The sequence below is a fragment of the Gopherus evgoodei genome, chromosome 5 (genome assembly GCF_007399415.2).
Source record: "Gopherus evgoodei ecotype Sinaloan lineage chromosome 5, rGopEvg1_v1.p, whole genome shotgun sequence".
Classification (NCBI taxonomy): domain Eukaryota; kingdom Metazoa; phylum Chordata; order Testudines; family Testudinidae; genus Gopherus; species Gopherus evgoodei.
The window spans coordinates 2,227,043-2,435,599 of NC_044326.1; the positions used below are offsets into that span (position 1 = coordinate 2,227,043).

Here is a 208,557-nt window from a genome sequence, read left to right on the forward strand (position 1 = left end):
CAGCACCCAGAGCTCAATGCAGAGCCCTGAGCTGTGGCCTCACTCAGCCGCCCCCAGGTGGGAGCTTTCAGGTGACCTTCACCTGCACTCTGGGCCCAGGGCTCCCAGCCAGGTGCTGAGGCTTTCCCAGTTTACAGTCAACAGGGGCCTGTGTGGGCAGGTCTGACCCCCGCCGGGGGCAGAGCGAGGCAGCCGGGAAAGGGGCAGGTCTGACCGGTGTGGGCCAGCAAGGGACGAGCAGGGGAGCGTAACCCTCTGCTATAAAACCCCCGGCTCCCTCCCGCCCCGGCTGTGCCCAGCGATGGCTGCCAAGGCAGAGGCGAGGCTCGGCGGGCACCCAGCAGCGCTGGCAGGGGCCCAGGAGCATGCCCTGGCTGTCACCAGGAATTACATCACCAACCCCAGGCTGAGTGAGTACCGTTGGGGTGGGGGGCGTGCTGGGGGAGGCTGGCAAGAACGTCCCCATTCCTGCAACAGCTGTTCTCACACACACACCCCCATAACGTTAGCCCTTCTAGCACCCAGCCTGGGGCTGTGTATGGGGCAGGGGGAGGGGAGAGCTGTGGGGACTTGAGCTCTTTGCATTTAGGCCCCCCAAGGCCTGTGCGGTTTCAACCTTGACAGTGAAGCCAGAGCTGTCTCTGGTTCTTCGGCAGTGTTATCTAGTGTTTAGAGCAGGCGCCTGGGTGGGGGGAGCTGGACTCCTGGGTTCTTTCCCCTGCTCTGCGGCCCTGGGCAAGTCACGTCCCTGCTCTGTGCCTCAGTTTCCCCACCTGTCCTTTCTGAGTGGCTGGAGCACCTCCGGTGAAGTGCCGAGCCCAGTACACGTTTCTTGGAAGTGCACAGATGGATCCTTATACAACCCTGGCAACTGAGTGCATCTGTATTGCAGGCTCGGGGGGGAGGGGGTGTCCCTTCCCCCAGGGGATGTACATGGGGCCTGTTGGATTGGAGTCCTTAACTCCCCCTAGGATGGAAGCCCTTTTAGTCTCTGTCCTCTGCCTCCTCCTTGTGTTAGCTGCACCCCAGCCCAGAATGGCTGAGAGGAAGCGACCCTGGAATGGTGGTAGGGCACCATTTCCCTGGGGCTATGGGGCTGAGTCACCTACCCAGGCCCCATAGCTTCATACAGCACCTGGTGCTCACACTGAGGCTCGCTGTCTGGGAGGCTGTTTCATACTGAAGTAAAAGGGTGACATTTACCCCAAAGAGAAGGGCACTGGGCCAGATTCTGTTCTCAGCAAAGCTGGCATAAAAGTGGAGTGACTCCAGCAAAACCGATGGACTGACTCCAGATCTACACTGGTGTAAATGAGAACAGAATCAGGCCCAGAAAGTGGATTGCTCAGTGAGAAACTTTAGATGGCAAAGGAGTCTCTCTTTTCCCAAATTCTGTATAGAAGTCACTTGGCAAAGTACTCAGCAGTCGCCATCATTACCCCTCTTCCCCCCCCCCCAGCTGTTGTGGGTAGGTGAGCAAGAGAGAGAGAGAGATCGGGTTCTATTTGTGTGGTTAGGTGTGTGTGTGTGAGAGAGAGAGAGAGAGAGAGATCAGGTTCTGTTTGTGTGGTTAGGGGTGTGTGTGTGTGAGAGAGAGAGAGAGAGAGAGAGAGATCAGGTTCTGTTTGTGTATTTAGGGGTGTGTGTGAGAGAGACAGAGAGATCAGGTTCTGTTTGTGTATTTAGTTGTGCGTGTGTGACGAAGAGAGAGATCAGGTTCTGTTTGTGTATTTAGTTGCGTGTGTGTCTGTGTGTGTGTGTGAGAGCGAGAGCGAGAGTTTAGGTTCTGTTTGTGTATTTAGTTGTGTGTGTGTATGAGAGAGAGAGATCAGGTTCTGTTTCTGTATTTAGTTGTGTGTGTGTGTGTGACGAAGAGAGAGATCAGGTTCTGCTTGTGTACTTAGGTGTGTGTGTGTCTGTGTGTGTGAGAGAGAGAGAGAGAGTTTAGGTTCTGTTTGTGTATTTAGTTGTGCCTGTGTTTACTTGCCTGTCTTCCTCTCTGGCTCTGGACACATGCAGACTGCAGGTCTGGGTGTGTGTGGCTGTCTCTGTGTGCAGACATGAGTGTCTGTGTCCCACCCACACAATCAGCGCCTCAAGTCCCTGCCTTGCAAACGCTCCCAGCTAACCTTGCCCAAGGAGAACTCCCGGAAGAGGTCCCAGCAGCTCCGTGCTCCCTGACGTCAGCCCAGCCTGATAGCTTCTCAGAGTAATACACAGCCCTGCAACGGGCACTGGGACCCCAAATGTGCACTGCTCCCAGGTCACGGCTTCTTCGTGAGCAGAAGCAACAGATGAGCTGAAGCCTTTAACCAGAATCAGTCTTCCCCCAACCACTCAGACAGCAGCACCTGCTGCTTGCATGCATCCTGTGGACTGGCTTGTGTGTATGCGGCACCCCCACTCTCCACGGGATGGAATCAGAACTGCTCAAGCCTGTGTCATGGGCCCTGCACTGCACACAGCTACCAGAGATGCTCTCCAGGCTTGGCTTTTGGAACAGGAGGATCTGAGTTGTGTGCCCCGCTGCTGCTGTGAAATGCTGAGTGGCTGAGGGATGCAGGGGAAGGAATCTGCAGGGGACTGGCCAGTGTGGGGGTGGGCTACAGACCCTTTTCCCCTCTAAGACACGTGTTCCAACTCAGTCCATCAGTCGAGACAGGTGACGGCTACTGAGTGGACTTTGAGCACTGAGTCTGGAGGGGAGGGAGGCTCCGTCTAGGTGTGCACCTCGCACGAACGGCCAGCATGGTGGGCATTAATTGGCCCCTGGTTGGCAATCTGTGTAGAAAGGCCCTCTGGAGAGAGACCGACCCGCTGGTCCCTCCCTGCAAGAGCAGCGTGGGGGAGTCTTCAATTCCTCAGTCCCAGTCCGGGGCCTCAATTGCTTGGCCACCCGTGGCAAGAGCCTGGGACAAAGCCATTATCCACCCAGCCCCCTGGGTTGTGGGCATAGGGCAGAGGGGCTGAATCTGCCCCAGTAATTCAGCACAGGTGCAAAAGCCGGTGGGTGCATTTTTCGCAGGCCCGAGTGTGCTCGTGAAAGGACTAACTGGGCCTGATTCTTTTTGCACTTCCCCTAGCTCTGCGCTCGGGAGAGCCCATTGTTCCTCCTGATTGACACCCGTGGAAGTGAGGGGGCCCCCAGACTCTCTCTGCCTATGGCTAAACAGCTGGGGTGAGCTGTGGCAGCAGCTTTCCGGGCAAACACGTATCGGCTTATCGGGACCTGGTGCTCCCTGTCCCCCTCAGTCTGTCCTTAGCCGGCTGCTGTCTCCTGTCTTAGACTGTAAGCGCCTCGGGGCCCAGACCGTCTGTGTTTGTTCAGTGCCGAGCCCAGGGGGCCTGGTGTGTGACTGAGGCCCTAGGTGCACTAGCAGTTCTGAATGCCTAGAAGCTAGCTGGCTATCCATCCCACACTCATCAGTGTGGTGTTCTGGAGCGCTCCCTGACTCAGTTTCCCCCGCTGTACAATAGGGGTAAGTACTGTTCAGCCCCTGTCTCCGGGACGTGTTGGGTGCTTGTCAGGTGGTATCAGGTTCATGTGGGGCAGGGACCAGCGAGGGGGAAGGTTCCTGCAGCTGCTGTTCGATACAGCTGCTTTGAGATCAGGAAGGCCCGAAACACACTTTCCTTTGCCTGAATGCTCCCCTCGCCCTGCGCGCCACAATCTCCTTGTCCAGTTCAAGGTGAATCCAGAACGCCCTAGTCAGGCTCTGCCTCAGCTGCATCTATTTCCCCTCACACTGGGCTGAACTGGTCCTGCAGAACAGCTCGTGTTTGCTGTCAACAGCGCGGGCTGGGCTCCTCAGGAACGGCTCCCCTCCTCGCCCAGCCCAACCAGGGAGGGGTTGCTTTGCCCTTGGGCAGTTGCAGGGGGTAGGGGGGACTCAAAGCCAGGAGGCAAAAGGGGTGTCAGATCAAGCCCAGAGCCAGTTTGCAGCAGGGAGGTAGGGCCAGGCTGCTGCTGATTAAATTCAGGCTCCACAGGGCGAGGGGGAAACTTCTTGGGGGAAATGGCTCCCTTCCTTTTACTATGGTAATTAGAATGTTTGGAGAAAATTCTCATTTAAAACTGATTTTTTTGGTATGTGTTTCAGCAACTGGTTTAGTTCCTTCTGCCCTTTTTTTTTCTCCCTGCCCCTTTTTCCATTTTTCCCCTGAGAAAAGGAGAAGGGAGGCGAAAAAATGAGAAAAAGTCAAAATTGGGGACTTTTTGTAGAAAAACTAAAACGAGTACAATTTGTCATCCAGTAAAATCCCAGAACCTGCCCGACGGGACCTTGGCGGGTCTGCTCCTAGGCCCGAGTGCCCTCGATCCCAGGATTTCACCACCAGCCCCTCCTCCTATCAGGGTGCAACACAGGCTATATTTAGGCTTAGCAGAATGCGGTTTTTATTCTGTTATAATGTCACTGGGTAATACCAAGGTTCATTTAGAAGCATTTTTCCCCTGTTCTGATCAATGTACATTTTCCCAGATGTGGGAGATGGAGCAGAGGGGGTGGAGGGGATGTCAGAGTAATTGTTTAATGAGAGGAGATGCTGAGATTTTAAAGCTTTATAACCGTTAAAACACAAAGTGTCAATATCCCGTGTTGAAATATGCAGAGTAAATATCCTCAAATCAATCTAGAATAAGTTCCCAAGGAGCATTTTCTTGCTTTGCCTCACTACAAATTCCCACAATTGTCAGTGGAGACCTGTTTTCACCGGTTTGTCTGCGTACGATGAAATGGACGTTTGCTGACATTTGATCCCCCCAAAATCAAATCCTTCCACCTCAGTCAATATGAGGCCCTGCCACATTCAGGGCTGCACCCTAGAAGCGATTTTCTGCCCCTGGTCACGCATGTTAGCATGTCGGCCATGCATGCTGCTTGCATAGAGATTTTCATTTCGTGGGGGCAGGTTATCAGGACTGGAGAAGATTCCATACTCTCCATCTGGCTGTCCCTAGGGCTAGTCCCTACCCCCAGCTCCCAGTAGGGACGTGCTAGCCATACAGCGTGAAAGAGAGAGGCCACACCACCGTCACAGAGGTTGCTAGGAGGGGCTCGTTTGGTCTGGTGTGCACCTCTGGTGCTTAGCAGAGGCTGAGTGCCCGGGGCTGCGGCACCAGGCTCACCCCCTAATCACACCTCAGTGCCCAATCCCAATCTGGAGCCAGCGCTCAAGGCTGTTCGGAGGTGGGAATCTGGTTCACTCGCTGGCTTCATTGGAAGCTGTGGCGAGAGGTTCTGGGTTTAGCCCAGTGGAATTTCCTGCCCATTTTTTAAGCTGAAAAGTTTCTGGCCATGCAGCCAAAGCTTCAGAAAAAGTAACTTTAGGATGCCTCTCCTGGCCGACCATCTGGACCTCCGGGCTGCTCCCCCGACACTAGTTCAGTAGTAAATCAACTCGGAGCTGCTGTGAGGTCTTGTCTATATCACAGGAACTGCTACTGGCCCCAACTAGGACCAGGACCCCACTGGGTTGGCGCTGCACCTGCGCAGAGTCAACTGTCAGTCCCTGCCCCGAAGAGCTGACGGTCTGAACAGGCAGAGGAGGAGAGGGGAGACTGAGGCCCAGAGAGAGGTGGAGACCGGCCAGTGGTCAGACAGCAGGTCAATGGCACAGCCGGGACTAAAACCTAGGTTTTCTGAGTCCGAAGCTCTAGCCACTAGGAAACACTGCCTTTCGTTTGAATCTTTACAATATGGCTGGTGTCCTGGCCACCAGCTGCCAGGGGATCCCCGATGCATTGATGGGAGTCCAGGCTTCCTTGTAACTAGTACGTCAGTGATGTGGGTGCCAAACGTAGCCCTCAGCCTGCCTGCTGATTTACTTCCCCTCCGGGCTGACAGGCTAGGCAGGGGTAGGGCTTTGGCCAGGAGCTCTCCAAGGAAAAGGCAGCAGTTGCTGGAGATGGAGTGGGTGATGTGGCACGGATGGCTCCTCCCTCTGAGTCTCTGCTCCCTGCTAGGGAGCACTGTGCTGCTAGAGGGCCTGTCTTTTGGCTGAGATTGAGAAGGCAAATCAAAGTCCTGCCCACCTGCAGTCACTGACGATCCCCCGGCTCTCCCCCTGGGGGCAGGGCTGGGAGCCTCACTCCCTGGACCAGAGTCCAGAATGACGTTCTCCCTCTCCAGGTTCCCCTAGTGGCTTCAGCTGAACATAGGAGTCTCCTTTGCCTCCTAAACTGTAATGTGCTGTGGCCGTGGGGCTGCTGTGTCCCGCCCCAGAAGTGGCTGCATTTCTGGCATTGATGAAGTTGTTCAATAAGCTGTTTGGAAGGCACTTTGGGATCCCTCTGAGCCTTGCTGCGCCCATAAGGGGAGGATCTTTTCACTAGACCAGGAATGCAGGACTGGGGGCCACTGAGGCCAGGCCCTGCCATCCCAGGCAAGCCCTTTGTGTCACCCATTTACTTATCAAGCTCCACCTTCAGTCTGGTTAGTTGGTTGTCCCCCAGCTTCTGCTATTGAGAGGCTGGTGCAGAATCTCCCTCCCGTGCTGGAGCTAGAGATCACCGTAGGACCGTTGCTGTCTCTTCCTCCTCCATCTGGCTCAGCTGAAGGTCTCCCAGCCATGAAAGGCAGCTCCAATGAGTAGCCCTCTCCACGACCTGCCCTGCAGTGCCCCAAAGGTTTAGCTCCAGGGAGGCCGCTGCAGATCTCCCCACGCTGCAAATGCTTGGCCGGACCAATCTGCCTGGTAGCCCCAGCAGCATGCGTCTAACCTCCGTGACCTCCCGTCTGCCAGGCGTGAAGGCACACGCTGTTCCTAACAGGGATCTGCTCGGCAGGGTCAAGGGCTTGGAACTGCGTCTGAATGTGTCTTTCCGATTCCAGGCCTGCTCATAAAGGGGCCACTTTCACACTGCACAGCTGAGCCTGGAGGAGAGGGGGCAGGGGAAGCAGAGACTGAGGGCACTGGGTGAAGGCGGGGGGTGTCTCAGGGTTCAGGGGTAGTGGGTGTCTGCAGCGGAAATTATGCCGTAACTGTAGCAAAGTCTCCTTGTCCCCATAGCTCTGGTCTCCCAGTGTGAGCTTTGCCATCAGTTCCACTTGGGGTCTTAGCTGGCCCGTACGGGATGGGTGGCGAGAGGACCAGCTGGCACTGAACCAGGGGCTTTATTTTCTTGGCACGTCTCAGCTGGCACAGCCATGACTGCAGTGTAAACAGTGATGAGCCATCAGTTCCTTGGCCGCTCGTGTTCCGTAGTCTCTCTGCAGCCCAGTTAGATAGTCACTCTCTTGCCTGAGAGTCTTTCCTCCCTCCCTCCCAAAATTTCTCTCCCCCCTTTCCCCTGGCGCCTGGCCATGCCCCTGCCTCTGGCACTGCTCCGGGCAGCAATGGCCAGTTCTCCGTGCCTGGGGAGGCAGAAAGGAGACAGCCAGTTAGTTACACCAGTTGTGAAACATACAACTCTGCCAACTCCAGCTACGTTTACCCCAGGGAAAGATTTGGCCTGTTAATTGGAACCCAACACAAAGTGATAGTGGTGGCTGGACGGGGCCCTAGTCTGCCTGGAGGCATTCAGCTCCAGTTCGTGATCAAGGCAGTTTTCCCAAGCTCAGGAACAGGGGTGGCTCCAGGCAACAGCACGCCAAGAGCGTGCTTGGGGCAGCAAGCCACGGGGGGCGCTCTGCCGGTCGCAGGGCGGCTGGCAGGGTGCCCTTGGTGGCTTGCCTGCGGAGGGTCCGCTGGTCCTGCAGCTTCGGCGGACCCTCCATGCTTGGGGCGGCAAAACGTCTGGAGCCACCCCTGCTCAGGAAGGTGACTCAGGCCGGCTTGGTACCTGGATAGGAAACCACCGCAACATGGTGCTAGTGGGTGAGTGGAGTTGTTGATGCCTTAGGTACTATTCTACCAGCTGGGGGTGCTGTTCTGCTGGAGCTGCTGCCCTTTCGGATAAGACTGGTAGCTCTGAACACCTTTTGCTAGGCGGCGAGCGTGATCCCAAAGCCCTCCCCGACTGCTTGGCTAGGGAATGACATTCTGCCAGCCTACATGCGGCTTGCAATTTCTGCTAGTTACAATGGTTTTCTACGCTTTCCACCCAAAAGTGTTGCGCAGTGCAACTACCTGTTAAACAGCTGCCACAGTCTGCCCCAGAGGTGGCTGCATCACAGTGACGGTTATAGTTTGCAAAGAGCATTGGGGAGCAAAAGGCATTCTAGAAATGCAAGATATTTTCCTTTCTTTCCCTGAGCCCCAAAACAGTCTGTGGTCAATTAAACCAAGAGCGACCAGGAGGAAGAATTAAACACCTGCTCCCTACGGGGTCTTGGGGTGTGTTTGTCCTAACGTTTCACTTGAAACCACACAAAATCCAGGCAAATGACTTGTTACAGCTTGTACCTTAGGCTGATGACCGATTCAGCGACTGAACTGCTGTGCTCTGAGCAGCTGCTGGTGATAGCTCAATGCTTGTTTCTTACAGCCCTTTGCAGGGACTGGAAAGTTGGCGGTAGGACAGTTATTCCCCATCCGATCCCGTTCCTTTCTCCATGGGCACTGCAGCACGAATGCTGCCGAGGGAGAAAGGCATTTGCCGGCTAACAGTGTGCTAGGACGTGAAAGAGAGACGGGGCAGGAGAAATGGCCCAGATGGACGGCTGAGGGAAAATGCGTGCAAGTGAAATGACTGATCAGGGAGTTATACAGCGGGGAGAGAACAAACAAACCTGGAGCGTGAGGGGAATAGAGGAGAGGGAGAGGGAAGAGGAGGTGACTAGGAGGTCAGAGAGTTTGGGGGGGCCCAAGGCTTTACAGCCCAGGGAGTGGGGTCCCTTCCACCTTATGTCTTAAGTTCCTAAAATCTCATGCTTCAGGGCCCAGCCAGTCATCTGCAGGGATCAGGAAGGTGTCCCCCACCCCCCAGTGTATTCTGTGTTTTGTTTTGATTTGTCTCCTTCCTCTGAAGCATCAGGGATGGCCACAGCGAGATGTGGGACCCAGGACGGGGTGGGCCGTGCTCGGAGATGGCAGCAGATCTCTCTCACTCAGCTGCTTGGCTGGTTGGCTCTTTCTCACGTGCTCAGAGTCTAGCTGATCACCATGCGTGCAGTCAGGAAGGAATTTCCCCCCAGCTCAGATTGGCAGGGACTTGGGGGCTGGGGGAGGGCGGCAGGGGGAACTTTCTCTGCAGCGTGTGAGTGCAGCTCACTTGCCAGGATTATGTGGGTCTAGCTCATGTAACCATTTCCCTGCTATCAGGGCGGCCTCGGGCACTGGTGTGCCTCAATCCTTCCTATTCCCCGCCTGTGGCACATACTCGGCCAGTCTCCAGCAGCCAGACGGTGCTACTGCAGACTCATTTCTGTGGCTTGGTTTAGTGTGTGGGAGGTCTGACTGGGTGCTCTGCTCACCCCTTCTGGCCTTAAACTCTCTGACTCCAGCCTGGAGCAGCAGGGAACCGTCATGAGTAAAGGAACAGGGGGATATCAGGCCGGGGGGCGGAGGGAGAGGGTGTGAGGTCAGAAGGAATGGAGGAGGTGGTGGATAGAAGACCAGAGAGGCTGGGGGTCAGACTCAGGTCAGAGAGGCTGGGCTGGGGAGAAGTGCTCACTGTGGGGCTCGGAGGAGTGTCGGATGGGGACTCAGAGACTGCTCCTGCTGCCATTGCAATCAATGGCACAATCCCTACCAGCGCCAGTCGTGCGGGACCAAACCCACAGCCGTCCCTGGGAGGCTGAATGCTCACTCCCAGAGCAGCGGTGCCGATCAGCGCCCTAGCCGGCGAGAGGGCCAGGCACTCCAGGTGCGTGCAGACGGATCAGCTTGTGCCTTGCAGAGGTGTTACCTGGGGTTCTTTCAACCCAACCCCCCTCCTCTCCTGTCTTGGTCAAGCTGAGACTGCTTAATAGGTTGCTTTTAACAATAAGCCATAGTGGTTTCAGGCACTTTACTGGTTTGCCAAAGTCTCCCCATACAGAGGGATCTCGGCTTTGCTCGGATAACGGGTCAGTGGCATCACAGAACCTGCTGTGGCCTCGCTAAGAAGCACGGCCCTTGGCCAGCACGCATCGCCAATCTCTGAGCGTGTGGCCAGGGAATCAGGGAGGCACAGCCTGCCACCTCTCTGAAACCACAGCGGATATTGCCAGTGAGCCGATGCGCTGCTGCTGGTGACCGTTTACTTGTCATGCTCAGCCAAGTTTATACCTTAAGACAGTTTCCGATTGCATGTCAGTGGGCGAGCTGGATTAATGCAGGTTTTGTGAGTGAGGCCAGCAGCATCCCTGGGTAGCCCGTTGGTCATTTGGCACTGGTGTGACCGCTGCTGGAATGCTGGGTCCAGTTCTGGTGCCCACAGTTCACGAAGGATGTGGATAAATTGGAGAGGGGTCAGAGAAGAGCCATGAGAACGATTTATGGATCAGAAAACTGCCCTGTTGTGATAGACCCTAGGAGCTCAATCTGTTTAGCAAAAAAGAAGTTAAGGGGTGACTTGATCACAGTCTACAAGTATTTGATAACAAGCTCTTCAATCTAGCAGAGGAGAGTCTAACACTATCCAATGGCTGGAAGTTGAAGCTAGACAAATTTCGACTGGAAATAAGGCGTGCGTTTTCAATGGGGAAAGTAATTAACAACTGGAACAATTCACCAAGGGGCGTGGTGGATTCCACATCAGCAACAATTTTTGAATCAAGATTGGCTGGTTTTCTAAAAGCTCGGCTCTAAGGATTACCGTGGGGCAGGTCTCCGGCCTGTGCTATGCGGGAGGTCAGCCTGGATGATCACAATGGTCCCTTCTAGCCTTGGAATCTCTGACTCTCTTTGGGTTTGGGTTTCCAAGCTGGAGCAAGCCCAAGGCCCAAAGGTGATAAGTGCTTCTTCTACTCATTCCTGCTAATGGATTGGTGGTGCTTCGAAACAGCTGCTAATACCTCCCCGGGATCTCAGGAGAAATGACCCCACCAGAGACCGTGCCTGTAACACAGCCAAGAAGTCTACAGTCGAGCACTGTGGCTTGCGTACTGTGTCCCTCTACTGTCAAGGCAGGTGTCTGTGCATGGGGGAAGCAGCACCAGGCCTCAGGCCTTTCCCCAGCTCCCTCTAGCATTCTCCATTATACTCTGCACTTGCTCGCTACAGCCTCGGTGCGTTGGCATTACGTTTAAACTGAGTATTCAGAGCAGGGCCGGCTCCAGCGTTTTTGCCACCCCAAATGGCAAAAAAAACCAAACGGCGCTGCGATCGGTGGCACTTCGGCAGCAGCGCTACCACCGACGCTTCATCCTTCAGCAGCACTTTGGCGGCAGGTCCTTCCCTCCTAGAGGGATTGAGGGACTCACCACCGAATTGCCGCCAAAAACCCGGACATGCCGCCCCTCTCCATTGGCCACCACAAGCACCTGCTTGCTGCGCTGGTGCCTGGAGCCAGCTCTGATTCAGTGGTTCAGAGATTCATAAAGTGTAGGCCCAGGAGGGACCAGATCATCTAGTCTGACCTCTTGTACAGCACAGGCCAGCAAATTCTCTGCAGGTATCCCAGGAACTTCTGTTTGGCTGAAGACACCAAGAGGACCCATTGTGAACATGGGATTGGAACCACCCCTAGGCATAGGAACAGCAAAGGGCTCCCAAACTTTGCCCTCCTGAAGGCTGCATTGAGGAATGACCAGATGCCCAATGATTGCACAAAACTGGGCTGCAGCTGTCCAGGGGTTTGTTTCTGAACATACAGAGGAAGGACCCAGCGCTGATGTGATTGTTGCAGAATCCGACTCGTGTCAGGTCTCGATACAATTACAAAGCAAGTCGGGCCAGTTGGGAAACAGTTTTCCCATCCCACAAGAATTTCAGAGATTTTATTAAAAAAATCCTGTCTCGAATTGCTATGAAAAATTGAAATTGCAAACATTTTCACAAGCCAAAAATCTGAAAAAAAAATCACCAGATCAGGCTTTACCAGTAAAAATGTTTCATTTTGATGATGACCTTTTTATGTTTTCATTTAGTGTGACAGACCTAGACCAGTGGGGTACAGGAGTCTGGTAGAGGGCAAAGATACTGGTCACTGGATGAGTAGTTTTCTGTTCCCTGAGTGACCAGAGCAGGGGCTGCACTAGAGTAATCAGGGACCTGCTAGAACCAGTTAAGGCAGCCAGGCTGATTAGATCACCTGCAGCCAATCAAGGCAGGCTAGTCAGGGCACCTGGGTTTAAAAAGGAGCTCACTCCAGTTTGTGGTGTGCGTGTGAGGAGCTGGGAGCAAGAAGCACAGGGAGCTGAGAGCTGCTGGAGAACTAAGGAGTACAAGTGTTATCAGACACCAGGAGGAAGATCTTGTGGTGAGGATAAAGAAGGTGTTTGGAGGAGGCCATGGGGAAGTAGCCCAGGGAGTTGTAGCTGTCATGCAGCTGTTACAGGAGGCACTATAGACAGCTGCAATCCACAAGGTCCTGGGCTGGAACCCGGAGTAGAGGGCGGGCCCGGGTTCCCCTCAAACCTCCCAACTCCTGGTCAGACACAGGAGGAGCTGACCCAGATTGTGGGGAAGATCACTGAGATGAGCAAATCTGCCAATAAGCGCAGGACCCACCAAGGTAGAGGAGGAACTTTGTTACATTAGTCATTACATTTTTTACTCTACGTTCAATTAAATTTTGAACCAAAAATCATTTTGACCCAAACAACAGAATGTTTTTTTCAAAAAATGTTGAAAGTCCCGTTTGAACAATTTAGAAAGGGTTGGGCTTTTTTCTACTTTTCAAAATGGGGAAAACCAGCCCTTTCCTGCAAATAGCTTCAGTTTCAATGAATTGTCATTTTCCAATGAACAAGTCTTGTGGAAACACTTCCAAGCAGCTCTCAAAGCAAGGACCAGGGCCAGATTTGCAGCTGGCACAGTAGGCACATGCCAAGGGGCGCCAGCGTTTTAGGGGCACCTCACCTCTCTAAAACTGTGTACAACTTGCAGGTCTGCTGTAGACAAGGGGGGCACTGAAGATGCTGGGCCTAGGGGTGCCTAAGGAGTAAATCCAGCCCTGTTTGGGACTTTGGAAATAAACAGAGGAAAAGTGATTCTCCGAAGAGTTATTGAAGCTCGGTGCACTATAATGGCAGCATGCACAGGCAGGGAAATCAGTGACCTGCCAACGTTAAAACTGAAAACAAAGTTGGTTTCAAATAGCCGTCATCGAATAAGCAAAAGCCACACTGTGGAGAGATGCCATTAAGCAGCGTTTGACATAGTGAGAGCAGGATGCTTTAGGAGGTGGTAAATATAATTCAGTTATACTGATTCTGAAACAAAATCTCACAATCTCAAACATTAAACATAGAATGACCTGGCATTGCAAGAACTGGAGAGAGTAATTCTAGATGGATGGCAAATTAAAAAAAAGCCAGGTACTTCTCAGTACAAAAACATACTGGAACTAGACCAGATTAAATGGTTGCATATGCTACTGTGTGTGAAGGACGTTTCACACAGGATGAAGGTTGGAAATATTTACCATAACCCACAGCACCCATTGGAGTACTGAGATGTGTCACATGAAAGTCTGACTTGTCCTTTGGCCAAACATAAAGAAGAGGCATCATCCAAGTATGTACAATAAACACATGAAGCAAAATCAAAAGACCAACTGCTACCGCATGAGCTTCTTGATTGCCCATGAAAGGGTGTAAAATTTGGGAGGGTGAAAAAACTCTCAATCAAGAGGGCAAATATCTGGAAGGCCTGCAAAGAGAGTACAGAACACGAGCAGCACAGGGACTGACGGCTCACCACTGTTTATACTGCAGTCATGGCTGTGCCAGCTGAGAAAAGCCAAGAAAATAAAGTCCCAGGTTAGGTGCCAGCTGGGCCAAAGTTAGCCCGTGTGGACTTCAGTTAAACAAGGAAGGTTTCCTATTAGTGGTGGAGTGCTAACCAATTGTTTTGTTCACATCACATCATGCAGCGGTTAGTTGTACATTGCAGATTGCAGTTAGCTTGCCGTGCTATTGTGAGTGAGTTAATAAGAGATATTGGTTGTGGGAGCTCCCCCAAGACCTCTTCCACTCAGTTCCCCAAGAATTCAGTCCTGGTCCAGCATCATCACTCAGGTCTCTTTATGTGGTGTACAGCACAACTATGCTCAGTTGATCAGACTCCAGCATAGGGGGTGGGCATGGGGGCACAGCACACACCCAAAGATACACAGCAAGCCTCTTCCTTTCTAGACATTTACACATTGCATTGCACTTACTATACATTGCATCACACGTGCTGGGCTTGGCCACTTTGTAGGAACCAATCCCTGTACAGCATGCTCTGGCCACGCACTGTCCATGCATGACTCGCTCTTTACCTCCACTTATGTTCCAGGCTTAGCTTGTCCATTGAAAATAGTTTGCCGGGTTTTTCCCTTTGTCATAGCTAGTACAGACATTCTGTTCCCAACCCGCTGCTCCATTTACCTCCCTAATCCTGTCTCCCAAGAAACGAGGCCTCTCCCATATCCAACTCCTCATGTCAAACCAGGCCTACGATGATCCACAAATATTTAATTTAATCCGTTATCTTTGATACATCAGTACAAGCCCTTATTAGGCCCAGTCAGGTAGGTTATCAAAAAATAACAAAGGACTTGATTTTGAAGACCAAGCAGAGTCAAGATATCTGTATTTAGCATTTTGAGAGTATCGCAATACAGCTCAGGATGATTTATTAGTCTCTAATACTTATGGGCAGAAGGAAAAAAACCTGAGTGCCAACAGCTTGGGATTTGATGCCAGCCTTCTTGCACCAAGGACAATTAAAGCAAGTCCAAACTTTTAAAATAAACAGGGGGTTGGGTTGGTTTTGTAAAAGATGGTCTTTTTTAAATAAAAAATTCCATAAAAATTTGCAGGAAAGGAACATTTTTGATAAAAGCATTGTGCGTCTTTTTTAATTCAAAAATTGAACAAAAACATTACTGAAATGGTTTAGCAAAGCCTGTTTTTTTTTTGGTAAATAATTTTTAATAATTATCTTGATAAATGTTTTCAATATTTTTTTAAATCAGAAAAAAATTGCAAAAAAAGTTTGAATGAGAAACAAAAACTGGCTGTGCTTCAAATACTTCTAAATGAAAACTAATTTGAAAGTTTCCATAGAATTATCCTTGGATTCTTCAAACAGATATACTCGGCGTCTTTACAAAACAGATAGTAAGACATTAAAGAACTTTTCTGATAAAATGTCCAACAGTAACCAAGTGCCATTGGCAAGTGGGAGAGAAAGTTAGAAGCAGAAAGTGTCAGATAACTTACTGATCAAAACTCAGAATTTCCATTTCCATCCTGTAAATCCCCCAAATTTCCATTTCAGACCATTTTATTTTAGGAAAACTTCTACATTTTATTTCAGTGTTAAAAAGAAATAGTCCCTGGGTAATTTGGTTGAAATAGAGAGATGAGTTTGTAAAAAAAATTCAGTCTTGTCAAAACTGTTTCCACTAAATTTTCCAGTCAGCTCTAAACTTAACCACCCCAGTGGTCAGTCTGACAAGACACACCCCAAAAATGTCCCAATAAAAGCACAGTGCTCTATTTCTTGGGGACATCAGGACTGCTGTTGGCAGTGCTCCATATGGGCAGAAGTAATACGTGCTCACCTGGCCACTGAGCAGGAAGAACACAGGAAGCAGTAGTATTGTATCTGCTTTCGGGGTCGGTGGATAGCGATTCTGGCCCATGACAGGGGTTGTAACCCTGACTCATGCCATGTGACGCAGGTCAATGTCCAGTCTCTTCCCAGCCAGCAATCCTGTGGCTCAGGGTTTTATTACACGTGCAGCTTCCTCGGGACTCCTCCTCCCTGTGGAACACAAGGGCCGTTGTGGGCTCTGTAAACCAGTGTGGGCTGCATTTGAGCAGTAGATTCTTTGGCCACTTCAGCCTCCAGCCCTCTCAGACCCTCAGATACAGCAGTGAGGGGTGCACAACAGACAGAGACCATCAAACACTTTGCATTCGCTGGACTGTGGATTTAGCCTAGAAGGATTGGCCTGATCACTGCTTGGATGGGATATCTCCAAAGAAACTCCAGGATGCTGCAGCAGATTAGAATCTATCTTATCTTCTTTGAGTGTGCCATTCCCCAGGGTATCCAGGCATATCTTTCAACAGGGTGTATTCTTGTCTCCTTCAGTTCAGGACTGATGCCCCAACACAGTTTCAAGGGGTACTGTGTAAAACAGAGATAATAGAATTGTAGGACTGAAAGGGCCCTTGAGAGGTCACCTCGTCCAGTCCCCTGTACTCATGGCAAGACTAAGTATTATCTAGACCATCCCTGACAGGGGGTTGTCTAACTTGTTTTTAAAAACCTTCAGTGACCGAGATTCCATAACTTTGCCTGGGCAATTTATTCCAGTGCTTAACCACCCTGACAGTTAGGAAGTTTTTCCTAATGTCCAACCTAAACCACCCTTGCTGCAATTTAAGCCCATTGCTTCTTGTGCTACCTCAGAGGTTAAGGAGAACAATTTATCACCCTCCTCCTTGTAACAACCTTTTATTTACTTGAAAACGGTTATCATGTCCCCTCTCAGTCTTCTCTTCTCCAGACTAAACAAACCCAGTTTTTTCAATCTTCCCTCATAGCTCATGTTTTCTAGACTTCTCATCATTTTTTTTGCTCTTCTCTGGACTTTCTCCAATTTCTCCACATCTTTCCTGAAATGTGGTGCCCAGAACTGGACACAATACTCCAGCTGAGGCCTTATCAACGCGGAGCAGAGCAGAAGAATTACTTCTTGTCTCTTGCTTACAACACTCCTGCTAATACAGCCCAGAATGATGTTCGCTTTTTTTCCAACAGCGTTACACTGTTGACTCATATTTAGCTTGTGATCTATGATGACTCCAGATCCCTTTCCGCAGTGCTCCTTCCTAGGCAGTCATTGCCCATTTGGTATGTGTGCAATTGATTGTTCCTGCCTAAGTGGAGGACTTTGCATTTGATCGTGACCACTTGTAGCCTGAAGATCCTTTTGCAAAGACGGCAGGGTGGATCCCAGTGTCTGGGCCAAATTCCAGTTTGGAAGAATACATCCCGCTGGCCTAAAATAACCCCTGTCATACTGGACACTGTATTCATCTTCTCTTTGCGTCCTAAACTGTTGTGTTGTGCTGCTGTGAGCTATTAAACAGCTGCTGTGTTCGAGTCCCGAGAAGTGGCTGCATTTCAGAGGCAGACAGAGTGATTCTGGATTGTAAGGGGCTGTGGGGGCCTTCAGGATGCTATATAAATACAGGTTTCTTGCACTTCATAGGAACATAGGACTGGAAGAGCCTTCCTGGGTCCTCAAAGCCAGATCCCTGCTATCGCAGGCAACCCTGTCATCCCATCCCATTCATAAACTTATCAAACTCCATCTAAACATTAGTTAGGCTCTTTGCCCCTGACTCCTCCTAATACTATTTATTATTGGTCTAACCACAGTGTTCAGGACCTGGAAACCTGTTGCGCTAGGTGCTGTACAAACTCAGTGTAGAAAGACAGCTCCTGCCCCACAGAGCAGTCTAAGGACCTTTCTAAAGCAGCCAGTGCTGGCCATTGCCAGTGAGGCCCCGGCTGAGACGGGCCTGCTCCTCAGGCAGGTCCTGGGCCAGACCGGCTTTGCCTGGAACATTCCCAGCTGACTACCCCACATGTTGAGCGATATTGTCACACCCGGGCAGAAAAAGTGATTTTTCGGGGGGCTGATTTTTTGAGGGGAGTTTCCAAGGTTTCGTTAAACACCTGTTTCTAAAGTGGGATCCGGCGACACCAATCGTCTCTCCCATGAAGCCAGTTAAAGCCAGAACCCTGGGCCCCGCCAGCGCTCGATTTCACCAGGATAGGGTCCTTCTCCCGCCCCACGCCCGCCGAGGGCCCAAGTCTGTTTTGTCTGACAGAAAACGTGACAGCGAATCCAGCATTTTTTCCAGGCTAGCTCATTGGCTTCACGCTTGGGCGAGCCTGCCATTCAGGGGGCCTCCGTCACATGATTGTGCAGGTGTGTCTGGGAACCTTCCACTGCAGGCCCTAATTAGTGGCATAGTGTGTGACCCCCTGCTGGGCCTTTCACAGGGTCCGGTCGGCTTGGATAGGCCAATGTGTTTGACAGCGCTGCACAAACTGACACATCGCACAATGGGCAGGTTGCATAAGAGCGAAAACTGGTCACTGAGGGAGCGTCGGAAAAGTTCGAAGCAAGCACGGGCCTCTCGGGCAAGGGGCGGGGGGCCCGGTGCATACATCAACTGTGGAGCAGGAGACGTGTTTCAATGGATTGTCCAGCATTACAGCCCCGGCTCAGGTTCTGATCCTGCAAGATACTGAGTAGCCTTAACTCTGTTTGCCATCCTTGCAGAATGTGGCGGCTGGGCTGAAAACTGCTACACTCTGGCATTTAAGGCGTTGGCTGCACGGGAGTATCAGTGTTGCTTTGTAGAATTCACAGCACTTCACACAGGGTGGTCGGCATCATTCTCTGCATTGCACAGTGGGGGAAACTGAGGCATGGCGAGGCAGAAGTGACTTGCCCAAGGGCACTCAGTCGGTCAGTGCCAAAACAGGGGATAGAGCCCAGAGGTACATCTACACAGCAAAAAAAAATCCTCGCAGCAGGTCTTGGAGCTGGATCAACTGACTCAGGCTTGTGTTACAAGGCAAAAAATAGCCTCCATGTGTCACAACCTGAGTGGGAATGTCCATGCTGCTATTTTTAGCCCTGTAGCGTGAACCTGAGTCAGGTGACCCGGCTCTGAGCCTCGCTGCTCCAGGTGCTTTCGTGCAGTGTAGACGTACCCCGAGTGTCTGGCGCCTGCATGTGGATTGAGGTGTGGTGCTGAGTGAAGACTGCAGGGCAGTGGGCAGCTTGGGTGTGCGAGGGATGCAGGGTCAGAGCAGCTGCTGTGGTTTACAACTTCCCTTAGGGCACAGGGGGTTCTGCTGCATGGCCTTTTGGAGCCGCTCACTTCACTGTCTCAAGGTTTTCAAATGCCAGCGCTAGGAATGAGAAATAAGAAATATCAGCATGGGAATGAGCTGGCTAGTGTGTATGTGCACTGCTGCCCTCGGCGGGATGGAAACTGTGTGTCATGGCACCCGTACTGCTAGTGGCTGCTCTCTTTTTAGCTCAAGTGGAAGGAACCTGGGTTTTCAGAGCAGCGGGGGTCTGAGTTTTATTCCCATGCCCACTGCTGCCATATTTGAAGGACTGCTTCCCATTGATCTGGAGACCCTTTTACATGGCTTTGGCAGAGCAAATGGGGCCCGGACACACTCTGTGAGTCCCCTTTAAATGTACTGAGGCCCTAGTGTAAATGAGACTCGAGGTCTGTGTGTCCGCAGCAGAACCAGGATTCAAGCTCGGCTCAACCCCTCTCCTGAACGGTGTGTGCTCTCCCTTGCGTCTGAGTACTGCAGAGTAAAGACTGACTACAGAGCACAGCTACCGGGAGCATAGATGGAAATGAGAAATCTGTCTGGGTCATGGAAAGTTATGAACATTGGGTGTTGGTTTTGTTTTGTTTTGGCCGTTATCCCTCTTGCCAGTCCTTATGGTTTTATTGTGAATCGTGCAATATTTGGTGTCTTTCCTTAAAGCCCCAGCTGCTGGAGTCAGGTGATTAGGTGACAAGTATCAGAGGGGTGGTCGTGTTAGTCTGGATCTGTAAAAGCAGCGAAGAGTCTTGTGGCACCTTATAGACTAATGTCTATTAGTCTATAAGGTGCCACAAGACTCTGCTGTGATTAGGTGAGTATCCCAGCTCTCATGTAAAAAGGAAAGTAAGTCTAGTCCTGCCCTCCCCTTGCCCCCGGTTCCAAAGAAAAGCTTGGAAACGTAAGCCCAAGTCTCAAAGCCCAGGAGTCCAATAAAAAGACACCCCACCCACCCTCCCACCCATCCAATTTGCTCAATCAGAAACTCCTCCCAGATTCAGCAAGGCTCATGAGCTTTTTTAAGGGGTACGTAGGCCAAATTTTGAGCAACCCCTTGGGGGGGACAGTGTGCATCCATGCAAACCCAGCTGTGCCCATCCCTACCCTTGAAGGGGTCCTTGCAGGTCATGTCAGAGGCAGAGCAGGGAGTTTCCATTTGTGTGCACACTTGCCCAAGGACCCTCCCAGACCAGAGCTGGCGGCTGTTGGTTCCAGTCCCAAATGGCTGTTTGCTTCGACTCTGTATGATTCACTCCCTGTGACTATTTCCATGACTGGGTTCTCTTTGGCGTGGATGCCTGGGAATGGCAGCTCTCTACATATGCCCACGCTCCCACAAGAGTCACACACTGACGGCTGGAACCCCAATTCCTCAATCCTCTTTCATTTATCCCCCGACTTCAACAGTTTCCACCATCCCTTTGGGGAGCAGGCACGCTCCCTCATGACCCAGGTGGCTAGTCCCAGGCTGCACCTGGAGGCTGAGCTTTGTTGACAGCCAGCCGCTCGGCCAGTCCATTGGAAGAGAAATGAGCACTTTGCAGCAGAGCCCTAAACTCCCAAACAGCCTCCCCTGCCCCCCAACTGAACAGAGGACCCACCCTAGAGATGCCAGGGGAAGGGGGGCGAGGACGGGAGTGGGGAGAGGATGGATGATTGGAAACAATTAGTGCTTTGGTGTGGTTGGGTCGGTTGTCCTCTTTGTCAGCATGGTCAATTTCCTCTGCTACTTTGCCGCCCCCCCACCCCCACCACCACTTGGCTTCCACGGCTCCTGCCCCAAGGGGAGCTAACAGTGCATGATTGTCAGGGCTAATGGAGATTACATGTGACAGGAGCTGTGAATTTGGGGATGGGTGTGTGGAAAGGCCAGGTTGAAAGACTTTCTTTTTGATTTGTTTCCCTCCGCTCCTTGTGCGGAATTGGCAATCACCTCCAAAAGCTTCTTTCCCCTTCTTCCCTCACTCCCCCATCTCAGCAAAAATCACAGCCCACCCAGCCAGCTGCTCCTCAGAGGAGCGTCAGGCTTTTCTTCACGACAGCTCAACCCCTTCATTATTTGAATTGGTGTTTTCCGGTGGGGGAGAGGGTCTCTCTCTCTCTCTCTCTCTCTCCTTCCATCACTCATTCTGTCTCAGTCTCTTTACATGTATTTCCATCTTCCTCTTTCTGTCTTTTCTGTCTTCTCTTTCCCTTCCTCCTCTCTTCTTCTTGTCACTTATTTACTGTCGCGCGGCGCCCATCGATGGATTCTCACCATGGCATGATCAAGGTCTATTTTCCCTTTTGCCTGGTGCTGGTGTTTCCTCTTTGCAACAAGGTGGCCCCATTTGTGTGGCAGATCCGGGGCCTCGTTGCGCAGTACAGACAAAAGCACAATGCTCACAATCTAGAATTTCGAGCCTATGCAGCTGGTAGATAAAAGAGAGTAGGCCCAAGCAGAGGAGAATCCCTTCTTCATCTGCTTTTTATCAGAGAACATAACTGAATACACTAGAGAAAAGCAACGGTGGGTGGGAGATGCCTGAATTCAGCACAGTAAGGACCAGGTTACGTAGCACAAGAGTGTGTAATTTCAGACAAACCACTGTGCTGATGCAGAGCTGGTCAACAATTTTTTATTAAAGCTTTTTGCTGTGAAACACGGTTGTTTTGATTAGCTAGGAAAAGTCCCACAAATGGATCTGTTCATAAAAATATTACTTTGGCGGCTGAAAGGCTCAAAACATTTAGTCACTCGGCAATTTGTTTTTGTTTTCAAGGTCTACAAACCGAATGAAGTTTGTCGTTGGCTTTTCAGTGAAAATAGGAAAAATTTGCCAACAAACTTCAGAAAGGAAAAAAAAAACAATGCCGGTGTTCCTTGAAAATACACTTTTTGACTAACTCTGTGTCCAAGCTTTTTGTCCTTATTTCTATGGGTATGTCTACACAGCAGTTGGGGACATCAGCTAGTGCACTAAAAATAGTGATGTGGCCACAGCAGCGGCTCAGACTAGCCAGCCAACTACGTTTCCCGAGGGTCAAGTGGGTTTGTACCTGGGTCTGGCTACTTGAACTGGGCATCATCCTCCAAGCTGCTAGGTAGACATACCCTAAGACACACTCAGCCCCTCTGCTTATCCGCTCATCTACCATATTATCCTGTCCCCTCCTATCATCCTGCATTGACTTTTTGTCTGCCTCTTCCACCAACATTTTCATGTGCTTTCATCCACATGGCACATACACCTGGAACACCCTCTCTGAACTGATCCTTTAAACCATGTCTCCTTCCCATTCCTCCTCAAGATCCAGGTCTATCTAAGGGTTTTATCCTGGCCACCCATGCCCGTTCTGTCTGAGCGTCTTGCCCATAAAATCCACAATAGTAGTGATGTCCCTAGCAGATTGCACAGAAACTCTGGCTCTTCTCTCTTTTCAGGGCCATCTCTCTGTGTGGGATGAGGGACGACTGATTTTTCATTACGATGTTACTTTCCTTTGGGATTTGTTGGGTGGCTGGCGGGGTTTATTGGGCTGAAGGGGTGTCAGCATTGGGAGTGTCATTCTTACGGAGCAGAAGTCTTTCCAAAGAGGAAGGTTTTGCAGCATTTTCTAAAAGTGGCAATTCGCCTGATCTCCTCCAGACAATGGTCTTGGGGGAGGATTCCCTCGTCAGAGAGCGCTTTGCCCCCTGCTCTCACATGCTGCATCCTGGGCTGTCGCGGGGCTGCACAGATCAAAATTTGGTTTTTGCTCTAGCTGGGGCTTGCATTGCTTTGAAGATTAAGACAAAAGGCTTCAGCTGGCATCGGGTGCTGACTGGGAGCCAGCTATGGCCTGATGTTCTCATGATGTCCTGAGCCATGGTGAAGGTGGGAAGCTACAGTCATGCACACCACGTAGGTACACAGGCAGAAGAGGCTGGAGATGCAAGGGGAACAAAAGCAAACCTTGTGGCAATGGAACATGCACGTGGAGAAGCTGGCTGGGCAGCTACTGAGCCAGCCAGGGAGCACGTATGAGCAATAGGAAGTGGGAACTGGTGTATAATGGTCTGATGATCTCTGGTGGCTGTAGGCTTGGAAAGGGAATGCTGCTGCCAGCCATGGGCAGGGTGTCCTTCTGCCCCAGTGGAAGAGTAGCTACTTTCAGGCACCAGAGCTGCTGGCTTGAGTGGACTCTTCCCAAGCCCTCGTATGCCTCTGCTGGAACGAGTTGCCCGGTCCAGCAGCTGCCCAGGAGCCAATGAGTTTCCTGAATGGGGTCACGGCGGCGCGTTTGCACCAGATGGCTAGAAGCCAAAGCTGCTTTTATAGACAGGAAAGGACTGAACCGGCCGGCGGCTCCATCGACTACTGTATCGTGTGGGTGGTTTCTAAACAACGGGCTGGCTAGGAAAGGCAAGGAGAGAAGAAAAGGCCCCAACAAAACCTCCCAGGGGAAGGGAAGCGGCCGGAGCAGAAAAGGATATTTGTGAAAAAGTGGGGAGTGAAATAATAGGAAGAATGATCACTTTGGGAATAAAAGAGACAAAGGAGGGGAGACCAGTGACTGGGGAAAGCAGCCCCCGCAACCCCCAATCCCCCCCAGGCTGCAGAATGGGAGGCTGGTTTGCTGGGCAGAATTGTGAGGTAATTGGGTAACAGAGAGTTGGCTAATTGTAAAACTGGAAGGAATTAAGGGAATATGAGCATCTCCCTCGACGAGGTGTGCGGGAGTGTGGGCTGGAGCTATAGACAGTGAGTGGGGAGGCAGCCGTTGGCTGTGTGAGAACAGAGATGGGGTAGCAAGACAGAGAGTGGGAGTCCAGGGGGATTGGCCAAAGGCGCTATCTATGTACTCAGAAGATCAGGGTTTGCTTGTTAATTCTTCCACAAACTTGCTGTGTGACCTGGGCCAAATCAATAAATCTCTCATTGTTGGAGGTCTCCATCCCCCAAACGCAGCTACGTCTAATCTCTTTGTCTTGTCTGTTTAGACTGCAAACACCAAAGGGCATGGCCTGTCTCTTACTGTGCTGATGTAGTTTCTAGGTGCCTCTATACTATAAAGTCAGACCTGGAACTGCTTTATCTGGAGCACAATTCCCATTGACTTCAGCAGAAATTGCATGTACTCACAGCTGACAGAAGTGAAGTCCCTGCACTCGGCTCCTGGCTTTTCCTCTAATGCCTTCCGTGATCGTGGGTAAGGCAGAGAGCCTGTCATGCGGACCGTGACATTTAACGACCCCGCAGAGGTGTTGCGAGGAGCAGTCAGCTCGCAGAGTGCTTGGAAGACAAAAAGCGTTAACAACTATTCATGTTTTTTAAAACGTCTTTATAAACTGGATGACATTGCACCTTATGCTGGGACTGTGTCAGATTCCCCAGCGGAGTGGAATTGAACCAGACCAGTACTTGGAGGGGAGATTCCCGCTCCCCCGGCCCAGGAAAAACCTAAATGCTGCAAGAAATCTTCTGAAGCATTTTGCAGTGTTGTTGTAGCCGTGTTGGTCCCAGGATATAATAGAAACAAGGCAGGAATTTCTGTTGGCGTAAGCCTGAAGAAGAGCTCTGTGTAGCTTCTTTGGGGCCGATAACAGATATTCCATCACCCACCTTGTCTCTGACATGAAATCATATAAGAACATAAGCTCAGCCCAACTAGGTCAGACCAATGGTCCATCTAGCCCCACCACCCTTTGCTCTCAGTCAGTCCTGAGATCATGCCCCTGTGTGCTGCTAGCTGCCAGAGATGTCATCTGCAGGAGAAGATGTCATATCAAGATGATGAGCTCTTATAGTCATTACAAACCTGCTGATCCTTTCAGCGAAAGGCACGGTGTGAATCTGCTGTCCTGTGCAAACGCCAGCTTGGGAAAGAACTCGGCTGTTTCCCTACCTTGAGCCTCACTAATGTTTCCAGTCAGTGTCAGTTTATGCTGCTCATCAAAATGAATCTCTTCTTGCTAAAAGGTGCCTGCTAGCTGGACTGCCAGCCCCATCTGTGTGTCACTAAGGCACCTGTCACCATGATACGTAAGCACTGTGGAGAGTGAATTTAAGTACAGAACAGGCATATGAGAGGCAGCAGCAGAGCAGATCTCCATTGTCAATGAGCATCAAAGGCTGGGGCGGGGAGCAGGATGAAGATTGAGAGGGCAGCTCTGTCTCTGTTGCCCCATTAGATCCCTTGCTCCTTTGCAGAGTCTGAGAAGCCAATAAACTTCAGGAATAAGGGAAATACGAAAGAAAGTGCTTTGAGGTTCTTGACTAGATGGAGCAAAGTACTCTAAGGTGTTAAGACACCATGGTGAGCATAGGAATAGTATCAAAATATGCAACCCATGCTCTGGGGTCCCTAAGCCTCTGTTTGCCAGAAGCTGGGAATGGGTGACAGGGGATGGATCACTTGATAGTTGCCTTGTTCTGTTTATTCCCTCTGGGGCACCTGGCACTGTCCACTGTCAGCAGACAGGACACTGGGCTAGATGGGCCATTGCTCTGACCCAGTCTGGCCGTTCTTCTGTATATGGATATGTCTGGGAATGGAGGAACTGACAGACAACTAGACGGGACATACGGGGATCGATAGGAGGGTGGTTATGAAACATGCCTTTGCACACCTAAAAATGTCAAACCATCTGTACAGAAAACATAAGAGCAGAAAATACAATACTGTCATTGTTCTGGCGTTTTCTGTCCATTCTGGGAAGAGCATGGTAGGATCCCAGCTCTGTCAGCCGGGCACTTCAGGATCCTTCCCTCATTTGATGACAAATAATAACATAACGAAAAAAATAAAAAACAGACACTGATGCCAAGCCAAGTTCTGCTCAGCTGATGCTCTGGATTTCCTTCTGGGAAGAGGGCCAGGAACCTCTAGGACACATCCAAGTGGCTCAAAGGTCAAGTGGTCATAATATCACCCAACATGACCCACATCGTGAAGGTAACACATGGAAAGAGGGTCGTGTGGCCAAGACCTCAGCTTGTTCCCAAGTAGAATCACCCAGAGGGGTATGAGAGGACAGAGCCAGTGAAAGTGATGGACAGAAAACAACGTGGGACTGATCAGTCTGGGCTTGAGATCTGGCGGTGCTCGACTTGAAAGGGAAAGTGGCAGCTCAGACAGTTGTGGGGGAGAGACAGGCTGGAGGAAAGATCTGAGTTCTGCGTGTACTTACCTGGCTATCCTGCTTGCCGTGGAGATGATAAATGCTGGGGCATGAGCCCAGGTCAGGGGACTGGCGCAGAGCTGCCAGAGCAAGCACATGTTTTAAAAGAGGTGTTACCAGAATGGCCAAACCCTCCATCTAGTCAGCTGCTCTGTCTCTGAGAACAGAGGCAGGTGTAAGCCCTCCTTGTGCAATAGGAAATGAAGGCCTGATCCCCATTGGAAAGACTCCCATTGACCTAGATGGGGTTTGGATGGGGCCCTTGTCTCCGGACCCCAGCTGAGGATCAGTTATGTATGTCCCCACGCATGAGATGTGCGTTGGCCCTTGTAACCCGTATCCTCCGGTGCGTCATTGCACGGGCTGTGCATATCAACAGAGGGTCCTATTCAACTCTGGAGCTGAGATTCAAAGTGGATCTTTGTAGGTACAAGATCTACCCCCTACCCACTGCCCCGGAGCTCTGCTGAGTTTGTATCTAGTGGAATTCACAGACTTCACCAGTCATCCAAGCAGCCCAGTGGGTGGGTTTTCAATGGGGCAATGCAGAGATGTATGAACTAAGCAGCTCCACTGAACTCAGAAGTTAGGGCAAATGCGTCTCAAGGACGATAAACCCTGGTGCTTCTGGATGGTACCAGGGAGGAATTTCCCACCTCTCACAGGGCATCACACTGAGCTGTTAATACATTATGGGAGGGCAGGTGTCCTCTGAAGACTCACATGCTGGCAGTTCACAAGACCAGTGTTGTGTCTTTTGCTCTTTACAGAGCACTACCACTAATGTAAGCATGGTGGGTCCAGAGATCCATGTCTGCTGCACTTGCACCACGAGGAAGGCCTAGCTACACAGACACACTGCAGTTCTGGCTGCTTTCTAAATGTGTACCCCTCAGCGAGAGCCAGCAGAGGGCTCGCAAGCTATTTAAAGGCACGCTGCCCTATTCGGAAACACTGCAACAGGGGACCAGACTAGAGGAGAAAATGGTTTGATGTGATAAGGCAGGGAAGGGAGCACCGGAGTACGTGGGCCATTGAGCTGTTGCAGTAAGGCAGAAGGTCAGGTAGCTGAGCACATGGTCAGACTGAGTCTGGCAAACCAATATTCCTGCCATGCTAGACATTGGTTGGGCTGCCACCTGCAGAGCTGCCGGTGATGCCACCTGCACAGGTAACCAGCGTCTGAAAACTGCATCTTTCGAGGTGGAGACATCAAGGCTGAGGTCAAAGGGTGCGCTTTCCCTGCCTGCGAGAGCAAGTTTCCCAGTATGGAGGCATGTAGTGGGACGGCTGCCCCACTCCATTAGAACAAGGGTTAAAAGCAGCCCTGGAGAGGGCTGCCTGGGAAAAGCAGAGAAAGCAGCTGAGGGAGTAGCTGGCCACAGGTGTGGCCAGCTCAGTCAGGGCCCATCTGGCCCTGATCAGAGGGCAGAGGGGCCAGGAGCTGAGGAGAGTCTCACTCCAGCCCTGTAGTGGGAAGGGCCTGGCTGCCTGCGAGCACAGGGTACCTGAAATGGAGCATTGCTGGGGAAGGACAAGAGGAGCTGGGGAGTTCCAGCCTGGTAGAACCCCAGGCTGAGGCCTTGTCGAAGGCCTACGAAGGTACTGGGGCTACAGAGGAGCAGCCCAGGTTTAGGCAAAGGCAGCTGGTCCAACCCCCTTGCCAGTGATGAGTGGCTGTTGCAGACTGACGTCTGCCCCAGCGAGTGGGCTCTAGATGGTGACTGGCAGTAGTCACTGAGGCAAGGGGAGTTTAGAAGGTTGGGGGTTCCCCTGGGAGGGGAGACCTAGAGCATGGGGACTGCTGTGGGATAAAGGGGCCCTGGGGTCCAGGAGGGACACAGGGCCTGAGGCAGGTGAGCCACTGGCCAGCAGAGGGTGCTCTGAAGCTGGAGTTGCGCTAATTCCCAAGGCGACCAGCAGGAGGTGCTATGCCGGTGAGTCCGTGGTCTGCTACAAGGCAGCAGCGGCTCCACAACCATGCAGGGCCAAGTTCTAGATAGATGACTCATGTCAGGCAGCCAAAACCCTGACAGCCTCTGGATTCATGCTGGCCTGCAACCAAAGGGGTGTGTGTGTGTGTGTGTGTGTGTGTGTGTGTGTGTGTGTGTGTGTGTGTGTGTGTGTGTGTGTGTGTGTGTGTGTGTGTGTGTGTGTGTGTGTGCTTATGCAGGGAGGTGTAGTCAGGTTCAAGTAATGTTTGTAAAGCTCCTCAAGACCCTAACATGGAAGGCAGAGAAGAGCCCAGTGGTGCAAGGTGTAGATTATTCAGGGGCAGGTTTTTTAATCACTTGGCCATTGCTTGCTGCTCAGGACTGGGCTAGAAAGTGCCCTGGAGTCTGATGCCCCTCACACCAGCTTTGCCTGGCTGTGACTCTACTGGCGTCAGCAGAGTTACGACCGATTTACACCACGGGAAGCGAGGGCAGCGGTACAGAGAAATGGAGAGCATCGCTCTATGGGAATGTTACTTTAGCACCTAGAGGCTCCAATATGCTAGGTACTGTACATTGCAAGAGACAGTCTTTGCCCTGAAGCTCTTGCAGCCTGAACAGACTGGTTGTGGGAGAAAGGAAGGATTATTATCCCCATTTTACAGGTGGGGAAACTGAGGCACAACATGATCTAGTGACATGCCCGAGGTCACACAGGAAGTCTGTGGTAGAGGCACAAATGGAATCACAGACCATCCAAACTACAGAGGGAACCAAGGCACAAAACTCAGCTTCAGAGCCAACCTCCTTCCCAATCCAGGTGCATATGGATCAGGGGATCTCTCCTGGCCTATTGCATTAGAGAGGCCAGGTGCAAAGATAGGATCAGGACCTGAACTTTTCCAGAGCTCTGGAGTGACAGTCTGGGGCCATCTCCAGCCAAAACCTTGGGAAACTTGTGACTTCCTCAGTCCTTTGGGCTGAGCTGAATCCAGAGCTTTGGGTTCAAAAGAACCTGAGATTCCCAGGGAAGCTCCGAGACTATAAACCCCTGGGAAACAAAACTGGGGCAAAGGCCTTGCAGAGAACCACTGACCTCCTTGCAGCCTATCAACCTCCCGATGGGCCCGCACTGCAAACTCCGAACCCAGATTTCAACTGCTGAGCTAGGTTTTGGGCACTTTTTTTAGAGGCTCACCTGGGCTCTGCGCTACGCCCGTTTGAAATGGTGGGTCTACTTTGTATAAATGGCAGTGCGGGGCTGGGTGCCAATTGTCTCAGTGAAGCCAGATCACACGTGTTTCATTTACAAGTAGAAAGATGGATTTTTTTCTAACAGCTGGCCCTGCAGCCTTCCCCCTGGCTGGGTTGCACAGAGCTCTTCCTAGCATGCTAACCGGTATTTTCATGGTTCACGTGTAGTCCTCCATCTATCTGCATCCATCTGTTGTCTCTTGTCTTGTACTTAGCCTGTTAGCTCGTGGGGGCAGGGACCATCTTTTTCTTCTGGATTTGTACAGCACCTAGCGCAGTGGGGTCCTGGGCCATGACTACGGCTCCAGGCACTGTGATAATACAAATAATAACGTTTGGTTTTCTTCTAACAGCCAGACCCACAAGTTGCCCCCCTGGGATCTGAGATTCAAGCTGGTGTCATTCCATCTCCCAGCTTTCCGCCAGGAATAAAGATTCCACAGGCTAAGCTCCGCCCCTCCATCCTGTGCAGCCCCATTGTCCTCCTGCCCCCACCTGTGCACCTCCACTTGCCGTCATGGGGTTGCCCAGGCGTGGGTGCTGGGTACAAAGCCTTGCTGGTGATGCACAAATCCGCTCCTTCTGTCTTTAACCAAGGTAACTCCAGTAGGAGGAACGAGCAGCCAAAGCACCAGCGGATCTGGCTTCGCTGAGCCCAGGGAGCGGCTGAGTAAGAAGGTGCCATTTCTTTTTGAGAGCAAGAGCCGCTTTTCACAGCTTCTGACAAAACCACAGTGACGTTTCTGAAGTGCTAAACTAACTTGTCGCCCAGTCACTCCACTGTCATGGTGTATGATGGCACCAGAGCCCTGCCATGAGGCTACAGCCGGGCAGCTGGCGGGGGCAGGGGGCGGGGCCGTGTGTCCTCGTTAATTACACTCCAGGCAGCTCCACCATCTGGGGTTGGGGGAGAGGCTGACGTAGGTTTCGCCTTTGCTTCCCTTCCAGCAGCGTTTGGGAGTTCAGTGCCTGGATTTTTGGTTGCAGCCAGGGTTGGTTTGGCCAGTGGGGGAGGAAACAGCCTCCTTTTGGCTGAAGGGGTCTGAAATCTGGCTAACAACAAGGTAGGGGCTCCCATCCCCCCACATCCTCCCTCCCCACCTTTGCCGCGGGGCAGCCTGGGCCTGGGGCACCCAGATGTGCAAGGCCTAGTGGGCAGGTTGTGACCTTTACAGAAGTGGTGGCTATACATGTCAGAACTAATGGACTTGACGCTGCGAGAGGGGGGCAGGGGAGAGAGTGCGTTCAGGAAGAGATCAGCACAAGTGCGGCTCTCATTGCTGAAGGAATTTCTGGGTCTGGGGGCTCGGTGCGTGGAGCTAGGGGTAGGGGGTGGGCTCACCCTGCAGTTCTTTACTGAAGGCGCTCTCTGGAGCTCGCTTTAGTTCACTGGGGAAAAGGACAGCAGAGTCCAGCGTGACAGACCCAACGTGGGGATTTTCAAAGGAAAGCAGCCATCTCTCCTCCTGTAACAAATCCCTGCTCAACCAGCAATGTCACAGGTGTCACTAAACTGCACACCGCAGCCACCTGACTCTTCCTGGTGGTAATGGGGATAAAGATCTCTGCTCCAAAAGCCTGGCCCCTGCATGCTTGAGCTAAAGGAGAACCTCCGCTGGCAGTACAGAGCCTATGACACACAGCTGGCCAGTTCTGATTGCATCCACTAGAGGGCGGTTTGCCATCTATCTCTCTCTCTCACCCACACACACATCAGTTCCCTACACATGTTGTGGACCAGCCTTTTTATAGTGGGATGGATGCTGAGTTGGGGCACCTCTGTGGGCCACGTGCAGACATATAATTCCAGGTCCTAGAACCCAATCCTGGCTTTAGGATTTAGCCATGAAGCCAGTCATGGGGTTACACAATCAGACTAGAGGCTCCCCTCTTTCTTGAACTTCAATGACATCTCACGGGGGGTATCATAACCTAGTCCCAGATTTGGACCTTAGCGTCCAAAATATGGGGGTTAGCATGAAAACCTCCAAGCTTAGTTACCAGCTTGGACCTGGTAAAGCTGCCATCACCCAAAAAATTAGAGTGTTTTGGGGCACTCTTGTCCCCCCAAAAACCTTTCCTGGGGACCCCAAGACCCAAATTCCTTGAGTCCTATAACAAAGGGGAATAAACCATTTCCCCCCCCCTTCTCCCTTCCAGGTGTTCCCTCCCTAGGTTCCTGGAGAGAGACACAGAAGCAAGCTCCGTGAATCTAAACAAAGGGACTCCACCCTCCCCGTTCCCAGTCCTGGAAAACAGAATTACCGAGAGCTAATCTCTGTTCCCCCCTCACCCAGAGGGAATGCAAAGTCAGGCTAGTAAATCTAACACACACAGATTTCCCCCTGACTTCTTCCTCCCACCAATTCCCTGGTGAGCACAGACTCAATTCCCTGGAGTTCCCCACTAAAGAAAAACTCCAACAGGTCTTAAAAGAAAGCTTTATATAAAAAGAAAGAAAAAATACATAAAAATGGTCTCTCTGTATTAAGGTGACAAATACAGGGTCAATTACTTAAAAGAAATATGAATAAACAGCCTTATTCAAAAAGAATACAATTCAAAGCACTCCAGCAACAATACCATGTAAATACAAAAGAAAAAAAAAACAATAACCCCTATTGTTTTTATGATCTCTGTACTCACAACTTGGAAACAGAAGATTAGAAAGCAGGAAACAGAAAAATCCTTCCCATAGCCGAGAGGGACAGATTCAAGACAAAGAACTCAGACACAAACTTCCCTCCACCCAGATTTGAAAGAGTCTGGTTTCCTGATTGGTCCTCTGGTCAGGTGTTTCAGGTACTTCTTTCCAGGTGTAAGAGACATTAACCCTTAGCTATCTGTTTATGATAGGGGGGCACCCCTAGAAATGGTTCAGGTGGTACATCTGCCCCTCCCACTGCGGTTCAGGGAGGAGACCGGAAGCTGCCTCGCTGCAGTTAGGACTCTGGCTCAGATCTTTCGGCCCATGCAGTGCTAAAGAATCCCCCTACCCTGTCTTGGAGATGGGGGTGCCAGCTGCACTGACTACAGGAGGCCCCTTTGGCTGGCTCTGAGGCTGCAAAGACCAAGCAACCACTGCTTCCCCTCCCAGCCATGCCCCAGACAATATCAATCGTCTAGAGAAGATAGATCAAGAGCTTTTATTTGCATTCCACAAAGACTAGGAGGCATTCAGTGAAATTGAAAGATGGTAGGTTCAAAATTGATGAAAGGAAATATTTTTTCACACAATGTGTAAGTTGCCTGTGGAACTCATTGCCACTGGATGCAGTTAAGGGCTTAGAAGCTAGACAGCCAGAATGTTTTCATTGTTAACACTCACCCAGATTTTGGAAGGGACACAAACCCTTGTATTTAAGGGGTTTAACTAATCTCTAATTTACATTATCAGTTCTTTGAGGAACAGAGACTGTCTTTTTCTTTTGTGTTTGTACAGTACCTAGCGCAGTGCCATCCCAGCCCATGACTGGGGCTGCTAGGCACTACCACCCTGTAAATACTCTTCATAGGAAGTATTATGAGACCTTAACAGGGGGCAGATTATCCCACTTCTACCTGCTGTGGGGTTCTTACACCCTGCTTCTGGTGCTGGCAACTGGCAGCGGCAGGAGACTGGACCAGTGATCCAAGGTTCAATCTACTCTGGCAGGTCCTAAGATTTACGGCTATGACCTTTCAATAGCCTGACTGCTGCCTTGATGTCCCCGGGACCATCCCTGTCTTGCCTGATCCTGGGAACCAGCCCTATCCCAAGTCCGTTTCTAATGCCGTGCTCTTTGCTCTGCAGCGTACCGGACGGTGTGCGGGGTCAACGGACCGCTGGTGGTGCTGGACAATGTGAAGGTAACCGAAATGCAGTCCCTAGTGCTTTATCCTATGTCAAACGACTGGGCAGCATGTCACTGCGTCAGCCTTATGCTTTCTCCCCACATTCTGCTTTGGGCTCTCCCTCTCGCTCACACACAGCCCTCTCCCCTGGGCCCCCGCCTCTCCCATGAGTGGCCCCGTTTTCTCCATCTGGTCCCTCCTTAGTGATACCATAGGAACGGCACTGTGCCAAGTCATGTGCTTTCACTTTAACTACATGCACACTTGATGCTCTGGGCTTGATGTCTCCTCTCAGCTGAGGTGAGGAGAGAGTTTTCGGGGAGATCTGTTGTGTACAAACCTGCAGGATCCTAAGGGGCTTAGGGTCTGTCCGTCAGGTAGTCCAACCCGGGGGGGGGGGGGTTCATGTCCAAGCTGAGCTTGGCTTAACCTTATCTTCTCCTGAGGCAAATGCACTTGGAATCTCCTTCCTTGGAGGTTTTTAAGGTCAAGCTTGACAAAGCCCTGGCTGGGATGATTTAGTTGGGGTTGGTCCTGCTTTGAGCAGGGGGCGGGACTAGATGACCTCCTGAGGTCCCTTCCAACCCTGATATTCTATGATATGAGTCTAAGCAGGAGGGTGTGGGGAGCAGGAGATGTATTCGAGTTACCCGGGGGAGACATCTGCCCCCCATGCCAGTAAGGCCCTGAACTGGCCCATCTTGGAATGACTGAACCCCCCAGCCCAGGGCTCGGGGGCAGAGAGAGGCACCTGTCATAAACAGATAGCTAAGGGTTAATGTCTCTTTCACCTGGAAAAAAGTAACCTGAAACACCTGACCAGAGGACCAATCAGGAAACAAGACTTTTTCAAATCTGGGTGGAGGGAAGTTTTGGGTGTGAGTTCTTTGTCCTTTGTCTGACCCTCTCAGCTCTGAAAGTGATCTTTCTGTCTCCTGGCTTTCTAATCTTCTGTTTCCAAGTTGTAAGTACAAAAATAGTAAAACAATAAGGTTTATATTGTTTTCTTTTGTATTTACATGTGTGTAGTTGCTGAAATGTTTTAAATTGTATTCTTTTTTAATAAGGCTGTGTCACGGAGTCACCGGGCGATGCTCTGGAACTGCTCCCCACCAAGCCAGTCAGGACTTTGGGGAGCCTCCTCTCCCTTGGAGTGGACTTGTTCAGGGCAAGAAGCTCACACAGCTTCACCTCCTGGGTCTCTCCTTGGAGCATTCAGCATCCTCTGCCCCTCCGTGCGCTTCCCACAGCGAGTCCACCCCAACGGGGTCCTGGGGAAGCCACCGGGTTCTGCACCCCCACTTTGCAGTCAGACGTGACTCTCAGCCAGCCAGTAAAACAGAGGTTTATTCGATGACAGGAACAGGGTCTAAAACAGAGCTTGTAGATACAGTGAACCGGACCCCTCGGCCGGGTCCATTCTGGGGGGCAGTGAGCCAGACCCCCAGGTCTGCCCTCCACCCTTGACCCCAGCCAGCTCCAGACTAACAACCCCTCCCAGCCCCTCCTCTCTCCTCAGCCCCTTTCCCGGGCCAGGAGGTCACCTGATCCCTTTGTCTCCAACCCCTTCAGCTGGCACCTTTGCAGGGGAGGGGCCCAGGCCATCAGTTCCTAGGAGACAGAGTGTCAGGCATTTAGGTGCACTGGCCCTTTGCTCTGCCACATACTTAAGAACTGCCATGGGGACACTGAGGCACCAACACAGTATTCAGAGAAAACATTAAGAACTTTCCCAGTTCGTCACAGGCTGTTTATTCATTTTTATTTTAAGCAATTGACCCTGTATTTGTCACCTTAATACAGAGAGACCATTTTTATGTCCTTTTCTTTCTTTTTTATATAAAGCCTTCTTTTTAAGACTTGTTGGAATTTTTTCTTTAGTGGGGACTCCAGGGAACTGAGTCTGCAGCTCACCAGGAAATTGGTGGGAGGAAGAAGTCAGGGGGGAAAATCTCTTTGTGTTAGATTTACTAACCTGACTTTGCATACCCTCTGGGTGAGGGGGGAAGTACTTGTGTTTCCAGGACTGGAAACAGGGAGGGTGGAGTCCCTCTGTTTAGATTCACGGAGCTTGCTTCTGTGTATCTCTCCAGGAACCCAGGGAGGGAACACCCGGAGGGGGGAAGGGAAATGGTTTATTCCCCTTTGTTGTGAGACTCAAGGAATCTGAGTCTGGGGGTCCCCCAGGGAAGGTTTTGGGGAGACCACAGTGCGCCAGACACCGTATAGATTCCTGGATGGTGGTAGCTTTACCAGGTCCAACATGGTAACTAAGCTTGGAGGTTTTCATGCTAACACCCATATTTTGGACGCTAAGGTCCAGATCTCGGAAAAATGTTATGACAGCACCCACTAGCCGAACCCCTTCCCCCCTGGGTTTCCCCAGCCCCTAAGCCACCCAAACTCCACCCCCACTTGGGGGCTGGGGTGGGGGGACGGGGGCTGGGATTAGCTCTGCTGAGCCCTGATGCCTTCTCTACAGGCGCCTTCTCTCCCAGCCCCCACAGGCAGCGCCTGGCTCAGCACATAGGAGCCATTCGCTGCCGCAAAGACACAGTGCCCGGCCAGCCGCGGCCTCGCACAGAGAGCCCCAGACCTCAGCCGGGGAGAGGTTTCCGATCTGGCTGCCTCTAAGCTCAGCGGGATCAGGATTGGGCCCCCTGTGTGGCATTTCCCCTCCAGTGCAAAGCGGGAGGGAAGCTGCCTCTGGGGTTTGTGCCCATAATGAACAGAGGCCTCCCTAGGGCCGTGTGATTGGCCTCCTCTTTACTGCTTCTCCTAATGACCCTGCCTGACAGGCTACGGGGCGAGGGCTCATTCAAGGGGCTCTCAGAGCCTGGCATGGGGAACCTCCCACTTAGCTTCTCCGGCTGGCCGAGGAGGGCCTGCAGCGCAATCGCCTGGAGCAGGGGGTTTGCCCCCGGTGTGGGGAGCAGTGAGTGCATAAGAATGAACCTGACCCCCTCGGGCCCCCAGCAGAAGGCCAGGCTGCTGCCCAGCTGGGTATGGGGGGGAAGGGTCTGGTTCCCCCCACGTCATCTCCCCCAGCCTCCCCTCACAGAAGCACGTGTCTCCCCTGGGCGTAAAGGGCCATAAGCATGGCCTGATTTGAGCTGCGTTCAGCGGGCAAGGGGGAGCCAAGGTGGCTTGTAGCTCTGCAGCTCCTTGATTTTCCCCTTTGCAGCTGCTGGGAGTAGCTGGAGCACAGAGAAGCTCAGCCCATGTCCCCTTCCCGCAGCCATGCCCCCTGCACCTGGGGCTGCTCAGGGGGTCTGGTGCAAACAGAGGTGCTGTGCTCGTGATTCCAGGGGGGCTCATGCAGCCGGATCCACTGGGTTGCTGGTCTTTCTGCCCCCGGGGAGTGGGCCATAGCAGAATGAAGGATCGAGGCTAAGGTGCACGGCAGTGGGAGTCAGGCCACGTGTAGGAGTGGGAAGGGGACTCTGATTCTGACCTACATCTGGACTGGGCAGCTGGGCTGGGCCCTGAGAGGAGGGGTGAGGTTAGCTGGATTCTCCTTCTTGTGCAGCAGAAGCAGGATTATCTGCCTCACTTCAGGTAGTGATGCCCTTCTCCCCTCTCCCCCCCCATCAAGTCCACAGACGACAGCTGGGTGGCACAGGTGTTTCTACTGGCAGAAGGATGGGGGAAAGTGTAACTGTATGGTGGATTAAGGCCGAGGCATTACAAGCCTGTGCCAAGGGTGCCAGCTCCCGAGTCAGGTGAACCAGGGGTGCAAAAGAAAGCTTGAAAACATGACCTAAGGGTAACCAATGCAGCAACTTTATCCTCCTGAGTCTGCTGAGAGCCTGCACCAATAGCTCTAAGAAGTGGGAATTGCCCTATACATCTCAAGGGGATGTTAACCCCAAGACCCACTGTTCAGCTCAGCAGTGGAGCCTTCAGGCAGCAGGGCCAGCTCCAGAGTTTTTGCCGTCCCAAGTGGCAGGGTTGGCGGAGCCGCAATCGCTATCGGCGGCAGCTCCACCGCGCTGCTTTCTTCTTCGGCGGCAATTCGGCGGCAGGTCCTTCCCTCTGTGAGGGGCCGAGGGACCCACTGCCAAAGAGCCCGACGTGCTTCCCCTTCCTCTTGGCTGCCCCGAGCACCTGCTTGCTGAGTTGGTGTCTGGAGTCAGCCCTGTCAGGCAGCACAGTGGGCCTGGGGCACTCACCTAAACACTTACCCCCGCTGACTGTTGGGGTGAGTCATGGGCAGGCATCCTGCTACCTCTGCTCCTGTTCCCCTGAGGGTGGGTGGTGTGGGGGGGAATGAACCCCAGCTGTTGCCCCCGATGCTCCTGGGGGAAAAGGGCGTCTCTCTGGGAAGGGGTGGGCCCCCCTGTCACCACCACTTTAAGAGGGGAGCAGAGACACTGGAGTCCTTCTGTCATGCCCAGAGCCCCCGAGTGGCTGAATTGGACCCTGCCCAGGTGCAGTGAGGGGAGGAGGAGAGCAGGGCATCTCTCAGGGCCTGGTGTGGCCTGCAGCTCCCTTATTCCCAGCGATGACACAGGAGAGGGAGAGGGCCCTGGTCCTGCCAAACTCCCATGGAATGGAGGTGCCTAAATGCCTTGGAGGATGTGGGCCTGAGATCTCAAGGGGGGAAGGCAGCTGCAGGGCGCGGGGGGTGGTGGATTTTGCAACTGGAGCCCATTTGGTGCGGACGGATCAAGGGAACTGACAAGGGGAGCCCTGCAGGGCCTCCCCCCAACAGCTGATTTGTGGTACGGGTTGCCCAGAAGCACCTGCTGCAGGTGGGCTGTAACCAGAGAGGTGGGATCTACGTGGGCCCTGGGTCTGAATTAACACTCATCAAGGGGAGGAGAGACGGCCTGTCCTGGCACAGCCAAAGCGCCTGTTAGGCTGGGCTGAGAACAAGGGAGCTGTGCAGTCCTTTCGGAGCCCTCCCTGGATTCTGTCCCCTTCCCTTCTTGGCACATGCTGCCTGCTTAGAGCTCTCCCCGCTGGCTGGATGACGTGATGCAGCCACGCTGGAAAGGAACCATGGTATGTGGCACAGACACATGCAAAATCACGCTTAGTTTGTGTTTGGCCAAATCCTATGCTAAGCAAATCGTGTGTGTCTTGGTGGCACACAGCTAAAAGGTGACACATTTTATAAGTGCTTATGTACAAATGCTAGAAGTCTATATACTAAGATAGAGGAACTCTAGTGCCTGGTATTAAATGAGACTATGGATATAACGGGCATCACAGAAACTGGTTGGGGGAGTAGCGCTGTACGTGAAAGAAAACAGAGAGTCAAATGTAGTACATATTTTAAATGAACCAAACTGTACCATGAAGTCTCGATGGATAGAAATGTAGTGCTTGAATAATAAGAATATAGCAGTAGGGGTATACTACCAACGACCTGACCAGGATGATAATGGTGACTGGGAAATGCTCAAGAGGATGAGAGGCTATAAAAATAGAAAATTCAGTAGTAATGGGGGATTTCAGCTATCCCCGTATTAACTGGGGACATGTCACCTCAAGGTGGGATGCAAAGATAAAGTTTCTAGACACCATAAATAACTGCTTCTTGGAGCAGCTAGTCCTGGAACCCACAAGGGGAGAGGCAATTCTTGATTTAGTCCTAAGTGGAGCATGGGATCAGGTTCACAAAGTGAATATACCTGAACTGTTTGATAATAGCAACCATGACATAATATATAAATTTAAATCCTGGAGGGGAGGACACCAAAGAAGCCCAGCACAGTAACTTTTAATTTCAGAAAGAGGAACTACTGAAAAATGAGGAGGTTAGTAAAACAGAAATTAAAAGGTACAGTGCCAAAAGTGAAATCCCTGCAAGCTGAATGAAAACTTTTAAAAAACACTATAATAGAGGCTAAATTAAATATACCCCAAATTAAAAAAACATAGTAACAGAACCAAAAACCTGCCACTCTGGCTAAACAACAAAGGAAGAGAAGCAGGTAGAGGCTAAAAGGCTTCCTTTAAGCATTAGAAGTTGTATCCTACCGAGGAAAATAGAAAGGAGCCTAAACTCTGGCAAGTGAAAGTTAAACATACAGTGAGACAGGCCAAAAAAGAATTTGAAGAACAACTAGCCAAAAACTCAAAGTAACAGCAAAAAAAAAAAAATGTTAAGTACGTCAGAAACAGGAAGCTGCCAAACAACCAGTGGGGCCACTGGACTGTTGAGATGCTAAAGCAGCACTCAAGGACGATAAGGCCATTGGGGAGAAACTAAATGAATTCTTTGCATCGGTCTTTACGGTTGAGGCTGTGAGGGAGATTCCCAAACCTGAGCAATTCTTTTTAGGTGACAAAGCTGATGAACTGTCCCAGATTGAGGTGTCATTGAGGAGATTCTGGAACAAACTGACAAACTAAACAGTAATCAGTCACCAGGGCCAGATGGTTTTCACCCGAGACTTCTGAAGGAACTCAAATGTGAAATTGCAGAACTACTAACTGTGATATATAACTGATCATTTAAATCAGCTTCTGTACCAGATGACTGGAGGATCGCTAATGCGATGCCAATTTTTAAAAAAGGCTCCAGAGCTGACCCTGGCAATTTCAGGCCGGTAAGCCTCACATCAGTACCGGGAAAACTTACAGAGATGAACATGATTTGTTGGGGAATCTTTGAGGGAGTCAAGGAACGTGTACAAGGGTGATCCGATGCATATAGTGTACTTAGATTTTCAGAAAACCTTTAACAAGGTTCCTCACCAAAGGCTCTGAAGCAAAGTAAGGAGTTATGGAGGTTAAGAGGGAAGGTTCTTTCATAGAAGATTAGGGCTGGAAGAGACCTCAGGAGGTCATCTAGTCCAGTGATTTTCAAACTTTTTTTCTAGCAACGCAGTTGACGAAAAGTGTTGATGCCCGCAACCCAACGGAGCTGGCAATGAGGGGTTTGGGGTGTGGGAGGGGGCTCTGGGCTGGGGCAGGGGTTTGGAGTGTGGGAGGGGGATCAGGCTCTGGGCTGGGGGTGCAGGCTCGGGGGTGGGGCCAGGAGTGAGGAGTTTAGGGTGCAGGAAGGGGCTCTGGGTTTGGGAGGGGGCTCAGGGCTGGGGCAGGAGATTGGGACATGAGGTTGGGGCACAGGGTTACCTCGGGTGGCTCCCAGTCTGCAGCGCAGCGGGGGTGCTAAGGCAGGCTTCCTGCCTGTCCTGGCACCACAGACTGCACTGCACCCCCGAAGTGGCCAGCAGCAGGCCCGGTTCCTAGGCAGAGGTGTGGAAGTGGCTCTGCGCGACCCCCACCTGCAGACACCTCCCCCCCAGTGAAGCTGGTGCTCAGGGCAGGGGCAGCACACAGAGCCCCATGCCCTCTCCTCCCCCCGCCTAGGAGCTGGACCTGCTGCTGGCCACTTCTGGGGCACAGCGCGGTGTCAGAACAGGTAGGGACTAGCCTGCCTTAGCTGGGCAGCACTGCCGTCAGGACTTTTAACGGCCCAGGACTTTTAACGGCAGTGCTGACCAGAACTGCCGCGACCCAGTGCCTGACTGTATCCAGTACTGGGTCGCGACCCGCAGTTTGAAAACCACTGATCTAGTTCAACCCCCTGCTCAAAGCAGGACCAACCCCAACTAAATCATCCCAGCTAGAGCTCTGTCAAGCCTGACCTTAAAAACCTGTAAGGATGGAGATTCCATCACCTCCCTAGGGAACCCATTCCAGTGCTTCACCACCCTCCTAGTGAAATAGGGTTTCCTAATATCTAACCTAGACCTCCCCCACTGCAACTTGAGACCATTGCTCCTTGTTCTGTCACCTGCCACCACTGAGAACAGCCAAGCTCCATCCTCTTTGGAACCCCCTTCAGGTAGTTGAAAGCAGCTATCAAATCCCCCCTCACTCTTCTCTTCTGCAGACTAAACAATCCCAGTTCCCTCAGCCTCTCCTCGTAAGTCATGTGCTCCAGCCCCCTAATCATTTTTGTTGCCCTCCGCTGGACGCTCTCCAATTTGTCCACATCCCTTCTGTAGTGGGGGGCCCAAAACTGGATGCAATACTCCAGGTGTGGCCTCACCAGTCCTGAATAGAGGGGGATAATTCACTTCCCTCACTCTGCTGGCAATGCTCCTACTAATGCAGCCCAATATGCCGTTGGCCTTCTTGGATCAGTCAGTAACTGGTTAAAAGCTAGGAAACAAAGGGTGGGAATAAATGGTCTGTTTTCAGAAGGGAGAAAGGTAAATGGTGGTGTTCCCCCTAACGGCCATCCTGCAAAGCCAGCTAGATTTCTTTTCTTATAGAATTGCTTTCTCACTGTGTGTGTAGGTGTTCACCTCCACCTGTGATACCCATTATGTAAAATGCCTGTATTTCCCCAATGCCAGAAAATCTGGCACGTCACCATGGTCTTTGAAAGAAATTCCTCCCCATTGACATCAGGGCACAAAGACAGTTCCATCCCTTGTGCGAACTGACTAGATCTGTTGGGTGTAGCTCCTGTTACCGGGAAGTTTTAGTAGACGGGGGAAATGCTGCTGCTTGGTTTGACAAAGAGACCCTCTAGTGGACACGGATGTGCTCATCCTGCATTTTCAGGGCAGATTCAGCCTGGCTGAAAGCTCTGTGGACATGGATGGGCTGGAGTTGTGTGTCCACTCACAGCAGGCCCCGGTATACTCACCGTCTGCTCAGTTATAGGGGCCATGATCTTCCGGCTCAGGCATGGGGCTGGGCGTTCAGCATTTTGTGTTTGTTACCAATCTCGGTGCTTGCCTAGAGACCAGGGATTGAACTCCCCTGTCTCAATGAGTTCACTGTTATTGTAACCCTGCTATCCAGGCCCTCGTCAGTGGCATTAGGGCAGCTCTCGAGTTAAAAGTGGCCAACGCTGAAGCCAGGAAAGCTGCATTCCATACGCAGCTGCCCCTGGCTCCAGAGGAAGGGTTATGCCTGGTAATAAATAAATGCTTTGTTGATTAGTTGCAACATAGTGGGTCGTGGCAATAGCGCCTTTCACTCTGACACGTGCAGGATGGAATGAATAAGATCAGTTAAAGAGCTGGGCCACGTGTTATGTTGTTTTAAAGGAAGGTTTTTACTGGAGATTTAAAGTCCAAAGTTCACAGGCGTAAATGCCCAGTGGCCGAGGAAACTGCACCGTCCTGGCTGAGGCTAAGCCAGCAGGCCGGTGCCTGGTGCATGGAACAGGACTGCTGGAGGTTTGGCTAAATGCCCATCCTTTGGAACGTACACAATTCGGCAACTTTAGGGAAGGACAGTGAGCCAATGCCAGAGCTTAGGAAGCAACGGGGGGCCTCGGGGGCGCCATAATGGGATATAGGCCCATCTGTGCTAGCTTTAATCTAGCTAGCATAGGTAGGGTGACCAGATGTCCCGATTTTATAGGAACCGTCCCGATTTGGGGGTCTTTTTCTTATATAGGTGCCCCACCCCGTCCCGATTTTTCATATTTGCTGTCTGGCCACCCTAAGCATGGGTAACAGCAGTAGGGAAGATACGGCAGCAGACTAGCAACCTGAGTACGTCCCCAGGCCCCCAGCAGCCTTGTGCTGTGGCAGCTGGCCCATGTTGAATTCCGAGCCGCCACGTCTCTGCTATGATCATTACCTGTGTTCATTAGAGTCAAGCCTACCCGCACTACAGCCTTCACATGCTATGTAGATGTGAGCCTTGGTTCTAATCCAAACCAGGCCAGTAGAGAGTGACCATGATACATCTCCCTCCCTGCTTTAACTACATGGGGGTTAGTCCGGGGGATGTAGCTGTAGCCAGAAGGTGAATTACTCCCTTGCTCAAAGTGGGGGCTATGGGAGGGCAGGGCAGTGTGTGTGTGTGGGGGGGTAGCTTGCCCTTTGCACCCGCCCCCATCCTCTCCCTGCTTTGTGGCAAAGGAGAAGCTTTCTGATGTGGCAGCTTTCACCAGCCTGGCATTGACTGAAGGTCCATTTCAAAGTACCCAAGTGCAGACTATGATTCTGAGCCAATGTCCCTGCTACCTTTAGCTGTTTGGACGTCTTACGCCCTAGGGTCTGAGCCTCGCCCCCATGAATGTGGATGAATTTATCCTTGCAGCACCCCAGTTAGGTAGGGATGCTCACTCTCTAAATAGACATCGGAGTGTTGTTAGCACCACTTTACAGATGGGCAAACTGAGGCATGGGAGCATGCAGGGACTTGCCCAAGGTCCCCCTTGTAGGTCAGTAGAAGAGCTGGGAATAGAACCCAGATCTCCAGTGTCCCAGTCTGGTGCCTCATCCATAGGAGTGATGAATACAAGGTGTGAGCGTGAAGAAAGGATTAGAATGGAGAGACCTTTGTCCAGGCGGGGCAGGAGGGAGCTCCAGGCCTAAGGGCTGCATGGCAGGAGCGCAGGGGCAGGATGCAAAGGACAGAGTGGTACAGGAGGTTTGGTCGGGGGCAGGGGAAGAGAACAGGACAAAATGAGCACGAAGGGGTGGGGGGAAGCCGAGGAGCCCCGTGATAGTGTGGAACGAGGAATGGGAGGTAGGCACAGCATGGGCCTCTCATCTAGGGCAGTGCTCCGAGGCAGCGAGCACCCAGGCAGTGCTCCTGCTTCCAAAGGAAACCCAGATATATTTCCAATTGTTCAGCTGGAAGCAGGGTCCGGGGGGCGCCAGCCCAAGGGGTTACACCAAGGCCCAGGCTCTCCCATTGACAGTCCCACTGAGCTAGGGAGGGAGCCGGGCATTGCATAACGGTTGTACCAATGTGGGGAGCTGGCTGGAGTCTGGTTGTGTTGTGAAATTCAGCCAGGGCAGGATTGCTTCCCACAGAACAGCGACAGCTCAGACATTAACCCCAGCCTTGCTTCTCTCTGCGCAGTTCGCCCAGTACGCCGAGATTGTCAACTTCACCCTCCCCAATGGCACCACCAGGAGCGGGCAGGTCCTGGAAGTGGTGGGCTCTAAAGCTATCGTGCAGGTGAGTGCACAGCGTGCAGCGGGTTCCTTGTCACTGTGTTCGCGGAACACACACACACAGAGGTTAGCTAAAACCAGGAAATCCTCTTGCTGGAAGCTTCCGATGTAACATGACTTTGGTTCTTTAAACCCAGAACCTTAACACACAAGAGCCAAAACCAGATAGAGACAAAGCAGGCTGCTCCCTAAGGCAGGATTCACCCACCTTGCTCTAAGCTAGCTCTTTGTTGAAGACTCAGCTTGCATGCCTCCGTGCAGCACCCCCTTGCAAACAGATCATGAAAATCTCTGAGACTCACTGGGATAGCTTATCATTTTAATACAGTCTCAACACACCACAACTACAACTCACCTGGCCCATTCTGCTGCTGAGCGTCCATATTGATTTTCTATAGGTTCCCTTTTCCAGTTCGGTTCCATATGAGTTTCATTCTTTGCAAAGCGCATTGTCAGAGTGACTGGATGGCTCAGGAAACTGAGAAGAATATCAGTGTATCTGTATTATGGTAGCACCTCTAGGCCCTAACCTAGATCAGGGCCCCATTTTGCTGGGCGCTGCACAAAACAGCATAGTGAAAAACAATCCCTGCTCTAAGGAGCTTGTGAGCATGCAGGGGCCTTACCTGATCACGATGTGTCTACACAGTCACTAGACAGCACAGCTGGCCCATGCCAGCTGACTCGGGCTCCTGGTGCTCAGAATGTGGGGCTGTTTCATTGCAGTGTAGACATCTGGGCTCAGGCTGGAGCCCAAGCTCTGAGACCATCCCACCTTGCAGGATCCTAGAGCCCGGGCTCCACCTGGATCCCAGACATCTTTACTGCAATGAAACAGCCCCACAAGCCTGAGTCAGCTGCCACTGGTCAGCCCTGGGCTTTCCATTGACGTGTAGACCTACCCTCAGTTCTCCTCTCCTCTCACATACCCCCTCGAAAGCAGGGCCGTAAGAGCAGCTGCTGCAGAGACTGGGTTACGAGTTTCTTTGGGGAAGTCAGGCTCTGTACCCACGGTGGCACAAGAGTGGGTTGAACACCCACATGGGAGAAGGGAGGTGATTTTCTGTTCCCTATTCTGCCTCCGTCCACTAGCCCTGGAGGAGACCTTGCCAACTGTATAGTGTGCTTGCAAAGCGCGTGTCATGGTGGCTGGTCCATCCAGAATCATAGAATCATAAAATATCAGGGTTGGAAGGGACCTCAGGAGGTATCTAGTCCCACCCCCTTCTCAAAGCAGGACCAATCCCCAACTAAATCATCCCAGCCAGGGCTTTGTCTAGCCTGACCTTAAAAACCTCTAAGGAAGGAGATTCCACCACCTCCCTAGGAAACCCATTCCAGTGCTTCACCACCCTCCTAGTGAAATAGTGTTTCCTAACCTCCAACCTAAACCTCCCCCGCTGCAACTTGAGACCATTACTCCTTGTTCTGTCATCTGGTACCACTGAGAACAGTCTAGATCCATCCTCTTTGAAACCCCCTTTCAGGTAGTTGAAAGCAGCTATCAAATCCCCCCTCACTCTTCTCTTCTGCAGACTAAACAATCCCAGTTCCCTCAGCCTCTCCTCATAAGTCATGTGCTCCAGCCTCCTAATAATTTTTATTGCCCTCCACTGGACTCTTTCCAATTTTTCCACATCCTTCTTGTGTTGTGGGGCCCAGAACTGGACACAGTACTCCAGATGAGGCCTCACCAATGTCGAATAGAGGGGAATGATCACATCCCTTGATCTGCTGGCAATGCCCCTACTTATACAGCCCAAATGCCATTAGCCGCCTTGGCAACAAGGGCCCACTGCTGACTCATATCCAGCTTCTCATCCACTGTAACCCCTAGATCCTTTTCTGCAGAACTGCTGCCTAGCCATTCGGTCCCCAGTCTGTAACAGTGAATCGGATTCTTCCTTCCTCAGTGCAGGACTCTGCACTTGTCCTTGTTGAACCTGTCATAAACAGATAGCTAAGGGTTAATGTCTCTTACACCTGGAAAGAGGTAACCTGAAGCACCTGACCAGAGGACCAATCAGGAAACCAGACTTTTTCAGGTCTGGGTGGAGGGAAGTTTGTGTCTGAGTTCTTTGTCTTGTGGCTATCTCTCTCTCGGCTATGAGAGGATCTCTGTTTCCTGCCTTTCTAATCTTCTATTTCCAAGTTGTAAGTACAAATATAGTAAGGCAGTAAGGTTTCTATTGTTTTCTTTTGTATTTACATGGGTATAGTTGCTGGAGTGTTTTGAATTGTATTCTTTTTGAATAAGGCTGTTTATTCATATTTCTTTTAAGCAATTGACCCTGTATTTGTCACCTTAATACAGAGAGACCATTTTTATGTATTTTTCTTTCTTATAAAGCTTTCTTTTTAAAACCTGTTGGAGTTTTTCTTTAGTGGGGAACTCCAGGGAATTGAGTCTGTGCTCACCAGGGAATTGGTGGGAGGAAGAAGTCAGGGGAAATCTGTGTGTGTTAGATTTACTAGCCTGACTTTGCATTCCCTCTGGGTGAGGGGGGAAGAGAGATTAGCTCTCGGTACTTCTGTTTTCCAAGGCTGGAAACGGGGAGGGGGGAATCCCTCTGTTTAGATTCACGGAGGTTGCTTCTGTGCATCTCTCCAGGAACACCTGGAGGGGGGAAGGGAAAAGGTTTATTTCCCTTTGTTGTGAGACTCAAGGAATTTGGGTTTTGGGGTCCCCAGGGAAGGTTTGGGGGGACCAGAGTGCCCCAAAACACTCTAATTTTTTGGGTGGTGGCAGCTTTGCCAGGTCCAAGCTGGTAACTAAGCTTGGAGGTTTTCATGCTAACCCCCATATTTTGGATGCTAAGGTCCAAATCTGGGACTAGGTTATGACAGAACCTCATCAGATTTCTTTTGGCCCCAATCCTCCAATTTGTCTAGGTCCCTCTGTATCCTAACCCTACTCTCCAGCTGTTCCCTGTTCTCCAGAAGAGATCAGCCTACTCCTGTGAGCAGCTAGCTGAATGGCAGAGGGCTTTGCTGTAGCGGGTTGGGCCTTCAGTTCAAATCCTAGCAGCAGCACTTGCTAGTCCTCATTCCCATTACTAAGCCGTTCTGTCCCTCTAGCTCACTTGAATCTCGTCAAGTTTGGCCGTGACCATGTTCATTCTAATATGGCTAAATGTACGTATCTACATCTGGGAATAATGATCATGATCATACATACAGGAACAGGACAGCCCAGAGGATTCAGGGGGTCTGGGGTCTTTCCCAGCTGCTGAATTGCCACCGAAGACCTGGCACTTCGGCAGTGGGTCCCAGGGCAGAAGGACCCCCCTGCCACAGGTCTTCGGGGCACTTCAGCGGCGGGTCCTGGAGTGGAAGGACCCCCCTGCCGCCAAATTGCCGTTGAAGACCCAGAGCGGAAGAAGCTCCCGAGGCCTGGGCCTCGAGAGAGTTTTCCAGGGCCCTCAGAGCAAGTGAAGGACCCCACTCCAGGGGCCCCGACAAACGCCCCGAGGCAAATTGCCCCACTTCCCCCCCCCCGGGCAGTCCTGTATGGGAAGGGGGACTCTATCCTGGGAAGCAGCGACTTTGAAAAAGATTTGACGGTCATGGTGGATAATCAGCTGAACAGGAGTTCCCAGGGTGACGCTGTGGCCAAAGGGCTAATGCGATCCTCGGATGCATAAACAGGGGAATCTCAAGTAGGAGCACAGAGGTTGTTTTTCCTCTGTATTTGGCACTGGTGTGACCACTGCTGGAATCCTGCGTCCAGTTCTAGTGTCCACAGTTCAAGAAGGATGTTGCCAAATTGCAGAGGGTTCAGAGAAGAGCCATAAGAATGATCAGAGGGTTAGAAAACCTGCCTTATAGCGAGAGACTCAAAGAGCTCCATCTATGGAGCTTAGTAAAGAGATGGTTAAGGGGAGACTTGATCACAGTCTATAAATAACAAATATTCAGTTACGGGAGCTTCAGGCCAGCAGAGGCAGGAATAACACGATCCAGTGGCTGGAAGTTGACGCTCAACAAATTCAGACTGGAAATAAGGGATAAATTTGTAACGAGGAGGGTAATTAACCCTTGGAACAACCTACCCACGAGTTGTGGTGGGTTCTCCAACACTGGCAATTGTCAAATCGAGATGCGCTGTTTTTCTAAACTCGGCTCTAGGGATTATTTCGGGGCACTTCTCCGGCCTGGGCTAAGCAGGGGTCTGACTAAAGGATCGCAATGGTCCCATCTGCCCTTGGAATCGATGTCTCTGACTGTTGGGTGGGAGGTCTGATTCCAGCTCCTTGTGACAAGGCAGCCACAACACACTCACAGAACCACCCTTGCAGCTGGCTCTCGGCACACAGGCAGGCCAGCACTAAGGGGACGGGCAGGGTTCTAGGACTGTATATAGCGCCACTGGTTAACACTTCCTATTATAACACTCTGTTGTCAGCGGCTTATAACTTTGCCAAACTGTAATTGTTGGGGCTGGAATTTACCCTGCTGAGCGTCTGCCTCAGCCTGAAGTTATTTTTCCCCCAACAAAAGTGATTCCGCCTTTTCTCAGAACAAGACTAGGGAAAAATCGGCTGTTTTTGCCCATGTTAATAAAACTCTTAAGCATTTTGTTGGGAAGCTGTAGCCCCATCATGCTCTGGAGCAGGGACTTGGCATTTGGCTGCTGGAGCCAACACTTGCCCTGTCCTTGCGCTTCCCATCTGCTGAGGGGCCAGGCACAAACCTGAGAGCAGGAGCATGTCTCCTGTGCTCCCAATGGCTGCCCCCTGGTTGGCCCCCAGGCAGCAAGGAGAAGATGACTGTCGGCTTGGAGAGGAGAGGAGTCTGGGGGCAGTGGAGGGAGGGCAGGTTGGACAAGGAGCCAGGCAGGTGGTGGGTGAGACTGGGACAAAGACCCAGGTGGGCAGCATGGAGAAGAGAAGCCGAGGGTTTGAGGGCACTGGGACAAGAAGCCAAGGGGGCTGGGGACTGGGCTGGGGTGTGCTGCTGGGCCATGGAACCAGTGAGTGTGGGGACATGGAGCCAAGGGGACCAGGGAACTGGGGGATATTGGGACAGGAATGAGGACTTGAGACAGGGGGTGGAACTGGGACAGTGGCCTGGAAGGGCCAGGCTACAGGAGTCAGGACAGGCGGGCGCAGGGGCTGTGTAACCACTAGAGTAGATACTCCCCTCGGACCCTAGACTATAACCCAGGATTCCTGAGTCTCAGTATCCCTCGGCTGCCAGCCCGTAGCAATGAAACCCACTGGCAAAGTGTGTGTCTCATCCCCATCTACTGGATAGCTCATGTTGGGGATGACAACCTACTAGTGCTGTCAGTTGCTCCGGGGCAGAGGTCTGCGCTATGGAACTAACAGTTCGGACCCTTCCGGTGACCCATGTGGGTACCCGCCTAGTTGCACAAGCTGGCACTCCTGTTTTGTCAGTTTGTTTTTTTCAAAAAGCTAGGAAATACACACCAAAAACTATGTTAAAGTGCACCGTTCAGGTGGCGAAGTCAAGCACTCAAAGGCTGGGAAATGCCAGTGTTAGAGTTGCCTCTTTCAACCTGAACTTGGCCCTGTTGTGTGCATGTACTAGGCTACAACCTTTAATTACATGGGCACAGCCGATTTGTTCCCCAGTTCCCTCTGCCTCACGTCATTTCCTCCTAAAATGTGCCTTTGGCCTGGCCCTGCTGGAGGTCCCCAGAAATGCCAGTTTCAGGTCCCATGCCTCCTACTTCTCCACCCAGTCAGCAAACTCTGCATTGACAATCACCAGTTCACCCCTCACCCTCGCAACAACTGGCACAAAAGGTCTCATCCTGTGAGATTCTTATTGTGGCCCTGATCTTGCACCCTCCATGTGGGTGGATTCTGTGGGTCTCCACGGGGGCACCAGGGTCCTTCCAAAATAGAAGTCACGGTTTTCTGTAAAAGTGTCCTGACCTTTTGTAATCTAACTCCCTGTCCCTTCCAATCAGCCCACCTTCCCTCCTGGCTTGTCCCTCTCTAATCATTAACGCCTTGAGCTCAGCCTAGTGAAACTAGGCAGCTGCACAGTTGACCTGCCTGGAACCTCTGCCGGCGAGCTGCGAAACTTCACTCCTCCAATGCGGCAGAGACCTTTGCAGTGCCCTTCTAATCCTATTAGGGAGTCAGCCTCCAAAAACCTGAGTCTTTTGCAGAAGCGGCTTAGGAAGGGCCTGACCCACACACATGCACTGGGGTAGGGCAGCCTTTTCCTTTCTTCCCTGCAGCCACAGCTGCAGATGGATGAATGAGCCTGCTTGAATGTGCCACATTCTTTCACAGTCCGGTCTTTCCAAGGGGCCACACGGCTCTAATTAAAGCAGCGGTCGGGAGGTTAATTAATACAAATGGTGGCAAATATTATACCAATCAAAGTGCCTTTGGATTCCCTTCTCTGCTAGAGCACACTGCTCTGGTAGGATCTCGTTAGCGGGGTGAGAGAAAACACAGCCCTTAAACCGCCCGACTGTTACATCCATTGCATTAATGAGACTGGTTTATGCTTTCTTTATTCTGGCCTTTCCCTGACTCATTTTGGAATTGCAGGGATCTCCAGAGCTGCCTTCTTTGAGCAAATCTAGGTTTCAAACCAATTTTAAAAGAACGATTTCTCATGTGGTAGGAGCTGGAATGGAAAATTGCAGTGATCTCTTAGCTAACTAAAGAAATTGCATGTAAATACTGGTGTGTAATGTTTATATAATATATGTGCGTGATATATAAATATGGCCCTGACCCTGAAGTTGGCTCTGCTCAAGAGAATCCCTCCACTCATGCCGAGTTCGTTGCAGAATCTAGGCTTGTGTGCCATATATGCTACTGAACTTCCCAGCAGGGATAGCTGGTCTGATGATAACTCTTGAGACCCAGGAAATACAGCTCGTTATATGCGAGCAACACATGTGCCATTTTCTCCCGTAGCGACTGGTCGAGTACTCAGCTGATGTTTCTTCATTTGTTCACATGGCAGAGGTCTGTACTGCAGCGAGCGAGCGCTGAGGATTCAGACCCCACTGGTGACCGGGGCACTGCACATTTAAATGCAGAGGGGAGCGGGATATTCTGATGCCTGCTTCCATTTCCTGTGTCTCAAACCACAACAGGGGCTGGCTTCCTGTCTGATTGCTAGGGATTCGGTTTGTGTTGTACTGAAGATGCAGCTTGTTCATGCTCGCACACACACACACACACACACACACACACACACACACACACACACACACACACACACACACACACGGGCCTGAGCTCTCTTCCCCCCCAGCAAAGTCAAATCTGAAAGGTGGCGGCCATGCTCCAGTACTGCCTTGGCTCAAGAGCGCCACCCATTAAGACACAAACTCCACTTCCTGCAGCACCTGAACTTTTGCCTCAAGATCTCTCATCGGAGTGCTGACCTGGTCCTACCCTGCTTAGCTTGGGAGATGTAAGAATTCTAGCAGCAGCTAGAAAGCAAAGGACCACCGTGCGCTTCATGCCTGGCACAGAGCTCTGTGCCCAGAGGCGAACAAGCAGAGTGCTACCCTGTCCCTTTGTGAAGGCAGGGCTGCTGAGCAGGGATGGACAGGTGACCTGCTTTTGAATCTACATAGTCACATTTAGGGGGCAGGTCCTGAGCTGGTGTAAATCAGACCAGCTCCACTGGTATCAGCTACACCAGTAGCTACGGCTCGGGCTCCTTCTGTAGCAGTGACCCACGGGGGAGTGTGTGCGACCTGTCCACCTCTTTACCTGATCTACACAGGAGATGAATCTGTTCCAGGAGTGCAGCTGGAGGGACAGATTCTTTCGCTCATGTCATAGAGGTTTGTGTATTTAGCTCTGGAGGGCCCCACTCCAATCCCCAGTGTTGGCCAAGATCACCAGGCCCAGATCCAGCCAGGACTTAAAATCGACTGTAGTACTGCTTACGTACTAGCTTTACAGAGTCATCCCTGTTTGACAGCCCCATCATTCTCCAGGCCAGCCAGGTCCGTGAGGGTACAGGAGAGGGACAGAAATCTCCCTGGGGTGGTCCAGCAGCCTGGAGGTTTTACACTGTAAAACATGAGGGTAGGTTTAAATGGAGGGGTAGCCAGGTGAGCACCAGTTCCCCAGATCCACGCGCTGCTGCATTAAGGCCATAAACTGGGAGTTGTGCAGCTCTACGCGAGGCTAGAGAGGGGGCATGCTGAGACACATGCATACGGGGTCCAGTTACATTATGGAGTAAAGATTTGAGCCAAAGCCCATTGAAGTCAATGGAAAAACTCCCGTTGACAGGCTTTCAATCAGGTCCTAAAAGAGCAGTTTTCTTAATACCAAAGCTTCTTTCCTTCCTTCCTTCCCAGTCTCCCTCTCTCTCTCTCTCTCTCTGGTGCATCTTTTTAAACAGTGCAGATCACATAACATTATCTTCTAGATTCCCTTCCCCTCAGTTCATTTGAACTCGCCTGGCCCTCTCTAGCCATTTGCTGTTAATCCCCACTAATTGCCACTAATTCGATTCCTGTCCCCGGGTCTGTGCAGGTGTTTGAAGGAACATCTGGGATCGACGCCAAGAAGACATCCTGCGAGTTTACCGGGGACATCCTCCGGACACCTGTTTCCGAGGACATGCTAGGTAGGTCCATAAGAGCAGCTGAGAACGAATTTATCTCAGTACATGGATCTCAGTGGAAAAAATAAACAGCAACAAGTTACTGTGCCAGCAACACGGGGCTGCCAGAGCCTGTAGCCTGCTGCTGATTTTACATTTGCAACTTGTGATTTGTCTGCATAGAGATTCACTTTCCTCTGCTCAATATTTACCCTTGTTTCACCTGCCCTGAGATAGGGGCTGCAGGTAGGGTGACCAGACATCCCGATACCTTCAGAGCCATCCCAATATTAGGGGCTTTGTCTTATATATGCAACTATGCTCCCATCCTGAAAAAAAAAGTGTCCCGATTTTTCACACTTGCTCTCTGGCCACCCTAGCAGCAGGCACTTTGGGAAATGGATTGAAAGGCTGGTCTAGTTCCGCTGGAGCTGTTGGAAATGCTTCCTGGCCTCTGCTGAAAAGCTGCTGGATGACTTTTGATAGACCTCCTCAGTGAGTCTGAAAAGCCAAATAATTCCAAAGGCGCCAGAAGCAGCCAGAGTGTCTCTATTCAGGACTGGCCCCACAAGCAGAGGGTAAAAGAAGCAGTAATGGAAACAGAGAAGAGAGTGGGGAGGAGAAGTGGGGAAGGTCACACTGTCTATAAAGGCTGGTAGGGGAAAGCGGAAGGCAAAAACCCCCAAGGATAAATTAATGCTGCCAACAAGTTTCTGCTGATGCCACACATAGGCCCAAGGAGACGGGCTGGGATCTGAGATCTGATCCTATGTTCAGGGGGTATCTGGTGCCATTAGAGAGAGAGGGGCCAGCTATGAAATCCCTATTCAAATTCAAATTCTAAACCACAAAAGTTTGGGGGTGTTTGGATCCTGGGGTTTGGTTCAGCCCAGCTGCAGGGTGCTATCTGATACTCCCCAGCGTTGCTTCCAGCCGGTCTCGAGTGAATAGATCAAGGCTGGAGGTACCCAGAACGCACAGTCCTGCTAGTAGGCGAAGGGGGGGATTGAAATCAACAATAATAATAACGGCAAAGTGGGAAGACAAGGCAGTAAAATTGTTTGACGACTGCAAAGGGCAGGAGGGTTTAGTGGATTCGTGGTGGACTCCAGGATCTCTTGTTTCCAGGTCACTAGTTCAAATCTGGTCTAGGGTTGGAGGTGAGTTAAAGGTGGTTCCCATCTGATGATTGGTCTGTCTCTTATATCAAATGAGTTTGTTGGGTCTCAGTCTAGTTCCTACTGGATGACAGGTGGCTGCATCTTAAAAAAATATAAAATAGCACCATCCTTGTTGGAACTAATTGGCCCCTTTGTCTCAGAGGAGTGACCGAGGATGCAGTAAGTGTGGAACCTGACCTCCTTTCCGGTGAATAGAACAGGAGCACTTGTGGCACCTTAGAGACTAACACATTTATTTCAGCATGAGCTTTCATGGGCTACAGCTCACTCTGAAATCTGTTTCCTGTGAATGAACCAGTAGCAGTGAACCTAGGTGAGACCAGGGCCCCATTGTGCAAGGTGCTGCATATAAACATAGTAAGAGACAGCTTCTGCCCCAAAGAGCTTGTAAAAGAAATAAAGGGAGAGAAACAGAGGTACAGGAAGGGGAATTTGCCCAAGGTTACCTGACTCCCACTGCAGTTCTCTATCCTCTAGGCCACAGGCCTCTTTGCAGACATCTACGCTGCAGCTGGGAGAGATGATTCCCAGCTTGAGCTAGTGTACTAACTTAGAAATGGGGCCAGAGACGCAAGGGCAGTGCCTCGGTCTAGCTGCCTGACTGGGTACCTAGGAGCTTGGAGGGGGTATCCCTGAGCCACTGCCTGTGCTGCACACCAGCTCGATCAGAGTGAGGGCGTATACATCTGTGGCTAACCAGAGAACTTCTGCCAATGTGACACCTTTCACTGGCATGAAACTGGCTACCACAAGAGAGAAACCTGAGCAATTTCAGACCAGCAAATCTAACTTTGATCCTTAGTAACAGAATAAAATCAACGTGAAGGGGAAAACAATTCTGTAACCGTCTGGAAGCTAACGATGGAGTCATGAGCCGTGAAACAGCATTGGGGAGTTGTAAAGAACAGATCTGGGCAGACCCAATCCCAGGGACAAAATCACTGGGGGACGGGAACTCGGTAGATGTGGCGTGTCCTTGTCTGGACATCAGTAAAGTATTTGCTAGAGTGTCTCAGGCAATCTTACTCTCCTGTCCACTTGCAGTAGGAAAACTGGCCACCGACCTGTATGCAAAGGGCAGTGGTAGAGGACAATGCATCGCGCAGAGGGCAGGTGTCAGGGTAACATGATCACTGGACAGTGGATGGTTCCTTAAGGGATCTGTTCTCATCTCGCTGGAAAACTTTAGGAGACCATCTCTCTCCCCTCCCCCTGCCCACTGAGGCAGCGCTGGGATAAGTGCCACATTCCAGGATGTGTCTGCTACCCACCTAGTATGGTTTGGTTTGGTTTTGGTGAGGTGGGAAGAAGGGGGAAAGAGTGAGATGCTAAAAAGTTAATCGTGCCCAGCCCAGATGCAGAGCTTTGGTGCACAGGAGGTGGGGGAACCTGACCCTGCCTTGCTGTGACACTGGAATGTGCAGCCAACTGTCCCCTTAGCATGGTGGGGATCCAACACCCCCATTCTCCACCCCTGACTTGTCCCTTGTGAAGATGGGAACAGGAGTGCAGGAGGCTTCCTACTGCTCCATGCAGAGGGCTACACCCACTGCTTAACCTAACATATGCCCACACCTGGCCCCTGCTGCACACCACTTAGGGGCTCGCAGGCTCAAGAGCTGACGCCAAAGTCATCCAAGCCCAGTGTGCAGTGGCCACCCCAGGCCAGCGCCTTCCTAGCCTGATGGGCAAAGCCTTCCCCTGGGGTGCACTGAGGCCTGCTGGGGCATGTTCATGGCTAGGCCGCCAGCCAACACCAGCATCTTGGGGATACCTTTAGCAGCCCACTGGCCCAATTGGCATGACACAGGCCAGAGCCATCCACCCTGGGACTGCCCCATAGGAAGCCAGGCAAGGCAAGGTCCGCAAAGCACATTGAGACACAATGAGAACTGGCCCCAAACCCAACCTGGGCTGTTTGCAAGGGTCCAGAAATCACTTTGATCTCCCCAACAATTTGATTTTGTTTTTTGTTTGATTATTCTGCTCTTCAGGGTTCTGGCTGGGAGCTGAACTCCCACAGTGCCATGAGGAAAGGCTGGTTTTGCCTTATTTAGGGCCCAATCCACAGACTATAGAGATGGGGGGCAGGGAGCTATTAAGTCACTCCAACTCCTTAGGCAGGTGCATTCCCTTCCATTCATTTTCTAGCGCTTGGTGGGCTGTGCTTCCAGGCTGGGGGAATCTATCCCAGCCAGCGGTGACTCTGAAACAGACTTGGGATCATGCTGGCTAATGAACATGAGCACCCAGTGCAACCTTGTGGCCAAAAGACCTAAATCAAACCTTGGGTGCAAAAACAGGATTCTTGAGTAGGAGCGGGGAGGTTATTTTACCTCTGTATTTGTCGCTGGTGCGACCCATGCTGGAATCCTGAGTCCAGGTCTGGTGCCCACAATTCAAGAACAATGTGGATAAATTGGGGAAGGCTCAGAGAAGAGCCACAAGAATGATTAAAGGACTAGAAAACCTGCATTATAGGATAGACTCAAGGAGCTCGATCTATTTCGTTTAACAAAGAGACGGTGAAGGGGTGACTTGATCACATGAGTACTTACAGGGGGAGCAGAATTTACAGGGGGAGCAGAATTCATAAGCGGGCTCTTCAGTCTAGCAGAGAAAGATCTGACATGATCCAACGGCTGGAAATTGAAGCTAGAGAAATTCAGACTGGCTATAAGGTGCAGAGATTTAACACTGAGGTTAATTAACTGCTGGCTCAACTTCCCAAGGGTTGTGGTGGATTCTCCATCACTGTCAATTTTTAAATCCGGGTCGGATGTTTTTTCTAAATGCTCTGCTCTGGTTCAGACAGGAATTAGTTCTCTGGCCTGTGCTGTGCAGGAGGTCAGACTAAAACAGTGATGCCTTCGAGCCTAGAATGGGCATTCTGGGCAGATTAGGCCTTGTGGTTATTATGCAGATTTCATGACTGTCCCTAGAGCTAGTCCAGGCCCCCTTCGGGCTTGTGTTAATGCACTGGGCTGGGACTCAGGAGCTGTGAATTTGAGTTCCCAGTTTGTTACAGACTGCCTGGGTGACCTCTGGTAACATTTTTCTATGCCTCAGCTCCCCAACTGTAAAGTGGGTATAATAAGCCTCTCTTTTCTTGTCTAGATGTCAACTCTTCAGAGCAGAGACTGTTTCATAGCAGGTGTATGAAACAATTTGTATAGTGGGGGTGCTGAGAGCCACTGAACCAAACTGTAAACGTGGTATATAATGGAGACCAGGGGTGTGGCAGCCCCCCTAGTTCCAACCCCTATGGTATGGACACAGTGGCCGGTTAACACATGGGGCCCGTGCCTGGGCCCCAGTCAATTTAGGGTTCCTCACAGGAGCGCTGGAACCTGCGTAGAAGGGGCAGGGCCACTGGTGCTAGAACGGTGGCCCTGCCCCTTGCTTCTTCTTTTCCCCTCGAGGCCCTGCCCTGTGACCAGGCCAGAAGCCAGAGCCAGTCGGTGAGCAGGGTGCCCAGGAGCAGCCCCCACCCATGCCCCTGTCCCCTGGGTGCCACCTATGGCAGGTGGAAGATCTGGGGCTTCCCACAGCAGCCCAGGGTCCCTGGGAAGCTCTTACCACAGCCTAGCTCCAGCTTCCAGCCTGACCAGGGAGTGGGCCCTCAGGGGGAAGACGTAGGGTTGCCAGGCATCTGGTTTTCGACCAGAACGCCTGGTCAAAAAGGGACCCGGGCGGCTCTGGTCAGCCTGCCTTAGCTCCACATGGCTCCTGGAAGTGGCCGCCAGGTAGTTGTGGCCCCTAGGTGCATGGGTGGCCAGGGAGACTCCACGCGCTGCCCCTGCCCTGAGGGCCGGCTCCGCAGCTCCCATTGGCTGGGAACTGTGACCAATGGGAGCTGCGGGGGCGGTTCCTGTGGGTGCAAGGGCAATGCATGGAGCCTCCTTGGCCTCCCATGTGTCCAGGGGCTGCAGGGACCTGGCGGACACTTCCTGGGAGCAGCGGTAAGTGCTGCTGGGAGCCCGCCCTCCAAACCTTCTCCCACACCCCAACCCCTTGGCCCAGCCCAGAGCCCCTTCCCTAACTCCAAACCCTCATTCCCTGCCCCACGGCACCCCAGAGTCCACACTTCAAACCAGAGCCCTCACCCTCTCCCACACCCCAATCCCTTGCCCAGCCCGGAGCCCCCTCCCTCAGCCCACACCCGCATCCCTTGCCCCACCCCAGAGTCCACACCTCAAGCCAGAGCCCTCACCCCTTCACCCTCTCCCACACCCCAACCCCTTGCCCAGCCCGGAGCCCCCTCCCTCATCCCACACCCGCATCCCTTGCCCCACCCGAGTCCACACCCAAGCCAGATCCCTCACCCCCTCACCCTCTCCCACACCCCAACCCTCTTGCCCAGCCTGGAGCCCTCTCCCACACCCTGAACCCCTTATTTCTGGCCCCACTCAAAGTCCACACCCCCCAGCCTAGAGCCCATACCCCCCCACACCCTAACCCCTGACCCAGCCCGGAGCCCTCTCCCACACCCTGAACCCCTTATCCACAGCCCAGTGGTGAGCTGGAGTGGGTTCCCACCAGTTCCCAAGAACCCGTTGCTAAAATTAGACCTCCGTGGAGAACCGGTTGTTAAAGGGCCAGGGGAATGGGCAAAGAACTCCGGTCCGTGGGCTGGACCATCCTGTTGCTCCCAGGATCCCCAGCTGGGGAGGCTGAGGTTCCCCTGGCCCGTCCCCCGTTTCTCCCCCAGCTGCAGTGTGGCCAGCCGCCGGCACCAGCTGAGCTCCTGAGTTGTCCTGCTGCTTTGAGCTGCAGGCAAGGTAAGGGGGGGGCGGGCTGCAAGCTCCAGGGCCGCTGGCGGTGGCAATTTTCCCCAGCCCTGCAGGGGGCCCTGGTCCCACGAGTATGTCTCCCCCTGCCCGGCCCCTCCCCCACTTCCCCCCTCCTTAAATCAGAACTTTTTATAGGGAACCGGTTGTTAAGATTTTGGCAGCTCATCACTGCCCCAGCCCCACCCCAGATCTCACACCCCCAGCCAGAGCCCTCACCCCTTCACACACCCCAATCTCCTGCCCCAGCCCAGTGAAAGTGACTGAGGGTGGGGGACCGCAAGCAACAGAGGGAGGGGGGATGGAGCAAGTGGGGGTGGGGACTCAGAGAAGAGGCGGGGCCTCAGTGAAGGGGTGGTGCAGGGGGTGGTGCAGGGCTATTCGGTTTTGGGCAATTAGAAAGTTGGCAACCCTAGGAAACGAAGGAGGAGGGGACGGGTTTCCGTGGCGAGAGAAGTGTGGTTGGCCGAAATGTTGTTTGTGCCCAGGGCCACAATAAATCTTTATCTGCCTCTGTGTGTACAGTGCCTGGCACAGTGGGCCCCGAGCTCCACTTAGTGCCTCTCAGTGTTAACTATAGTATTACTAATGATGACTGGTGTTTCTTTCATTTGAAACAGTTGCATTAATTCTGTTCCATAAACACCAGCCCGTATCGCCTGAGCTGCAAGGGTTTTTAGAGAATCCCAGAATCGTAGGACTGGAAGGGACCTCGAGAGGTCATCTAGTCCAGTCCCCTGCACTTGTGGCGGGACTAAGGATTATCTAAACCGTTTGCAATGAGAGAGGGTTTCCTTTAAAAAATGCAAACCTTCCCCTGCAACAGCCTTGGGCTAAGACCTGGAAATCAGGAAGTGAAAGTGACCAGTCTGGATTTCATTGCTCACCCGGGGTGAAGGATAAAAAGCAGCTAAGCAGCTTCCGTGCTGAAAGGTGAATGTGATTTGTCCAAACATCCCTCTGTGTTAATAACTCGGGTTGTTAGTAGTAACCCAGGAAAGGGCCTTTTACTACTGGGTTTTGGCCTCCATTTTCAAAAGCAACTTCAATTTTTAGGTACCCAAGTTGAGACACCTTAACGGGGCCTGATTTCCAGAGGACGGGCGCATGGCCCTTTCTGCTAATCAGGCCTCTTTGAGGCACATGGAGCGGGACACCCAAAACCTTGAGCCCCTTTTGAAAATGTAGGCCACTATTTTTATCCTGATGGCATCCCTTCGAGTGCTGCAAAGAGTGTGTAGTCTGTCCAGGCAGCGTACCTCTCCAGGAGGTCCGCACAAATAAAGTTCAGCCCTAATCTGCTCTGCTGGGACATACTGATCAGGGGAATTGTACATAAATCCAAAGTCGTTACAGTGCTGCGCCGAAGCTCCCTTTGTCCCCCCTTTGTCCAAGCCGCTCCTCCATATTCTCTGGGGGCAACACAGGAGGGGAAACAGTGTAGCAGCCACTGCACTGGCCGCTGGCCACCCAGAGATTCCCATACGGAGGGGAAGTCCTCAGGGAACTGGATGATCCAAGTTTCTAGTAGCTTTGCGCTGCCAGAGCAGTGACGCCTCAGCAGAGTCCAGGATCTGGGCCAAGGTCAGTGCCTCGCTCATCCTGAGAGTCCAGGAAGGAGAGAGGAGAATGAGAGAAGGGCCAGAGAAGGGATACAAAGGCAGGGGGGTCTGTGTAGAATGTGGAATCTAGGCAAGGAAGGGCTCTGTGTAGACTGAGCCATGGCCACGGCCTGTACTGTCCCCTTGGGCGCACACCGCAAAGGATGCAACATGGTGCACACTCCCCAGAGCCAGCTACCCAAGGAGCAAGAAGCTGTGGCTAAGGCAGGGAAAGCTTAGCCTGGGTCTTCAGGGGGAGCCCCGCCAGCAGGGCAGCCTCCCAGATGGTGAAGACGGTGGTGGGAGCAGCTTGACTGAAGAGGTTCAAGGGTGGGGAGGGAGACCTGGATTAGAGGGGGGGAGAACCGCCTTGCTGGGGGTTACATGTTGGTGTGAAGGGAGGAGTCCAGCCAGGGGTCAGGTTGGGTGACCCTCCCCATCCTTCCCCTGGGCTTCCATGACCCTTGTTAAGTTCTAGACCAGTGAACGAGGTGCTCCAGCCAAGCCCCGAACCAGCCTCAGCACGCAGGTGTTCTCCCGAGAGAGCAAGTGAACGTTCACGCTCTGCGCCTCTTTCTCCTGAGCATGCTCCTTGGCACTCCCACGCCAAAGCCCCATTATTGATCTGCTATCGGCCATTGCCGCACTGGGGAATCGATAGCGCTGCATTAGTGGTCCCCCATTTCAGCTCTTTCTCCCCCGTACGCCGGCGATTACCCTATAGGACTCTCTTCCGGCCCTTTAAGAGGGCTGGGGAAAGCATTGTCCTTGTCACAACAGATAAAGATCAATACTGAGATGGCGCTGGGAAGAGGGATCCACTGACCATGAAAGGTCAGTAACCTTGGTATTCACTGCGCCTCTATTTGCCTTAGACACACAGTTGTTTAATTTATCATTGAAGCAAAAGCAGAGGTCTGGGGGTGAGCTGCTGAAGGAAACATCCAGTAAAACAAAGCACCTGGGTCATTAGGGCCCTTCGAAGTAGGAGGGAAGACCCCATTGATTTCAATGGGCTGTGAGTCAGGCATTGAGCAACCAGCTGACCGCTGTCTGTTGGATGGGCAGGTGTTGCATGCAAAATGGCTTCCATTTTCAGCCAGCCATGGGAGAGGCCAGGCTCTGCGGGAGAGGGAGGATGGCTCAGTGGTTAGGATGCTGGCTAGGGACTTTGAAAACCTCGCTTTGATTCCTTACTCTGCTATGCTCTTCTGGTGTGACCTGGGGCACGTCCCATCTGGGGACAGGAGCCACGTTAAGGACTAGCTAGGTCTACAGCTTTCTGAGCCTAGAAAACAAGCGCTGGAACTCGATGAAGGGTGCAAAGCCCAGGAGGGATGAGGGGATGTCCCCGACACATGTTGTTTGCTTGCACCAAGTTTACCAAGCAGTCCGGCTCTCTCTGTATTACTGACCTGTCCTCTATGTTATTTACCGCTCCCCCAATCTTTGTGTGGTCGGCAAATGCAGTCAGTTATCCTCCAGGCCATTGGTGAAAATGTTAAGTAGCATTTATTTCCCTTTGCAGGTCGGGTTTTTAATGGTTCTGCAAAACCCATCGACAAAGGCCCAGCTGTTATGGCCGAGGATTTTCTCGATATTAACGGTAAGCCTGATGCAAGAAATTAAGTTGGCAAGAGATGTTGAGCACATGATCTGTGAGGCAGGGACCATGTCTTCCTGTGTGTTGGGATGACACTGAGTGGCTCTCTAGCTGTCAGTCACAGCAGAGAGGCCAAGGAGAATAGGTCCGTCGATGGCTATTAGCCAGGATGGGCAGGGATGCAACCCCTTACTCTGGGTGTCCCTAAACCTCTGACTGCCAGAAGCTGGGACTGGATGACAGGGGACAGATCACTTAATAACCGCCCTGTTTTGTGCATTCTTTCTGAATAGGGTGACCAGCTGTCCCATTTTTAAAGGGACTGTCCCATTTTTTGGGACTTTTTCTTATATAGGCGCCTATTACCCCCCACCCCTGTCACGTTTTTTCACAGTTGCTATCTGGTAACCCTATTCTGAAGCACCTGGCATTGGCCACTGTCAGAAGACAGGATACTGGGCTAGGTGGACCATTGGTCTGACCCAGTCTGGCTGTTTTTATGTTTGTACTTTGCAAAGTGGGGCAGGCAGATCCCAATTTTACAGGTGGGGAAACTGAAACTGAGATGGGCCATGACTCGACCAAGATTACAGAGCAAGTCAGTGGCAGATCCAAAGAACCCAGGTCTCCTGGCTACCAAGGGCCAGGCCCTAGTCCCTGGACTACATGAACCAGCACTAAAGATTTCAGATCACGTTAGCGAGAGACTGCTGGGCTTGAATTTGACCAAGTTACCAAGGTTTTTTTATTCATAGGTAATACATTCCCATGTGAACAGCTATTTTTGTGAACAAATAACCACTGTTCTTTGGTGTTTGCAATACAAACATTGCAGCACTGGGCTTGTGCATGAGACTCTGCAGGTGAAATTGTCTAGGGACTGATAAGAAGGACCAATGAAATGGACCAAGCTGTTTTAATTGCCCAAGGCAAGTGAAAGGTAAGAAGGGAACTGAGGTCAGTGCGGAGATCTTCCTGGCCAGTGTGAGTTAGATGAGGCTCCAAAGAATAGTTTGGTCCCGCGGGTCAGCCAACATCCGGGGCCTTGCTGGGCTGTTTTGGTGAGGATGAGGAATCGAAGCTTGGACTCGGGTATATTCTTCGATGAAGGATTGTTTGTTTACAAAAACTCTACACAGAGTCCTGCTTCCCAGAGCACAGTGGGAACAAATAGGAACTGGTTCCCTGCTCAGAAATCCCTGACTGCCCCTCCAGCTAGCTCTGTGCCCAAGAAGCTTTGTCCCTCTGTTTCCTCTCTGCATCACACTCACAACTCTTGCCTCTGCCTCCAACACCCACAACCTGCAATCAATAGTCAATCAAAGAGTCAGCCTAGGGAGATTGTGGAATCTTAGTCACTGGAGGTTTTAAAGAGCAAGTTAGAGAAACACCTCTCAGGGATGGTCTGACTCTAGATAATCCTTAGTCCTGCCCTGAGTGCAGGGGACTGGACTAGAAAGACTCGAGGTTCCTTCCAGGCCTATGATTCTAAGAATATCCAGCCTCTGCCTTTGCAATCAGCGAAACCTCATTGAATCTAACGAGGTTAGCTCTGTGTTGCCATGTGGCCTGTTGCCTTGCATGGCTGCAGCTGTTTTTACTACGTAAAGGGGCTTGATTGTTCCGTCTGTTGAGTCAGGCGGAGAGCCTGGCACCACTGGCTTTAACAAGGTATGTGATTGTCTTTGGATCTACGGGCTTGTCTACACTGAAATACTGCAGCTGCACTGATGCAGCGCTTCAGGGAAGCTGCTACCGACGCCGATGGGCAAGGTTCTCCCGCTGGCGTAGGCCCTCCACCGCTCTGAGAGACAGTAGCTAAGTCTGCAGGAGAATCGTACCTCTCGACCTAACGCTGTCTACAACAGGGGCTAGGTCGGTGTAACTGCATCACTCTAGGGTGTGGATTTCTCACACCTCTAAGTGTAGTTATACCGACCTAATTTCCTGGTGTAGCCCAGGCCATAGACTCATCTGATAGCAAGCATTGACACGTTTCAATATAACAGTATGTTAGGTTTCTCAGTCACATTCAGCAGTAGTAATCTGAGGTGGTGTTAGAACCAGAAGCCTTTATGTAGCTTTTATTCAGGCAAAACCTCCCTCCGTGAAGCTGAGTGAGGTCTACACGACTTGGCCAATGTCTCTCTAACGACAGCCGGCTCTTTGCTGCCCTCAGCTATGTGCTTGCAGCTCCCACTGACTTCTCTAGCATAACCCACAGTGGAACAGCCCCCGATGGGCCCCCAGTTGAAATGACACCACTGTGTGGGTCATCTCTGGGGACTGAACCTGCGTCTAAAATGACCTCTCGAGGTCCCTTCCAGTCCTAGAGTCTATGAGCCTATAAAAGTACAAACCTCACTGCTTGATCTAAAGGGCCCAGTCTGTTAGTTCAGAGGTGGTAGCAGATTCATAACCTCTATATGGCCCAGCCACTGGGGAGATCTGAAACTATGTCCTTCCTGCCATGGTTACATTTACATGGGTGTATCTGAGGGGGGCGCAATGTCAACCTCCAGGGGGCACATTTACACACATGGGTGTCTAAGTGATGCCTGTGTAATAACACACAGGCTGCCCCACAGGGACCTGGATTCCTTCACACCTGATGGGACTGCTCAGTCACCTGATCGCCCTCATGCAACCCCTGCCCTATAGATTTTAAGAGGCCATTGTCCAGGTCAGCAGACCCAGAACAACACTCAGCTTTCTGGGCCCTTCTCTCTCTCTCTCTATTTGGACTATTTTCCCCCTCTATGTGAGGTTTTTGTATTTTTCATATCTAACAGTTCATTTCCCTATCCCCACAAAACCATCCAGGTCTCTTAAGTGATCCTACAATAACAAATCAGGTCCACGAGTGTCCCATGCAATAACCCCTTCCTGCCTTCTTGCTTCAGGTCAGCCTATCAACCCGCATGGTCGCATATACCCTGAGGAGATGATCCAGACTGGCATCTCGCCCATCGACGTCATGAACAGCATCGCCAGGGGGCAGAAGATCCCCATCTTCTCTGCTGCTGGACTTCCTCACAATGAGGTAGGACCACGTCTTTCTGCCCATCCCTCCCTGTCCCCTTCTGCAGCAGGGGCGGTCAGGACACATGGGGCGAGGGCACACCCGTCGCTACTTTATGTTAACATCAGACGTGCTGGATGTTGGGTTCTCGTGGCATTGCAAGTGCTGGGACCACCGGGCCCCCGGTAACCATGGATGTTTCTTGCAGAGAGGGGTGGCTGGCCCGCGGATTGGTAATGGTGGTCACAGTTTGAACCCCCTGTTCCTAGCTGGCCCAGTTCACCCTTCCCAACAGCTGTTCTTCATTGGCTGGCTGTGAGATGCACCTCAAAGCCTCCTTTGCCAGCAGGCCAGCCCAAGAACCCCCCAGCACCGCTGAATCCCACTCCACCCCCAGACTGGCAGCCTCAACAGGGATGCCAAAAACTGGGTGGGCCCTGAAGAGTGAACAAGACCTTAGACAAGGTACTTCTGAGTCAGAGTTGAGACTCCGGGCAGAGCCGTGTGTGTGTGAGAAGCCTGCCCTGGCTCTGCCTTGTGTGCTGCCTGCCCTATGTGGCACCTGGTTTCAGGCCCAGACTGTCACCCTGACACCATCTACAATCCATCCATTCGTATTGCTGCTCTGCAGCAGGTTCTGCAGGCAGGGCACTGCCTGGCACTCAGGAGACCTCGGTTCTAGGTCCAGCTCCGACCTGCCAGGTGACATCCAGCAAGTGGCTTCCCCTTCCACCCTTGTCTTTTCTAGAATCATAGAATATCAGGGTTGGAAGGGACCTCAGAAGATCATCTAGTCCCACCCCCTGCTCAAAGCAGGACCAATTCCCAACTAAATCATTCCAGCCAGGGCTTTGTCAAGCCGGGCCTTAAAAACCTCTAAGGAAGGAGATCCCACCACCTCCCTAGGTAACCCATTCCAATGCTTCACCACCCTCCTAGTGAAAAAGTTTTTCCTAATATCCAGCCTAAACCTCCCCCACTGCAACTTGAGACCATTGCTCCTTGTTCTGTCATCTGGTAGCACTGAGAACAGCCGAGCTCCATTCAGTCAGGGAACAGAGCCACACCATGTGACCCAGCTGGGCCTCCACACACTACTAGCAAGAAACAGCGAAAGCTCAGAAGAAACATTTTGTAAGCGTTGCACTGGCTGAAGGCCTGTGGTCCGAATGGTTCAGCAAGTCTTTAGGAAGAACAGGTGTGATTGCAGGAATTATTCCCCAAACAGTTTCGGGCTCAGTACTCAGTGACTAATCTCTGCAATGGACAGTTTGACCAGCTGTAAAAAACACAGTGTTTTCCTAAGGGAAGGCCTATGTAAGCAAGATACATCAGGAATTTTGGATTCAGTGACCTACTCTGTGGGCAAGCCACTTCCCTGCTCTGTACCTCCGTTTCCCCAACTGTAAAATGGGGTTAATGCTACCACACCTACTTTTATGAAACACCTTGAGGTGATAATAATATATAACAAATGGAAGAAAGGGGAAGTTGACAACAATCTATCAGTCAGAAGCTAGGACGTATGAAAATTGATAAGGGAGGCACAGAGAAATCTATGGCCAGCAGAGTTAGGAACAACAAGAAGGAGTTTTAAAAGTATATTAGGGACAAAAAAACCACATGTAAAAAGTAGGATTATCAATAATAATATTGAAAAGGCAGACGTGTCCAAAATATTTCTGTTCTGCATTTGGAAAAAACAGATGATGTGATCTCATTATATGATGATGATAACTCTCTTTCCATTCCACTGGTATATCAGGAGGCTGTTACACAGCAGCTACTAAAGTCAGACACTTTTAAATCAGAAGGTTAGGATAATTTACATCCAAGAGTTTTAAAAGAGCTGGCTGAGGAGATCACTGGACCATTAATGTTCATTTTCAGTAAGTGTTGGAACAGTGGAGAACTTTCAAAAGCTAATGTGGTGCCAATATTTTAACAGGGTAAACAGGCTGACTCAGATAATTCAAGGCCTATCAGCCTGACATCAATCCTAGGCAAAATAATGGAGTAGCTGATATGGGACTCAATAAAAAATTAAAAGAGAGTAATATAATGAATGTCAATCAACATGGGTTTATGGGAAATAGATCCTATCAAACTAACTTGATATCTGTATTTGATTATATTACAAGTTTGGTTGATAAAGGTAACAGTTCTGACATTATGCACTTAGACTTCTGTAAGGCGCTTGACTTGGTACTGCACAACATTCTGATTAAATAAACTAGAATGATATAAAATGAACATGGCGCTTGTGAAATGGATTAAAAGCCAGCTAACGGAGAGGACTCAAAATATAACTGTAACGGGGAAATCATCATCAAGCAGGTGTGTTTCTAGTGAGATCCCACAGTGATCTAGGCTACACCATTTTAAACATTTTTATCAATGAGAAGAAAACATAAAATCATCACTCGTAAAGTTTGCAGATGACACAAAAATTGGGGTAGTGGGAAATAATGAAGAGGAGAGATCAGTGAGTAATACAGAGCAATTTGGATTGTTTGGTAAACTGGGCACAGGTAAATGATATGCATTTTAATACAGCTACATGCAGAAGAATGGCCATATTGGGTAAGACCAATAGTCCAGTATCCAGGCTTCAGACAGTGATCAATGCCAAATGCTTCAGAGAGAATGAACAGAACAAGGCAATTAGTGAATGATCCATCCCCTGTTGTCCACTCCCAGCTTCTGGCAGTCAGAAGTTAGGGACAGCCAGAGCATTGGGTTGTACCTCAGACAATCTTGACTAATAGCCACTGCTGGACCTATCCTCCAGGAATTTATCTAATTCTTTTTTGAGCCCAGTTATAGCTTTGGCCTTCACAACATCCCCTGGCTAGGAGTTCCACAGGGTGACTACATTGTGTGAAGATATACGTCCTTATGATCGTTTTAAACCTGTTGCCTGTTCATTTCATTGGGTGACCCCTGGTTCCTACAAATATATACCTCTAGGAACAAATAATTTAGGCTATACTTACATGATGGGGGACTCTATCCTGGGAAGCAGTGACTTAGAACAAGATTTGGGCATCATGGTGAATAATCAGCTGAACAGGAGCTCCCAGTGTGATGCTGAGGCCACAGGGGCTAATGTGATCCTGGGATGCATAAATGAGAATCTTGAGTAAAAGAGGTTATTTGGCACTAGTGTAACAACTGCTGGAATCCTGTGTCCCGGTCTGGTGCCCACAGTTCAAGAAGGATGTGGATAAATTGGAAAGGTTCAGAGAAGAGCCGCGAGAATGATGAAAGGATCAGAAAACTGCCTGATAGTGATGGGCCCACGGAGCTCAGTCTGTTTAGTGGAACAAAGAGAAGGTTAGAGGTGGAGTGATCACAGTCTATAAATGCCTACATGGGGAACAAATATTTGATAATTGTCTCTTCAGTCTAGCAGACAAAGGTCTGACACGATCCGGCGGCTGGAAGCTGAAGCTCGGCACATTCAGACGGGCGGTAAGGCGTGCATTTTGAACAGGAGAGTAATTAACCAATGGAACAATGTACCAGGTGCTGTGGTGGACTATCCGTCGCTGGCAAATTTTAAATCAAGACTGGCAGTTTGTCTAAAAGATCGGCTCTAGGGATTATTGTGGGGCCGGTCTCTGGCCTGGGCTAGGCAGGAGGTCGGACTAGATGATCACGATGGTCCCTTCTGGCCTTGGGATCTGTGAGATTCCACAAGGAAGATGAAAGATGTTGTTTTTGTTTGTATCTTAGCCTGGCCAAAAGAAGGCTGCGGGGGGATATGCTTGCTCTATATAAATATATCAGGGGGGTTAACGTTAGGGAGGGAGAGGAATTATTTAAGTTTAGTTCTAATGTAGGCACGAGGACGAATGGGTACAAACTGGATATTAGGAAGTTTAGACTTGAAGTTAGACGAAGGTTTCTAACCATTAGGGGAGTGAAGTTTTGGAACAGCCTTCCGAGGGAAGTAGTGGGGGCAAAAGACTTATCTGGCTTCAAGACTAAGCTTGATAAGTGTATGGAGGGGATGTTATGATAGGATAGTTTAATTTGGGCAATTGATCTTGGATTATCAACAGATAAGTCTGCTCAATGGTCTGCGGGGAGATGTTGGATGGGATGGGAACTGAGTGACTGCAGAGAATTCCTTCTTGGGTGCTGGCTGGTGAGTTTGCCCACATGCTCAGGGTTTAGCTGATCGCCATATTTGGGGTCGGGAAGGAATTTTCCTCCAGGGCAGATTGGCAGGGGCCCTGGAGGTTTTTCGCCTTCCTCTGCAGCGTGGGGCATGGGTCGCTTGCTGGTGGATTCTCTGCAGTTTGAGGTCTTCAAACCAGTTTTGAGGATTTCAATAACTCAGTCCTGGATTAGGGGTTGTATAAAAGTGGATGGGTAGGGTTCTGTGGCCTGCCTTGTGCAGGAGGTCAGACTAGATGATCATATTGGTCCCTTCTGACCTATGAGTCTATGAGTCTATGAGTATCTCTCTGCACCTCCGGCACCAGTGCCCGCACTCATCGACCAATCTCTAAAAAACAGACCTGGGTTTGGAAGGGCAGGGTCTCCTCAGCCCTGTGTGCTGAGCCCAGCAAGGCCATCAAAGCCAGTGAGAGCCGAAGCCGGGCTGCGCTAGAAATGGCAAGTGAAGTTGGTGCTGAAATGCCAAGCTGCATCAGCCCCGGTCATAACCACTCGGTCGTGAACTTTGATGAACTCGAAATATCAGGTTGATCTATAAATGCAACTGGTGCTGCTGCTTTGGCAACGAACCAGAGATTCGCAGCCCAAGAGGTAATCAACCAACTTCCTCCTCTGACAACAGCCGCAAACGCCAGCCAGAGCACGAAACAGTGATGCAATCGGATGGAAAACTTGGCCTGACAGATCGGGAGTGACAGACGAAAGTTAATATAATAAAGTCAGGGCCCAGTGCAATGGATGCTGCGGCAGCACAAGCCAGAGGTGGGGAGGGATCCAGGAGCAGAGCCGGCCGATAAAGGAGGGCAGGGAAATAGCCTCTGGCTCAGCCCCTCTTTTTTGGGGATCGGGGGGCGCTAGTAGGCCTGGGTCCCTGTTTTAAAGCCAGGCCTCCAACTGGTCCTACCATGATTCTGAAGCGGATTGAAAGGCAGAGTTAGTGGAGCAGATGCCCATGGTAGGTACTTACAGGAAGGATCAGATTAGAGCACGAACTCTCATTACAGGGAGAGAGTTATAGGTCCTTCCCCACCCGCCATAACTGCCCTCTGCCCCCCATCCTCCATCACTTCCCTCTGCCTTCCCGCCCACGTCCATCCTCCATCACTTCCCCCTGCCTTCCTCCAACCCTTCATCCGCCATCACTGCCCCCTCCCTTCCCCCCAACCCCCCTCCTCCATCACTTCCCCCTGCCTTCCTCCAACCCTTCATCCGCCATCACTGCCCCCTCCCTTCCCCCCAACCCCCCTCCTCCATCACTGCCTCCCGCCTTCCCCACACCCTCCATCCTCCATCACTGCCCCCTAACTTCCCCTCACACACCACCCAGTTCCCAACAAGGTCCCACCGCATTAGCAGAACAAGTATTATCAACCCGGTGCCGGGCACTGGCGAAGCTGCCGGCTGTCTGATGGGAAAGCAGCCCCCTGAGCCCTGGCCTGGACAAGGGCAGTGAGTGCAGATCAGCCAGGCCAGCTCGGTAGGGAGCGCCCTCCCTCCGTAATACACCTAATAGCAACAAAACTGTACAGCACCTGGTGTGTTGGGAACAGCACAGCCAGGTCTGAGCAGGGCTCTCCCCTCCTGCGTCACCGGCTCCCCAAGCTTTTCAGCTCGTGTTTCTAGCTGGAGCTCCTGCCATTTTGGTACCAGCTGTTTAAATGCAGGCCGCAAGAGATGGGACAGGCCATGTAACTATACTCTTCTAGAGGCCAAGGCAGGCTCCTCCCTCTCATAAACAGATAGTTAAGGGTTAATGTCTCTTTTACCTGTAATGGGTTAACAAACAGGGAACCAAACACCTGACCAAGAGACCAATCAGGAGACAAGATACTTTCAAATCTCGGTGGAGGGAAGCCTTTGGTTGTGTTTTTTGGGTTTGGCTTTGTTCTCTCTGGGATCTGAGAGTGACTGGAAGTACTACAGGCTCTAATTTTCTATTCAAGTAGTAAGTGCAAGTAGAAAAGCGGTTTAGTCTTTTTAATTGGTTTTCTTTATTTGCAAATGTGTATCTGGCTGGTAGAGGTCTAATGTGTATTTGGCTGGAAGTATTTTAAATTGTATTTCTGCTGAAGGAGGCTTTTCCTCCAGTTTCTAGAAGCTGACAGACCCTGTAATATTCCATCTTGAATTTACAGTGATTTTCTTTATTCTTTTTTGTTAAAAAAAAGCAAAACTTTTAATAAAAGAAAAAAAGAATAAAGAAAATCACTGTAAATTCAAGATGGAATATTACAGGGTCTGTCAGCTTCTAGAAACTGGAGAAAAAGCCTCCTCTAGCAGAAATACAATTTAAAATACTTCCAGCCAAATACACATTAGACCTCTACCAGCCAGACACACATTTGCATATCAAAGGGTTTTCTTTTGTTTTAATTTAAACGTGAAAGATTAGGTAGAAGAAGTTAAAAAAGGCACTGTTGCTAGGCAACCCCAAGCAGGCAGCAGAGGAACAGCAGTTCAGGCAGTAAACACCAGAGGGCACCCCAACACAAGAAAGCAGGAACTATGACTACCAAGGACCTGAAACAGGAACTGGCAAGATTGGATGCAGAAGAACACCTCAGAGACACCGACCACAAGCAAGACATGGAAAGAAAACAAAAAGAAATAGAAATAAGAGAAAAAGAGGTGGAGCTGAGAAAAAGAGAAGAAAAAATCAAAGGGGAAGCCTACAAAAGAGAACAAGCAGCCAAAGACGTGGACCACAAAAGAAAAATAGAGCTCCAAAGGAAGGCACACCAGCAGGCCATGGAATTAGAACAGGCTAAGCAACAGAACACAGCCAATCCTAACAACACTTTGCCAGTTGTTATTCCACATCCCAAAAAATTTCCCACCTACAAGGCAGGTGATGACACTGAAGCCTTCTTAGAAAATTTTGAGAGGACCTGCCATGGATACAGCATCTCTGAAGACCAGTACATGATAGAGCTTAGGCCACTGCTCAGTGGACCCTTAGCAGAGGTGGCGGCTAAAATGCCTAAGGAGAACATGAACGATTATAAACTTTTTCAAACCAAGGCCAGATACAGAATGGGGATAACACCTGAGCATGCCTGTCGGCAGTTCAGAGCCCTAAAATGGAAAACAGATATGTCATTCCCCCGACACACCTACCACATTGCAAAGAATTATGAGGCCTGGCTATCAGGAACCCAGGTTAACAACATGGACGAGCTGCACCTCCTGATACAAATGGAGCAGTTCTTAGATGGTGTTCCTGAGGAAATAGAGAGGTACATCCTAGATGGGAAACCCAAAACGGTAACCGAGGCAGGGGAGATTGGAGCCAAATGGATGGAAGTGGCAGAAAAAAAAAAGCTACTGTCAAGGGGAGTGAATACCTCAGGGGGGCACACCGACAATAAACCCTATAACCGAGGGCAGCATAAGACCCCACCTACAACCCAAGGAAAGCCCCAGACTACCTATTACCCCACCTCACCAGTCTCCAGTAACCCACCTCGGCCCAGTGACCAGTCAGCTGGACAATGCTTTAAATGTAATGAACTGGGACATATAAAAGCCAAACCCAAAAAACACAAACAAAGGCTTCCCTCCACCGAGATTTGAAAATATCTTGTCTCCTGATTGGTCCCCTGGTCAGGTGTTTGGTTCCCTGTTTGTTAACCCTTTACAGGTAAAAGAGACATTAACCCTTAACTATCTGTTTATGACACTCCCTAAGTCCATTCTCCAGGGCTTCATCCAGCATTGGTTTCAACAGCCCAACCATCTATTCCTCTTCTGCAGCCTACTAGATCTCACTAGGGAATGGCAGCATGAAGGCCACTAGCTCGGCTAATGCTAGAGATTGAGGACAGGCCCGTCCCAGCTGGAAGTTCGAGTTGAGCAGAAAACAAGGCTTCAGAGCTGGGGCTGCCGCAGACTCGTCCCCTCTATGGATCAGGCACAGAGGCAGACACTTGATCCCCACAGGCCTGTGGGATAATGATTATTATTGATGTTATTTATTATTTGTACTGCCTGCAAACCCTAATCACGGGCCAGGTCCTCGCTGCGCCAGGTGCAGGACAAACACAGAAGAAAATGTTAGTCACTGCCCTGAAGAGCTCACAGTGTAAGACAAGAGACAACAGACGGATACAGAGAGATGGTGGCGTACAAGGAAACAATCACAGAATCACAGGACTGGAAGGGCTCTCGAGAGGTTTCTAGTCCAGTCCCCTGCACTCATGGCAGGACTAAGGATTATCTACAGCCTCCCTGACAGGGGTTTGTCTAACTTGTTTTTAAAAACCTTCAGTGACCGAGATTCCACAACCTCCCTAGGCAATTTATTCCAGTGCTTAACCACCCTGACAGGAAGTTTTTCATGTCCTACATAAACTGCCCTTGCTTCAGTTTAAGCCCATTGCTTCTTGCCCTATCCTCAGAAGCAGTATTAGCCAGCAGGAAGGCCGGGGTCCTGTTTTTTATAGGATTTGCTGCAAAGGAGCATTTTGGGGTGGGGGGGAGGAAGAAGAGGAGGTGGTTCGGGGCTGTTCACGAGGAACTCCTCCCCAACACGTGGGGCAGCAGGGGAGGAAGCACCAAAGGACTTGTCTGAAAATGTAACAAGTGGGTGCTGGTGATAGACATCAGGAGCCGTTTGGAGATGAGCTTCGACATCTCAGTAGTGAGCAAGAGCTGATAGGAAAGGTGGGGATTGGCCAGGTGAGGCCTTGACGGTGAAAACAAGCAGCTGGTGTTGAATGCTAGAGAAGGGGGAGGCAAAGAGAGGGATGACGTGGTCAAGTGCCAGGCTAGGAAAACCACCTTTGCCGCCATCCTTAGCGTGGAGCTGAGAAGGGCCAGGCTGCCATTGTCCAGGCCAGAGAGAAGGCTGCTGCAGCAATCAAGAGACGCCCGGTGATGGGCGTTCTGGCTGTGCGGAGGGACAAGAACAGCCATATCGTAGAGACACGGCACAGGCAGAATCAGCAAGGGTTAAACGTAGCTGGAGGTGGGGACCTAGAGAGATGGCCGAGCCAAAGAGGCCGCCCGTTCTGCACCTGAGTGACAGGCAGGACGGTGGTGGTGGTGGTGTCCACGATGCTGGAGAACGGCAGTGCTTAGGAGAAGATTAGGATTCAGCCTCCATTTTCCTTTCCTTAGCAACATCCCATGACTCAGTCCTCTCCTGTTACTCCCTCAAATACTCCCAGAGGCAGTTTCCATGTTCCCCCTGGCTCTGTATTTGCTGTGGTTTGACCAAGCTTCAGTCTCTGTCAGCCAAATTCTTTGCTGGCATAACGCGGCTGGCTTCCGTGGAGTCATGCCAGTGTGCAGTTTGGCCCCCCGGATCTGAGATGGGCCGGATCCAGAGCCCAAGTGAGCTGGCAGCCTGGGCATCGGGCTCTGAGGCCGGGCTGAGGTGCCCGTCTCTGGGTCTGAGCCCTGTGTCTCTCCCCTCCGCAGATCGCCGCACAGATCTGTAGACAGGCCGGCCTGGTGAAAAAGTCCAAGGACGTGATGGATTATCACGAAGAGAACTTCGCCATCGTCTTTGCAGCCATGGGAGTGAGTCCAACCGGGGGCTGGTGGGGATGGCGCAGGCCTCCCACCTCCGTGCAGGGCCTTGCTTCAGGCAGCAGGTCCCGGGGCGGAGGGCTGGGGACAGCATCAGGAAGCACAGGCTGCTGGGAGGGCGCCTCACCAGCTGGGCCCTTTGCAGCCCCATGCAGCAAGGCTCTGAGGGTGCCCTGGACTAGGGGTTTGGGTCAAACCCAGAGCCAGGTGTCCAGACCTTGGCTGGGGATCTGGGGGTCACAGTCATCGTGCTGCGGCTGGGTTCGGGGACAAATCTGGGAAGCTCGGGCTCAGGGCTGAGGCTGGCGCTGAGCTTTGGGATCAGCCAGGGGCCTTGGTCAGGGGCATCCCTGCAGACCAGGGTTTGGGGCTGAGCCCTAGCCAGCGGGTTCGGGGACAGCACAGCTACTGGGGGATCAGCATGAGAGTGGGAGGATCCGACGTCCTGCCTTGGTCTCAGGGCCAAGGGCTTTGAGAACTGCTCCTGGGAGAGGCACGGCAGAGCGAGTGGTCAGTGGGGAAACAGGCTAAGCCCTGGAATTGCCTCCAGCCCCCCTCGGGCTGGGCCCGGGGACAGGGAGAATCCCCCCTGTAAAGAGCCAGGTGGTCGAGATCGGCAGCACTGTGCTCCCCTCTGGTGGACAGCTGTGTCCTTGCCACCTGCTCTGCTCCCTGGCCCCACACCACTCCCTGCCCCTGGCATCGGCTGCTTCCTCCAGAGACGGTGCCCGGCGACCCAGCGCCACGCGGAGAGGTGCCCTGCAGCCAGGCCAGTGCCCTGAGGCACTCCGTGCCACAGCAGCCTGCCCCATCCTGGCAGGCCCTTGTGCTGCGTCCCCAGGGTGACATGGGCCCAGAGGAGTAAGAGCAGAAAGGAATGAAAAGATCAAAGTTATACTGAAGAGGCTGGGGTGGGAGCCAGAGACTGGTACTCAGGACACCTGGGTTCTAGTCCCTGCTCTGCCACTGACTCCCTGTGGGACTGTAGGTAAGTCCCTGGCCTCAGTTTCCCCATCTGAACAATGGAGACTGTTGTGTTGCTCAGCCCCGCCCCATTGTGGGTGTGATTGGCAGGTGAACATGGAAACTGCCCGCTTCTTCAAGTCCGACTTCGAGGAGAATGGGTCCATGGAGAACGTGTGCCTCTTCCTGAACCTTGCCAATGACCCCACGTGAGTACAGCCCCTGCCTGTCATCAAGGGAACTGCATCAGATCGGGCCCCATTAACCATAACACGCCCGGCCCCCTGCCTTTTGTTCTGAACGTTTGCAGCACCTAGCACAACAAGGTGCAGTCCATGGCTGGGGCGCCTGAACACTACCGTAATACACCTAATAGCAACAAAATTGTGCAGCGTCTGGTGCAACAGGGTTAGTCCATGGCTGGGCTCCTGGGCACTGCCGTAGTACACCTAATAGCAATAAAATTGTACAGCACCTAGCGCAATGGGGTGACGTCCATGGCTGGGCTCTTGGGCACTACCATAATACACCTAATAGGAATTAAATCATACAGCGCCAAGCACGACGGGGTCCTGGTCTATGACAGGGTTGCCTGGGCCCTCTGATAATACAAATAATTAATGATACTGGAGACCTGGGCGGCCACAGGCATCCTTGTCTTGGCTCTGATCACCCTCACTGTGGTGTAAAGCTGGAGTAACCCTGTGGAAGTTGATGGAATTGTTCCGGTGTAAGTGAGAGGAGGGTCAGAGCCACAGGGTCTAGTTATCTCTGGAGTAATTCTACTGGGGTCAGTAGGCCCAATCCCCCATTGCATTATGGGCCCAAATGCCACTCTGAGGAGGAGCTCATCTCTTTGGGCGGCGCTCACACTCCTCTGCCATGGGGTGCATGCCACTTGGGTGCTACAGATTGGGCAGTCCTCCTCCTGCATCAGGAGGAAACCACCGGCAACTAGAAGGTGCCTCCACTCCTGCCGGGGGCACTAGTCCTGCTGAGGGGCCAATCTAGCATTGACTCCAATGGGAGCAGAGCCTCGGCTCCGCTTGACTCCAAGTAGAGTGGATGCTGCCCAGCCCCTTGCAGATTTCAAGCCCTTTCAATGCCCACCCCCGTGCCCCCTCCTCCCTTTGCTGGGTGGGGCAGCTAGGACATACTGCAGTGCGGCCTGGTGGCCAGTGGTGGAGAGAGAAAGCAGCCAAGGGTTGGCTCACCCAGATCAGGGTCCCTGCCATGCCAGGGGATGGCCCAGTTCCTACTGAGAGTGTAACGTATGGGCTGATATGTGTACACGGCTGCCCTCTGCTAGATAGACTCAGCACTGCTCCCCCACACGTCCTAGCCCAGCTGCGGCTCCTAGCAAGGGGAGCGTCATCTCCTAGCTCAGTGGGGTGGGGCTGGTTTTGCGGGGCAGGAGGTTCTGGGCTCGCTCTGCATGGCCCGCGGGTGTGTGCCGATGCTGTCTGTGGGCTTGGGGTGCTCACCACTGGAGGGTGGGGAACTCTGAGGTGAGCGAGAGTGGGGCCATCTGATCCCAGAGGGGATTGGCCCCCTGGTAACCTGGTATCTCAGGGGAATGGTGTGGCTGTGGTGAACGCGCTTTCAGGGGACGCTGCAGGATGCCATCCCAGACCAGCGTCCGCTAACGACCGTCTTCTCCCACAGGATTGAGCGCATCATCACCCCGCGCCTGGCGCTGACCACCGCCGAGTTCCTGGCCTACCAGTGCGAGAAGCATGTCCTGGTGATCCTGACCGACATGAGCTCCTACGCTGAGGCCCTGCGGGAGGTCAGTACGGAGACGCCTCCCATCCTGACGCCACAGCTGGACTCAGGCCCCAGCCTTCCCAAGAGCTGGAGGTGCCTGTGAATAGGCCGCACTGGGTCCCACTGCCCAGGGAGGGCTGGACTGCCCCCAGGCGATCAGCTCCCAGCAACTCCCACTGAGGCAGGTGAACAAGCAGCGGGAGCAGCGGCCTTCATCTAACCCAGTCGTTTCCTTTGGGCTCCTAAATGAGAGACAAATGCTTTGGAGACTCTGCTCCAAACGGGAAATTCAGGGGTGATGTGACCAGGGGCGGTTCTAGCCATTTTACTGCCCCAAGCACAGCAGGCAGGCTGCCTTTGGCGGCTTGTCTGTAGGAGGTCCCCGGTCCCGCGAATTCAGCGGCAGCCTGCGGGAGGTCCGCCGAAGCCGCGGGACCAGCAGACTCTCCGCAGGCATGCCGCCGAAGGCAGCCTGCCTGCCACCCTCGTGGTGATCAGAAGAGCGACCCCCGCGGCTTGCCGCCCCAGGCACGCACTTGGCGTGCTGGTGCCTGGAACCTCCCCTCGATGTGACCCTGTTCCCCTGCCTGTGTCAGGCTCCTGTCCACTCCCTTCCAGCTGTCCCCATCCCCCTCCCAACACACATCGTCACCTACACCCGGGGGGGTGGGGGCTCGCAGGTTGGGGTGAATGTGGCCAACTCTCTCCCACAACCTTCTGGGACTCGCTTTCCTAGCTACGCTCCTTCCTTCCTTCTGGTTCTTTGGGCCTCACCCCCTGGCTGCACCCGGCATCCAACGGCCGCAGGGTAACGTGCATTGCAGGGGGCTGGGAAGGGGAAAGTGACTCCAGTCCATGCTTGCCTCTGTCCTGGGGCCACATTTGTATTTCCCATTGGGTGTCCTCCCTCGGGCCCTGAACCTGGAGATTGCTAATCTGAGCAAACCGCCTGGCTGGCAGCCCAGTGACCAGCCAGCGAGGGGTCCTAGGCAGTGCCAAGGGTTTTCGGAGGCATCGTGGCAAAGGCGAGTTTTCAGGAGGGGTTTGAAGGAGAACAGAGGTTGTTCTGGGGGTGTTGCTGGGGAGCTCCTCCCGAGCGCGAGGGATGGCAGGGGAGAAACGCAAAGGGACTGGTGTGAAAACTTGCCGGGTGGACGATTGGTGGCGCACGCCAATCGGAGCCGAGCGCCCGCAGTGTGATGGCAAAGGAGAGGTAATGGAGCCTCAGAAGTGAAGACAAACAGCTTGTGTGTGATGCGAAAGGTCGGGAGAGCAAAGCAAAGGGGGATGGGCTCAAAGTGGCTGGCTGGGAGACAGATCTTTGCAGCAGACCCTGAATGGGTCTGAGCAGGGCAAGATGGCGTTTGTCGAGGCTGGCAAGAAGGACACTGCACGTGGGGAGAGCCTGGGGGAGTTTTACAGTTTGGCTGCAGGAAAGGCAGAGTGAGATGCAGAGAGAATCAGCTGGGTTTATCTGTTCACACTAACAACCCTGGTCCAATAGCTCAATCAGTCGGGCCCTGTCCTGTTACAACTGGAGGCCCTGGGTTCAGTCCCCACGCAGTGACCCTGCTGGGGGCATCCCACCAATGGAATGGCCTGAATGTGGATTACACCGAGCCCCTGGGTCAGCGGGCTCCCTGTGGATAGGAGGCTTTTCAAAGCTCTGGCAGAGGTGTGACCCGCTGTCCTTTGAAACATCCATCTCCACTGGGAGGGCAGTTTCCCTTCCCCGGGGCAAGAGCTGAGCTTCAGGGGCTGGGTTTTATTTTGCTGGGGCATCTTCTTACTCCAGAGCCATTTATCTGACCCAGTAAAACAGCACTCAGCAATTCACATGCACCCAGCCCGGGTGAGCGCTGGTGACCAGCCCTCTCCTGAGCGAACCCGGCGCTGGGAGAAGGGGCCAGCCCGCTGGATCGCAGTGGGAGGCGGGCAGCATGGGTTGTCCCTCAGGCAGAAAGAAACTGGGATGAAGTAAGCGCAGGGAGAACCCAAAGGCGGGGCAGGAATGAGATCTGAGGTGCGGCAGGAGTGTGCCATGGGCAGAGAGCTGTGGAGGGGGCAGGTTCACCAGGCCTGGGGGCGGAATTGCGCAGGAGCGGCGCTGCTCAGTCACTGCCCCTCAGCCGGGATCCACCAGAGGGGGGCGTTGCACCTACAGAACAGCTGGGCAGGGGGAGCATCCTGCTCCGTATCACAGCCCCGGTGATGGGACCGAAGCTGGGACAGGTCCTCCCCACAGGGCCCCTCGGCAGATCCCAGGAGGGTGGGACCCACGACCACTGTCCTGCAGCAGTAACTCTTGCTCCTCGCTCTTCCCCTTAGGTGTCAGCAGCCAGGGAGGAGGTGCCAGGCCGCAGGGGCTTCCCTGGCTACATGTACACCGACCTGGCCACCATCTACGAGCGCGCTGGGCGCGTGGAGGGGAGGAACGGCTCCATCACGCAGATCCCCATTCTAACCATGCCCAACGACGGTGAGCGGCACAGGGCAAAGGGCACACAGCGGGCCAGCCCACGGCCCCCCCCCAGCAGTCAGGCCACAGAGGGTACCGGGGGCATCAGCACGTTGCTCGGTGATTTGCTGCTGCTGCATTAGCAGCTGAGATCCCAACCGGTGGCCATGACTCACACCTGATGGTGGGAGGGATCTCAGCAGGCGGCTGTGCCTGCGCACCCAATGGGGAGGATCCCAGCAAGCTGCTGTGCTCCCATGCTCTCCCCCACGCTGATTTTGATCCCTGCAAAGATGTGGGGGTGTCGGACTCAGCTGGCCCCCCAGGGAGCAGGGCAAGAACCGGCCTCCTTCAGGACCCAAAACACCAGCTGTGGGCTAATGACCACCAGCCTTCGCTTCGGCTAGCAGTGGTAGATCCTTTATCCTCTCCGTGGCCCAGCCACCAAAGGGCAGCACCGCTCGCTGACTCCTGCACGCTGCACACAGGTCTCCCAGGGCCCTCTGGGGGACCCGGGCTGCTGCTGTTTCTCTCCTGGCGGAGCCTGGTCCTTGAGCGTAGGAGAAGCAGGAAATGGAAAGAGGGAAGCTGCTGCCCAGGCATGACTTCTGCCCCTGCCTCTCAATTCCTTATCTGAGGTCCCACAAGTTCCCCTATTTGCAAGAATCATTCAGGCTGCGGCCCTCCCCGCCCACAGCCGTCAGCATCCTGTCAGGAGGGAGGGGATGGTGGCCGAATGCGGCTCCGAAGACCTTTACGTGGGGGAGCGCCTTGGGGAGCTGCCAGAATGTGGAGTGCTCCCTCTGCTCTGGGAGGAGACTCATCAGGGGAGGATGGGTCTGCAGGGTGCCCCACGTGGGCTTTTCCTGGGATTGTGCCAGGGTGGTGTTCTCCCCTGAGCTGCAGCTCTGCCCCCCACAAACCCTGCGACCCTGGGACCAGCAGGAGGCCAGGCTGTTTGCACTGGTGCCCTGCGTCAGCACCGGGCCCTGATTCGGCTCCCTGATCACATGGTTTCATGGCAAGCACCAAATTGTCCATCAGTGGTAACATATCAGTCAACTGGGGGCTGAGCCGTCCAGTCAGGGTAAAGCACTGCCATGTGACTGGCATCTGTAACAATCCATCGGGAATGGAGACGGTCCAAGAGCTAATATTTGCGCCCGCTTCCCTACCTGCCAAGGCCGGAGTTCTGGCCAAGGGTGCTGGGTGGTCTTGTTGGTGGGGTAGTCCTGCCCTCTACCAGGGGGAGTGGGTGAGGGTCTGCCCAGGGCAATTTCCTCGGGCCGGGCATAGGCTGGCATCCAGGGCCTGGTGAAGTGAGCCACGCCAGCTGTCAGAGGGTGGGGTCCTTGCGGAGGGGGCCCTTGGCAGTCCTCACAGGCTACCATTGGCTCTGTCTTTTCCTTCTCAGACATCACCCACCCCATCCCTGACTTGACTGGCTTCATCACGGAAGGGCAGGTGTACGTGGACAGACAGCTCCATAACAGACAGGTTTGCCACCCCCCGAATCCAAGGGCTGCTCCTTCCGCCCCGTGTCTCGGGGTGGAGCAGAGGGCTCAGGCTCTGACCGCAGCCCGGGAAACCCACTGCCAAAGGGGCGACCCTAAGGCTGGAACCGCAGGGGTGCACAGAGCTGTGGCTTTGGGGGATCTGGGGTGCTGACTGGCTAGCGAGGGAGCACATGATAAAGAGAGGTGAGATCTACTGCCCAGGGCACAAACCTGGGTGCCAGGAACTCCACCCTTCTAATGCCAGCTGGCCACTGGCCGCTCCTGTGAGCCTGGGCGAATGGCTCGGCCGCTGTCCATAAAATGGGGCTCACAATCCCTATCTCCTGTCGGGGTTTCTTGTGGGGGGTTCACCAGCAGGTGTCCGTCCGGCACTTATCACAGCTGCCGTGCAGGGCGTGCTAAGGCCGTTGTGTTCGTGTGCTTTCTGCCACAGATCTACCCCCCCATAAACGTGCTGCCCTCCCTGTCCCGCCTGATGAAGTCAGCCATTGGGGAGGGCATGACTCGGAAGGACCATGGTGACGTGTCCAACCAGCTGGTAAGTGCAGCAATAGGAGGTAGGAATAATTTGCTTCGTCAGTCCCACTCACTGACGGATTCTCCATCCTGACCCCTCTCTCCTTCCCCTTCATATGGACAGCTAGAGGCTGCCCTCAGCCACACCAGCAGTGAACCGGGGTAAGTGCCCTGACGTCCCCAGAGAAGTATGGTTCAGTGGTTAGGGTGATAGCTTGGAACCCTCAGGTCAATTCCCTGCTCCGCCCCAGACTCCCAGCGTCCTGGGATCGGGTCTCTGCCTTGGTTCCTTACATGCAAATTGAAGATAACAGCCCTGCCTGGGGGATAATCTATCTTACATGGCGCCCAGAACTGTAGTATCTGGGCCCCTCGCAGTCTTCAGTGGATTTCTCGCCATGCACCCCTGTTGCGAGTTCTCCGGCACCCCATTTACCGGCCCATCTTTTCGGTCGCACCCCCAGTACGCCTGCTATGCCATAGGCAAGGATGTGCAGGCCATGAAGGCCGTGGTCGGGGAGGAGGCGCTGTCGGCTGACGACCTGCTGTACCTGGAGTTCCTGCAGAAGTTTGAGAAGCAGTTCATCGCCCAGGGTAAGGAGCCTGGCTTCCAGCTCCACGCATAGGCGCCCAGTGAGCAGGCAGAGCCCACGCGTCTGCAGCAGGGCGGGGAAGGGCACGGCTGAAGCAAGCCACTGTGTTTGCTACACAGGACGGCTTGGGGTCCCCGCTTGCTGTGCCTTGGCTCGCAGGCAGGCCTGGCGGCCCAGTGCCCCCCTTCCGCAGAGAGTCCACAACCAAGTGGTGCTCATTGCAAAGACACCCGCAGTGGAGCCGACGTCAGGCTTTGCGGGCACAGCCTACGGCCAGCTCAGGACAGCAGGGCCTGAAAGCTCTCGTCATAAAAAATTGTGTAGCCCTAGTCTCCAGAATCCCATTCTCCAGCTTGTTCCAAGGCCCCAGGGCCCCCTGGCCATTCTCCAGTCTCTCCTGGGGCCTGGGGCCCTCTGGTTGTTCTCCAGCCTCTCCCAGGGGCGCCTGGCCGTTCTCCAGCTCCTCCTGGGGCCAGGGACTCCCTAGCCATTCTCTAGACCATCCTGGGGCTCCCTGGCCATTCTCCAGCCCCTCCCAGGGGCCTGGGTGTCCCTGGCCATTTTCTAGGACTTAGTGGGGCGTGAGGCTCTTTAGCCCTTTCAACCCTCCTGGTGCTCATGTATCTCTAGCCGTTCTCCAGACCAGCTTGGGGTGCGGGGGTCCATATTCATTTCTAGCCTCTCCTGGGGCCTTGTTTAGGTGTCCACCCTTGGGCCCCAGGTGTCTGCAACCAGTCTCCCAACATGCCTCTGTCCCACTTGCCAGGCCCCTACGACAACAGAACCATCTTCGAATCGCTGAACATTGGCTGGCAGCTGCTCCGTATCTTCCCGAAGGAGCTGCTAAAGCGGATCCCCGAGAGCATCCTGGCTGAGTACTACCCGCGGGAGGCCAAAGCACCAGGCCTGCAGCACCACGACACCGCCCTGTAACCGCCTGCTCCGCTGCGGGCCAGCCCCTCACTCAGAGCCTAGTTACCAGCTCCTGTCACCCCCTCTGGGCCCCACGGCGGGTGTATTTATGTAAAGGAACAGCCCCTAGTACAGATGGCTCTGCAGCTGGGTGGACTGCATGATATTTACACAGACGGCAGCTAGTGTACTGTCACAGAGTTGCTGTCCCAGCACACCCCCTTGTGGCTGGAGGTAGTGATGCCACAGATCTGCCTCAGTTTCCCCATGGCAATTTTTGGCCTGATCTGGCTGTAAAGGTGACTAGCCCTCTGGCCCAGCCACTGGAAAGCATTCCACTTCCTTTGGGGGTGTTGCTATTATTGGAAACCAAAGGTCTTTTCAGCCAACGAGGTCCAAATCAATACCTGAAAAGAGCCCTAGAGTGCCCCCCACCCCTGCCCTGGGGTGCCTGGGTCCCTCCCTCCCAGATCTCCTCCTTGTGCTTCTGGCTCCAGTCTTCCCAGCACGGCCACAGCCCCTGTCCCCGCTTGGCCTTAAGCCATAGCAAAGCCGCCTGTTGTACCGCACAGTCTTGCCAGACGTCCTTCTCATGGAGAGAGATCGCTTCCCACCACCTGCCCCAGGCCAGGAATCCTGGTTTGCACCCCCTGGCCTCAGCAACTCCAGGCCTGACCAGACATCGCTATTTACAATGTACCATGGGCTGGGACCCGCAACAGTGAGCAGCTAATTAACCTTCAGTAAAAAAAATGGGGCAAAAATCTGTCTCTGGCTCTTTAATTGTTTGGAAACGACTCCCAGCCTTTAGTGGGTGTTGAAAAAGCGCCATCCCACCCAGGCGGTCGGCTCTCACCAGCTAACCCTGCATCCCCACTTTCCAGCTGATCGCAGGTTTAACAACATCAAGTCTTAGCCCGAAGGCCGTGAAGCCAAGGCCTGGCAGAGGGTGTGGGTCGGAACGAGGAAGTTCCAGCCCATCCTGGTCTCTGGAGTTCTGCCGAGTGACATCAGAAGCGAAGGAGAGGAAAACAGACTCCAAAAGCTGCTGGCACTGGTTCCTGTGGAGTCACACTAGAACTTGGGGATGTCTTGGGCAATTGTGTCCACCCTGACCTGGCGCACTGGCCGGTTCCTGAGCAAAGGAACGAACACTGTGGGGTTAGAGAAGAACATTGGGGCATGTGGGGGCAGAACACATATTGACAACAGGTGATGGGATCATTGCCTGAGGCAACATACCACTATGTGGGTCCTTCCCATGTGGAGCCCTGCTCCTGTGGGAAGCTGGAGGTGAGCAGTGCTTTGTACATGAGGGAACATCTCAGACCTGAGCTCCATCCACCAACAGAACTATACATGGCCCTGGATCTGAGCAGGGCAGACTTTCCCTGGTCCACTTTCCCTTGCAGCTCCACACGATGCGTCTCAGCCCAAGGACAGTTACAGTACTTAGACTGGGATGCTTCTGAGATCATTGTCAGTCCATGTGGGGCTTGCAAACACTGTTGTGACTGATGGGGTCAGGGCATGTGGACCTGGGAGCTGAGTGGCAGAGAAGCCCGGGCCACCTGGCACGGAGGAAGAAGCGGGCACCATATGGCTCATGAAGGTTTAGCCTAAGACTTTATGCTCTGAAACTAACACAGTACATATAACCCGATGCAGGGAGGCTTATGCACAGACTGACTGGTTAGCTGTTACAACTGACTATTCGTTATATGCGAAATCCAGTCCCTCTTTGAATCTTGCTAATTTCTAGGTTTCAGTTACATCCTGTGGCAGTGAGTTCTACTGGCGAATTGGCTGTTACATGACAAAGCACTTCTTTTTAGTTCCCATTATCTGATGTAAAGGTCCTGTTTAGTCCCTGGAGTATTCCAGCTCTTGCTCCCCTATTCTAGTCATGAGCCACCAGCTCAGCTCAAGAAGAACAGAGAGGGAAGGCTGCTTGGTATGAAGAACCCCCTGGAGATGTACCAATTAAGGGCCAAAGTTATCCTTGATGTAACTCACTAAAGCCGGCACAGTTGCCCCAGGAATGAGTCTGATCCTGAGAGAGGAGTGATTGTGCAACCTGCCGGGGGGGGCAGAGGGAGAGATGTGATTGCTGTTCTAACTAGCTTCAATGTGAATTCCACTTCCCCAATTCCCTTTTCCTGGAAATCCGAACTTTCCGAATGCACCGTGCGCCCCCGGGAGTCCTATGTTACTGCACCCCCTGCTGATTAACTAGCATAACCTCGGATTTCAGAGGATTTCCAGGGTTGGGGAGATAAAAGGGGAGGGAAAGGGGACGTAGCCACAAGAGACAGGCGCCGCTTTGACGCTGGTTGAGCTCTTCCTGGCACTGGCATCCACAGGCGCTGAAGCAACAGTACAAATAGAGAGGGGTTCGGCCAGCTGACTCCAACCATGGGCCACTGTCAACTTGATATACTCTGCAGGGACCTTTCAGGGTCCATAGAGCTAGTGAGGGCTTGTCAGCTCGGGACTGTCCTTGTGTCTGTGCAGCGCCTGGCGTAACGGTGTCCCGATCTCAGCTGGAGTCTCCAGGTGCTACTGAACTATAAAGAATACGATAAAGCCTGCCAGGGGCTGCTGTAGCCGTCGAATGGGTTAAACAAAACTGTAGCCAATCACTGGAATGTGAATTGTCAGACAGATGGACGATACTTTCGGCGAGTAAGAGAATCTCTAATGGTTTCTAAACTCTCCTAGGGATTGCCAGACTGGCTCAGCCCCAGACACTGTGGAGGAAGGTGTAAGAACCACGCAGCAGTGGATGTGGGATAATCTGACCCCACGGAGGGCTCATCCTGTTCTGTAATAATCAGATATTGGTTTAAGCCCTGAAGCAGGAGGTTTCATATCTCTACCATTATTTTAGTCAGCATTAACTATTCTACCTCTGGATGGTTTTGTTATCCATAGAAATGTCTAGTCTTCCTTTGAACTTTGTTAATTCCTTGGCCGCAACATCATCATGTGGCGGGGAGTTCCACAGGCTAATTACTCACTGTGTGAAAAACTTCTATCCATTTTCAATTGCATTGTGTGTTCCCCCTCCAACCCCCTGTATCTCTGAAACTCCTTGCTTGAAAAAACACAGACTATCCTCCAAAGCTGCGGGAGATGCCCAAAGAGACACATCAAGAGGAAACAGGTATTTTAGAAGAAGTTAGAAGTACAGGGGAGGGGAGAGGTGATGACGGCGCTGGCAGTGTAATGGACAGCTGGTTCAAATCTCCATGCTGAGCTTCCTGGCGAGATTGCACAGTGAGACGGCAGGAAAAAAGGTCAGTGCAATGATGGGCTGCCTCCACAGGGCATCCCATCATGGCCAAGGGAGGGAATACAGCTCTGCTGCCTGGAATATTCTTCTGGGCACCTCCTCCCCAGAAGGCGTTGAGAGAAGGGTCACAAAAAAGGCCAGGGATCAGCTCACAAGGCAAGGCCTAGATCTGCTCAGCGTGGCTCAGGGAGGGGACGTAACTGCTGTTTACAGGTATCTGAAATGTGGAAAGCCTCTGTAGGGGAACAGGTGACCTGGGCTGGCACCGAGCGGGTTCCTGAGGAACACTGAGGTGGGATTAAGGACAGTGCGTGTAGATTGGGCAAAACTTCGGAAGAAGTATCGCAGGCAATGACGTGGCACTGGCTGCGTGAGGGGCTGGCTAAGGGACTCACTCAGATGAGGCCTGATTCATTCTTGTGATCACTTATGATTTGTTGTCCCCATTTGGTACTGGTGTAAAACGGGATCCGATCAGATTGGTGGGGCCCAGGTCTCATTTACGCAAAGGCCCCGTCCCAATGCTCTGGCAGATTAAAGGCCCGTAGAGCAGATGTGTTCACTTTAAAGCCACTTCAAGGCTAGCAGTGTAAACGGTCTAGGAGCTTGTCTGTGCCACTGACCGGAGTAGCTACGGCAGGGTAAATTATTCCAGACTAGCGACGCTGGCGTAGCTCCTGGGGTGGGTGCTCTGCTCTCACTTTGGACTAGCGAGCCGTTTACATTCACTCTCTGCCTTCCACTGGAATAGCTTCCCCCTGCAGACAAGGCCTTAGTGTAAAACAGAATCTCTTCCACTGTATTTTGTGCCCCCTTTGCCCTTGAGATCACAAGATTCAGGGCCCCTTTAGACCCTCATCATTCCTGCAAGTTGCTGGTGAAACAGCCCTGTCCTGTCACAGCAGCTGAGTCCCTGCGTTGATATAATTGCTACGGGCTGTATGCACCGCTGCAGCTGCCGGTTCACAGGAAGACGGAAGGTTTCGGTTCCCCATGTGGCTGAGGAATGGAACACTGTCATAAACAGATAGCTAAGGGTTAATGTCTCTTTCACCTGGAAAGGGGTAACAAAAAACACCTGACCAGAGGACCAATCAGGAAACAAGACTTTTTCAAATCTGGGTGGAGGGAAGTTTTGGGTGTGAGTCCTTTGTTCTTGGTCCGTTCTTTTCTCGGCTCTGAGAGTGATCTTTCTATCTCCTGGCTTTCTAATCTTCTGTTTCCAAGTTGTAAGTACAAGGATAGTAAGACAATAGGTTTATATTATTTTTTTGTATTTACATGTGTGTAGTTGCTGGAATGTCTTAAATTGTATTCTTTTGGAATAAGGCTGTTTATTCACCTTTTTTCTTAAGCAATTGACTCTGTATATTGTCACTGTTATACAGAGAATATTTTTAATGTCTTTTTCTTTCTTTTTTATATAAAGCTTTCTTTTTAAGACCTGTTGGAGTTTTTCTTTAGTGGGGACTCCAGGGAACTGAGTCCGCAGCTCACCAGGGAATTGGTAGGAGAAAGAAGTCAGGGGGAAAAATCTCTTTGTGTTAGATTTACTAAGCCTGACTTTGCATACCCTCTGGGTGAGGGGGAAGAGAGATTAGCTCTCTCGGTGCTTGTGTTTCAAGGACTTGAAACAGGGAGGGTAGAATCCCTCTGTTTAGATTCACGGAGCTTGCTTCTGTATATCTCTCCAGGAACCCAGGGAGGGAACACCTGGAGGGGAGGAGGGGGAAGGGAAATGGTTTATTCCCCTTTGTTGTGAGACTCAAGGAATCTGAGTCTTGGGGTCCCCCAGGGAAGGTTTGGGGAGACCACAGTGAGCTAGGCACTGTATAATTCCTGACTGGTGGCAGCAATTACCAGGTCCAAGCTGGTAACTAAGCTTGGAGGTTTTTATGCTAACACCCATATTTTGGACACTAAAGGGCCGTAGAGCAGATGTGTTCACTTTAAAGCCACTTCAAGGCTAGCAGTGTAAACGGTCTAGGAGCTTGTCTGTGCCATTGATCGGAGTAGCTACGGCAGGGTAAATTATTCCACACTAGCGACGCTGGCGTAGCTCCTGGGGTGGGTGCTCTGCTCTCACTTTGGACTAGCAAGCTGTTTACATTCACTCTCTGCCTTCCACTGGAATAGCTTCCCCCTGCAGACAAGGCCTTAGTGTAAAACAGAATCTCTTCCACAGTATTTTGTGCCCCCTTTGCCCTTGAGATCACAAGATTCAGGGCCCCTTTAGACCCTCATCATTCCTGCAAGTTGCTGGTGAAACAGCCCTATCCTGTCACAGCAGCTGAGTCCCTGCGTTGATATAATTGCTACGGGCTGTATGCACCGCTGCAGCTGCCGGTTCACAGGAAGACAGAAGGTTTCGGTTCCCCATGTGGCTGAGGAATGGAACATGCCCAGCCTCCTGGGCAGATGGGCAAGGAGACCAGTCGACTCACATCAGAGGCAACAGGCAGCACCAGCGTGGAGACACGGCTCTGTCAGCTCGGATCAGAATGGATTGTGCTGGCGACAGCATTAGCCAACTGCCAGGTGAGGGCCCCCCGCTTCTGAGTGCATGTGAGAACATGAGCTGCGAACCGCTGAGCAGGTTCTTAGAAAAGGATCAGAGTATTTGTTAATGAGAATACACATGTGCAGTTGCACTTCCAAGTTACAAGGGTGATCCCATAGTCTGGGGCATCAGCTGATCATCAGCTGAGTCAAGGAGAAAGGTCTCCGCTGTGTGCCGCACAGTGAATGGTCTACTGGCAATGTCTCTCTTCCTACAAGACATCTGGCATTGGCCCCTGGCAGATTGGGCTGGCTAATGGTCTGGTCCAGTGTGGGAGCTGCTGGTTGTATGGGGATCTTAACCCCACTGCAGTCTCACTGATGTCAGGCAAAGGGGTGAGGCTGGAGGAGTCTGACCCGTCCATCTAGGTCTGTCTGCATTGCTAAAGTAACTACATCTGTAGAATCCAGATAATAAGGACAAATGCAAAGTTCTTCACTTAGGCAGGAACAATCAGTTGCACACATACAAAAGGAAATGACTGCCTAGGAAGGAGTACTGCGGAAAGGGATCTGGGGGTCATAGTGGATCACAAGCTAAATATGAGTCAACAGTGTAACATGGTTGCTAAAAAAGCAAACATCATTCTGGGCTGTGTTAGCAGGAGTGTTGTAAGCAAGGCATGAGAAGTAATTCTTCCGCTCTGCTCTGTCGTGCTTAAGTCTCAACCGGAGTGTTGTGTCCAGTTCTGTGCGCTGCATCTCTGGACTTTCTCCACATCTTTCCCTGAAAAGAGCAACAAAAATGATGAAAGGTCTAGAAAACAGGGCCTAGGAGAGAAGATTTTAAAAATTGGGTTTGTTTATTCTGGAGAAGACTGAGAGGGGACATGGTAACAGTTTTCAAGTACATAAAAGGTTGTTACAAGGAGGAGTGTGATAAATTGTTCTTCTTAACCTCTGAGGATGGGACAAGAAGCAATGGGCTTAAACTGCAGCAAGGGCGCTTTAGGTTGGACATTAGGAAAAACTTCCTAACTGTCAGGGTGGTTAAGCACTGGAATAAATTGCCCAGGGAGGTTGTGGAATCTCCATCACTAGAGATGTTTAAGAGCAGGTTGGAGGGAGGGATAGCTCAGTGGTTTGAGCATTGACCTGCTAAACCCAGGGTTGTAAGCCCCCCCTTAGGGGGGCCATTTGGGGATTAGTTCTGCTTTGAGCAGGGGGTTGGATTAGATGATCTCCTGAGGTCCCTTCCAACCCTAATAATCTATGATTCTGTCAGGGATGGTCTAGATTATACTTAGTCCTGCTATGAGTGTAAGGGACTGGACTAGATGACCTCTCAAAGTCCCTTCCAGTCCTATGATTTTATGATTCTATAATTAATACTTTGTGGGGCTCCAATATGCAGGGTTTTGGTGATGTGTGGGGGTCATGGAGGGTGTTAGCCCAAGGTAGGTGAAAACCCTGCAATGCCAATGCAAAGTGCAAGGAAGACCACATGAAATATACCAGCAACGAGAACCACTATGCATAATAATGGGAGCCACGTAAATTAACCACCAACTACTTCCCTATGTGACTAGATGGTGTGGGGCTTAACCCAAATCGCAGCCAAGCAGTGAGGCAGAGCAGGGTAAGCATGGGCTATTAGCCGGAATCACTGTCAGGACTCAACCTGTAGGCTCCAGGAAGCATGATACTAATTGCATCTCATTAACATGAAGGAATGGAGTACCTTCAAATACACCTCCATGCCCATGCAACCTAGATGGAGCTACTATAAGATGGATGCAAAACTGGTTGGAAAAACCATTCCTAGAGAATAGTTATCCATGGTTCACAGTCATGCTGGAAGGGCACAACGAGTGGGGTCCCGCAGGGATCGGTTCTGGGTCCAATTCTGTTCAATAGCTTCATCAATGATTTAGATAATGGCATAGAGAGTACACTTATAAAGTTTGCAGACAATACCAAGCTGGGAGGGGTTGCAAGTGCTTTGGAGGATAGGATTAAAATTCAAAATGATCTGGACAAACTGGAGAAATGGTCTGAAGTAAATAGAATGAAATTCAATAAGGACAAATACAAAGTACACCGCTTAGGCAGGAACAATCAGTTGCACACATACAAACTGGGAAATGACTGCCTAGGAAGGAGTCCTGCGGGAAGGGATCTGGGGTCATAGTGGATCACAAGCTAATTATGAGTCAGCAGTGTAACCCTGTTGCAGAAAAAGTGAACATCATTCCGGGCTGTATTAGCAGGAGTGTTGTAAGCAAGACATGAGAAGTAATTCTTCTGCTCTGCTCCACGTTGATACAGCCTGAAAAGGAGTATTGTGTCCAGTTCTGGGTGCCACATTTCAGGAAACATGTGAACAAACTGGAAAAAGTCCAGAGAAGAGCAACAAAAATGATTAAAGATCTAGAAAACACAACCTATTAGGGAAAATTTTAAAAATTGGGTTTGTTTATTCTGGAAAAAAGACTGAGAGGGGACATGATAACAGTTTTTGAGTACGTAAAAGGTTGTTAGAAGGAGGAGGGAAAAAAAATTTTTTTCTTAACCTCTGAGGATAGGACAAGAAGCAATGGGCTTAAATTGCAGCAAGGGAGCTTTAGGTTGGACATTAGGAAAAACTTCCTAACTGTCAGGGTATTCAAGCACTGGAATAAAGTGCCTAGGGAGGTTGTAGCAGGGCCGGCTTTAGGAAGTGCAGAGCCCAATTAGAACAGTTTCAATGGGGCCCCAGCAAGGATGACTTTAAAAAAAAAAACCACGCAAAAAAACACATGGGTCTTGTACTCACCGGGCGGTGCTCCAAGTCTTCGGTGCCACTTCGGCGGTGGGTCCTTCACTCACTCTGGGTCTTTGGCGGCACTGAAGGACTGCTGCCGAAGACCTGGAGCAAGTGAAGGACCAGCCGCCGAAGTGCCGCCGAAGACCTGGAGAGCCGCTGGGTGAGTAAAAATTAAAAAGGCACCTCTAGCCAGGGAAGGGATTCTTACCGGGTGCAGGGCCCTCTTAGGCACGGGGCCCGATTCGGGGGAATTGGTGGAATAGGCCTAAAGCTGGCCCTGGGTTGTAGAATCTCCATCAGTGGAGATTTTTAAGAGCAGGTTAGACAAACACCAGCTAGGAATGGTCTAGATCCGTGGTTCCTGCAGGTTCGGCTGATCGCGGCTCCCACTGGCCGCGGTTTGCTGCTCCAGACCAATGGGAGCTTCTGGAAGCGGCACGGGCTGAGGGACGTACTGGCTGCTGCTTCCAACAGCTCCCATTGGCCTGGAGCAGCGAACAGCGGCCACTGGGAATCGCAATCAGCCCAACCTGCAGATGCGGAAGGTAACCAAACCAGACCGGCACGCCAGGGGCTTTCCCTGCCCAAGTGGCCGAACAAGTTTGGGACTCACCACTCTAGATAATACTTAGTTCTGCCATCAATAGAGGGGACTGGACTAGATGACCACTCAAGGTCCCTTCCAGTCCTATGATTCTATGTTATACAACTGTAATGACCTTGCTGGTGTGTGCATACCACTGCCCTCTGCAGGATGGAAGCTGAACTGCTTCACTGTGTGTCATGGGCCCTATACTGCTAGTAACTAATGGAGATTACCATTTTGCCCAGGTAGTGGGGGGCTTGGTGGATCAGAGCTCTGTCTCTGCTCTTGTTCTGAAGTTTGCCCTGGCTGTGGTATGGAGCCGCATGGCAGCCCTGAACGGCCCCGGGTTTGTTACCCTATAGTCTGAACAGGAGGACACTGGGAATCCAGTATATCTGGGCTGCCCAGTAATGTTCTGAAAGCTGCTTTCCAATTTTTCAGTAACCTTTTTGAAGTGTAGATAACCAGAATGGGACAGTGTCCCAGTAACGGTCCCACTGAGCCTTACACCAAGGCAATGCCACTTCTCTACTCCTACTTGATATTCCTTTGCTCTTGCATCCAATGGTCATGTCCTCCCTCTTAGCTACTGCATGGCACTGGGAGTCCATGTTCCACTGGTCATCTGCTGCGGCCCCTAAGTCCTTCTCAGAATCACTGCAGTCCAGGATACAGTCCCCCGTCCTGTAAATGGGACCCACATTCTTTGCTCCTTCACATACGGCCTGGGTATGCAGTAGTGGGCTATGAATTGCAGCACTTTTCACCTACGCCAGGGTGGGTCAGAGTCACTGGGTCTGCTCTTTCTCATAGAGTGGGGGAGGGTGTTTCTGTGAGGGGGGTTCTACCCCTGGGGGCCCCGGCTGCTGCGGTCCCCATTCCAAACCCCATCACCGGTGCCCCCAGCTTCCTGCATCTCATCAGTCAGAGATGTTAAGAGATGGAAAAGTCACACGTTGTCTGTCTCCCCCGGACACTCCTCCAGCCGTCAGATTGTTCCCTGCTAAGCCCAGATAGTACCATACATGGAGCCTTCTTTCCTGGGCTCCCAGCTGCTTCCATTGGCCCGCATGGCTCCCAGGGCTTTCACTTCCTTGCACACCTGTTTGAGCCCTGTGGCCAAACCCTCGCAATGAGGAAAGGTGGGGTGGGGGGCTAGCGCGGCTTCCCTCCGGACCAGGGGTAAAGAGCCGCTCTTTCAGCCTGAAGGGGGCGGGGCCAGGCCAAGCGTACTCCACCCACCGGAAGGGGAGGGGTGGAAGAGGAAGTATAAAGGGCGGAGGGGAGGGAGGGAGGCAGACGCAGACCGTTGGCTGCTCCCTTCAGACCCTGCTGCTGAGCCAGGGGAGGCCCTGGACCAGGAGAAACCTGACCTGGAGGAAGGACTGGGGCTACCAGGGCTGCCCGCCACCAAGTACCCGGAAGATCTGGAGGAGCCTCAGGAGGAGGGGGAGCTGGAGCTGCCAGCAGCCAAGTACCTGGAGGAGCTGGAGGGGGAGCTGGAGCTGCCAGCAACCGAGTACCTGGAGGAGCTGGAGGAGCCTGAGGTGGAGGAGGAGCTGAAGCTGCCAGCAGCCAAGTACCTGGAGGAGCTGGAGGGGCCTGAGACGGAGGGGGAGCTGGAGCTGCCAGCAGCCGAGTACCTGGAGGAGCTGGAGGAGCCTGAGACGGAGGGGGAGCTGGAGCTGCCAGCAGCCGAGTACCCGGAGGAGCTGGAGGAGCCTGAGGTGGAGCGGGAGCTGCCAGCAGCCAAGTACCCAGAGGAGCTGGAGGGGCCTGAGACGGAGGGGGAGCTGGAGCTGCCAGCAGCTGAGTACCTGGAGGAGCTGGAGGAGCCTGAGACGGAGGGGGAGCTGGAGCTGCCAGCAGCCAAGTACCCAGAGGAGCTGGAGGGGCCTGAGGTGGAGGGGGAGCTGGAGCTGCCAGCAGCTGAGTACCCGGAGGAGCCTGAGGTGGAGCTGGAGCTGCCAGCAGCCGAGTACCCGGAGGAACTGGAGCAGTCTGAGGTGGAGTGGGAGCTGGAGCTGCCAGCAGCCAAGTACCCGGAGGAGCTGGAGGAGCCTGAGGCGGAGGGGGAGCTGGAGCTGCCAGCAGCCAAGTACCTGGAGGAGCTGGAGGAGCCTGAGGGGGAGCTGGAGCTGCCAGCAGCCAAGTACCCAGAGGAACTGGAGGAGCCTGAGGTGGAGGGGGAGCTGGAGCTGCCAGCAGCCGAGTCACCGGAGAAGCTGGAGGAGCCGGAGGGGGAGCCGGAGCTGCCAGCAGCCGAGTACCCGGAGGAGCTGGAGGAGCCATAGGTGGAGGGGGAGCTGGAGCTGCCAGCAGCCGAGTACCTGGAGGAGCTGGAGGAGCCTAAGGTGGAGGGGGAGCTGGAGCTGCCAGCAGCCGAGTACCCGGAGGAGCTGGAGGGGCCTGAGATGGAGTGGGAGCTGGAGCTGCCAGCAGCCGAGTCACTGGAGAAGCTGGAGGAGCCGGAGGGGGAGCTGGAGCTGCCAGCAGCCGAGTACCCGGAGGAGCTGGAGGAGCCTAAGGTGGAGGGGGAGCTGGAGCTGCCAGCAGCCGAGTACCTGGAGGAGCTGGAAGGACTGGAGGGACTCCGTCAAGGAACTGGGTAGGAAGGGGCCCAGGGACAGAACTGCACAGTGCAATGAGTCTGTTTGGTCAGCATGTTGCAGAGGGACCCCGCTGACCCGGTGGCAGGACCCTCGCCCCGCCACTGTCCGGGCTCTGGGCTGGAATGCAGTGGAGTTGGGTGGGCCTGCATTCCCCTACCCTGGCCAACACACCTTAGGTAGCAAAATCTCCGTAGTGCTATAGACTCTTGCCAGCACTCCCCTGCCTAAGGGCCGCATAGACCTTTGCCGGCGTCCCTCCCTCCGCTAATTCACTAGTGACGGACGGCCTGATAAAGGCCAGCCAGTAGGACAGTAGCTACCCACCTCCCCCTAGGGCTCCTTGGGCCAACTGACACGGGTCACAGGTGGGTAAAGTGATGCAAAGCGATCAGCATCGCCAGCCCCAAACACACCACAGTCCTGCGTCAGATCCCTAAAAACTCATGAGATTGGCTTGGCAAGCTGTCGTGTGTGGGCTTAGCGGGCGTGAGGACCAGCCTCAGGGCAGGCTGCTAAGAAGCAGGGAACAAACCCCAAATTGGCTGTGAGTTTTATGCTTAGATTTCACTAACCAATTATCAAATGTAAACTTCTCAGATGCTATAACAGCCTGAATATGGAGTCACAGACAGTCCCTTTCGGTGCTCTGATCTCTCTTGCCACCCAGGTGAGCTGCCTTTGTGACAGATGGTCCCTTACACCAAAGATCACAACTATATCCAGGTTACTCCCACTCCCAAAGGACCAGTCACTTACCCCAGATCAGTTGCACCTTAGATCTGACAATGCTTGTAGCCAATCCTACAATAAACTGTCTAAAGATCAAGTATCAGAGGGGGGTAGCCGTGTTAGTCTGGATCTGTAAAAGCAGCAAAGAGTCCTGTGGCACCTCATAGACTAACAGATGTATTGGAGCATGAGCTTTCATGTACCTAGAAGCCTCCTACTCCAAGACAAGTCCAAGAAAGAAGCCAACAGAATTCCAGTGGCCATCACATACAGTCTCCAGCTAAAGCCCCTCCAACACATCATCAGTGATCTACAACTCATCCTGGACAATGATCCTTCACTTTCACAGGCCTTGGGTGGCAGGCCAGTCCTCACCCACAGACAACCTGTAGCATAGTCTCATCAGTAACTGCACACCACACCATAGTAACTCTAACTCAGGAACCAATCCATGCAACAAACCTTGATGCCAACTCTGCCCACTAATCTAATAATGGAGATATCTTATCTCCTAGAATTCAAAGAGATCCTAAAGGGTCATTGAGTCCAGCTGCTGCCTTCACTAGCAGGACCAAGTACTGATTTTTGCCCCAGATCCATAAGTGGCTCCCTCAAGGATTGAACTTACAACCCTGGGTTTAGCAGGTCAATGCTCAAACCACTGAGCTATTCCTCCCCTACATAGCTACACCAGTGACACCATCACAGGACCTAACCAGATCATTCACACCATCACCGGTTCATTCACCTACACGTCCACCAATGTAATATACGCCAGCATATGCCAGCAATGCCATTCTGCTATGTACATCGGCCAAACTGGACAGTCCCTACGGAAAAGGATAAATGGACACAAATCAGATATTAGGAATGGCAATATACAAAAACTTCTAGGAGAACATTTCAATCTCCCTGGACACAAAATAGCAGATTTAAAGATAGCCATCCTGCAGGAAAAAAACTTCAGGACCAGACTTCAAAGAGAAACTGCTGAGCTCCAGTTCATCTGCAAATTTGACACCATCAGCTCAGGATTAAACAAAGACTGTGAATGGCTTGCCAACTACAAAACCAGTTTCTCCTCCCTTGGTGTTCGCACCTCAACTGCTAGAAGAGGGCCTCATCCTCCCTGATTGAACTAATCTCGTTATCTCTCGCCTGATTCTTGCTTGCATATTTATACCTGCCTCTGGAAATTTCCACTACATGCATCCAATGAAGTGTGTATTCACCCACGAAAGCTCATTCTCCAATACATTTGTTAGTCTATAAGGTGCCACAGGACTCTTTGCTGCTGTCTAAAGATTAATTAAGTAGGAAAAAGAAATTAGAGTTATTTACAAGGTTAAAACAGCTAAACACAGATACACACATGAGTTCCGATCTCAAGTTTCGAAAAGTCATAGAAGTTTCTATAATAAGCAGCTCTGTGTGTCTTTTAGGGCTAACCCAGGCCAAGCACTGGGGATCTTTTCCTTATGCCTAGTAATTCTTGCCCCTCAGAGTCCAAGCAGCATGAAAGATACAATTCCTCCTTGTCAGGGCTTTTTATTCCTTCCCCCATCCTGCTTCGAGTTACAAATTCAGCTGTTGGGAGGAATTCACTTGCATGTCTCCTCTCCGTGGGGTGGAGAGCAAACAACAAAGTCTTTTATTCCCTGATGTTCCACAATAGCTCATCTGACGTAGATGGGCCTCCTTTGAGGGACAGGAGACAACACCTCCTGTTGGCCCCTAGTATTTCATGCTAGTTAATGCTCCTCTCCCATCTAGTGATTCGCAGTTACAGAGCAAACACTTAAATGTCACCTTATCACATGGGATATGGGTATTGTAAATGAGATTAATGCAGGCAGCAATTGACAAGCAGTCCATAAAGTCTGTATACCAAACACATTCTTATCATTCCAATACCTATCTGAACAACACTAACACAGAGCTGAGCCAGATTGGTTTCCAGCTACGTCAGTGTTCAGGTGAGAGCTAGGGTTCTTGGCATGTCATGGCTTAAAAATCAAGAGACATTTTTAAAAAACAATGAACAGTGGATTCTCACATCCTCACATGACTCCAGGAGTTGGGGCTTGAAGGAGAATACTAATTCACATGAGACTTGTGGTACAATCGCAGGAGTTGGTAATACTGTGGTATAAATGCAAAAAGCTACCAGTGGTGGCTGCTTTTCTGGAGCAGATGACTTAGTCCCAGGATACGGCCCTAAAAGGCACAAGGCACTCTCGACTCCCATAGATGTCAGGGTATTTGAGGGTGCTGGGTCCCTCCCGGGGGGTTGGAACGCACATGGGGACCCTTCAGCTGAAGGCACTGCAGGCATGTAAGTGTGATGACCCACAGCTTGAATGCTGAGCGCTCCTGCAAAGGTTTCATGCTTCTTGCTGACCGTTGTAACTTCCTGCTCTGCTTTCTGTTCCCTGCAGCCATTCTGGAGTCTGACAGCGAGTCCTCTGAGGATGAAGAAGTGGCTACGGTACAGAGTTGTTTTCTGTTTTGTTTTTATTCCCCAAGCAGGGATTTCCCTACACCCCTCCTGAATTTCCCCAACACTCCTCCCCGCAGTTTTATGAACTAGTTATGTGAAATGTTGCCAATTTAGTAATTGTTTGGAAATTAAAATTGAAACATTAATACACACTTTAAAAGCATATAAAGTGTATGATAAAATTCGTGTATCTAAAAAACTATCATAGATTTGAAAAGTATGAACAGAGACTAACTTCCTAATACAGCTGTTGTTTTTTATGACAATGTCAATGCATTCATTTCAGTGATGTTGGCCAACCTAATAATTTCAAATGATGATTTGTAAGCAAAGTCTAAATGAGCTCTCCCTGACAACCAGTGATGAGCTGGGGGTTGGGGGGAAAGGCTTCAGGACCAGATTGTATTTACATTCATACCTAATCTACCTAGGTATCCAGCAAACAGAGCTGTGTTGCGCAAGTGATAGATTTTGGCTGGGGTTGGGTTACAGATCACTTGAATGCGGGGGGTAAAGAAATGTTGTTGTTCTTACTGTATGAGTAAAGGGCAGTAGAACTGTACTTAACCTGTTCTGACTGAGGGCATCAAGAGAGAGGGTGGGGACAGGTGTTTTGCCTGATGGTCTGCCTGAGTCACAAGTACTATTTGACCTGCCCCTCTCCACTGTTTAAGAACAGAGCTGATTAGGCTCCATAGAGAGTCTTTTGTTCTGTTAAAGCAGCAAAGAATCCTGTGGCACCTTATAGACTAACAGACGTTTTGGAGCATGAGCTTTCGTGGGTGAATACCCACTTCCTCAGATGCATCTGAGGAAGTGGGTATTCACCCACGAAAGCTCATGCTCCAAAACGTCTGTTAGTCTATAAGGTGCCACAGGATTCTTTGCTGCTTTTACAGATCCAGACTAACACGGCTACCCTCTGATACTTGTTCTGTTAAGTGACCAGTGCAGCTGAAGTCACTGACAATCAGGTCTAAGTGCTTAGACCTGCTGTGGGACAGTGTTTCTGTGGAAGAGACAGCCCAGACTACACTAGCAGCGAGGTTCCCCCACTGAGAGCTGAGCTGAAATCACTGAGAGCTGGTGGAACCTCAAGAGACCAACTCGCAGAGGTCACAGTGGCAAGTGGCAGCAGAAGATGGTGGCGCAGGGTCATTGGCAACAGAGCGATGGAGTGAACGATGGCACAATGAACAGTGGCCAGAGTGAACAGGGAGCAGCTGGAGGAATGAGCAAGGTGCCTTCTTGCCCCCCACCTGGGAGGTGAACTCATGTGAAAACACCTCTGAACTCTGAGTCTCCACTGACCAAGGACAACACCAGTGAGTGTTAATGAGGCTGTTAAGAATGCTGGAGACACAACACAGTTCATGCCAACAAACATGGCTGTGGCATCCTACTTTCTACTTAAGCAAGAGATACCACACTGTATGAACTGGAGGCCAATGTTAAGTGCTGTGACAGACTCAAACCAGTGGAGTGCAGGAGTCTGGTAGAGGGCAAATATACTGGTCACTGGATGAGTAGTTTTCTGTTCCCTGAGTGACCAGAGCAGGGGCTGCACTAGAGTAATCAGGAACCTGCTAGAACCAGTTAAGGCAGACAGGCTAATTAGAACACCTGCAGCCAATCAAGGCAGGCTAATCAGGGCACCTGGGTTTAAAAAGGAGCTCACTCCAGTCAGGCCAGAGCAGGGATGGCTCTAGGCATTTTGCCACCCCAAGCACGGCAGGCAGGCTGCCTTCGGCGGTTTGCCTGCAGAGGGTCCACTGGTCCCGCGGCCTGTGGGAGGTCCGCTGAAGCCACGGGACCAGCGGACACTCTGCAGGCAAGCCGCCGAAGTCAGCCTGCCTGCTGCCTTCGCGGCGACCAGCAGAGCATCCCCAGTGGCTTGCCGTCCCAAGCACGCGCTTGGCGTGCTGGTGCCTGGAGCCGCCCCTGGGCCAGAGGGATCCAGAGGAGAGGAAGTGTGTGTGAGGAGCTGGGAGCAAGAGGCACAAGGAGCTGAGAGTAAGAGGCTGTGCTGCTGGAGGACTAAGGAGTACAAGTGTTATCAGACACTGGGAGGAAGGTCCTGAGGTGAGGATAAAGAAGGTGTTTGGAGGAGGCCATGGGGAAGTAGCCCAGGGAGTTGTAGCTGTCATGCAGCTGTTACAAGAAGCACTATAGACAGCTGCAAGCCACAGGGCCCTGGGCTGGAACCCGGAGTAGAGGGCGGGCCCGGGTTCCCCCCAAACCTCCCAACTCCTGATCAGACACAGGAGGAGTTGACCCAGACTGCGGGGAAGATCACTGAGGTGAGCAAATCTGCCCATAAGCGCAGGACTCACCAAGGTAGAGAAGGAACTTTGTCACAGAGCATTGTCACTTGTTCATCCTGAAGTTGAACACTGGTTCTGAACAAGACCAGCAAATGCTCACTGTCTTTCTGCAAGAAACTCAACTGACTAGCTAGAAGCATGTGGTGCAACAGTGAAAGACACAACAGTTGAAAAAGTGAAGAACTCTCTCATCACATGCAAAAAAATTTGCATACATGGCTGATGAATGCTCCAATGCAAATGAGCATCAAGTATTAAGTCATCATGTATGTTATCCTGATCTCAGGAGTAGGCCAGTAGATGCATTTCTAGACGTTCAAGTTACAGAAGACACATCGGCTGCATCTGTGAAAACACACATCTTAGAGTTAAATGCTTGTCAATTGGACCCCAAACAGATGGCTGCTTGTGCATTTGATGGAGCTGCTAACTCCTCTGGAAGACATCGTGGAGTACAAGCTTTGCTCAGAGAAAAGTGTAACCTTAGTCTCTCCTATACACACTGCAGAGGCCATCTACTCCAACTAGCACTAGCACGAGCTGCAGAATCTTCAAAAGACATCTAAAAAGCTATAAAATTAATGTCTTCATTATGTTCTTTTTTCAGCAAGAGTCCAAAAAGACTGAATATCTTGGAAAATATAGAAGATACACTGGGACTGAAGTTCAAATTAGTCCAACCTGGGAAAACCCTCTGCCTTTCTCATGAGCAATCCTTGGTTGTTGTCTTAAAATTACTCCAGCTATTATTACTGGCTTTGGAAAGCATCTACCAAGATGGGATGGATCTAAGTAGTGAGGCTGGTGGATTACTTTTGCTACTACATTCAGAGAAGACTATTGCCATTCTCTCTCTCGTAAGCCTACTGTTGAAACCACTTAGGTCATTAAAAAATGCCATCCAGGCATCTGCTTCAACAGTAGTAGATCTTTGTCCAGCAATAGAAGGTACATTTGGATCAATCAGAGAGCTATCCATTGAAAAAGTACTGGAAGAAGCAAAGACTTCAGTCAAGAAGTTGACTAATGAAGGCATTTATATTGAATCCGTAAGTGAAGAGGACAAGAAATGTTTAAGACAACTGAAAAAGTAAACAGACTTGATTCTTAAAAATCTACAACTGCGACTTCTAGATTCTACACAATCTCTACGTAGCTTTTACAAATTCCTGTCCTATAAAACACCGACAGTTGCGTGGAGTGAGGCACTACCAGCAATGGGGCTGCCATGTGTTCAGGACAGAATAGAGAATTTGAACACAGAGTGGAACACAGGGGCGGCTCCAGGCACCAGCACGCCAAGCGCGTGCCTGGGGCGGCAAGCCACAGGGGGTGCTCTGCTGGTCGCCGTGAGGGCGGCAGGCAGGTTGCCTTCAGCGGCATGCCTGAGGAGGGTCTGCTGGTCCCGCGGCTTCAGCGGACCTCTCGCAGGCATGCCACCGAATCCGCGGGACCGGGGACATCCCGCAAGCAAGTCGCTGAAGGTAGCCTGCCTGCCATGCTTGGGGCAGTAAAATACCTAGAGCCTCCCCTGGTGGAATATCATACAATGAATGAATGAATGAAGACTTGACTTCAGCTTCTTTTTTACCATCACTAGTGTCTTGACGCGACCTTTGTGCTATGTTTCCTGGGATGAAAGAAGTAGGAATTCATCTCTTGCTACTCCCAGTCACAACAGCTACAGCTGAGCGGTCTTTTACCTCCTTGAATAGAATTGGGTGTTCTGAAAGAAGTCGCCTTCTGCCTAATCATGTGAATGAACCAATGAGCATATCAGTTGAAGGAATGGAAGTACCGGACACACGAGAAACCACCAAAGATGAACACATTGCATTCAAGAAGTTCATTAACAGACTTGTGCAAAATTATAAGAAACCAAGAAGGATGTAGATGTCGCGCTTCACAGAAGGCTTGAGTGCCAGCGTTAATTTGTTTGATGATTTTAAAACTTGAGTTAAATCTAATAAAATGGTCATGAAACATTTTTCAGTTTTTACTATAGTGCCATACAGCCCCCTTTCACCCTCATGGTCTTACCCCTCATTGTCTCCTGTAAATTCAAACAACCCCCCCCCCCCATTTCAGTTCCTGGGGAAAGCACTGTCCCTAAATCCACACATTGGGCAGAGTTCACAAAGTGCTGTGCAAAGTGTCATCAGCCCCTGCCTTTGCGTTGCATGGCAGAATGCAGGGGCTGTCTCTTGCTGGGTGTTCGTATGGAGCCTGGCACGAAGGACATAATCTCTCTGGGCATAATCATTCTTGAATGGACAGACTTATTATTTCAGCAGAGTCTACATCTTCCCAAGAGGCCCCCCTTCCACTCAAAGCCCTGCACCAGTGCAAATGGATCAGGGCCAAAATAACTAACCCAGCCTGGCCCAGAGATGGTAGAGCCAAGGGGACCGATTATGGGGCAATAGTCCCTCTCTCATGGCCCTGTGCTATGGGGGGCATTGGGCGAAACACAAAACCAATGTCCTGATCAGTCATGGTCAGTGAAAATGACCAAGCTACAGAGCAGCAAGTAGCCCACTAGTCTTGACCAAATCCTAACTCGGGTGACTACATTTCCTTCCTCAAATCCCCTGCAGTTTGAATACAGGATCCCTTGCTTCCTGTCCCAAACCGTGGCCTGGTGTTAAACAATGATGCCATACACCACCCCAGAGGTGGCTGCTTCTGAGTGGTGGGTGAAGTGGTTTGGGATCCTTCGGGACAAAAGGTGCTGTGTACGTGAAATGTTGTCTCCTTGCTTCTGCCTGCAGCATGAGACCCTCCTCCAGGAGAGGGATGAAGCTAAAGAGAAGCTGTCTGAGTTTGAGCAAGGTGAGTCCTGTTCCTTGGCCTCCCTCTTCTTCCTCTCCTTTCTCCCTCAAAATCCCAGGAGAGAGACACGGACATTTCTGAGGTGTGTAGTCTCCAGTGTCATTAAAGATTGCGGGATATGGAGACTGGGAAGTAGATAGCGGAGCCTGGTCTCCCAAAGCTAACCTCCCGCCTGTGCAGGCAATAGGGCAGCATGCTGGGAGCCAGGAGACATGGGTTCTCTCCCTAGCTCTGCCACTGACCAGCTGGGTGCCTTTAGACAAGTCACATCCCCTACCTGTGCATTAGTTCTCCCCAGCTATGTATCTGTACCACACCCATCAGAACAGGGCTCTGAACTCAGTCAGGGCCTCTGGTGCTACTGTACCATGGTCAGAGTACTGGTTAAGCCAGGACACGGGAGATTCTAACCCCCCTGTTGTCCAGACCTGTTCCTCTCATCCAGCAGCCTGGGATGAGCAAAATCCTGGTCTGGTGAATCCATTTTTCCTGCATACCAGACAAGCTGTGGATTAAAGCCACGGGGTGCGCTGACTGCCAAGTGCATCTGACCTGAGGATGACCATGAAATCTGGCCTCCTGCCTGCAGTTCCTTGTGACCACCAGGGGACACCTGGGAAAACAGACTGTTTGCCTGGCTGGCTGAGCCGTTCCATTCCTCCTGCAGCTCAGTGTCATGACTCATGTTTATTACAGCAGTACCACCGGGTCAACCACGAGGAGGGCCCCTTTGTGCCAGGCGCTGCACAAACACTCTGATATCAAGGGCCCTGCCCCATAGAGCTGGAAGTCCCAGGATACATCTACACCAGTGCTGGAGCTGTAATTTCCAGCTCAGGCAGACATATGGGCACCAGCTTTTTTCAAGCTCGTATGCTAAAAATAGCAGCGGAACAAGCAGAGGGACACACAAGCTGCCCAAGTACAGACCTAGGGTTTCAGACGGGATCATAGCTGGGTGGTTAACCCATCCCACCACTCACACCACCCCAGCTATGTGGCTATTTTTAGCACTCTAACTCAATCAGAGCTAGCCTCAGTATGTCTGCTCAAGCTGAAGAAGACACCCCTGGCTTCAGTGTGTAGACATGTTAATAGACCAGACAGATAGCTTCCTCCCACCCTTTGGAAGCAATGCATGGCCCACTCAGTGCACTGTGCAGCTACAGAATCGGGGGCCCTCCTGCATCACAGGGAGGGGAGGGGCCCAACTGCTGAGTTGCGAACACGTGCCCCGCTGTTGCACAGACAAGCGACCCCGAGGTGCTAGGAGAAGGAGTACATTCTAGTCAGGTTCCCTGCCCAGATACATGGGACCTGTGCTGCTCCATCACCCACCTTCGCTATCCTGGGATGGTGCATTGCACAATCCTGAGTGCCCCCAGTGGCTTTCCAACCTCGCCCACCTTTGCCCTGATCTCCCGCACCCTCTTCTTGAATAACAACGAGCTGCAGACGGGTCCTTGCCTGGGCAGCTGGGGGAAAGTTCAGCCCAGCACCCATCCCCTCTTCGCAGGGTGAGCTTTTTGTTTGTCGTCCCCCCCACTGGCAACACTCGGCATTATTTTATTTTATTTTATTTTATTTTATTTTATTTTTGCTCTTCCGGCGGGCCCCCCCGCTTATGTCCCAATATTTTCTTCCTCTCATCTGGTCACCCTAGGAGTGTATGGATATCAACCACCTTTACTTTACAGGAGAAAGCATCCCTGGTCATGCTGGTACCTCCCCCTGGGTGGGCAAACAGCCCTCCCCGGCCAGTAGGGATCCCCCATCATCCTGCTCACTCCCAGGGACAGATAAAACATGTGGGCTCCAAACATGTCGCAAGCTGACTTCTTGTGTGTGAGTGAGGGATGCTGCCCCCAGTGACTGGGATCATGGGAAGGGCGATAAACCCGCTATTGGCAGCAGCTAACAAAGCTGCTTTGTAACTCACGTCGGTGACTCCGGGGTCCTGGTCACCTCCCGGCCTGATGAGTGACATATCGAACTAAAGGGCTGTGGTAGATACAGGGCTTGAGTCTGTTGCTGGTGGGGAGTGCAGGGCGCTGACGGGTTGGTGAGAACAGAAAGATTGTTCTTGGGGTGGTCCTAGATCTGGAAGCCCCAATCACATACATCTGGCTGAGAGATGACCCCTGCCCTCAAAGGATTTACAGTCCAAGCCCCCAAGGTCAGGGAGGGTTTCTTCACCTGTGTGAACAGGTGAGCAGAACCGGATCAAGCCGCAAGTGTCAGGTCAAGCTCTGGTCGTGCCCCAGGGGCTGGGCACGTTTTGCTTTGGGCTTTGTAACTGCCAAGTGTAAGACACAACCCCACTGGCATTGGACTGCAGGATACCAGGCCAGGAAGGGTGGCCTCTGGGCTAGCTCTAAGGGCAGGCGAGCAAGGCATTTGTCCTGGGTACTAACTTCCAGGGGGGAAGCATAGCACGCGCCTTTTTTTTTTTTTGGCTCTGCTCTGATTGGCTGGCTGGTTTTGCTCCACTGATTGGCTGGCCTTTTTTGCTTAGTTACTGGGGTGCTGAAGCCATTTTCCACCTGGCTAGCAAAACAGCTAGGGATGCTCCGGGATGGCTAGCAGGTAGGGTGCTGGACTAGGACTCTACAGACCTGGAGTAACAAGGGCCAGTGGTGGCCTGGAACATTTTTGACAGATGAGGTACACATCACAAAATAGTCATTTCTACTCCCACCCAATTTATAATTGGATAGCTATAATTATAAGACGATTTTTAAATACATGGAAAAGAACCATAAGAATGGCCAGGTTGGGTCAGACCAGTGATCCATCTAGCCCAGTCTCCTGTCTTCCGACAGCGGCCAATACCAGGTGCCCCAGAGGGAATGAACAGAACTGGGAATCATCAAGTGATCCATCCCTAAATTAAATCTCTTTACAGAGAAAGAAGAAGAGCAATTCCAAGTAAACAAAAATAGTTTACAAGTCCAGAGATTTTCATAATAAGTTAAATATCGGCTTTGGTTAAAGTCCTTGTCATACACAGATAGCTAAGGGTTAATATCTCTTTCACCTATAAAAGGGTTAACACCAGTAACCTAAAACACCTAACCAGAGGACCAATCAGGAAACAAGACTTTTTCAAATCTGGGTGGAGGGAAGTTTTGGGTGTAAGTTCTTTGTCCTTTGTCTTGTGTCTGGCCCTCTTGGCTCTGAGAGTGATTTTTCTGTCTCCTGGCTTTCTAATCTTCTGTTTCCAAGTTGTAAGTACAAGGATAGTAAGACAATAGGTTTATATTGGTTTTTTTTGTATTTACATTTGTGTAGTTGCTGGAATGTGTTAAATTGTATTCTTTTGGAATAAGGCTGTTTATTCACTTTTTTTTTCTTAAGCAATTAACCCTGTAGATTGTCACCTTATACAGAGATTATTTTTAATGTATTTTTCTTTCTTTTTATAAAGCTTTCTTTTTAAGACCTGTTGGAGTTTTTCTTTAGTGGGGACTCCAGGGAATTGAGTCTGCAGTTCACCAGGGAATTGGTGGGAGGAAGAAGTCAGGGGGAAAATCTCTTTGTGTTAGATTTACTAAGCCTGACTTTGCATACCCTCTGGGTGAGGGGGGTAGAGAGATTAGCTCTCTCGGTACTTGTGTTTCCAGGACTGGAAGCAGGGAATCTCCTAGGGTCGTCCAGGGAGGGGAGCCTGGGAGGAAGTAACCAGGAAACAAGGGGAGGGGGTTATTTCCCTTTGTTGTAGAACTCAAGGCATCTGAGTCTGGGGGTCCCCCAGGGAAGGTTTTGGGGAGACCACAGTGAGCTAGGCACTGTATAATTCCTAGCTGGTGGCAGCAATTACCAGGTCCAAGCTGGTAACTAAGCTTGGAGGTTTTCATGCTAACACCCATATTTTGGACACTAAGATCCAGATATGGGAAAAAATGTTATGACTATCCTAAACATAAATTGACATTATTCAGCTAATGTCATATGCCTCTGCTTCAACTGAGTCTGCATTCAAATAGACTGCCGTTGCTATGTCACTATAATATACCCCCATCAATTAAAAGCAAAGCAACATTAGCACTAAAAAAATGTGTATATAATTGATCAGCAAATCAGAACCTGAAAATTAAATACTGTTTAGTGGAATATTCCCTATAAAGGCACAAATATGGTATCAAAATTCATGAATTCAAAAATTTCAAAACAAACAAGCCAGTTTGTCCTGGCATGGCCAGAAATTGAGTTATACATCCAATAAAAGAGATGGAAGCTTATCTAATTGATAGTGGAGATCAGTCTGCCTTTCTCTATTTGAGACAAAGCATGCAATAACATCATTGGACACAGTGCAACGTTGTATGTAGCTGTGACGCTCTGAGTATATTTCCCAGACCTGAAGAAGAGCTCTTTGTAGGTCGAAAGTTTGTCTCCGTCACCACCAGAAGTTGGTGCAATAAAAGATATTCCCTGCCCCACCTTGTCTGATCATAGAGAACATCGGTGATGCTGAAGATGTTACTGTAGGAGTATGCCAAGAACAGAAACTGGAAGTTGTTTAATTTTGCAAGGCATCCCATAGCATGTCGCTGAGATTCTCCATCCCAACCACAGGCACTGAACATCTCCCGAAACACTTTGCCTGGTTTCTCGCTTTCCAAGACAATGACATGTAGACTCTGCAGTTGAACTGCACCCAGTTTGCTGGAGCATGTGAAAAATATGGAGAAGCCTTGCAAGGTTGCAAAAAAGCCACAGGTTTCTTTAATACACTGTGCCTCTTACTGGAGAACTAGATTTAATCTGTGTGCAAAACAGTGCACAAACAATGCTTGAGGAACCTTTTCTTCTTAATTAGGGTTTTCAGACCTCCCAGCTCACCAGCCCACACTCCAGTGCCATAATACAACTGATACAGAAGTTTTGTAGTCGTATTCTAATATCACTGAATTCGCAACCTGTGTCAAAGCACCTGCATTTTGATCTGAGCTGGCATCTTGAAAACCCATGAGCTTCTCTTGTGTTTGCCTCTTCTTGTCCATGGAGCACAAGTGAAAGCTGGCTTCAGTGAGGAAGCCTGGTTGTTTTGTCTACCTCACAAGTGAAAAAGCTGCACTCTTCAATCTCCCGTCAATATAGGATGTTAGTTCTTCAGCTGTGCGTTCGATCAATTAATCCTGAATTGTCTTTCTTAGGTTAGAAAAAATGGATACATTGTTTTGCCAATAAGCCTTCGACCCCTTTTTGTGACAAAAAGCAATACTTAAAATGTTCCTTGAACTTACCCTGGCTGACAGATTGGCCACATAATGCAAGTTCTTGACAATTGAAATATCAGCCGGTTGCTTCAAAGTCTCTCTGTTCTTCCTGACTTCCTGGTTATGCTCTAAGACAGCAGGAGACCTTTGCTTACATCCATAGAAGTGCTTTTCTGCTCTAAGCATTTCAAGGGAAACGTCACTTGTGGTGTGCTCTTGTGATGAGCTGTGTGGAGACACACTTTGTGACAGATTTTTCAAGTCACAGTTGCTTTTGTTAGCCCAAATGGTTACTTTAGCTGAAAGAGGCAAATAGAAGAAGCAACAATATAATACGTTACTCCCAGGACTGCCTGTTAACCATATCTCGATGCAGCACCAGATGTCTGAAATTGCCGCATTCTTTTCTCATCTTTCTTCAAAACCTCCAGTGCTAGTGTTATTTTTGCCTTCCTTATTGACCGAACGTCTCTCTTCTTGAGATCTTAATGGAAATCCTCTTTTTCTCAGGTCTCACACAACATCAGAGCTCTTACTGAAACGTTTAACATCTCACCAATTCCAAATATATGTCACCAAGTCCTGAACCGGCCTTAACAGCTACAATCCTGCCATGGTCTCACCAAGCAGTGGTTACCACAGCAAGTCCCTTATAAAGTGATGCTCGGGGATGGGGATGAACTGGTAACAATTCTGGTAACAAGGCAGCTTTTTGAGGCACAGTGATGGGGTGTCTACCCCTACACAGGTGTAGAAGGGGTTAACTCCAGGAGTGAGCTGTGGAGATGAGTCCTCAGAGCACCTTGGGCGCTGGAGGGAGCAACCATTCAGGGCCCAGCGATCTCACATAAAAGAAGCTGCTGGGCCAGAGTCAGTCAGTCATGGCTTGGAGCTCAAGGCGGGAGGACTGGATTCCTAGCAGATGGACAGAATCTAGCACCACGGACAGAGCAGTTGCTGGCAGGGACTGGGGGGAGCCAGAAGGAGCTCCCAACTGGCTGCCAGAACTGATATGATGAGGCCTTGAGGTGAGGGTGAAGAAGGTGCTGGGGCCGTGGTGAAGTGGCCCAGGGAAATCTACTGAGCAGTTGGAGGGGATGTAGCATGTGGTTACCATATGCAGGGTCCCTGGGTTGGGACCCGAAGTGGGGGGGGGACCAGGTCCCCCCATTCACCCCTAGAGAAGTGGCCTGATGAACAGACTGCGAGTCATGAAGAGGATGTTGCGGTTCCTGGAGTGACAGTGTGCAGACTGTGAATGAGAGTCAGCCTTGAGCTAATCCCTGCAGCAACCAGGAGGAGCCACAAGTCCGGCGGTGAGTGGTGCGCCCTATGACAACGTGCTGGAGAATGAAGTCACACAGTCGCCCCTATACTAGGGGAGGTAAGTGGCTGGATGAATGGGCCATGAGGTACTGACCCCGGAAGGGAAACACAGGCACTGACATGAAGAGAATGCAGCAGTTCCTAGAGTGACTGCCGATGGAGGTGCAGTCAGTGTGACGGGGTGCACGCTGCGAACGGGAGGGTGTCGTCCTTCAGCTAATCCCCAGGAATGACCAGGAGAAGGTGCCAGTTCAGCAGCGGGCAGTGTGCCCTTGACAGGCTCTATTAGCTGTGGCAAGATTTGAGCCCCACCCAGCACTACATTCTTCAAACTTTTGGGTGTTGCTGGAGAAAGTGAGCTGTGACTGATTTAAATCAAAAGTCCACAAGAAGCACTTTTGTTAACTCATTTAATGTATACGTGCTTACCTGTCCTTCAGTTATCAGCTAAATAAAAAGGAACATGCAAACTTCTTCTGCAACTTTTGGAAATTCTTGGCTAGCCTGGGCCTCACTTGTCTAAGCTGACACTCCTGGGATCAGTTGCTGGCTTTGTCACAGGCCTTGGGCTACTTTGCTCTGGGCCTTAACTCCTTCTGGCCTTACAGGGGTGTATAAAATCATGGCTGGTGTGGAGAGAGTAAATAAGAAAGTGTGATTTACTCCTTCTCATAGCACAAACTAGGGGTCACCCAATGAAATTAATAGGCAGCAGGTTTAGTACAAACAAAAGGAAGTATTTCTTCACACAACGCACAGTCAGCCTGTGGAACTCTTTGCCATGTGATGTTGTGAAGGCCAAGACTATAACAGGTTTCAAAAAAGAACTAGACAAAGTCATGGCTGATAGGTCCATCAATGGCTATTAGCCAGGATGGGCAAGGATGGTGTCCCTAGCCTCTGTTTGCCAGAAGCTGGGAAGGGGCGACAGGGGATGGATCATTTGATGATTCCCTGCTCTATACATTCCCTCTGGGGCACCTGGCATTGGCCACTGTTAGAAGACAGGATACTGGGCTAGATGGATCTTTGGTCTGACCCAGTCTGACCATTCTTATGAGTTTATCTGGAGCTCAGCAGACCCCTTAGCCCAGCTTTTTCAATGTGAACAATCCAGTTTGACCCAGGCTCTGGGTCTCCAACTTTTGCTGATTTACAATAAATTGTTTACGAAGCAAAGGGGGACTTGTGCACTGGGCCCTGTCACTGGCCACTGTCAGAAGACAGGATACTGGGCTAGATGGACCTTTGGTCTGATCCAGTATGGCCAGTTCTTTTTTTTTGTACTGGGAAAATTCCATGAATGAGTGTGGGGCTGTAGTGATGGGGGCTAGAGCCAGAGCCCCGAAGGCAGGCTATGTGGAGGGAGCACTCTGTTAAGAGTCCTGTGTTGAAGGTGGAGCGGGGTGCTTGAATCCTGCCTCTGCCAGCTTCCCCTTCTCATTTGCAGCTTCGCAGAGGCTGCTGGCAGAGCTCTCGGCGCTGGAGGTGGAGTATGAAATTGAAATATCGTGTCGCAAACAAGCCGAAGTCTACGCAGCCCAGGTAAGGCCAAGGGAGCTGCGAGGGCAGCATTAGACAGCTGCCAGTCCTTGTTCCCCAGCACAGGGCTAAAGCAGGCAGGGGAGGGGAAGTGCCACTCAGCAGCAGTTACACCATTCCTCAAAGTGACCCCTGCCTGCCTCCCAGGGCTGTCAGACCCAGTGTTAGGGCTGCTTGAAAACTGTCCAGCTAAACTGGGCTTTCCGCAAGATGAAATGGTTTGAAAAGAGTGGAAAACAGAATTTTTTCACTGAAAAACCAAAGACCCCCAACATTTATTTGGAAATGTTGCCATGGCACCTCATGGGAGTTGTAGCTCCGGAGCCTCAGGTGCTCATTCTTGTCTATAGGCTGGGCTCCTCATCTGGACTACATCTCCCATGATGCACCATGTCCCAGGACTCCCTGAGAGGGGAGATTATGTTGCATTATGGGACATGTAGTCTGACCAGGGAGCCTGGCCTATAGAGGTAAATGTGAACATGAGGCGCCTGAACTACAGCTCCCATGAGGCCCTGTGGCAGATTGCCAAATATATATATTTGTGTTTGGCTGAAATCTTTCTGGAGTTCAAATTTTTGCTGAATAGTTACAATTTTCCAAATTAAAATCCTCACCAAGAAAATGAAATTTTCTTAATTTTCATCAGTTTTCCTTAGGGAAATTTTACAACTAGCTATACTTTATGATGCAATTATTATCACTGTCTGCAGTGTAAGCATCATGGGACACCTGGCAAGGGGATAAAGGGAAACAGATGAGAGAAAAATTGTTGGTATTGAAATGCAGCCAATTCAAAAGTGAGAGGGGGAAATATGTGTCACAAAATGTACAGTTGGCTTGTGGAACTCATTGCCACAAGAAATTATTAAGGCCAAGAGCTTAGCAGGATTCAGAAAGGGACTGGTCAGCTATGTGGATAAAGAGAACATCCAGAGTTGTCATAATAAACACTAAAAATGTAACCATGGGTTTCAGAACAGGGTTGCATGGTATGAGGAGACAATAACTGTAACATGCTAAAAAGAAACTTTCCTTTCCTGTGAAGCAGCTGGCGCTGACCACTGTCAGAGACAGGTTTCTGGGTTAGATGGTCCTTGTTCTGATCCAGCCTGCCTATCCTCCCATTTCCTCTGGGTGTAAGAGCCACTCCAGGTTCTATGTCCAGCAGCCTCCCTGCACTCTGCCTCAGTTGAAAGGGCTCTTGTCTGCTTCTTGCACCTCGGAGGGTAGGTGAACAGGGAGAACAAAAAGCTGAAGCGGATCAGCATGGCACTGCTGCCCATGATGAACCAGCTTCCCGAGGATGTGCTGAGTCTGGCCACTGAAGAAGACTCCCCCTCCGACCCAAGCCGAGATCCAGCATATCTGTACCTGCAGCAGATCAAAGGTGAGTCATGCGCGTCTGCCCCAGGGTCCCAGACCGAGGCTTGGAAACAACCAGAGAAGAGGCTCTCCCCTAGGAATCCATTCCAGGTGCTTACACCGAGCTGGTGCTGGGATGGGGTTTGGGCATTTAGCTAGAGCTGTGGGGCAGAGCAGAAACCTCATGGCTTACATGACTTTAGACGTAACAGTGCAGACATCTGGAGATCCATGCCAAGGGAATGGTGTAGGGGTATTCCAGGACTTAATTAATCTGAATCCAGTTTTTAAACTTGGACGCTAATATAAGGTCTTTCACTTTGCTGTTGAGACACCCAGATGCCAATTTGGAGCCCTGTTATTGTTATAATTTATTGCTTGTATTACCATAGTGCTTAGGACTGTGACACTCAACCTTTCCAGATGACTGTCTCCCTTTTAGGAGCCTGACTTGTCTTGTGTAGCCCCAAGTTTCACCTCACTTTAAAACGACTTGCTCACCAAATCAGACGTAAAAATACTGAAGTGTCCCAGCCACACTAGTACTGAAATATTGCTGACTTTCTCATTTTTACCATCTAGTTATACAATAAATCAATTGGAATATAAATCTTGTACTTACATGTCAGTATATCATATAGAGAGCAATATAAACAAGTCATTGTCTGTCTGAAATCTTAGTTTGTACTGACTTCGCTGGGGCTTTTGATGTAGTCTGTTGTACAACAAGGCATATCTCTAGATGAGTTGATGTCCCCACTGGGAGAGCTCTGCCTGCCTCCGGGATATGCACACCCTGGTTGAAAACCACTGTCCGACCTCAGCATGGGCCAGGACCCAGGTGCTGTTGTGTTTGGGTGGTGGGGGGTCTCAGGCCTGACATAGGATAAGTTAAGGACACCCATGTTCACTTTTACAACAATCAACCCTTCAGTGAGGTTTGGATTCTAGTGTCACGTTATGGCTGGCGACTCCGCCGTTCAAATCTTTTTACCCTTTTACTAAAGACACAGAAAGAGAGAGGACAACAGTTAAAGCCCTTGAAACATAAAGCCTCGCATAAGACTTTGATTGTAACAATTTCCCTTATTGCCCATCGAGAGGTTTTCGTAGGAGGAACATCCATTTTGACAGGCTTTTCTATGGCACAGATGGGCTGGCCCCATGAAGAGGGAGCAGACCCAGTCCACCTGTGCCTGGTTAATTGCTTTCTAAGGGGACTGGAGATATAAAGGGTCAGGCGGCAGCTGGGAAAGGAGACAGGAAGGAGCAGATGGGGCTGGCAGAAAGGCCAGAGAGCAGACGAGCTAGGTGCCTGGCTAGCTGCCAGCGTTCTCCCGGGGAGGAGTTATGCAGAGCAGCCGAGTGGAGAGCTGGGAAAGCTCAGGGCCAAGAGGTCAGCGGAGGGACATCTGCCTGCTGATGTCCTTGAACCCAGGGCAATGGAAGCTCCAATAAGGGAATATAATCCTGTGGTTGGGGAGAACCCAGGAGGGGCTAAGAACATAACCCAGCCTGGGCAGAGCTTGGTTACTTCGCATTTTTGTTAAGTCCTGGGTGGGTGGATGCTGCTTACTTTGTGCGTTTCATTTGGGCTTTGGGTTTGGGTAGGGGCCATCTGAGAACCCGCTACTCCAACTGAAGAGGGAGGCGGAAGAAGAGCCAGGCTTTGTATTATGGTGATGGTCTTTAGACTTTGACTTTTGAGGGGTTAGTTGGAAGCATTTGTGTTAATAAACTGGCCTGTAGCAAGGACATGATTGAACTGAAGAGCGAATATGGACTTTGAGGAACTTTATGATGGGGAAACTGAGGAAAGAGAAGGCATAAGAGATGACACATAAAGGACGACGTGAGAGCAGGAACCTCGTTTACCATCCCAGGAGCTGTTGATGATTTAGCCAAAGCCGGTGGAGGAGGCGATCTCATCTGATTCGCTCTCTCTAGCCTGATCTCGTCAGGAGGCCTTGCAGGACCAGGATAATGAAAGCCCAGTGGTGTCGTGGTGCATCCTGGGAGATGGTGGCAGTGGAAGCACTGGTGACGAAGCTGGCTCCTTCCAGTCCACGTCCCCTTGCTCCCACCGAGTGACTCCCCACTCCCAATGAACAATGGCCTGGGAGGGACACAACCGCAGCCCGGTAACAGGGATCAGTTGAAACATGTCAGATTTCAGCTAGTCACATGTTTCCCCAACTCAGGGATTGTTCAGCTTGTTGCCATGCCAACCTGTGAGTTTGTCACGCAATGCACAGTCAGCCTGTGGAACTCCTTGCCAGAGGATGTTGTGAAGCCCTGTGGGGGAAGGATAGCTCAGTGGTTTGAGCATTGGCCTGCTAAACCCCGGATTGTGAATTCAATCCTTGAGGGGGCCACTTGGGGAGCTGGGACAAAATCAGCACTTGGTCCTACTAGTGGAGGCAGGGGGCTGGACTCAATGACCTTTCAGAGTCCCTTCCAGCTCTGTGAGATAGGTTTAGCTCCATATATTATAACAGGGTTCAAAAAAAGAACTAGATAAGTTCATGGAGGACAGGTCCATCAATGGCTATTGGCAGGGATGGTGTCTCTAGCCTCTGTTTGCCAGAAGCTGGGAATGGGCAACAGGGGATGGATCACATGATGATTCCCTGTTTTGTTCATTCCCTTTGGGGCACCTGGCATTGGCCAGTGTTGGAAGACAGGATATTGGGCTAGGTGGGCCTTTGGTCTGACCCACTCTGGCCATTCTTATGAGTTTACCTGGAGCTCAGCAGACCCGTTAGCCCAGCTTTTTCAATGTAAACAATCCAGTTTGACCCAGGCTCTGGGTCTCCAGCTTTTGCTGACTTACATAAAATTGTTTACGAGACGGAGCGGGACTTGTGTACTGGGCCCTGACTCCGGTGGCCCAGTTGCATACTCCATTGGTGCACTTCAAGGAACCAAAGGGTTGAAATTCCAAGGGTAGAGGTGACCAAAAACCATAGCTGGGGATGTGTTTGGGCTAAGGGCATCTGTGCCTGTCTGACCCCAGGTGGGGGGCACTGAATGTGCCAGCCACACAGAGAATGGAGTACAAGGTACCTCAAGAGGCCAGGCTGAAATCCAGCCACAGGCCGGTAGGAGCTGTATGCAGCTGCTGGCTGTTTGGTGGCTTATGTGCAATGAGTTGGTGGGTCTCATTCCAGTTCCTGGCAGGCAGTTGGACACATCCCAAAACCCACCCTGGTGCTGGGGCACTGCTTAGAGAGGCTGAGGACAGCCTGAGCCATGGATATTGACTTCTCTTCCTGTCTGAGGGGGGTTTTCTCCAGGTCACCAATGGGTGTGCGTCCATTACCTTCCACCAGGTCCATGGTGGTGTTTCCGTTACCTGCTGGGTATGGCCTGCAGTCGTCAGAGCTGCCAGGATGGCACCTTTCCCCCGGAACACAGAAATGCTTGGAGTAACCTAAGGCCTATCTCTCTACCAGGCCCCATTCATATGCCCCTCTCTCCCCCTCACAGCCCTGCCCCCTTAAGCCCTGTGTGGCCTCACGCGTCCTCTCCCTTCACAAAGTTCAGAGATGACTAGGATGACTTTGCTTTGGAGGCAGCATGCTCCAGTGGATAAAGCAATGACATGGGTGCTTAGTGAACTCAGGCAAGTCACCTCCCTGCTCTGTGCCTCGGTTTCCCATTTGTCAAACGGGAAGGGTGCTAGTGACCCACCTTCCTGAGAGCGGTGTATGAAAAGCATACTAGGAGAGCTATGGTCTGAAGCACACGGCCTGCCCTAGACCGAAAGCAAGGGCCTGTAGACACAGAGCGGATCTCGCCCTCCACTCAGGCCTGGCTGCCGTAGAGCCCAGCGTCTGTTGCACGAAGCAAGGAGGGAGAAGCCACCTCGTTTTATTTCCCTTCGTCTGGCTCCAGATTTGCAGGAAAAGCTTTCCAGGCTGCTGGGGCAGAAGAAGGAGCTCACCATCCAAGTGCAGGAGCTGCAGAGCCAGATCAGAGAGCTCGGGGACCAGGTACAGTGCCGATGCCGGACCCTTCTTGGCACTCTGCTCGGCCGCAGTGCTCGCTGAGCTCAGCCGCTGCTGCGCTCAGACCACCACTCTCCTCGCTGACGCCTCTCGTTATCTTGTGCTCCCCTGTCTGTCGCCGCCTGTTGTCTGTAGCCTGACATGCTGATTGTAAGTTCGCGGGGGCAGGGGCTGTCACTTCGCACTATGTCTACATGGTAAGGTGCTCAGTGGTACCGTAATCCAAATCAATAATCAGTGCACAGGTGGCGGGCTCAGCTGCTGCATGCTGCTGACCCCATCACTATCTGGGGAATGCCCAGGCCTGGCTCCCCTTTCACTCACCCTAGGGTCAGTCTGTTATAGCTCCCCTGAGCTCAGTGGGTTTGCACTGGTGTATGTCAGAAAATAAAGACTGAATTCCTCCTGGCCTTGGCGCAGAACCCCAGGGGGCTGGGAGATTCCTCCTTTGTGTGTCCCCGATGCTGGGGCTGCCCAGGGCAACTCCCCTTCACCACAGTATAGAGCAGCCTGAGGGCTGCCCTGAATTGCACTTGGCTGCCCACGGCCTGTACGGGCCGCTGCTGCATCTGGGAATAGCCAGACTGCAGCAGAGCTCCAGCTCGCCCCTGGGGGTGATGTGGAGTCACCTACGCTGGCTCCATACCTGCTGGGGATCCCCCTCCACCAGGGCTAGTCCCCAGGGGCCAGATCGAGCTGGCTGAAGGCCCCTTGATGCTGGCAGTTGCTCAGTCTAAGCCACTGGCTTTGGCCAGGACAAGCCAGCAGCAGACGCCTTTCACAGCAAGAACTTTTCTCCTAGGGGCAGAGTGATGGCTTCAGTATCACCGCTAACGGCAGAGGGTTTGACACAGACCATCCCTGAGCTCCAGCCCCTTAGAGCCCGGTACGGCGCTCACTCTGTGCCACCCTCAGCCGAGTCAGCCTTCAACCTGCCTTAGGAAGCTGGTGCAGTTACAAGCCTTCCCGTGCCTGACTGTCCTCACAGCTCTTTGGGTGCAGATTCCCTGGACGTCTGAGCCAGGGAGGGAGGGGGGAGCCTGCCAGATCCAAAGGCCTATCTGTGCACAGCCACCTGCCCTCCCCTGGGGTGAACGCTGCCCTCCCATAGGTGCCGGGGTTGGATTAAGCCCAGGATCTGCTCAAGCCCACTGCCACTGAGGTCAATGGGGCTGAGATTGGTGCAAATAAAGAACCGGCTGCAAACACCGGGTTTCCCACTGCAGGTGGAAGAGGAGCGAGCAGAGAGGCGGTCCCTGCAGGCCGCCATGGACCGGAGTCACACGGCCCTGAAGCAGTACAAGAGAGGTGAGTCCGCCGCACGGTCGCGGACAGAACTGCTTCAGACCTCTCCGGGGCCATGTTTTCAGTGAAACACTGGCCTTCCTGCCACATGGACAAGTTTCCCAACCCTTTTTTTTTTAATTTTCCTTTTGTTGTCCAGTGAAACTAATGATTGAAAACTTTAGCCATTTTTGTTTGTTTTTTTCTTTGTTTTTCAGTTTAGCATTTTTCCTTTCCCCCACCCTTTTCCATGCCAAAGGGGGGGGGAGGAAAACCAGAGAAACATGAAAAAACATAACACCTCACACCCCCCAACCAAAGATGAATCAGAACATTTTCAAAAATGAATATTGTCAGTGCGAGGTTTTCTCACAGAAAAAAACCCACCTGGGAAGTGAAAACTGGGCCTTTTGGAAACCGGTGGAATGAAAATCCAGTTCTGAATTTTTGAAATGTTTCATGAACATTTGCCCCCATTTTCCAAGCCCAGGTCACCGAGCACGACTTGGGCCAGGTCCATCCCGGCTGATGAAGTTTCCTGTGGCCCTGCTTCCATGTGGGTTTTTTCCTTTCTGCGTCCTGTCCCCTCTGCTTGCTCCTCGTGTCCCATCACTGGTTCATTCCCAGAGCTCGGCTGGAACTTGGGGGGCGGAGGGGTGGGATCAGTGGCTTTATTTTGATGAGTACCTAGACGTTTAGCTGTTGTGCTCCGAATACCTTCTCCAAAGCACCTGTGTGACTGTGAACCACACGTCCCATCGAGCACCTGATGAAAATCCATTGCTAGAACTCCTGTCTGAGCCCATCCAAGAACCTACCTATAGGACTTATCGTCTTCCCATGGCCCCTGTGAGGTAGGGCAGTGTTGTTACCCATTGTTCAGGCACAGAAAGAGTCAAGTGATGGCTACGTTGCAGCAGGAGGTGTAATCTCCAGCTCAGGTAGACATACCCGTGCTAGCTCTGATAGCTGAGAGTCTCACCTGACTCCAGGAACTGGGGCTTCACCCCCCCAAATATCCTGAGAGTCGGGATGCAGGCATGAGAGCTGGCAGCCCTGCAGCAGTGGGGGCTGCAGATCAGGGCTGAGGGGCATCAGCTGAGCTGGTCGTGCTATCGCTCCCTGTTACATTCAGCCCACATTGTGTTTATTGCAGCCACGCAAGGGACACACCCTTGGAATCGTCCTGGCCATGGCAGGGGTAGGAACTGGTCAAAGGGGAAGAGGGAGCTTACTGGGGGGTAGAGTCTTGGGGTATGTCTACACTATGAAATTAGGTCGAATTTATAGAAGTCGGTTATTTAGAAATTGTTTTTAAACAAGTATCAGAGGGGTAGCTGTGTTAGTCTGGATCTGCAAAAGCAGCAACGAATCCTGTGGCACCTTATAGACTAACAGGCGTATTGGAGCATGAGCTTTCCTGGGTGAATACCCACTTCGTCGGATGCATCCGACGAAGTGGGTATTCACCCAGGAAAGCTCATGCTCCAATACATCTGTTAGTCTATAAGGTGCCACAGGACTCTTTGCTGGTGTTTTTATACAGTTGATTGTGCGTGTCCCCACACAAAATTCTCCAAGTGCATTAAGTCGGAGTGCATCCACAGTACCGAGCTAGCGTCGACTTCCAGAGCGCTGCACTGTGGGTAGCTATGAGCAGCTATCCCACAGTTCCCACAGTCTCCACCACACATTGGAATTATGGGTTGAGATCCCAATGCCTGATGGGGCAAAAACAGTGTTGTGGGTGGTTCTGGGTACATGTCATCAGGCCCCCCTCTCCCTCCCTCCATCCCTCCGTGAAAGCAACGGCAGACAATTGTTTCGCGCCTTTTTTTCCTGGGTTACCTGAGCAGATGCCATACAATGGCAAGCATGGAGCCCACTCAGCTCCATCACCATAAGTCTCCTGGGTGCTGCCGGCAGACACGGTACTGCAGTGCTACACAGCAACTCCTCATTGCCTTTTGGCAGCAGATGGTGCATTACGATTGGTAGCCATCGTCATCATATTCCTGGGTGCTCTTTTCACTGACCTCTGTGAGATCGGTCAGGGGCACCTTGGCAGACATGGGAGTGACTCAGCCAGGTCATTCCCATCTTCTGCCAAGCACCCAGGAGATGACGATGGCTAGCACTCATACTGCACCATCTTCTGGTGAGCAGCCAGGAGAGGACGATGGCTTGCTGTTGTACTGTGCCATCTGCTGCCAGCCTAAGATGTAAAAGATAAATGGATCAAAACAAGAAATTGACCCAATTTGTTTTGTGAAATCAATGGACTGTTAAACCCATGGGTTTTGAGTTCAGTCCTTGAGGGGGCCATTCTGTGTGACAGTTGTTTGTGTTTCTCCTTGATGCAAAGCCACCCCTTTAGTTGATTTTAATTCCCTGTAAGCCATGTCATCAGTTGCCCCTTCCTCCGTCAGAGCAATGGCAGACAATTGTTTCGCTCAAAACCAGGCGAGGAGGCGACAGCAGCGCGGTGACGAGAGGGACATGGTCATAGACTTCTCACAAAGTAGGGGCTGGGCAACGTGCCCTTGCAATGTGCACATCATGCTGCAAACATGCTGGCCAAACAGGAAATGAAATTCAAAAGTTCACGGGCCTTTTCCTGTGTACCTGGCCAGGGCCTCTCAGTTGAGAGCGCTGTCCAGAGCGGTCACAATGGAGCACTCTGGGATAGCTCCTGAAGGCCAGTACCATTGAATTGCGTCCACACTACCCCAAATTCGACCCTGCAAGGCCGATTTCAGCGCTAATCCCCTTGTCGGATTAAAGAGCCCTTTAAGTCAAAAAAAAGGGCTTTGTTGTGTGGACGGGTCCAGGGTTAAATCGAGGTAACGCTGCTAACTTCGACCTATAGTCGTAGTGTAGACCAGGCCTTGGGGCAGGTCACTGTCAATCCAGTGAGGGCTGGGCAGTTGGACCAGGTCTAAGAGCTGCTGGTGTATTACTGATCCTGCACTTCTTACTCGGGCAAAGCTCCCAATGACGGCGGTGGAATTTGTCCTGAGGGAGGAGGGCAGGATCAGTCCCTTCTCACTGCTCCAGCCCATGTGGGTTCTGCGCCTCTAGAAGCCAAGGGTTGAATTTGCCCCCGGTGTCTCACGGAGCCGGCGATTGGTTGGTCGGTGCCGTGGTTGATGCCTCGGAGACGCATGTGGAGAGAGGCTGAGTGATGGCTCTTCTCCCCCGGGCAGTGTCCCAGATGGTCGCTCAGGAGTACAGCGAGACCATGCAGCAGCTGGAGCTGGAGCAGGACCTGAGGCAGCACGCGGAGACCTTTGCCCACAAGGTACAGAATGGGGCGGGGGCAGCGATATCCTGTGCAGGGGCTGCTGCGAGGACTGAAGAGGGAGAGGAGGAAGGTGTGGGGGGTGGGAGGAAAGGAGAACACCCCTTGGATCCTACACCCCGCTCTGCTGATGCCCCTCAGTCCTGTCCTGCAGCACCCCTGCTGTCTCGGTCCTAGGCTCACCTCCTCAACCTCCATCCCCAGCGGGGCTGATCCCCCTCAGTCCTGTCCTGCAGCCCTCCTGCTACCTCGGTCCTAGGCTCACCTCCTCAACCTCCATCCCCAGCGGGGCTCATGCCCCTCAGTCCTGTCCTGCAGCCCCCTGCTATCCCAGCCCTGGGCTCCACTCCCTGCTCAAGCTGGCCTAGTGGGGCTGACGGAGACAGGCCCCGGCTCTCTTGCCTGGAGCCAAGCTGGCTGGGCGGGACTGACAGAGACAGCCCCGGTTCCCTGCCCCACAGCCAGGCTGACCGGGCAGGGCTGACGGAGACAGGCCCCGGCTCTCTCGCCTGGAGCCAAGCTGGCCGGGCCGGACTGACAGAGACAGCCCCGGTTCCCTGCCCCACAGCCAGGCTGGCCCGGCAGGGCTGACGGAGACAGGCCTTGTCTCTCTCGCCTGGAGCCAAGCTGGCCGGGCCGGACTGACAGAGACAGCCCCGGTTCCCTGCCCCACAGCCAGGCTGGCCCGGCAGGGCTGACGGAGACAGGCCTTGTCTCTCTCGCCTGGAGCCAAGCTGGCCGGGCGGGACTGACAGAGACAGCCCCGGTTCCCTGCCCCACAGCCAGGCTGGCCCGGCAGGGCTGACGGAGACAGGCCTTGTCTCTCTCGCCTGGAGCCAAGCTGGCCGGGCGGGACTGACAGAGACAGCCCCGGTTCCCTGCCCCACAGCCGGGCTGGCCCAGAAGGGCTGACGGAGACAGGCCCCGGCTCTCTCGCCTGGAGCCAAGCTGGCCGGGCGGGACTGACAGAGATAGCCCCGGTTCCCTGCCCCATAGCCGGGCTGGCCGGACAGGGCTAACGGAGATAGGCCTCGACTCCCTGCCCTAGGGCTAACAGGAGTAAAAGTACAAATTCCTGCCTCTCCAAGTGCCTGGCCCAGTGTGCACTGAAGTTAGCGGAAGCCTCCTATTGCCTGGAATGGGCCGCGGGGCCCAGCACCTTCCACGCGTTCCTCTCCAAGTGCTGCCCAAAGGAAGCACCTTACAGATGCAGAGCGAGCCCCGGAGAGGAGAAGAGACTTGCCCAGGGTCACCTGGCTGGTCAGTGGCAAAGCCGGGAACGGCGCCTGGTGACTGCTCCGTTCCAAACGCAGCAGAGTCACCTCACGTGCTGTGACGCCAGACGCCCCTGGGCGGCAGAGCTGGGAGGGGCCGTGGGAACAGCAGCGTCGATGCAGGCGTTGAAGGACGGCTGGGTCACTCTGCCAGCGGGCTGAGTTCAACGGCGGATACGGTACCCACGAGCCCTTGACTGAACCCACCCCAATCTCTTGGGCGCAGATGCTGGTGAAGCAGAAGGAAGCCAACAGGCAGAGCATGATCCTGCTCCAGAATGTGGGCCCCAACGCCCAGCTGCTCCAGGCCCTGAACGAGGTGGCCAGCCTGACTGGGATGCTGGAGGAAGCCAAGCGGGAGCACCAGAAAAAGGTTAGAGACTGTCTCGGTAACCAGGGACAGCCTGGGCTAACCCCGGCATTCTCCTGGATCATCAACTCCCTCCCCACCTGCGCCCCGTATCTGCTTACTGAGCTGTGGGGCTCCCCATGGCCCCTCTCTATAGAGCAGCAGAGACCTTTGTATGGGCCCGTGACACCCAGCTGCTTGCTGCTCCATAGTGGTGGTGCCATAGAGGGGGGTGTCTGGCCGTGAGCTGCCCCCTCCCTGGAGACCCCAGTTGCTCTCTGAAAGGCCTAGGCCTTCTTGGGTGCTGGCTGGTGAGTCTTGCCCACATGCTCAGGGTTTAGCTGATCGCCATATTTGGGGTCGGGAAGGAATTTTCCTCCAGGGCGGATTGGCAGGGGCCCTGGAGGTTTTTCGCCTTCCCCTGCAGCGTGGGGCACGGGTCGCTTGCTGGTGGATTCTCTGCAGCTTGAGGTCTTCAGACCAATTTTGAGGATTTCAATAACTCAGTCCTGGGTTAGGGGTTGTTATAGAAGTGGATGGGTAGGGTTCTGTGGCCTGCCTTGTGCAGGTCAGACTAGATGATCATATTGGTCCCTTCTGACCTATGAGCCTATGAGTCTATGAGGAGTATCCCGCTGCAGCTTGGGAGGTCCCGACACCCAGGAGTAGGGCTGCTTGTCAGCCCCTCCCTCTTCCCTTCTGGAGCCCTGTGGCTCCCAGGGCAGGGGTCAGGGCTAGCTGCACCTCAAACCCTTCTCTCTGAGTGCTCCCCCCACCTCCCAGGGTCAGGCCCCAGGCTGCCACCTGCCCCAGGGTGGAGTCCTGCCCTTCTCCCACTCTCAGGCCGAGTCCCTTGGCTCCAGCCCTGTGTGACCCCGTGACTGCCCAGCAGGTCCCAGAGGATCTGGCCCTGGGAGTCTGCCCTTCGGAGCTGCCACCAGCAGGGACTACGGAGACCCAACAGCCTGTTCCCCCAAGTGCTGCTGAATGGACACAGCTCAGCAGAAGGGTCAGCCCACGTCTCTGTCACCCAGAGACGGGGGGTGGGGGGGTCTGCACTGCACTGTGAATCCAGGTCTGGGGGACCCGGGCTTGTGACTTGGCATTGCTGAGCGTCCACGCTGCATTGTAAACCTGGGTATGCTGTGGCCGGAGCCAGACTTCACAGCCGTGCTAACTCATCCACACTGCACTGCGCGCGCCTCCTGACTCAGGTCTGCAAAAGGCCCTGCAAAATGACAGGGCCTGGATCCGAGTCACAGCAGCCAACAGGATCTGGGCTCTGACCCACCCACCCCAGCAAGGTCCTAGGAGGAGGGTCCTGGGTGCTCGCTGACCCAAATCAGACCGAGGTGTGTGTGGACAGAAGCAGGGCTTGGGCCCAAACCTGAGTCAGAGCCCGGCTTAGTGTGCAACATAGACACACACAGGGAGGCCTAGCTTATCCCAGACGCTCTCAGCTATGGGCATTGGGGTTCAGCCTGCTCCGCAGGAGTCCCTGCCTCCCCCTCTGCCATGATGTCTGGAGACTGGCTGTTTATCCCCCACATCCCGTAAAGTTCTTGGCTCCAGTCTTTCCCACTCAGATCCTCCCTGGGCCAAGCCAGACTCTCAAGCTCAGCCTGGTCGCAGGGAAAACTGCCAAGCTAATGACGCTGGAGTGGTCCCTTATGTCCTGCTCAATGGGGCAATCCAGGCTAAGAGCCCCACTCCTGCATATGCTCAGGTCACCCCTGCTTGGCTGCCCCCTCCCTGTGTGGTCCTAGAACAAACCACACAGATAGATGGAACGTGTAATATTGTATGTTCCAGGCAACCCCATGGGTGTCCTGAGTGACCTCTCGCCAAGCAGCCAGGCCATGGCCACAGGCACATGCCCTGGTGCTGGTGTGGCTCCCTGGGGGGGTGGCAGGGAGAACAGCGGGTCTCTCAGGTGGATGACTGGGGGACTCCTGGACTGGGACAAGGCCAGCTCTTCCCAACCCTCCTGCCCCCTGCACTCCTCTTCTCTTCTGCCCTCAGGTGAAGGGTCTGGAAGAGCAGCTAGAGGGGAGCCAGGAGGAGCTGGGCACCGTGCGAGCAGACCTGGCTGCAGCCGAAGCAGAGAAGCTGCAGCTGGGGGAGAAGCTGCACCAGGCAGAGGAGAGGAACATGGTGTTGGAAAGGAAAGGTACATGCTCTCCTCACTGCTCCTGTGCTGGCCCCTCCACCTGGCGATTAGCATCCAGCCCCCCCTCGCTCCCTGCTGGGATCTGACGGACACTCCTGGCGAGGGGGCTGGCTGTACAAGAGCCATCCATGCCGAGGGTCTCTCCATCCTCTCGTGAGTGGGCCTGGTGTTACAGGGGACGTTACAGCTGCTGGACTCCAGCGATGCAGTTCAGAACCTCAGACCCTCCCCTGGCCTCCTCGTCTAAGGCTGTGCAGAGCCCCAGAGATGGGGCTTCAGCCCCTTGTGCGGACGAGACCCCAGCACTGGAGCTGGATTTCAAACCTCTCCAGGCTTTAGGGGCATGCGGATCCGATTGCAGGGGGTGACTTGGGCTGATCTCTTTCTTAGCTCGACCCCCCCACAGCCTCCCCTCCCGTCCCCTCCCATCGCCCAGCCCTGCTTCCCCTGCCCCTGCTATTCCATGGCCCCCCACCTCCCTTCTCATGTACAGTCGCGTCAGCTCCGTCCAGCCCTCACTCTCGGCCCCGAACAGATGTGGTGTATTTTTTAATGCAAATTAGCAGCTGGGAAGAGAACGGAGGAGCCATCATCGTGTGACCAGCCAGCTGTCCAAGGCCGGTTCTCCACAGGCCAGCATCTCGGCGAGGGGGGAGACATAAGAACAGCCTATTGGGTCAGACCACTGGGCCATCTAGCCCAGGATCTGTGGCCCCACCACGTGCTGACCGTATTCCTACCTGCATTCCCTTTCAGTGGCGGTGCTAGAAGAGAAATTGGAGAGGGCTGAAGCCCCGCCTTCTGAACCCGCTTCGCCAGAAGTGGCTCCTCCCCCACCCCCACCACCCCCACCTCCTCTGCCACTGCCAGCATCTTCCGCCCCCATGGAGTAAGTACCACCCACACCCAGACCTTCCCCTACAGAGACCGCTGGCCCTAAGGGAGTCGTTCCTCTAGCGGGGTTTCAGCAGCTGGCTGTCAGTCAGAGCCCAGCCACTTGGGGGGGACATGGCACACGCCTAGTCCATGCATGGCGTATGCCTGTGCCAGTGTTTTCTGCAAACCTTTCTCTACTCAGGACCCATCGGTAACCCTGGATGGCTTTTCGGGAGCCATTCGATAGCTTTAGTGCAAAAGCCACCTGGGTTAGTAACTGCGTCTTACCCATGATATACAGCATACGGGTTAATGTAAAGTGCTAATAAGTACCCCTGGCCTCCCATAGCCGCGGCTCCTGTCCTGCAAGACTCCCCACTCCAGGCCATGCGACCGCCTGGCGCTGCGGGTTTGGTCCAGCCCCCCGCCGAGGACCAGCCAGAGTGGCATTGCAGCCCAGCGCATGGGGCCGCGGCGCCACTTGCTCCGGTTTGGCCCGGCCAGCCTGCATCACCATGACAGGGGGGCGTCTGGGCCAAACCTGAGCTGTGCTGCAACCTCATGCTCTGGGTCGCAACACCCAGAGCGGGCAGGGGAGCCCAGCCAGCCCATTGGAGCCACAGGAGCTGCCTCTGCAGGGTGAAGACAAGGCAGGCTCTGCAACACACTCCTGGGGTCCCCAGACAGGGCCCACCCCCCTTCTTTGACACATTCTGGCAACCCAATTTTGAGTCACGAGCCATGGGGTGAGAAACCTTGCTGTGAATGCCTCAGGGATAAATGGGGAGCCCAGGGGGATAAGGAATTGTACAGCCTCTTACCTTCATGCTGCCTGGCTCCGTCAGGTCAGCAGCCACTGGAAGTTCTGATGTTAGGTGGCTTGTGTGAAACAAGTTTGCTGGGTCTCAGCTCAGTTACTCTCTACGTGGGTAGTCAAGGGTAGACTGGACCACAGAGATGGGTCTCCCCCTTGGTTGATTAGGGACCCCAGCCCCCTTGTACATAGGCAAGTGGGGGAGCCTGCCCTGCTACAGATTGCTGGGGCGGGAGGGGTCTTCCTCTAGGGCTGTAACCAGCACTAAATGCAATTTACATCTGCCCCCAGCCCTATCTACTGCTCTCCCAGCCTCGGGTCCCACACAGCTTCCCTGTACATTCACGCTTCTCCCCTGCACAATTCTGTGCCTGCCGACAGGGGAGACATGGAGTTACTGGGTGGGGGGACAAAGGGCATACGGAGTCCTGGCAGGGGCATTGACTGTCTGGGGGTGGAGTGCAGAGATCCAGGCCAAGGGGAGCATTGTGGGCACTCTAGGGAGCTGGGGGGCATGGAAGGCTGGAGGGCTGGAAGAGGATGGTGGGATGGAGGGCTCTCTCGGGGCATCAGAGGATGTGGGGGTCTTGCCAAGGGGCAGTTGTGAAGGGGCTCTGAAGGGAGCACCAGGGACATGGACTTTAGTGGGGAAAATGGGGAATATAGGTGGTGTGGGGGTCTGGACAGGTAGGGGGAGTCTGGGGCTCTGGCAGGGGGTGCCAGGGATGTGTTGAGAATGAGGGGTTCTGGCCAAGGACTGGGGCATTTGGAAAGCCTGGCATAGGTCGGGTAGGGTGTTGGGCTTCTGGTGGGTCAGTGTATCAGGGCGCAGGGCTCTGGCAGGGGATTGGTCATACTGGAGTCAGTCTGGGAGCTGTAATTGTGGGGGCCTGGGACTCCCCTCCAGCGAGCCATGGCCTATCCATCGGCTGGAAGATCCAGGGACGCGCAAATGCTCCCTTGCCTCCTCCTCCTGCAGCGCTGGGTTACTCCTAAGCACCCTCCATTGGCTTCCACTCTCCCAGCAGCCCTCCAGCACCTCCACTCCTGGGCTGCAGGAGGGGCCTGACACCCCTTAGAAACCAAGGACTGCGGCTGAGAGTCCTAGAAAACACCAGCTGGGGCCTCATCTGTGACATGCTCCCACCCGGGGGGGGGGGGGGCCATCATGTGCCAATTTCCTGTCAATTCACAGGCTTTGAACCCTGTCCTGAGTGTCAAACCCGACCTGAGCTAGGGGCCAGAAAAGAAAAACAAAATGTTGCCATCTTTGAAGTGCTATGGGACGCCCTCTGCTCTGTGGTGATGGGGCCATATAACGACCTGGACAGACAGCAGACACTAGGGTTAACTCAGTCCTTTGAGGGATTTTTCTGGAGAGACTCTCCCTCCCTGGTTCCTCTGTGTTGCTCAGGGGGCTTCAGGGAGCTGGGGGGGACATTGAGGGCTGGAGGGCTGGGAGAGGATGGTGGGGTTGGGATGGAGGCAGAGGAGCGGAGCGGGGCTGGGTGAGGCCCGAGGTGCTCTCCATGGCAACGGATTCATACTTCTCTCTTCTTTCCAGTCCTCTTTTGGTGATCAAGCAAAGGAAGGGAATGCGGCAACAGAAACCCAGTAAGCCAGCCCGGACAGCTGCTCGACCTTGACTTGAGAGGCATCCCTCGCGGCACTAACGCCGAATCCCATGGCGCTCCGCTGGCGCGGGGGCACGGCGCGCTCAAGTGTTCTCATCCCCCTGGGCACTTCTCTTGCCGCACGGAGGGGGAGGTGATGGGGGTCGAGGCAGTTTATCATCCAGGCTGCCTCTCTGGAGGGCTCCTGGACTTCAGGCTGAAACCAGCCTGCTGCTGCAGGGATACAGCGTGTCACTGGCTTGGCCCATTTCACTGGTGCTTGAGTGCTGGAGTGAATGTACTGAACAGGGCCAAGCTGGTCACAGCTGCTGAACGGGCAAGGTGGTCTAGTGGTTATGGTGCTAGCCTGAGACTGAGGTTTGATGCCCTGTGTGACCATGGCCAAGTCACTGAGGCCCAGATCCTCCAAGGTATTTAGGCGCCTCACTCTCATTGATTTTAACCATTGGGCCTTAGTCTCTTTGTGCCTCAGTTTCCCTACCTGTAATATGGGTTGTGAGAATAAGTACATTAAGATTGTGAGGTGCTCAGATACTTGGGGAGGGGCGGCAGATCATAGAATCATAGAACATCAGGGTTGGAAGGGACCTCAGGAGGTATCCAGTCCAATCCCCTGCTCAAAGCAGGACCAACCCCAACTAAATCAGATAAGTACCAGAGATAGATACAGATCCATGGGGGAACTAAACCAGTGTGGAAGGGAGCCTTCAAGTTCCCCTGCTGAAGCGCAGAGAGGCTACCAGAATACACAGCTATACACAGGGGCAGCTCTAGGCATTTTGCCGCCCCAAGCACAGCAGGCAGGCTGCCTTCGGCGGCGTGCCTGCGGAGGGTCCGCTGGCCCTGCGGCTTCGTCAGGAGGTCTGCCAAAGGCGCCTGCAGGAGGTCTGCCAAAGCTGCGGGACCAGCGGATCCTCCACAGGCAAGCCACTGAAGGCAGCCTGCCTGCCACCCTCGCGCCGACCAGCAGAGCGCCCCCAGTGGCTTGCCGCTCCACGCATGCGCTTGGCGTGCTGGTGCCTGGAGCCGCTCCTGGCTATACAAGAGCGACTGGGATTGTGCTTAAAGCTCAGATCCAGGAGTTCTGCCATTGGCTTGCTGTGTGTCCTTGGCTAAGTCCCTCCCACTCTCGGCTTCCCCCAGATAAAAGAGGGCTGACAATGCCTGTGTCATTCTGAGGGAAGGTTGTGAGGCTGGTGTGTGTGACGTGCTTGGAGATCCTCAGATGAGAGACACGCTAGAAGGACAAACTGTTACATTGGAACTGCCAGAGTGGATCAGCTCTATGGCCCATCTCACTCAGGATCCTGTCTCTGACAGGCACCAGCACCAAATCTTCAGAGGAGGGTGTAAAACCCACAGTACAGATGTGGAATAATCTGCTTGCCTTCACCCCACACACTAGGTCTCATCCTGGCTCTAACTGAGATCAGCTTAAGGCCTGAAATATAACGTTTAATATCCCTTCCAACTTTGTTATCCATAGAACCAACCAGCCCCCTCTCTGACTTTTAGTAAACTCTTGACCTCAACAGCATCCTGTGGCGGTGAGTTCCACAGGTTAATTACACATTGTGTGAACAAATATTTCCTTTGCTAGTTCTGGCTGTGCCACTGCCCAGTTTCATCCAATGTCCCTTTGGTTCCTGTGTTCTTGCAATGTCATGTGGCCAGTCTGTGCCTCTCAGCAGGATCGCAGACCTCCTAGTGGGGCTCTGAACCACCTCCGTTGCTGTTGGACATAGAGCAAGATTTAAACATGGGCTCCATTTTATTTTCCTTGATCCTTCACTCTTCACATTCTTGGGATGCACTCCCCATAAACCTCCATGAAGTCATCTCATCATCCACTGTTAGAACTCTCCGTTGCCATGCTGCCTATAAAACACAGGGCAATGGCCAGGCCGCTGAAGTGTAGAGACCACTGCCCGTCGTACTGACCAGTGCTGTCTCATGGTTTCCTTGTGCTGTCTCATGGTTTCCTTGTCTGTCTCCGTCTGTTGTCTCTTGTCTTATATTTAGAATGTCGGCTCTTTGGGGCAGGCACCATCTTTTTGTTCTGTGTTTGTACAGCACCTAGCGCACCGGGGGCCTGGGTCATGACTGGGACTCCCAGGTACTGCAGAAATACAAATAATACTGAGCTTCATTCTTCCTGTGCCTGCAGGCGAACCTGCTACCGATGACGTAAAAGCTCGAGCAGTGGAGGAAATGATGGCCAGGATCAAGAGCGGGGTTGCCCTGAGACCAGCAAAGAAGGATGGGGCTGCATTGTCTCAGGTAAACAGTGGCACTGGGGTGTAGGAAGGGAGGCTTTAGTCCCTTGCATCCGGGGAGTGCAGCCCCCTGATATCAGTGGTGCTTGTAATAGCCAGTGTCATGGGGATGGCTGAGGCAGGGGAGTCAAGGAGGGGGGTATTGGGCCTCTCGCCTTGGTTCCAATCCAGCCATGGATTCACGGGGCAGTTGGCTGGCTCCGGGAGGGAAATAAAGGGATGGGACAGGGCCTTTCATCTGTAGGGCCCCAGATCCAGCCGGCCCGGGCTTGGGGAACGGGCTGTGGAACCTTTCCCCTCTGGCACACCATTCTGACTTCGGCACGGGGCGGATAGATGCCAAGGCTCTTTACCAGCTGATAACTGCCAATGTGATGTGAGGGGGTGGTTTTCCAGGGGAAGGGTGTCCATGTCACTGAATGCCAGCCCTAGCTGGCCAGCTTGTTTGGCAGCCTCAGGAGCTAGGTGAAGGACCCTGGGCCATTGGGATATGAGCACCGGGTGTGTCTGTGCTGGGGTGGGGGAAAGCAGAATCCTCTCTCAAGAGATCTCCCCTCTCAGGATCGCGCAACAGCAGCCAGCAAACGCAAGAGCACTGTGATGGAGCTGCAAGGGATCCTGGTAAGCAACTTTAGCCCTCAGCTTGCTGTGCAGAAAGGCACCGGTGCCTAGGAGAACCCTTTACATTTGCACCCAGGATGGGATAGGTGCAGAAAGCTGAGCACAGTGGGGCATGCAGGGCAGCCCCCCATCCTGCAGGAATGTGCCTTCATCAAGCTACTCCAGGACGGAGCCGTTCCCTTACTGAGTAGCAGGATGTGCATCACGCTTAAGCAGCTCCTCCTTCATCCCTCTTCCTTGCTCCTTTTTCCTCTGGGCCCTTATAATGCGCTCACTCCGTGTAGAGAGCCTGATTTTTAACTTTACTCACATGCCTTGACCCTCCTACCCCGGCTGCGCACCACAGGGCCTTGAAGCTGTGCTCTAAGTGTGTGCAAATTAGGGAGCCTTTTTTTGTTGTAAATGAACTTCCCTCCCCCCCCCCGCCTTGGAAGCTCTTGATGTGAGTTTCAATTCCCCCCTCCCCTTTTTAAAAAAATTAAATTAAAAATAAAAGTGTCTCTCCGCTTTGGAAGGTTTGATGTTTCCCCAGTACGCTGTATGAATGGATATTGAACGGCTCACGCTGGGAGGACCTGAAACATGCAGCTGTTTACTGCATGATCCCTGCCCTGTTCACGTGTTGGGAGGGGGGAAAGAAAGCAAGCTGTACAATTTTGCCATCACTTCATTTTCCTGGGTTTGGAAAATCCACAGAATCAGATTGACAGCAGAGTCCGTAGTGCCATCCACTGAGCTTTGACCTTGACCCGGGCTCCTCTTCGACAGCCTGTGAACCTGTCTCACTAGACGTACTGAGAGTTGTATGTGGGGGTGTTTTCTGGCTTGAAAGCTAATCACAGTTACCATGTGTCGCTTACCGATTTTGCAGCTGGATAATAGCCTGCTATTGCTGCGTTGGGCTACATTACAGAGTTAGCTTGACATAAGGCAGCTTATGTCAACCTAACTACGTCAGTGTCTACGCTACAGCCCTGCTCCTGCCGATGTAAGTTCCCTACTACTCCAGCATAGAACTCCACCTCGAGAAGCGGTGTAGGGCTTGTGTTGGTGTCGTTAGAGTGACGCAGTGTCTGTGTAGACTCTGCATTACTTATACCACTATTAGCTGTCTTGTCAACTTCATGGCTCCAAAATTGCTAAGAAAGCCAGCTCCCGGCTCCCCAGACAGCTGGGTCTCCACTGCAAGCCAGGCTGCCACGTGGGCTCTCCACTGGGAATCTTGCTGACCCCCGGGGTCCCAACTCCCTCCTGGGAACACAGCAGCTGACCAGCCTCCAGGGGCAGATTTCCCCACTGGAGACGAGAGGCCCCATGCGGCAGCTGGGCTCCTAGAGGGGATCTGCCTGGAGTGGAGAGCCCTGGCGCTCAGCCCCCCACACTGCCCCTCCTCAGTCAGTGGATGTGTTCCTGGTGAGGACGCGCCCCACCAGCAGGAGGTTACTGTGGACATCAGCCACCACAGCAATTAGGCTGGAAGTTGACCTAGGTCAATTTAAGATTGTAGGGTAGATATGCCCTCCCCCCCACCAACCGCAGTGGAGCGTCTCCGTCAGCTCAAGGGGTTGAGGTCTGAGCAGGGGACATTTTTTTGGTTTTGGACAAATAGTTAATTTGAAGAAAAATGTAGCTTTGGGTGACTGGAAACTATTCTCAAATGTGACATAAATAGTTTCAGCCATGCCCAAAACAGTCAGAGAAGGAAGAGGAGGTCATGCAGCCCCTCCACGCACATTTTTCTCTACAGAAAAGGATAAATGGACACAAATCAGACATTAGGAATGGCAATATACAAAAACCTGTAGGAGAGCACTTCAACCTCCCTGGCCACACTATAGCAGACCTTAAGGTGGCCATCCTGCAGCAAAAAAACTTCAGGACCAGACTTCAAAGAGAAACTGCTGAGCTCCAGTTCATCTGCAAATTTGACACCATCAGCTCAGGATTGAACAAAGACTGTGAATGGCTTGCCAACTACAGAACCAGTTTCTCCTCTCTTGGTTTTCACACCTCAACTGCTAGAAGAGGGCCTCATCCTCCATGATTGAACTGACCTCGTTATCTCTAGCTTGCTTGCTAGCATATATATACCTGCCCCTGGAAATTTCCACTACATGCATCTGAGGAAGTGGGTATTCACCCATGAAAGCTCATGCTCCAAAACGTCTGTTAGTCTATAAGGCACCACAGGACTCTTTGCTGCTTTTACATGCACATGGAGACCCAGCTTCTAACTTAGTGGTTAGCAAACTCACATGGGGCATGCAGGTTCAAATCCCCTCTCTGCCACAAACCTGAAACAGGTGTATCTGATTTGCTGAAAATTTTGCAAAATGTCAGATTCGGTTACATCCATACCAATTTTTTTTTAACTGCCACCAAACCGCAAAGCTTGTTCCTTGCCAAGCTCTAGCCCTAGGTTCAAAGCTCACTGCTGGTCCACACAGCCCTGCTGGGAAGTTCAGTCCCTCTAAGCAACTGGAGGCTCAGTCCCAGGGCATCTCTGAATGTGAACTGAGATGACTGCACACGCAGCCACTGGGTAGGTGGGAACTGTGCTTCTCAGTGGCTGAGCCATCCGCTAAGGTAAGCCGGTTTCTCTCATCAGGGCACAATGAAAAGGCCGGTCAGAAAACAGAGCTGGAGTGAACACAGCCAGAAGATCAACGCCAACCAGCTGCAGTCCATCCTGCAGAGACGGCGCAGGATGGTGGACTCCTCCACTCCCGCCCAGCCCTCGCCACTGCGGGACGAGCTCAGAAAAGAGGTGCAGAATCAAGGTGCAGTGACTCCTCCTCAGGTCTCTCAGATCCACTTCAGGAAGCCATCCTGCTGCAATACCAGGTCCCAGCATGCTCCTCCACGGCCAGAGCAACCTTCTGCTTACAGGAGCACTGCATGCTGGGAGCCGTGGTTGGGGCAGGCCACACCTTGCTATTTGAGAGATAGTTGACAGAGGCCACATTGTAGGTCTCTCTGAGTATTTCTACCCAGCAATTAAACACCCACAGCCAGCCCATGTCAGCTGGCTCAGGCTAAGGGGCTGTTTAATTACTGGAGCCCTGGCTCTGGGATCCAGGACTCCTGGGTTCTGTTTGCAGCTCTGCCACTGACTTGCTAGGCAGTCCCAGGCATGTCACTTTGCCTCTCTTTGTCCATCTATAAAATGGGATGATACTGACTAACCTTTATTTAGTGCTTGGAGATCTACTGATGCAAAATATTCTCATCAGTTCATTATTTGTTAGTTTTGTTTAAAACTGTAAGTTTCAGATGAGGGATGAGTAAAGTCCTATTTCTGTGACCAGTCTGTCATAACAGGGATGATTCAGCAGAACTAATCAGGGCAAGATATTTGAGTGGCTGCTGATTTTAGCCACTGTTGGGAGGCAGGTTTGACAGCTGTGGAATCTCAGAATACATAAGTGCTGGAACTACGAGTGCAGGGGGATGCTGCAGCACCCTCGGACTTGAAGTGGATTCCATTAAATACAGGGTTTACATTTTGGTTCAATGGCTCTCAGAACCCCACTATACAAATTGTTCCAGCCCCCTGTCAGAATAGCAGCATTCTGTGAAACACAGTCTTGTCACACAATGTCCATGTGGCTTTCTTATTTTCTAAGGTGACAGTGGAATTTGCAAAGCTATGTCCAGCCCATGCACCAAGGAGACTGTAGCTGTCGTCCAGTTAAGAGCAAGATCGGTGCACCTTCAGAAAAGCAGGCAACTGGCTCTCCTGAATGAAGCAGAGGACAAGCTGGCATAGAGAGAGACTACCTGAAAACCAGCCATCCTGTAAGAAACAGCCATGACAACCCAACTCATTGGGGCATTAGGAAAGATTGGATCTGGGATCTCCAGCACTGAAGCACAGGCACCTCCCACTTGAGCTAAAGGAGTAACTCCACTAACAGGCAGCAGTAGTAGGTGGTTATCCTCCAGGTAGACCAGCCACGCGAGGCGGGGATGCCAGACATGCTGCACAAGTGTGTTACAACAGTCATTCTCTGTGCATTTCGTTCTGGTTAGTTTCAGTATTTTCCCCAGAGGCTAGCATGTGCCTGTTACACCAAACCGTGACAGTTTCTGTGTGGTGGGAGGGCAGACAACCTCAGTAATGGGGCTGCAAAGCTCTCTGGAGTGCAAAGAGAGGGAGACCAGCTAGGGCTGTCTGCAGCACCCCAGGCTCTGGGAACATGGCAGAGAGCCCTGCCCCCAGATGCTTCCAGTCTAACCATCAGCTCCCATGGAATTCAGTGAGCGCTTTGGCACTGACTCCAGGGGGTGCAGATCAGAGGCTGTGGATATAATCCAGAATGGTGCTAAGCCCCCACATCCCCGTGATAGATGCTGGGAGATGCTGGTGCTCCTGGAGCTGGCCGTTTATTGGCTATGACCAAAAAGAGTGACCTCATAGAAAGGATGAAAGGAGGGGTCATGAGAGGACACGGATTGGTTGCTACGGCAGAAGATCGTGAGTCGAGACTGATGTTGTGGTCACTTCTCAATCGCTCCTCTTTGGTGTCTGGGGACAATGTCCAGTATGGAGGCTGCCAGCCTGGGTCCTGACCCTGTGCCCTCTGAGGGCAATGTCAAACCTCTCATGGGCTTCAGTGGGCCAGGATCTGGCCCCAGAACTTTTCTTTGGCTCTGTGTCACCCTTGAGCATTGACTAGCACATAGCAGCTCGGCAGCCTGCTATAGCCCAGCCTTTCCTTTCCCCGCCGGTTACAGACTGTCAGCTGCCATCTGGGACTCCAGGGATATCCTTGCCAGAGGCGACTGATGGTGTCCGCAGTGGGGTGGAGTCCCGGCCCTAGCAAAGTCAATGGGAATTGTGCCACTGAGGCCAGAGTTTCGTCCAGGGGAATTCAGTTGGGACTTATATTTGTGGGAGTTTGGTGAAGTTACTGTGAATAAGCTACATCTCTGAAAGGGAGGATGGGTGTGTGGGTAAGGCTCTAGCATGGGACTCTGGAGTGCTGGGCTCTAGCACTGAGTGTGCTGGTCTCTCTGTGCCTCAGTTTCCCATCCATAAAATGGTGATAATAGTCCTTCTTTTGCCTCTTTAATGGCAAGGTCTGTTTCTTATGACTTGTTGGTACAGTATAGTGTGGTCCCAATCTCCGCCTCCTGGCACTACCGCACTGCAAATGGACTCTCATGCTTTTGTTCTAATGTTCTAAACATGCCTCTCTTTCAGGTTGCACCACAAGACATTGCATGGCTGCCTGGTCTCACACCCTGCCGATGCTCCTTGCAGTACCTGCCCCACCTGTGTATCTTTCAGGCACGCAAACATTCAGATCCTGAGCACAGCCTGAGGATGCGGTTCTCCAGTCGAGCTTGTTAGCGCGAAGTGCAGCCAGATGCACAGCTTGCTCGCTTACGCATACTAGCTTGCTCTGCTTGCCTCGGTGGTAGCTGGGAGGTGCGGTCAGGAACCTTAACACTGACAACCTTCATATTGTGGTCCTAGAGTGGATTTGTCATTGGCCAGTGGAACGTGGTTTTGTTGACAGTGGTTTGTAAAGATCATCCATCCCTCCTCTTTCAAAGGCCAGACATAATTTCACACTCTTCCTGAGGACTGCTGGGCTGCACATAAAGAAGGCTGCAGCTTTCGAGCCCATTCTTTTCTAACCGAGCTGCTCTGACAAGAATAGACCAGCAGAACCCAGTCAGCTGCTGAGCTGAGCATCATGGGGGATCTGAGTGTCCTTCTAAGAAGCCCCACATTTGACATTTGAGTTCTGTACCTTTTAACTAGACAACCTGTTAGAGGAAGGGGCTAAAGAGACAGAAATTGAATTTGGATGGACTAAGCTCAGATCTCTCGGCAGTTCACACGTTGTGGGGCTTGTCAAGCTGCCTAGGGTGGCTCACGAGCCTGAGTAACCACCTCAGGGCAGACTGTGAAGAAGCAGGGCACAAACCCCAAGCTGGCTGTGAGTTCTGTGTCCACATTTCACCAACCAAGTATCACGTCTGAACTCCTCAAGGACTGTGACAGCCTTAACATGGAGTCGCAGACAGTACCCTTGGGCACTCGGGTCTGTCTTGCCACCCAGACAAGCCTGCCTTTGTGATAGAAGGTCCCTTACACCAAAAATCACAATGGTATTCAAATTACTCCCAGTCCAAAAGGACCAGTCACTTACAGCAGATCAACTGCACCTGAGATCCTATGCCAAAGACAGTGCTTGTAGCCAATCCTATAACGAATTAAAGATGTATTAACCAAGAAAAAAGAAGTGAGAGTTATTTACAAGGCTAAAGCAGATAAACATATAGACACAAACGTGTTACAATCTTAGATTCCCAAAGGTAATAGAAGCAGCTGTAATATTCAAGCTCTAAGTGTCCTTTAGGGCTATCCCAGGCCAAACAGTTGGGGATCCCCTGCTTGTGCTTAGAAATCTTCACCCGTCAGAGTTCAAGCAGTATAGAGATATGATTCCTTCTTGTCAGGGATCTTTATTCCTTTCCCTCAGACTTCAAGGGTGATGGGACAAGTGCTTGTGCATGTCTCTTCCTCATGGGTGTTGGAGGAGCAATCAACAGAGTCTTTTGTCCACTGATGTTCCACAATGGCTTGTCTGGTGTCCATGGGCCTTCTTTTGTTGGGCAGGAGATGATGCCTCTTGTGGTAAACCAGTATTTCACCCTTGGTAATGCCTCTCTACTGAGTTGGGGGGTAACAGTTTTAGAGCAAACGCATGTATAGTTACAGAACAAACACTTATATAGTGCCTTACAACATGAGGTACAGCTGTTATAAGTCAGATTAATACATGCAGCAGCCTACCAGCATTTCATAAAGTCTAAACACATTTTTTTATAAATCTAATACCTATGTTAACAATACCAACACATGGGTGTCAGACTGGTTTCAAGCTGTATATTTGTCAGTGTTCAGTGAGGCTTAGGGGCCTTGGCACAAGCTGGCATCTGGTCTGCCAGCGTCACAGAGATCTCTTGTTATACCATGAATAAAAAGGTACATTGCGAGACCTCCCTAAAGTTTTGGTGGTGGTCCCACTGTGTCCTAAACCATCATGGGCTGGAAGTCATTCCAGAGTCCTATTTCACCTTGGTCACTTCAGCCCCCTTGCCTCTCATCTCACTTTCCTGCAGACAAGAAACTCCCGCTGCTCTGCTCAAGATCTGCTCTGGGTCCCTTTCCTGGCTTCCCCATCAAGTTCACACCCCTCAGCCTCACACTCTGGAGTGGAGCTGTCACATGTCTGCTCATGAAGCAAGAACCTTCTGAAATGTTTGGCTCTTGTCTTTTCCCTCTTTCCATGGTCCCTGTACCTCCCCTTCCCTCTCATCATTCAAACAAACCCATCACCCCAGCCCCTGAAAACACACTTCTGGGAGGGCTCTGAGTGTTAGCACCCTCTAGTACAGCAAGCAGATGTATCCACCAGAAGGTAGGCTGAATCTGCTGCGTCTGGTATAGAGGAGCTCATTTTGGGCCATGAAAGACCCCTTAGTGTGTTAAGGAATGATAGAGCTTGCAATCGATCCAAAGAGCTCATGCTATTTACCGTAACACAGAGACAGTTCAGGGGGGGGGGGTGACATGATAACAATCTATAAGTACCTGCAGAGGAAACAAACATTTAATCCTGGGCTCTTCAGTCAAGCAGAGACATTTATAGCCTGCTCCAATTGCTGGAGGTTGAAGCTAGACAAATTGAGACTGGAAATAAGGGGTAAATTTTTAAAGGTGAGAGCAATTAACCATTGCAATAATTTACCAGGGATTCTCCAGCATGGACCAGTTTAAATCAAGATTGGATGTTTTACTAAAACATCTACTCTAAGAATTATTGTGGGGCAGGTCTCTGGGCGGAGTTATACAGGAGGTCAGATGATGATCACTGTAGTCCCTTCTGGCCTTGGAATCCATGAATGGGTCTTTGAGCCAGACAAGGCTGATGGGTTGTGAAAGGAGATAAGAAAAAGCTGACAGCCGAAGCTCTCCTTAGAGCAAGCCTGCAGCAGCAGGCAGCGATCAGTGTCTGACTGCAAACAGCCTTGGCAATGCCTGCCCTGAAGGTTGAGGGGCCTCTGCTCTTCCAGACCTTAAACCAGACTGGCACACATTAGCCTTCCCCTAAGCCAGTGGTTCTCAACCAGGGGGGTATGTGTACCCCTGGGGGCAGGCAGAGCTCTTCCAGGGGGGACACCAACTCATCCAGAGATTTGCCTAGTTGTACAACAGGCTACATCAAAAGCACCAGTGAAGTCAGTACAAACTACAATTTCATACAAACACTGACATGTTTATACTGCTCTACATGTACGTACAAGAGTTATATTCCAGTTTATTTATTTTATAATCAGATGGCAAAACGGAGACAGTAAAAGCAATTGTTCAGTACTGGTGTGGCTGGGACACTGGTATTTTTATGTCTGATTTTGTGAGCAAGCAGTTTTTAAGTGAGGTTAAATTTGGGGGTGCGCAAGACAAACCAGACTCCTGAAAAGGGGACAGTGGTCTAGAAAGGTTGAGGACACTGCCCTAAACTGTGGAACATCCCAGCCAAGAGCAATGACCCTGTCCCGTGGACTGCACAGTTTCCTGCCCCTCTGCACTAGCATTAGCACAAGGACCCCAATGCACCTACACTTTATGGTCACAAGCTCAGTGAGAAGCATAGTCACCCACAGACCTGTCCCCATGGGACAAGTGGGGGCCAAGGGGGAGTGCACTCACCCGCAAACCAGCCCCCCCTTGGCAGAGGAGGGGGCTGGGAGAGCGTGGAGCCCCCCCAGACCAGACACCCAGGGGAGCGGAGGGGGGTAGGGGGGAGTGCGGAACCGCACAGACCAGCCCCCTGCAAGGGAGAGGAGGGGGCCGGAGGGGAGTGCGGCTGCTGAGCTCTTACTGTCGGCCAAACAGTGAGCAGCCCCCCTGCCCCTCTAACAGCGGGGCAGCCCCCAGCCATGGCTCACTGGACTGGCTCCGCCCTCAGGTCAGTGCCGGGGAGCGCCCCGGATTTGGGGGAGCGGCAGGCAGAGCTCCTATGGAGCATGATGCTGTTGCCATGGCAACCAGCTGGGCTGGGAGGTTCAAGGGTGAGGGCATGGGGGCAGTGAGCGGGGTGGGGGGGTTGGGGTGCCAACTGTCTATTTGCAGAAAACCCAGCACCCTTTCCCTGCCCCTTGCCCCTTGCCCCATCCCTTCTGAGGCCGCACACCCCAGGTCGCTCGCGTTTCCCCCTCTTCGCTCACTTGCTCATTTTTAGTGGGCTTAGGCAGGGGATTGGGGTGCCGGAGGGGGTGAGGGCTCTGGCTGGGGGTGTGAGCTCTGGGGTGGGACTGGAGATGAGGGGCTTGAGGTGCGGGAGGGGACTCCAGGCTGAGGTCGAGGGTTGGGACCCAAGGGGGGGTGAGGGCTCCAGCTAGGGGTGCAGGCTCTGGGGTAGGGCTGGGGTTGAGGGGTTTGGGGTGCAGGATGGGGATCGGGGCTGGGGCAGAGGGTTGGGGTGCAGGGGGGGCTGAGAGCTCCAGCTAGGGGTTCAGGCTCTGGGGTGGGGCTGGGGATGAGGGGTTTGGGGTGCAGGATGGGGATCGGGGCTGGGGCAGAAGGTTGGGACCCAAGGGGGGGTGAGGGCTCCAGCTAGGGGTGCAGGCTCTGGGGTAGGGCTGGGGTTGAGGGGTTTGGGGTGCAGGATGGGGATCGGGGCTGGGGCAGAGGGTTGGGGAGCAGGAGGGGCTGAGAGCTCCAGCTAGAGGTGCAGGCTCTTGGGTGGGGCTGGGGATGAGGGGTTTGGGGTGCAGGATGGGGATCAGGGCTGGGGCAGAGGGTTGGGGTGCAGGGGGGGCTGAGAGCTCCAGCTAGGGGTGCAGGCTCTTGGGTGGGGCTGGGGATGAGGGGTTTGGGGTGCAGGATGGGGATCGGGGCTGGGGCAGAGGGTTGGGGTGCAGGAGGGGCTGAGAGCTCCAGCTAGGGGTGCAGGCTCTGGGGTGGGGCTGGGGATGTAGGGTTTGGGATGCAGGAGGGGGCTGGGGCTGGGGCTGGGGCAGGGGAGGGGGTTGGACACCAGAAAGGGTGCAGGCATCTCTCTCCGGCTCCTAGGCACAGGGGCAGCCACATGGCTCTGCACGCTGCCCATGCCATCAGGCACCGCCCCCTCAGCTGCCATTGGCTGTGGTTCCTGGCCAATGGGAGCAGCGGACTGAGCTGGGGGCAGGGGTAGTGTGTAGAGCCCCCATGGCTGCCCCTGTACCTAGGAGCCGGAGGGAGATGCCGGCAGCTTCCCGGGAGCCACGCGGAGCTGGGTAGGGAGCCTTGGGGCGTTCCGGTCGAAAACCGGACATCTGGCTACCGGTGGGCTTGGGGTGGGGCATTGGGGGAGGCTTTGGGGTTGGGGGGTCGAGAGTAGGGGGTTGAGGGCAGCTAGGGGTGTGTGTGTTTGGGGGTGTGAGTTGGAAATGGAGTGGCTGGAGGGTTGGGTTTGTGTATCTGGGAATCAGGGTAGCTGCTGGATTGGGGGTGTGAGTTCGGGAGGCGGCTGAGGGATTTGGGGGCCATGAGTAGGGAGTTAAAGTCAGCTTGGGTTGTGGGTGTGGGAGTTGGGGTGGGGACGACTGGGTGTGTTGGGGATGGGGGTAGGTGGGGGTTTGGTAGTGGCTTTGTGTTGAGGGGTGTGATGTGGGGATGGGGTGACTGGGGGATTGGATGTTGGGGATAGGGGTGGCTGAGGGGTTGGGTCGCACTGGAGATGTGGGCGGTTGGGGTATGATCTGGGGCAGTTCCTAGGGGTGTGAGTTGAGTAGTGGCTGTGGGTTTGGGGGTGTGAGCTGGGGATGGGGTGGCTGGGGGTATGAGATGGGGGGCTGTGGGTTTTGGGGTGTGGATTGGGGATTGAGTGGCTGGGGGTCTGAGCTGGGGGCGGCTGTGGGTTTGGGGGGGTGAGTTGGGGATGGGGTGGCTGGGGGTATGAGATGGGGGGCTGGGGGTTTTGGGGTGTGGATTGGGGATTGAGTGGCTGGGGGTCTGAGCTGGGGGCGGCTGTGGGTTTGGGGGGTGAGTTGGAGATGGGGTGGCTGGGGGTGTGGGCTGGGGGGGCTGGGGGTTTTGAAGTGTGGGTTGGGGATGGGGTGGCTGGGGGTCTGAGCTGGAGAGTGGCTGTAGGTTTGGGGGGGTGAGTTGGGGATGGGGTGGCTGGGGGTGTGAGCTGGGGATGGCTGGGGGTTTTGGGATGTGGGCTGGGGATTGGGTGGCTGGAGGTCTGAGCTGGGGAGTGGCTGTGGGTTTGGGGGGATGAGCTGGGGATGGGAGTGGTTGGGGGTTGTGTTTGGGACGGCAGTGGATGGGGGGGTTGGTTGAGGGGCTGGGGAACAGGCACTATGAGGAAGCTGGAGATTTGAGTGAGTCGGGGGAGTTGATGAGTCACTGGGGTAGTTCTGGGTCTGAGATATGCGGATTAGCCTGTGGGTGGGTCTGGGGGCTGTGATTGTGTAAGTGTGTCCGTGGGGTTGTGTGCTTACATATCACATAGCTCACAAATAAAGTTTCCCCTCCGCCCACTTCCCAAAGATAACCATTCCTGCTGTGAGATATTTCACCCTCTGTGCTTCAGGTGTTGTGGGGTCAGCAGACACCAAACCACCATATTTTCTCATGTCATTATTTATATTGTGCTCACACCTCAAGTGTGTCTGGCCCCTTTGCGCTAGGTGCTGTATAGCGAGCAAACGACAGGTCTGCACCAAGGAGCTTAAAACCTAAAAGACAAGACTCAAAAGACAGGTCAGCAAAGCCAGCTCCTGTGCAGCTTCAGCCATTCAGTACATGATGTGTGAGATAACAATGTACCTTTCATCGCTCTTCAGACCACACAGGTGTGCAGCAGGGAGAGACCTCAATGCAGAGCCCCATAGATATCTATGTGGGGTTTCCAATCAATACAATAGTCTTCCCTTCCTGTCCCAAATTGTGTAGTGTTGCTGTGCACTGTTAGTTCAGCTGCTGCCTTTCAGAGATGGCTGCATTTCCCCCTTCCACTGCCTCCCCCGCCCTCTCCAGATAAAAGGTCCTCTCAGGGGAAAGGGGCCAAGTGAAAGCACATCATCATCTCCCCTTTAGCCCCCTGGAAGAGGCCCCCAAAAGTTAATACATGGAATCATAGAAGATGGGGTTGGAAGGGACTTCAGGAGGTATCTAGTCCAACCCCCTGCTCAAAGCAGGACCATTCCCAACTAAATCATCCCAGCCAGGGCTTTGTCAAGCCTGACCTTAAAAACCTCTAAGGAAGGCAGTTCCACCACCTCCCTAGGGAACCCATTCCAGTGCTTCACCACCCTCCTAGTGAAATAGTGTTTCCTAATATCCAATCTAAACCTCCCCCACTGCAACTTGAAACCATTGCTCCTTGTTCAGCCCCAAGCCATTTTCCCCCAGGGTCTCTGGAAGCTGTGGCAATCAGAGGGTGAATCCCAAGTAACTGGAGAATGGCTGGAAGCCAGAGCTATGGTTTTTCACTTGGGAGGAGACAACGTGCCCCTCCACTTAGTTAATTTTAAAAATTGTTGATTTCTAGTCACTTGGCACCTTTTTAAATTCAATTTAACTTGACGCCAGGCACTTTGAGGTTAGAAGAAAACCTCTGTTGCTTTGTGTGCATCTGATATGGAGGATAGCTGACCTTGCTGGCCAAAGGAACTGGAGGGCTGAAACCAGCTGGTGTGGAGATTAACATGGAACATATAAGGGACGTTGAGCTGCCCCTACTCATTAAACCAGGCTGCAGCATCGTCCCCGCTTAGCTCAGTGAGCACAATTCTAAACCTTGCGCAGAAGTGAAGACGATGATGGGACAGACAGAGTGATGTGTCTGTGTGTCTGGCTTCTTGTTTAGAGGCACTCCCAAATCGGCCAGAGTCTGTAAGAAGTTGTATGGAGGAAAGTATGAGCATATGGCAGCCACCGTGGGAAACCTGCACTGGCTCCAGGAATGTCTGCAGAAAGCTGAGTCGCCCAACCAAGCCGATATCAATGTAAATCCCATTTGTTAAGTGAACGTTAGGCTGGTGAAAGATGCCAGCCTGTTTGATAACTGGGGAGAAGGGAGTTCAGGCTCCTCTGGCCCATTCAATCCTTGGTTTCTCCGCCAAGAGTGACAACATGGGGCCCATTGTGATGGACAATTGTGATGCTGGTTTTGTGAGCTGGACACTTGTCTCTTAGCAACTGCTCTGAGACCCAAACTCACTGCAGTGTGGCACAGGGGACTGAGCAGGGGAAGGGGAGCCAGAAACTCCTGAGTTCTATTTCCCCATTAATATTCTTTGTGATCCTGGGCCAAACATTTGCCTTCTTTGTGTCTCTCAGTTCCTCCATCTGTAGAACTGGAATAATGCTTACCTACCCCACAGAGCTGTCGCAATTAATGTTTGCACAGCACTTGAAGATATAACTAAAAAAGGTATTTATAATCCAGTGATCTCAACTCCCCTTATAAAGATTAGAATAATTATCCACATATTACAGATGGGGAAACTGAGGCACAATCAGGTGAAGTATCTTGCCCAAGTGAGTGCAGTAAGTCAGTAGCAGAGCTGGGATGAGAACCCAGATCACCTGATTCCACAGCCTGTGAGCAAGCTCTCTCACTGTTCTTACAAGCCCACCAGACACACTTCAAAAGAGAGCTTTCAGCTTTGAACTAGCAACCTAGAGGCAAAAGGTTCTGTGTACTAATCCTTTGAATCAATGGTTTTTCACTTGTGCTCTGCAGAGAGTTGGCTGCTCACTGGGGCTCTGATCTAGCAAAGCATTCCCATTGAAGCCCCTTGCTTCCAGCGGCTAATTTTCTTTAAAACAGCTAAAAATGCATAAATCCTTCATTCTTCCAGGTGAACAACTGATCTGTGGCTGCCAACGGGATGTTATGGGCTCCAGTAGGAGAGGAGGTGGTCTGTACAGCTCTGAGTGAGAGGGGCGGTATTCCCAAGATAGTCTCTGTTAAGATTTGATCTGTCCTTTAAGACGCTCGCTGTGAGCCATGCAAGCCTCAGTCCCATCTTTTGTCCTGCTTCCGATTACATCAAGGAACTGTTATCTAATGGGAATTTATTCTGTGGCATCTGGGCACTCAGCACCTCTGAAAAATCAGGCTAGCTGTTTAGGGCCAGATTTTTAAAGATATTTAGGCACCTCCAGATGCAGATGGGTGCTGCATGGGATTTTCAAAAGCTCCTAGTTGCCTCACGCCCATGAGACTTAGTTTCAGAGTTACTCTGTATCTGCAAAAACAACAGGAGTCCTTGTGGCACCTTAGAGACTAACAAATATATATGCTCAAATAAATGTGTTAGTCTCTAAGGTGCCGCAAGTACTCCTGTTCTTTTAGTGAGACTTAAGTGTCTCGGTGCTTTTGAAAATCCTACCATGCACCTCTGAAAGGCATCTAAATACTTTTAAAAATCTGTCCTTTTGTTTCCAGTGGTAGACACCCAAGTTTGAAAATTGTATTCCCCCAGCTGAACCCTGCCATACCTGCTCAGAAATTCCCTACATGTGCAGATGAATTTTTTTCTATGTTTACACACTCAGCATGTCACAGAGTAGGGAAGTAATAGACTCTTCTATCCAGCTGAAGTGAGGTGACCAGCTCACAGAATGCTGCATTCAGCTCTGGGATCTTTATTGCCAGAAAAAATGTTATGTAAATTGGAGGGAATTAAGAGAAAAAGCAACCTAAATGATTAAGGGGCTAGATGGATTGAGGAAATGTAAATAACTGACTCTGCATAGCTAAGAGACAACTCAGATGGGAACATAACTGTGTGTCTATCTTTGAAGGGTGTAATTGCCAAAGAAGCAGAGGAATTGTTTGGGTAACGCAGGGGCTATAAATAGGAGAAATGGAACGGCACTGAGAAAGTCAGCCTAAATTCACGCATCAGGGAGGACTTCCTGACAGTCAAACCTGGAGCCATTGAATTAAATCTCCCAAGAGAAGCCCCAGCACTTGAGACATAAACCAGAGACCGTCAATTATTTTTTTGTCAAGGCTCAAATTTCGTGGTCAAAAGGTGTAGTCAAGGTCCAGACTCCAGAGCAGATAATATTTTAAAACTAACAATAATGATAATAATAAGTAAATAAAAGATTTTGGGGCTCATTCAAAAGCATCTGATGGTCCGGATTTGGCCATGGTCCACCTGTTAACTACCCCTGCTCTAGACACTAGATTAGATGAGAAATACTAGCAAATAAACCGTAAGGAACCATCCAGCACTGTCCAGGTTGCAGTGAGGTTAACATGGATTTCAATGGGATATGTGCTTGAAAACCAATGGCACGATACTGCCCCTCAAGATGGACAATAGGCGTTACTAGTTGGGGTTTTCCATATGTAAGTGCTGTGGTCTTTTTGCCCACAGGACAATGGAACCTCCTTGCCGTGGGAAGCATTCTTCCCGCCGTGCTCCTGCCTGCAAAGGAGAACGTAACTACGGAGTTCTAGTCTTCATGGCAGTCACAATGAATTAGCCAGAAAGATTCTCTGGTTTGTTTCATGCATGGCTTGATTGCAGTGTGCAATTCAGACACTGCACGTGTAGCAATGGGTCTAGCTGGGGCCTGATCGAAAGCCCATTGAAGTCACTGGAAAGCTTTGCATTGACTTCAGCGGGCTTTGGAACAGGCCCCGAGTGCGTGATGTAATTTCATTGAGAGACATGGTAAGTGAGTGTGACTCTTCGAAGCCAAACGCTTGGAGCTTGATCTCCAGATCACAGGCTTGCTTACGAATGAGCCCCACCGACAGCACTGCTGAACGGGAGCTGGGACTTAGCAGCTTTTCTGATCCACTCTCGTGCAGAATAAATGCAGTGATTTAGCTGAGAGCACAGTCCTATTAAGTGCTTCCTCCTTTGCCACCAAATGTTCCCACTGTGAAAATTAGGGCTTTCACCGCACCGATGCAATGGTGACATTATCGCGGGAATCAACTGCACTCAGCCCAAGGCTGTATTTGTCCTGAGCGTCTGGTGACAAATAAAACAATTCAGCTTCGCTCTTGGGATCTTTGCTTGTCAGCAGAAACCAGACAAAACAATATGACTGCTTCATGAAAGGGCCTGATCCTGCCAAGTGCTTCCTGTGAGATGCCGAGTGTCCTCAACTTCCCTTGACTTGGGCAAAAGGTGTTCAGCACCATACAGGATTGGGCCCTATTGTGAGAGGACAGATGTAGCCCCTGTTTCCGCTGAAGATATTGGAAAGATTCCAACTGACTTCGGAAGATCAGGATCACGCCCTTAATGATAATGCTCAAGAATCAATAACCATTCCCTGGCCTAACTGGCTGAATGTAAAACTTTTTAAAAGACGCTGTTAGGGTAGGATCTGATCCTGAGAAATGCTAGGCACCTGTAATCCCCATTGAAATAAATGAGAATTGCAGGGCTCAGCTCCACTCAGGACCAGACCCTTCGGTCCCCGATCCTGCAACTGGATCCACACAGACAGATCTCTGCACCTGTATGATGCCCAAGTGGGGATCCGCGTGAGTGTCCTGTTCTCCTCGACACAGGCCTGGCTGCAAAATTGGGACATTCGCTTGTGGTGACACAAATGAGTGGGAGTGGGTGGATTTAAAATCCCTGTGGAGAATAGAAATGTTTCAGGAAACAAAAAATATAGTGAGGGGGTATTTAAACATTTCCCTGCAGTGTGTCCTGCAAGTAAAGGAATAGGCAGTGAAGTGAAATTGACTGGACACAAGTAGAACTGATGGATCTACTTGCACTGGCGCAGAAAGATGAAAAGTAAATCTGGATTTGCATTTTGTCACTCTTTCTGGCTCAGTAAGCTAAGGTATTTAAAGTAACACCTGAAAAGACAGGCATCCTAAATAATAGAGATTCACGTTGAGTATCTACCCTTAATCCTTTAGTAAACTGACATCTCTTCTTAATGTGTGTTTTCTCCATGCACCTGCTCCCCAAACTTGGCAACATTTCTGGGTGCTTCAAAAACAAGAGGAAATTTGGGTATTTTTAGGACTATTTTTGTAAACTACTGATTTCTAAGGTTAATGTCACACCTGTAACGAAATAATGCCTCTATACATGTCATTGTGTAACACGTGGGCCTAGTACATGTGAGCATCACGCCCTCTAGTGGTTGTCCTGAGTAATTATAATAACCTTCTACATCTTCACAATTAGAAGCAGTCGGGTGCAGGTGATAAAGATGTGTGTGTCAGTGTTGATGGTGGCCACTGAAAAGTATACACACACACACACACACACACACATATATCTAATATGTCAATAAAACATTGGGGTACAGACACTTGTTACATTTCAGATATCATTTCTGTTGTAACCCTCCATTCTCAATTACTTCCAACCACTGGTCCTCAAAATAAATAAATAAAAAACATACACCACCACACCAAGAAGGTAGGAAAATATTATTAGCCCCATTTTACAGAGGGATAAACTGAGGCACAGAAAGACAGTGTGACTCTCCCAACATCACAGAAGGAGTTACTGTCAGAGCCAAAATTAGAATCCAGGAGGAGCTTTTGTGGTCAGAACACTAGCCCCCACTTCTCTGGTATGAAAAGCATCCCCGTTAGAGTGGATTAGTTAGAGTACAAGTCTGACAAGAAACATTTAGAATTGTCCTTTGCCGCCTCCTCCCTGCTAGGGCTTCTCAGCCATCCATCTAGCAGCTCTACACGGCCGGCTGGAGTGTCTGAAACTGGTAGTCGAAAAGTTTGAGGTTGATGTGAACTTGGCCAGTCTGACAGGATGGACACCCATTCACCTGGTGATGAACAAGGAGAGTGGCCCCAGGGCACTGGAGTGTTTGCAGTACCTCATTGGAAAGGGGGCAGACATCAATATGTGAGTGATGGCTTGAGACTCCATAACTTTTTACCTCATCTGAATGGAGTTTTCCCTTTTAATTTGTGTGGCTTTAATGCCCTTTAAAGATGCTGGCTTGGCAGCCCTGGAGGCTGAAGTCCTGTGTTGATTCTCAGAATAGGTACAGCACAGGAAGTTGTAGTGTACATTTTCAGCACTCCATCATAAGCTACCTGAATCCTGACCTGAAGAGAGGAGCGAAAAGTTGAGTCTCCATAATTCATAGATTCATAGACTCTAGGACTGGAAGGGACCTCGAGAGGTCATCGAGTCCAGTCCCCTGCCCTCATGGCAGGAGCAAATACTGTCTAGACCATCTCTAAAAGACATTTATCTAACCTACTCTTAAATATCTCCAGAGATGGAGATTCCACAACTTCCCTAGACAATCTATTCCAGTGTTTAACTACCCTGACAGTTAGGAACTTTTTCCTAATGTCCAACCTAAATCTCCCTTGCTGCAGTTTAAGCCCATTGCTTCTTGTTCTATCATTGGAGGCTAAGGTAAACAATTTTTCTCCCTCCTCCTGATGACACCCTTTTAGATACCTGAAAACTGCTATCATGTCCCCTCTCAGTCTTCTCTTTTCCAAACTAAACAAACCCAATTCCTTCAGCCTTCCTTCATAGGTCATGTTCTCAAGACCTTTAATCATTCTTGTTGCTCTTCTCTGGACCCTCTCCAATTTCTCCACATCTTTCTTGAAATGCGGTGCCCAGAACTGGACACAATACTCCAGTTGAGGCCTAACCAGCGCAGAGTAAAGCGGAAGAATGACTTCTCGTGTCTTGTTTACAACACACCTGTTAATGCATCCCAGAATCACGTTTGCTTTTTTTGCAACAGTATCACATTCATTCTTCCTTTGCTCTCTCTGCTGCATCTGCCACTGAGGAGGCCTATTTGGATGGGGATTTCTATCAGCTAGGAACATTCAGTCACTTCCCATCCCATGCAGGCCACCCAAAAAGTGATTTCCAGTCACTAGCAATGTGACCCGCATTAAAACCAGAGCCTTTGTGTGAAAGGCACTCTGCCTCATTACCAAAGTCCTGAGCCAGCCATCCACCTGGTCTGAGCTGAGACTTGGAGTCACAAACTTGAAAGAGTTTGATTATAATTAGAAGAGATTCACCTGCAGGCCTGGCCAAAATTCTCCCTATCCAAACTCTGTTAAAAAAAATAAAGGGCTTGAAATAAAGCCCACTACTGGGGACCTTGAAATCTAGGCCAAGCAAAGCTCCAGAAACCAGCAGAACACAATCCTATAGTGGCGGGGGATGGACTGGAGGGGACCTGTAGTTGTATTTCATCTCCGACCACCATAACTGGTTTGTTCTGTAATGCCACATGAAAGGAGATGCTCTCTGAAGAACTCAGGGGCAGTCTCTCGGAAATTGGGACTAAATTCGGAATGACCGTCTGTTTTTCAGTCAGAACCAGGGCGGAACGTCGCCACTTCACAAGGCAGCCAGTGAAGGACGCCTCAACTGCATCATTGAACTGGTCAAGGCTGGAGCTGATGTCCATGCCAAGGACGCAGAGGGGCAGCAGCCCATTGACCTCTGCAGGATATGGGCCCACAGGAGCTGTGCTAGGTGAGTGCTGCACACCAAATGATGGCTGATTCAGTTTCCAGCTACAATACTGGTTAATAGAATCATGAAATAGCAGGGTTGGAAGAGACCTCAGGTCATTTAGTTCAACCCCCGTGCTCAAAGCAGGACCAACTCCATAAGAATGTACATAAGAACATAAGAACGGCCAGACTGGGTCAGACCAAAGGTCCATCTAGCCCAGTATCTGTCTACCGACAATGGCCAATGCCAGGTGCCCCAGAGGGAGTGAACCTAACAGGCAAGTGATCTCTCTCCTACCATCCATCACCACCCTCTGACAAACAGAGGCTAGGGACACCATTCCTTACCCATCCTGGCTAATAGCCATTAATGGACTTAACCTCCATGAATTTATCCAGTTCTCTTTTAAACCGCGTTATAGTCCCAGCCTTCACAACCTCCTTAGGTAAGGAGTTCCACAAGTTGACTGTGTGCTGTGTGAAGAAGAACTTCCTTTTATTTGTTTAAACCTGCTGCCTATTAATTTCATTTGGTGACCCCTAGTTCTTGTATTATGGGAATAAGTAAATAACTTTTCCTTATTCACTTTCTCCACATCACTCATGATTTTATAGACCTCTATCATATCCCCCCTTAGTCTCTTTTCCAAGCTGAAGAGTCCTAGCCTCTTTAATCTCTCCTCATATGGGACCCGTTCCAAACCCTTAATCATTTTAGTTGCCCTTCTCTGAACCGTTTCGAATGCCAGTATACCTTTTTTGAGATGAGGAGACCAGTCCAACTAAATCACTCAAGGTGGGCCTGAAAAGCCTTAAAAAAACAGCTAAGGCACAACCAGCTGTGGGTGTAATGACATGAACTGATAACCAACAGTGGGAAAATAAACACATTTGTAGTACATACTTTAAACGTGGGAGAACCTGCGGGAGGTGACAGTGGAGAAAAAACACTGGCTACAGCCCCACCGAGGCCACATCTACCCTAAAAAATGTACTCAAGATAGTTAAACCAAGACTGACCGTGAAGGGCTACAAAGGGATCTCAGTAAACTAGGTGACTGGGCAACAAAATGGCAGGTAAAATTGAGTGTTGATAAGTGCAAAGTAACGCACATTGGAAAGAATAACCCCAACTGTACCTTCAAAATGATGGGGTCTAAATTAGCTGTTACCACTTAAGAAATAGATCTTGGAATCCCTGTGGATAGTTCTTTGGAAACATCCAATGTGCAGCAGCAGTCAAAAAAATGAACAGAATGTTAGGCACCATTCAGAAAGGGATAGATAATCAAACCAAAAATATCATAATGCCACTGTGTAAATCCATGGTACTTTGAATATTGCATGCAGTTCTGATTGCTCCATCTCCAAAAGGATATATTTGAATTATACAGAGAAGGGCAACAAAAATGATTAGGGGTATGGAACAGCTTCCGTATGAGGTGAGATTCAAAAGACTGGGACCGTTCATTTTAGAAGAGAGATGACTAAAGGGGGATATGATAAAGGTCTACAAAATCATGAATGGTGTGGGGAAAGTTTTATTTACCCCTTCACATAGCACGAGAACTAGGGATCATCCAATGAAATTAACAGGCAGCAGGATTAAGACAAACAGAAAGAACTATTTCTTCACACAATGCGCCATTAACCTGTGGAACTCATTGCCAGGGGATGCTGTGAAGGCCAAAAGTATAACTGGGTTCAAATATAAATTAGATAAATTCATGGAGGATAGTCCATCAACGTCTATTAGCCAAGATGGTCACGGATGCAACCCTATGCCCTGAGTGTCCCTAAACCTCTGACTGTCAGATGCTGGGACTGGATGGATGGATCACTCAATAACCACCCTGTTCTGTTCGTTCCCTATGACGCATCTGGCACTAGCCACTATCAGAAGACAGGATACTGGGCTAGATAAACCTTTGATCTGTCCCACTATGACCATTCTTACGGCCTCTAAAAACAGGAGGTTGCCTGATAAGGATGGACAGGTTCCTTTGTAATTAAGCCTTGCAAGACCCTTGTGCCATAGGGTAGTATTGGATTAAGAGATTTTAAGGCCAGAAGGGATCATTCTGATCATCTAGTCTGACCTGTACAATGCAGGCTAGAGACTGCCACACAGTGGTTCCTTCATCTAGCTCATAAACTGTGGTGGAGCTATAGCACATCTTTTCAAAATAAAACCAGCCTTGATGTAAACACAGCAAGTAATGGACAGTGGACTATGTCCCTAGGTAAACTGTTCCAATGGTTTCTTACCCTCGCTGTTAAAAATCAGTCTGTCTGTCTCGCTTCAGCCATTGAGCATATTATGACATTTTCGACTAGATTAAAGGGCAGTCTGGCTTCAGGATAATGTTACTGCTGTAACAGTGGGACTAGGAAATGCTACCAAATGCATTTGATCTAAGCCCCCCTACAAGAAAATCCATGAGAGAGAAATATCCTTTTTTGAAACCAGACAAGGGGCAAATCTTCTTTGCTTTACCCAAAGGAGACACTCCAATGACTTCAGTGGGACTATGCCTTCGGGTAGGGCAGGCAGGGCTGGTCCTGTTCTAACAGCTTTGGGGTTTAGGGGGTTAGATTTGTTTGTGGTATTAAACCTCCACAGATGAAATAACTTAAAAACCAAAACAAACCACCCGAAGCCTTAAGTTCCAAGTACTCTGCCTTTCTCATCCAGCACTGTATTGCTGGTCATAGGATCATAGGACTGGAGGGGACTTCGAGAGGTCACCTACTCCAGTCGCCTGCACTCATGGCAGGACTAAGGATTATCTAGACCAGGGGTGGCAAACACGCAGCCCGTGGAGTTATTTACTGTGGCCCACCAAGCTTCCCACACCCCCTCCACCCCCACAAGTTATTTCCTGCAGCCGCCAAGCGGGCCCCACTGAAGGGGTGGAGTGGGGGACGGGACGGGGCAGCAGGGTGGGGTGGTCTGTGATACGGCTCTCGAGCCAATGCACTAGTTCTCATGTGGCCCTCGTGGTCGTTTTGAGTTTGAGATCCTGATCTAGGTCATCCCTGACAGGGGTTTGTCCAACCTGCTCCTAAAAATGCCCAGTGACGGAGAATCCACAACCTCCCTGGGCAATTTATTCCAGTGCTTAACCAGACAGCTAGGAAGTTTTTCCTAATGTCCAACCTAAACCTTCCTTGCTGCAATTTAAGCCCATTGCTTCCTGTCCTCTCCTCAGAGATTATCAAGAACAAATTTTCACCCTCCTCCATGTAACAACCTTTTATATACTTGAAAACCATTATCATGTCCTCTCTCAGTTGTCTCTTCTCCAGACTAAACAAACCCAATTTTTTCAATCTTCCCTCCTAGCTCATGTTTTCTAGACCTTTACGCATTTTTGCTGCTCTTCTCTGGACTTTTTCCAATTTGTCCATAGCTTTCCTGAAATGTGGCGCCCAGAACTGGACACAATACTCCAGCTGAGGCCGCATCAGCGCGGAGCAGAGTGGAAGAATTTCTACTTGTGTCTTGCTTACAATACTCCTGCTAATACAGCCCAGAATGATGTTTGCTTTTTTTTTTACAATAGTGTTACACTGTTGACTCACATTTAGCTTGTGATTCACTATGACCCCCAGATCCCTTTCTGCAGGACTCCTTCCTAGGCAGTCATTGCCCAGTTTGTATGTGTGCAACTGATTGTTCCTGCCTAAGTGGAGGACTTTGCATTTGTCCTTATTGAATTTCATCCTGTTTACTTCAGACCATTTCTCCAGTTTGTCCAGATCATTTTGAATTTTAATTCTCTCCTCCAAAGCACTTGCAACCCCTCCCAGCTTGATATCATCTGCCAACTTTACAAGTGTACTCTCTATGCCATTATCTAAATCATTGATGAAGGTATTGAACAGAACCGGATCCAGGACTGATCCCTGTGGGACCCCACTTGATATGCCCTTCCAGCATGACTGTGAATCACTGATAACTACTCTCTGTGAAGGGCTTTCCAATCAGTTATGCACCCACTTATAGTGGCTCCATCTATGTTATATTTCTCTGGTTTGTTTATGAGGTGGTCATGTGAGACAATAGCAAAAGCCTTACTAAAGGGAAGATATACCACATCTACCATTTTCCCCCATCCACAAGGCTTGTTACCCTGTCAAAAAAAGCTATCAGGTTGGTTTGACGCGATTAATTCTTGACAAACCCATGCTGACTGTTACTTATCACCTTATTTTAGAGTAGCAGCCGTGTTAGTCTGTAACCACAAAAAAAAACAGGAGTATTTGTGGCACCTTAGAGACTAACAAATTTATGCTCAAATAAGTACTCCTGTTCTTATCACCTTATTGTCTTCTAGGTATCTGCAAACTGATTGCTTAATTATTTGCTCCATTAGCTGTCTGGGTTCTGAAGTTAAGCTGACTGGTCTGTAATTCTCCAGGTACCTGAGTGATGCCATGTGGAAAATAGACAAGCGCAATTTTGCACGTGAAATGCAGAAGCTGAACCAAATCAAAAGTAAATGTCAGCGCTCTGAACAAAACTTCTGGAAGCTAGAGAAGGTAAGATCACCACAGCTTTAGCACCGGCAGAGCCAGAGCCTCTCCTGACCATTTTTGGTTTCTAATTAAAATAAAAGGTCTTTTGCTGGCCTTGTTGCCAACTAGCAACCTAAAAGGTAGTTGGGGCGGAAAAGACTATTAATGCCCAGCTAGTTCAGCCCCTCAGCAGCACTGGTCCCTGTGAGAACTTCTCCAGCGCTCCAGGTGTTAAAGCACTCAACTGTGAGGGCGCTACCCCTTGGCACTCTGTGCCCCAACCCACTGAACCTGGGGGCAAGTCTGCACTACAAAATGAATCCCTCTCAGTTATGTCAGTGTACAGCCACCACAGTAATTAAGTTCCTTTTGCACGGCCACGCTACACTCCTGGTGTCGACAGTGCGCATCCTCACCAGAAGCACCTGCACCCATGGAACTCAGTGTGGGGCATTGTGGGACGGCTTCCGAAAGGCAGCAGCAGTTGACATGAGCAACCCAGTATCCACACTGACACTGCGTTGACATAACCACATTGACCTAAGCGCTCCACCTCTCGCGGTGTAGTGAGCGAGTTAAATCAGTGGGAGCGACATTTTAGTGTAGTCGCTTCCAGAGTTAGGTCCACGTGTAAGCTGCCGTATGTCGACCTAACAGTGTAGTGTAGACAAGGCCTAAGCTGGAAGAGACTTCTTAGGTCACCGCCAGGGTAGGCTGGTTCCCTGTTTTACCATGTCCATTTCTAAATGTGCTTCCTGCCCTTCTGCTGCCTAACAAATCTCGTTGTCTGGAACCCTTTCCTGATCTCCTCATTTTACCCATTCACTACTGGACTAATTCTTCCCCCTTTTTCATTACACACTCCAAAGACTCACAAAACCAGCATTGCCTGCTCCCCCCTGAATCTTATGCCCGAGGGCCAGAAGGAGCATGAGAGCTGTGCAGATATGCTTGTCCCGGTGTTCATATGTAGCTGAGGCTGCATCTCCCTGCAAGCTCGGGGCATGTTCTCCCTGCTAGCACTAGTAGAATACCAGTGTAGCCATGGGAGCGTGTGTAGTGGCAGTGGAGGCACAGCTTAGCTGTGGTCAGTGCCCCCAGGTGGGATCATACTCAGCACGGCTGAGCTGCACTTCCACTGCCGCTGCTCGTGCCATGCTGCTGTTTACTCGTGCGAGCTTGATGAGAGCTAGCAGGAGTGTGTGCACACGAGCAGGGCTCACACCCCTCGCCCGGCGGGTAGAATTCTCCTGAGACCAGGTGGCACACACTGCCTCAGGAGGGAGGATGTAGCTTGCTTCATTCAGCCAGGATGCCTCAGTGCCCATTAAGCAGAAGCACACACCGACTCCGTCCTAGCCATTAGCCCAGCACTCCTTGACCCCTAGGGTATCAGCAATAATGCAAGAATGGGATGAGCCACTGTGTGCCACTAGCCAAACCCACCCTAGAACAGCCAACAGCTATTTCCAAACACAGATCTGGTTTCTGTCCATGGGCATTTTCCAATGAAAAAAACATGTAGTCAAACAATTCCCCGTCAGCTCTACATAGCATGCAGGGGAGAGCTGCACTTTGGCTGCCCCTGCTCTGTAAGAATCCATGCCAAATCAATTTGCATAGAGATGTCACCTGGCCTAGCTGAGAGTCAGATTTGAGGATGAAAGTTAGTCATGGGCTTAATTGTGTTATGAGTGACTCATGCCTCCAGGGCCACAACCCATGAGCAAAGCTGCAGCTGCTGTTTGCTGACTACAGGCTAGCCTGGTTATAGGAATATACTGTCTAAATCTGTTCAGTCAGCTTAATATCAGAGAGATCTTCTGTCAAGGAGATGCTGTGCCTGTCAGGAAGCTGATGGACTCAGTTAGCTAACAAGTCTGTTCCACCATGGCTGCAGAGGTCTGGCTAGTTTTTCTGCCGCTTCTCAGGACTGTCGTTTACTCTGTACAACACCCAGCGCAAACCATAGGTCCTCTGGTTATAGAGTCATAGATTCCAAGGCCGGAAGGGACCACTGTGGTAGCCGGACCTAGTCAGACTACTGCATAACACAGGCCAGAGAACTCCCTCAAAATAATTCCTAGAGCCGAGCTTTTTAGAAAAACATCTCATCTTGATTTAAACATCATCAGCAATAGAGGATCCACTGCAACCCCCAAATCTTTTTCAGTGTCACTGCTTCCCGGGTAATGGTCCCCTATCCTGTAAATATGGCTAACATACTTTGGTCCTAGATATATACATTTATATTTAGCTGTATGAAAAAGTGTATTGTTTGCTTGTGCCCAGTTTACTGAATTATCTAGATCGCACTAAATCAGTGATCTATCCTCTCTATTTACCACTCCCCCAATTTGTATCATCTGCAAACTTTATTAATATGAGGATTTTATGTTTTCTTCCAAGTCATTGATAATAATGTTAAATAGCTTAGGGCCAAGAACCATCCCCATGGGACCTCAGTGGATACATATCCACTCAGTGACAATTCCCCATCTACAGTTACATTTTGAGATCAGTCACTTAGCCAGTTTTTAATCCATGTAATGTGTGCCATGTTAATTTTATAGAATTATAGGTTTTTAATGAAAATGGCATGCAGTGTCAAGTCAAGGGCTTTACAGAAGTCTATTACATCAGCACTGTTACTTTTATCAACCAACTTGTAATCCCATAAAGAAAATCAAGTTAGTTAGATAGGAGCTGTATTCTATAAACCCATGCTGATTTGCATTAATTACATTACTCTCCTTGAATTCTTTATTAATCAAATCCTGTATCAGCCACTCCATTATCTTGCTCAGGATCGATGTCAGGCTGACAGGCCTAAAATTACTTGAGTCGTCCCATTTACTCTTTCTAAAAATTGGCACAACATTCATTTTCTTCCGTTCTTTCCTTGTGCTCTAATACTTATTGAAAATCAACATTAACGGTCCGGCAAGCTCATCAACCAGCTCTTTTAAAAACCTTGGATGCAAGTTATCTGGACCTGCTGATATAAAAATGTCTAGCCTGAGTAGCTTCTGTTTAATATCCTCCAGATGGAGTGGCAAGAATGTTAACATCACCATCTGATGAGACTACACAATCTGTTTTTCTTCCAAATACAGAACAGAAATATTTATTGAATGGCTTCTGCCTTTTCTGCATTATTATTGATAACTCTACCCTGTCCACCTAGTAATGGGCCAATTCCATGATCAGGATTCTTTTTGTTCCTAGTATTTTTCAAAAATGTACTTATTGTCCTTAACTCTGCTGGCCCTAGATTTCTCCTTAGTGGGGCAGCAGATCTAGTTGATGACATCAAGAAGGCAGAGGTGTTTAATGCCTGTTTTGCTTGAGTCTTCACTAAAAAGGTAAATGGTGACCAGATAATATGAACTGTGTTGACTAACAAGAGGGAAGGAACTCAAGCCAAAATAGGGAAAGAAAAGATTAAAGAATATTTAGATAAATTAGATGCATGAAAGTCAGCAGGGCCTGAAGAAGTTCATCCTAGGGTACTTAAGGAACTAACTGGAGCAATCTCAGAGTCATTAGCAATGATCTTTGAGAACTCCTGGAGAACAGATGAAGACCCAGAGAACTGGACAAGGGCAAACACAGCACTTATTTAAAGGGGGAACAAAGACTACCCAGAGGGACTGTAGACCAGTCAGTCTAACTTCAATACTTGAAGCAATGCTAAACAAATGATTAAGCAGTCATTCTGTAAGCACCTGGAGAATAATAGGGTTATAAGGAATAGCCAAAAGGAATTTGTCAAGAACAAATCATGCCAAACAACCCTAATTTCAGCAAAGAATCCTGTGGCACCTTATAGACTAACAGACGTTTTGGAGCATGAGCTTTCGTGGGTGAATACCCACTTCCTCAGATGCATGTAATGGAAATATCCAGGGGCAGGTATATATATGTGTGCTAGCAAGCAAGCTAGAGATAATGAGGTCAGTTCAATCAGGGAGGATGAGGCCCTGTTCTAGCAGTTGAGGTGTGAAAACCAAGAGAGGAGAAACTGGTTCTGTAATTGGCAAGCCATTCATTCACCTGCACATCCACCAATGTAATATACGCCATCATATGCCAGCAATGCCCCTCTGCTATGTACATCGGCCAAACTGGACAGTCTCTACGGAAAAGGATAAATGGACACAAATCAGACATTAGGAATGGCAATATACAAAAACCTGTAGGAGAGCACTTCAACCTCCCTGGCCACACTATAGCAGACCTTAAGGTGGCCATCCTGCAGCAAAAAAACTTCAGGACCAGACTTCAAAGAGAAACTGCTGAGCTTCAGTTCATCTGCAAATTTGACACCATCAGCTCAGGATTGAACAAAGACTGAATGGCTTGCCAATTACAGAACCAGTTTCTCCTCTCTTGGTTTTCACACCTCAACTGCTAGAACAGGGCCTCATCCTCCCTGATTGAACTGACCTCGTTATCTCTAGCTTGCTTGCTAGCACACATATATATACCTGCCCCTGGATATTTCCATTACATGCATCTGAGGAAGTGGGTATTCACCCACGAAAGCTCATGCTCCAAAACGTCTGTTAGTCTATAAGGTGCCACAGGATTCTTTGCTGCTTTTACAGATCCAGACTAACACGGCTACCCTCTGATACTTAACCCTAATTTCCTCCTTTGACGGGGTCACCGGCCTAGTGGATTGGAGAAGCAGTAGATGTGATACAGCTTGATTTTAGTCAGGCTTTTCACACATGATAGTCTCATATGCAAACAAGGGAACTGTGGGCTAGATGAAATTACTGTAAGGCGGACGCACAACTGGTTGAAAGACCAACTCAAAGAGCAGTTATCAATGGTTCGCTGTCACACTAGGAAGGCATATTTAGTGGTATAATTTCATTAATGACTCGGTTAATGGAGTGGAAAGTACACTTATAAAATTTGTGGATGATCCCAAGATGGGAAGGTTGCAAGCACTTTGGAGGACAAGATTAGAGTTCAAAAAGACCTTGACAAATTAGAAAACTTAACTGAAATCAACATTCTGAAATCCAGTAAACACCGTGCAAAGTACTTCATTTAGGAAGGAAAAATCAAATGCACAACTACAAACTGGGGAATAAGGGGCTAGGTGGTAGCACTGCTGGAAAGAGTCTGGGGGTTAGAGAGGATCATAAATTGAACATGAGCCAACGGTGTGATGCAGTTGCAAAAAAGGCTAATGTCATTCTAGGGGATGTTAACAGGAATGTTTTATTTGAGACACAGGAGGTAATTGTCCCGCTCTGCTCAGCACTGGTGAGGCCTCAGCTGGAGCACTTTGTCCAGTTCTGGGTGTCACGCTTGAGAAAAGATAAATTGGAGAGAGTCCAGAAAGAGCAAGAAAAATGAAAAAAGGTTTAGAAAACCTGACCAATGAGGAAAGGTTTAAAAAACTGAGCATGTTTAGTCTTGAGAAAAGACGAGTGGAAGGAATGGGGGGAACCTCGTAACAGTCGTCATGTTAAGGGCTATTATAAAGTGGATGGTGATCAATTGTCCTCCGTGTCCACTGCAAGATTATGAAGAGCTTTGATCTATAGAAGAAATAGGGGTTGTAATGTTTATATTGTCAATGGCTTTTTAATGCTTTAAGCTGTTTGAAGGACCACAACAATCAGTGCCGGCTCCAGGGTTTTTGCCGCCCCAAGTGGCAGGGGGCGGGGGAAAGCCACGGTGGCAATCAGCGGCAGCTCCACCACGCCGCTTTCTTCTTTGGCAGCATCGGTGGCAGGTCCTTCCCTCCAAGAAGGACCGAGGGACCTGCTGCCAAATTGCCACTGAAAAGCCTGATGTGCCTCCCCCTTCCCCTTGGCCGCCCCAAGCACCTGCTTGCAGAGCTGGTGCCTGAAGCCGGCCCTGACAACAATGCTAAGATCTCATCTCCTCATGGTATTTCCACCAGGCAGCCAGAGGGAAGCCCTTAGAGCAGATCCTGCTGAGATATTTGCCTACTTTCACCTGGGCTGCAGTTGACTCTTTAGACACACTACTCATTTCGCCCCCCTGCAATGCATTGCCCCTAGAGTGGAACGCAGCAGCTGCTTCCGAGCACATGCTGACACAACCCGAGTTCAGGACAGGAATTGAACACTATGCCCCCAGGAAACCATAGGGGGAATTTTTAGGTAGGCAAAATATTAACATGAGCTGGAATGTGGCCAGAACCCAAGACACTGAATTAACATTACATCTAAGGAAGAAGGCAGCTGCAGCATTACAGTGTCTTCTAGTGGCGTGTCATTCAGCACTGATTCAGAGGAAAGACCTCCCCCTACCAAATCATGTTTAGAAAACACCTGCCAGGCGTTCTGGCTTCTTAACACGTTTTAACCTAACATGGCCTGGTCTGGATGACAAATGTTCTATCTAATGACACAGGACTGACTTAGTTGTGTGTGTGTTTATTACAGAGGGAGCAGGAATTGTTGAATACAGTGGCATTTTCTAACTGGCTTAGACAGAAGCAGCAACAGCAGTTGCCTGGCTCTGCTAAAAGGATGCATTTTCCCGAGGACAGAGCGAAGCTGGATGCTGTCCCCAAGAAGGAAGTGGCTAAAGTACCTCCTGGAGAAAAAAAAATCAGCGTAGAGGCCAAGCGTAGGGCTAAGGTTAAAGGGGAACCTCATTTATCTGCCACTGCTCAAGCCCCCACTACGAAATCACAGCGAGCTTGGAATGGCAGCGTCAATCCATCCTCTCCTCTGGTGACAAACATATTCCGACCTACAACAGTCCGGCTGGGCACCAACCCTGAGGCCTGTGGGGATCACGACTTCAGCTCCTTCTTGTTTCTCTCCAAGGACTCGCAGGGCCAGCCAGTGATTGAAATGGCTTACAATGGCAGACTCTCCCCCGTCCCCAGCCTGCCCTATGAAGTGATCAAGAGGAACCTGTTCCCCCATGCTCGGCCCATCAGAGTAACGATGCCGCAGGGATTTAAACCCACGCACATCTTCGATGTGAAAAGGAAGCGGCTCCCCAGCCTGGAGCACCGGTGGACGGACGAAATGGCTGTGAGCTTGCGGGAAACCCTGGACCCAGCATTCAGAGCTACGCTAAAGGCTCACCTCTCTGCAATCAACCACAGCAGCTAGAACTTCCATCTGCAAAACCAGGGCTTCATCCTGCGAGGCGCTGAGCCCACTCCAACTCCCACTGATTTCAGTGAAGAGCAGAGGGTGCTCAGCGCCTCAATGGATCAGCCCTCATACGGATACCCTCCCCCCACTTCCATGCTGCCTTTTTCTGACTCTTGGCTTTTGAATATTCAGCTTAAAATGGCTTTGACTGGCATAACCCAGCTATGTGACTACCTGAGCTGGAGCAGGTAAGGGGTCGGTATCACTAACACCTGAAGTGCCTTATGATCGTAAGAGAACTAGCCAGGAAAACGCTAGCTCAAAGATATCAGCCATTTAAACTAGGACGTGCATTAAACCTACTGCTCTTTGTGCTAAAGCCTTGTGTCCTTGCTCACCAATACAACCGAATTCCGGGTGTTTTGGGATTACTGGGCTGATGTCTCCAGAACCTCGCTTCTTCCACCAGACCAGTAATGACACCACAGCAGCACAGAACCTGATGGGGAGGACAAGCCCCCGAGTGCCAAGGATTTTCTGCCCAACAAATTCCGAGCTCTCCTACAGAGCCCAAGACCCACATGCTCTCTCTGCTTCTTGGCACCACGCTGGCAGTGGGGTATGGGCCCTGGCTAAACTTTCCCTCCCTGCTATAAAAAGATATGCTCAGACGCAGTTCACAGCAGGGGTAAAAGATCAGGCTGGATTGAACCGAAAACATGGCAGGCAAAGCCTATGCTGCCTTCCTTCGGAGTATCCATCGCACCCATGGATTAAAGAGAGCCCACGCAGACCTGGGCCCTATTTCTCTGCATTTCTTTGGTGTCACAACCTCAGGTTTCATTTTCAAACGTAGTCTCTAACCCTCCTGGGTGCCAGCTGTGAGCTGATGCGGCACTGCCTGCCAGAGGTGGCAAACAGTTTGAAGCAGAGCTGGCAGCTGCACCGTTTGTCTCCACACAGTATTAACTCTGAAACCTACCACTCACATCTCTGCATTGTTAATCTTAAACATATTGCAAAAACATCCAACTGAGGTGCCTAATCCAGGGGTGGTTTTTTTAATACAGTGGCAGATATTAGGGGGACAATCATAGGATTGTAGGAGTGGAAGGGACCTTGAGGGGTCACGGCAGGACTAAGTACTATGTAGATCGGTGGTGGACAACCTGCGGCCTGCCAGAGTAATCTGCTGGCAGCCGCAAGTTTTAAATTGACTGTCCGCAGGCATGGCCATCCGTAGCTCCCAGTGGCCGCGGTTTGCCGTTCCCAGCCAATGGGAGCTGTGGAAAGCGGCACAGGCCGCAGGGACATGCTGGCCTCCGCTTTCCGCAGCTCCCATTGGCCAGGAACGGCAAACCGCAGCCACTGGGAGCTATGGGTGGCCATGCCTGTGGATGAACCATGTAAACAAACTTCTTGCGGCCCACCAGCAATTACCCTGATGGGCTGGGTGCAGCCTGCTGGCCGAGACTACCAACCCCTGATGTAGCTCATCCCTGACAGGTGTTTATCTAACCTGCTGATAAAACCTGCAATGGCAGAGATTCCACAACCTCCCTGGGCAATTTATTCTAGGATGCCAAGGTGAATAAAATTCAAGCACCACTGCACCTCCCAAAATATGTTATATCAGCCCCCACCCCACAGAAGGGAGGGGGAAAGAGGGAGATCCTACAGAACTATGCTCATGACTGTCCTGGTAACTATGATGGTATAATCAGGTCCTCACACAGGGTACTTTTCAAAGGGTAGACTGGACAGTTGGGCAAACACATTAGCCAGTTCTTGGCTTATCAAAAAATTAGACAGAGTCCCATCTTTCCTCCACCATGTACTTCACTGCAAGCTGAACCTAGCCTCTGTAGTAAGATCCCTACAGCAGCTTCATCCAAATTAAACATGGAGGTTATTGAATAAATATGAAAAATAGTCAGCAAATTGGAGATGGGTAACCTGAGGCATGGAGTACATGTCTTGCTCAAGCCCCCTGAGTCAGTCAGAACCCGGGAGTTCATGCCGGGTCCTGTAGAGGCGCTTCCTCATTTTCTCCTCAGTGTTTAAGGTCTGCATTCGGGTGACAGGGCTGATTCATGCATCGATTGTGCAGATTTAACCAGATGAGTTAAGAGACAGAAACAACTGAATCAATGCAACTCCCACGTGTGGATGCAGAATAAAGGGGTTTATCAGTATAGCTGATTCTCGTAATTAGATCAGCAACTTGGTAGTGGTCTAACTCCATCCACTTACTTAGGGCTTGCGCTGATGAAACTGAATCAGTTTCTAAACCAGTAGTTAAATCAGCCCAAGAGCTGTACAGCTCAGTCTTAATTAAGAACCTCAGCCTGCACTCCTCCACCCCTCTCCTCCTGCATTTTAGCTGTTTAGGGCCAGGTTTCGCAGGTAGATCCATGTAGACAGACCCAGTGCCCACATGAGCCCAGCTGAAATCAATGGACCTTTACACACCATGCGAATTCAGCTGCTTGGATCCAATTAATAGATTTTTAGGAACCATCAGATCACCTAATCTGACCTCCTAATAACTCGTGCTTGGCTGAAGCATCTTCCAGAAAGCCTGCAAGCTGGATTTAGACATCAAGAGATGGAGAATCCACCACTTCCCTTGAGATTTTATACTGAAGGTTAATCACTTTCCCTTCCCCAGTTAGCATCTTATTTCCAATTGGAATTTGTCAGGCTTTAACTTCCAGGCATTGGTTCTTGTTCCGTCTTTCTCTGCTAGATTAACGAGCCTGTTTGTACCCAGTATTTTCTCCCCACGAAGGTACTTATACATGGCAGGGTCCTGGGCTGTGGTCAGAGCTCCTAGGCCCTCTGGTAATAAATAACTGTAATCAAGTCACCTCAATCTTTTTGATACATCCAACAGACCTGTTCCTTAAATCTCTTACGATAAGGCATTCTCTCCAGCCCTCGAGTCACATGTAGCTCTTCCTGGCACCCTCTCCAGTTCTTCACCACGCTTTTAAAAGTGTTACAGAGTCTAGGCCTTATACGTTGAGCTCTTTGACGCAGGGTTAACGAAGTACTGTACAGATCATATTTGGTGCTATACAAATCATACATACTTCACCTGTAGCCCTCTTACAAACAGGAGCATTGGACTGCTTCAGGGCTTGACAATTATGATTGTGGTGAAGTGTCGAGAGGGAGACAGCAAATTTCAGCTCCTTTCATCATAAGGCAAACTGCATCTAGAACCTTTATTGAAAGAGAGAATTGGTACTTGAACAGAAATCACGCTGCCATTAAATTAAGCATGAGAATGACAGACATTGTCAAAGGATCCCCCAGTCAAAGCCTGCAGTTTCCAGGCTCTTCTCAATACACAGGATAGATTTCAACAGCTCTCAGTGGCCCTCATCCAGAGCTGGCCCATGAGAGAAGAGATTCATGCCTCATGGAATCTTCATAAACCCTTTCAAAATGATGAGTAGACGCTGCCTGGGGCCAAACTCCCAGTTCCAAAAAGTGTGGCACCACCTTAATGAAAACATCTTTATTCCTGGCACAACAGTTAAAGGTGACCAGCAAAGGGGCAAAAATGAGGTTGGGCCCTGGTTTTGCTTCTTTATTATATATAAAAAACACCTACAAGTTTTTCCCCCTGCTCTCACTGAACATTCAGGGTTTCTCAAACTCTTCCCCACCAAGAAGACTCTACGGGTGGCTGGAGAACTGTATGGCATTGGAAACCTGATGGAGAAGGGAAGCGATTGTTATTCACAGCTCTGAACGCAGGGCTCTCTGGTTTTGTCAACACCAATTTAGCTCAACTGGCTAACACAGCAAGGAGAAGAGCTCTTTTTGCGGAAGAGTCAACATCCTTAAATGAAAAGTTTAGGGCGCCTACAAGCCACTTCTGAGCCATCCAACAAGACTTCTAGCAAACCCAGGGAAGACAAAAGTTGAAATGTCTTAGGTTAAAACAAGCAGAAAAAAAATTATATAAAAAATTCCCTTTAGGCCATCTTTAATCATCATCATAAAGCGGCAAAAGAGGCACATGTCCCATTTTTATCCCTGGCAAGTCACCTTTAAGAGCCGCAGGAGCAGAGTGCATCAGTGCACAGACACCCTGTAGTCTCGCCCTCTGTGTCTGGATCACGGATACGCATGTTGTAACGAGCGAGTGAGCCGTGTCACCAGCTCTCTCCATCGCTGGCAAGCTTCCAGACAGAAATGTTTTGGAATTCAAGAGTCTGGTTATTTTTTTAAATCATGGCTGTATGCAAACCCCAGTTAGACACTGCGTGTGTTCCTCCTGCCCTCGGACAAACTACGCCCTACAAAGGCTTTTGGCTTTAAATAAGAACAGATGGCAATGCCTCACATCATGGTCTCGGAACACAGTGCATAGTTCGCAGAGGCTGCCGCCCTCCTTAAACTCAATTTGAGCAGAACCACCTCCTTGTCAGCAAGTCCCAGGGGATGATCGGAGAGGTATAAAAAGGCAAGCTCCTGCATTTGCACCACCAGAGGCGTCGAGCACGCATGTTTGACACGGCAGCTGCCTCTGGCTGTTGCACAGATTATACGTTCCTACCAAAATCCCTCGGAGAGAAGTGGAGGAGTGGGGGGTTCGCTGCTGACCCAGGGACAGCACTGATGTTCACATCCAGCTGGGGTCTTCCCTTCGGCTTCGTCACAGTTCATGCTGGCCGCGGGCCGCGGGTCAATACATCTTCTGTCGACTGGGCAGGATGGCCTCCTTGATGAAGGAGAAGATGAGGAGGATGCCGGAGCGCTTACCCCTCTTCCCCTTGGTGAAGTAGTTCGATACCACGTCATCTGTGGAGACAGGGAGCGCGGGCCAAAAAGATCAAATCCACCAAATATTGCACCACGAGCTGTCTGAAGAATCATTCGGTCTTGGGAAAAGAAGAGTCCCCACTTCACTTCCACCTCTCACCGTGGTGGAGTACCGGAGTCGACGGCAGAGCGATTGGGGATCGATTTATCGTGTCTACACTAGACACGATAAATCGAGCCCTGACAGATAAAGCACTTAGATAGCTTCTGCTGGACGCCCAAGTTTTGCCCAAGTGGGAGCAACAGCAGCTACTTGTTAGCTACCCGGGGGTATCTAATACAGCTACATTTCATAAGGTGGAATACCAATACCTGGCTCTTACAGAACTCTTCATCAGCAGATCTCAAAGCGCCCCACAGTCTTTAGTGTATTTATCCTCACAACGCCCCCCTGAGGCAGCGAAATATCCCCACTTTACAGCTGGGGCACCCAGGCACAAGAGAAGCTAAGTGACTAGACAAGGTCACACGGGAAGTTTGTGAACACACAACTGAACCCACAGTTCCCAAGTCCTAGGCTAGTGCCCTAACCACTGGGCAAACCTTCCTCATCTTTGACATGGGGGCCTAGTTCACAAAGACCACAAGGCCCCAGCAGGATTGCTGACACTGCCAGACCACTCCTTAATAGATTTTCTAAGTATATATCCTGCCCAGTTTTAAATGCCTTCCACCCCACTATCCAGCCCTTCAGATCAAGTGGGATATGTGGTCTCCACAAGTCACACCCTCTGGGTCGAGGGGAGGGTAACAGCTGAGCATTTGCTCGAGCTGGTTCCGAGAACATCAAACGTACGCACCTCCAGGCTGCACCGTCGAAGGTAGGACGTTCTCTCCAGCCGACAAGGACACAAAAAACGCAAAGGGAATTAACCACAAGCAGAACGTGAAGTAGGCAAGAACCTGCAGGTGAAACATGAGAGGCAGTGAGAGACCAATTACCATCAAATCACAACAGACTCGCTGCAGCAAACAGTCCAGAAACGTCGGGTTGCCTAACCGCTAGGTTTCCACATGGACATTTCTCCTGGGGCAGAAGCCCACAAACTAGCACCGTCTTGGTAGTCAAATCCAAGGATGGCAAAAATGGCCTTTCAGACATTTTAGAGGGTGGGAAGGAAGGGGGAAGAAATGCTCTGAGTGCCAAACAGGCTGCATCCCATGGGCTCAGACAGGAACCTTTCTCTGCTTCTGTGTCATCTGATAGCCTGCCATGCTCCGGGAGCTGGGGGATGGGAGGCAGATATGGAGAAAGCTGAAGTAAGACCAGACTAGAAGATAACAGGTCTCCAAGGTGAAGCCTGGTTCTCCACTAGATCTCCACAATAACCCTCTGGCCATAACTAGCATGCACACATCTTTATTTAGCTGTGTAGAAACCATTAGCTTAAATTCAGGTCTTGTCTATCCTAGAATACTCTAGGCTGTCTGGTGAACCGGGAGCTTTCATGCCTTTATTTAGGCTGAGGAAGCACGAAATCCACATTTTTGGATCCTTCAGAGAATCCTCTGGCAAAAACCATCCCCCAAAGAACCCAAAAGTGAAGACTCGACATTCCTGATATGGAAAAAACAGGCAGAAAAAAATACTTGGAGAAGTCCTGAGAGAACACACTGTCAGGGCATCTTTAATAAGGGCCAAAGGAGGGGAAGCCCCCAGATTGGGGACAGCTGTTTTTTCTCGGCAGGTCACCTCTGACCTCCCTTCTCTTCTCCTCGCCTCCCACCAGCACTCCACTCCACACAGCTCAAACGTCTACAAAGGCTTAAAGAGATGCTTCTCCCAAATCGTCTCTTACCTCTGAGAACGGGTAATACTCATCAGCAAAGTACTGGAACGCTAAGTAGTGGTTCAATATAACAAGCACTGCCAAAGGAAAGGAGAGAGTGAATTGCCAGATTTAAAGCAATACCCATCACCCTGCTCATGTTGCAGGCTCACTGAAGTGAGGCACCTTCCCTGACCGTAGGGCCCTGGAAAACAGTAGTATGAAAGCCATCAGAGATACAATCATACCATTACTTTGCTCCCAGCAATGGATCCAACACAAAGTCAATATCTTACCACCACCAGGATAACCCCTCTCGTCATAACACAAACATCTCTGATGACAAAGGAAGTGCAGTTCAAGTTGCCAGAGCAGAGAACTAGGACACCTGAGTTCTTTGCCACTGATTGTGAGAGACAACGGGCACACCTCTCTGTTGGGGAATTCCAGGAGGAGTCGTCTAGCATCCGTAAGGCTCTAGGACACACAACAGTTGAAGACAGTCATGTCCCACTACTGCTGCACAAGGGGAGTTTTAAATGGGGCAGAATAGCAGGCCAAGTTAGAAGGTGGCCAGGAAAGAGGGTTTAACACCTCTAGCTCTTGCAAGAAGTGTCACCAGCTTTTTAAGAGTCAGGAGGGGTCTTATGTCTCGTTCCAAAGAGAGCATTGCCAACAGCACAGCGCGCCATAGCGCCACGCCTGGGCACTGCTCCAGAACTGACTCAGAGCAGCGACTCTACCTTCTGGAGCACCAACACCACCTCCTACAGTCCCTTGGAGATCTCCTACGCAAGAACAGACCCGACCCTATCCTGCACACATGCAGCAATCAGAGGATCAAACCACCAGGGGATTGGGCTTGTAGGACACCTGGAATGCCAAGCTCTGGATGACATGCCAGTGGAGAGCTGCTCTCCTTTTCAGGAAGCAGACAGACTCACATTAGACATTTAGAACTAAAGGTTGTTTTTTTTTTAAATCATACACCCAGAGCTCTCTAGAACATACACAGGAACACTGAGAGATCACGTCAGGAGTCGTTTAAATAATTCATTGCTACTGAAATCATTTAAATCTACCTAGCTGCTGACACACCAATGGTCCAGCTAGCCTAGTGTCTTACTTAGATGAAGCTTGTCCCAGCATAGCAGACAAGTACAACGAGGCAGTATCACAGCTGCAGCTTCATACCTGCAGTGTATGAAGTAAAGAATCCAACTAGGGTGCTGGTGTTGGAGGACCACAACTCGTACTGCCCCATTGTCCCCCAGTGGTCCCATCTCTGTCTAATGTCTCTTCTAGTTTGTTGTGAGCTCCCTGGGACATGGACTGCCTTTTTGTTATCTGTACAGCAACGCACAATGGGGCCCTGGTCTATGACTGTGGATTCCTAGTGTGATGGTGTGTAGCAAGAACGATAACCAGGGGCACACTACTGTTACAGTCACCTAATGTATCACTACCGTTGCACAACTGCAATATCCCTGATACAAAGTACGTCACGTATGAGATCAATGGAAAAGTTGCCATCTGCTAAGTACGATGATCCTGTTTATATGCATGTAACATCTTTGCATCGGACGTTATGAATATTGGCGGTGTATTTGTATCTCAGACATGTGTTGTGTTCGTGGGTGACACTCCCCAGCCCAATTTACATTCAGACTAGCCATCGCCGGTCGGTCAGCCACAGAAAGGCATCAGCTCTTCAGAGAGCCTTTCCCGGGGACGCCTCAGTGTGGAGCCGATGGCTACCCTTCTGATTCAGCAAAGCACGTAAGGACATGTGAGCTAAGACTCCATCTTTAACAGTGACTTTCCATGCCCATGTGAGCCTGTGTTCCATATTCGCCAGGAACTTTCCATTCACAAGAGCCAAGTTGGAAATTGCAAGCTGTGCTATCACTGCTTTGTTTTCCTTCCTGTTTCTCATCTCTGGACTGTGATTTTTCTAAGGAAGCTTGGAACAAAGGACCGAATGACCCTCTACCAGCAAACTGAACATCACCGCTATGGTCCTGAGTTAGAGACTCTGGAAATCACTTGTAATGTATACGACTCTTAACTATTTAAGAACTCTCTTCTTTTCTTTTTATGTTATTAAACCTTTAGTTTTGTTACAAAAGGACTGGCATAAGTGTGATTTTGGGGTAAGACTGAGATAGATATTGACCTGGAGAAGTGGCTGATCCTTTGCGATTGGAAGAACTTTACATACAACGAATTCGGTTCTCAGTAACCTCATCGTAAAGACCAGATGTCTGGGTGGGAATAAGGGCTGGATTGCCTAGGGGACTCTGTTTTAGCTTCTTGATAACCAGTGTGGTGATACAGAAGCTCATTTTGTTACTGGTTTGGTGAATCTAATGTTAGAATAGCCACCAGTTTGGGATGCGTCTGCCTTATCATCAGTCTGTCCTGAAATTGGCATTCTCAGCTGTGACCCACACCAGGCCGGTCTGCACCTCGGTACTATACTAATGCAAATAATAAATAATGAGAATTTGTTCAACTTTCTTTTCAGTTCAAGAACATGGTCAAGTGAAAAATCCTTTACCTGCATTACTAACAGCTAGACATTATTAGACTAAAATCATTTTAACCATCTGAATTCACCATTCCTCAGTGACTGTTTCCCTTTCCTTGTGCTTCATTCAGATGGGACAGGAAACTAACTGCTCAGTTTTGCTTTCTCCGGGGCTGGCAGGGCAGTTGTTAATTAATCATACAACTTGGCCCATCAACGGCATCTTCCACCTGAGCATCTCGAGGAGCCCCCAGGGGACAAAGAAATGTTACCATGCCCAGCCGGGGAGCCTGAGGAACAGAGGGCCAAGGACTTGCCAAGATCACTCAGGAAGTCTGTAGCACTGCTGGGAATAGAACCCAGGAGGCTGTAAAGCTGGGGTACCCACAGCAGAAGGAATGCTGAAATCCAAACCTTAACACCCACTGATTTAAACCCAGCGAGCCGCTTCTTTTCCTGGGCGATGCTCTCAAATGATCTCAAATTCCCACGTGAATTCCTGATCCCAGGCCTAAGCTCCTTTCCTCTGCACCGTCGGCCCCTAAGCACCACATGGGGTGTATTTTCCATCGAGTAGGAAAAATTACGGCGTGATGGGGTTTATACAGCTCTCCTGGCACTGCTGTAAGAGTACACGCACTATCCCAGTGCACATCCTTTCCCAAAACTTTTCCAGTCTGCTTTAAAAAATGTATTTGTCTTTTATCAAATATATCTCCCACAGAGCATCTGATGAGCACCAGGAATTCTGATCCTTAAGTACAGAGCAGCATCTCCTACAAGTGCAGTACTTACAGGCTGATAGCATGGTCTAGGGTAGAGCAGACCCTCAGTTCTGGTTCCACCTGTCATTGCTGTGTAACTCTGGGCAAGTTACTCCAGGAAGGAAGAACAGATCTGAACATAAGAACGGCCAGACTGGGTCAGACCAAAGGTCCATCTAGCTCAGTATCCTGTCTTCCAACAGTGGCCAATGCCAGGTGCCCCAGAGGGAATGAACAGAACAGGGAATCATCAAGTGATCCATCCCTTGTCGCCCATTCCCAGCTTCTGCAAACAGAGGCTAGGGACACCATCCCCGCCCATCCTGACTAATAGCCATTGACGGACCTGTCCTCCAGGAATTTATCTAGTTCTTTTTTGAACCCTGTTATAGTCTTGGCCTTCACAACATCCTCTGGCAAGGAATTCCACAGGTTGACTGTGAGTTGTGTGAAGAAATATTTCCTTTTGTTTGTTTTAAACCTGCTGCCTATTCATTTCATTTAGTGACCCCCTAATTCTTATATTATGAGTAAATAACACTTCCTTATTTCCTTTCTCCACACCAGTGATGATATTATAGACCTCAGTTATATCCCACCTCTTAATCTTTCCTAATATGGAAGCCATTCCATACCCCTAATAGTTTTTGTTGACCTTTTCTGACTTTTCCAATTCCAATATATCTTTTTTGAGATGGGGCAACCACATCTGCACACAGTATTCAAGATGTGGGGGGTACCATAGATTTATATAGAGGCAACATGACATTTTCTGTCTTATTATCTATCCCTTTTTAATGATGTCCAGCATTCTATTCGCTTTTTTGACTGCAGGTAGGAGACAGGACTTGAGGGTAAGAGACAGGACTGAAAGCCAGTAGATCTGGGTTCTGTTCCCGGCTTTGCCATGGGCTATCCACCCCTGCCTGTGCTTTATAATCCCCAGATGCAAGGTGCTGAACTAAGCTCAACATACTCCATTAGCACAGCACTTGCTAATGCCGCAGGATGTGTTGCAAAAGACTCAAATGTCTGGGACTAGCTGGCCCAGAGACACAGCTGAACCTGTGGTGGAGGTGGCAGAAGATCCTGAGGTGGTCTCCGTGCTCTCAAATGCCTGTCCCCTCGCCGCAAACCCCAGCGGCACACAATCCCCCTGCTCCCCAAAGGCATCCAGACTCACCGCACGACAGTATAAAGTTTGGCGATGTCAGCATGATGAAGGGGAACGTCTGCAGCAAGCCGAAATAGACCAGGTTGGTGAAGAGGCCCACACCCACCATGAAGCCAGGAAAGTGTTCAAAGAGGTACAGGCCTACGAGCACTGCTGTAGAGAACTGAAACAGAGAAACACCCCAATCCACAGTTAATCCAGCCTCTCTATCACGTACACAGGGGGGAGTTGCAAGTGCTCGGTTCATCCAAGGCCAGGCCCAGAGACAGCTGTGTGACCTGTGATTGCTCTACAACAAGCCTGTGGATATCTGGGTGACATTTGATGTCCTATTACATACAGATCTGGCCAGAGCTAATGGTCCATTCTGGCCTTAAACTCTATGGGACTATGAATCTGTCTCCAGGACGTCTTGTGGCAACTTCAGATCACACTAAGTTTCAGCTGCTGCAAGTATCAGTGACCTTACGCTGCCAAGGGGACCTGCTGATGTTACCACCCCTCGCTGATCCCCACCTTGAGGGCCTTTTGGAGCAGTTCTCTAAATCATCCCTCTCCCCTCTGACATGCAGGCTCCGCTCCTCTATTTAAGAGATCAAGATGCATGGACTCAGACGTCCCTTTCAGTGCTGCCCAAGGGGACCAGCCAAGCAAAGGAAGTTTCTCTAGGGGCACAGTGCCACAGAAGCACCTTCCCTGGAGGCAGCAGCCATCTGCCACTCATCTGTAAGGCAGTATCTGCTGAGCAGGGAGGTCTACCGGATAGAGCACTGGACTGGGAACTCAGGAGACCTGTGTTCTAGTTCTGACTCTGCTGCTGGTCTACAGGCGACTTTAGGCAAGTCCTTTGCCCCCTCTGTGACTCAGATTCCCCATCTGTAAAATGGGACTAATGACTGACCTCCTTTGTAAAGTGCTTTGAGATCTATGGATGACAAGGGCTGTGTAAGCGGTGTTGTTTTTCATAGAATCACAGAACCACAGGGTCAGAAGGGACCGCAAGGGGCATCTAGTCTAACCCCCTGGCAAGATGCAGGATTTGTAGTGTCTGACCCATCCCAGACAGAGGGCTATTCAGCAGCCTTTTGAAAACCTCCAGTGAAGGAGCTTCCACAACCCCCCTAATGCAGACCAAGTTTCTGTTCCCTCCCATTGCAGCCTGGAAAGCAGGGAGCATGGCCCCTCCCTCCCAACCACCTCAGCAGCCCCAGGAGGAGGGAGTAAGGCAGGGCTGTGCAGTTCTCTCCCTGGAGAGTTTGGCTGCAGTACCCAGCTAGCTGTTCTGCAAACTTCTGTATTGTGGCAGGCAGATCCCTGATCGCCCAGAGCCCCTTGTTTTTACACATTCATGATCCTCTTTGCTTCAGGGTTGCCAAGAGGATTCAAGAGGCCTGGGGCAAAGCAATTTTGGGGGCCCCTTTCATTAAAAAAATGTTGCAATACTATAGAATACTACAGTCTCGTGGGGGCCCCTGCAGGGCCCGGGGCAAATGGCCCCACTTGCCTCCCCCTCTGGGCAGCCCTGCTTTGCTTCCCCATTCTAGGCACTGACTGGGAACAGTTCTTCATTTCATGGGCTGATGCTTCCCAGAGCCATTGACCTTGCTCTTTGCCAGATTATTTGGGGCTGGTGCTTTTAACTGGGCTGTTGATCCCTAAAATTGTAACATTCTGCATTGATTTTACTGCCTGCCCTTCACAGGCTAACTAAGAGGAGACTTGGGCTAGTAAAGGTTCATGGGCTAGCCCATGTCTAAGTGGCCCCTCAAAAATAATCTAATCTACCTCCCCACCACCGCAGGACTGTTATGAGCACAAACAGCCAGAGACTTACCCAGATCATGTATTTGATTATTCTGCTAGTAGCTACAGTGTATTCTTCTATTAGCTCCGCCAGATAGTAGAGGCCAGCGGCTAGAAGGGAAACAGAGGGGTTATTTCAGGCTCAGACTCTCACTGCAGCTCACAGCCAGAAGCTGCTCATGCCAACTAGACTGGTCATTTCCAGGGGATTTCGACCCCACAGATTCACAAACTCCAAAAGCACCGGAAGCCTTGTAGCTGTTTCCAAGACATTGTGGCCTGGACTTTCAGAGCTGGGGTCTAACTGGAGGGGCCTCCAGTTTTGGCTGCCCAACTTGAGTAACACTGGCCTGGTTTTCACAGGGGCTGGGCAGTTGACTTCATTTGAAAAACTGGATCTGCGTATCCAGGAAAAACAGTTCCACCATTACTGCAGGGCTCACCAAGCAACTTGGACCGGATGGGCTTGAAGTCGGTAACAATCAGCCCGTTGTGGGGTGATATGTAGATGCAGAACAGATGACAATCCCTGCCCTAAGAGCTTACAACCCTAAAGGCGAGACGCACCAGATGGGTGAAACAATTTACAAGCATAGCAACCCAAATAGGATTTTAAGCACAGACTAGGTGTGCCTGCGATTTGCAGCCAATCAACACCAATGATCATAGTTACAGCTGCTCTTGCAGTTTCAAATGTAAGTTCTTCAGATCCCATCTAAACTGTTTGGTGCTGTCACTTGGCACTGTTAAACAGTTGCCTGCCTTCCACTCCAGAGGTGGATGCATTTCAATGATGCGGGAGGCATGATCCAGGGTGGATAAAAATCAATGTTTTTTAAAAAAATAAAAAAGTAAAAAAATTTTTTTTGATTTAAATTGAATTTTTCTGATAAAATGCTTTTTGAAGGAAAAACCTATCTAAAGATAGTTTTAATTAAGATACAGTATAGCTCAAAGATATCTCCTCATGGAACAGGGATTATAAATTCTAATTCTATAGTATGAGACAATATATTCATGTAATGTTTAAGAAAAGTTTTGTAAATGAGTTCCAATGGTTCATGGATTGGGGACCCAATTTTATGGGGTTCCAGGGGCTTCTGTACAGATTATTGAGGTTAATCTTTCTATCTACCCAATGGGACTCAGTGCTCAGTCTAGAAGATACCAACAGAGACGTTTAGTTTTGCATTCTCAAACCGTGGATTTGTGTCTGCAGAGATAACATGCTTGTTACCAGCAAAAATGTTTTAAATAAATAAATATATAGAGGTGAGAAATAACAGACCTCAACCCTATTGTCCCTCTGCAAATTTGTGTACACAGAGTCAATCCCTTACCTCTCCCTAAAAGTGCAAAGTTCCAAAAACTCCAATGAATAGAAGACTGTTGGGGGCGGGCTACATCTGGACAAGGAGAAGTCTGGAGAGAAATGTGAGAAGGGAGGGATAGGCAGTAGAAACAAAAGTGAAACTGTTTGAGCAGCATACTCCAGAAGTCTTGAGCTTTTTCTGAGTGTAGCCCTCATTGATTTGAGACCTGCCATACCACTCTCTCACTAGAAGGGAAAACCTATAATGGCAGCAGGGTTTAAAAGACACCCTGTTTGGGAATAAGAACCATTCAATAAATATATTTGCTGATGATGTTTTAAAGAAAGTCTCACCAGCGAACTGGAGGAAGTCACTTAAGCACTTGGATTCAGACACTGCTGAAGTGATAATCTCACTTTTAACGGCAGTAGCTGCTTCTGCCAGAAATTGAGAAATTGTTTGGACCTGGAAAAGCCAGAAAGCTTGTTTTTCTTTTCCAGATTATGAACAAACAGGAAAATGAAGGTGAAGACGACTGTGTTAGCTGCAGAAGCCAATATTTTAAGTTTCTCATGTTGACTGGCTGACAAAGTTGATTTTTGTTTTTTAAAATATTTAATTTAACTATTTTAGTTAAAAACAATTTTAACAAAAACAAATCTGATTTTAAAGAACTTGAATGAACCTGTTTTGTTAAAATACTGATGAAGAAAATCCAGATTACATAACGTTGTTGTTTTAGTTAAATAAATCAATTTAAATGTCTGTCTGGTGATGTTCTCCTCCTAATAAAACATGGCAAAAAATCCTGCAAATATTAATGATTAACCCGTTGAATTGGAGGTATTTATGAAGTCATTGGGAGAAGAACTATCTGCTTCAATTACCTTTGGTAAAAGAAATAACCAAACAATCATTCATTTTCCGATATAGCTGTAAAACTAATCTGAAAAGTTTTCAAAATAATCACTGTTTAAAAATGTATAGTGTGTCCCTTCTAAAAATGAAACCTACATCGATCTCTGAGTTGTGAAGCATATGTATTAAGGCTGTAACAAGCAACAAGAAAGCACTTCTATGTAGAAAACCGTGATTAAATTGAGTCTTCCTGACTAGTGATTTAAATCAAGTCCACCCTGGCATGATCCCTAAACTCGTTCCGATGAGAGGTCCTAGAGCATTAGTGTCATGATTTAGTGTGGTCGCAGTCATGGGCCACAATCCGAATGGGGCCCACTTATGGCAAGCACAGGACAAACACAAGCAGAAAAGGTCTCTGCTCCAGAGAGCTTACACTCTATGGGGCACAAAACTGGGGCCAACACATCAGATAATCACAGAGACAAGAGATGGAAACAGCCCCTTGTATCAGCCAGTTCCACCTTGACCAGGAGGGCAGGGCTGGTCCCAACAATAAAATTCCTGTTGCTTTGTCCAGTCTTCTGCATCCTATATTTTTGCTGGTTCCTTTAGCAACCCTGTGGCCTGTTGCTATTTTTCAGCTCCCCTTTCAACCAGGCAGCAGTTTGCAGACAAAGCGGCAGCTGGGAGAAAAGCACATCCTAGGGCCCTCAGAGACGGGAAACGAGATTGTTCCCGTCTCGGGGCGGCCTTGGGAAACATCTGTCCTAACACTGTGGCTCCCTGGAATTCGCTCCGAGTTGCCCCCTTGGGTTTCACTGGAGTTGGGTGAAGGTTCCAAGCCCTGAACACAGGAGTGGCTGCAGTACCGGTACAGCAAGCACAGGGCAGGTGCCCCATCGCACTGGCTGCCAACCTGCCGCGCGGCTGGGCATTACTCTGCACTGCAGTATTACGGGGCTGCTCGGAGAGGTGCGGCCAGAGGCACAGGGGGTCGTGACGGGGGAGCTGCCCTCACGGAACAGGAGCAATCAGCCCAAAGGCAGGGCACAGTGCAGGTGACCTGGAACCGGGTCGGACACCTGCAGGGAACAGGCTGGGCACCCTATTCCCCCTCCTCCCCCAGCTGCACCTACCCTGGTCCCCCATCCTCCCCAACCCAGTATCGGGGCCTAACACCACACCCCCAGAACAAAGGCAGCCCCAGGCCTGAGACATCTACAGCCCCTCCCCCAGAGCGCATCCCCGACTCGCCCCCATCTCTGCACCCCCCCCCCACCCCACAGGGAGTCCTCGGTTAAGTCCTCTGGTGCCAGGGGGAACAGGAGGAAGATGGGGCGCGGGCCGGTCCCAGAGGCGATCAGGCGGTGCGGGCGGGTCACTCTGGGGCAAAGGGATCAGAGTGGCGGGCAGGGGCCGGGCCCTCACTGATAGCCAGGGAGGGGCACGACCGGGGGCGGGGTCGGGCTCTCACCGATGGCCAGGGAGGGGTGGGGGGGTGGACCGGTGGTGGGGGGAGGCCCGGGGGGGTCTGGCTCTCACCGATGGCCGGGGGGGGCCGCGGACCGGTGGCGGGGCGGGGCCGGGCTCTCACCGATGGCCGGGGGGGTTCTGAGGGGGGCGGACTGGTGGCGGGGGAGGCCCCAGGGGGGTCGAGCTCTCACCAATGGCCAGGGGGGACCGGGGGGGAGCGGACCGGTGGCGGGGGGAGGGCCGGGCTCTCACCGATGGCCGGGGGGGGGCGGACTGGTGGCGGGGGGGGGTCTGGCTCTCACCGATGGCCAGGTGGGGCCGGGGGGGGCGGACCGGTGGTGGGGGGGCCCCGGGGGGGCCAGGCTCTCACCGATGGCCAGGGAGGGCGGACTGGTGGCGGGGGGCGGTCGGGCTCTCACCAATGGCTGGGGGGAGCGGACTGGTGGCGGGGCGGGCTCTCACCGATAGCCAGGGAGGGGCCGGGGGGGGCACGGACCAGGGGGGGTCCGGGGGGGCCAGGCTCTCACTGATGGCCAGGGAGGGGCCGGGGGGTCGGTCGGGCTCTCACCGATGGCCAGGGAGGAGCCGGGGGGGGGCAGACCGGTGGCGGGGGGGGGGGTCTGGCTCTCACCGATGGCCGGGGGGGGGGGGGCGGACCGGTGGCGGGGGGGCCCAGGCTCTCACCGATGGCCGGGGGGGAGGGCGGACCGGTGGCGGGGGGGGCGGTCGAGCTCTCACCGATGGTCGGGGGGGCGGACCGGTGGCGGGGGGGGCGGTCGGGCTCTCACCGATGGCCGGGGGGGGCGGACCGGTGGCGGGGGGGGGGCGGGCTCTCACCGATGGCCAGGGAGGGACCGGGGGGGCGGACCGGTGGCCGGGGGGGGCCGGGCTCTCACCGATGGCCGGGGGGGCGGACCGGTGGCGGGGGGCCCCGGGGGGGGCGGACCGGTGGCGGGGGGGCCGGGCTCTCACCGATGGCCGGGGGGGACCGGGGGGGGGCGGACCGGTGGCGGGGGGGGTCTGGCTCTCACCGATGGCCGGGGGGGGAACCGGTGGCGGAGGGGGTGGGGGGGGTCGGGCTCTCACCGATAGCCGGGGGGGGGCAGACCGGTGGCGGGGGGGCCGGGGGGGCCGGGCTCTCACCGATGGCCGGGGGGGGCCGGGGGGGGCGGACCGGTGGCGGGGGGGTCGGGGGGGCCGGGCTCTCACCGATGGCCGGGGGGGCCGGGGGGGGCGGACCGGTGGCGGGGGGGTCGGGGGGGCCGGGCTCTCACCGATGGCCGGTGGGGGCGGACCGGTGGCGGGGGGGCCCCGGGGGGGCCGGGCTCTCACCGATGGCCGGGGGGGGCGGACCGGTGGCGGGGGGGCCCCGGGGGGGCCGGGCTCTCACCGATGGCCGGGGGGGGGGGCGGACCGGTGGCGGGGGGGCCCCGGGGGGGGCCGGGCTCTCACCGATGGCCAGGGAGGGCCCCGGGGGGGGGGGACCGGTGGGGGGGGGGCCCCGGGGGGGCCGGGCTCTCACCGATGGCCGGGGGGGGCCGGGGGGCGGACCGGTGGCGGGGGGGGCCGGGCTCTCACCGATGGCCGGGGGGGGCGGACCGGTAGCGGGGGGGCCCCGGGGGGGGTCTGGCTCTCACCGATGGCCGGGGGGGGCGGACCGGTGGCGGGGGGGCCCCGGGGGGGCCGGGCTCTCACCGATGGCCGGGGGGGGGGCGGACCGGTGGCGGGGGGGCCCCGGGGGGGCCGGGCTCTCACCGATGGCCAGGGAGGGCCCCGGGGGGGGCGGACCGGTGGCGGGGGGGGCCCCGGGGGGGGCCGGGCTCTCACCGATGGCCAGGGAGGGCCCCGGGGGGGGCGGACCGGTGGCGGGGGGGCCCCGGGGGGGGCCGGGCTCTCACCGATGGCCAGGGAGGGCCCGGGGGGGGCGGACCGGTGGCGGGGGGGCCCCGGGGGGGGCCGGGCTCTCACCGATGGCCGGGGGGGGCCGGGGGGCGGACCGGTGGCGGGGGGGGCCGGGCTCTCACCGATGGCCGGGGGGGGCGGACCGGTAGCGGGGGGGCCCCGGGGGGGGTCTGGCTCTCACCGATGGCCAGGGTGACCAGCGCCACCTGGATGAGCAGCGAGAACCAGCTCAGCGCGTAGATGAACCACATGGCGCCGGGCGGGCGGGCAGCGATCCGGGCCCCTCGCTCCGCCGCTCCCGGGCCCAGGCCGCCGCTTCCCGTCCGCCGGCGGCCGCTGCGGGGAGGGGAGGGGGGAGGGGCGCGGCCAACGCGGCGACGGAGCCGCCCGGCCCGGCCCGGCCCACAGCGGCCCCCGCAGGCCCGGGGGAGACAGCGCAGGAGAGAGAGCGGCCCGGCCCGGCCCCCGCCACGAGCCCCCCGATCCCGCCCCTTGGGTCGAGCTCCCCCCCCCGCCCCGATCCTCCCCCCACGGCCGGGCCCCCCCCCCGCCCCGATCGACCCCTTGGCCCGGCTACCCCCGCCCCGATCCCCCCCACGGCCGGGCCCCCCCCGCCCCGATCCCCCCCACGGCCGGATTCCCCCCCTTGGCCCGGCTGCCCCCCGCCCCGAAACCTCCACGGCCGGGCTGCCCCCCGATTTCCCCCTTGGTCAGGCTCCCCCCATGGCCGGACCCCTCCGTTCCAAACCCCCCACGGCCGGGCTCCCCCCCCCCCACCCTCAATACCCCCCCTTGGCCAGGCTGCCCCCCGCCCCGAAACCCCCACAGCTGGGCTCCTCCCAGCCCCCGATACCCCCGGCCACGGCCCAGCCCCTCACCCTTATAGCCCCGGGTGGGGACCCCCGCCCTGATAACCCCCCACAGCTGGGCTCCCCAACACCTCGATACCTCCCCAAGGCTGGGCTCCCCCTCACTCCCCGATACCCCTACAGCCAGGCCCCCAACACCCTGATACCCCCAGGCAGGGCCCCCAACACCCCGATACCCCCGGGCAGGGCCTACCCCCGATCCCCCCCCACGGCCGGGCTCCCCCCCCGCCCCGATCCCACCCCTTGCCCCGGCTGCCCCCCGCCCCGATCCCCCCCCACGGCCGGGCTCCCCCCCGCCCCGATCCCGCCCCTTGCCCCGGCTGCCCCCCGCCCCGATCCCCCCCCACGGCCGGGCTCCCCCCTGCCCAATCCCGCCCCTTGCCCCGGCTGCCCCCCGCCCCGATCCTCCCCCCACGGCCGGGCTCCCCCGCGCCCCGATCCCGCCCCTTGCCCCGGCTGCCCCCCGCCCCGATCCCCCCCCCACGGCCGGGCTCCCCCCCAACCCGATCCCCCCCCTTGCCCTGGCTGCCCCCCTCCCTGAAACCTCCACGGCTGGGCTGCCCCGCGATTTCCCCCTTGGTCAGGCTCCCCCCATGGCCAGACCCCTCCGTCCCAATCCCCCCCACGGCCGGGCTCCCCCCCCCCAATACCCCCCCTTGGCCAGGGTGTCCCCCGCCCCGAAACCCCCACAGCTGGGCTCCTCCCAGTCCCCGATACCCCCGGCCAGGGCCCAGCCCCTCACCCTTATACCCCCGGGTGGGGACCCCCGCCCTGATACCCCCCACAGCTGGGCTCCCCAACACCTCGATACCTCCCCAAGGCTGGGCTCCCCCTCACTCCCCGATACCCCTACAGCCAGGCCCCCAACACCCTGATACCCCCAGGCAGGGCCCCCAACACCCCGATACCCCCGGGCAGGGCCTACCCCCGATCCCCCCCCATTTCTGGGCTCCCCCCACCCCCTGATCCCCCCATGGCCAGGCTCCCCAACACCTCGATCCCCCTGGGTCCAGCCCCCACCCTGATCCCCCACAGCTGGGTTCCCCAACATCCCAATACCCCCGGGCAGGGCACAGCCCCCCACCCTGATACCCCTTGGCAGGCACCCCCAACACCCAGATACCTACCTGGACAGGGCCCAGCTCCTCAACGCTCTGATACCCCCAGGTAGGGTGCAGCCCCTCACCCTGATACCCCTGGGCAGGGCCCCCCAACACCCCAATATCTCCTGAGGCAGAGTCCCCTCACACTAACCCCCAAACTGGGGCAGGCCCTGCACAGGATGATCCTACTGCCCCCTGCCTTGTCAGTGATGTGGGGCTGGGGACCCTTGTCAGGCTGGTTTTCTGGGGAGCACCCAGGCTTGTTCTCCACCCTTGGGAGCTCCCCGTTGCAGGCCAGGGCACTGGCTCCGTGTCTGGTGCAGCCCTGGGACTGGGCCAGGGATTGGGTTTCCAGGCAGTCTGGGCAGCACCCCCATTCTGGCGCCATCTCTGGCTGCTATTCGCTCGCTGGGCTCCTCCTTTCCTGGGTCGCTGGCACTGTCCTGTCCCAGCCCCTGCCCTGCTCAAGCCCTGCCTGGCTCTCCTCTCCTTGGGGGGTTCCTGCTGCCACCACCACACTTCCTTCAAATCTCACCTCAGTCTGTAATTGCCCAGCTCCTGGTGCCAATGCCACTCTCCACCATACAGCCGCCAACCAGCCTCCCCATCCAACCACCCATCTCCCACCTGGCACTCCCATCCCAAAGCCAACGGCCCAATTCCAGCCATCTCACCCAACCCTCAATTCCAGCTGCTGCTTTCAGAGGCCCCTTCTCCCATTCTGACTCCCCGGCTCCAGCAGCCATTCCCAGAGAAGATGAATGTTGTGGTGGTGAAGGCACTGACACAACGGAAGCAGAAATGTCTGGCTGGAAGGGACCTCCAGGGGTAATCTAGTCCATGCCCCTGCGTTGAGGCAGGAGCAAGTAAACCTGGACCGTCGCTGACAGGTGTTTGTCCACCCTTAAAAACCTCCTGATGGGGATTCCACAACCTCCTTTGGATGCTTGTTCCAGAGCTCATCTACCCCTAGAGTTACAAAGCTTTTCCTACTATCTAACCTACATCTCCCTTGCTGCAGATCACACCCATGACTTCTTGTCCTGCCTTCCGTGGACATGGAGAGGAACTGATCAACGTTCTCTTTATAACGGCTCTCAAGACTTGGAAGACTTTTATCTAGTCCCCCCTCTGTCTTCTTTTCTCAAGACAACACATAAAGAGTGGCACACAGAGCTGGATACTATACTCCAGCTGAGGCCTCCCCAGCGTCGAGTGGAGCAGGACAGTTACCTGCATTGTTTTACATACAACACTCCTATTAACAAACTCCAGAATATTAGTCTTTTTGGTTCATGCATTTCAATAGGAGTTTTGCCCAAATGAAGCATTTAGGAAACAGTGAGAATGGGCTTTGGAAGTCGGCTCATTATCAGGGATCCCAGAAATCCATTTGCCACGGAAAAATGCAGAATTTGTGTTTTCACAGAGAATCTTTTGTTTTTTACATTTTGTGAAAAAATAAAACCAGACAGTAGAAAACCGTTTATCGGATCTGTTTAGAACCAGGGCCAGGTCAGATCGTCAAAAATGGGGATAATCAGGGGAATTGGCAAAGAGCTTTCTAGCCCTTATTTTAAGATGGAGGGCCCAGACTTGGGTGGTCAGCCCCACGTGGCAAGGTCTGACCACTGGAGCCCCAGTCACCCAGAGCTGAGCACCTGAACCCAGCCACGGTCAGCCCCAGGTGGCTGGTGGTTCGGTTAATACGAAGAGCTGGATAATGGAGGCTCAGATAAACAGGGCCCTACTGTCCAGAATACAGGCATAGAAGTATTTAGTATAAGTAAGAAATACAAACTGCAATTCTATTAATTGTATTTTATTATAACAATTGGTAAACGTCAAACTTGCTTTTGTAGATATACCAATAAAACATTGTGTGCAATTGATACTTATGTGTATTGTGGCTAGGGAGACTAACATTCAGGGCTTCATTTTAACTGCATAAAAACATGGACTTTAATTTTTTTTTATCAGAGAATTTTGGGAGTTTTCTCTCTGAAAACTAGGATCCTTGCTCATTATTAACAGCGCTGTGAGCAGAGTATGCCACCTGGTGGTCAAGAGAGTGATTGCAACAGCCCCTGAATAAACCTTGTATGACTTGCTGCTATTGCCCCAGTGGTTGGGGCACAGGACTGGGACTCAGGACTCCTGGGTTCTGTTTCTATCTCTGCCACTGAGTGAGACTGTGGACACGTCACTACCCTGGCTGTGAAACAGAGCGGATGATACACCTCTGGACAGTGCTTTGGGATAGATGGGGAGTGAGACACCTTCTAGGCCTGCCAAGGTCCATTTTCTGGGACATGTCCCTAAACTCATCCCCTTAGGTTTAAGGATGCTTCTTGGGCCCCAGTCAGCTGTGGGGCATTTCCTCTGATTTCTGTGCAGTTACAGCAAGCATGAATTTGGGCCACCACCAGGAAAAAACACTCGATGAGCCCATTTATGTTAGCTTAAAATCATATTTAATGGTAATATCTTTGCTAGTGAAGGATACGCAGAGCTCCATATTTCTGGATGCTGGGCTAAGGAGACAAACATGGCTTAAAGGAGTGATCAGTGCTTCAGTAGCTCCTAGTCTCCATGTAGGACTCCGTATTTTAGGATTCCTGGGGTCTGTTCTGAGCTTGCCACTGTTAGTATAGGGGAGTGACTCCCCCACTCTGGGCCACTGTCTGCTGGACATAAAGAGGCTTCTCTCCTTCTCCGGGGTGTTGTGAGGATTAATCCCTCACAGGAAATGTTTCAAAGGTGCTTGGAGATTCTTAGGTCCAGATCCTCGAAGGTGTTTAGGCGCCTAACTCCTCTGGATTTCAATTCCGAAGGTGTTTGGGTGCCTCGCTCCAACTGAAGGGGTGCGCATGCGCAGCCTTAACGGTGCATTTGCTGGTTTTCAGCCAGTTGAGTTTTGCTCACCTCAGCATTGGGCAAGGGGACACCTGCCATCAAGCAAGCTTAATTCTGCGTTAACATCAGCTTTTGCCATGGAAGGTCCGAGTTCTCTGAACCGGAAGAGAGAAGTTGTTGGTAGGAGTTAGGAATTTAAGCAGTCACCCATATCATGTCCTGCAATCTGCATACCAAGCCAGCCAACACCCTCTTCCTCCCATACACACACACATATATCAACCAGCCCCACCAGCCCTGCTTCAGCACATCTCCCCAACTATCACCTGGGGCCGGCAGGAAAAAGGTGCCTGGCGGGTAACGCACAGGGACACAGCATAGCATTTTGTCCCCCTCTGCTGGCCAGTCCATGCATTGCAGGTTTATGAGTCCGCTGCTGCTGTTGGACGCTGGAGTACTTGCCAATCCAGGGGTCCCGGCGTCAATCCTTGCAACCCACGGAGCCGTTCCAAGCGGCGGCTGCCATGTGTGTGGGGAGCAGTGGATTCCACCTCTTTGCGGGAGATGGAAGCAGAGGATCCTGGTGTTTAAGTGGGTGGGAGTCTGTCCCCAGCACGACAGCTCGTGCAAAGCCAGAGGGGGCGTCGAGAAGCCCAGGCAGAGGGTGGGGGAAGGGAACAAAAGTGCCTGCAGTGATGGAGTTAACTGCCCCAGGCTTGCCCAGGGCAGCTGGCAGAGCACGGCCAAATGTCCCTCTGAGCCACAGGGAAACCCACCCGGAGCATCATCCCTCCTCAGAAGCAGCCCTCCCCCTCCCAGTCATGCTGCTGGAGCCATGGGCAGAGCTAGGGGCTTTCGCATAGCCAGGGGGGCTGCCCGAAGGCGCCCCAAGCCTTGACAATAGAGGGCACCTGCCACCCCTCCACATCACACGGAGGGGGCAGGAGAGCCCCACGGCTAGCGGTGAAAAGCCCCAGCTGCAGCTGAGGGCAGAAACTAGCAGGAAGGTTTGTGGGTGCTTCCGGGAGCAGGGCGGTGGGAGGGAAAGGGAGTCTGAACTTCAGTCCAGCCTGGCTGTCACGCTGTGCACATCAATCCAGCCACCCGTCTGTCTGTCAGTCTGGGCCGATCAGTCCTCCTGCCTGTCTCTCCGCTCGGCCTGACTCATTGTCTGAGTACCAGGGCGCCCGGCTGGGCAGCACAGTGCGCGGCCCAGCCAGTGGGCTTTGGCTGTGTTCTAGAAATGTCCCCGAGGCAGCCGCGGTTTGGGGAATGGGCAAGCGTTCGTCCTGTGAACCACATGAACTCCCCTGTCTGAACTGTGGCACTTTGGTGCATTGCCCTCCAGGAAACGCGAGCCGGAGCCGAGAGCACGAGAGAACCCAAGGAAATGCCATTGAGGAAAGGTAAGGGAGCATGAAATGTGCTTAACGAGCTACGTGCAACGGGCAAAATGTCAGGCCTGTCCTTGTTTATCTTCCTCTTGGAAACGCTCCTGTGCTCACTGCTGTTCGATCACTCCTCCCGTCTGTGCCCAGGCTCCTGCCTGCGTCAAGCCTTCCCAGGCTCTGCTCTGAGCCATTCCCATCCCAGGGGCTTTACCCAGTGGCAGGCCAAGAGTTGAGCCAGGGACCCAGCTAGAGCCTGGCGTGTGAGCGTTCGGCCGCTCGATAGGTACGCTTCTCTGCATGCATACAGATGTGTGCAGAAGGGGGGGAAGCAGGGAGCGCCCCCTCAGTAACTGTCAGGGACACCGACCTCCTCCAGCCCCGGGGCCAGTGGAGGGGTGGGGGCAGATAGCGAGCTCCTCCCGGCCCCAGGCCATGCGGGGGGAGGGCGGGAGGGAATAGCAAGCCCCTACTGGAGCAGGGGAGGGGAGAGAAGAGCGAGTTCCTTGGGCGGGGGGGGGGAGGCACAGAACTTGCCCCCCCCAAAAGGGGTCAAAGTTAAATGTCTGCGCACACCCCTGATTGCATAGGCGCCTTAACCCCACACTGGCTCCCACAGCCATGTCTGAACGGCCTGGATGCGGCCCCAGAGGGAGAATGCCAAAGCCCCAACGCTTCTATAGCCCCATTCACTGGGGCTGCGGCCTAGTGGGGGGAGTGGCTGAGCTGCCTCGGCTAACGTGTTGAGTGCTGAAGTCTCGAGCTGACCACAAGTCTGAGCACCAGGAACTCTTAATCCCCAGCACTGGTGTGAGTCACTTCATCTCTGTGACTCGGTTTCTCCAGCTGTGAAAATGGGATGCTAACACCCACCACATTGCGAGGGAGTGGGGCATGAATGTTTGAGGAGGGCTGAGAGACCCTCCATGGAGAGGTGCTAGAGAGGAGCAAGGCATAAAGTCTCAGTAATTAGTTAGGGGCCCAAAATCCCCTTTGAGCACCTCCCTCTAATGACTTCCTGCCCTGTTCTGCCAGAGGCTGGATTCGTCAGTGAGCTGGATCCACTGCAAAGCCTGGAGCACTGCAAGGGGTGGGGTTCTCTGGAAAATGGCAGGAGGGAACAGTGAGATCTAGGGCCTGGCAGAGTATTTGGGGAGCAGGGCGTCTATCGCAGCTGGTGCTAGGTGAGCAGTCACTGTCCCAGCAGGGCTCTCGTTGCATCTCTATTTTGCCATAGCAGGAGGGGCCGGCATGCAGGATAAATCTAGAGGGAAAACAACAAATCAAAGTGACCAATCGGTACTGTTAAGGAACCAGACCTCCAGGAGTGTCCCAAGCTCTGTAGGGTGTGAATGGTAGTGTGCTTTTCATGTGAGCATCTGCACACCCCGCATGGTGCAAATCTCCCACGGCAGGGTCGGAGACACTGCAATAATCCTGATAGCTAGGAGAGGAGATAACTGGGGTCTCTCGCGTCCCACGCTGCTGCGGTACATGCTGACTTTACAGCCACTGCTGTTGTGGTGAGGTGCAGCCATGCCCCGGAAGGGAACAGAAGAGATGTCATAGGATGTGTCTCTAATTCCCATGGCTTTTTAGCAGAAGATACTGCGCTACCTCCCACTTGGGACGCTAGCCAAGACCAGCTGGCATCCCAGTGCAACTCAGGAGCGAAGGGACTTCTCTGCCAGGGCCTTTGATTTGGGAATTCCCACCCCACTGACATCCTGAGATTGACTCGTGGCCACCTAGGATGTCCCAGGCACAGTCAGGGTTAGCACCCAGTTCCTTGTGCTCCAAAAGCAAATGCTTTGTCTGCTAGAACTAGGGAGTCTCCTTGGGCTGTAGCAGCACTAGGGCTTCTGAGAAATGTGATCCATTTGGGCATTAGAACACATAGAATACCAGGGTTGGAAGGGACCTCAGGAGATCATTTAGTCCAAACCCCTGCTCAAAGCAGGACTGATCCCCAGATAGATTTTTGCCCCAGATCCCTAAATGGCCTCCTCAAGGATTGAGCTCACAACCCCTGGGTTTAGCAGGCCAGTGCTCAAACCACTGAGCTACCCCTCCCCCCATGCACACACATGAGCAGGAGGGAGCTCAGCCAGCAGAGGGCAGCGGCGTACACCTGCACACACTCATGTGCACACCCCCCCACGTGCGGCCATGCACATGCCCACCCACACGTGCACACAGTTCTGCTTGCACCCAGCAGAGAGCACCGAGGCTCAGCGAACACACACACACACCCCATCCTGTCGTGGGGAACTGGGTGTAGGTAGGTTAGCCGGTCCTGTGCAATGCACAGACACCCGCTTCCCAGGCAACCACGTGTGTTTGTCGTCTCAAGGCAGGGAATCCGTCTTGCCCTGTTTGTAACGCCCCTTGCACAGCTCTGGTGCTATATAAGGAATAAACAATAACTCTGGTTTTTGTCACTTTGCTGGACACCACAACCACCTAAAGCAGGGGTGGGCAAACTACGGCCTGCGGGCCAGATCTGGCCCCTCAGGGCTTGGGATCCGGCCCGCAGGATTGCCACCCCTGTGGCACCGCGGGCCTTACACCGCCCCTGGAAGCAGCTGGCACCATGTCCCTGTGGCCCCTGGGGGAGGAGGAGTAAAGAGGGCTCCACACACTGCCCTCGCCCGCAGGCACCGCCCCTCATAGCTCCCATTGGCTGGGACCAGGGAACCGCGGCCAATGGGAGCTTCAGGGGAGGTGCCTGCGGGCGAGGGCAGAGCGCGGAGCCCTTTGTCCCTCTCATCCCCCAGGGGCTGCAGGGACGTGGTGCCGGCTGCTTCCGGGAGCGGCACGGGGCCAGGGCAGGCAGCCAGGGAACCTGCTCTGGCCCTGGTGCCCACTGCTGCCACCCCGGCGCTGCTCCAGGTACGCAGTGCCTGGCCAGAGCCTGCACCCTGAACCCCTCCTGCACCCCACACCTCAACTCCCTGCCCTGAGCCCCGCCATATCCCTCCTGCATCCCAACCCCCTGCTGCACCCAGCACCCTTCCTGCACTCCAACCTCCTGCTGCACCCTGCACCCTTCCTGCACCCCAACCTCCTGCTGCCTGCCTCGCCCCTCCTGCACCCCAACCCCCTGCCACATCCTTCCCACACTCCTCCCTGCACTTCTGCCCTGAGCCCCATCATGCACTCCACACTCCCTCCTGCACCCCAACCACCTTCTCTGAGCCCCTTCCCACACCACACACTCCCTCCTGCACCCCAACCCCCTGCCACATCCTTCCCGCACTCCTCCCTGCACTTCTGCCCTGAGCCTCCTCCCTGCACCCCTGCCCTGAGCCCCATCATGCACTCCACACTCCCTCCTGCACCTCAACCACCTTCTCTGAGCCCCTTCCCACACCACATACTCCCTCCCGCACCCCAACCCCCTGCCCCAGCCCTACATTCATGGCCCTGCATGCAATTTCCCCACCCATATGTGGCCCTAGGGCCAAAAGGTTTGCCCACCCCCGACCTACAGTGTCACAGTGAGAGTAGGATTATAACTCAGACCCTACTGCTGCAATAAAGCCCAGGCTACTTAAGCTAAAGGAGACTCTCCTTTCAATTAAAGCAGTATAGGGCTTATGACACACATCTGAGCCACTCTGACTCTATTCATTATACAGCAGTGATGCACACGCACAGAGTCAGTTCATTACAACATTATTATCCCTTGTCTGCCTGCCAGGGCAGTACTTTTCCAATAGCAGAACTCCCTAGCCCTTCCCTTTAGTTGCAATTTACCTGCACCTGGCAGAGCTGTTCAGCATAGGGTCTAATTTACCTGTTTTCCCCTTGCTGTTTCTCTTCCGGTGCAATCCCTCACACAGAGCTCCTATCCTGCCAAGCCAGATGGTTAGTCACTTCCCAGAGGGTGCTGTACGCTTTGCACCTGGAGCTTATTCTACGTAATGTGAAAGTAGAATGAATTATATTGTAAAAATAAGAATGGATTAAAGAAATGTTGTACGTACCTTTAAGCAGAAATAAGAAATGTTGAAATACAAGTGCCAGGAAAAGAAACATTAGGCATAAACAAGGGTGCTAATGGCGAAACATTAACAGAAGATTGGTAATAGTTAGTAAGGAAATAAGATATGCATGCCTAGCTCAGGTAAACTTATCAGATTCTGCTTCCTTTGTTATCTTGTTAAGTACTTGCCCTTTTTTCTGTATAAATAAGATAGTTTGTGTCTTGCATGGTGCTCACATTGTCTGGGTGTTATTAGCAGAGCGCTGTGCTAATAAAACAGAGTGGTCTGACAAACTGTGAGTCCTGAGTCTAACTTTGACAATTTGGAGGTCCCACCGAGATGGCAACCGTCTTCACTGGGGCCGTGTGATTCCTGACCGTTTTTGTAGGACAACCGTGGCAGCCGGCACCTGGGCATTTGGCCCAAGCAGTCCTCCACTAGAGCGGAAAGGCGCACAGCCACAGTGAAGTCTACGCCATTGAACCTGTTGGTTCCCACTCTGTTCTGGTAGGGATCCCAGGATCTGACATCAGGAATCTGGTCAGGTAATTATTTCTGTGTTTTGTCCGGATTGAGGACTGTCCTATCTCTGTGTCTATCCGTCCTCTTGCAGAGTGTTTGAGTCTGGGTGCCATCTCTGTCCGGGGATCGGGTGACCAAGGGGTTCCTGTCCCTGCGGTCTGAGTGAGTGGAATCTGCACAATCGCAGCCGCACCGCACTTTTGGTGAAACCCCTGATGTGAAAGCAAGGGCAATTGAGGCAGTAGCCTCCTTTTGTGTGCTGCACCAGGCATCGCTCTGACGAACCCGAATTTCCTTCTTGTGTGATTGGTGTGTGAAGTCCTCCTGTATGGGTAACCAGACGTCTACGTCAGGACAGTTCCCTAAACGAACACCGGCTCATTTTATGTATTTAGGATGGGTCCGGACTCCTGTAAAAAGAGTCCAGACTCCTTTAAATTTCTGGAAAAATGGTCTAGGCTAACTCAGGGGGATCCCAAAACTCAGTGGCCACTGTTAAAATCTTGGAACAAGGACCGAGTGGACGTCTTAAAGGACAAACTCAGCCAACCTAAAACTAAATTGGCTAAAGGAGAGGTTAATTGTTTCATGCAGTGGTGGGAAGAGGCAAATCGTAGGTGGACAAAATCAAAACTCGCACCTCTCAAATATTCAAAGAATAAGTTAAAAGCTTTATTAAAAGCCTCCTCTCCCACCACCAGACCGAGTGCTCCCCTTTATCTCGTTCTCAAAAAAAAACAAAACCCACCCTGGATCGATCCAACCCCCTTAATACTCCCATCTCATTGTAAAAAGGACAAAAAGCCCCTTCTTCTGTTCCCCTTTGTTGTCTGCCTCAAAAACTAATTCTTTAGTGTTCCACTACCAATTCAGAGAGGAGGGTGGGCTTCTCAACTAGCCCCCACCCTTCCTGGTGCCTTTCCTTAAACATTTCTTTCAAAAAAATTGTGAAATGACCACAATATCACTCACAAACTGTTCATTGGAAATAGCAGGATTGGGCCCAGAAAAGCAGGCAAGCAACAGATAAAACAAAAAAACCTGAAAAACAGCTCGGAAGCCCTAAGGGCATTGTGTCAGGAGTTAGAAAAGCAGTAAGCGCAGTCATTAATCCCTGGAGCAATACTTAAAATAGTTAAATTTGGGTTCATGAAGGTGTCATTTTGGGAGATAAACAAGTGATTTAACGAAAGAGAGTGAAAAGTTAACTCTACAGAGGCTGGGGAAAATTAAGCAGTTAAACTTTGTGAAAATGTTAAAAGGGACCATGTTAAAGAGAGAGAATTCTTGGTTTCTTTGCAGCCATTCTGAAGGAAAAATGGGCCCTTTTCCAAAAGAGTGCCTGTAAATAATCCAAATAATATACAGCTATGTAACACAAAGCAGTGTAAAGGAATGTTAAGGAAAAGAAAATGTGTATGTATCTATTTGTCTGTGAAAATATGTAAAATTCTAAGAATCTAAACCAACACATCTGGTTTGTAAAACTCCTGTTTTCTAGGTGTGAGATAAATTGGTTTTGTTTTTGTTTTTAATGCCACTAAAAATTCATTTGACTCTTTAATTCAAAGTTGCAAAACTGACAGACCTTTTTGCAAGACACAGGCCATGTCTACATCTAAAATTTTGCAGCGCTGGTTGTTACAGCTGTATTAGTACAGCTGTATAGGGCCAGCGCTGCAGAGTGGCCACACTTACAGCAACCAGCGCTGCAAGTGGTGTTAGATGTGGCCACACTGCAGCGCTGTTGGGCGGCTTCAAGGGGGGTTCCGGGAACGCGAGAGCAAACCGGGAAAGGAGACCAGCTTCGCCGCGGTTTGCTCTCGCGTTCCCCGAACCACCCTGCAAACCGCAGGGAAGGAGACCTGCTTGCTCGGGGTTCCGGGAACGCGAGAGCAAACCGGGAAAGGAGACCAGTTTCGCCGCGGTTTGCTCTCGCATTCCCCGAACCACCCTGCAAACCGCAGGGAAGGAGACCTGCTTGCTCGGGGGTTCGGGGAACGAGAGAGCAAACCGGGAAAGGAGACCAGCTTCGCCGCGGTTTGCTCTCGCGTTCCCCGAACCACCCTGCAAACCGCAGGGAAGGAGACCTGCTTGCTCGGGGTTCCGGGAACGAGAGAGCAAACCGGGAAAGGAGACCAGCTTCGCCGCGGTTTGCTCTCGCGTTCCCGGAGCCACCCAGCAAACCGCAGGGAAGGAGACCTGCTTGCTCGGGGTTCCGGGAACGAGAGAGCAAACCGGGAAAGGAGACCAGCTTCGCCGCGGTTTGCTCTCGCGTTCCCGGAGCCACCCAGCAAACCGCAGGGAAGGAGACCTGCTTGCTCGGGGTTCCGGGAACGAGAGAGCAAACCGGGAAAGGAGACCAGCTTCGCCGCGGTTTGCTCTCGCGTTCCCGGAGCCACCCAGCAAACCGCAGGGAAGGAGACCTGCTTGCTCGGGGTTCCAGGAACGAGAGAGCAAACCGGGAAAGGAGACCAGCTTCGCCGCGGTTTGCTCTCGCGTTCCCGGAGCCACCCAGCAAACCGCAGGGAAGGAGACCTGCTTGCTCGGGGTTCCGGGAACGAGAGAGCAAACCGGGAAAGGAGACCAGCTTGATTACCAGAGGCTTCCTCCTTCCACGGAGGTCAAGAAAAGCGTTGGTAAGTGTCTACATTGGATTACCAGCGCTGGATCACCAGCGCTGGATCCTCTACACCCGAGACAAAACGGGAGTACGGCCAGCACTGCAAACAGGGAGTTGCAGCGCTGGTGATGCCCTGCAGATGTGTACACCTTCAAAGTTGCAGCGCTGTAACTCCCTCACCAGCGCTGCAACTTTCTGATGTAGACAAGCTCACAGGTAATTAGTGTTGTTTGGCTTTGGGATTTAGCATTTAACCCTTAAGGGGTAACTTGATTCTTTAGAAAATTTAAAATGTTTTTAAATAAGACCAAGTCATGGCTGCAATAGGGCAGTCAAAATCAGGAGAATAGGGAGAGATTCTGAAGCCTTTTTGTTTTTGTTTTTTTTTTGTAACGATAGCAGATAAGAGCTGTAGTGAAAGAATAAGAAATTAACAGTGACCCTCTGAAGCAACAGCAGAGGTGAGGTGCACAAAACAAAAAGAAGCAATGTTAAAAACTCTGAGCCTTAAAATGGCTCTGTGGAATCAGACTGTCCATTTGATAGGAGTACATGAAAACTCTGTAAGAACAAAAGAAACAGTTACACCTTATGTAAAAATTGATATGGCTAATATTTAAAAAAAAATTGTAGTATAGAAGGAATGTGCATTTTCCCTAGGACATGTGCAGTGTATATTGTAGAAGGGGGTAAAAGAAATACAAATGAAACGTGTTACTGAATTAAAATCCTATTAGGGCTCCAAAAAGAGCCGCAATAGACTGTGTTTTCGTTTTCAGATCCCTGTGTGTTTTGTAAGCGGGAGCTGAAAGTGGAAAGAAATCAAAACTCTGGTGGAAGTTGATTGTGTCCCTTTTAAGACAGGGGCCATGGCTACATTAGAGAGTTGCAGCGCTGGTGAGGGGGTTACAGTGCTGCAACTTAGGATGTGGCCACACTTGCAAAGCACGGCCAGCGCTGCAACTCCCTGGTTGCAGCGCTGGCTGTACACCCGGTCGAGCCTTCGGTGTAGCGATTCCAGCGCTGGTGATCCAGCGCTGGTCAGCAAGTGTGGACGCCCACCAGCGCTTTTATTGACCTCTGGGGTATAAGGAGGTATCCCAGCATACCTTAGAGGCCTCTCTGGTAATCATGCACACTCCACTGCCCTGGGCTCAGCTGACCCCACCTTTAAATGCCCCGGAAATTTTAAAAATCCCCTTCCTGTTTGCTCAGCCAGGTGTGGAGTGCAATCAATCATTCAATCAATCAGCGACCATGCCTCCATGCCCCAAACGAGCCCCAGCATGGAACAATTCCGAGCTGCAGGACCTCATCAGTGTTTGGGGTGAGGAAGCTGTGCAAGCACAGCTGCGCTCCAGCCGGAGAAATTATGATACCTATGGGCAGATATCACAGTCCTTGCTGAGAAGGGGCCATGAACGGGACGCGTTGCAGTGCAGGGTCAAAATAAAAGAGCTGAGGAGTGCTTACTGCAAAGCCCGTGAGGGAAATCGCCGCTCAGGAGCTGCCCCCACGACCTGCCGTTTTTACAAGGAGCTGGATGCCATAGTTGGGTGTGACCCCACTGCCAATCCGAGGAGCACGATGGAGAGTTCAGAGCAGGGAGAAGTGGGGGAGGGTGTAGAGGAAGCCAACAGTGAGGCTACTGGCGTGGAGGGAGACACCCCAGAATCCCAGGAGGCATGCAGCCAGGAGCTCTTCTCAAGCCAGGAGGAGGCTAGCCAGTCGCAGCAGCTGGAAGTTGCTGGTGAGGAAGAAACTGAGGAGCATGCTCGGGGTAAGCAGATTTTTATGTTTTGGGAGAGGACGGTTTGGGTTATGGCTGCCCGCATGCATGCCTAAACATGGAATAGCCCATTGATTTGCTCTATCACGTCTCTGTAATCTGCCTCGGTAATCTCTTGAAAAGTTGCAGCCAGAGCGTGGGCAATGTGCTTTCGCAAGTTTATCGGGAGAGCCACCGTGGTCCTTGTCCCGGTCAGGCTAACTCGTCTGATCCACTGTGCAGCGAGGGGTGGGGGGACCATGACTGCACACAGGCAAGCTGCATAGGGGCCAGGGCGGAATCCACATTGCTGTAGAAGACCCTCCCTCTCTTCCCAGGTAACACGCAGCAGTGGTATGTCTGGCAGTAGGAAACCGTGTTGAGAATTTAGGGATACTTGAGTGCAGGGCGCCAGGTTCGCGGTCCCCCCCCCCGGCCCCGCGGTGTGTTCCGGTCTCTCCCCCCCTTCCCAGCACGGAGCCAGCCCCGCGGTGCGCTCCGGTCTCTCCCCCCTTTCCAGCAGGCAGCCAGCCCCACGGTGCCCTCCGGTCTCTCCCCCCCCCTTCCCAGCAGGCAGCCAGCCCCGCGGTGCGCTCCGGTCTCTCCCCCCATTCCCAGCAGGCAGCCAGCTCCACGGTGCGCTCCGGTCTCTCCCCCCCTTCCCAGCAGGCAGCCAGCTCCACGGTGTGCTCCGGTCTCTCCCCCCCCTTCCCAGCAGGCAGCCAGCACAGCTTTGCGTTCCCCCCCCCCTCACCAGCAGGCCGGCAGTTACGTGGACCGTCCCCCCCGCCAGCAGCTCGCCACCTTCCTGTTCACTACTGTCCCCTGTGCAGGGCACCAGCTACTTCCTGTATCCAGTGCAGATAAACCCCAGTGAGCCATCAGTCAGTTCCCCCTCCCAGGTGCAGTCGGGGCGGAAACATTCACCCCATTGCTCGCCATGCCTTCGCTTCCCTGGCCTCTCTGTGTTATGTTAGGTATGTGGGAAGGATTCTACAAAAAGTCTAAAAACTCCTTCACTGTGTGATAATAAACAATGTACCCTCTGTGTATTACATGTTTCTATCTGTTTTTTTTTAGTGACCTTGACTAATGCAGCCGGATCACCGGCCTCACGTCGCTTGCAGAACTTGAGAAAAAATCCGCGAAAATCAAAAGAAGAATTGATCAAAGCAGTTATGATTCACTACAACAGAGAAAGTAGGAAGACGCAGGAATGGAGAGAGAAAATGTATGAGTGGAGGCAAACAGAAAGCAGGAGAAAGGAATTGGCTACCAAAAAAACCTCAAAGCAGATGATAAGCCTCCTGGCTTGCCAAACTGAGTCTTTCGAGTCTCTCGTAGCCATGCAGGCAGATCTGTACCATGGTAACTCACACCCCTCCCAAAGCTCTCTTTCTTGTTCCCCAGTATTTGCACAAAACACCTTTCTCCAGCAGCCAGTTTCTTATTACCCCAGCTGCCCCCAACACCTGTACGATCACCTACCAGCCCTGATAACTACAATTCTTACCCTGTGCACTCCACCCCCATTACCCTGCAGCATAGTAATCCTGAAGTGCAGCAGACATTGAACAGTAATCCAAACAGGACATATTCAAACCTCTGAATGTACAGTCCACCACCCTAACCCCCTGGCCTTTTATGTACTGTACTTTGAATAAAGGATTTTATGGCTTTTACAATACGTTTTATTATTGCAGGAAGTGGTAAATATTGTACCCCAAGGTAGAAAGGAGCACAGCAAAGGCATCAAACATTACTGTTGGCTCTCAGCATCAAATTGCTCCCTTAAGGCATCCCTAATCCTTGAAGCCCTTTCCTGGGCCTCTCTATTAGCCCTGCTCTCTTGCTGTGCAAATTCATCCTCTAGGCGTTGAACCTCGGAGGTCCATTCCTCACTGAATCTTTCACCCTTCCCTTCACAAATATTATGGAAGGTACAGCACGCGGATATAATAGTGGAGATGCTGCTTTCCCCCAAATCTAGCTTCCCATAAAGACACCTCCAGCGGGCTTTCAAACGACCAAAAGCACACTCCACAGTCATTCTGCACCGGCTCAGCCTGTAGTTGAACCGGTCCTTGCTCCTGTCAAGCTTCCCTGTATACGGTTTCATGAGCCATGGCATTAAGGGGTAAGCGGGGTCTCCAAGGATCACAGTGGGCATTTCGACGTCCCCTACTGTGATCTTGCGGTCTGGGAAAAAAGTCCCGGCCCTCAGCCTCCTGAACAGGGCACTGTTCCGAAAGATGCGTGCATTGTGCACCTTTCCAGGCCATCCTGAGTAAATGTCAGTGAAACGCCCACGGTGATCCACAAGCGCTTGCAGAACCATGGAGAAATACCCCTTGCGATTAACATACTCTGATACCAGGTGGGGTGGTGACAGAATAGGAATGTGCGTCCCATCTATTGCCCCTCCACAGTTAGGGAAACCCATTTTTGCAAAGCCATCCACAATGTCCTGCACGTTCCCCAGAGTCACAGTTCTTCTTAGCAGGTGCGATTAATGGCTGTGCAAACTTGCATCAGCACCATTCCAACGGTGGACTTTCCCACTCCAAACTGGTTTGCCACCGATCGGTAGCTGTCTGGAGTTGCCAGCTTCCAGATTGCAATAGCCACCCGCTTCTCCACTGGCAGGGCAGCTCTCAATCTTGTGTCCCTGCGCCGCAGGGTAGGGCCGAGCTCAGCACACAGTGCCATGAAAGTGGCTTTTCTCATCCAAAAGTTCTGCAGCCACTGCTCGTCATCCCAGGCTTGCAGGACGATGTGATCCCACCACTCAGTGCTGGTTTCCTGAGCCCAAAGGCGCCGTTCCACGGTGCTGAGCACGTCTGTTACTGCCACAAGCAATTGAGTGTCTTGAGCGTCAGGCGTTTCAATATCATCGTCTGACTCCTCACTGTCACTTTGCAGCTGAAGGAATAGCTCCACTGCCATGCGTGATGTGCTGGGAACATTCATCAGGAAGGTCCTCAGCAGCTCAGGCTCCATTTGTAACAGAAATCTCAGAAATCGCGCTGCAGACTCACAATGCCGCCAAACTGCTCGGAATGTGTAGCAAAGCACCACAGGGCGTTGGAACAGGAAGCGGAAAGACCTGCACACTTCCTTCCCCTTCCCACAAGCCACAGCGCCAAAATGGGACGAGGTGCTCTGTGGGATAGCTGCCCACAATGCACCACTCCCAACAGCGCTGCAAGTGCTGCAAATGTGGCCACACTGCAGCGCTGGTTGCTGTAAGTGTGGCCACTCTGCAGCGCTGGCCCTACACAGCTGTACGAACACAGCTGTAACTACCAGCGCTGCAAAACTGTAAGTGTAGCCATGGCCAGAGTCTCTGAGCTCTGCTGATGGCTTTGAATCCAAAAGCCAAGCCTGTGTTGATGCAAATTACCTAACTGATAAAGGAAGGGGTAGAAAAATGTTATTTTTGTCTTTCAGAAAATCAGAAAAAGCTAATACCAGCTACAGAACAACCTATTACAAAAACAAATGAAAGTTAAAAAAAAACCGTACTGCAATAGCTATGGAATGTACTGAAATGCAGATATTTAGAAAATAAGATGTTTTGGGTAATAGAAAATATTAAGGTTTTGATGCATCTGTTAAAGCAAAGGAAAAATCTTTGTTTGATACCTATCAATATAAATAAATGCAGTATGTCTCCAGTACGGTGAGACAAAATTTGTTAAGCGAAGAAATTGTTGTTAAAATCGCACACCAACAGGCTTTGGAAGCAAAGATATGGAAGGTTAGCCCACTCCCCAGATTGCACCTGGGATCTTTCTGACTGCCCTGGATCTCAAGCCAGTGGGCTGCGGAGAAAGGGAAACTACTGGACACCAGAGGTTGTACCAAGTGGACTCCTCAAAGGTGGGTGTGCTTATCCATGCCTGCTGCTCCAATGCCCTGTAGTACAGACACCTCACTAGAATCCTGTATGGGAAATAAAATTAATAATGAGACCAAAGTACTGTATAATGGGCTATGTGTATGTGTTAATTCTTGGGGGAAAGTGCTTTAAAAGTGTTAGGAACCCACCAGAAGACAAATGTAAATGTCATGTAAGTACCATGTTTACCAATAATCACATTTACTATTTGCCACAACAACAACAACAACAAAAAGTCTCAGTTTACTGTAAGCACTGGTTTAGCTGAGTTCTCTATCAGTCTTGGCACTGAATGGCAAACAGTTACCAATCATCTGTTAAAAGGTAAAAAGGTAACATAGTTCCTAGAAAAAAAACACCAATGTGGGAAACAGAACCATTCATATTATACACACAAATGGGGACATGTTAAGAATTGCCACTGCAGAAAAATATAACAGCTTACCATAGGTATAACATATTTTCTGAATGGTCTCCCACAACTACTGGCATGCTAATGTTACTACCCCTAATTGTTTTTGGTTTAAAATTGTATGTGTTTAATTGAAATGTTTAAAATGTGCTAGTGAATAAAACAAATGTATGCAAAGCTAAAGCCACCTCCCAGTATTTTCTATTATGTGGACTAAATAAGAAGTGACACTGGCGATTAATAATCTTAGTGTCAAAAGGGGGATATGTAGAAGCAGGATTTTATAATGTCCCATAAGAATTAAAGTATGATTTGATTTCATCCTGCCAGCCATTTTTAAATAGCAGAAGGAAATGACCCTCTGAGACTATAAGATTCTGTTTTCCCATATGCATTACAAATTGGGCCCTCTCTAACTATTTGTTTTAAGATTTAGGTAGTAAGAGACAGGATTCTCTATTGTGTCTATGTTAAGTAAATTAGAGAAACATTGAAGGCCTGGGTCTCAATGTAATTTGTTTTGGTTATTAAATGTAAAGGTTTAATTTGCAATGCTTTTTTGCTCAATATAAAATACTACTGTTTGTATTCTCAGTCTGTTTGTGTGAATGAGGAATGTATGCATCAGGAAAAAATAAGGTGTGAAGGCCATTGTTACAGCCAGAGTCAAAGAAGAAGTAGTAAAGAGACTTAAAGAACATCAAAGAATCATCAGGCACTGCTTACTACCCCGACGGCTGTTAAACTGTCTGGCATCTCAGAGTGGATACATGCTTCGCAGTGTAAGAATGCACCACCCCCAGTGAACCAACCACCACCTCAGGAGCAGAGTAATTGTGACCCCAGAAGAAGACGTAGAGGAACAGCCTGCAATACCTTACAATCTACGTTCTCATAAGGGTTGCCAGAAGCAGACAACAACCTAAAGCAAGGCCCGAGAAGAAGCAGTAGGGAGCCTGCTGCCTGGTGGACATAAAATCGTGACTGCGGTTTCCTCAGTTGAGGTTGTCAGAACCAGAAGGGCCCTGCCTCCAACATGTGCCTCTGGTGGCGCCTGCTCCTCAGCTGCTGGTGTCTTAAGGTCTGGGGAATCCACAATGACAATTCTTTTATCCAGCAGCAAGTGTGGATAGCTCAGACCCCTAATATTTCTAAATGCTGGGTCTGCAGCCACATCCCAGCCCACTCTCAAACTGGTGTTCCTGTCCTGGCTATCCCACTCAATTCCCCACACCTCACTGGAGGACCTTGTTCGTTTAACACAATATGGAACAGTAATGACACCTGGGCAGAGGCTATTGGCGGTTCCTTTATCCCACTTGGGGGAGTAATACACCAGGCAAAAAGGCTCCTGAGGTTACTAGCAGTAGTCAAAATAATGGCAAATAAAACTGGAGAAAGTTTAAGAGCCCTGGCCAAAGAAACAGGGGTGATCCAACAGGTGGCCCTCCAAAACCGTCAGGCATTGGACATAGTGCTGGCGGCCAAAGAGGGGACCTGAGCTCTCATTGGAAAACAATGTTGTGTGTTTATCTCTGACGATACCAATGAGGTAATAAATCACTATAGTCACTTAGAACAAATCTCATATCTTCCCCATGAAGAGCCGAGTTCTTTATGGAAGTGGCTAAGTAACCTGTTCAATTTTTCTGGCATAGGAAACTGGTTGTTTCAGGGACCCCTATCTATCCTGTTTGGAATCTTAATAATTTTGTATGTTTTCAGTTAGTCTCCTGTTGTATCCAAAATTGTGCAAGGCATGCCACCCAGGTGACTGCCCCAAAACAGAGTGCTAATATGATGATTTTGAATACTGCTGATGAACAAAGAGAGAAAGAACAGTTAATATGTGGAACCCAGTAAAATGTTGGTCATGGCATGAGCTTGACCAAAAGGAGGGATTGTGAAAGTAGAATGAATTATATTGTAAAAATAAGAATGGATTAAAGAAATGTTGTATGTACCTTTAAGCAGAAATAAGAAATGCTGAAATATAGGTGCCAGGAAAAGAAACATTAGGCATAAACAAGGGTGCTAATGGTGAAACATTAACAGAAGATCAGTAATAGTTAGTAAGGAAATAAGATATGCATGCCTAGCTCAGGTAAACTTATCAGATTCTGCTTCCTTTGTTATCTTGTTAAGTTCTCGCCCTTTTATCTGTATAAATAAGATAGTTTGTGTCTTGCATGGTGCTCACATTATCTGGGGCCATGTCTACATCTAAAATTTTGCAGCGCTGGTTGTTACAGCTGTATTAGTACAGCTGTATAGGGCCAGCGCTGCAGAGTGGCCACACTTACAGCAACCAGCGCTGCAAGTGGTGTTAGATGTGGCCACACTGCAGCGCTGTTGGGCGGCTTCAAGGGGGGTTCCGGGAACGCGAGAGCAAACCGGGAAAGGAGACCAGCTTCGCCGCGGTTTGCTCTCGCGTTCCCGGAGCCACCCAGCAAACCGCAGGGAAGGAGACCTGCTTGCTCGGGGTTCCGGGAACGAGAGAGCAAACCGGGAAAGGAGACCAGCTTCGCCGCGGTTTGCTCTCGCGTTCCCGGAGCCACCCAGCAAACCGCAGGGAAGGAGACCTGCTTGCTCGGGGTTCCGGGAACGAGAGAGCAAACCGGGAAAGGAGACCAGCTTCGCCGCGGTTTGCTCTCGCGTTCCCGGAGCCACCCAGCAAACCGCAGGGAAGGAGACCTGCTTGCTCGGGGTTCCGGGAACGAGAGAGCAAACCGGGAAAGGAGACCAGCTTCGCCGCGGTTTGCTCTCGCGTTCCCGGAGCCACCCAGCAAACTGCAGGTGAAGGAGACCTGCTTGCTCGGGGTTCCGGGAACGAGAGAGCAAACCGGGAAAGGAGACCAGCTTCGCCGCGGTTTGCTCTCGCGTTCCCCGAACCACCCTGCAAACCGCAGGGAAGGAGACCTGCTTGCTCGGGGTTCCGGGAACGAGAGAGCAAACCGGGAAAGGAGACCAGCTTGATTACCAGAGGCTTCCTCCTTCCACGGAGGTCAAGAAAAGCGCTGGTAAGTGTCTACATTGGATTACCAGCGCTGGATCACCAGCGCTGGATCCTCTACACCCGAGACAAAACGGGAGTACGGCCAGCGCTGCAAACAGGGAGTTGCAGCGCTGGTGGTGCCCTGCAGATGTGTACACCTTCAAAGTTGCAGCGCTGTAACTCCCTCACCAGCGCTGCAACTTTCTGATGTAGACAAGCCCTGGGTGTTATTAGCAGAGTGCTGTGCTAATAAAACAGAGTGGTCTGACAAACTGTGAGTTCTGAGTCTAACTTTGACAGTAATAACCACCAATGCAGGGAGGGGGGAGCTGAAGAGCATGACAAGGTTTTGACTGAAACTCGGCTTGTTCCTGTCGGAGAGGATAATGCAATAGGGCACCTGCCCAATTCACTGACCTCCTCTGACCCCGCTTTAAAATTGGCCCTGTCTGATCTGAACAGAGTACTGCACTGCTCAGCTCTTGCTAATGCTCCTGGACAGAAAGTGCCTGTGCATTGCACAGATCACTAGGGAGAAGGAGAAAGTTTAGTTCCAAAGTGGGAAGAAAACACAGGAAACGCCGGCTAACCGCAAGCAGCATGAAAGGAGAGCTTCAGTCCCCTATGCAGCAGAGCGCGCTCTAGTGTACGCTAGAGGGGCTGCAGATGTACCGTCTCCTGCCAGGGGCTTTCTCCCCTCTGAGTCGGTCCTGACTGTAATGCCCTGGACACCAAGTGAGCAGGCCCTCCATTTATATTTAATCCAGGGCAAATTCCAGTGTGGGGTTGTTCCATTCTGCTTCCTCAAACCTTCCCCAGATGTCCCCTAAGGTTTCAAATGGATCTGGAATCTTTCTTTACTTCCTGTCCCAAACTGTTGAGTGCTGTTGCCATGCACTGTTAAATACTGTTTGTGGTCCACCCCAGAAGTGGTTGCATGTCTGTAACAGCTGATCCCTACAACGACCAGCAGGAGGCGCTAACATCGTGAATACAGCCCCAGCACACTCAAAAAAACAAGATGCAAGAGGTGGATGAAACAAACAAACAGGTTGGGAAGTGGCATAGGGGAGATGAGGTGACAAAAAAATAGGATGTGCTTTTGTGTACACTAGTTTGTTACTGTGGGGTTGCTCCTGGACTGAGGTGTGCTCACTGGTTTGTTACTGTAGGGCTGCTTGTGAGCACGGAGCTGCGTACGCTGGTTTGTTACTGTAGGGTTGCTCAGGAGCAGAGGGCTGTGTATGCTGGTTTGTTATTGTAGGGTTGCTGCTCAGCAGTGCCCCGGGAAGTACCAATACCATCGCTTCTGGGAGTTTAAACAAGTGGAATGCTGCTGTGCTAGTCCTGAAGTCAAACCATGTGAGAGCCCCAGTCACGCAGGCAGGGGCTGTCTGGTGCGGCTCATTCCCCTGGACCCACTTTGTGCAGCAGGGTGTGCAACTCCATCCCCTGCCTGGCCTGCCGGCCCCTAGCCAGGCCTTCATCCTAGAGCCCCAGCCATGATCACTGCTGGGCAGCTTGGGGGCCCAGGACAACTCAGGGCTGCCCAGAGGATTCAGAGGGCCCGGAGCAAAGGCGTTTGTACTCACCTGGCGGCGGTCCGGGTCTTCGACGCCATTTCGACGCCGAGGGGCCCTTCAGTGCTGCCGAAGACATGGAGCAACTGAAGGGCCCCTCACTGCCGAAATGCCACAGAAGACCCAGACCGCTGCCGGGCCAGGGCTCGCGGGGCCCCTGCGGGGCCTGGGACAAATTGCCCCACTTGCCCCCCTCCCCCCGGCCGGCCCTGGGACAACTTCATGATTTGGGGGGCCCCAGGCAATGGAACTACCTGGGTCCCCCCCCCAAGCCAGCCGCCAGAATAGAGGGAGTGTCTGAGCCTTCAGACCCCTCTCTTCTCCCAAAAGCCTCCGGCAATTCCCTGTGAGTAAGGCCACGGCTGTCTGAGGCTGTTATTAATTATTGATAGTTACCATCACACATGTGAAAGGCCCAGCAAGGCAGGATCACCCATCGATCTGTCCTGGCTGCCTCCGTATCTAGCTAGCTGCACCCCTCTGTCTGTCTATCTCCACCCGTCCCATCGCTCTAGGGTAGTACAGGGACTGCCGCCATTGGGACAGAGCTCTCCCCAAGCCTCCTTCGCAGCCCCTTATCCGAAGGCTCAGAGCCCACGTGAAATCCAAAGGGACCTGAAGGCCATACCAGCCCCCATCGAACTGGGCTGTTTCTAGCGGGGTCCCACAGGGATCAGTTCTTAGCCCTGCACTATTTAACATTTGTGTCAGTGACCTGGAAGAAATTAAAAAATCATCTCTGGTAAAGTTTGCAGAGGATACAACAATTGGGGGAGTGGTAAATAGTGAAGAGGACCAGTCAGTGACCCAGAGCGATCTGGATTGCTTGGTAAACTGGGTGCAAGCAAACAATATGGGTTTTAATACAGCTAAAAGTAAACATCTAGGAGCAAAGAATACAGGCCATGCTTAGAGGATGGGAGGCTCTATCCTGGGAAGCAGAGATGCTGAAAAAGATTTGGGGGTTGTTGTGGAGAATCAGCTGAACACGAGTAGTGCCCTGCAAATCTGTTGATATCCGCAGACCATATTTGCGGATCTTGGATCAGATGCGGATACAAATTTTGTATCCATGCAGGGCTCTAAACATGAACTCTGTGTCCAAAACAGCTAATGCGATCCTGGAATGCATAATCGGGAATCTCAAGTAGGGGTAGAAGCTATTTGATCTCTGTATCCAGCACTAGTGTGACCGCCCCTGAAATCCTGTGTCCAGTTCTGCTGTCCACAATTCTCAAACAAGATGGATAAATTGGAAAGGTTCAGAGAAGAGCCATGAGAATGATGAAAGGATCAGAAAACTGCCCTGTAGTAAGAGACTCAAGGAACTCAGTCTATGTAGCTTAATAAAGAGAAGGTGAAGGGGTAACTTGATCACAGTCTGTAAGTACCTACATGGGGAACAGATATTTAACAATGGGCTCTTCAGTCTAGCAGAGAAAGGTCTGATACAGTCCAATGGCTAGAAGTTGAAGCTAGGCAAAGTCAGACTGGAAATAAGGATACATTTGTAACAACAGCAGATAATTAACCATTGGAACGACTTACCCAGGGGCATGGTGGATTCTCCCTCAATGGCTAGTTTTCAATCAAGATGGGCTGGTTTTCTAGGGATTATTTCAGGGCCGGTCCCTTGGTGGGCCATGCAGGAGGTCGGACTGGATGATCAGAATGGTCTCTTCTGGCCTTGGTGTCTATGAAAAGCAGCAAGTCTTGCTTAGGTAGCTGGTTTCCCAGACATGCCCCCCTGCCCCCGAATTCCCTCCCAGCTCTTCGCAGGTGCACACAGCGAGGTACCTTTTCAAGCCGAGGCCCAGAAGGGGTTGGATCCTGACTAGTACTGGAGCTGGGTCCTGTGCACATAGAGACAAGACGAACTGGGCTGAGCAGAGAGGAGTGCACAGAGGGGCCTGATCCTGCGTTAACGAGATTGCTGTGCACCACCCAGTACGGTGACCAGATGTCTCGATTTTATAGGGACAGTCCCAATATTCGGGGCTTTTTCTTATATGGGCACCTGTTACCCTCCACACTCTGCCCCAATTTTTCATACTTGCTGTCTGATCACACTACCACCCAGACCTGCTGCCAGCTAGCAGGAGGGAGGCCAACATGCGGAACTAAGCACCTCCTTACTTTAGCATGATGAGGACCATGTTCAGATGAGACACGCCCACTCTCCACCCATGCCCCGCCCCTTTATTACACCGCTCTCCTATAAGGAAGCAAGGAGCTTGACGCTAAGGGTGATGGTGGGGGGGTCCCTCCTAGCACTTAACTTTACCGGTACCCACTTGTACCCTGCATGGGGTGGCACTGCCTGGCACACCGCAAAGGGGCTGGCAGGGTCACGGCAAGGACAAAGCCCCTTTTCTTCTATGAGCTGTGTCTCCACACCCCAAGGCTGAGTGACAGGACTGTGCTAGAGTGCCTAATGGCAAGCGGTGCCGGTGATCCAGCAGGGGGTGCTGTTCCAGTGTGGCAGCACTGAACAGTATCTTAAGCTTGGCAAGGGAGAGCCCTAGGCAGTGCCAGGCGCATAGGACGGGGCTGGGAATCCGTGTCCTTAGGCCACTGCTATCTCAGCTCTGCACTGACTCCCTGGGTGACCCAGGGCAAATCACTCAGCTGCTCTGTGCCTCAGTTTCCCCAGCTGGAGAATGCAGGTAATGATGCCAACCCCCACTGTACCGTGCTTTCAGAGATATATATAAGGACTTTATTTTATTAGTGGGTGTAGCTGTGCTTCTGGAGACACTCATGGGTGAGGCTCGGAACTGAGGCCCTGGGGCTATTAAAGATACCGAGGGACTTTCAAACTCCAGTCTGGGTAACTGCACTCTGCATCCCCCGGTGGGCTCAGCTGATTGCAGGATCCTTCTTTTCCGCTGTGTCCTGAAGTGCTGTATGGTGCTGCCCTGTGCTGTGCTACGAAAGAGCTGCCACCTTCCACCCCAGAGGTGGCTGCTCCTCAGTGGTGGGCAAAGTGCTCCTTTGCCATAACATGTAAAGTGCGTCAAGATTTTTCTTAACGAGCCAAGAGAAATGCCGCAGCTGCAGGCCCGAGACATAGACAGACACTACTTCCATTGTGGTGTCTGCACTGCATGTATCCTCGACATCATCTCTTAGATAAAGACACTCACTAGTATGGGGTGGTTTCGGTCCTCGATCGTCTTTCCGTGGCCTGGAACAACGTAACTGACGAAGTCTTCTCTGTCAGATAGTCCTTGGTGAGTCTCTAGCCGGGCCCTGAGCCATTGTCTGAGACCCATGGATGGCTTCTGTGGAAGCTGGGAGCGGAAAAACCTATCAGATAAAACAGCAACCAGGTTAATTTACTATGTAGTGGACTGTCGAGGTGTCCCAGAATCGGTGATGGAGAAGATGGGCAATAGTTTCCTACTCAAAGTAGTGGCTTGTCCTGGATAGACTGAGAAGTCTCACGTGATGGTGCTTTTAGCTCTGCCCTTGGGGAGACGATTCTGCAGCCCAGCAGGTCGCACAGTCAGGCAGTTTCATCCTGAAGTTCAGCTTCGGTGTTCTCCAATTTAATTTCAGCCAGTCACTCAAGGTCTACCTCTGGC

General features: G+C 51.7%; 7 protein-coding genes across 9 annotated transcripts in view; 5 read left to right on the forward strand and 2 right to left on the reverse strand.

Moving 5' to 3' along the window:
• The first annotated feature begins 301 nt into the window (after nucleotides 1-301).
• LOC115652566 (V-type proton ATPase subunit B, kidney isoform) lies at nucleotides 302-83,893 on the forward strand. Its single transcript, XM_030564794.1, has 14 exons — nucleotides 302-410; nucleotides 33,029-33,084; nucleotides 43,870-43,968; nucleotides 52,460-52,553; nucleotides 61,630-61,707; nucleotides 64,608-64,747; nucleotides 74,336-74,437; nucleotides 75,521-75,618; nucleotides 77,075-77,198; nucleotides 79,505-79,655; nucleotides 81,049-81,131; nucleotides 81,585-81,689; nucleotides 82,132-82,261; nucleotides 83,027-83,893. Exons 1-14 carry the CDS (start codon nucleotides 302-304, stop codon nucleotides 83,191-83,193), a joined length of 1,536 nt encoding a protein of 511 aa, XP_030420654.1. The 3' UTR covers nucleotides 83,194-83,893.
• Nucleotides 83,894-88,912: 5,019 nt separating this feature from the next.
• On the forward strand, nucleotides 88,913-125,798 carry LOC115651976 (shootin-1-like). The gene is made up of 11 exons (XM_030563378.1): nucleotides 88,913-89,005; nucleotides 98,138-98,187; nucleotides 103,295-103,355; nucleotides 111,354-111,448; nucleotides 112,679-112,835; nucleotides 116,708-116,805; nucleotides 118,047-118,128; nucleotides 121,311-121,405; nucleotides 122,906-123,052; nucleotides 125,051-125,198; nucleotides 125,734-125,798. Exons 1-11 carry the CDS (start codon nucleotides 88,969-88,971, stop codon nucleotides 125,796-125,798), a joined length of 1,035 nt encoding a protein of 344 aa, XP_030419238.1. The 5' UTR covers nucleotides 88,913-88,968.
• A 159-nt stretch (nucleotides 125,799-125,957) lies between these two features.
• LOC115652121 (shootin-1-like) lies at nucleotides 125,958-137,585 on the forward strand. 2 transcript variants are annotated; one of them, XM_030563745.1, is made up of 7 exons: nucleotides 125,958-126,087; nucleotides 128,453-128,502; nucleotides 130,690-130,802; nucleotides 131,360-131,419; nucleotides 134,028-134,199; nucleotides 135,046-135,217; nucleotides 136,626-137,585. In XM_030563745.1, exons 1-6 carry the CDS (start codon nucleotides 126,083-126,085, stop codon nucleotides 135,186-135,188), a joined length of 543 nt encoding a protein of 180 aa, XP_030419605.1. In that variant the 5' UTR covers nucleotides 125,958-126,082; the 3' UTR covers nucleotides 135,189-135,217; nucleotides 136,626-137,585. The 2 variants fall into 2 exon arrangements, with proteins under 2 accessions (XP_030419605.1, XP_030419606.1); XM_030563746.1 differs by lacking the exon at nucleotides 136,626-137,585 and having other exon boundaries at nucleotides 134,028-134,186; nucleotides 135,046-135,189.
• Nucleotides 137,586-144,358: 6,773 nt separating this feature from the next.
• On the forward strand, nucleotides 144,359-155,963 carry ANKRD53 (ankyrin repeat domain 53). The gene is made up of 4 exons (XM_030563379.1): nucleotides 144,359-144,439; nucleotides 149,109-149,308; nucleotides 150,764-150,928; nucleotides 155,334-155,963. Exons 1-4 carry the CDS (start codon nucleotides 144,359-144,361, stop codon nucleotides 155,473-155,475), a joined length of 588 nt encoding a protein of 195 aa, XP_030419239.1. The 3' UTR covers nucleotides 155,476-155,963.
• A 9,771-nt stretch (nucleotides 155,964-165,734) lies between these two features.
• LOC115652058 (protein TEX261) lies at nucleotides 165,735-181,281 on the reverse strand. Of its 2 annotated transcripts, none has more exons than XM_030563571.1 (6): nucleotides 181,146-181,281; nucleotides 175,447-175,526; nucleotides 173,622-173,775; nucleotides 169,175-169,242; nucleotides 168,176-168,278; nucleotides 165,735-167,354 (listed from the first exon to the last, which is right to left on the reverse strand). In XM_030563571.1, exons 1-6 carry the CDS (start codon nucleotides 181,213-181,215, stop codon nucleotides 167,239-167,241), a joined length of 591 nt encoding a protein of 196 aa, XP_030419431.1. In that variant the 5' UTR covers nucleotides 181,216-181,281; the 3' UTR covers nucleotides 165,735-167,238. The 2 variants fall into 2 exon arrangements, with proteins under 2 accessions (XP_030419431.1, XP_030419430.1); XM_030563570.1 differs by lacking the exon at nucleotides 181,146-181,281 and adding an exon at nucleotides 176,756-176,934.
• A 236-nt stretch (nucleotides 181,282-181,517) lies between these two features.
• LOC115651978 (rRNA 2'-O-methyltransferase fibrillarin-like) lies at nucleotides 181,518-182,845 on the reverse strand (the record flags this gene model as incomplete). The annotated part of the gene is made up of 2 exons (XM_030563380.1): nucleotides 181,518-181,619; nucleotides 182,759-182,845. Coding segments are annotated over 2 exons (189 nt in total), but the record flags the coding sequence as incomplete, so codon positions are not given.
• A 25,170-nt stretch (nucleotides 182,846-208,015) lies between these two features.
• Nucleotides 208,016-208,557, forward strand: part of LOC115651981 (V-type proton ATPase subunit B-like) — a 20,176-nt gene continuing 19,634 nt past the window's right edge. The window contains exon 1 of the mRNA XM_030563385.1: nucleotides 208,016-208,079. Within this exon, the coding sequence (XP_030419245.1) occupies nucleotides 208,016-208,079 (64 nt within the window). The remainder of the gene's footprint in view (nucleotides 208,080-208,557) is intronic.

Excerpts from the sequence above, each read along its gene's own strand:
- LOC115652566 (XM_030564794.1), top strand. The coding sequence starts at position 302 with ATGGCTGCCAAGGCAGAGGCGAGGCTCGGCGGGCACCCAGCAGCGCTG. Across the intron at positions 33,085-43,869 it reads TGGTGCTGGACAATGTGAAG|TTCGCCCAGTACGCCGAGAT; the intron begins GTAACCGAAATG and ends CTCTCTGCGCAG. Across the intron at positions 52,554-61,629 it reads TGTTTCCGAGGACATGCTAG|GTCGGGTTTTTAATGGTTCT; the intron begins GTAGGTCCATAA and ends TTCCCTTTGCAG.
- LOC115651976 (XM_030563378.1), top strand. The coding sequence starts at position 88,969 with ATGGATTGTGCTGGCGACAGCATTAGCCAACTGCCAG. Across the intron at positions 112,836-116,707 it reads GTACCTGCAGCAGATCAAAG|ATTTGCAGGAAAAGCTTTCC; the intron begins GTGAGTCATGCG and ends GTCTGGCTCCAG. Across the intron at positions 121,406-122,905 it reads CGGAGACCTTTGCCCACAAG|ATGCTGGTGAAGCAGAAGGA; the intron begins GTACAGAATGGG and ends TCTTGGGCGCAG.
- LOC115652121 (XM_030563745.1), top strand. Across the intron at positions 131,420-134,027 it reads TGGAGCTGCAAGGGATCCTG|GGCACAATGAAAAGGCCGGT; the intron begins GTAAGCAACTTT and ends TTCTCTCATCAG. Across the intron at positions 134,200-135,045 it reads AAAAGAGGTGCAGAATCAAG|GTGACAGTGGAATTTGCAAA; the intron begins GTGCAGTGACTC and ends TTATTTTCTAAG.
- ANKRD53 (XM_030563379.1), top strand. The coding sequence starts at position 144,359 with ATGGCAGCCACCGTGGGAAACCTGCACTGGCTCCAGGAATGTCTGCAG. Across the intron at positions 144,440-149,108 it reads CCAACCAAGCCGATATCAAT|GGCTTCTCAGCCATCCATCT; the intron begins GTAAATCCCATT and ends CCTCCCTGCTAG. Across the intron at positions 150,929-155,333 it reads GCCCACAGGAGCTGTGCTAG|GTACCTGAGTGATGCCATGT; the intron begins GTGAGTGCTGCA and ends GTAATTCTCCAG.
- LOC115652058 (XM_030563570.1), bottom strand. The coding sequence starts at position 176,903 with ATGCTGCTCAAACAGTTTCACTTTTGTTTCTACTGCCTATCCCTCCCT. Across the intron at positions 169,243-173,621 it reads AAACTTTATACTGTCGTGCG|TGCTTGTTATATTGAACCAC; the intron begins GTGAGTCTGGAT and ends TTCCTTTGGCAG. Across the intron at positions 167,355-168,175 it reads TTCGACGGTGCAGCCTGGAG|ATGACGTGGTATCGAACTAC; the intron begins GTGCGTACGTTT and ends CTGTCTCCACAG.